This window comes from Talpa europaea, assembly GCF_964194135.1.
Source record: "Talpa europaea genome assembly, chromosome: 6".
Lineage (NCBI taxonomy): Eukaryota > Metazoa > Chordata > Mammalia > Eulipotyphla > Talpidae > Talpa > Talpa europaea.
Window position 1 is genome coordinate 96416526 of NC_140072.1, and position 249467 is coordinate 96665992.

The 249467-nt window shown below is 42.1% G+C and overlaps 4 protein-coding genes and 1 pseudogene across 5 annotated transcripts; 3 read left to right on the forward strand and 2 right to left on the reverse strand.

The window, feature by feature from the left end:
* Positions 1-15413: 15413 nt before the first annotated feature.
* On the forward strand, positions 15414-63430 carry ERICH6B (glutamate rich 6B; the record flags this gene model as incomplete). The annotated part of the gene is made up of 9 exons (XM_084235984.1): positions 15414-15693; positions 37810-37907; positions 41869-42002; positions 44299-44360; positions 46798-46874; positions 55223-55308; positions 55471-55623; positions 60319-60544; positions 63164-63430. 9 exons carry the CDS (start codon positions 15414-15416, stop codon positions 63428-63430), a joined length of 1383 nt encoding a protein of 460 aa, XP_084092110.1.
* Positions 63431-64157: 727 nt separating this feature from the next.
* Positions 64158-118625, reverse strand: COG3 (component of oligomeric golgi complex 3; the record flags this gene model as incomplete). Its single annotated transcript, XM_084235985.1, has 23 exons — positions 118443-118625; positions 112101-112247; positions 109754-109815; positions 108225-108390; positions 107485-107559; positions 106047-106139; positions 105191-105316; positions 104492-104572; positions 103585-103628; positions 102992-103118; positions 101983-102074; positions 100778-100917; positions 99081-99241; positions 95907-96012; positions 90412-90536; positions 87602-87691; positions 84210-84330; positions 81763-81851; positions 81527-81661; positions 78172-78247; positions 76588-76715; positions 75693-75791; positions 64158-64313 (listed from the first exon to the last, which is right to left on the reverse strand). Exons 1-23 carry the CDS (start codon positions 118614-118616, stop codon positions 64158-64160), a joined length of 2613 nt encoding a protein of 870 aa, XP_084092111.1. The 5' UTR covers positions 118617-118625.
* An 8195-nt stretch (positions 118626-126820) lies between these two features.
* SLC25A30 (solute carrier family 25 member 30) lies at positions 126821-141572 on the reverse strand (the record flags this gene model as incomplete). Its single annotated transcript, XM_084235806.1, has 9 exons — positions 126821-126862; positions 127782-127862; positions 129705-129843; positions 130926-131050; positions 132421-132516; positions 134463-134548; positions 136399-136493; positions 140195-140342; positions 141509-141572. The coding sequence occupies 9 exons, from the start codon at positions 141570-141572 to the stop codon at positions 126821-126823; spliced, it is 876 nt and encodes a 291-aa protein (XP_084091932.1).
* Positions 141573-202412: 60840 nt separating this feature from the next.
* On the forward strand, positions 202413-205915 carry TPT1 (tumor protein, translationally-controlled 1; the record flags this gene model as incomplete). The annotated part of the gene is given in 6 exon segments (XM_084235235.1): positions 202413-202603; positions 202970-203075; positions 203823-203943; positions 205149-205164; positions 205166-205225; positions 205227-205915. Coding segments are annotated over 6 exon segments (522 nt in total). The 3' UTR covers positions 205255-205915.
* A 10689-nt stretch (positions 205916-216604) lies between these two features.
* On the forward strand, positions 216605-217111 carry LOC311172136 (centrin-2-like; annotated as a pseudogene). Its single transcript has one exon. The product of its transcript is annotated as a centrin-2-like (transcript).
* The last annotated feature ends 32356 nt before the right edge of the window (positions 217112-249467 follow it).

The following is a 249467-nucleotide window of genomic DNA, read 5'->3' on the forward strand; positions in this document are numbered from 1 at the left end:
CACTGTTCTAGACAATGGAACACAGCAGTGAATACAACTGGGCAGACAAAAATCCCAGCCCTCATGGAGTTTATGTTCCAGTAGGGCAAGGCAGACAAGAACATACCTAGTGCGTCAGTGATAAGTGCTGTGGAGAAAAATGAGAAGGTGTTTAGGAAACCTCTAAGTGAGAAGATGATATTGAGGAAAGATGTGAGGAAGAAGCAATCAAGTGGATACTGGGGAAGACTCTTCCAGACAGAGGTCGTAATGTGGGGGCACGTGACACCCATGTGGCTCTCTCTGCCAGGAGCAGCTTACAAGGACAGAGAACCAGAGGTGAGAAGAAAGGACCAAGAACTGGAGATATTGAGTTTTTCCCTTTGTGTAAGACAGAAAGCCATAAAAAGATGAGCAGAGAACTTTTATAACGACCTATTATAAAGATCATTCTGGATGTTTTGTCAACTATAGACATAGGGGAACAAAGCATGTAAATAGAGACACCAGTTACAACGTTTATGAAAATTTCCAGTTAAGAGAAGGTGGTAAGAAATGACCAGATTCTGGGTGTATATTCTTTCTTTCTTCTTTGTTTCATTTTATCTTATTTTTCACTATTAAAAGGACAGCTTTGTTAGGAAAAGGAGAAAGGAAAAGAGAGGCACCTGCATAGACACAGTTGGGCAGGAGAGCGGCTGCTGCTTTGCCTCTGGGTGTATATTATAAGTAAAAGCACCAGGATTTCATAGCAAGTTACATGTCAAGTTACATCTGAGCCGGGGAGTTACTGTTTACTGAGACAGGAAAGACTGAGGAAGGAGGAGATCACAGGGGAAGAACAGGAATTTGATTTGGGCCATATTAAAAGGGATATGCCTATGGCACATTCAAATAGAATGCCAAGTCAAAGCATATGGCCAAACAAAAGTTTAAAAAAAATGAAAACCATACAGAGAAAGAAGATTGTTAGAGACCATGGGTAACACAGTGAATTGCAACTCCTTCTGTTTTTGACTTTGAGCCTCTTAGCAGTAAAACCAAAAAATAAACTGCAATAAAATCAATTTATTGATTCCTTACATAAAGGATACTTAATTGGTAAAGTGAACAGGTTTTTAGCAGTTATTTTTTACCGAAGTACAGAAACATTTATTTTGTGACTATTTTTATTAGTCTACAATTAAAATTGAAGGCCTATCTTCAATCACAGATAAGTGAAAGAATTTCCAGAAGCAGCCAAGTTAGTGTAGTCAGTGGCCTAAAAGATCCTACCTTTGTGAGTTGAACTGAGTACAAGGATAGCGCTTACTGAAGCTGGAGGAACGGGCGGGTCACAAAGACCTTGGCCTGTCTCCCTCAGCTATGATTTCAGATTTCCCTTTGGTAAGAGTCAGCTCTTTAACTGTACTCCTTCTCTGGGAAAGATGGTCAGAGGGCTGAGTTACTATTTTGCCCATTTCACCTTTCCTTAGCAGATTACCAGGACATCTGAAAGACCTACTAGAACTTCTCCTTAAACGAAGTTGTGATTTGCTCAAATGGGTATTACAAGCTGAGAGCTTGGAATGATAGACTGGTGCTTAGCAGCAATTTGGAATTACCTAGGTGAAGAGGCAGTGTCTTCCTGGCAAAAAGCATCACAGACAGTGACTTACACAGACACAAATTACACCTATCTTCAGTCAAACGATAAATGTATTTTCTCCGTCTCATACAAGTCTGAAGGAGGAGGGGAGAGGGAAGTGTGTGCAACTATCAGAAATGGAGTAACATTATCTAAAGTATATACCAGCAATGTAAATAGGGAAATGAACATTACAGTTGAATTTTGCCTGTGAAAATATAAAATCATTGACTTTTAAAATTCCTTGTAACCAGGGACTTTGTCTTGTTCACATTACATCCCCAGCACTCCCATAATAATAGCACATAATAAACATTCAATAAAATACTGACAAAGGAATGAACAGCGAATAATAAAAGCAAGACTCATGTGCGCCATCTTGTGGATGATCTTGACATGACCCCATCCCAGATTTCAGTCACCAGGAATACAACTGAAATTTCTGTGAGGCAGCCTTAGGGGAGGTGAAACTTGCCTAGAAGCTTGGAAACTTGGGACTTGGAAACTTGCCTAGAAGCAACATTTGCAAACCAAGTACACGTGTTCAGATGAAGTTTATGGAGTCTATCAGGGGCTAGAGTTCCCCCAAGTCAGTATAATTGAAGGGTATAGATCTCAGTAGACTGAAGAGTTCCCCCCTACCCCATACAAACTGTTATAACCTAGTCTCAAATTCTTCCTTCATGCTTCAAGAGATTCTTAGGAACCAAAGAGTCCTTTGGATACCTGCTAGCATCCTCTGTCTTCTTGTTATTCCTATACTCTCTCCCCAACTCACCAAGGGGTGAGTTCAGCTAAGGCTTGAAAACCTCAGCTGGATCCAGGTAAGAAATTTCATTTCTATAAAAGATCCTGGGCTATTCCATCATGCTCTGAAATGCCAGGCTTTCTCATTGCTATTGTATGGTCAACCTCAGTATTGATTTATAATCTAACTAACTGGCAGGAGTCTTGGCTGCTTGTGATCATGGGGAAACTAAGGGCCTACTTCAGCAAGCTCCGTGGTGCCGTGCCCAGGCTGACTGGATTCCATGCTAAAAAATGTCAGGGGACAATCACTGAAGTCAAAAAGTCCTGGGATGGCTTTTCTCCAACATTTTCCACACTGGGAAGAAAGGGAGAGCCAGAGAGAGTTATCTGATCACTTTCCACTTGTCTGTCTCTTGTGGAACCACAAAGCAGGGTGAAACCACCAAGATTCTCTATTCCACACCTCTCCCCCAGGCCCCCCTTCCCAAGAGCCTGACACAGACCACTGACAGGCAACAGAAAAAAACTCAGTGTCACACACTGCTGGTTCGCATGCGGGACTTACAATTCTTCAGGACTTGTGTGTATGCTGGCAGGAGCACACACAACTTGGTGAACATGCTGAGAAAAATAAAAAAATATGAACACGAATTTCGGGGCCCCAAAATGAGTACTTATAGTGGGAAAAGAAATTATAGGTACCTCAAAGAGCCACGTCGTTTTTATTCTGGCCTCTGACAATTGACCCAAGACCCTGACACAAATGGATGGCACCTGATTTCCTCAGCTCCGGGGAGGCTACTCTACAACCCCCAGCAAGTTCACTCAGAGGACTTGCTGAACTTCACTGGCTCCTTCCAGCCCTTGCTACATTGAGCCTGAGCACCTAGACTCTGTCACTTCAAAATAGCTCCCGCCACTCCTTCCCCCCAACAGTTCTCAAGAGAGCTAAGAGGCACCTGCCCACTGGTATACTTCAGAGGCCTTTATCCACCCAGGTGCATGCACTCAGGATGCCTCAGGCCAACCCCACTCCAGCAGCGCCCCAGCAGCCTGACACCTGACAGCGTCTCCACCAGGCTCCAAAAAAGGGCAGTGTGCCATTCCCATTTTGGGAAACATTTGCCACACACGATCTTGCTGCAAATAATGAAGAAAACCTTCTGGCTAGCTAAGGAGGTCTGGCCCAAACATTTCCTCCGAGAAAAGCCTGCTGGCAGGTCAGGGGCAGGCCCAGAGGCATGGAACTCCCGGCGTGGCGCACCGCGGACTGGGCCACCCCATTGCCCATTGCCGGGGCGCGGTTCCCACAGTAACCGGGGCTGAAACAATCGATGGCGCCTGGAGGTTGGGCGGCATTGGCGCAGCCTTCTGGCTTGGGTAAGGCCGCGGATATTACCCACCATGTGCGCGCTGAGAGATGGATTCCTGCTCCTCCGGCCCCCAGCCGGCAGCAGGGGTTGGGGAGCATCTAGGGGAGCTTGAGGCTTCTTGCACCAGGAAACAGGAAGGTCTGCCCTCCCACCTGTGCAGCTGAGACTGATGAGTATTGTTAATTAGTGCCTGCCTGGCAATCCCCAACCCTCCACAGTCCTCAGTCCTGCGTCTTCGACCCAGTCCCTAGTAGTCTCCTCCTGGACCTCAGGGGTTTACTTGGTCTCTTCGCTTTGGGGTTGTGCAGCCCAATCTCTCGGTCTGGACATGTTTGTCTGTGTTCCATGTCCTGCCACAAATGGGAAGTGCTAGTTTTTGTGTTTTGTGTTTTTCGTATTTAATCCCTCTTTTTGGAGTGGTCTTTGCCCTTGGAAGAAAGAGGTGCTTAGGCAGCACACCCCAAGTCCTAAAACTAGCTCCCGGCTCCAAATCCACATAAGATGCCCAGCCCTGTTAATATCCCCAGTGATAGTGATAGGCTCCGGCTTGATGCTGCTTCACAGCTTCGAACTTTTTTTTTTTTCCTTCATTCTATCATCCAGATTTCTTTTATATATTTTTTTTATTTTATATATTTTTACATAATTTTTTTTATTTTTGCACAATGTATGCTTTGTATGCGGACTATAACTAAGATAAAAAAGCTTCGAGCTTTTAGAGCTCAGCTCTGTGCATTTGGTTTGCACCTGCCCGTGGCCTTGCCCTCCACACCCCAGGAGCTATCTCTGACCACGTAGATGGACACACTATCAGCACTCCGCACCCAGGCGATAATTTCCTGAACTCCACGCAAGAGGAGGAGCTCAGGCGTCCTAACCAAATCCGTCTGTGCACTAGCTTTCCACAGAGCTTCAGGATTCTGGAAGGCACTGAGGAGAGATCCAGGAACAGCATCCAGGGGACCCCTGGCCCTGACCCCTGGCCAGAACCTACTCATTTCCAGGACCTACAGCCTCTGGGTGATGGAGGTTTCTTTCATGAAGAGGAAATCACTGTCCCGGGGATATCCCTCTCTAAGCAAGGGCTTGGATCAAATTTGGATAACAGATCTATAAAATTCCTAAAACCTGGGGACCTGCAGGCTCCTGGCACCATCCTGGGTTCTGAGGTATGAGCAAATGAGCCATTGTGTCTGGAATTCGAGTCTGAGAATTCTAGTCCCGTGGTTTCTAAGAGACCTAGTATTTGCACTTGAAAGAACCCCACAGTCATAACAAAAAGTCTCTTTGCTGTTGATCTTCCCAGATTTTCCAGTGACTAAGAATATTTTTAGGTCATAGTGACCCCCTTCCTTTCTCATTCTGATCCTCCCTGATCTTGAATTGGAATCTTGAATGTTCCTTGCTTCTCTGGTCTGTCATATGAAAGCATACAGCCTCTAGCCAAGGCAGCTGAATTTGGTTCTTTAGGGAGGTCTACAGAGGGGAGGAAGAGCACCGCCCATCAGGCGAGGGTGTGGGGGGGGAGGTGGGGAGAGCTGTAACTCTGGGCAGTGATAGCCTGGCCTCCTTCCATAAATGAGCGCCCTCACCCTCATCCCCCACACAGAATTCTCTTTCCATTTCTTTATGGTGGCTAAAGTCTGTCCCCCATTTCTAGTTCTGGGACATCCTCTGGTTACCTTTTAATTAAGTGGGGTCTGCCAAGTACCCCCTTTGAACCCAGAGGGGTTCAAAGAAGCCAAAGGTGATGTCCACATTATCCTGACTCTATTTTTTCCCTTTTACAGATACTCTTCCAAATCAAGCTAATGTTCTCTTCCTCCTTTTTCATTCATGACACAATCACATTGTACTGCATTTTCATTTATATTTCTGTCTCCCTGCTTAAGCAAGAAGCTTTCTTGGGGTCTGCAGTTGTGCCCTGTGCAACCTTGCAACCCCCTTCCTGACAGCATCTGGCACATAGAAAGTCCTCAGTGAATATTTGCAGTGAGAATGAGGAAAAGAAGAAAGGAAAAGAGATTAGAGAAAGAGTTGGGAGCTTATCATTTTCAATAGCACATTTTATAAGGTCTAGTCAATACACTGAATGATAAAATCAGAGTCACAAATATTTGAGCAGGGTGGTAGAATGCAGCAAAGCCAACAAGATAAAATTCAATACTGATCATATAAATACCTGTGTCAGGTTCAAAAAAATAATTTTAAGTTTAGCATGCATGCACACACACACACACACAGAGAACATAAAAGCCACCTTCAAACAATGCAACCCCTGTGCAGTGCAGGAGTATGTTGTGCATGGCTCCAAAGAGCAGAGCTGGGAAGGCTGGTTGAATGCCCAGCAGAGGAAGAGTTAGTGGCAAAAGTCTGTGAGTTGCTGTGTGTTACAGTGCCTGGCACATGGAAACGGTGGCTATGCTCTTTCTTATCATTAATGGCATCATCTTCATTGCTTTTTATAAGAGCTGTCCAAGAGTCCGTCTCAGGAAGTATTGAGCTGCCCTGCCTGCAAATCCAAGGTTATATCTGGGTGGCCCCTTATCTAGGGGGATTTGTCCCCCTGATTCCTAACTCCTGGGCTCCCCTTCTTCACTATCCTGTGATTCGAAGAACAGTGTTCTGAATGTCCTAGGGAGTGAATGCACCGATACAGTTCCTGACTAGCAAACAGTCCTTAGTGTCAAGAAGCTTTTGTTTCCCTCCCCACCCCCATATGTTGCAATGTGCTTCCTTCAAGCAACCCCTTGGAAGCATCTCTTTGATGTTGAAAAATAAAATTGCTTTGTGTGAAAGCTCCTTTAATCTTCGATGGATATAAATGCCCTGTATCTTTACATGTGTGCCAATCCTGCTAGCATTTCAGAATTAATCTTATTAAAACCAGCCCTGTTTAATTCCCACTGGCATTTGTGAGAGGTGTGGGGTGATTCCACATCTGCTCCTGCACCATTCGCTGCTCCCCCTTCCCCGACATAGTGTTGTCCAAGAAAACACATCAGCAGGGGAGTCAAGACCGGACAACAGCATGCCCACGTTCCGTTTCATCCTGTAGTTGTGGAAATGTACCTTTATACATCTTTATCTCAACTCCTTAATTTAAAAAGAAGGAAAGAAACGGGAGGGAAGAGCTTGCTTGCCATGAATAACAAACAACAAAGGATATGATGAAGCAGCCTCATTAGTTATCCAACTCAATACAATTACTTATGATAAACTACAGTACTGCTAAGAAAAGCAGAGTTCATATAAGGTAACTATCTGTTGTCTCTCCCCAAAGAATACAGGAAAGAATACAGGAAACATGTGATCGCCTGGCTTGTAAAATGTGTTTTGTATATAAATAGATACACAACACAATATACACACTGTGTCTATGTGTGTGTGTGTGTGTGTGTGTGTGTGTGTACTTATACACTAACCGTACAACACACTCCTGATCTTCGCCACTAGGAGCCATCGGTGAATAAGCCAAATATGCAACCATAGGAAGCAATCACTCGTTTATCTACTTCAGTAAATATTAACTAACCTCTTACTATGTGCCAGGCATGATTCTAGGTGGCAGGAATGCACTGGCAAACAAGAGAGCAGTTTCTATAATCTATAAATCAATGAACATGATGAAAATGTTAAAAAGAAAATAAAAGAACACAGTATGATACACAGTGATTAGAAGAAGTGATTTTTGAGCCAGAACTTGAGAGGAAGCGAGAAGATCATCTGAAGATCTAGATGAGGAACCTGCCCAGCAATGGGAAGGACTCTTGGAAGAGCCCCAGAGAGGCACAGGTTGTGGTGTAGTGAGCAAAGAGAGGGGTGAGAGTCCAGGAGAGCCAGAAAGGAAGCAGACATTTGAGAACCCCTCAAAGGGAAGTGGACCCCATCAAGGGATTTTTTAAAAGCAGGGGAGCAACATCATCTACTTTATATGTTGGAAAAAATCACTCTGAAGAAGAGATTCTTGGAATGCAAGAGCCAAAGCAGGAAGGTTGTTGTAGAAGCTGCTGGACTAGATGCGGATGATGACACCGTGGTGGGAAGAGCAGATTCAGGACACTTTTTGGAAGATGGCACCAAGAGGGCAGAATGACTGACTGGCGGGCTTGGGAGGATGAAAGTGACTCTAAGTTGCTAACATCTGAGCAACTGTATGAATTATACCAGAAGTTTCCAAACTCTCTTAGGTCACAGGACCCTTTAGTTGTCTTAGCGCAATTTTCAAGATGCCCTAAACTAGAAAAATTTCATAATGGTTTTTAATTCTTACCCAAAAATCTTAACCTTTATGTTGTATCCTCATGTTACATAGGTATGTCAGAATTAACACACAGAAAATGAAAGAAAATACTTTTATTTCATTTTGCAATCACCCCTGGTGACTTCCTAAAGGAATAGGTGTGCCCACTGGGCATCACATGATGTCTCCAGCTTTAGGGTCAGGTTGTACACGGCCACCCTCACTTCCTCTTCCACACTGATTTTTGTGTGATATTTACTTTTTGTCTCAACAACTGCCCAAACCTAGCTTTACAAAATATACCATTATTAAAAGGACTTCTGTGTAATCTAATGTTAGCAGGTCACACTATATCCAACAGGTACCAAGTACCATTGTTCTCCTCAAAAATTCAGAATCTATGTGGCATGCCTGTGAGTTCTCTGCAGTGCCCGGGGCACAGGGTGCGGGTGGCAGGGGGCACTCAGTGCTGAGACTGGTCAGAACACTTCATGATGGGGTGGAGGAAATGACAAGATGGGCACTGTAAGTGCAGTCAACTTAGGTCTGATTTCCATAGGGGACATTCAGGGAGCGCTAGTGACCAAGGAAGGTTAAGGAAGAAACATGTACAACAAAAATGAATCTATTCAATATTAGTATAGAAATGTATCCATAATCCAGTATTCTTAGGGAGTGAGGTATTCTCTGGCTAATTTTCTGAGCAACTAAGAGCTAACTGTTACTGTTTTTCTTCCAGCTGTTATTGTTGGAAAGTCTCTTGGCTTGGACTCAGTTCACTCCCTGACATTGTAAGTACCAGCCAAGACCCTAACTGGGTGACGCTGCTACTGCTTGGTTCCAGGTCTTGAAGGCAGTACAGCCATGATTATAAATAATTCTTATTGCCCTTGTTAGCCATATTGTGAGGCCCAAAACAGCAATGGCAGAATGGATCTGCATCAAGTGGATTTGATTTTTCCTAAAGAAACTGTACTTTATTTTTTTTTAAAGATTTATTTATTTATTTATACAAGCACTGGGTACAGTCAGAAGCGCGGGAGGGTGAGAGAATTCACCAGAGCCAGAGCGGGGAGCAGAGCAGGCAGAAGGACCGAAGTACACTGCTGAGGGGAGCAGCGGGCGGCAGGAGAGGTCTGCGCGCCATGTGGGACCCTCCTCCGGTGGCCGGGGAGCAGCCAGGGATCGAACCGGCACCGCAGAGGCTTCGGGCAGCCTCGCAACCCAGCGCTCAACTGCTGCACCACCGGGGAGGCCCAGAAACTGTACTTTAGATGTGCTTTGTTTCCCCTTAAAAGCCCAGCATTAGAAAAATCCTAACTGCGACAGAGCAGCAGCAGGGCATCCAAAACAATGTTAAGTTCAGGCTGAAAATCCTTTATCCATCAATTCTGTAATCCAAAAAGTTCTGAAAGCTGAAAACCTTGATAAATTTGTGATAAACTCATTTGGGTACAAAACCTGATCTGCTAAAACTCAACTGGAGGCAAAATCCAACCTGAACTAATGTGAGGCTACTTAATGTTTCTCTTTATCCTACTTACTGTGAAAATTTATATGCTTTGCTGCAGAAATTCTAATCTGCTTTACTACAGGGTGCTGCCCCAGACTCCTCTGGGTGGTTAAATAGCTGTGATAGATTCACCCTCAGGCCAGTCTAAATCAGAAAAGAAGTCTGAATTCCACAACACAGCTTCCCCAAGGGTTTTGAACAAGGGACAGTCTTTAGAAACTGGGGCAGGAAGGAACCTGCAGCTCTTCTAGGTCAATCCATTAATACTGTAAATGAGAAAAGAAAATGAGGCACATGTGTGGGAGGAGCGAGGCACATATGTTCAAAATCACACACATGGCTTGAAGCTCAGCTGAGACTACGCTGTCTCTCAGTCCCCCTGCTGCGCAGCCCAGTCAGGCAGCCCAGGCATGCGCCGTGACGTGCCTATTGAGAACACAGGGACCTCAGCACACCGTAATGTCATCAGGCACACCCCCAAAATATGCTTCTACTGGGATCCTAAGTTGAACTATCTGAAAATGATTTAGTCACCTGCTGTAAAATAGTTCTCAATAATCCCACTTTGTTTCAGATAATTCTGTAAATTTAAGTCAATTCAAAGCCACTGTATTGTGACTCCTAAAAATTTGTCCAGTAAACTTTAACCTGATGATATCTTTTCATTTAAATGAATTTTCTTTTAGGCAACAGAAATTCTAAAAGAGTATTTCCTTGCTCTTTTTAATAATTGCCATCAATCTCTAAATATTTGAAGGAATCACTAAAAACTTGAGTTGTAAAGATGAAAATACGATATATCCTCTCATCATCTCTTTGGCAGGGAAGTTGACTTGGAATTGGATAGAGCTAGCGGGGTGCTGAGTATGGTGCTGAGTAGCTAAGGCCTAAGGCCAATTACCTACCCTCTGAGTCCTGGTTTTCTTACTTGAATAATATTTTACCAGATTTTTGTGAATCTTTAAATTTAAGTAAAAAGTAAAATAGCTTAGCATGGCCTAGGCACACAGTAAGTGCTCAGTGACTGACAGAAACCCAACACCCCCTCCTCTCCACTCACCCTCTTTATCACAGACAATGACTGTTTAACTAGAACTTGTAGAAGAGGCTTCGAGAACAAAAGCTAGTGCCCTAAGAAATGCTCTTCTCCAAAGAACACCAGTTTTGGCCCACAGAACAGTCAACATTGGAAAAGAACTCAATGACAGCTTCCTGGATCCAAACCCTAGTTTGGCCACTTGTTACCTGCCTCACCATAACCAAGGTATCTGGCTTCTCTGAACCTAGGTGTTGTCATCTGTAAAATGGAGACCACAAGGTTTGCTATAGGAGGCTGCTATCAGTACAGCAGTTTACACTTGTTTTTGCAAATGATAACAATTCAAAGCATTATGCAAATAGTTGAGGCATAGAGAACAATGAGAGTAGCATTCCAAATCTAGAAACAGGAGGACATTTTCCTGGTTCCAATAACTGGTGGCGCAAGGGGTTAAAATGTAGCACTATAAAACTATTAGCAGCCACTGCAGGATGAGTTTGATCCCCGACCAGTTCGGTGACCCACATGGTGCTCCAGACCTCTCCTGTCTAGCCCGCTGCTCCCCTCAGCAGTGTATTTCAGTCAGTCTGCCTGTTATGTTCCCGCTCTGTCTCTGGTGAATCCTCTCACCCCGCCACACTTTTGGCCTGTACCCCAGTTTACATATGCATAAATAATCTTTTAAATAAAGAAATAAAAGGAGAACTCAGATGTGCCAAATCATAGCCCAGGAAGTTTGATAGTGAGGCTAGGCAGATTTCAGGACACTTGCTGTGATGGCTTCGTAGTACTTGGGAGTGATAAGAGGAACCATGGATGCCCAGAGAGTAGGTCACATGGGATGACTGTATCAGACTCCCTGGAGAAGAGGGGAAACATTGAAGGATAAAGGAGTCTCAAAGTTAAAGAGAGGGATCCCATAAAAGTGAGGGTCAGAGGGTCAAAAGGAAGATGCCTCAGAGGGGAGAGGACTCATAAGGAAGGAGTCAGCGTTCAGAGGACCAAGGGGAAGGCCCCTCAGAGAGCCAAACCAGAGGCAATGAGCTCAGAGAGCAGTCTGGACCAGGGTCCCCAAAGATTGAGCCCAATCAGATTCCCAGAAAATGAGCTGTATTCAAGATCTTCCAATTTCTTCAGCAAAAAATTATTCTCTTGCTCCCTGATTTGATTCATTTTTGATGCCCAAACTACTTTTTATCTCTGTGACCCTTAAATACAGATGGCAATCTCCTTTTCCCTCAGACACTGAGTCCGATTTCCTCATTTATAAAGTGAGGATAATGATGCCCAAATCAGGCATAAGGGACATTTGACATTTGTATTATGGTTTGGATGAGGATACATGGGAGGGACAAGAAATGGCTGACAGTCCAATAAAAAATGGGGGGGGGGGTAACAAACCAGAGGAAATATGAAGGCCTATTTATTTTTTATTTTTTTTAAAGATTTATTTATTTATACAAGCACTGGGTCCAGTCAGAAGCACGGGAGGGTGAGAGAATTCACCAGAGCCAGAGCGGGGAGCAGAGCAGGCAGAAGGACCGAAGTACACTGCTGAGGGGAGCAGCGGGCGGCAGGAGAGGTCTGCGTGCCATGCGGGACCCTCCTCCAGTGGCCGGGGAGTAGCCGGGGATCGAACCCACACTGCAGAGGCTGCGGGCAGCTTCGCAACCCAGCGCTCAACCACTGCGCCACCGGGGAGGCCCATAAAGGCCTATTTAAAGGGGAAGGGAACCCACCTCTTCTGGGGGTGAGAGCTCCAAACAGGTAACAGAGCTGACAGCACTAAGTGTTCTCAGACATGCCACCCAGTGGGGAGGGAGAGGCTTGGGTTCCAGGCTTTGCTCTGGGCCATGCATGTCAGAAAGTCCTTGGCATACATGACGCAGCCAGAGCACAGCCAAAGCAGAGGATCAGGGCCAAGAATCCTCATCATCTACTGAGTGGTCAAAGAAACTGCAAAGGACTGGGACTCACACATTCAACCTTTGTATTACCTCCTCTGTGCACAGTTCTGGGCACTTGGGCTACATCAATAAATAAAACAAAGATCCCTGTCCTCAGGGAACTCACATTCCAGAGAGAGGGGACAAGAAATGAATAAAATACTTAGTATATAGGCAGGTGATAAAGGCTGTGGATAAAAGGGAAAAGCAGGGCAGGTTAGGGGAGATCAGAAGCGGCCTCTGAGCAGGTGACAGGCCACAGGACAATAAGGGCAGGTCTCACCGAGATATGGCAGGAAGAAGGTAAGGGAGTGAGTTGGGCAGCGACCTGGGAAGCAGACCCAGGAGAGAGAACACAGGCTCACAAGGGACAGTACCTGGCATGCTGGGAACAACCCTGAGACTAGGGTGGCAGTAGCTGAGGGAGGGAGGAAGTAGGAAGTAGGAAGTAGGAAAGCTGATGGGAGCCAAACAAAAAAGGATCTGCAGGCCCTAAAATGAATTTGGCTTTTAGGGGAGGAACGTGATGTGAGTTTCTTTTACAAGCCGGCTACCATGTGAAAAAAAGACCTTCTGGGACGTGACTATAGGAATCTAGGCAAGAAGCCATGGTGGCAAGAAAGGCAGCACCAGAGAGAGAGCATCAAGAGGGTGAGATCTGAAAGCGAAGCTGGCCTGATTTGATGGAGGGTGAGAAAGAAAGGGAAGAAATAATGATGCCTTTGAAGAAATTCACTCAAAATCATACAGTTCGTAAGTGGCCTAACTATGATTTAACCACAGGAAATCCAGCCCCAGATCTTAACTACCAAGTCATTCTGCTTTCTGAAGCCTATTTTGCATTCCTATTTCAATTTCCCCTGTCAACAGATTCCTCCTCAGCTGATTATCTAAAATGGTTATGTCTCACTAATATATTCAGTTATTTCTGGGCATGTGGCCAAGCTATACAGCTGCGCCCCCTGCTGGAGCTCAGGGGAATTGGTAGGGCTGGACCAGAAAGAGTCTCTCACAGGTTGCAATGCAGGGACTTGGTGAGGCAAAGTCAGGCAAGGTAGCCCTGGCTGAGGCAGGGAGCCATGGGCTAGACCCCAGGCCCCTCCAGGGACCCTGAGCAGGGACCACAGGGCACTTGTGATCTGGAGCAGGGCCAACCATTTTCCCTCCTTGTCAGAAAGATGTCAGAGCCTTCCCTTCTTTTGAGAATGTATGGAGGACAGTGAAGACAAAGAATTGATACTTGGGGCTGAAAGAACAGGAGTCAAATGAGGTCCTTTGACTGATTCCCTGGATATACACCTGTTCTAATGGTCAGCGGGGCACAAGAGGGTCCAGAAGGAGGCGTGAGGAAAGAATAGTTATGCTGGTGAAGCTGGCATACACCAGGGTTATCTGCCTCTTCAACCCCTTTGACCCAGGCCACTACCTACAGCCACATTAAACAAAGCAACCCTGTTCCTCCTATGAAACAGCCTGTCTTCCTACCCCTAGGACTCTGTTGTTCATCCGCTGCAAGTCTCTCTGCACATATTTGATCTCAAAATCACAAAGTCTTTCTGGATGTCAGATGGGTCTTGGCCCAGTGAGAAGGACAAAGAGCATCTCAGGCCAGATGCGCGGGAGGGTGAGAGGATTCACTAGAAACAAAGCAGGGAGCAGAACAGGCAGAAGGACCGAAATACACTGCTCAGGGGAGCAGCAGGCGAGACAGGAGAGGTCTGCTGTGCCATGTGGGATTCTTGTCACACTGCAGAGGCTGCGGACAGCTTCACAGTACGGCGCTCAACTGCCTGTGCCACCAGGAGGCCCTAATTTTTATTTTTGCTTAAAAATGTATTTTTATTTTTATTTTAAAAATGTTATTTAAGCTGAGTAAGATGTGTGTGCCAGCCTGCTTCAACTGAGGCAGCCACTTTGTGAAGTCAGTATACAGACGAATGAGCTAAAATCAGCTGGTTACAATCAGGTATTGTAAAAGTAATATTTCCCAACCTGACCACAAAATTCACCTATGATCAGTCAGAAATCATGGTCAAAATGAGTCAGGATCTGAATCACAAGTCAAAACCAGGATGACTGCCTAAGACTGTGTCCTGGGTTGCCAGTTACTCTTTATTTTTCTGTGCTTTCGATAGGACATCCTGGTAAGCACAGGCCCAGCCCTCATTTCATTTTTTTAAAGATTTATTTATTTATGCATACAAGATCTGGAGTGCAGGCCAGAGGTGTAGGGGCGGGGTGGGGGTGGGGGTGGGTAAGAGGATTCACCAGAGACAGAGTAGGGAACAGAACAGGCAGATCGACCAAAGTACACTGCTGAGGGGAGCAGCAGGCGAGTCAGGAGAGATCTGCTGTGCCTTGTGGGTAGCTCCCTGGCCAACTGGGGATCGAACTCATGCTGCAGAGGCTGCAGACAGCTTCATATAGGTTGCGTCTTAACTCCTTAAGCCACCAGGGAGGCCCCCAGCCCTCTTTTCAAAAGATGGATTTGCTGCTGTGGGCATGTATAGTCAAAATCAATTTGCATAAATGCTCTCCCCAAATTTCAAGCCTCTGGAAGACAGTCTAGTCTTGCTTACTGTGGCAATATTTCTTGATGAATAAATCTTTCCTAACAACTGTATCACTAAACAATAATCGCTCCTTCACTTTACAGTCCCCTTGCTTTCCTTCCTATTATGCAGTAATTTCAAAGGTATTGCCTTCAGGCATGGTCTCTCCAACTAACTCCTTAAGTTGGTGGCTCCTTAAGGCCACCAAATACTTACCTGCATAGTCAAAGGATCACCCAAAGACACCACATGGAATGAGTGAACAAAATGCATTTCAGTCAATATGCAGTGGACAAATACTAATGGGGTTTTGTTTCCTTCTTGGTAACCAGGATGATAAAGTGACTTTGCCTGCAGCTGAAGGATCTCTTCTGCTAAATGTTTCCCCAACATGTCTGCTAACAATAATCAGTCATCAGAAATAGCACCATCTTCCTCTCCCACAACATCCAAACATTCCACACAGACTTCAACTTCAGAGGAAGAAGATGCTGAAGTAAAGCTAAATGAGGAGAGTAAGGAAGAACCACAGCTTCCTGAAGAGGACCAGTATCTAGGGTTGTATGAGTACCTGTATGAGGACGGCTATGCGGAAGAACACACATATCTGAAGAAGGATGAAGAGAAGCAGCATCCGGAAAAAGAACATCTGTATGAAGACCTGTATTCAGGTGAGTGTCTGCAAAAGGAACTCTAGTTTCTTTTGGTAGCTCTAGTTCACCACAATGTCCAGGAAAAAACCACAAACTTGAGATAAAGCCAAAGTTCAAAGTATCAACCCTACCTGACCTAGGGGGATGAGTCTTCATTACTGACCAAGGTCTACTCACAACTTCAGTAGCTGTGCTCCAAGGCACAGTGCCAACAGAACAAGACAGGGAGCCTCAATGAACATAAAAGTACCTGTTCATAAAAAAATGATTAAATAAATAAATAAAAGCATTTGATATTTGTATATCTTTTGTATTTGATACAAAAGATACTGTATATCAGTATTTGATATCTTTTCCTTATAGCAAAGTAATTAAATACATGTTCACTGTGGCTATTTGAAAAACTATGCAACTAAGCAAAAGGAGAGCAAAAACCACTACCACCCAGCAATGATAACTGCTTTTCACATATGGTTATTTCTTCCCCGGACTTTAAATGTCTTGTAAAAGAATCACACCTTTGTGTTTTTAACATGATTTTTTTTATTGACAAATATTTTACATCATTGTTCATTTTTAAATAGTGTTGATTCCCCCCCTCCCAGGTGTAGTCCCCATAGAATTTCCTTCAACAATGCACCCGTGCACCATCACCTCAGGCCCCTGTGCTCCTCTCTCCCTCCCTCTGATCCCTCTCCCACCTCCTCCCCTGCAGGATATCTCTGGTTTATAATGGTCTGTCTGTTTTTGTTGTGTTGTGTTGTGTTTTGTATTGTTATTATTCTCCCTGGATGTCTTATTTGGTCCCCCTATATTCCTCCTATAAGTGAAAGCATCCGATATTTTTCTTACTCCTTCTGACTTACTTCATTGAGTATAATTCCTTCTAGCTCCATCCATTTAACATGATTTTTTAAAGGACATTTGTATATTCATACAATGCAACAATCTATAAATATTACATGCTTATATGAATAGCATTTCATGTTTAAATTTTCTATAAATCATTTTAATGGCTGTATCACATTGCATTTTCAAACCATAATTTTTTAATCAATTGCCTATGATTAATTATATGAGTTTTTCTGATTTTTTTGTTACTTTTAAAAATAATATTTTGCTAATTATCCTTATAGCTATATTCTACCAATGATCTCTGATTATTTCCTAGAATATATACCCCCAATCTGTCTTAGGTTAACAGACACTACTGTGTTTCTCAGGGTGCTTATTCGTCCCTAAAAGGCATCATCTTACCCTGCTGGTATTTAACTTTGAAGTGATTTCTCTCATCCAAGAGCTGACATTTTTCCAATACTGTTTCTGCAGTTGGCAATTTTCCCTTGAGTTTTATTATGTGGCAGTGGCCTCCTTGTGCTGCTGCTAGAAGTGACTAATATGCATGGACTCACAAGCCCACATGGGGTCTTCCCATGATATCATAACTGCATGGTCACAGGTATAGAAAGTTAAAAATCTAGGTCATCTGCGTCATTTTAATGTTGACCTAGAAATAGAATTAAACAATTTTCTGAATCTGATTGTTTTCACTGGCAAACATCCCAGGCAGTTTGAATTTTTAAGCAACCTCCATCGTAAAAGTTGGGTGGTATCAGCAGCCACATAAGTATTTTACCTTTATGCTCCTCTCCATAAAATCAGATATGTCATCCTACATAAGTGCTACACTAATGGAAGTTTAGTTGGTGTGCTGGTGAGGTAATTCCTATATTGCTGGTAAATTCTTTTCCATGTGCCTCTACTAATGAAATCCCTCTCAGAATCCTAATACCCCTGCTGTTCAAGTACCAAGTGTAATTCTAATACTGAAAAAATAGCATTCAGGACATTACCTTTGCACAATATGAATCAAGCATTCTTAACATGTCCTCTTCTGTACTGGACCTTTTGAAATATATTACCCACTAGAGTAGGACAAATGCAATGCTGTTAAGTGAATGGAACTGTGCATAAAACAAAATTTTTGAACATAAATGCCCTACTAGCAAAAACAGGAGAGGCACCGAAGGAAAAAAAAAAGTGTAAGGGAATGCTAAATGCCTTTAAAGGCATATGGAAAATGTCTAGGGCTTATGAAAACCCATAGTAGCAGACTAGATTATGCCAAACAGGTGAAGTTTAAAAAGAGTTTGCAAGAGGATTCTAAACTTTTCAAAAGAATTGACATCTCACTAATCACCTGGATCCTAACTAAAAGAGCAATTGCCCCAGGGTAAGGCTCAATACTGAAAAAGCAAAGGGAACAATTCCTGGCCTATGGCCCTATCTCAACTCTAGTTCTCACTCAGCACTACAACTAATGCTTACCACAGCCCAGACAGAGGCTGGCACAAGACCATGTGAGACATTTTGGCTGAGGAGTTGACCTAGTGGAAGGGATCATGGTGGGTCTCCCACACTTGGGAGCTACAACACTGTGGGAAGCTTAGCTTAAATCCTTGATGTTCACTGGAGGTGAACTTTTGGTGCCTTGAACGTTCAAGACACATAATACAGTTATTAACAGAACTAAAGAGCGATAATTGGCCACACCAAAATTTTATAATTATGAACAGATCAGTAAGACTAAAAATAAACAAGGAAATAAAAATCTTAAAGGAAAAACTAGACCAAAGAGGCTTAACGGATATCTACAGAATATTCCACTCAAAACCCACTGCATATACTTTTCTTTCAAGTGCACAGGTAACAATTTCAAGACTAAGCATATGTTGGGGCACTAGTCAATTATCAATAAAACAACAAGGTTTGAAATCATATCAAGAACTCTTTCAGATCATGTTGCCATAAAGTTAGAAATTAGCTTTTTTTTAAAGCAAGAAAACCCATAAACACATAGAGACTAAATAATAGGTTGCTTAATAGCTACTGGATTATAACAGAAATCAAAAAATACCTCAAGACTAATGAAAATAAAACTACAAGCTATCAGAATTTATGGCATGCAGTAAAAGAGTTCTGAAGAAAGATAATTACAATACAGGCCCATATTAAGTAGCAAGAATACCAAATAAACACCTTTTAAAATTATATCTAAAGCAACTTGGAAAATGAGAATAAAGAATCAAAGTTAAAAGTCAAAAGGAAACAAAAATGAGAGCAAAAATAAATGAAATAGAAATCAAAAAGATCATAAATAAGATCAATGAAATTAAGAGTTGGCTTTTTGAGAAGATAAAATAGATAAACCTATAAATAGGCAAACAAAGAACAGAAGCATGAAAATATCAATAAACAGAATTATATGAAAGAGGAGAAATTACCATACATGACATAAAAATAGGATCATAAGAGATTACTATGAACTATATACCAATGAATTGGATAAATTTGAAATAATGGACAAATTTCTAAAACAATACTTTGCCAAGACTAAACTAGGAAGAAACTAAAGAGCGAATAAACCAATAATGAACATGGAAATTAAAACAGTAATCAGAAATCTAAAAAACAAAAGCCAAGAGCTACGTGGCATTCAAGCGAAATCTACCAACTCTTTAAAAAGAAGAGCTTTGAGAATAGGGATCTTTGCTTCAACTGAGACTGCTTGGAACTGGGAAAGAGCTGCTCCCACAGTCAGAGGTGAGCTGAAAAGCCCCCACACGCCAGGCCCTGTCTGACCACCAGTCGGAGCCCAGAGGGGGATCCAGCCACCACTTAGAAAAGGGATCTTTGCCTCCAGAAACCCATGGAGACTATGTGGAATTGGGAAAGGGCTGCCCCCACAGCCAAAGGTGAACTGAAGAACCCCAAAGCCTGGCAGGGAGTAAGAGCCCAGAGGGGGATTCAGTCATTTGGAGCCCAGAGGGCGATCAGCCACCCTACCTCCAGGGCAGTCTGTGGGACCTCAACACATACCTTTGGAATTAAACAAATACAGAAGGAGGAGATAATCTGTGACAACGACCATTACCATATTCATAGTACCACTGCCCTACTGGACTTCTGACATAACAGTATTTGACTCGATTGGACCACCAGTTTCCGACATCCCAGAAAAAGCACACCAAAAAGATGCCGGCCAGTACCAGTGACACAGTGTCCCAATGCATTGGACAAATTAGAAAACAAGCAGCAGGGAGAAGAAAAACGACAAGCAACCAAGCAAGTCCTCAGGGAAAAGACACACCACAAAAAGAAAATCACCCACCAGAATGCAACAACAGTCACTTGGAAGAACTTCTGAGCCTTCCAAAAAGAGAATTTAAAATTGCCATGATTAAAAAACGGACAGAAGTCATAAATGAAAACAATGATAAGGGAAAAATAATCAACGGGGCCTCCTCTGGTGGTGCAGGCGGTTGAGTGCCATGCTATGAAGCTGTCTGCAGCCTCTGCAGCACTGGTTTGATCCTGGCCAGCCGGGGAGAGTCCCACATGGCGCAGCAGACCTCTCCTGTAGTGCCCGCTGCTCCCCTCAGCAGTGTATTTCGTCGGTCTGCCTGTTCTGTTCCCTACTCTGTCTCTGGTGAATCCTCTCACCCTCCCGCACATCTGGTCTGTACCCCAGTTCTTGTAAAAATAAATAAATCTTTAAAAAAATAAATAATCAATGATCAGAAGAATGAAACTGAGTCCCTAAAAAGGGAAATGAAAGAAATGCAGGAGATCAAAGGATCAATGGAGGAGCTAAAGAACTCTGGGGAAAGCAGTGAAAGCAGAATAGATGAAATGCAAGAACGAATATGTACTCTCAAAGACACAGAAATAAAAAGAACCAAAATAGAAAAGGAAAGAGAAGTACAAAGGAAAAAGAATGAAGAAAAACTTTGGGAACTATCTGACTCCATGAAGAAAGGACATATAAGAGTTATAGGAATCCCAGAAGGAGAGGAGAGGGATATAGGAACAAAGAAAATATTCAAGGAAATAATTGACAAGAACTTCCCAAACATGAAGAAGGAGCTGAAAATAGACATACAAGAAGCAAGACGAATGCCAAACTTCCATGATGAAAGGAAAAATACAGCAAGACACATATTAGCAAAGCTCCCAAGAATCCAAGACAAGGAGAAAATAATGAAGCTGACAAGAGGGAAGAAACAGATAACATACAAAGGAAAACCAATCAGGCTGACATCAGACTTCTCCCAAGAAACAGTACGGGCAAGGAGAGAGTGGAGGGAAATGGTCAACAGACTCCCAAGACAACAAATGCCAACCAAGAATACTCTATCCTGCAAAGCTTTCCTTCCTCTATGAAGAAAGAATAAGGACCTTCCCAGAGAAAAAGAAACTCTGGAATTTCATTATGACTAAACCCCCACTCCAAAAAATACTACAAGGAGTCTTAAAGCCAGAACCAACAGAGGGATGAATAAGAACAAAACAAGACCAAAAAAAAAAAATTATTAAATAAATAAATAAATAAAACCAGAGAAAAGACAAAATGGCAAGTACAGACGCTAACATATCAATGTTAACTCTAAATGTAAACAGGTTAAAGTCTTCAATAAAAAGACACAGAGTCGCAGGCTGGAGTAAGAAACAAAACCCAACCTTTTGCTGTCTCCAGGAAACACATTTAACTACAAAAGATAAAAACAGACTCAAAGTAAAAGGATGGAAAACAATCCTACAAGCAAATGGACCAAAAAAAGAAGGGAGGAACAGCTATATTAAATCAGATAAAGTAGATTTCAAACTCAAAATGGTAAAAAGAGACCCCAACGGTCACTACATTATGATCAAGGGGATAACACTTCAAAAAGAAATAACACTCTTTTAACATATACTCACCAAATGAAGGAGCACCAAAATATATCAGACAACTATTATCATCTCTGAAAAGAGACATCAGAGAAAACACATATGTAGTAGGAGACTTCAACACACCATGATCAACAATGGATAGATCAACGAGACAAAAAATAAGTAAGGACACTAAAGCTCTAAATAAGGATCTAGACCTCATAGGCTTAACAGACATCTATAGAACACCAAACCCAAAAAAATCTGAGTACACATTTGTCTCAAGTGCACATGGATCATTCTCCGGGATCGATCACATACTGGGACACAAGACAAGCATCAATAGATACACCAAGATTGAAATCATACCAACCATCTCTGACCATGAAGGCATCAAACTAGAAATAAACCATAAAAAGAAGGCAAGGAACTCTCCTACCTCATGGAGATTGAAACCCACAGTACAGGAAGACCACTGGACTAATGAGGAAATCAAAGAAGAAATTAAAAAATACTTTGAGCTGAATGACAAGGAGGACACCAATTTCCTAAATGTATGGGATGCAACAAAAGCAGTAATAAGAGGAAAATATATAGCAATACAGGCTTACATCAAGAAACAAGAAAGAACTCAAAGAAACAACCTAATCTCACAGCTCAAAGAACTAGAAAAAGAACAACCAAAAAACTCCAAAACCAGCAGAAGAAAAGAAATAATAAAAATCAAAGCAGAAATAAATGAAATTGAAACTAAAAAAAAAAAAAATCCAAAAGATCAATGAAACCAAAGGTTGGTTCTTCGAAAAAATAAATAAAATAGACAAACCTCTAGCCAGGCTCACAAAGGAAAAAAAGGAGAAAGCACAAATAAATAGCATCACAAATGAAAGAGGAGAAATCACAACAGACACAGCAGAAATCAAAAGAATAATCAGAAACTACTATGAGCAGTTATATGCGAACAAGCTCAACAATCTAGAAGAGACGCACAAATTCCTATAACTCTACAAACACCCAAAGCTAGATAAAGAAGAAATAGGACACAGAAACAGACCAATTAGAAGCAGTGAAATTGAAATGGTAATCAAAACCCTCCCCAAACACAAAAGCCCAGGACCAGATGGCTTTCCAAATGAATTCTACCAAACATTCAGAAACAAATTAGTGCCTATTCTTCACAAACTCTTTCAAAAAAATTGAAAAGGAAGAGATAATACCAAGCACGGTCTATGAAGACAACATTACACTAATACCAAAACCAAACAAGGACAACACACAAAAAAAGAAAACTACAGGCCAATCTCCCTAATGAACACTGATGCAAAAATCCTCAATAAAATTTTACCTATCAGAATCCAACAATGTATCCATAAGATATTCACCACGATCAAGAAGAATTTATTCCAGGGACACCAGGATGGTTCAACATCCAAAAATCAATGTAATCCAACACATCAACAAAAAGAAATATAAAAACCATATAATATCAATAGATGCTGAGAAAGCTTTTGACAAAGTACAACACCCATTTATGATAAAGGCCCTTGAAATCCTAGGGATACAAGGAACATACCTCAACATCATAAAGGCCATATATGACAAGCCCATAGCCAGTATCATTCTCAATGGTGAAAAGCGAAAGCATTTCTGTTAAGATCTGGAACAAGACAAGGATGTCCACTCTCACCACAGCTTTTCGATATAATACTGGAAGTCCTAGCCAGAGCAATAAGACAAGAGAAAGACATACAAGGAATCCAAAGAGGGAAGGAAGAAATCAAACTATCACTATTCACAGATGATATGATAATATACATAGAGAACCCCAAAAACTCCACAGAAAAACTATTTGAACTAATAAATCAGTTCAGTAAAGTGGCAGGATACAAAATCAACACACGAAAATCAGTAGCCTTCCTGTACACAAACAACAAATCTGAAGAAGAAATCAAGAAAACTATCCCTTTTATTATTGAAACAAAAAATATCAAATACTTGGGAATAAACCTAACAAAAGAGGTAAAGGACCTATACAAAGAAAACTATAAAACACTGTTAAAAGAAAAAGAAGGGCCTCCCCAATTGTGCAGCGGTTGAGCGCTGGGTTGCGAAGCTGGCCGCAGCCTCTGCAGTGCTGGTTCAATCCCCGGCCACCGGCAAGGGTCCCACATGGTGCGCAGACCTCTCCTGCCGCCCGCTGCTCCCCTCAGCAGTGTACTTCATCAGTCTGCCTGCTCTGCTCTACTCTCTGGCTCTGGTGAATTCTCTCATCCTCCCTTGCTTCTGACTGTACCCAGTGCTTGTATAAATAAATAAATAAATCTTTAAAAAAAGAAATAGAAGAAGACACAAAGAAATGGAAAGACATCCCCTGCTCATGGATGGGAAGAATTAACATCAAAATGGCCATCCTACCAAAAGCAATTTACAGATTCAATGCTATTCCAATAAAAATTTCAATGACATTCATCAAAAAGTAGAACAAATATTGATGAAATTCATATGGAGCCACCAAAAACCCTGAATAGCCAAAGATCTGATCTCCTGAAAAAAAAAAAGAAGGAAATGGAGGCATCACACACCCAGACTTCAAACTATACTACAAAGCCATAATAATCAAAACTGCATGGTATTGGCACAAGAACAGACACACAGATCAATGGAACCAAATAGAAAATCCAGAAATAAACCCACAGATTTACAGTCACTAATCTTTTACAAAGGAGCAAAGAATATGCAATAGAGCAAAGAAAGTTTGTTCAATAAATGGTGCTGGGAAAACTGGGTCGCTACATGCAAAAGAATGAAGCTTGACCACTACCTATCACCATGCATAAAAACCAACTCAAAATGGTTTAAAGAACTAGACATAAGACCTGAAACTATAAAATATATAGAAGGAAATATAGGCAAAACACTACTTGACATGCACCTTAGTAACATCTTTACAGACACATCACCCAAAGCAGTGATAGTGAAGGCAAAGATAAACATCTGGGACTACATCAAATTAAAGAGCTTCTGTACAGCAAAAGAAACAAACCAAACAACCGACAAACCAAAACAAACAGACACCCCACCCACTGGGAGAAAATTTTTGCACACAACACTAATGATAAAGGACTGATCACAAAAATCTACAAAGAGCTGAAGAGTCTCAATAAAAACAAAGTAAATAATCCAGTCAAAAAACAGGCAGAAGAGCTAAAAAGAAACTTCTCCAAAAAGGAAATGTGAATGGCCAACAGGCATATGAAAAAATGTTCAGCATCACTTGCCATCAGGGAAATGCAAATCAAAAATACAATGAGATACCATCTCACACCAGTGAGAATGGCACATATTAAAAAAACTAGCAACAACAAATGTTGACGAGGGTGTGGAGAAAAAGGAACTCTCCTGCACTGCTGGTGAGAGTGCAAAATGGTCCAACCACTATGGAAAGCTGTGTGGAGATTTCTCAACCTGCTAAAGATGGAGCTTCCATATGATACAGCAATTCCACTCCTAGGTATTTACCCAAAGGACACAGAAACATTAATTCCAAAGGACACCTCCTGCACCCCTATGTTTATAGCAGCACTATTTACAATAGCTAAGCTTTGGAAACAACCCAAAAGCCCAAAAATAGATGACTGGATCAAGAAGATATGGTACATATACACAATGGAGTATTACTCAGCAATCAAAAAAGATAAACTCACGCAATTTGCAGCATCATGGATGGAGCTGGAAGGGATCATGCTCAGCGAAATAAGCCAGAAAGAAAAAGAAAAAGAAAAATACCGGATGGTCTCACTCATAGCAGGAATTTAGAAAACCTGAATAAGGGACCAGGAAAAAAACTAATAAAGTAAAAATCAAAATCAACAAGCAACTATAAACCAGAGACACACTATGGGGATGGGGGCAGGTAGGAGGGATTATGGTCAAAATAAGGGGGGTGGGAATTGTATGGGGACTATAACCAAGATGAAAATGCATACATTGTGCAAAAATGAAAAATGATGTAAAAATATATAAAATAAAATAAAAATAAAAAGAAGAGCTTTTGTCCATCTTGCTCAAATTACTTCTAAAATTTGAAAAAACAGATTATGCTCCCTAATACATTGAGTAATGCCAAAAATACCTTAATATTGAAACCAGAGAGCACAAGAACAGAAAACTACAGACCAATATTCCTTTAACAAAACACTAGCAAATAGAATTCAATGATACAAGGATTAGACAAGGTTTATGAATCATGATCAAGTGGGATTTATCCTAAGGTTACAAGGATATTTTAATATACATAAATCAATCAATGTAATTTATCAACAAAGATAAAAATCATGATTATATCAATAGATGCAGAGAGAGCATTTGATAAGAGACAGCACCCATTTATGATTAAAAACTCTCAATGAGAGTAGAAGAAACCAAACTCAACATAATAAAGGCCATATATCATAAGCCTACAGCCAATATAATACCTAATGGTGAAAAACTGAAAACTTTCTGTTTAAAAGAGGGAAAAAACAAGCATGCCCATTGTCACAACTTCTGTTTAATTTAGTTTTGGAGATTTCAGTGTCCAGACAAGAACAGGAAATAAAAGGAATCCAGTTTGGAAAAGAAATGAAACTATCATTTTCAGGTGACAGACTACATATAGAAACCCTAAAGACTATATTATAAACAATAAATGAATATAGCAAAATGGCAGGTTATAAAATCAATATATAAAAATCTGTTGCATTTTTATATGCAGTAACAAGAAAAAGAAATCAAAAAAATAATTACATTCACAATCACTTCAAAAATAATCTAATACCTAGGGATTCACCTAACCAAGAACTACACAATGAAAACTACAAGACATTATTAAAAGATCTAGGTCATGACATAAGGCAATAGACAAACATTCTATGCTTGTGAAAGGGATGAATCAATATAATGAAAATGACTAATCAATATAATCGAATAACTATTCTACCAAAAGCAATATCAATTTAACAAGATACCAATGATACTATTCAAAGAAATTGGCAAAAAAATAAAATTTTTAATGGAACTATAAAAGTCCTTGAATAGCATGAGCAATCCTGAGAAAAAAGACAAAAGCAAAGGCATTACATTACCTGACTTTAAACTATGATATTAAGCAACAGTAATTAAAACAATAGGAAATTAAAATAGATGTATGAGTGGAACTGTGGCGGCTCCTGAGAGCAATGTAACAATTGCCACAATTTCGCATTAATATTGAGTGGCTGTGCTATTTTGGCACAATTGGCCCTCTGCCCCTGTGCGCTGGACTGGACAGTCAATGACGGGTAAGATCAGAAAGTGAGTTCTGACAACCTAAGACAGGCGCAGTCCCCGAGGGGAAGTTGGTTCCCACCTTTTCATCCATGAAGAATAACTGGAACAATCAGGCCTGGGCGTTGTTAAGGCACCACCAAACTATGTTGTTACTCATTGCCAGTAACAAGGATCATAGTAAAGGAATGCAGCCATGGAAACTGATTCTATTACTTAGTAAATAATATAGCCACACAAAGGTAAGAGAATAAATAATAGTACATGAAAAACATAATAATAAAGTAAAAATAAAAATGTAATCATAATGCAGATGTTCTAGAATGAGCCTCCAGTATGGAGATTAGAGTATGAAATGTTCTTGATTTATACTTGATTTCTTGATAAATAATAAGCAAGATGTAATGATATGTAACACATGTAACACAATATGCACGTATGCCTTGATAAATGATTAACCAAAACACAATGAAGCAATTACTGTAAAAATGTATAAAAAGAGAAGATTGCTTTCAATAAATGGCACTCAGATTTTCACTCTCCCTTGAGTGTGTCTGTGTGTCATTCTTTCTTGTCCCTCGCCCTAATTCCTTCGATCACCTTTTGCTCATTCTCATTCAACCCTGAGATTGTCTCAATCTCCCGCCACCGCTGGGCTGGTCCGCGGCGGAACAGAATTAAAAGCCCAGAAATAAATTAATGTACATATCAATACCTAATCATGAGAAAGAATCCATAACTATACAGTGGGAAAAGAGAAACTCTTTAAGTAGTGGTGGGAAAACTGGATGGCCACTTGTAAAAAAATGTAGTTGAATCATTCTCTAATTTCATGCACAAAAATAAATTCTAAATGGATTAAAGACTTAGATATAAAACCTGCAACAATAAAATATATAGAAGAAAACACTGGCAATAGATTCCATGGCTTCAATCCCTATGGCAACCTTTCTCTTCTTTTTCTAATATCAACTTCTTTCTTCCTTTGTTTCTGCTTTTAATAAATGAACGATATGCATATTTTAATTTTAGGAGAATGACATTTAAAAAAAACTCAGTCCACTTCTGCTCATTTTAATGAAAAGAAAAGGTAGAGAAACACCCCCAACCTACCAGCATCCAAATATAAATTGAGCTAATTCACGTTACTTTTATTCTGTCCCTCCCACTCTTATTGTATCTGTCCCACTCTTATTTTTGGCAATATATATTAGTGGTGGTTCTTTAAACATATTATATCTATAATTTTGTCTTACTTCTGTAACTTATTATTATGATTTCAAGATTTGCCTATGTAGCTTAATCTTTGTAAACACTCCTTTTATTTTTTTTTAATTTTTATATTCCCCATACAATTGCACCCCCCCTTATTTTAGCCCCAATCCTTCTTTCCACCCCCCCATTGTGTGTCTCTGGTTCATAGTTGTTTGTTGATTTTGATTTTTTTCTTTCTTATAGTTATTCTTTTTCCTGGTCCCTTATTCAGGTTTTCTAGATTCCTGCTATGAATGAGACCATCCGGTATTTTTCTTTCTCTTTCTGGCTTATTTCACTGAGCATGATCCCTTCCAGCGCCATCCATGTTGCTGCAATTTGCATGAGTTTATCTTTTTTGATTGCTGAGTAATATTCCATCATGTATATGTACCATATCTTCTTTTTTTTTTAATTTTTCTAGAGGCATGTCTTATTTATTTATTTGTTTGGTTGGTTGGTTGGTTTATACATGCACTGGGTACAGTCAGAAGCACGGGAGGGTGAGAGAATTCACCAGAGCCAGAGCGGGGAGCAGAGCAGCAGAAGGACCGAAGTACACTGCTGAGGGGAGCAGTGGGCAGCAGGAGAGGTCTGCGCACCATGTGGGACTCTCCTCCAGTGGCCGGGGAGCAGCCGGGGATCGAACCGGTGCTGCAGAGGCTGCGGGCAGCTTCGCAACCCAGCGCTCAACCGCTGCGCCACCGGGGAGGCCCTGTACCATATCTTCTTGATCCAGTCATCTATTTGTGGGCATTTGGGTTGTTTCCAAAGCTTAGCTATTGTAAACAGTGCTGCTATAAACATAGGGGTGCAGGTGTTCTTTGGAATTAATGTTTCTGTGTCCTTTGGGTAAATACCTAGGAGTGGAATTGCTGGATCATATGGAAGCTCCATCTTTAGCAGGTTGAGGAATCTCCACACAGCTTTCCATAGTGGCTGGACCAGTTTGCACTCCCACCTGCAGTGCGGGAGAGTTCCTTTTTCTTCACATCCTCGCCAACATTTCTTGTTGCTAGTTTTTTTGATATGTGCCATTCTCACTGGTGTGAGATGGTATCTCATGGTAGTTTTGATTTGCATTTCCCTGATTACAAGTGATGTTGAACATTTTTTCATATGCCTGTTGGCCATTCACTTTTCCTCTTTGGAGAAGTTTCTTTTAGCTCTTCTGCCCATTTTTTGACTGGATTATTTTCTTTGTTGTTGTTGAGTCTCATCAGCTCTTTGCAGATTTTTGTGATCAGTCCTTTATCATTAGTGTTGTGTGCAAAAATTTCTCCCAGTCGGCGGGGTTTCTCTTTGTTTTTGTTATTGTCTCTCTTGCTGTGCAGAAGCTCTTTAATTTGATGTCATCCCAGCTGTTTATCTTTGCCTTCACTATCACTGCTTTGGGTGATGGGTCTGTAAAGATGCCTTTGAGGTGCATGTCATGTAGTTAAACACCCCTTTTAAAACCAAGAAGTATGCCTTAATAAAATTTGTTGCATGGGTAAACTATGAATAAGCTTAAGCACTGAAACTTTAAGTTTCAAATTTTCTGATTCTCATTTCTTTACTGCATAATTCTCTAATACTAGAATTGATGGCATATATTATACCAATTATACTTGAAATTTTTGATGTTGTATCATTCTGGCCAAACAATCAGGTGATTCAGTGACAAAAACATGTTCCTTAAAATTAAAAATAGTATTTAAAAGTATTTATATCCTTTGAACCTTCAGCCATCTTTCCTGTACTAATATCATCTATCCCACAACAGAGAGAAGCTGCTATGATAACCCAAAGGACTAACAAAGCAAACATGAATTGTTAAAACCCATGATTTCACAAACATGATCTCAAGTTCTCTAATCTTTTAAAATTTCTAAAGAAATTCAGTAAGAGAGAAAACATTAAGGAAAAGGAAAAAATCCTATAAAATGGGGGCTCTCCACAAAATCCTAGTATCGCGTACTTAGCAACACTCTTATAAACAGAAAGATGTTTCTTTTTTTTTTAACCAATATTATCTTTTTGTTCCTTTTTCCAATAGAAACCACTATGTCTTATTCATCACAAATCCTGTTTGATGAAAAATCAAGGTAATAGCTTTGTTTTTTGATATGCCAGGTGGAAATTCATGCTTAGGGATGATGCTTGGCAGTCCCAAATACAGGAAGTGGGAAGGGTGAGGCTGGGAGAGGAGCTGGGGAAGCAGTTCCACTGAGGAAGGAGGGGTTCAGTAGGGAGTTCCTTCACATATCACACACAAAGGATGCCTGATACTGCTCCCCTGTGCTACTCACTCGCAGGATGGAAGGTGGGTACCAAGGAGCCTCCCTGGTGGCACATGGGGTTAAGCATCAGCACTATGAAGCTATCCGCAGCCACTGCAGCACGAGTTCAAGTTCAATCCCTGACCAGGGAGCTACCCACATGGCATAGCAGACCTCTCCTGACTGACCCACTGCTCCCCTCAGCAGTGTATTTCAGTCAGTCCACCTGTTCTGCCCCCCCCAACTCTGTCTCTGGTGAATCCTCTCACCCCCCCACACCTCTGGCCTATACCCCAGTTCTTGTATGCATAAATAAATAAATCTTTAAAAAAATGAAAGATGGGTCCCAAAATCTGGGTCCTGGATACCCAGAACTACAGAGATGAAAGGGCTAGAGTGATCTGAGGCTGGAGAGAAGGCTTGAACTGCAGAGAAAGCGCAAGGGGCCTATGTGCAGTGCCAGTAGGGAGGGGAAGGAGAAATGCCCAAAAGGAAGTTGTAATCTTCCTTTTTCAGGTGTATTTCATAGTCTAAATTATCATTCTGTGAGTACTTATTAAGCTGGCACAGGGCTTGGCACACACTATACACAGTCAACAGACTCCTACAGAACAAATGAATGAGGGCCTTGTACGAGCTCGTAGAAACCTATGGGGTGAGGGGGATCACAAGGCTTGTGATTCACAGACCTTGTGTTTTAGCCCCAAAGGACAGCTAGGAGAAGGGGATCATAATCTCCACTGGTGGGTTGACAGTAGATACAAAGAAAGAAGGGGCTCACAGAAGATGGGGTCACAGGAACTTCCCTGCTTTGTTCTGATTAAATTTACATCTTATTTCTCTGAGGAAACACTACAGGCAAGGAGAGTATGACATGACATCATCAAAAAACCCAAAGATAAAAACTGCCCGCCAAGAATACTCTATCCTGCAAGGTTCTCCTCAGATAGGAGGGGAAAAGAAAGGCCAACAGAAGTTGAAGGAGTTTGCAAACACCAGACTCCCCCAGAATTGTTGGAAGATATTCACCTGTGACACTGACGGCCACTGTACTGTGACAACACTACCCAGTGTTGTTGTCTGGGCAGAATGACTGGCCAGGGCCATCCCATATCTCCCATTCATCTGTCAATAGGAAACAACTCAAAAGGAGTGTGGTTAGTGCTAGGAGGTTTGTTCAAGGCCGTTTCAGAAAGGTACTAGGTTAGCAATTAGAAGCATAGCTATGTGTTTGGATGGCTACACCAATGGCGAGCTCAGGCATTTTCTCATTTATCTTGTTGCTTTTGTGCTTTCACCCCTTCCATCTCCATACCTGCCAGAGAGACTTCTTACTTTATGGGGCTAGCTCGTCCATTCTTGGAGACTGAAGAAGAAAAGGTGTTCTGGAGAGACAGGGGCACACAGACGGAATGGATCTACGAGGGCAGCAGAGGTAAGGGAAGCCACACCCTGCCGGCCAACACCCACAGGCACCTCAGGGGCGGAGGGCAGACCATTCTGCACATCCCATGTAAGTGAAATGTCCTGGCTCTGGCATTGCCTGTCATGCTAATGATACAGATTGCTCCCTGTGCCACCTGAAGCCTCATTTTGGGTAAGAAATTAGCCGTGTGGTCCCCTTTCTCTATCCCAGATGCCCCTCATATCAACAAAGCACTGAAATAAACATCCTCTGCAGTTCCCCTCTACACCCACACACTCCTTTCTCCATTAGTCTTCCTGTTCTTGTTTTACATGAACACAGCCCCTGGGTCCCCAAGGGACACAGGCAATTTACTCCCCAGATTACAGACTGGCTCCCTGGGGTGACAGACCACAACCAGACAGTCACGTGGACAGTGGTGAATGGGACTCTGGCCACCCCAGACTGTCTCAGCATGCAGTCAAGACCACTTGTGATTCAGAACCAGCCCAAACCATCCATAATGTGAACTTTTGTGGCCACAACTGGGAGTCACTTAAGAGACTTCCACAAGATTGCACTGAGGATCCTAATCCTCTACCTTATTAAGCCCAAAAGCCCCTCACTCGAAGATCCTAGGGATGGAATGTTTAATAGCATTTCTCACCATTATTAATAATTTAAATTCAGCCTTACTAAGATTGATCCATCATGAATCCACAAATTCATATTACATCTGTAGTCATGGCAGCAGTAAATTAGATTCCCCCATCACCTCACAGCCCTGCTGGCCTCTGTGCCTGCTATATTTTGTAGCTCAAATGTGGTTAAATGAAAGTAGGAGCCAGAAAACCTGTAAGAGACAATGGAGTGATAGAAGCAGCTCCCCAGAAACCAGGATCCACCACATACACAGGATGGGTACTTTTCAGGCTAAAGAAGTTCACGCAGGAGTCTTGTCAGCAAGCGCGCTCTGATGGAGCCCTGAGAACTGGAACCATTTCAGTCAGTAAGCATGACAGCTGGGAAAAATCTGAGCATTTATCTAAATATTCTCAGGCAGAATTCTGAGAGTCATTTACTGGGTAATTGCCTGGGAAGTGCCAGTGCTAAGTTTGAAAAGATGCAGCAGAGTTAAGAAAAGGCTGATATGAGAACAGGGGCACTAGAGCCTGTTCAAACCTGGGGACCCACCTCCACAGTACAGACCCACCTAATCATGCCTGTGTCTAATTTAAGTTTTAAACACCCTGCTTATTTGGCCCACAGGGGCATGTTTTATAGCTAAGGTCTTTCCAATACTGAGCTCCTTAAAGTCGACATATGTTTATATGTCTATAAAAGTCTAGCCACCCACAGTACATGCCTGCTGATCAAAATCTGTGATGTGGGAGACCAGGACCAAGGATGTTGACTGTGTTGGAGTCTGTAAGCCAAGATCAATGACACACCCTAGGTTCCTGGAATTATGTGAAGGGACAGTGGTTAGAGCATAGCTTAAAACATGAGAAAAAGCAAGCAATTCCTGTAATTCATGGAGAATTTTCTCCATGAATACCATATAGATGGTTTATCATGTATATTTCTGGAAAACACTAGAAATCACTGGGTAAGGTTGCCAGCTATAGGTGCATGACTGTGTCTGGTATATAGAATGGAGTGAATATGACAGAGACTTCTTTCAGAGGGTGAAAAGGTATGAGAGAATGTGCTGGAAGGGGCCTCCCCAGTGGCGCAGCGGGTTGAGCACCACGCTGTGAAGCTGTCCGCAGCCTCTGCAGTGTGGGTTTAATCCTAGCCAGCAGGCAAGAATCCCACATTGTGCAGCAGACCTCTCCTGTCACGCCCACTGCTCCCCTCAGCAGTGTATTTTAGTCAGTCTGCCTGTTCTGTTCCCCACTCTGTCTCTGTGGTGAATCCTCTCACCACCACCCCTGCACCTCCATCCCATACCCCAGTTCTTGTAAGCATAAACAAATCTTTAAAAAAAAAAATTCTCAAAAAAGTACAGTAGCCTCCCATTATATACTTTCCTGGATATATACCAGATAGCCCCCATGATTCCTACCTGGGCCCCATTATGCCCTTCTTAGGGAGGTCTTGGCAACAGATCACCAGAAACAACTACTTTGTACAATGACAGGTTATATTCCAATATGTGTCTACCTGGTCCCAGAGCCAAAGGTTCTATGGTTCCTACAGCCACTCCTCCTATAAAAGGAGAAATATCTGTTAAACCTTCCCAGCCCCAGCCATCCTACCTGTCCTGGGGATCTAAGTTGGTCCCATGGGGACCCCAGCAGCTTACTGATTTATCATAGTCCTGTAGTAATTTAGCAAAGGAGAGGAGGGCAGGAGGAGCAGAGGGAGCATCCAAGAGAAGCCAGCAGTGCCCTCCAACCCCAGTTTTTCCCTCTGTTGATTAGCCTACGGACCTCAGACCCTAACAGTCCAATATGAATCCGTTGGAATGTGAGAGGTTAAAATCATTAATAGCCGCCTTTTTTTTTTTTTTGTCTCTTAACAGCATCAGAATCAAAAAAAAAGCAAGAAAGTCCAACAGTTTTGCTAGCTCACATACAACCCGATTTCGAAGGTATCCGTTTACTCTTTTAATTTTATGATTATTTTAGAAGACATGTCCTACAGAATGGGCATGCTCCCAAAGAGGGTTTTCTTTTGATCATTTTAGACTAGGTCAGCCTTAACTAAGACCAGTGGCCAATGCATTCTTTCTAAGGTTTACTGTTAAGGCTCAAAGCTCAGGTGAAAAAGTAAGCCCAACGGTAAAATGCTTTTAATTAAAGTGCCTTGAATTAAAATTAAATTTTGAAAGGGAAGAAACAACAGTTACCATTGGAGTTAGTAGGGAAGATAATGGAATGTCCATACCCATTGTCTATACCAAATGTATAGTATACATTTACTGTATACTATACTGCTTTTATTGTGTACCTACTGTATACTAGGCAAATATAAAAATGGACAAAATCAATGAGACCCTCTCAGCACTTAAACTCTAGTGGGCAAGATGAAATATGAACAAAGGGAAGGGCATCGATATATCTTAAACATTAAGCTACTGACTTCTAACCAGAAGACCACGGAAGCTCTAATCCTAAAACATCTGGTTTCCATCATAGACTCCCCAGCCATTTAAGAAGTGATGTGTAGATTAATTAAAAGGGCCACACTATTCACCATACCGCATTCTATTAATCATCCTTCCTGTTGTTTTTCAGAACATGTTAAAAGCGAAGTGCCAAGAGAAAACGAATACGGTGAGAGTCCCACATAATATATCCAAAGATCCCTGCTCCCTGTGGAGTGCCCTAGTCTGGGGGGAGGGCTGTGCTGGGGGGAGAGGGGGATTCTTGCTGGTCCATCAAATAAACTCTTTCAAACTCTAGACTATATATCCCATCTACCACCCAACCCCACCTCCAAAGGGTTCTGATCAATAGAATTTCCTTCAACTTACTCCATTTCCAGATGGGTTTTAGCACAGTGCTGCCCAAACTTTCAATGTACAGCATGACCACCTGGGGATCTTATTAAATACAGATTCTGATTCAGTAGGTCTGAGATCTTGCATTTCTAACAAGCCCCCCACAGCCCTTGCATTTCTAATAAGCTCTCTACAGCAGTTACTGCTGCTGATCCATGGATCACACTTGAGTAGCAAGTTTCAGAACAGCGTATAGATTTGTATCCATAGCAACCACCACACCAACCTATCCCTTGACCCACTTGTCACTATATGAATTCACTATATGAAGGGTTGCAGAGGCAAAAACAGGCCTGCATTTCATCTGCGTGCTGGTTTATCAGCAGAGCTGGGTTGCTCATTTCTTAGAGCTCTGGCTAGTTTGCTTCCGCTTCTCCCCTTCTTTCCTCATCTACAAATGGAGACCTGTCCTGGGGGACAAAAAGACATGCCTAAGCATCTACCCCAACTTACCAAATGTGGTTGTGTTGCAAAAAAGCATGAGAGGAGAGGCAGAGATTGAATGGGGAAGAATTAAGCATTGTTCTCAATTACACTCCACTTTAGGGAAGCCTAATTGCCAGGTATCCACTTCCGTGGGCACTGCTCCTGGGAGGCACCCTAAAGAGGAGTCTGATGGTCCCCATTACACAAATGAGGGGATGAGAGTACAAAGGGACTCTGTGACGTGCTGGGACTGGCTCAGGTCCTGGATGCCAGGGCCACCATTCAACCAGGCCAGAGACAGTGCAGGCCCCCAACCCCCAACCCCCACCCCATATAGAGTGACTTCAGGGAAAGATAATGATCTCACCAAAACAAAGGCAAAGGTTGACAGAAACCCCAAAGGTAAAAAGTTAATTAGGAATAAAGTCTTCCCTTCTCATTCAGCCCCAGTTATGACTGTGTCTCTGCATATTTACTGTGCTTGTCTTGATGTGTAGACAATGCCCACCAATGTTAATAAGGTTAATTATTACCCTAAGTAGATGTGCTTCTTAACAATGCTGTTGAGTTCTCAGGGCTGCCAAGTTACCTTCTTCCCTCAATAAACACTTCTCCTCAAATTAACTATGAGTATTCAATAAAGTCTACTAAAATAGAGCAGTCACACGTAACAGGAATCTGCTAAACTATCAGGGCCAGAGCCAGAGTCAGACTCTTATTCTCAACCCAGGACAGGCACATACTCAAAGAATCTCCTACCAGAGGGTGCAGCTCCATCTCTCCAGACCTCCCTGTTCTACCAGGTCCTCATGTCTCCTCTCCACTGACAACCGAAAAGCATTTCCTGGGTACTTGCTTGAATTCCCATAGACACTTGTTGCTCTTTCCTCAGTGATTTCCAAAACTTCTCTGCCAGTCATTTCCACAGCAAAAGAGTTTGGGACATACAGTGTTTTTGTCAGGTGAGGGTCAGTGGGGATGGTGTGGACCTGTGAGACAGGGGTCCACAGCAGATGCAGCAGGTTTCTGTCAGGAGCAAACCGAGACTGGGGTTGGAACGCCACAGGCAGAAAGGCCCATGGGTCTGATGGTGGCTGAGTGGAGTTCTTCATGCCACCAGGGCCCTAGGGAGTACGAGTTTTTACCTCTGGAAGGAAGTGAAATATAACACATGTAGAGATCACTGCCCTTCCTCTATCCCAAAAGCATAGTGAGCAGTCAGACTCAACAGAACTCAGTCCTGCACCGACCTGGTGGATCTTCAGAGCTCTCTGGATGGCCCAGCTGGAAGAGGCTGTCGTTCTCCTGAAGCAGAGACAACAGGCCTCCATAATTTCCCAGGGGACCCAATTATCATGTAAGGTCCCCTTCTCCAAGCTCTCCCCTCAGGTTCCACACCTTCCCAGGAACTGGGAAATGAAGCCCAAGTTGTAATTATCAATTCCTCAATTCAATTTGCACCCCACTGGCACTGGAGGCTTTAAGCCCCTCTTCGGACCCAGGGAGTCAGGAGGATGTCGTTGACCGTGAGAACAAAGGAATTTGCCATCTCTGATTGAGATATCTCTCTGAGTGAGAGATTGCTATCTCTCTAGCTTGGGGATTCATCTCCGATGCTTTAATTAGCAATTATGAATCATATGCCATTCTGAAAATTGGCAAGTTTTGACAAAACTGACAGAAGACAGGAATGTTTCTCAAAATTTCTCAGAGAAAAATCACACCCAGAATCAATCAATCTCAGAATAAAATTTTAACATCCTTCCCACAGCCCTGTAGGGTCCTCCATGAGCTGGACCTACTGGCCCTGCTGCCCCCCATCGCCCCTCCTGCTGTCTCCTCCAGCTGCTCCTCTCCAGACATACTGTGCCTCTTGCAATTTGTCAAATACCTCAATCACACTCCCACCTCAGGACCTTTGTATGTCCTATTACCCGGCTGGGAACACTGTTCCCTGACCCCCTGCTTCATTCTGGACTCACTCAAATGTCACTGTGAGCTGAAACTTGACAGCCACCAGGAACACACACACTCTCTTAAGTCAGTCACTGAACTTACCCTTTTATGCCTATTTTATTAATATCTCCAAGTTGAATTTTATGTAATTTGACGAATTTATTTAGTCTTATTGATACTATATGCATTTTTATTTAAAGCAAAAAAGGTAGATGGCATGAATCTATTTCCTTTGTTGTTTCTGTGTCTGTTTACTTTTTATTTTGGTTCCTTTTCCAAATGTCTTTTCCTTTTGTTATGCTTTCCAGAAATGGAACTTGTGGAGTCTATTTCAAATGAAAAAATTTGGAACACTATGTTATATGAGCCCATTGAGGCACTGGAAAGCAAGGACTCCGATGACAATGTAAGCTGGATAAAAATTTGAGACCATATGGCTCCTAATGTTGAGGGAGGGTCACCCCAGGTCAGTGGGGAGCTGCCTTGCACCCTGGGATCCATAGCTCCAATCTGCTGTCAGCTCAGCCCAACTGAGCTTTTCTTTAAGACATAAATTTAAATGAGTCACATTACATCAAGGAGGGTCAGAAGAAAGCCACATTCAGCACTTCCTATTTTCAGTGTTCTGCTGATAATGTGAACCAACACTCTCAGATTGCTTAAGGGCAGCAAAGCAACAAGCGAAATGCAGAAGTCATCTAGGCAAATTATTCTGCGCAGAACAATCCAGGCAAAGTATTCTTTGTAGAAATGCTAGGTGAAAATAAACTTAGATTCTGGAAAGATTTAGTAGGTGTAATTTTCTCATGAAGTACAACTTAAAACCCTAGACATTATATCAATATATATAACAAACATAAGAGCTTCTGAACGGTGGCAGACCAGCTAAGGGTCTCGAGGCCCAAAGAATGACATGCAGTGAGTTTCCTAAGTTTTCTTTGTGCTTCCTGACTTTAGTACCTAACAGGGTACTAGAAAAGACTGCAACCCAGAAACCCCAACAAATGCAGACAATCAAGGCCCCAAGAAAAGTCTGTCCCTAACCAAAGGGCCAGGAATAGGGTAGCAAAGCAAGACACAAACCTCTACAGAGCAGCAAATACCATGACAAATAAGAGCAGTGCACTCTCTTCCTCCACCCCCAAATCTATGGCCCCATGACCATAGGCCCCATGAGGGACCCAAAACCAGCCCTGAGACTCAATGGACATGCTTTCCCCAGTGGTGAACCAGAGAAGAGAGAGGAGGTCACAATAGTTTGAATTAAGTCTCACATCTACAGATGTTATATTGTCTTTAAAACAAAATTTTTGCAATGAATTTATAAACATGCTGCATGAATGCTTTATCTGTGGCAGCCTGGTGGCTCTAACTTCCTGTGTCAACTTGCCTCTAAGACTGACAACACATGTTGATTCAGGTAGAAGCACTATTAAGCATCCTCTCCACTATGGTCAAGAAAGTTTCTCAGGTACTAACTACAAGCACGAGTGTGAAATTTGTGTCCCTAGAACTCAAAATTAAGGAGATAATGTTTTTCTAAGCTTAGAATAGAAAAGGGGAAAAAAATACGAAAGTACTTAGTTGTATTTTTAATTGGGGAATTTTCTGGTTCCAGTTCATATTTAGCCTTAAATTTCTTACTTTTCATACCTGCCTCTCCTTAGCATCAGATTAATAAGAATCACTCTCAAATACTGAAATACCACATCAAAGGGAGACAATGATTATTTGAAGTTAGAGTCACCTCATTGGATTTACAGAACGCGGGCATTTAAGAAAAATTTTTTAGCAAGAGTTGACATGTAAAGGAATTATTTTAATTAGAAACTTAAATTATTCAGAAGCCTTCTGCACTCTTGTCAATGAAGGTTCTGCTGGATCAGGTGAAACTGTGGCTACAGGGAGGGAGTAGATGTCACCCACGTGGCTGTGTGAGATTCGGGGTGAACAGTGCACGTTGGGAGGGTTCCCTGTGACAAGTGGACTGAGCAAGAGATCTCCAGGCTCAAACACCTTGACCTGCCATCCCAGGGGTTTTGCCACTAAATGATCGTGGACAGGGGTGTGACATGATCAGATATGTTTTTATCTTTTTTGTTAAGGTATTTTGATTCAAATCAGCTTTTGAACTATGAAGCTACCATGTACACATAGTTTTTAAAGATTGGAATAGTAAAGAAGCCTAAAACTTGTATTAAAGTCTTCATATCCTTACCACCCAGAAGTTAACTACTATGTACTGTTTTCTACTACTGCATAATGTTCTTGAAATTTTACTGTTAATATGAACATATCTTTAAAAATACGTACATATCTATAAATAGGGTCATCATATACATTCTGTTCTATATAGCTTGCTTTTCCCAAATAACATGCTTTGGAAATCTTTGGCATCCCATGCCTGTGCTATCATTTAACTAGCACCATGTCAGTGCAGCAATGACCTGTACATGATTCACTACAACTATAGGCACAGCTGAAGAAGTCATTCCTATCAGTTGAATATCAGGTCTTAAAATTTGCATCTTTAACATAAAAGATATTGACAAACTTCCCTCCTAAATAAGTTGTGCCATTTGCCTATTGTCACAGCAGGGTATCAGAGTGTCTCCCTCATCACATCCTCACCCACCAAGAGTCATAATTCTATCCATCGAAAGGATGGAAATCATAGCTCATTGCTGTTGTTTGTATCACCTTCACTGTAAAAGCCATTGGACAGGTCTCACTTGTGTTGATCAAGTATATTTCTCTTCCTATAAATGGCCAATTTGTTTCCTTTGTCCACTTTTCCATTGTTACTTATTTCTTTTTTCCATATGCATTCATTAGAGCTTTTTATATATGAAAGAGCTTAGTGCTTTTTCTGACATGCATGTTGTACATTTTTTTTCCTAGTTGCATCTTGTATCTGACCCTTTCTCAGTGTTTTTCATGACATGGTCATTTTTAATTGTTCCTTAATCTTGTTTATATTTTCTCATGATTTCTGGGTACTGTTTCATGTTTATGTGGAGACTGAATAAAATACTACTAAACCACTACTGGCATGTGAATGAGGAAATCCCAAGGGAAGGATTGACAACAAAGAGGAATTTAGAGGCGGGAATATTGGCACCTCACTCTGCCCTGAAGCACTGATTCCAGTAAACTGAGCCATATTAAATTTTTTCAGGTTTATATAGACATGTTTTGATTGGAATTGGGGAGTAGCAAGCTGTACATGGGTGGGAGGGCTCCCCTGACTAGAGCAAGGGAGAGAACTTTATAGAGAAAAAGCAGAAGCAGGGCAAGAAGTTTTAGATTGGCTGTAGCTTAAAGCCCAATTGGTTGCTTGTAATTGATTGTCCTTAGATTTCACTTCAGCCTTGAGGCGTTTACAGACTTAGCTTTGGGTTGGCTTAGGTAGGCTGCCACAGCATTACAGCTACCTCAATCCAAAGCCCCTTAGTCTAATTCAATACCAGCAAGGGGAAGAGGAGTATACAAAGGTTGAGACTCAGGCAAGCCAGACCTGAGGTATCTTAGTTTTCTTCCCAACATAGAAAAAAATAGCCAATCACAAATTACATTTTTATATATGCCCCAGGTCACATGCATCTTTGAATGGTTTGGTTTTCCACTTAGTATGGGAAGCTATCTAACTTCCCAGCACACTATACATTATCAGATGTTGCACAACTACAATAACAACCTCAATCAGTAGGTGAGTCAGGTAACATGACTGACCCATGACGTTCCTCAATAGCAAGCCAACCCTCACCTTCTATCAATGGGGTCCAAAAAAGAAGTTCTCGTGAGGACCCATCCATGACTCAGTCCTGGCTGGCATCATGGACTTGACATAGAATGAATTTACAAAATATAAAGGTAGCTTACAATGTCCTTACTTTGGAAGAATCTTTAAACTCAGAAATATCCACTAATAATCATATGCTAGGAGTTACCTTGCTTTCCTGAGAACTGTCATCTTTCACACAGAATGAACAAGCACCACTGGGCTTGGCCATTGCTAGCACCTAAAGACCTCTTGTGCTCTTAAAGTATGGAAGTATTTTTACCTTCTGTAGTCATCTCCACATTTGGAAAAAAAGGGTACTCTTATGCTCTCAAAAAGATTTCTTAGCATGGTGATGTTTAAAGAAAAAAACTCCTGAGCAAATTGAGGAGAGAAGAAAAGAGTTGATGGCAATGGAAATGTCCTTTAAGACAAATCTCCTAGCCACCCTGCTGTTCTTGTCTGTGTTTTCTTAATAGCATGTGGAAATATCACCTGGCACCTTTGGGAGTCAGAAAAAGGTGATTAATTAGTAGATTGTTCATTTTCATTTTCTGTGTATTTCACTCTGTGGTCCTTTTTATAGCTGAACATCACCTATCGGACATTGTTTAGAAACATAATCAAAGAAATGTACGCTCGCAACGAACTGGATGAGGATATTGTCATCCCCCTGACTGGGCAACTGGAGAGTGATACCCTAAAGAAACTAGGAATTCTGTAAGTGACTGGAGAGATCAAGCCTTGGGTCTCTAGGTTCGGGTAGACCAGAGGTAGCAACAGGGAAAATATAAATCAGGCCACCAGAGAAAACAACAAAGTCAGAACCAGACAGTTCCTCTGAGTCAAAGAGCAGGCAGAGGCTAGGCACCAGGGCCAGGACACCATCAGGAGTCAGGTGGACAGAATGATCCGGCTGCGGAAACTCAAGAGCAAGGAAATCTACAAACATGGGCAGTACCAGTTATGATGACAGAGGTTGCAAATGCAGGACAAGAAAAGTCTCCAGGGGATCATGAACTTATACAAAATTCTGAGTAGCAAAGCTCAGACCCCTGGGCCTTTGAAAAGAAGGGACAATGGGGTTATCAAGGTCATGGGCCCAAGAAACTCCCTAACTTCACCCTAGGTTAGCTAATACTTTTACATGCCCCCTGGAGTGGATAAAGCTATGAGCTTTACTCACCTAGGAGCCACAGCCTGAGCCCAACTTAAAGTAGAGAACAGTAAGGTTGTTGCAAACCTGCTGCTGGCAGCAAGTCTTTCTAGTTGGCATGGCCCTAAGTCACCAAATGTTCCACAACCCATTTGTACATCCAGCCAGTGGTACATGGAAACCTAGGTTTCCAGTTATGCATCTGTCAGAAACCTTGTTTATGCAAGATGTATGATCAGGCCTCCCAAGGTCTGTTTGCAGACGCTCCAGCAGTGGCACCAAGAACAGGCTGAGGGGGCCACCCTGCAAAACCGCCTTGGCAAGTTGAGGCTTTTACCAATATCAGGAAGTGATATTCACTGCCAACAACTGCTTTGGGCTCAGTAGAATCAGAGGGCAGAAGCCTCTGAAGCTTCTCCAGGAAGCTTCTCTAGGAAAGGAGAAGACAAAAGACAGAGAACACCCAAACTCGAAATTCTTAAATAGCAGCAAAAACAAATGCAGAATAATTTCCTGGTAAGTTAACTTCCCATTTAAGCCTGTAACAGAGTCTCTTTCTAACTTTACTACACTCAACAAATATTTCCACAATATGTATTGTGTAATGATCTAGGCTCTTAGGAATACAGTCCTGTCTACCCCAGTCCATGCCACTGAGAAGCTAGCAGGTAAGAATTCCACCAACTTACAAAGGTGGCAAAGAGAAAGTGAGAAAACTTGGGTCTTGGGTGCCTCTGGCTGGCTCCCCTCTCTGGAGTTTCACTCTTGCATACATTGATACCTTGCTCTCAGCCTGTGGGACAGGCCTCACCCCACCCACTCCTCATTCTTATTGTTCAGCAATGATGGTAGGCGAAGCAACTGCTTCAATTCCAATCAAAGGTGCTTGTAAATAAGATTAAAAAGATTTGAAACAAATGAGCAAAGAGCTCATTCTCCAGTTTCACTATTGCTTCTAAAGTACGAATAATAAACCTCTGCTCTCTGTCTAATGGAATAGTTCAGTCCTTTTTCCAGCAAAGGGCATTTGCTTCCAAGGGTTGCTCAGGGTTAAATTATTATGCTCTCTTCAAGGAATCTGAACTGAGAACTTAAAATCTGTCATGTCAAAGGCCTTGTTTTCAGAGCCATTAAATCTGGAAGCTCACTCCTGGTGCCCCTTTCAAAGGAGCTCTGATCTGAGAACTAGGAAGTTGCCCCAGAGGCCACCCTTATTTGGAAGCAAAACAGTCCAAGCCACAGAAATGCCAAGATCACTGTCTTTATATATTGACATGACAGGGGGTTAAGGGCTTGATCATTTTGAAAAGCTCTTGCCTTAGTGGAGCTTTCACAGTAATTCATTTTGAGTGAGTTCATTTGAAATTTTCCTTCTAAATATAAAAGGATTTCAAGTGGCTCCATGGTACTTACAGACATGAGCTCACAGACAATGCTGCCTCTCTAAGTTATTTCCAAATATAACCCTCACTGGAATATACTCAAGTCATGGAAAACTCAAGTGCACAAGGTTAACCCACAGAGTCAGCCTTGAGTTTGGACCTCCCTGAGCTGTCCTACCCCCCCCCCCCAAGATAAACTTTGCTGAACTCATTTTGAAAGGTTTGGGGGTCAGCCCATGTGCCAGGTTGAAGGTCAGTTAGAGATCAAGAGGGCAGCACTCTGTCCATATCATGTGTTGTCCCTTTAGTCCTGAACCCCAAAGCTCAGGAAAACTGGATCAGAAAGCAGAGCTACCAGCCTCACTTTCCACCTTAAAAAAAAAGACTCGGCAGGCTCTAACACTGTCTACACAGGGTAGCATGACATGTAAATGAGAATTTAATCTCAGTTTTTAAAGATAATTCACATTCCTTTTAGGTTGAAGACAAATTTTGAAGACTACAAGGAAATAATTCTATGGCTTCTGAAGAGACGTGAAAGTAAGGACTTCTCTTCTACCTTCCATCCTCTGTAGGCCTCTCCTGTGTATGTCTCGCTCTGTCCCCTTCTACCTTGGACCATAAAGCGGGGGCGGAAATGCTTGTTCTCTCATTTGAGCACCTACAGGGCAAGGTCCTAGCTTCTCAGGACAAAATACTGAGTAAGACAGACACAGTATGGGACCTCGTTCGGCTTGTGCATTGGTAGTGGTGGAGGAGGGTAGGGCGGGGTGAGGATGGTGAGGATAAATAAGAAAGCAGGAAATCTGTATACAAAATGGCAGCAGGAAATCTGCATACAGTCGGCTAAGTCATACAATGGGAAGGGCATGCAATGGGACCACACAGGAAGAGCTCTAACTTAGATTTGGGGGCCTCCAAGAAGTTATTATTAACACAAAGTCTAGGAAAGAAATAGTCCCTTAGTAAGTTACAGAAGACATCTGAAGTCCAGCTATGAAGATTTGTCCATGGTGGAAATTGTCAGTTTTTTGGGATCCAGTAATGGAAGGCTTAACCTACAGACTAAGCTATTGGTTACTCAGCTCAGAAACTCAAAACTACTGTATGCAATTCCTTAGAGATTACAGTAGCACCCCCTTATCATATTACAGTCAACACCAGTCTGAAAATACTATGTAAATAAGTTGTTTTGAGAGAGACCCCATACATACCTTAATTACAATATACTATTATAATTGTTTCAGTTTATCATTGTTGCTGTTAATCTCTTACTGTGCTGAATTTATAAAGTAAACATTATGGTAGGTATATATGTATAGGAAAATAATAGCACACACAGGGTTCGATAACAAAGTTTCAGGCATCCACTGAGGGGTTTGGAACCTATCAAAGGTACGAGAGCCAACTAATGTAGAAATGACAATGATACCTTTGGCAAACACAGTCAATCAACAGTGGCGCTTTATCTCACCAAGCCAGGACACAGCCTTAAATCCCCTGTGAAGGAAATAGCCCTGTTCCCCAGGGCCCCTCACCTGTTATAGAATAACTGACCTGTTATAGAATAACTGTCACACAATAGGTATTTTCACATGCACCATCTAACTCAAATTAATCCATATTAACCATGTGAACCAGGGTTCAGAGAGGCTAAGTGATGTGCCTAAGGTCACCCAGCCATTGTGTGGGCCTGAGTTAGACTCGTGCCCAAGATCTGTAAGACCAAACCTCCTAGGGCTCATTCCATTGGCAAGTTCAGGGCTAGTAAGTGTGTTATAGAGAAGAAAATGTGGAGTTCTCTAAGCATAGATCTCATGTTCTCATTAGAATTGAGAAGCAGGAAGAAGGAATCACCACCTTCAATTTCTACAAGGAGAGTGCTCTGCCTCCCAAGACTCACAAAGGGGTACCCCCAAAATTAGGAGGGGAATTAAAATGCTCAGCAGCCAAAACATAACAAAGTTCTATTATACTTGTCTACTGCTTGTATTTCTGTTCCCTGTGGGTGGCGATGCCTGTGGTTTTCATTCCTTGACACCTCAGTAAGGCACAGATTTCAGTATTTCTGGAATGGAGGTAGACAGACATGACCGTTTGTTCCTTTTGGGAAATAAGGCCTCTCAGGACACCCTACTATCACATACCGAGTTTAGAACTTCCAACTGGAAAATGAAATTTGATATAATACAAACAGCCAAGTCTTCATCATGCCTTACCACCATGCCTGCCCATTCCCTGCTTCTCTGGATAACTATTGCCTGGAACATTTGTACTTTTTATACAGAAAAGCAACATTTCTAACTGATAAGAGGCACCCCCTCTGTGTTCAGGCTATAGCCAGGCCCAGAGAAATCGATCAGACTCGTTTAAGATACAAACTCATATATTGCCAGCATCCCACCCAATATTCCATATTTCAGGCCCACAGTCTCATATCTGAACACCCGGATTTCTAAGTCAAGATTGGCTTCACAGGCATGTGACCTACGCAATCACACAGAACCCCACATTGGTTTAATACTCTGCTGTCACTCTCTTGATAGTCCTAGTCATTTCAGAACAAGGATCCATGCATTTTCATTTACATAGGATCTCTCATTATGTAGCCTTTCCTGTTCAGCACCATGTATTATAGTAAAAAGAAGCAAGAGAACATTACACAGCTTGATCCTTGAACCATCAAAGTTCAAAGCTCCCTTGTGACAGACAGATAGGCTGACCTTGTGGCAGGTGGTACAAGCATTTCACAGTAACCCCCAGATTATTACGGGCAGCATTACTCCATTTTAAGGAAACCAAGACTCAGAAATTATGGCCTAACGCCTAATCTAATAAAGGCAGAGCAGAGGATATAGCACAAACCAAAATGTCCAAACTCTCAGCTTTCTGACAGGGGGACAAATGAGCATTTAAATGCCCCCTGTTATTACTGCCATTCAGAAAAGCTGTTTATTAACCTCTAATTGATACTCAGGAACAGCTGCTGAGCTCACTGCAGCTTCTTCCAGCTCTGATAAACCACCAACATTCTGCAAGAAAGCCCAGGAGAAGGTACTGCTTAGAGGAAGACTGGCATGTGTTTCCAATTTCTTGCAAAAGCCTCCACGTGCCCCTGCCCCACTCGACTCACATTTTCCCTCTTTGAATTCTAATGAAGGCAACCTGAGTTGCCCTCAGGTGCAGGGTCCAGGGGCTCCTTCCCCAGCCCCACCCACTGTCTTTATATTCTCATTGACACACCACACAGCTGCTGTCTCCCCCTTGGGAGTTTTCCCTAATCCCTCTGATGCCTAACTTCTCTCTAGGCCATTTCCTCACATTGTTTCCAGGATAACCTTTTTAAAACCCTTCATTGAGAAAAGGCAGACTTAAATGCCTTAAGATGGCACCTGAGACCTTATACATTATTCAGTTTCACCCGGTCCCTCCCATGTATACAGCAAGTATACAAGTTATCATTAAACTTCTTTTCAACTCTTTCTCTTATAAAAAAAATAGTCATTGTTCCTCCAGGAAATGCCCACATTTCTTAATTGGTTTGAAAGGCTCTTACCTTTTCCTTCCAGACAATGAATCCATCATTGTTATTCATCAATTGTTATTCATCAAATGTTTTTCATCCCTGCCACAGGGTTTTTGTACTTGCTGTTCCTCTGCCCAACATACTCCTCCTTCTGACAACCCTGAGACTTGCTTCCTCACTTTACTCAGGTCTCTGCTTTAACCTTCTCAGAAATAGCTTCCTTAGTTACCCTTCACAAAGCAGGGTATACAAATGCATGCACACATTCACATCGTTTTCCATCTCAACCTCCTATAATTTTCTCCAGAGCACTGCTAGCCAGATGCATATTGTTTTTACTGTTCACTTGTTTAGCATCCATGTGCCTCCCCCACCAGCAGGGACCATGGCATCACAACATTAGGACAGTTCTCGGCGCACAGGTACACAATAGAGCTTTACTGCATGAGTGAATAAAGGAGTGATCTAGCCTTGTCAACTTCTCCTGAGCCATCTGTCACCAACAGCGCACACCATGCTGGCCCCCAACAATACAGCACTTATGCTGGCAGTTCCCTTCCACCTTAGAGACAACTTCCACTGGAAATCTGCCCACCCTCCAGGCCCTGCGAAGTGGCCTCTGGGGAGGTCTCAGGGCACCCTGGATGCTGATTTGCAGTCTCCAGTGTTCCCGAGGTAAAATCTAAAATTGACCCCGCTAGGCGGAGAGACCAAACAAAGACGCAGACCACTCCAGGGTGGAGGTGGCAGCCTCAGTAAGGGAACTTACCTTACAGGCCTGACTTGGGCTGTGGCTTAAGGAGGAGCTTTCTGGCAGAATCACATTTTATCTAGAGGCCTAAGCTGAGGTCAGGCACGTTTTCAGTCCAGACGGTCTAATAACAGACGGCTCTTTCAAGACCACGTCCTCATAAATGGTTCCCACTGCCGGGGCTGCAGGCAGGACGGAATTCCAAGGACAGGAGAGGCGGTCAACCACCTCCGACTGTCCGGGCCCAGCTCACGTAGCCCATGTTCATGTCCTCTCAGAGGCCTCCTCCAAAGTTGTGCGGACCTGGGTGAAGGGAAATATAAGCTCTCTTAGTTGAACGCACCCCAGCCTATTGGCCTGAGGCGCTCTGACCTGCAGGGTGCTGCAGGGTGCCTGAAGCCCCGCCCCTCACTACCTGCCCCCACAGCCAGTCCCCCCTCCACGATGTTAGGCACGCCCTCCAAAAGTTGCTGGGAGACAGGATTTGTTCCTCTGTGGTCCTTACTTAGTTCCAAAATTCAGTCATGATAAAAGTGGGCAAAATGAAGCTAAAAAGAAACTTGTTACTGTAAAAACTAAGTGAAGTGCTTTCAGAAATTTAGAAAAGTTTTAGCAAAAAGCTCTGATTAGACAGGAGGTGATGGCTTACTTTGGGTGTTTCGTTGGGAAATTATGCTTTCTTCTCTCTCTATGCACGCTATCCTATTAAAGTTCTTTCACACTAAAAAAAAAAAAAAAAAAAAAAAAACTTTGATCAAGATGTGGGCCAAACATACATAAAGGATTGGGGATTATTTTGTTTGTTTGTTTGTTTTAAGTCTATATTTCTGCACTTAACTTCTTCAGAAATTCCAAAACCGAAATTCAATGATAATATGTTATGAATGTGATTTGAGTAAAAAGTAATCACGGAGCCAGACATCAAATCTAAATGCAAAGGAAACACTTGTCCCACATTTGAAAATGACATGTTACAACATTTGTTTAAATTAAAATAAAATGTTTAAGGTATTTTTTTTTTTTAATGATTCCCCACTTTGGTCTACTTTTTCAATTAACAGCATTAGCTGCCATGCTTTTTATTGGCACGTTGCCATTATGTCACACTTCGCAGCCCCAAATCTGGGCTAGGGAGAGGGGCGTCTTCACTGTGGTGTCTGGCTTCCAGCACTGGGCTGGCACAGTGTAGACCCTTGATAAATATATGATCAACTAATGAGTAGGGAAAAAAATGAAAGAGCCGGAAATTCAACCCCCGACATTTCTCCATTCCAAAGCTTATTCTGTCTATTACCTGGCAGCTTTCCTTATTTGGGGGTATATGACTGATATTCCAAAACTGCAAACTCTCTTTGGCACCTTGAGAGAAAAAAATCTAATTTTCATTGTCTCTTCCACCAAAGATTTACTTAAAGCTACAGAGAATACCTTAACATATAAATTATCAAATATGTCACTACCAACGGAGAAGACAGAAGAGCCTGAAACAGAGGACGAAAAAACTCCTCTTCAGCTCCAGAAGAACTTAGAAATAGAAACAGAAGTCCTAGAGAACAGGCCTGAGGTGAGTGTGGCAGTGCACTGGTATTCTCATTTTGTGCAGTTTTTTGGGCTCAGCAGACACACCAGGGAGTTCTCAGGACCAAAACCAACATGAATGCAAACCAGAAAAATGTGCCCAGTACACAGAGGCACACCTGAGTGTGTGGGCATTGGCAGGTGGATTAGTATGTTTACTAGAGTTCATTTGTGGCCCTTCTCCCTGCAGGGCCTGTAATAGACAGTAGGATAAGATTGAGAGTGAAGTAAAGGAAATACATATCAAACTGTATTAGTCCCTACTACTAATAAATTTTTTTTAATATTTATTTATGCATATAAGTGCTGGGGTACAGGCCCAAAGTGCGAGGGAGGGGGGGATAGTGAGAGGAGTTACCAGAGACAGAGCACGGAGCGGAACAGGCAGACTGACTGAAATACACTGCTGAGGGGAGCAGCAGGTGAGACAGGAGAGGTCTGCTGAGCCATGTGGGTCACTTCCTGGCTGGCCAGGGATCGAACTCGTGCTGCAGAGGCTGCGGATAGCTTCACAGTGCTGTGCTTAACCCCTTGCGCTACCAGGGAGGCCCCCACTAATAAATTTTAAATCCATATCAAAAATTGATTATATGGTGAATGGATAAACTGTGGTACATCCAGATAATGGAATATTATTCCATGTTAAAATTAAATGAGCTATCGAGGCTTGAAAATACATGGAGGAAACTTAACTATATTGCACTAACTCAAAGCAGCCAATCTGAGAAAGATACATACTGTATGATTCCAACTATATGACATTCTGGGAAAAACAAAATTATGGAGATAATAAAAAGATCCGTGGTTCCCAGGGGCTCAGGGGGAGGGATGAATAGCATTTTTAAGGCAATGAAAATACTCTTTCTGATACTATCCTGGTGGATGTAAGTCATTATACACTTGTCCATGCCATAGGGTATACACCACCAAGAGTGAGCCCTATTGTAAACTGTGGATTTTGAGTGATTATGACATGTCAGTGTAGGTCATTGAGTGTAATACATTTACGCTGTGGTATGGGATGTGGATAGTGGGGTGTGCTGTGCATGTTTGGGACAGAGAGTATATGGGAAATCTCTGTACTTTCTGCTCAATTTTGTTGTGACGTGCTCTAAAAAATAAAGTCTATTAAAAAACAAGGCACATGGTGTACATCGATATATAGATGGATACAATAAAGTAAAACTAGTCTCAAGATATTAGTCATGCAGAGTGTGCTAATAACCAGGTCTGAAGCTCAAAAAAAGAGGTACTGAAGTGGGAATTAAGAAGATGTGATAGACTTATGCTTTCCACAAATATGTATCGAGAACCTGCTATGCCCAGGCCTTCTCCTAGGTGCTAGAGATACAAGGGTGAGCAAAACAAAGGCTCTGTGCCCAGAGAACTTATATTTTAGTTGACGAGATAGTCAATGAACAAAAAATACTGCTCAGTGCTATGTCAGGTATTGTTAGACGTCATGGAGTTAATGAGTATAGCTTAAGGAGTATAAGGATTTTCAAGTTCTTGCACTAAGAGAGGAATTGTTTTTATACCTAGAGCAATTGGGGAGTGCTAGTTGAACATAGGTATACCAGAGAACTCACACAACTCCACAAAAACAAAGTAAACAATCCAGTCAAGAAATAGGCAGAAGAACTTAAAAGACACTTCTCCAAAGGGGAAATGCAAATGGTCAACAGGCATATGAAAAAATATTCAACCTCCCTTATAATCAGGGAAATGCAAATCAAAACCACAATGAGGTACCACCTTACATCAGTAAGAATGGCACATATCAAAAAAGCTAGCTACAACAAATGTTAAAAAAGAACTCTCCTGCATTGCTGGTGGGAGTGCAAACTGGTCCAACCACTATGGAAAGCTGTATGGAGGTTCCTCAGTCTACTAAAAATGGAGCTACCATATGAGCTGGCAATTCCACTCCTAGGGATCTACCCAGAGGACACAACAACATCGATTCAAAAGAATACCTGTAGGACCTCCCCTGGTGGCACAGCGGTTGAGCACTGGACTGCGAAGGTGCCCGCAGCCTCTGCAGCGCTGGTTCGATCCCTGGCCACTGGCGAGGGTCCCACATGGCGCAATATACCTCTCCTGATGCGCCCGCTGCTCCCCTCAGCAGTGTATTTCATTGGTCTGCCTGTTTTATTCCCCACTCTGGCTCTGGTGAATTCTCTCACCCTCCCACGCTTCTGACTATAGCCAGTGCTTGTATAAATAAATAAATAAATCTTTTTTAAAAACTAAATAATTAAAAAAAAAACCAAAAGAATACTATTCAGCAATCAAAAAAGATAAACTAATGCCATTCACAGCAACATGGATGGAGCTAGAAGGAATTATGCTCATAATATTTGTAAGTGTTAAAACACACTTGTAAATAACTTGTGCTTTGAAGAGGAAATCATATTGGAAATTGGGAAATAATGATAGAGTTTTAAATGTTTATATTAAAGGAGGAGGAGAAATAAAACTTCAATAAATGGTATTGGGAAAACTGGACAGTCACATGTAAAAGAATGAAACTAGACAACTACCTCATACCACACACAAAAATTAACTCAAAATGGATAAAAGACTTGGATGCAGACCTGAAATTCTAAAATACATAGAAGAAAACATAGGCAAAACACTCCACGATGTAGACTTCAGAGATGTCTTTGTATATTTATCTCCAATAGCAAGAAAAATAAAAGAGAATCTAAGAAATTGGGACTACATCAAATTAAAAAGCTCCTTCACACAGCAAAAGAAAGTATCACAAAACCAAAAGACAGCCTGCTGAAGGGGAGAAAATATTTGCACACCATACAGCTGACAAGAGGTCGATATCCAAGATCTACAAATAACTCATACAATTCAACTAAAAGAAAACAACCCAATTTTCAAAACTGAGAAGAGCTAAGTAGGTACTTCTCCAAAGGAGACATACAGATGGCCAACAGCACATAAAAAATGCACATCATCACTTATCATCAGGGAAATGCAAATCAAAACCACAATCAGATACCACCTCACACCTGTGAGAATGGCCAGTCTCAAAAGACCAGAAACAACAAGTGTTGGCAAGGATGTGGAGAAAAAGGAAAACTCTTACACTGTTGGTGAGAATTAGGCTGGTCCAGTACTCTGGAAAACAGTATGTTGTTGTTTTTTTAAATTAAATATGGATCTACCATATGATCCAGCAATTTCACTCCTAGGTATCTACCCAGAGAATTAAAAAACACTAACTTGAAGGAACACATGCATTCCTATGTTCATTGCAACACTACTCAACAATAGCAAAGGTGTGAAAACAACCTAAGTGCCCAAAGACAGATGAGTGAATAGGAAAATGTGGTATATACACACATAAACACACACACACACACACACACAAGAATACTACTCAGCTATTTTAAAAAAAAAAGATAAACTCTTGCCATTTGCAACAACATAGATGGAACAATAGGCATTATGCTAAGTGAAATAAGTCAGAAAGAAAAAGACAAATACTAGGTGGTTTCACTTATATATGGAGTATACAGAATCAAAATAAAGGGTCAGATAAAACCAAACCAATAACAAACCCTAGAAATCTGACTTTGAATTGAAACTACCAGGAGAGAAGTGAGAGAGAGGGGTAAGAGCAAAGTGGGAGGGGGTACAATGGACTATGGTGGAGGACTATGGGTATCTTGGCAGTGGGTGTGGTATGGTAACATATGCCTGAAGGGGGTGATCCTATACTTATAAGATATATACAACACTGTATATCAATGTTATCTCAATTTTAAAAAAAAGGAAAACAAAAAAATCTAACTTAATGTCTATATAAAAGAAGAAGGAATTGGGTCTTGAAGAAGACAGATGAAAACCAATTAGCTCAACAATTCAAAGAATTAGAAAATAAAGTAGGATAATATAGAAAACCCACAAAATGGAGAAATATATAAATGATAAGAGCAAAAACTGATATAATAAAAAAATAAAATAATAGAATAGAAAACCAAAAGCTGGTTTTTTGAAAGATTAGAAAGCAGGCAAATCGAGGCCTCCGTGGTGGCGCAAGGGGTTAAAGCACCGCACTATGAAGCAATCCGCAGCCTCGGCAGCATGAGTTCGATCCCCAGCCCTCCAGGGAGCAACCCACATGGCAAGGCAGACATCTGCTGTCTCGTCCACTACTCCCCTCAGCAGTGTATTTCAGTCTGTCTGACTGTTCTGTTCCCCGCTCTGTCTCTGGTGGATCCTCTCACACACACCCCCACATCTCTGACCTGCACCCCAGCTCTTGTATGCTTACATAAATAAATCTTAAAAAAAAAAAAAGAAAAAGAAAAAGTAGGCAAATCTTCAGGCAAGATTGAGTCAGAACAAAGAGAAGATAAATATAATATGGGACAGAACAGCAGATAGTAAAGGCTTTTTTAAACATTATAAGACAAAATTTTTATGACAATAAATTTGAAAATATGAGATAAAAACAAGCAAAATCCTAGAAAACTATAATTCACTAAAACTGATTCAAAAAGAAATTTAAAAACCTGGACATGCCAATATTATGGGTTGAATTGTGTCCTCTGAAAAAAGGCATGTGGGAGTCCAATCACCAAGACTTCAGAATTTCACCTTGTTTGGAAGCAGGGTCTTTGAGGATGTGATTAGTTAAGATGGTAGCACACTGGAGTAGGCCACCCCAATATGATCATGTCCTAACAAGAGGGCCCCATGCAGACAGACACACGGAGAGAGCACCACGTGAAGGGGGAGGCAGAGATTGTGATGCAAATACAGGCCAAGAACCAAGGAAGCAGGCCTTCCTAAGAGCCTCCAGAAGCTACCCACGCAGCTGACAATCTTGATTTCAGACTTCTAATCTCCACAACTCTGAGAGAATACATCTCTGTCATCTCAAAATGCGATTTATGGTAGTCTGCTAACACAGCCCTAAAAAACTATTATACCCAATACCCATTAAAGTAATTGAAATGGGGCCTCCCCGGTGGCGCAGCGGTTGAGCGCTGGGTTGCAAAGCTGCCCGCAGCCTCTGCAGCGCCGGTTCGATCCCCGGCTGCTCCCCGGGCACAGGAGGAGGGTCCCACATGGCGCGCAGACCTCTCCTGCCGCCCGCTGCTCCCCTCAGCAGTGTACTTCGGTCCTTCTGCCTGTTCTGCTCCCCGCTCTGGCTCTGGTGAATTCTCTCACCCTCCCGGGCTTCTGACTGTACCCAGTGCTTGTATAAATAAATAAAATAGTTAAGCATATTTAAAAAAAATTTTAAATTTAAAGTAATTGAAATGATAAAGTCTGCAACACACACACAGTGACCTGGTTCAGCCTCCTCACCACCTAGACAAGTAAACTGAGACCCTGAGTGGTTTCCTGCCCAGATTCCCCTGCAAGTTGGTGATAGAGAAGGGGCAGTGGCAGTGGGGAAGTGGGGTGTGGGCTCCAGACTAGAGCAGGCAAGCCTGAGCACCCTAGGGACCACACAGAGCTCCGAAGTGGGACAGTCAGCCTCTGCACACTGTTCATAGCCTTGTCTTTTCTTCCCAGGTACATGATGATGATGCAAAAATAATTCTCTACCCCAGTAAGAATGTCTTCCAAATTATCTTTGCTGATGGATCGGGCCAGATACAGTATCCACTGGCGTAGAGGGACACTTACATTGACACACATAGTCCCTAAAAAATCTGTGAATTGGGGCTGGGGCATGGTTTTTGCTGAGGCCTGCGCCCTCTGCACGGCCCTGCCTTGTTTAGGGATCCCAAGGGAGTGCTTGTACCTTAACCATCTCCCAGTTATCCATCAGGAAACCTGGCTTTGCTCATCCTCAGTACCAAAAAGAGAGAGTTCACGTACATCATTCTGGAAGACAGTAGAAAACAGAATGTCCGGGCCCTTATCGACAACAGTGGTCATGTCACCTTCTATGATGAAGACGAAGAAATCTGGTGAGCCTGGGTCTGAGTCCCACACACCCCTCCCCAAGGAGGAGGGCTGTGGGGTCCCCATGGAGAAGGGCTGTGGGGTCCTCAAGTCCCTGTCTCTATGGTCATCTGCCCTCACTGGATCAGTCTCTCTCTCTCTCTCTCTTTCTCTCTCTCTCTCTCTCTTTCTCTCTCTCTCTCTCGTGAATTCATTTCTCCTAGTCACAAATGTTGGAAATGGGAGCTGGGTACCATGATGGACCAACATGACAAATCCCTGACTCTGATGAAGGTGTACTATCCGCGCCCCCACCCCACCCCCCATTGCTTCCCCACGGGTGAAACAGAACCACAGACTCACACAACCACTTCTACTGCCGTCATCTCCTCCGCACCTCTTGGGAGCCAAAACTTGTGGGAATTATCTTCGAAAGACCCAGGACCCCTCTGTTCTGAGGTTTGGGGAAGGAGGCCGTGGTGAGTGTTTTGGAGATCCATGTATTATAACAAAAACGCAACTTCTAAATATTTCACTGTACCAGGCTACATTTCAATCCCCATTTCTGAAATGGCGAGACACTTCATTTTACTAATTCAAGGTAATTCAGTCATTTTAAAAACATCCCCATCTCTTCAGGTAAGGATTTCCCTTCCTCTGTCCCCTCCTCAGCGGTCAGGCCCTGGGAAATACATGTGATAGCATGGATCAACTATATACTTTCTTTCTTTTTCCTAGTGAAAGCCAATTTTTTTTTTCCTTTTAGTTCTGAAAAAGAATCTTTACAGGCCTTAGTCTTTAAGGCTATTTCCTCTGCTATGAGTGTTTTCCCACACCACTCCCTATTTGACTACTTTGTTCTCAGAGTTCTCTGTGCATAGTCGCTGAGGTCTGGGCAGTGAAGAAGGCACTGGGTACTAGGAGCACCAAGGAGTGGGGACAAGAAACTCTGTTAATGATCCAAAAGAGTGTGTGGCTACTAGTAGGGCTTCTGCTCCCTAATGACGCTTCCAGAACCAGAAGAGACCTTGGGGAAGTCTAGGAACTACTTTATCGATGAGGAAACATAGGCTCAGCAAAAATGATAGGTCACTTGTCCAGAGTCATACATAAAAACACAGGCAAGGGCCTCCCTGGTGGCGCAGGTAGTTGAACGCTGCACTGTGAAGCTCTCCACAGCCTCTGCAGTGTGGGTTTGATCCTGGCCGGCTGGTGAGAATCCCACATGGCGCAGCAGACCTCTCCTGTCTCGCCCGCTGCTCCCCTCAGCAGTGTATTTCATCAGTCTGCCTGTTCTGTTCTCCACTCTGTCTCTGGTGAATCCTCTCACCCTCCAGCACATCTGGCCTGTACCCCGGTTCTTGTATAAATAAATAAATAAATCTTTTTAAAAAACCAAACACACACAGGCAAGAAGTTGTACAAAGCTTTGACTCAGCCTACAATAGAACATACTTTTAAAAAATTATCAAGTAAGGCATGCAAGAGATACCACACCTTGCACTTGAATCTCAGTCCATCAGGATGGTGCTTAGAGCTGGCAAAGGACTGAGCTCTACTCTTCAGATTCTGATTCTGCTGGCCTGGGGTGGGACCTAGAAATCTGAATTCTTCATAAGCTTCCCAGGGATCCCACAGATCAGTTGGGTGTGAGAGCCCAAACCAGTGTTCCCCCCAACTCTGAGGGAATCCATCCTGTCCTCTCATCAAACCCCTCAGGCAGCCTCCCCTCAGAAGTAGATGATTGGTCATGCTGACATCCTAGACCACTTCTGGGACTCCCAGAAAGTCTCAACTTCATGAGGAAATGGACCCACCCAGAGGCCCTTTCCCGGGGGCCAGCAGCCACCAGAGTTTCCATGTCTCTTCCCAGCCAGCCCTGCTTCCAGGGCTCAGGCACTAGGATCTCTGACTTCTCATCTCCCATCTCTTTGCCTGGACCTGCTATCTTCTTGCCTTGGCAGTTTTTCTGAAAATGTGTTAATCATTTCACAACCTATGGATTCCCAAGAGCAGGAGGCACACTAGTATCATCCCCTTCTAACTCTGACTCCTCCTCTGCTAGAGAAATTAGGAGGCTTCCCAGTGTTCAAAACTAATTAAGCTCAGAGTAAATGTCTCAAAAGGCCTATGCAGGTCCTGTCCACAGGGCCCCCAATCAAGACCCAGGCCACCCCCCAGGCCTATATTCTTTTTTGTCCTGGCCTCTCTAACTTCCCAGATACCCCCTGCTCTCCTTTCTGCACCCCAGCTGCTCCCATGGCAGGAAAAGCCTCTTCCTCCCAAATGATGTCACAGCATTGTCCTATCCTTCTTTCTTGGTGCTGGACATGCGGCCTAGTGGGGAGAGAGCCCCAGCCTCTCTCTCCATCAGCAGGCCCCATACCCTCTGCACACAGGCCCAGTGCCCAAGTGCTTGCCTGCCCCCACTTATTTGTAAGCAGTTGCCACATTGTCCTGTCTCCCCTAGGGTAGCTGCATCTCATCTACTCATGTTCTTGCTGGCTTAAACCAAAGGCAAACAGTGCTAGAGAAGGTGTCTTGAGCATCACAGATTCCATGAGAGAGGGACTGTCCACGTGCACTTCCCCTTCATGCCCATTAACCCCCAAAAGTCATACTACAGGGAAAAATGGGCTCTCCGCCCACAACTGGTCCTTCCCTGGGGCAGTGGCAGCAGAGCAGTGCCCTGAGGGAATTCATCATCAGAACCCAGTCCCATTGTCACAGGAAAAAGATTTTGTGAAAAAGACCCTCCAAGTCCTGGGGAACACACAAAGCTGCTTAGCCAGAGTCCACCAACCTGAATCACTGCTAGAAATTTCCGTGGTTGGCTCCCCAGGTTCTGGCCCCACCTCTGCACCCAGCACTGATGCTAACAAGAGCTCCTCCACTGCCCCGCAGGCCCTAGGAAGGATTTAGAGGCAAGAGTTTCAAGGACTGAACATCTCTTGGGTGCTCCTTGGGGAAGGAGGAAGGCGTGGATAGCTTGCCAGCTGTGTGGAAACTAAGTCCAGCACCAGCCCAGCCAGGCCTTCTGCCAGGGAGGGAGCCTTAGCTCAGAGTCAGGGACCCCTGGAGCAGGGACAGACGTCAAATCCAGGAAGCAGGGAGGGTCTAGTACAAGAACTCTGATGGGAGGCACTTGAAGGGTGAGCAGCTGGCAGAGACCTGTTCTCCTACCGAGGAGGAGTCCTTCTCTGTCCTCTTCTCCGTCAGGAAATGCAAGTGTTGATGTCAAATCTGAACTGCATGTAGGACAGTGGCCCCTATGTACACTCAAGCCTGGAGGAGACTGCACCACTGAGGGTGTGTAAGTGCAGCCCTGACACAGGCCAATGACAACAGCCCTGACGACTCATTCCTCAGAACACATCTCCGTTGTGGAGAGACACACGGCCGTGCAGTGGACGCTCCTTATCAGCAACAGTTACGCGTCAAGTCTTCACAGACACTGAGTTAGCATATGCTGAACGTGTGTGGGGGGGTGGGGTGGGTGGGGGGGGTGGAGAGAGAAACTTGCACAGATCAGTGAAAATTTGAGTCTTCTGATATATGTGTTCCCAGGCGAGGCTGAACAAGATGTGGCTCTGCCTTCTTGCCTGAGCCCCTACAGAGGTGGGCAGAGGACGGCTGGGAGGGGGCAGGGCACTGTGGTGGGAGAAGCTCAGCCTCTGGGGCTACGGGACAGGACATGACTAACTCCAGCAAGCCACTGAGCGCTGCTGGACCTTGTTCTCTCCCCTGTAAAATAAAGATAATAGAATCTACTGGGTGGAGTTTTCAGGATTTAATATTCTCTGTGTGAGCTGTAAATATACATATTAATCCCTGGGACAATGTGCTCAGTATTTGCTAACTCAGTATTTGAGCTGACTTTATAGAATTACTACAAATAATGAGACTGAACTGTAAATTATATGAAGTAAATATATTTAAATTAGTACATTATAGGGCCTCCCCGGTGGCGCAGCAGTTGAGCGCTGGGTTGCGAAGCTGCCCGCAGCCTCTGAGGAGCCGGTTCAATCTCCAGCTGCTCCCCGGCCACCGGAGGAGGGTCCCACATGGCGCGCAGACCTCTCCTGCCGCCCACTGCTCCCCTCAGCAGTGTACTTTGGTCCTTCTGCCTGCTCTGCTCCCCGCTCTGGCTCTGGTGAATTCTCTCACCCTCCCGCGCTTCTGACTGTACCCAGTGCTTGTATAAATAAATAAATCTTTAAAAAAAAAGTTAACTTAAAAAAAAAATTAGTACATTATATGAAGGGAACTAACAAAGGGTAGAGATGGGGCGTCATGTAGGGAATTTGAGGGACTGTTAGGACATAGCATTTTTGTAGAGATATAAAGGGTAAGCAGGACCAGTCACTCCAAGCAGGAAGGGAAGTCCTTTCCAGGGAGAGGGAACAGCATGGAGAAGCCATGAGCAGGAAGAGAAAGAACACATGTGACCCAGAAACTGAAGGGAGACAGCAGGATTGGGGAGCCAGCACAAGAAGACTGAACTCAGACCCAGCCATGGCTGAAGGGTTATGCCTAGTTTTGAGTTTGCCTTCCTTGTTGCAACTCCTCGCACCTGGCAAGACCCTGTGGGCTAGTTTGTGGGTAAAGGAGAGAAAGACCAGGGAGGGAGGATGAGGAGAGGCCTGCTCTGCCCCAGGAGAGGCAGGGATCCTCATCCCTGGAGCCGAGCACTGTGGCCGCCTGACACCCTCTTGTTCTAGGTTGAGCCTGAGTCAGAACCTGGGCTACTACTTCCCCAAAGGCAAATTCCAGAAGGCCTGGAACTGGTGGAACCTGAGCATCCATGTCCACGCACCCCCATTCTGCTCCATCTCCTTGGAAATCAACAAGTACATCAAGGTACAAATAAGAAGCCAGGATAATATCAAGCTCTGCTTCACCCACCAAGCACAGAGGATTTATTTAAACCTGGGCACCAAGTACAAGGTAAGGTCTCAACTCCCCACACCTTTGCCAGGAAGGCATCCACCTGCCCTCAGGTCACTGCTGGCTGGGACTGGTCCACGCCACAGGCCTCCACACTGCATTCTTCACAACTCCAACAGCAGGAAACCTTCATGGACCTGATGCCTGACTGTATACAAAGGCATTTGTATAACAAAGGCACTAGGCTCTGAGGAGAGGATCAGCCTCAAATAGCTTGACCAAGAGCCAGACAAACAAAGATGGTCACATGCATTTTCTTACCTGAAACTCAAATGTGGCAGGCCAGTCAGGTGGCAGGGCCAGAAACAAGGAGAAATCTGTGTCCCCAGCCCCGTGGTTGGGGTCTTCTTCTCTCTCCCCAAACACACTCAAAACAAATGGCAACCTGGAGTTCCAGGCACTCTGTTTAACCTAGACAAGAAAGCTGCAGAGGTGTATTCATATTCTCAGGCTGAAACAACCTGGTAGCTAAGAATGACAGAAATTTATTCTCTCAGCTCTGAAGGTGAGAAGTCTGAAATCAAGGTGTCAGCAGGGCCTCATTCCTTCCAAAAACTCTAAGGGAGACTCCATCCAGGCCTGTCTCAGCATCTTGTGGTTCCAGGGGTTCTTTAGCTTGTGGCTGCTCCACTCTCTGCCTCCATCTTCACAGAGCTTCTCTGTGTCTCAGTCTCTCTTTCTCTCATAAGGACACCAACCATTGGATTTAGGGCTACCCAAGGTCCAGGATGACCACATCCTGGGATCCTTAACCAAATTCATCTGTGAAATCCACATTTCTAAATAAAATTACATTCCCAGGTACTGGAAAATAGGACCTAGACATATTTTAGGGGGGAACCAAAAAAATGGCTAGTCTGGACCCGGTTGTTCTGACTATAAGCAGGAAAATGGGCTCTTGAGCCCCTTTCTAAGGACCAGAGTCAAGAAGAGGACTACAGATGTCTTTGGTCCCCCCACTAAGACCCAGACAAGATCCTATTCTTGCCTCAGCTCCCCTTCCCTGTCCCCTATTCTAGACAGATGGAAATGGCACCAGGTAGATAAGGAAGGCAGAAAACTAAGTTGCTAGAGTAAGCAGCCCAACAGAAGATTCTGGCAAAATTAAGCTATCTGATTATGATTTGAAAGGAGAGGAGCAGCATGGTAGATTTAGGGTGACCAAATATTCAAACCAATTTTCCCAGGACTGAGGATTTCCCAGAACACGGGACTTTTTAAAACTAGGAAAGTTCTGAGCAGACCTGGATAGCTGGTCACCCAAGATTACCCGGCCTGACAGCCCAGTCATTTTATTTTTTTTTTTAATATTTATTTATTTATACAAGCACTGGGTACAGTCAGAAGCGTGGGAGGGTGAGAGAATTCACCAGAGTCAAGTGGGGAACAGAACAGGCAGACTGAGGAAATACACTGCTGAAGGGAGCAGCGGGCGTGGCCGGAGACGTCTGTCACGCCATGTGGGACCCTCGCCAGTGGCTGGGGATCGAACCGGCGCTGCAGAGGCTGTGGGCAGCTTCGCAGCCCAGTGCTCAACCACTGCACCACCAGGGGAGGCCCAGCCCAGTCATTTTACAAGCTGAAAATTGACATCCCAACCCCCTTACCTACCCTGGATAGCCCAGAGCAGCAGCCAGTAAAGAGGAATCACCCTACCTCTCCCAGCACCCATTTGTCCCTCCACACAACAGTGCAGCTAAGTGGGGGCAGCTAGGGTGGAGACAGCCTCAAGGCCAGGGCCACCAAACCTTTGAATGACAGGGGATTCACGGAGGGCCAGGAGAGGAAGTAGGCACACAGAAAGGATGGGTGAAGGGACACTATGGGCGACAGCCAGGGAGGAGCTGTGACCCTAGCACGTGGGCCCCAAGTGCAGCACATCTGTGTAATTGTGACGAGTCAGCAGGGTCTGGCCAGGCCGCAGCTGGGCTGCCCTGGAAGAACTACACCATCCCACGCCTGCCTTCTGCCGTCCCTGCATGACAGCAGGCTGAACTCTTGCTCTCTTTGAGCCTGTTGTTCTCTGTAAAACAGACACAGCATAGGCTTAAATAGGATGCAATGTGTGAACACATTTCATAAGCTGGTTACCTCATAGAAATAGAATATATTGGTTTATCCTTCGTTATTACCCACCTCCAGGGATGCCCTGGCTTGGCCTTCTGCAAGGAACAAACCAAAGCAGCAGTTGTCCTAGAGGTGGCCTCTCCACAGTGGTGCCTCATGCCACCAAAACCGAGACACACGCCAAGGAGACCAATGTGGAAGTGGGGCTGATAGGCAGATGCTGCAGACAGTCTCTGGCTGTCGCAGGGCCTCGGTCTCCCCCCATGGAAGGGGAGAATCCAGAAGCCACCACGAGGGCACAGCAGCAGGGCCCAAGAGCTGGTAACCCTTTCATTTGGGGTCAGACAAGGGTGGCCACAGGCACAGGCATGTTTGGGCAGCAGCAGAAAGGAACAGGCATGTTTGGGCAGCAGCAGAAAGGAGCTGGGCCCACACATTTATGCCCCAAGAGTGAAGTTTCTAAGACTCGATCACAGACAGGGGGGTGCGGGTGGAGTAAGCACAGTACTTGGGCCTGTTTATCCTTACCTAGTTTTCCATGAATTCCTACAGTTCATACCCCCAGAGATTTTAAGTGAAATGGAGAAGAAAACAATCCTAGAGGTGGAAATAGATTCAAGGGTTCAGAAGATCCAGGTCCTTCTGGGAAAAATGAGCAAGATCCTAAACATCCTGACCATCTCTGATTTGGAAAGCTTCATCAATGTCACCAGCATCTTGCTAGAGAATGACGAGTTTCTGAGGAAAGGATCTAATGTCTCATCCACCAAATGGTCCAAGGATTTCTCCAGCAACAGGCGGATGATTCGGAATAAGTAGTCGGGAGCACCAGTCTTTTGAGAGTTGGTTTGAAATTTGTCACAGTTCCTTGGTTTAAAAAAAAGGAGGGTGTTTTCAGGAGGCCTACAAAATGTGTGGCTGAGCACAAAAAGACCTAAAAATCAGCTGTGACATGACAGCATTACAAGCAAGTTATTTCAGTAGGCAATACATGTCAATATCTGCATACCTGTCCTGGGCATGTCTGCTGGTCACTTGAACACAAAAGTCCTTTAGCAGCCTTCCTGCACATGGTTGACCTAAACCAGACTGTCTCAAAGTCTAGCTCAGAAAATTGCTGGCTGTGTCATCTTGAGCAAGTAGCGTACGCCTCAATTTCCTCCTCTGTAAAATGGGTCTAGAAATAATACCTCGGGAGGTTCTTATTAATCCTGGCCTCATCACAAAACCCCCTCTTCCACCCATGCCAGAGCAGAGGGAAACAACGGCAAACCAAAACCAGCCTGTATCAGGCCTCAATCAGGAGCCAGAGGGAAGATCAAAGGTCCTAACTTAATCCCCTCCAAGAGATGGGACCCTTTGGGTTGGGTCTTGAGTTGGTAACAGCACCCAACTCAAGTAGGTAAAGCAAGATGAGAAATGTGTGGTCTGAATGGAGGATGCATCTGATCTACTGCATGGAAGGCCTCCAGAAGCCAGGAGGACTTTCTTTCTCATCTCTATTAACAATTGTCTTGTTCTAAAGACATTTTCTATGCATTTCAGTTCATGTGGCTTTGTCTTTCAGTTCAGGGGTTTTCAAAAGACCCCAGTGGTCTCTGACTGATCTGTTGATGCACTCCAGTGTGATAGGGGAGGGTAGGTGATGTCTTGTAAACACGGTGCCCAGCTGATGCCCAAGTATGGGGAGAGGCAATAGTTTCTAGAAAAGAGGATATGAGAGTTGGACAGCGTGCTTTTTATACAACCCTGGTACCATGCAAACTTCCCATGACTACCTCATTGCAGCTTAAACCAACATAGAATCTAAAACACCTTCTTCCCAGTTCACCCTCACAATTATCCATTCCCTGCTAGGAGACACCAGGCCCCTGTCTATGAGACCCTGCTCTCTTGTTGACCTTGAGCTGCCCACAGCCAACCTCAAAGTCTTGTCATCACCTAACCAAACCAGGACAACTGAGCAGCTGAGTGGGACTGGAGTAGCGAGTGGCAGAGCATTACACAGTCACTTCCATTATTTGAAGGTCACACCTTGTTGGCAATGTTATCAGTTAAAACAACAGCTACTTTGTTGCAAGGTCACGAACCACAAATGACACTGATAACCACTGTGGAAGCAGTGGTCCTTTACCAGCCAACCTCCCTGTTTTAGCATGCCCCGTTAGTTCTCCATGTCTGTTTAACGTACATGCACTTAGCAGGCACTAGAGACAAAAGTTTCTCAGTCCGTCTGGGCGACAAGTCCTCAGCAGCTTCTCAGAACCAGCCCCGATGTTTCTCCTCACCAGGCAGGATGGAGACTGCTGTGGAGCGGAAGGCGTGTGTGTCTATATTCACACAGCCCTGGACTGGGTTCTTGGCATCACCGCTTCTAACTGTGGGCAAGGTAGTGAGCCCCTCTGTGACTCAGTTTCCTCCTCTGTCACAGGAGGACAGTCACCGAACACACATTTCCTAAGTGATGCTTACAGGAGAGCTCAGTGCTTAGATGTGGGCTCTTGTTACTAGCAGCCAATTCCTCTTCCTGATCATCCTCCTCCTGTAACACCTGAAAACACTATTCCACTAATGCAGAGGTTGTAAACAGGTAGCCTTGCAGAGGCCTTTTGTTTGGTCAACCCCCATTTAAATATATTTTGTTACCAATATTTAAAAAGATCGCACATGAAAACAATAGCTTTCCAGTTTCTCTTGTAACTGCTGCTCTGTCATGAAAAGCTGAACACAATAACGAAATATTCAAGGGCTATTTTCATAAGGAACATTAATGCCTCACAGACCGGGCAGAAAACAAAAGGAGCCAACCAGAAGGCCAGGAACAACACAAGTCCGTACCCCATTCTCTATATTAGTTTTCTGGGGTTACTGCAACAAAGGACCACAAACTGGGTGGTTTAAAAGACAGAAATGACTGGTCTACCAAGGTCACTAGAATGAGACTCTTATAGTTCTCTAGAAGTCCAAGATCAGGGGTTTCAGTCTGGAGGTGCTAGGGAAGGCTGTTCTAAGCCCCTCTCACATATAGTGGTAGTTCCTTGGTGGGGGATAAATGAATTGATCAGTTCTACGCCACTAGCCTCTGTGGCTATTACCTGCAGCCTTAATGCAAAGGTGCTTGGGAGCATGGGCGTGGAGCACACGTGCCTGATTGTGGACACCTGAAGCATGGGTGGGCACACTTGCAATAAGTGTGCATGCCTGAGCCTAGAGGTCGGAGATATGAGGGCAGCACCACTCAGAGATGAGAGACAGCCACAAGAGGACAAGTGACTACAGAAGAGGCAAGACCATGAGAGAATGCCAGAGCCCAGAGAAAAAGCATAGAGATTTGTGGGGAGCTGGGAGGCTCAGTTGACTGCCTGCCTCCCAGCAGTCCCCTGTCCGGCCCGAGCCTGCCTCCCTGCATGCCAGCCTGGTGTGCCTGTGTGCCTGGTTCTCTGAGAAAGCATTAAAACTTGAAAAATCCACTGAGGGCTCCAAACTCTCCTTTATCCATCTGCCTAAATCGATAGTGAGCCTGTCCTGTGCTTGCTGGCAAAACACTTGGCTCGTGGCATCCTGCCAAGTTTCATTTGGTGCCCTCTGTGTGTGCATCTGTGTCAAATTTCCCCTTTTTAAAAAAAAGATTTATCCATTGATGCACATAAGAACTGGGATACAGGCTAGAGGTGCTGGTGGTGAGAGGATTCACCAGAGACAGAGTGGGGAACAGAACAGGCAGACTGACTGAAATACACTGCTGAGGGGAACAGCGGGCGAGGCAGGAGAGGTACCAAGCTGCACCATGTGGGTTGCTCCCTGGCCAGCTGGGGATGGAACTCGTGCTGCAGAGGCTGCAGACAGCTTCACAGGCTGCATTCCAACCCCTTGTGCCACCAGGGAGGCCCCAAATTTCCCCTTTTTTATAAGGCCACCCGTTACACTGGATTGGGGTCCATCTATCCTCCAGTATGACCCTATCTGAACTACACCTACAACAATCTTATTTCCAAACAAGGTAACATTCTGGGGGTTAGGATTTCAACAAGTTGTGGGACACAACTTGGACCATAACACTCTCTGCCTGACACCTCTGGCCCTCCCAGGTCCTCCCCTTCTCCCAGGAGACAAATTCTCCGACTCATTATTTTCAATGACTAGACAGGCACTTCTCCCTAAGTGAAAACGAATTAAGTTGTGCTGTTTATTAATACCAACCTATCTGGTCACACACAAGGGGGCCTCTTCACTTGCCCACAGCAAAGGTGATTCCTTTGTAACTAATTAGACCAAGCAGCATGTACACACCAAGCGCCCTCCATGTGCCGAGGGCCCTCTGAGGAGAAAAGAAAAAGCAGTCTCCCCTCAGAAGGCTAAAGAGTAGGGATTCGTGAGGCAAACAGCAAAATAAATGATTGCTTTGTAAAGCAGCACAGTAGCAGCAGAGCAATCACATGGGGGAGGGTTGCAGCAAGTCTCTTGGAGGCGCCCGAGGAGCTGAGCTGAAGAAGTGAAGTGAGGGTGGGGGTGGGATTCATGCTGGCCCCCCCCAGAGAGGGGAAGGTCTGTGCAGAGACCTGAGAGAGCAGGCATCTGGGGCTGTTAGCCGACTATATTCTCTTTCGGTTGCAAGCCCCGGGCCCCTTCCTTTATGGAAGAATTAGCCCTTGTGAGTATTTATCAATGGGCACCAGTGCCCTGCCTCCCACTGCAGAAGCAAAGAGGTTGGATCACCCAGGGTCAAGACACAGAAACCACAGCAGTAATTTGAACAGGGAAAATGTAATATAAATTATTCACAAGTTAATACCAAAAGGGAACTAAAAGAACGCCAAGAAAGACAGGGAAGCAATGTAAGCTGCAGCGCTTTCTCCCTTGCTCTCTCCCTCCCTCCCCTCAAAGAGCCCTGTAGTGCCAAGCCTGCAGGCACAGGGCAGGTTCTCTATCCATTCAGGCAGATGATAAAGGAGAAACCTGGAGCCCTCAGTGTATTTTTCAGGCTTTAATGCTCTTTCTATGCCAAGTGTTGTGGGGCCAGCCTGTAAGGCTGGCAAGGCAGGGAGGCCAGGGGGCCAGGCTCACAGCACCCCGTGAATCTGTACGCTTCTCTCTTTGGGCTCTCTAGTGTTCTCTCCTGGCCCCGCCTCTGTAGTCATTGTCCTCTCTAGCTCTTCTGCAGGAGCCATTTTTCCTGTCTGAGTGGGACAGGAAAAATGACGCTGCCCTTATAGCCTCGGCCTCCAGGCTCAGTTGTGCCCACTTACGCATGCCCACACCATACTCAGGTGCCCACCATCAGGCATGAGTACCCTACGCCCAGGCTCCCAAGCGCCTCCTGAATTCAAGGCCCCAGGTGATAGCCATAGATGCTAGCAGCATAGAAGCCTGAGCATCTTCATTTACCCTAAAAGCCCCTACCAGTCATTCACACCTTGCTGCAAGGTGTGACTGAAGGCAGCAGGCAGGGGCTGGCTGGTGGGGAAGGTCACTGAGGTGCCAGGGAGCTGGAGCTGGTACACAGGGAGTGGCCACAAGGGTGTAGAAGCTGGTTCACGAGAAGCTTCCCACTGGGATACCAGGAAAGCTGAAGAGTCACTAGATCCCCACACCTTGCTGACAGCTGAAACACTGAGGGAAAAACAAACACACCAGAGAGACACCCCTTTTCCCTATGCTTTGAGGTGCATCTGCAGAGCCCCACAGTCTAACACTGCATCAAAGGGGAAATGTTCTTAGGGTACAGTTCTGGAATTTGAAAACAAGGTAAAAAATTGATGACTGGCACAGAGAATCCTCCTCCCTGTTCTGGCATTCAGTTAAAGAATGGAACATTTCGGGCCACCCCGGTGGCACAGCGGTTGAGCGCTGGGTTGTGAAGCTGCCCGCAGCCTCTGCAGCGCAGGTTCAATCCCCAGCTGCTCCCCGGCCACCAGAGGAGGGTCCCACATGGCGCGCAGACCTCTCCTGCCGCCCGCTGCTCCCCTCAGCAGTGTGCTTCGGTCCTTCTGCCTGTTCTGCTCCCCGCTCTGGCTCTGGTGAATTCTCTTACCCTCCCGCGATTCTGACTGTACCCAGTGCTTGTTTAAATAAATAAATAAATCTAAAAAAAAAAAAAGGAATGAAACATTTCCCTCTTCCTCCGCCACCTCCACCCCCTCCCCCACCACACACACAACTATGGGAAGTTAGCTTGGCCAAAGATGAAGCAGTCACAGTGGTGCCCAGTCCAGGATCTGTCACAGATGTGGAGTCTGAGTATTTGCTTTGGAGAGAAAAATGATGACTCCTGTTGTCATCCCTCTGGTCTTCCATTCTCTGGCCTGTCCCCCAACTTCTCCACTTCCCTCCAATAAAGTCCTTTCCTGTTCAAGTTAGATGTGATGCCTTCTATTGATTGCACTCGAGGATCTTGATAGGTATACAGGATGAGCAGTGTGGCTGGCTGGATGAGGGAACATACCACCACCTGTTATTAGCCAGGGAAAAAAAATCGAAGCTCAAAGTACATGGTGCTATCACACCAAGTTGGAAATTGTTCAGTTGAAGCATCGTAAAGTGGGGGACCATCTGTGTGGTTACTGTTGAAAGGATGCCACCAGACCAAGAATCTAGAAGCTGCTTCCTTTTTGCCAGGACGGGATACTGAGAAAAAGAAGATAGGTAAGTGGAAGAGCCACTACCAGGAAAAAAGTCCTCCAGCAAGAAGCGATGAAGTTCCTCTTGCCGCGGAAGTAACTTTAAACAATGGTCCCTTTTCGATTATACTCAGTGAAATAAGCCAGAAGGAAAAAGAAAAAAATACAGATGGTTTCACTTATAGGAGAAATATAGGGGAACCAAAGAAGGGATCAAGAAAAAAGTAATAATAAACAAAAATTAACAGGCAACTCTAAATCAGCGACATTCTGCAGGAGAGGGGAGGGAGAAGGATCAAATCGGGAAGGAAGGGCACAAGGGACTATGGTGATGGTGCACAGGTGAACTGGTGGTGGGAATTTTACAGGGACGACACCTGAGAGGAGAACGAAAACATTGTACAAAAATGAACAGTGATGTAAAATATATATAAATAAATGTTTTTTTAAATGGTCCCTTTTCAAAAACTAAAGTTGACTATTCTTACTTGGAAGGTAATGGCTGACGAGAATTTAAAGATACGATGTTACACCACAGGGAAGATACCAATTTGTTGTTATTGCTACTACTACTAACTTTTTTTTTTTTTAAGATTTATTTATTTATTTATTTATACAAGCACTAGGTACAGTCAGAAGTACGGGAGGGTGAGAGAATTCACCAGAGCGGGGAACAGAACAGGCAGACTGACGACGAAATACACTGCTGAGGGGAACAGTGGGCGCGGCAGGAGAGGTCTGTCGTGCCATGTGGGACCCTCGCCGGCGGCCGTAGATCAAACCAGCGCTGCAGAGGCTGCGGGCAGCTTCGCAGCTCAGCGCTCAACTGCTGCACCACCAGGGGAGGAGGCCCTACTACTAACTTTCAACACAACTATACAAACAGTTGGTTGACAGTGCTCAAGAAACTGGCAGTTTTGCAAACAAAGAAAAAAGATGCTTCAGAAATGTCTTTCCAAAATATATCTTGCCAGAAGAATCAACACAGTACAAATAAAGTTGGGGAAGGTTGATTAAGATTGGTGGAACGTATCCACATCAACCTCCTGCTTGGGATGCTATTACAGTTTCGTAAAATGTTAAGATTGGGAGAAGCTGAGTAAAAATTCAAGGGATCCCTCTGTATTACTTCTTACAAATTATCTCAATAAAAATTTCAGTAAAAAATGTTAGAAAGAATCCACAAGTGTAAACAGACACACAGTAGGAAGCAAAAATCTTTATTTTTTTAAAAATTCACATTTATTAAAAACAATAATTTCTAGTCAAATAATATAAAGCATTTTTAAATTAATTATTTGAAAGTATATACACTCTTTGTAGAAGTAAACACTTGAACTGTACAGATTTAAACAAATGATCATTTAGCAAACGACCTGGATCACTATCACTCAGCTTTGTAAGGTATTTCAGTGTTTCAGAAATAACAGACTCAAAACACAAGGAGCGCTGTCAAATATTTTTATCCTTAAGAACATACTCTGCTCTGTACATCAAATTAAATCAGTCACAGATTATACAATAATCATGCCCTCATTTCTTTGGAAAGGCTATTAAAATATCAAATGTACATATAATACACAAAACTCAATATTTTACAGTTTATTTCATTAAACATGTATTTAAAATAGCAAGTGGAAGTAAACACCATCCTTCTAATTCATTCATTTCATGTCAAATAATGAATATGGACAATCTTTACTTTCTACCTTCCCAAAATATCGAGTGTAAGCTCCATCCAGCAACACCCATTACCAATTTAAATTGAGTTGAAAAACAAGTGACCTGTTTAAAATGACAGATGTCAGGATATGTAACCTACTTACATACCACTGAAGCCTGCCTGAAGGGGAAGAGAAATGTCACAACATCGGAGACAATGAGTAAGTCACCGATGCATCACGAAGGACTGCTGGCGACATTCCAGAACCCTCACCAGCGTTCCATCTCTAAACTAGTGTTTTAAATACTCAAAATTTCTTTTGACCCGAAAAGCAGACATTTACTATAATACCAGAAGCAAAACCAATCCAATCACGAAATAGATATTTGTTGGAAAAGTCATATGTTTATGACTTTTAATAATGTATTTAATGATCCCTGATAGTGTGGTAGGCTTGAAGGGGTGGGCAGTCTCCACCCTCCATGTCTTTGTTAGTAAAATGTACTCTACTGTAGCAGGGTTAGAGATCCACAAGATTGGGACACAGCAGCTACTGATTACACAGGACATGAGGTGTTCACTTCTGAAAGGACTACGAAAACCGAAGGCAGTGTTCAGGAGGCTGGAAACCCTAACCTTCATGCAGGAGGTACACTATTCATCAGGTCTCCTATGTGCCAGATTTAAGAACCCTTCATTGGTACTTCCTGCTCACAAACACCAACTACTATACCATGAAGATTCTCATTAAAGATACTACTCATATCTATTATGAGGAGGCTGCAGCTCCCTGCTTTCGCACCTTCCATTTTGTTTTTTGTTTTTTTTTTTTTTTTTTCGCACCTTCCATTTTGTACCGTGGCAATTCAAGATGAACAGACACTGGCACCTTACATGAGGTCCTTGCATCTTGAAACCACCTTACATCAAACAAACAAAAAGATAACACTCTGAATTCCCAAGCAAGCAGAATGTGTTCTCAGAAGTACCCTATCTACTCCAAACTAAACTTCAAAGGGATTGGAGAAACATTACATTAAATAGAGTCTAGAAGTAACATTTCTGGAAGTAAAAAACAGTCCTTATGGAATGCTCAGTGGTTAAAAGTGATGCACTGTTTCACGTTTGGACAAATACTACTCTTACAAGCTTTCTAATGAGCTATATTTCCAAATGTTCTTCTTTGCACTACTCAGTAATCTATTTTCACTGCTTATCATCTGCTAAGAACCATTTCATTGTGTGCCCACCATAGCTGCCTCTTAAGAACTTCCATTAAATGAGGCAGTTATCACCATTCAGAGATTAATCTTTGGCATTTTGATGTTTTTAAAAGAGAAACACAAATCTTTTAACACTTTGCTTATATTTCATTTTGCAGACACCATTGAGCAGCACGCGTGTGTGGTTCTCAGGGACACTCCCACGTACGATTTCTCAGTGTCCTGCAGGCTGCAGACTTCTCAGGTCGCTCTTACCAGACAGACCATTTACACCCACAACCTGACTGGCCTGGTTATTTAGAAGCTGATAGTATGAGGTTCAGCTGAAAAGCAAAATAAAAGGCTCTATTAGTCCTTCTTGGATTAACATAATTGCCTGCGGACAGTTTCAACTATCACCACACCTAGGCCCTCAACTCACATAAAATCCAATGAGAACAACAGAAAAATATACATGCCAACACTGACAAGGGACAGAAATAGAGCTAAAACATCAATTTCACCCTTTTCTGCTCACTGTGTTTTGGGATGAATTACAGGTAAGCTGAATTCTTTAAGTGAATTTTAGGCTCACATACTAACTCTGACCCGGGTATGCCCTGCCCACTCTGTAAAGGAAGGGGTGACAAAGAAATAGTTCCTGCCAGTCTGCAATCTCATATCTATAGCCCAGGCCCTTAAGACTTGCAGGTCAATGAACCTGGCAGTGAACCCTTCTATACCTTACAAACTGTTTTGGTAATCAAAATAATCACCCACTAATCTCTTTTATAAATTTGCACTTCAGTGGGAGACACAAAATGACCTCAGTCTTTTTCCTGCCAAAAATACAAACCTTGAATCCAACTATGAAGAATTAGTCAACACCAAATTGAGGGACAGTCTATAAAATAATTGTCTCAGCAAAGTCAAAAGAGCCAAAAAAGGCGGCATAGCTGCCCCAGTTTAAAAATAACTGAAGAATGTGACAATGACAACTGGCACCAGGACTAAATCCTGGACTGGAAGAAAACATCTGTAAAGGACACTACTGAGACTGTGCATAGAATCCCCTGTCCTTAGGAAACACACACACTGAACTATTCCAAGTAGAAGGGCACTATAGCTCCTAACATTCTATGAAATGACTTAAAAGAGTGCTGGGAAGAAGGGGTGGGAGAAGAAGCAATGGTAATAAAGCAAATGGGGCGTAATAGCATTACCATTCTTGTATTTTTTCTGTAAATCTGAAATTAAGTAACAAAAATGTACTATTATTGAATCTCTAGAAAATAGGCTACAAACATTTTATTTCTAAGAAAATTTGAAATAGGATAGAAAATGACAGTAAACCAGAAAGCCCCTATAGGAAAAACTGACAGAATCAGAATACAAGATACTTGTCGCACCCCTTGGCCAAGTGACTTAAACTCTCAGGGCCACGGTTTCTTCACCTGTAAAATGTGGCAGATAGAGTGGGGTCAAAGTGACAATTAAATAAGATCATATATGTCAACTACTTAGAACAATGCTTGGCAGCAATCTGAAGTCAATAATACCAATTACTATTATCTAGAAAATGTTAATGGTTATTAAATATATCTCTATTAGTGTTTTTCAAACTGCTAGGCTGCAACCCGTTTGGTACATCATGAAAATAATTCAGTGGTTCTTAACCAGCATATTTTGAACAAAACAAGAGAACAGGGAAAAGAAGCAAAGTAAAGCAATTGAATTTCATATAATTCCATATAATGCAGGTAATTAGTTGCTGTGAAACTTAAGTTATAGACATATATACAACCACACACACAAACATATATCTCACTGACAGAAGTCAAGTGGGAACCCAGGAACTGAATATTCTTGCTTCCTCCAGCACACCACTCTTATGCCTTTATCCATGAAGAAGAAGCACAAGAAGCCCAGGACCCCAAGTCATTTCTTACCTACTGATTCTATGACCCACAAGGCTCTTTTCCAACCTCAAAGTCAACCCCTCTGAACTCCTGTAGCCCTTCCGCTGTGCTCCCTGGACCTACAGTCAGTCATCAGCAAAATCCCCTCTCTCCTCAGCCAGTTTTCTGAACCTTCCTACCCTAGCTGAATCCCGGCTACCACCTGAGGATAAGTCTCCCCTGCAGCATTCTCAAGTGATGGAACTACTGGGCCAGGAGATGAGATGAGAGTCCTCTCTGATTCTTAAAGTCTCTTCTCACCATCCTCTTCCAACCTCACACCTCCCCCAGTGTCTTCAGGATATCAGGCCATATGCTTTGTCCTCCCTGCAGCCACCTATAATCTCTTGGCCATGAGCCAGCCCTGCATACCTTGAAGATCTCAAGCACAAGCACTCTTTTCTAGAACTATTCCTGCAGGAATTCTTGATGATTTCAACACCCAGATCGATGATGCTTTTCAATGCTGTGATTCCTTTCCCCCACTGATCTGATTTTTCAACTACACATTCCACGGGCTACCCCAGCCCTTATCCTTACCTCTAACTACACCCCCTACATAATTTTATTGCCAAACATCTCGCTCTTTGGTCACCATAACTTATCTTTCCAGTTCATCTTCCTCTCATACTCTAATTCCAACAATTGTTTAACTCTACCAAGACCTTCAATCCATGAATCCTCCTACTTTCATGCTCTCTTGCCTTAATGTTGCTCATCTGCTTATCATGGCAGTAGTTATAATCTCTCCCTTGCTTAAAAAAATAAGTCCCCGGTCCCCACACTCCTCTCCCATGTAACTTCCTGGCAAAATCACAGCCTTGTATTTCACAACTCTCCAGCTACCCTACATCTATATTCATGCAACTAACTACAACTTGGAGGAGGGGGAAATAGACAACTACATTGTGTGGTTTCTTTTAGATTCAAAACTGCTAAATTCAACTGAGTCTTCCTCAAATCTTTAACACTTCACATTCAGAGACAACCATGCTTCTTGAGTAACTAACAAGTGTGAAGCAGTCAGATGAGAGCTTCCATCATCTCCACACCTTACTACACAGTGGCCTGAATACTCCTTCCACCACAACTGAGCCCCTCATGTACCTACCAAAGCCTCCACCCTCTAACTACTCTTGAGCCTCCTTCTCCAGTCAAGACATTTTTCCAGTATCACTTTTACCCTCTTTGGATTTCCCCCATTTAAATACAAACATGTAATTCCCCTATCTTTTTTTTTTAAAAGGAAAGAGAATCCAATAGCAAAAAATTGTTATTTATAAAGACAAAGAGGGAAAGGCTGGAGGCAACAGAAAAGGACAACTTCTCCAAATTTATCTTGTTCTGTAATTCCAACTTGAACTATATATTTTACATAATTTACAAAACCAAATCAAAACATTAAAAGCAAACATTAAAACATTAAAAGCATTAAAAATATTACAATATTAAAAGTAAACATAAATACTTTCAAGTTAATGTTACAAACATACAGAAAATAACTGTTGACTATATAACCCTAGAACTGTCACAGATATCTTTTAAAAATATAACCCATATGAGCTGTGCTGGTGGGATATTTACCTAAGTAAATAACCAAGAGAAAAAGACAGTAACCAAGACCTATAGACTCTGGCTCACCTGTTCCATAGTAGGACAACCAATGATATGGACCTCGTCAGGGCTGAACTCTTCCTTTAACAAAACGTGGATCTTCTGGAAGATTTGCTGAATATTATTCTTAGAAAGAAGAAAAGGATGATATATTAAATGAGTCCCTGAAAATATATGCTGCTATCTTAAATGTGAAGCACTAAGAATATTAAATCTTAGTGATATTTACCAAAATGAGAGGAGGAAATGTATCTCTCACGGGATTACCAAAGACGTATAATTTGCATCAGTATTTCACAGGCTAACACAATCTGACTAAGATGTACTATATAATACTTCCTAGAAAGACTAAACTCTAGCAAGCCCTGACATCCCACCTCCCAGCCTCATCCAGAGAATAATGAAAAGTATTCAGCAATCTCCTACAAAAAAGATAATAAAGTTCCCAGACACATAAAATGTGCTTTAAAAATCAACCAAAGCACACAGCCACGCAGAGCTGGAAGTTATGAGTAGTAAATTTGTTCTGACATTCAATCCCTTGGTCGCTGGCTGCTGCAGTCATTTATTTCCACTACTCACTAGTAAAATGGGACATAATTCCTGAAAAGCTATTCTTTCAAGTGCTGAGCCACGTCCAATGTGAGCATCTGATTTTTCGTTTATTTATTTAATATTTTCTACTTTGAGGTAGGAATTACCTTAGCGCTAAAAGATAACAGAAAGTGATGATGGAAAAAAGGATATAATCAGACAGATACAGGCTGTATAAGAGTGTCAAGAATCACAGTGATTATTAATCAAGTTCATTATATTAGTATGCCAACATTTTAAAAGCTCTATAGGAAAAGGAAAATGGCAGACAAGGCTAGCACACTTCAAGAGACTGGCCAACATTCAAATAAATTACCAGAACACTCACCCTAACTGGTTTAAACAAGATGAACTCGGTGTCTTTATTGGAGAGGTACAATGACATACTTCTTAGTGTCAGAGGCAGTTTTGCTTTTATATTTTTGTAGGCACCTATCATAAGTTCACTGACCTTTGCTGGAAAAAAATTAATTTTGTTAGTGTCACAAAGAAAAGGAGAAGAAACATTTCCATTTTAATTCAGGGGCAAATAAAAGGAACAAATAACAAAAGAAAACTCTTTATTTCCCCAAATAATTTCTTTCATTTTTCTTATTTATTTGTCAAGTTTAACCATGAGCCCTATAAACTTGCATTAAATATCTACTATATACAAAATTCTAATCCTGAGGGATGAGGCACCCCAGCATGCTTCAGGACATTCAAAATGACTATAATATGATATTATAGAGATAAGAGTTTAGAGATAAGAGTTGAGGAGGAAATTTAGAGATAAGAGTTGAGGAGGAAAAAAAAGGTCAGTCGCAGCCACTAATAAAAATTACTTCATAATGAATGAGTTTATTCATTTGCAGAACTGCCTCGCAGAAGAAATACTGTAATATGAGATCATTCCCAAAAAATCCAAACATATTTAATGGGAGCTAAATCTCCATTTGTTATACTCTTATATTACAGTAACAGAAAGGAAGTAGAATTCCATGAAACTGTATTTGAAATAATAATGTGGTCCAGGTGTACTGTAGGAAGAAGCTCCATGGAAGAGTAGTAATATGTAAGAAGTATTAAAAGAGGTAATTACCAAGGAAGTTACAAAAGACATTAATAATTAATACTCAATCTCACTCTTAATTTTTAAGATGCTCATTAAAACAGTTCAGATGTTTTCAAATTGGTAAACTAATATTGTAAATATCCACATCTGATAAGGATGTAGAGAAACAGGCCCATTCACCCATTACTGATGGTAATATAAGATGGCTTATCATCTCTGGAAGGATATTAGGTATATCTAGCAAAACTGAAGATACATACACTCTCATTGAATACTGTCCCTGATAGAAATTTAGTTATAGATATACTCACAAAATACAAAAATGTGTGTACAGAGATATTTTTAAAAGTATATGGAGGAACAAAATGAAAATAATTTAAATAGCCATTTATAGAATTATTAAAGTAATTATGTAAGAGTGATGCATTCTATGCATCCATTTCAGACATTCTAAACTGTTAATAAGCAACAGATGCAACTTGCATAAAATGTGGAACAAAATAATAGCCCAGCATTTGTCACATAAAACTTAAAAACAGTATTCTCCATAATTTCAACCTATCAGATACGGTTTTTTCATCAAAGCTGAAACACAATGAAAATCAGGTGGGGAGAAACCAGTAGGCTCAAAGTATTTCCATTAACCCACTTATTTTTTTTTTTATTTTTAACTGGAGATTAATAACCTATATTAATTAACTAGATTCTTTCTCCCTTAGAATACTCTTGAAATGCAAGTGGCACTGGCCAATTATGATCTTCCATTCCAGCCTGTGACAGGAGTAGGAAACAAACTCCAAGGACTATATAAATGCAAACAGTCTAAAAAAAGAAATCCCAAAATGTGAATGTGAATACCTGGTTGTGCCCATGGCTGCTGTGAGAGAGTATACTTGGGACCTCCCTGGCTGGCCATTGTTTTTAATGCTGAAACCTAGAAGAGACAAAAAGAAAAAATGTTTCAGATGGTTTAAGACAAATTAAACTAGTACCTCTCAAAGGATATACAACACTATTTAAAACAAAATAATAATTAGGACCTCTCTGGTTGTACAAGGGGTTAAGTCTCAGCACTATGAAGCTATCAGCAGCCACTGCAGCATGAGTTTGATCCCTGGCCAGAGAGCTGACCCACATGGCGCAGCAGACCTCTCCTGTCTCACCAGCTGCTTCCCTCAGCAGTGTATTTTAGTAGATCCACCTGTTCTGCTCCCCACTCTGTCTCTGGTGAATCCTCTCACCACCTGCACCTCTGACCTACACCCCAGGTCTTGTATGCATAAAGAAAAAAATCCTTAATTAAAAAAAAAGTACACATGACCAACCAGTGCTATATGTATATAGAGAGAAGCAAAAACAAGCAAACAAAAAAAAGAGTACATTTAGCTTCCTGAACAAGTCTATTGTTAAGGTGGCAAATTATGGAGAAGCTAAAGTGTAGCTGGAGAGAGTGAAATTATACTTTTAATTCAGAATTTTTGCTAAAGTAAAATATTAATCTTGCCATATTTCACTGTAACACTTCTGTAGTACTTTACAATTACAAAGCATGCTTGTGAATATGACTTTCTTTTGATCCTCACAATAACCTTAGGTAGGGATAAGGGAAGCTATTGCTATCTCCACTGTAGAGATTGAAAGACTGAGATGTGGAGAAACCACCTGGCTTGCCTACAATTGCAGTCAGGATATGGGAAAAGTGAGTCTTGGACTCTTTCTTAGACTTAGCTTTCTTAAGACTCAAAATTCTATGTTCTTTTTTATCTATACCCATTTCTACTGGTTCACGTTCTACTTCAGAATTTGTTTTAAGCAGTATTCAATACCAAAAAATTCTAGAACAACAACAAAATCAACAGCTTTTGAAGTTACAGAAAAATATCTGACTGAACTGTTTTCTTATGAACCTCTATCCCAAAACACTTAGAACACTCCCTGAGACCAAATGCTTAGAGAAAAGGTTATTTTTCTAGGGGAAGTAGAAATAAGGCAAAAGAGTATAAGTTTTTCTAGTAGCTATTCTATTTTTCTCAAGAAAGACTATTTACTGTACCAAAAATTCAGAAAGGATGTTACCTTCAGTTTTTCAATCTGTGATATACTCTAGATAGATATCAGAGATAAGAACTAATGAAAAAAAGGCATCCCAATAAGGAGAGCCCAAGTAAAAAAAAAATGACATAAACTAATATATAGCAGGGAAAAGGGATTAGAATCACAACCCGAGTCTTTAAGTTCAAAAACAAGTCTTCTCAGAACTCAAGAATGTTCTCTATACAGTCACACAATCTGTCTTATCATACTGTCCAGAAGCATCCAAAATAAACAATTGAAGGGTTTTATGAAATTTATCAAATTTATGCTAATGTCAATTTGGACAACTATATTAGTTAATTTTCATTTTCTTGATCAAGAAAAATGCTTTTCTAGAAAAACCCATCTAATCCAAGAATTTATTACAATCAACTTAATTCATGCCGTACCACTAATGCAAAATATTCATCTACACTATTTTCCACCAATATTATGAGTGCTTTCCCAAAAATACACACAAGCTGGCTTTCCATGAGGACAATTCAGTAAAAACTATGACAACATATCTATAAGTTACAAAGTATCAATATTTCTTTTTTTTTTTTTTAATCAAAACCTGGTAGGAAACATTTCTACCACTTTCCTTTCAAATTTATGTGTTGGGAAGAAAACACACAAACTTCAAATACTTGATATGACTAGACTAAATTCACTAAGCAATTAATATTTGCCAATGATAAAAGAATTGTTTGTTTTAACATTTCCTTTTTTGGGTACATATTATTATTTTAGAAACTAACATCCTCTGGCTTTATTACAGGTTTCTGGCATAACTTCTTGCTTGATGGATCCAGCAAGAAGTCAGTAATAGAAAATATCCTTAGTTGTTGCCTGGTCATTTCACAAATACATTTTTTCTCCCCAATTAAGACTTCAATAAATAAATTTATGAAACAGGGCCAGCATACTTTTATTCTTTTTACAAAGTCCTCTAATATAAGTCTGGGCAGACATACAGGCTTAATAAATGCATGATAACTTCAAGACTTTTAAAACAGCTTTATGAACCTAAGTCCTTGGTAACACAAAGTGTTTTATATATATATATATTTTAAAGATTTATTTATTTATTTATTTATACAAGCACTGGGTACAGTCAGAAGCGCAGGAGGGTGAGAGAATTCAGCAGAGCCAGAGCGGGGAGCAGAACAGGCAGACTGATGAAGCACAATGCTGAGGGGAGCAGCAGGAGCGGCAGCAGAGCTCTGCACGCCATGTGGGACCATCGCCGGTGGTCGGGGATTGAACTGGCACTGCAGAGGCTGCGGGCAGCTTCGTAGCCCAGCACTCAATCACTGCGCCACCAGGGAGTCCCCACAAAGTGTTTTAATTATTAGTTTGAAACCAGATAATTAAAATAGCCATGATCTAATTTTTCATTGATGATATTTGCAAAGTGATGGATTTCAGTTGGGAGACAGATAATTTTAAATCCATATATGTGGTGATTAACAATTCAGTAACATAAAAACTTTATAGCCATGTAGGTCCTAATGCAGGAGCAAGTAAGAGTTCCAGACCAGATACAAACATCTACAATGTGGATAAAAAGAACATAGCTAGGGCCTCTCTGGTGGTGCAGCAGGTTGAGTGCAGCGCTGTGAAGCTGTCTGCAGTGCAGGTTCGATTCTGGCCAGCCTGGGAGAGACCCACATGGCGCAGCAGACCTCTCCTGTTTCGCCCGCTGCTCCCCTTAGCAGTGTATTTCGTCAGTCTGCCTATTCTGCTCCCCGCTCTGTCTCTGGTAAATCCTCTCACCCTCCCATGCATCTTGCCTGTACCCTGGTTCTTGTTAAGGGAATAAATCTTAAAAAAAAAAAAAAAAAAAATAGCTAACCAGAGGTCTGCTACCACTAGCTTTGTAACAGTTACACAATTACTCTTCAAAACTAAAAATTCTTTAAGTATATCTAAAAGTTTCAATTCAAAAGTTTCCCTAATAGGAAAGAAACAGTGCTAAGTCTTATTAAGATTATTAAGTGCTAAGTCTTATTAAGAAATCATTAAGATTTGGGCTTACAGCATCTCCATCTGCCAGTGTATTGCAAAAGGATAATGCAAAAGGAAAGACACGTAAGAATTCAAAATTACTTTATCAAATATGCACCAAGGTCTGTACCTTTGTCATAAACTCCTCCAGTTGCTCTACAAATAGCTTGGTCTGTTGCTGAATAAACTGCTCACAGGCTGATTTCAGATGACGGTCTACATCTTTTTTAGAGTCAAGATAATGTTCTCTTATCTCTGGAGTACCCTTAAAAAGAAGAAGACAATTTCTGTAGATGCCTAGAAATTACCAAACATGTAAAGAATGTAATTTTTCTCCCACCACCAATGAAGCAGACTTCTTCTCACCTCCAACAAGAACTCTATCAAGGCATTGTTGCTATTCAGTCTAAAAAATCTTGGAACAGTCATAGGATTCAGGATTTTAAATGCTGCATCTGTGAAACAAAATTACTCATCCAGTGAAAATGTTAGTTTCAGGAGAAAAACTGAATACTGTTTTAGTAACTTAAATAACATACACTAGTTCTTTATCACCAGAAAGCAAAAGTGGTTTTATTTTTTCTAACCTGAGTGTGAGGGTGAGACAACTGCCAACAATGGCTACAGGACTCACACACAGATATTTTTTGGAAGTCAGAATTATAAAGTGACTATTCATCTCAACAATTGATTTATAATAAAAAAATGATCAACGATAATCAATACCTTAAAATTTTCACTGCTTTACTTGTATGATGTTAAGTAAGTTTTTAATAAAAATTCATATACTTACCCAGCTTGTTTTGTCAAGATCCTGGCTGGCACAGAAATTTATTCATTTGAAGCAGAGTGAATAAACTAATGTGTCAGCCAGAAAGAAAACACCAAAAGGACATATTTACCTCTTAACCTCCAGACTAACTAGAATCTATGCAAAGTAGTAAGTCAGGTCTCATTGATGTTCAAATGCAATAAGAGATAATGTTAGTCATGAGAGGTTAGAGGCTTAAAAGTTAAGATAGCAAGTATCAACAAGTAATAGTAAGAAAAACATTGCTTTGCTTTGCCAGACTGGAGAAAACAAAGCATGAAAAGCTCTAATAGCACTTACTGCCTTGACCCTAGTCTCAATGAAAAAGAACCTCTCTAGCAGGTTCAGTATTCAGAGGAAAGCTTTAGTAAACAGCTCTTTGTTTCTGCTCTCTTTTCTATCATAAACCTGAAAGACTGTCTGCAATAAACAAAGCAAATCACCATATGGTTGGATTATGTAAGCTTTATGTTATAAAAAAATATATTTTGAACCAAATTTTGCCATTTTCTCACACCTCAGTGTGAGAACCTCTATACTAGAACCAGGTAGCAAAAATGAATGAGAAAAAGAAGGAAAGAATGTAATCAACCCTGCTTTATCATCCCATAAAGTCAGGATAATCAGCACCTTTATGGTTAAGAGCACCATTCCCACACCTCACACTGAAAGGAAAGAAGGAAATCAATAAAAGCAGCTGGGAGATGAAAGCCTTGATGAGAATAAGTTCTAAAAAAAAGTATGCATTCTGTAAAGGTAAAAGCCAGGAAATATGGTGGCTGTTTAAAAAAATTCCCACAGTATATTAATAACATACAGGATGAATAACATATAGGTTCACTATCCAAATCCCAACAGAAACAAAAGGCATTCTCTGTGGTAGGAAGGAGACAGCATTAAGAAACAAGAGTAAACTGTTTCATTATTACTCATGAGAAGACCTCTTTGGTTCTCAGGTGAGTTAAATCAAGTAAACTTATAAGCACGGTCATTAGGGAACTAACAACGTGATGTCCTAGAAAATCCTGTATTTGGAATTGTTCTTAACCATAGAACATGAAAAATAATTTAAGTGATTATTTCTCAATATATCACAGCAAAGTTCATTCTTTACATAAATAACATCCTGAGGCATTAGAGCTTAATTCTCTTAGAAATGGTTAAGATGAAGTTTAGGTAAGTCTGTAAATAACTTAGAGAAGTAAGGGGTATTTATAGTATATACATAACTGCTTATGGTCAGCATCTTAGAAAATAACTACTTTAATCTTTTAAAAATCAACTCTTGTTAATTCAGAGACAAATCATTCCGATAAGTGAGTCTTATTTCCCAAGATGATTTAAGGTCCATTAACTCAAAGACCCTAAAAATACAATTACTTAACAGTCACCTGGTTTAATAATAACATTTGAGTTTATTTAAGCATCTTGAGCTTACTAAGCACTTTAACACACATTTTCATTCTTAATGATCTTGATAACCTGATGAAGGTATCATGACAAGTTGACTATCCTCAATTTACCTAGTATGGGGAAACTAAGACACCTATTCAAGATCACAAGAGTCAAAAAATGATGAGCAAGGCTCTCTTTCAGATTCGTAGTCAAGTACTCTTCTCTTTTTCCAGGTGGATGCCTTGATTTTTGTGAATAAACTCAATGCTTAAAATCATCCCAATTAGCTGACACTGTAAGTATGTGCTATGCAGATTTTTCACGTTTTATGGTTATGGCAATATGTGGCAGAATATAAGAGAGGCAGTACTATATTATGAATTTGAAATGTTCAAATATAGTTCCCTTCACGAAGAAAATAAATACAGTGAGTGAGATGTAATTAGGATGTTGACAACTTAATTTAGTAGGAACAATTAGCAGGCTTAGCAAGCATAGCATGCAAAAAAAAAAATTGCAGATGAACATAAAATAAACCTATAACCTGTGCTGACACATTTGGACAGGTCAAACACATCCAACTGTGCCAGCCAGGGCAATGAAGTACCTCTAGTTTTCTTGAGGTCCAGGGAAATTTCCTTAATGGTGAATTCAGTATGAAATGGAGCAATTTGTTCACGAAGAATCAAAAGGTGCTTTATTAAGAAAAGTTGTCCATCAATCTGACTCTAAATTGTAAGATAGAAAAACTGGTATTATTACAAATTAACTAAAACCAGGAGTACATAATGCATGTTATTAATCAACATTAATTTACCTAGGTTTATGGTCATTAACCTAACTTCATAGTGCCAACATCCTGTTGTGCAATGAACTCTCCCCATAATACCCAGATTAAAATTATTTGGAATAACCTTACTTTAAGTAACTCTTATTGTTATATGCTTTACTTAGAAAATCCCAAAAAGCAAATCAGACAAAAGGATGGAAACTAACACATTTTAAAACATATCAAATCTGTTTTTTTTTTTAAGATTTGTTTATTTATTTATGTATACAAGAGCTGGGGTACAGGACAGAGGAGCAGGGGTGGGGGAATTAACCAGAGACAGAATGGGGTACAGAACAGGCAGTTCTACTGAAATACACTGCTGAGAGGAGCAGCGAAACAGTCAGGAGAGGTCTGCTGCGCTATGTGGGCAGCTTCCCCGCCAGGGATCGAACTGGTGCTGCAGTGGCTGCGGATAGTTTCATAGGTTGCATCCTAACACCTTGTGCCACCAGGGAGGCCCAAGTCTGTTTTAACTTAGTATACAAGTGGTGTGGCCTGACACTAGCACAGAATAGGCAGTAAAGAAAACTTCAAAGAGTGAGCATGATTCTGTCCTCTCATGACTTTCTAGCCATGGTTTTCACTATTTGGTCAAAGTGACTTCAATATCCAGAACATTGGTAATACTCATATTTATACAAAGTACAGTATTTGGGGTAAATGTAAATGATTTGTAAAATGATTTGGGATCACCATGTTGGATTATCCTAAACCTACATAGTGTTGACTACCTACACCGCAAGAGTCACTGCATTTCCTTTTGCCCTCTTAGCACCCAACCACAAGAATCTTGTGATTCAACCTTAGTTCTCAGAGCTCTGACCTAATTCCTAAATAGTGAATAATCATAGCTCTTATTTCTAAAAGAATCTATTTACTTTTACAAGAGCAAGGCTGTTTTTGCTGCAACTCAAGACAGAATCTTACTTTGAAAACATTTCTCCTGTAATTATACTAATTAAGAATGTAAGCCACATAAACTTTAAAAAGGTTATTACACAAAGTGACTCCTATCTCGTCTCTCTCTCTGTCCTTCTTCTAAATAAACACAAAACCAATATATAAGTGTAACTTTGCACTCTGAAACTCACTTTGCACTCTGGAACGCAGAATTAAATAAGCAGGAATACTTGCTCTATTTTTAAAAGAAGTAATATTTCCAATGAGAAAAACAGTGTAACAGATTTAATTTACTTTACTACAGCTGTTGTAACCTAGTCAACAGTGTCATGTTAGAGTACCAACATACTAGGTATTCAATTTAAATATGTAAAAACAATTGCTTGCCTTTAAAAACTCTTAGGACATTAAGCCATTTTCATTAACAACTTTTTTAAAAGTTGAAAGGCAGAAACACTTCAACTCACCCATGAAAATAAGTTAGTAAAAGTTTACCAAATTGAGAGCTTCCTCATACATACTTAAATCCCCTATATGCGTAGGAAACATAACTAGACAGAGGAGGATGGACTTTTTGGCAATGAGGAATAAAGACTAAATAATCAAAAGGCTCTTCACTCCTCCCTTTAAAAAGAGGACAATGGGGGGCCTCCCCGGTGGCACAGTGGGTTGAGTGCTGCGCTGTGGAGCTGTCCACAGTCTCTGCAGCGCAAGTTCGATTCCTGGCTAGCCAGGGAGAGTCCCACATGGCGAGGTAGACCTCTCCTGTCTCACCTGCTGCTCCCTTCAGCAGTTCTTGCAGTCTGTCTGCTTATCCTGCTCCCCGCTCTGTCTCTGGCGAATCCTTTCACTCTCCCGTGCCTCTGACCTGTACCCCAGTTCTTGTATAAAAATAAATAAATCTTTAAAAAAAAAAAAAGAGGACATGGTACAAGAGAATATATTATAAGTATATGAACTTTTTTTAAAATTAGATCTTTTTTCCTCCTGGTAATCTAAGAAATATCCATTCACTGTGGATGATCTAGAAAATAAAGTATAAGGGAAAGGAGGAAAAATTCATAGTCACCCGAAAGGAGGAAAAATTCATAGTCACCCAAAAGTTTTCACTGCTATATTTTTTTAATTCATGTTTTTCACTGCATAAAGTCACAGTGTGTATATGATTTGTATACTGTTTTGTTTTTTTTTTTTTTTTTTGGCCTTAACATATTATAGTTCCATTTTACTGCTTCATTTGAAAAAATGTAATGGCCCTGTAATAGTTCACTATATGGAATACGTCACAATTTAATCATTTCCCTAATATCAGACATGTGTTTCTAATTCCACCTATTATAAAAAATATTACTTAGAAATATTTTTTTAAAACTTAAATCTCCTTGTCTATAACATCATTTTCCATCCTCTTCTGTTCCCCATGTCAAAATGTCATTTCAACTCTTTGTTCCATGAATGGAAGGATGCAGTGTTCACAGACATAGCTAGAGCTTTTCAACAGGATACCAAATTCTTTTGTTGAAAGATTTTTTTTTTTTGATTTTGAAGTTAGAAATCAAGTTTGTAAACCTGAAGTCCAGAAAGGTTCAAAAGGTTTGAACACTCAGAACAGCAAGGAAATTTTGGTTGGAGACAGGCCCCAAAACTCCTTCCCTATACGCAACAGACATTTCAGTGGAGAATTAAACAGAGCAACACTTCCAATCGAGTGATACCTCCTAAAAATAAATCTCAAGGGCCATCAGGGAGGCACAAGCTAGCAGCCTTTATTCAGACCCAGATCCCTTTTTGATTAAAACTGGTTAAGTGTCACAGTCAACTACTTGTGGTCACACACCCCAAGGGTCAAACCTGCCAGTCTTCCAAATGGACTGGCTGGTTTTCTCCAAGTAAAGTCATTCAATATCATTTAAAACATCAGAAATGATTATATATTGTTACATTTCCTTGAAGAAACTGCTTTGATAGCCCAGAGAAATAACAGCCTACTATCTCCCCAGTTGCCAAAGCTGTAACATGAAACTTTTATCTTAAAGAATTTATAATGTAAGTATCATTTTTTACTCTTTAACAAATTTGGCACATGAAGCCTAGTCTTTATTTAGCACTACAATGGAATATTAGCTTCTGTCAAGTGGTCTCAAAATTAAATCCTATTAAACAAACTCTACTAACAAAATGGCTTGAAATTTCTGTGGCTATAAGTCAATGCTAAAGTCCACATTATCATTATAGATAGAAAGACTTCACCTAACACTTCATCAAACCTTGTTTTTGCTGATAGACTCTGATGCTCCAAGTAAGGACTGAATGCAAGCAGACAAGGCTTCCTGTGATAGTCCTTGGAACACTGCCCTCTGGTGAAACAGAAGAGAAATATCATTCTGTAGCATTTTTACAAAAAGGAAAAATCATAGGAGTTGAGTATAGTAAACAATGCTTGCTTGTCTTCCTCCGTTGGACTAATTTATTACTGGTAATACTCCTTGCAGAGTTTCCTAGTCTCATGGAATCTTTCTACTAAAACACAGTTTGTCAAAGACTAATGTGATGTTTCAACAGTATCTCCTCAGCACCTATTTCATGCCAGGCTCTGCTGTAGATGCTGGAAACAGTGGCAGGAAAACAAGGCAAACGTAGCTCTAACCTAATGAAGCCCGCACCCCAACATTATCTTGTATTATATGCTGTTTTTCAAAATCTATAAAACCACCTTTAAAACAAAGTCTCAATAAATTCACTTCTAAAAATTTAATTACTCAGTATTCTTTTTTTTTTTTTTTTTAAAGATTTATTTATACAGGCACTGGATACAGTCAGAGACATGGAGGGTGAGAGAATTCACCAGAGCCAGAGCGGAGAATAGAACAGGCAGAGTGACGAAGTACACTGCTGAGGGGAGCAGCGGGCAGCAGGAGAGGTCCGTGCACCATGTGGGACCTTCGCCCGGCAGTCGGGGATCGAACCAGCGATGCAGAGGCTGCGGGCAGCTTCGCAAGACAGCGCTCAACCGCTGCGCCACGGGGGAGGCCCAGAATTACTCAGTATTCTAAGATTCATGCACATGGCTCTCCCTCACAGTATTAAAATAGCAAAAAAACAAAAAACAAAAAACCATACACACACCAAAAACTGGAAATAATTCAAATGTTCAATAATGGGGACATCAACAAATAAAAAACTATTAAATCTAAATGATAGAATACTGGGCATAGAATCAAGGAATGCTGTAGGTAATGGTGGAATTCCTTAAAAATATAATTAAGTAAAATCAACAACAGGCTACAAACTAGCATGTGAAGTACAATTTTTAATATAATTCTGTCACTTCTCTGTCTTCCCAGACTTGTGGCACATTGGGCTGGGCAGGGATTCCTATCAGTTACCTTGCTTCCTCTCTGCCTAATTCTACTCAAGATAAGAGCTGATGAAGATGGATATGAGAAAACACTTACTAGGGCACAATCTGAACTCTGGTCCCCTACTTGATGTTATTCTCTTTTCTCTGCCATGAGGGTACCAAAGTAAGAAGAGATGGGGACTGTGAGTAGCTTAGACTAAGACCATCTCATGCCCTGCTCAGCCTTAATGTGTTTTTCACTGGATTTGTCTTCCCTCATCTTTGATTGGTAAGATTGAGGGGGTGAGATTTGGTTGTGAGATAGGTAAAAAAAAAATAAAAAAAAAAAAAAAACCATAGGGAAGTCTGAGGCATAAAACAAAACAAGCAAAATGACTTCCTACCTACAGCAGTCAACCTATCTTTTGATTAAAATCCCTGTTAAGCACCATAAAAGACTTCTTTAAGATCTGTGATGACACTGGCTTCTATGTGGAATATTTTTCCCTCAGGCCTGGCTCTACTATAGGACATTTCTGAATCTTGTCTGATTCATCATTCACCACAGTTACAGGGGAACCTGGGGAAAAGATGCCGTATGTCTAAACCTCCCTCTGAAAGAGATTTCATCCGCTGGGTAAAAAGCCTGACAGACCTTACTGGGTAGCTGATCTGGTCTCACTCCTTAAAGTGCCTGCACTGGGCAGAAGAATCTTCTGGTTGAATTTCAAAATGTCCAAGCACAGACTCTAGTTACTATGCAGTCTAAAAAAGATACAAAATAGCGTGCACTCCACTGACCTACTGTCACACCGGTGCCACCTTGAACCCAGGCCCCTAGAACCCTGAGGCCTGGAGCAGCCCCATCCTGGGAGGGGATACAAATAAATTTTTGAACCATATTCTTAGCAAATGCATAATTAATTACCTGACTGCTATATTTATCACATCTCTATATACTATTTGGATTGTAAAAATCAATTTTTAAGTGAATTAAAACCACTGAGTTTTACAGTTTGATTTAGCAACAAACCACTAACAATAAATAAATGTAGACAAATCTGATCTTTCATGAACTGATATTTACAATATTAAACTGGAATGCTTAAAATAACTGCTACCTAAAATCAATGCATAGTGTAAGATGGTGCTTAAAAAAAAAAGGTACTGCTAATTTCAGCAAATAACTGCACTTAGTCCATGGTTAGAAACACATGTAATCTTAATACTACTTGTTAAGGATGTTGTCAAAATGGTAACTAAATTAAAATAGTTGCAGTTAATAAATAATTGAATACTGAACATATATGCCTATTTGACATTGAACATATCACTTAACTTTTCTGTATCTGTTTTTCATCTATAAACAAGACGTAATCAATAGTTCCTAATTTATTTGTTGTCATACACCCCCAAGAAATACAATAAAAGTTACAGCCCCTCTCCTCGGGAGGACACAAATACAAACATATACACACAGTTTTTACCCACAAGTTCAAAGTATTCATAGTCTCCTCAAAGTTCAACAGTGGACTCTAAGGGTCTAGGGAATACTCAATTTAGCAATCTCTATACTGGATTTATCTTAAAGTTGTCTTTGTATCTGAAAATCATATAATAGTAGTCCAATAACAGACAAAATATTGACATCAAGATCTCAAAATAAAATTAAAATTAAAAACATTTCAAGAGAAAGACAAGCAATTTAAGTAAAGATACAAGAATTTATAAACATACATCTATGCATCTGTACAATTTGGAGAGACAGACAAGTGTTCTTCGAACTGTAGGATACCACATTCCATGAAGATCTGCTGGAGAAATTGTGGTTTGTGGTCTAGGATTGAGAGATTCTGTTGAACCTAAAAATCCAAACAAAAAAGAACACACATTTCACACCTGTGAAGGTTTGTCTTATTTGTGTGACAACTATAAACAGTTCTCTTTAAGCTAGCAATAGCTGGCAATATCCATTATTTCTTACCCTAACCTTTAATTAAGAATGCCTTAAGAAGGGCCTTCCCGGTGGCGCAGCGGTTGAGCACTGGGTTGCGAAGCTGCCCGCAGCCTCTGCAGTGCCGGTTCGATCCCCGGCTGCTTCCCGGCCACAGGAGGAGGGCCCCACATGGTGCGCAGACCTCTCCTGCTGCCCGCTGCTCCCCTCAGCAGTGTACTTCGGTCCTTCTGCCTGCTCTGCTCCCCACTCTGGCTCTGGTGAATTCTCTCACCCTCCCGCGCTTCTGACTGTACCCAGTGCATGTATAAACAAACAAGCAAACAAATAAATAAATAAAACATGCCTCTATTAAAAAAAAAAAAAAAAAAAGAATGCCTTAAGAAGCCTAAACCAGGGGGAAGTGAGATTTAACATAAGACATGAGAACACACATGAATCCATCTCTCTCACACACACACACTCTCTCTCTCTCTAGTCTTACATACCTACTTAACCCAAATTGCTTTCTCCAAAATGAGATAAAAGATCTTTATGGAAAAATGATCAGCATACACAAATTATAGAAAACCATGCAGACATTTAAAAGGAAGCGGATCTGTTAAGCAGTCAAGTGAAAGCAAGTGGGGGCCAATGAGGTGTAGCAGTGACAAGAAAACAAAGCAACATCAAAAAAAAGCGATCAATCAAGCTGGTATGACTTAGAGCCTACCTTCTAATGTCTGAGCTGTATCACTTACAGGCCTATCTTGTATACGTACCCAAATCCCCAAGTACCAGAGCTGGCTCCCCTACCCCTCATAGATCAGAAAAGGCAGCTAAGGGTGTTCATCATTCATTGTATCTGAGCCTTTTGTTTTTTTGGTATGTTTGAAAATTTTTCCATATATAGAAGCAATTATAGCCAAGCAAAACAATTCCTTTATTTCAAAAAAAGAGCTAGATCTACATATGCTTAGAAGTAAGCTTAGGAGTAGTAAATTCATAAGAGAAAGGAAAGAGGGCACTGATGAGGGTAAATGCTTTCATTTTATAGCTCTGTGACCTTATTTTTCAAAAAAATGGAATACCTGTATAATTTAAAAAAAAAAAATTTAATTATTTTGCCCTTTGGCCAGCCTCCTTTTTTTTAATTTTTTTATTATTATTTTTATTTATTTATTTATTTATTTATACAAGCACTGGGTACAGTCAGAAGCACGGGAGGGTGAGAGAATTCACCAGAGCCAGAGCGGGGGAACAGAACAGGCAGAAGGACCGAAGTACACTGCTGAGGGGAGCAGCGGGGGGCAGGAGAGGTCTGCGTGCCATGTGGGACCCTTCTCCGGTGGCCGGGGAGCAGCCGGGGATCAAACCGGCGCTGCAGAGGCTGCGGGCAGCTTCGCAACCCAGCGCTCAACTGCTGCGCCACCAGGGAGGCCCTTAAAAAATTTTTAGATTTATTTTTATTTATGCAGACAAGAACTGGGGTACAGACTAGAGGTGTGTGGGGGGGTGGTGAGAGGATTCATCAGAGATACAATGGGGAGTAGAACAGGCAGAGCTACTGAAATACACTGCTGAGGGGAGCAGTGGGTGAGACAGGAGAGGTCTGCTGTGCCATGTGGGTCAGCTCCCTGGCCGGGGATCGAACTCATGCCACAGTGGCTGGCGATAGCTTGATGGCGCTGAACTTTAACCCCTGCACCACCAGGAAGGCCCCATGTATAATTTTTAAAAGCTCTACTACAAGACCTATACAAGATCTTTCCTTAAACTAAGCTATCTACTTAACTGAAGTTTCTTAAAGAAAAAATTGTACAAATTCTGTCTAAGAATATTTAGGAAATTTAGTGTCCACAATTTTGCTAGGTTTGTGATATCTATAGGATCCCTCCTTCAAAATAGTCAAAAAGTATGATCACATAAAAGTTTATTTCATACATTAAAGCCACACACCAGTTTATCTGCTCATTTTTTTCACTTTCCTGTGAAGAAGAGTTAATACTTAAAGCAGATGACCAGTGAAAAGTTTACTTACATGGCAGATCACCAACGGCAAGTGCCTCCTAACTATCACATCTGAAGAACCAAGCAAACCAGTATTGGGCTTCTCCCTCAGCCTCCTACAATCTGCCTCACACTCCTCTCACTTGCTCTACACAGAGGATGAAGTCTACACTTTCTAAGATTTGATAATCATTCTGTCTTCGCAGAATGACCCCACCAGCCGGCCCTGGCACCTAGCCCTACCACCAAGTGAACATCATGACATCTAAAGCCCTCACCTTGGAGGCCTCTCATGTTCTCACTTCCAACATACCCTGGAAGCACGAAAACTCATTATGCTTTTTTTCTGCTCTTCTTGCCACTTAAGGACTTGCTTCCCACTCCAAACTCTATCCCTGTACCCATAGGGATGACCATATGGTTGTCCTTTACCTTTTCAACTCCAAATACCTTCATTTACCTCTTTACATCCCATAACTCATAGATAGATTTTCCTATGACTTTCATCCAAAATTATTTTGTTACTTTATAACTACTCCAAATGATTCCTTCTCTTGGTTATTAAATCTTAGCATCCCACTTTCTGACCAACAATACCCTTATGTTTTCCTATTTCTTACCTGTTTACACATTACTGCCAAACACTTTTCTTCAGGCTTCAAATGTACTGTTCCCCTGCTAGCCTCTGATCTCTCTGGCAATTATTCTCAGTTGGCCCAGTTTACTCCACCTCCATTCGCTCTTTAATGTCAAAAATCTGCTACGGTTCTCTTCCCAGATTTTTGTTATTATCCCTCTAATCTTTGTCCTGAAGTGTTCATATATAAGTTCAAAGCATCAACTATTCCTTAATCTTTATCTTCAAACCAGTCTTCCTCTTGACAGCCCTAGAGCAGTGCTGTCCAATAGAAATACATTGTGAGCCATAAATGTGACACATTCAAATGCCACATTTTAAAAAAGGTATAAAGAAAGAAGCAGAACTAATTTTAACTTAATGCAATATATTCAAAATATCACTTAAACATGTAAGCAATGTAAAAATTACCAGTAAGATATATTCCAGTTTTCATTTCATATTAAGTCTGAAGTTTGGTGTGACTAGCTACATTTCACATGCTCAATAACAGGTAGCTACCCCCACAGCTCTAAATCCATTTAGTATGGTACTCTCAATTGTTCCACGTGTACCTTATTCAACATTCCTCAGCACCCACATCAAGCATATCATCACATTCTACTAATTCAAACTTCTGAACACATCCCTCATCTACACACTTCTATTCATCCCCTGCCCTCATCAGTGCTCTTCTTCAAACCACCCCTATCTTTTCAAATGAGAAAATATAACAACCTCCTAGAATGGCCTCTACAGCTCTACCAACAATACCTTATTGTAACTTCAGGTATGGGTAAAAGACTACGCTTCAATGGGGAGATGGAAAACAATGCCAGGGTTTGCAAGACAGAAATGTACTCTAGTATTTCTAATAACTCTTGAGGAGATTTACTAAGACCAAGGTGTGTGGTAGTGGGGGGGGCGGGTCAGGGTAGGTATCCTAGGGCATGGCATGGGTTCTACTTAGAAGGGAAATTTCAACCCACCATGGGTCTCTCTACCAATAAAGCATGGCAAAATGGCATGGCAGATGGGGAATACCAAGACAGCTTGGCAATCTAGATTTACGGTACCAACTGTTACACAGTTGACTCAGAATACTGGACAACGCCCCTACACTTGGGGATTTAGGGCAGCTGGGGCTCTTTAAGTCTATGGAGGTACATTACCCCACTCCTGGTCAGTCCTTAGGTCAGTCCTAAGGAGCTGAGTTTTAGTGCCACCCTTACAGACGGGGGTGGGGAGGAAGAGGTGCTCTACTTCTCCCTCTAGTTTATTGTTTAATTAAATCATGAGTATCCAAGATGATTCTTGGACATTTTATTTTACTCTTTGTCTAATAAGCAACCTAATCCAAGCTATCCCATACACTTCTGTGAACATTATACCCCCAATTCTAGCATTTGAAACATTTGTAAAACGCAAACCTGGGGCCTCCCCGGTGGCGCAGCGGTTGAGCGCTGGGTTGCGAAGCTGCCCGCAGCCTCTGCAGTGCCGGCTCGATCCCCGGCTGCTCCCCGGCCACCGAAGGAGGGTCCCACATGGCGCGCAGACCTCTCCTGCTGCCCGCTGCTCCCCTCAGCAGTGTGCTTCGGTCCTTCTGCCTGCTCTGCTCCCCGCTCTGGCTCTGGTGAATTCTCTCACCCTCCCGCGCTTCTGACTGTACCCAGTGCTTGTATAAATAAATAAATAAAAAATAAATAAATCTTAAAAAAAAAAAATGAAACCTTATTAAAAAAAAATGCAAACCTGATGGCAAAATATCCCTGATACAGTATATTATTTCAAAGTCCAGGAGACAAACTATCACATGGGATCTATCAATCTGGTCTGTATTAGCTGCTCCTTCCCTACAACCTATACCCAAACACACCAAATCACATGACTTCCCCAAAGTAGCCAAGGTCTTCCATTCCTGTCTACCTTCCTACATGCTATTCCATCTATCTTAAACAACCCCACTTCACCAGGCTCTCCTGTTTATAGCTTGAGAGAAGTGTTATCCAACAGAAATACAATGTGAGTCATAAATAAAATGCACATTAAAAAAAAAAAGGTAAAAAGGGGGCCACCCTGGTGGCACAGGGGTTAGTCTCAGTGCTATCAAGCTATCACCAGCCAATGTGGCATGAGTTCGATCCCTGGCCAGGGAGCTAACCCACATGGTGCAGCAGACCTCACCTGTCACACCCACTGCTCCCCTAAGCAGTGATTTCAGTAGATTCGCGTGTTCTACTCCCCACTCTGTCTCTGGTGAATCCTCTCACCCCCCCCCCCATACTTCTGGCCTGCACCCCCAGTTCTTATGTGCATAAATAAAAAATAAATCTTTTTTTAAAAAGGTAAAAAGAAACAAGCAGAATTAATTTTAACTCAATTCAATATATTCAGACTCATCTGTGTAAATCTTGCAGTTTTCAGATACCACACCTGTTATAGACCCATCTTTGTGCACTCAAAGCTCATCTCCAGTCAGAAATTAGAGGCACTTCGTCCATGGTCGAAGAGTGATCTGTAATACCTTTAGCTAGTCATTTACCACTAAATTACATGTGTGGCTTGTCAACATTCCCCTGCCTTCACAAAGGCACAGGTTTTTCATGCCTGTACATAATAAGTCCTCAAAAAATTTATTAAATGAATGTTAGCAGCTAAAACATTATGACATACCAGATTTTGTTAGAGTATTAGATTCTGTTTCTTCTAACTGAACATCTGAAAATGACGCTTCTGAAGGTACTTTCTTCTGTTCATCTTTTAAACTTTGTGCAATTTGCTGTATTGAGAAATAAGAAGTACATTAAAGTGTAGCTTTCGTCAGTGTTTGGCAATGTGATCATGTTCTTTCTATAAAGTAAAAAAATACTAATAAACAAATAATGAAATAAGAGACCTATGCGAAAATAACACATGGAAATGAAAAGCTAAATTAGTATGGAGTGACTCTCCTCTCATAAACATATACATATCCTTTTCAGAACCACTGCAAGACATCTGCTGAAGGGTCAGATATACGAGGCTTACTAAGATACAAAATTTTTTACTTTAAGTTTAGAAACAAAGTATTCAAATTTAAAACTGAATATATTCTGAATATTTAAAAACGCTTTTATTAAAGCAAACTGGCCCGATCCAAATAACAGAGTTTTTCTTTATGTAACAATAGCTTTGGTATGCTAGGTTTGAAACAGATTTTTCAAAATTAACTTATACACAAAGACTATTTTGTAATCTTCCTTTACTGCCTATATGAAAATTCCACTAATTTACATTGACTTTAAAGGAGGAAATACACAGAAATGAGAGCCTAATAGTTAACTACTGCCAAAAAGATGGCCAGAGAATTCCATTTACCCAGACTCCATTATCACCCAGGCCAGTCCTCATTCTGCCTGCAGAAGCCAGAAAGTATAGCTAATCCCTAAATAGCACACAGATGTCACAGTCAGATTGCCTTATACTCCAGCCCCTCACCAAAATATAAACAAAACAAGCATATTTATTGTACATGGTACCCTTAAACGAAAAGGTGTGTACAAGGAAGTACCAGGAAACAGGCAGTGTAATGATTGAATAAATACAGTAAACGTATCACTAAATTGCAATGGGAAAGAGGCAATAAAGTAAGCTTATTACCTAACACCCTATCAGACAAAACTATTAAAACAGACTATATTACAAAATGACATTCATAAAGAAGATAAGAGGAGGAAGTAGAAAAAGTATGATTTTATAGATCAGGCTGAAAAACAGGCCTAGCCTTCATACATCCACCTTATGGCCTTCAGAGTCAAGGCAACTCATGCAAATGGAACACTGATCTGCTCCCTAGAATTATTAGCAAAACCCAGACACCAGGGCCTCCCTGGTGGTGCAGGGGTTAAAGTCAACACTCTCAAGCTATCAAGCTATCGCCAGCCACTGTGGCAGGGTGAGTTCAGTCTCCAGCCAGAAAGCAGCAGACCTCTTCTGTCTTGCCCCCTGTTCCCCTCAGCAGTAAATCTGCCTGTTCTGCTCCCCACTCTGCCTCTGGTGAATCCTCTCACCCCCCCATACCTCTAGCCTACACCCCAATTCTTATATTCATAAATAAAAATAAATCTTAAAAAAAAACCCAGACACCAAAAGATAATTCCTATTATAAACTTACATAATAACAAAAGTTGAGCAAATAACAGTCTCAGCACTACATGTTTAGATCATTTTGCAAGAAAGAAGTCTAGATTAACCAAAGATAAAGACTCCAATTACTAGAATCAAATATGAAAGAGGGTATATCAATACCAACCTTATACAAATAAAAAGTGTAAATGTAACAACTATGCCATATAAAGTAAAACAGAAAAATTCCTAAAAAGACACAAACTATCAAAACGAACTCAAGAAATAGATAACCTGAAAAGGCCTATACATTCCCCAACTTACTTTTTGATGCCAGTATTCCCTTATAGCAAAATCAAACAAAGGTATCAAAAGAGAATTACAAACCAGAATCTCTTAAAAATATGAATGTAAAAATCAAGAAAATACTAGCAAACCAAATCTAGAAACACATAAATAGAATTACACAACAAATGAGATCTATCCCAGAAATGTAACTTTGGTTGAATATCCAAAAATTAATCAAGACATCATATCAATATAATAAAATTGCCAAGCCATCCCAATAGATGGAGAAAAAAGCATTTGACAAGGTCCAACACACTTCTAATTAAAGAAAAAGAAGAAACACTCAACAAATTAGTATAAAAGTGAACTTCCTCAACCTAGTGAAGAGCAGCAACAAAAAAACCACAGCTAATATCATGCTTATAAGACTAGAGGCTCTTCCCTTGAGATCAGGATATCTGCTGCACCACTTCTACTCAACATTGTACTGGGAAAGGGAAAGAAAAAGGCATGAAGAGTGTAAAGAAAGAAGGAAAACTACCTCTATTTGCAGATAACATGATCTTACATATATAAAAAATCCTAGCCATTCATTTAAAAAGTATTAGAACTAATAAGTGAATCCAGCAAGGTTGCGAGATACAAGATCAGTAAGTAAGAATCAAATATACTTCTATACAAATGAACAATGCAAAAATGAATGAACAATCCAAAAATCAAACAATTCTATTTATAATAGCATCATAAAGAATACTTAGGAATAAATGTAAGAAAAAGAGTACAAAATTTACAGTGAAAGCTACAAAACATTGTTTAAAGAAATTAAAGATCTAAGTGATTGGAAAAATATCTGGTGTTCATGATTCAAAAGATTTAACTTTGTTAAGAAAACAATGCTATCCAAATTGATCTATAGATTTAATGCAATCCCTAACAGAAGTCAGCTGACTTCTTTGTAGAAATTGATAAACTGAGGTTAAACTTTTTTTTTTTGCAAGAATATGACACAGTTGAAGTTGTATACTTCTTTATTATGCCAAAGGCCCATAATGTCAGGTTGTTTCACTACGGACTAAGGTGCTAACTGCTTGCTCTCCATAATAAAAGTATATTTTCCCCTTTATTGTTAGCAATGATGAGATGCTACTTTGAGATTATATGAGTTCCCTAACATTTTTTTACTTAGTGATTTTTGCAAGCATTAATGATCCTTGCCTGAGACAGTTATTACAATGAAGATAGCACTTAAAGCCAATAATAAGATTGAGGGTGATTTAAAAGTGCTGGTTTTCACATCTGCCATTTCATCTACATTTACCAGCTGACATTTTGCTGTGAAGAGTTTATCTTGATTTTATATCTTGAGTATGAATTAAAAAGAAAAATCCTATTTTCACAGTATAAAACATCCATAAGTTAAGTGGCAGGTAGAGCAAGTAAGGAGACTCTCCCTACCTCCATCATTTCTAACTTATCAGGATACGCCAGATCGCCAGGAGCTGGTTTATAGCCTGTGATGTCCGTCTGAATGTAGATGTGGGTTCGGTACACAAGTCGCTCTTGTACATCTTCCAACATCTGCTTTACTCCAGCTGCAAATGCCCCCAGTTGTTCAGCTGATAAAAAAGTGCAATAATCCATTCCTTCAGTATATGAAGAAAAATACTTTCTTCAAACAAGCAAAAACATAATTAAATCACGCAGTAATAGGATCAACTTCTTTTGCTTCAGGGACTGTGGTTGTATCCTATTTCAGTGTGACTAAAGGACCTTAAAATTTTAATGAATGTCTTTCAATTTCCTCAATTTTAATATTGGGAAATAAATTTGACCTTGAACCTCCCCAGGACTCTGTAAAATTATTCCTATTATTAATGAGTAAAATTTGAGTTTGAAGAGTGCTTTATACTTTTTAAGTTATCTCATATAGCTTCAAACCAGCCCTAAAAGATAAAGTAGCTTATTGTGTTATCTCCATTTTATAAATAAATGAGTCCCACAGATAATAAATCGTTTAACATTTTCACAAAAAAAAAAAATAGTAAAAACCTGAAATGAGATGTTTATATATGCGATATTTCTTCATTTCTAAGATGCCATCAACATGTAGATATATCAGGAATTCAGTAATAATTTTTGAGGTGTGTTAGGAGGTGAGAGACACTATACAATCACAGGAACATTCACAGTAATTAAAAACTCCTCTTAAAGGTCTCCCTGGTGGCAAAGGGGTTACGTCTCAGTGCTATCACCACTGTGGCCCGAGTTCAATGCCCAGCCAGGAAGCTAACCCACATATGGCGCAGCAGACCTCTCTGGTCTTGCCCGCTGCTCCCCTCAGCAGTGTATTTCAGTAGATCTGCCTGTTCTGCTCCCCATTCTGTCTCAGGTGAATCTTCTCACCCTCTACACCTCTGGCCTATACCTCAGTTCTTCTATGCATAAATAAATCATTAAAAAAAAACAACCAACAAACTCCTCTTAAGTTTAGAAGCATTAAAATGTGAGAAAATGTACATCTCAGAATGACCTAAACATAGAGTAAGAAACTTGAAGAATAACACACTACAGTGTCTAAGGAAAACCAAAGTGAGGAGAATAATTTCTGTCAAGAAAATGATTACTTGAAGAGTATTTTTTAAGGTAGCTAAGTATTATTAGGAAAATCGATCTATGACAATCAATCAAAGATTAAATAATGATTATTTTTCTTGATCTGTAAATTCAAAAAAGATGAATCATTACTGTGAATGTATGCTAAAATAATTCCTGTTTTTAAATCAAGACTATACAATATAATCAAATATTTTATGTGTCCTGTTAACAGAATACTAGAAATGCCTAACCCAAAGCAGATAATCAATTCTCTCTAGATTTCAGATGCCTAAAGGAAAAGTAACTGTAGTTATTTTAGTATTAATTCTGACCAGATTTAAAAATTTTTCCTTAAGTTGTACCTTTAGTCACAGAATAAGGTGAACTAAGATTCACAGAAGGAGCAAGACATCAACCCAAGCCTCAAAGACATTAAATTTATAGAGAGGATGAGAAAGGTTTAGGTAGGGAGAAGGAGCTCATCTTTTTCAAATTATTGAGTCACAGATATATAAGTCAAAAGACCCTTAAAATTATCACTTCTATTTTTCATTTACCATTATTCTGTACGTGATCTTCAAGCACCTCATTTTTAAGAATCCCACAAAGTTCCGACAGAGTTTCTAAGTGAATAACATGAATAATCAATGGCCTGAAGACATCATACAATGACACACATAGTTTCTCCAAAAGCTCACTAAAATGAAAGAGTAAAACATGGTTATTAGTAGTTAATCTTTTCAGGATTTTCTAAGAGCTTTAAAAGGTATCACTGATTTCTTTCAGCCAATAAAAATAATAAAATCTACTGGAAAATAGTATCTGGGAACAGCATATAATCAGAAGTGAAAGACAAAGTAATTCTATCAACTTTTTTGCTTTAAACACTCAGAATCTATAAGCAATCCTCAGCAGTCAATTAAAATTACCTGCCCACAGCCAATGTCAACTTATTACAACTTTTACTTATCGAAGCAATAATTTTGTATTTGCCATTTCAAAAACAGTAAAATATTTCAATACACCCTATTATATTTTTATGTTCTACATCACTGTGAATCAAATGGTAACATTTTTCCACAGGAAAGATAGACTCAAAATTCTTGAATACTTACAGATTGAGATAAATGAAATTCAAAGTACTGTAAACATAACACCAAGTATTTTCACAATTTTAAACTTTTGAAAATAAAAAGTTAGGTACTCTATAGGCTTCTTATTGTTATAGTATTCTTCTAAGTATAGTATTTCATCAAAAGTGATCGCCCCAATAAAAACCATAAGATACATTTGTCTCTTTCCCATTATAAAATCATAACTTTGGAATCTTTGTAAAAGTCAAAATAATAAATATGAAGAAACCAAGAGACTAACAATGGATCTGAGAGACACTTTAAGAAAAAGATATTAAATAGTGTCTATATTTTTAATTATCTTTCATCAGTTAAAGTCATAGAATTTTTTTAACTAGAAGTAATTATTATACTTAATGGAGATAAAGGAATCTAGATCCCAGCACTCTTACTATCACACCATACTTGTCTTCTTAACTATACTATAAACAATATGAAAGGAGAGGCCTTTAAGCTGCACATTCATTTAAAAATACATAACTACTGTCCCAACCAACAACATTCTGTTGATCACACAACTGTTGATATCAAAACACTCTTTAGATAATTTTAGAATATTCCTATAAGTCATTATGGTCTTTAGGAAATTATATCTTAAAAACAAGAGTTAGGGTCTATATAACACTTACTCTAATTTTGATGTTGGTTTTGTGAAAAATTCATTGTAAAGTTGGTGTTCATCCTGGCATACATGGACCATAAAAGCACAGCCACTGCGAATCTGCAAGAAACAAATATACACCACCTACAGTTTAAGACATACAATGACTCCGGCATTTATGAAATAAAGCAAATACCTTATTTCCAAAGAGATTACACATACACAGTCACAAAACTACTTATTAAAGAACATAAAATGGATGGTTTTCAAAGGTTTATTGCATAATGGGAATGTGAGTGACTTCTATTTTCTTCTTTATGCTGCATTTTCTAAACTTTTGACAATGAAAACAAATTCTCTAACTGAAAGAAAACATTTTAAAAAGAATCTTTTTCTATAGTATGAGTTAAAATCACACTAAGCAAAAAAAAGCACTTTTGCGGGGCCTCCCCAGTGGCGCAGCGGTTGAGCGCTGGGTTGCGAAGCTGCCCGCAGCCTCTGCGGTGCCGGTTCAATCCCCGGCTGCTCCCCGGCCACCGGAGGAGGGTCCCACATGGCGCGCAGACCTCTCCTGCCGCCCGCTGCTCCCCTCAGCAGTGTACTTCGGTCCTTCTGCCTGCTCTGCTCCCCGCTCTGGCTCTGGTGAATTCTTTCACCCTCCCACGCTTCTGACTGTACCCAGTACATGTATAAAACAAACAAACAAATAATAAATAAAACATGCCTCTACAAAAAAAAAAAGCACTTTTGCATCAAAAGCCAAGATTAAATTGTCAATATAAATCCACAAACTTTCAAACTTCATCGTTTAAGGAACATCACTTGTTTATGAATAGTCAAACCTCACAATATAGATCAAAATGAGAATAGTTTGTCAAGTTCAATGTTACTAAAATAGATCAGTAATAACGGAAAGAAAAACTACATCATTCTCATTGACATGGAAACCAAAACTTATTTACCCCTGTATAACTTCTAATATATCAAAACTGCTCACAGGAAGGTTTGGCAACAAACCATAACAAGCAGAAACTTACCAAGGCACAATGATCTCTGTTATTCTGGCTGGTTAACTCTGTTACAGTACAAGTAATACTAGGACCCAAAAGGAGCGCCCTCTGGTCAAGGTAACACTGGTGAATGTCATTTAGCAGTTGTTGGTATCTAGTGAAAAGCAAATGAGATCAGAGAATAAACTTTTGATTTCAGATAGGCAAATTAAACCTGATCTTAAATCCCAGAACAGGATGCCAAAACTTTAAAGCTACTAGTTACTTCTCATTTGCCCACATTAAAAACTAGGAATATTTATGTATATAAAAAAAATAACAAACCATAGTGAACTCAGGGCCAAAACCTACTTTTTTTTTTTTTTTCCATAACCTCTTTGAAAGAAAGATTTATCTTCCAAGAGCAGACATGTTACATCTACCGAAGAAGAGGATGCCTTATAAACTCACTAAGTCAGGTCTGAGACCACACTTCCCAAAATAAGTTGTGGGCTACAAGAAAAAGTATGCACAGTATGCAAGGTAATTGCTCAACAAATTAATAAGGACACAATATATTTTGAAAAACAGCTCTTCAAGAGGAAGTTAACTTGGAAACTGAGGAACTTCTGGATACTTACTCAGGTATTTTTTCAGATCGTTGTTCTATTTGTTCAATAAGAGACTAAAAAGTAAAGAAAAACACATTTAAAACCCACCTGTTTTAGTCATACTTTTAACTACTTTCTGATTATAAGAGCAACACATATTCATATTATAAAATCTGTAGATACAAAAAAATTGAAAAATAAAAATGACCTATTACACCAAAAAATAATCAATATTTCAAAATATTCTTTCATTTTTTGTATGTACACAGGTAATCTGCTTTTGAAAAATTAACATTATTTTCAAAAAAAGTTTCAAAACATTTCCCCAAGATTCAGTAATTCTTGATATTGAGTGAAACTGTAAGTAGAAAGTCTGGGAACTGGACCTGGCCACCTAGTAGACACTCAATGAATTATCATTATAAATATTATTAAAAATATGGCTTTAAATAGCTGCACAAGATGGCGCCGGTTCGATCCCTGGCTGCTCCCCGGCCACCGGAGGAGGGTCCCACATGGAGCGCAGACCTCTCCTGCCGCCCGCTACTCCCTTCAGCAGTGTACTTCGGTACTTCTGTCTGCTCTGCTTCCCGCTCTGGCTCTGGTGAATTCTCTCACCCTCCCGCGCTTCTGACTGTACCCAGTGCATGTATAAACAAAACAAACAAACAAACAAACAAATAAAACATGCCTCTATAAAAATAAATAAATAAATAGATAAATAAATAGCTGCACAAGAACCCCTTGATTGGATGTATCATATATCAACCATTTTTGTACTGCTGAACATCTAGATTGTTTCTAAAGAATAACAACCCAGGGCTTAAAAATGTTCCATTGCTTGGAACAGCAATGGAAGTTTATGGCAGAGTAGTGCTTCAAAAGGGCTGGCTAAATAAATTTCATGGCAATATCCTATTTATATCAATAGACTTACTCTGACTTTGGGGGCAGCAGCTCGAAATTTCACATAAAACAGTGTGAAGGCATTGTCCACATTAGGTACAGATGAAGGATCCTAAAGAAATATGGGAGAGGACAGGGAATGAAGAGAGTTAGCAAACAATAATTATTCAGAAAATATGACAATGTATAAGTTTTAAGCACTCATCACTGAGAATCAACATGTGTACACACTACATTAAGGTTACTGCTAAGAATACAAATATGATGTTATAATGTAATGTTACTTCAATTTAAAAAAATAAAAACTTTTATAAAAAGAAAGAAAATATTCACAAACTATTTCACATGGCTACCACCTGGCCTTTATACTAACCAAAAGCTCAGTGAGAAAAATGTCAAAACCCCTGGTCTGTTACAGACAGCGCTATCAAACTATCGCCAGCCACTGCAGCACGAGTTTGATTCCCAGCCAGGGAGCAACCCACATGGCGCAGCAGACCTTTCCTGTTTCCCCTGCTGCTCCCCTCAGCAGTGTATTTCAGTAGATCCACCTGTTCTGCTCTCAACTCTGTCCCTGGTGAATCCTCTCACCCTCAGTACCTCTGACCTACACCCAGTTCTTCAATAAATAAATAAATAAATAAATAAATAAATAAATAAATAAATAAATAAATAAATGAATAAAATCTTTAAAAAGAGAGAGAGAGAAAAATCTCACCAGTTAACTCACCCTTTTCAATAACTGATTTGTAAGGTTCTGTAGTGTATTCACAGTATATGTCTTCATTAGGTGCAAAGCTTTAGAAAGACATTGCTTAAACTTCAGTAAATATACAGGGTAATCTTTAAAATTTGGCTGTAAAGGAAAGGTAAAGATTTACAAAGTGGAAACAATGAAAAAGCAAACTTTCACTGATAACCAGTGTGTCATTTATGTAGTTATATACATAGGCGGGGGGGGGGGTTAGCTCAGTTGGTTAGATTGTGGTGCAAATGAAGTTATATGTAAGTTACATATAAGAAGATCTTATGTAGCTTATAAGCTCCATGAAGACAAATTCTGTGACTACCTGATTTACAGCCAAATCCCCAGCCCCTGGCACAAAGTAGGAACTAAACAAATATTTGCAGTTTTTAGCAAAATATATTTTCAGTACCCCGCAAACTTCAAAGTTAGTATATTCAGCCCAACGAGGAAAAGAACATGAGTTGGGGAAATAAATATAGCTATAAATCCCTGGGGGATAGAAACAGGGTGAGTAAACCAAAGGTTTGTCCCTTCATTTCCCTCATGTAACAATGTCTGTTTCCAGAGAAGCATCTAGCATAAAAGGAAGTGAGCAGACTAAAAAATCACTCATCCTTTTATATGAGATAAAGTTGTGTCAGCTAGAACCTCATTCTACATCAGGGGTTATTCAGGAGCTGAAAGTACATTTTACATCACTATTGATAATGACTAAAAATTTACTACAGTTTTTCTTCCAGTGTTTTCTTGAAAGTAGAAATATTTACTTCTAGCACAAAAAGTGATATAATAGGGATATTAGGATTTCTTAAAAACATACAAAAATACTATGACTTACATGAGATGAGATATACGTTATACAATCATCTAACTTGGCCAGCATAGGTATAAATCCTTCACTATTCACAGACAATGTAGGAGAATTCAATTTCTTTAAGAGAAAAAAAAAAATCTTAAATCACAAAAATATATATGCTAAAGGTTGAAAATTATGTAATAGGATTAGCACATTTCCCTTTAGGATATAACACAGTATATGAATTTCTTTACAATACATTTTAAGAGTCAACAAAACATCCTCAAATGTAGTTCATGTGTAGCAATAAAGGACAGATTAAAAAAATACTAATTCAACTGAATTTATTCTGAAAGAGCTTTAATAATAGAGGCTCTTCATGAATTAGGGAATGTTTTATATTACTATATTACACTAATCACACAATGTTAAAATAACACATCAAGTACCTAGATTTTCATTTTCTAATATTTTACATCATACATAGATTTTCCACTTTCAAACACTTGGCAATTTCCTAGTTTCCTAAAGGATTAACTAAAGTCATACAATGTTCAACAGTCATATTATGAAAGCAAAATACAGTATCTGAGTAAAATATAAACATACATATATAAGCTATATATTAAATATAAGCAATATATTAAAATATATTAAAACATTTAATATAATATATAAAATTATACATTAAGCTACAGAAAAATCATTTATTATATCTAATATACTATAAACATGTAAATATAAGTATAGACATAAGTAAAAACACCCATTTATTTCTTATCTTGAGATACAAATATCTTGGCAATGAATTATTTTCCCACTTCGAGTCCATTATTTTTGGTTACTAGATTTACTTCTATCTCTTTGTAAACTATAATAATTATAATTAATTTCATAATTTTAATAATACAAATTATATATGTTTTTTTTAAATTTGAGTCAGAAACACAACAAAGGTAGTTTACACAGCAGTCTTTATACAGACTATTACCTTGAGATACAAGAATATATTAAGTCTGAGAGCTATCAATGCTGCGCTTCCGAGTTCCATCTCCAGCCAGGGAGTTAATCCATATGTGGCACAGCAGACCTGTCCTGTCTCGCCCACTGCTCCCCTAAGCAATGTATTTCATTAAATCTGCCTTTTCTGCTCCCCACTCTGTCTCTGGTGAATCCTCTCACCACCCCCGCACCTCCAGCCTACACCCCAGTTCTTCTATGCAAAAAAATAATAAAATTTACAAATAAATCATAAGAGGTAACCAACAAAGAGACCTTAATAACACAACTTAAAATCTATTATTTAAGTCACATTTGAAGAAATTTAAATGGTGAATAGTGCTTATATCAGCTACAAATAGGAGTATCCAACAGCAAGTAAATTATTACGCTAAAACATGACTTAAGCTAATTTATAAATACATGTTCAGAAAGGGAAATACAAGTCACTAACTTTATAAAAAGTAAAAAGCAAGCTTACTGTGTTAATAGTTTCCAATTCATTAAAATAGGAAAGCTTTTGTTGAATGTTTTCAGCCAGATCAACAAGTTCCGACTTGCATTTAAAAGAGAAAAATCAATTATTACAAGAATATAAGAATCAACATTCCAGTTTCAAAACTGAATGGTATAAATTTATACTAGACATATAGGTTTATATTAGACACACGATTTACTTATGTAAGATGTAAGATTTCAGAACAATGTTCAAAGTTTTCTGCAACCATAGACAAAAATAGGCAGAGTATTATAGTAAATTACATCACTCTTTATAAAATAAATGATTGCCTTTTAAAAACACACAAACTAGATTAGAGAAAAGTCAGAGATACATATAGAACGTAAATATTCTATCTTTAAGTCACAAGTTTAATTTGCTACCTACAGCAAGTTCAGCTTTTTATAAACTACCACTTCTATAATCACGATGGCTTGTCTGAAAAGTATCAATAAGGAGCAGTCAGAGAGACTAATATAACCCCATCACTCTAAAACTGAGCTCAAAACTCAGCAGAGCTTGCCTTTGCCCCTGTTGACATAAACTTTTTTAGAATAAAACCAGGCTGTCAATGTAATAATCTACATGCATATCAGTATAGGACCTACAGCAATGCTCAAAACACATGGAAAATTTCAGGAAATTAAAATTAAACTGTAATCATCTATTTAAAGATAAAATATTAAATATAATCACTGACCCTCTCTCCTACTCCAAATTACCTGTTCTTTTAGGAGCTGTTCACAGGCTTCATGTAGGGTTCCTGTCTTATTGGACACAAAAAGATACTGTTTCTGCAATGACTCCAGATGCTGAAGAGCATTGTTTACATCATTCAATATAGCATCACACTGCTCCTGAAACCCAGACAAGTAATCCCTCATCTGTCTAAAAAACAGAACCAAAAGGGGATTGGCAATAATATTTTCCCCCAATAAACAGTCATTTAACAACAGTCTCATTTTTCCTAAAATGGTTAAATTTCAGGAACAAAGTCTGGCCTAGTCACAAAAGTTTATTATATTCAGAAATGTACCAAAAACTGTATCATGACAGTTTCCATACTGAAAATGAAAATCACTAAAACTATGAGCAACAGAAAGAATCAGCTCTGAATCTACAAACTGGCTCAACTTTATTTTTTTTTTTTTTTTAAATTTTTTTTTTTTTTTTTTTTATAGAGGCATGCTTTATTTATTTGTTTTGCTGGTTTGTTTGTTTGTTTTTTGTTTATACATGCACTGGGTACAGTCAGAAGCACGAGAGGGTGAGAGAATTCACCAGAGCCAGAGCAGGCAGAAGGACCGAAGTACACTGCTGAGGGGAGCAGCGGGCGGCAGGAGAGGTCTGCGCGCCATGTGGGACCCTCCTTTGGTGGCCGGGGAGCAGCCGGGGATCGAACCGGCGCCGCAGAGGCCGCGCGCAGCTTCGTAACCCAGCGCTCAACCGCTGCGCCACCGGGGAGGCCCCAAAACTGGCTCAACTTTAAAAGACTGAATACCAGGACCACCCCAGGGTATCAAGCAGGTTGACCCTTCAGATCACTTCTACCTTTGAGAGATGGCATAATGTTATAAAAAGAATTTTGGATGTGGAATTCAAAGATCTGAATCTAAGTCCCAACTCTGCCCACATCTCCATGACATTAGGCAAGTTACTTAATATTTCCAGGCTTTAGTTTGCTCATTTGTAAAATAGGAATAATAATACCTTTCCTCACAGAGCTACTATAAAGATTAAATAGAATCATAATCAAAGAGCCTAACCATATGCCTGGCAATAACAGTCACTTAATAAATGTTAAAGGAATGCAAATGCTCAACCCACAATCCCCAAATGACCTAGAAATTGTACATCACCGTTCTCTCCTGCTATCAATGTACACAAATAGAACATAATAACAGCCAGACTAGAAGGCCATCCCTAAGGTCTCCTGGGTCTCTCCTTCTAAAAAAGGGCAAATACCTCTCAGAGTTCCTGTAAAACTCCCACTTGAACACACACCTTTCTAGAGTTATCTAAAAGCCAATGTGTGCCTAATCTGTTAATTATGATGTAAATTTTTTATGTAATTACTTAACTCCCAATATCAGTTAATGACCCAATAGTTCTTTCTGGCTTTTCTTAAGGAAAATGTTCCACTTGAAATTTTCTTTATACCTTAATTTTGTTTAAAGGCACAGATTATGAAATGATTCAGATGACTGTGATCTAAAAATTAAGATAGCCAATAAATGCAAGAACCACATACCTATATTTAGTTTCTTCATCCTGCTCCATCTGAGTTTGCAGCTTTGCAAACCATGAGAAAAACTGAAAAAAATAAAGAGAATTATTAAACTAAACAGACACAGTGAAAAGAAGCTACACACTAAACAGCAAGTCAAAAGGTAAACACTAAGTCTTACTTGTGGTTTAAAATCAAAAAACAGTTAATTTAATTTCGTACCCATTATCTACATGCTAAGAAAAGCAGAAGATATTGAAAACATTGGCTATTTTCAGTTAATTAACAAAATGCATTAAAAATATAACAGGTAAGAATTAAGTATTTCCTTCCTAAGAATCTAATGACTACTTGCTAGATTGCCAAATTTAAATGTTATCCAGTAAGAATTGTGAGAACACAAAAAAACATAAACTTTTATATCAGTTAAATCTTCCTAAGAGGTTAATGACTACTTGCTAGATTGCCAAATTTGAATGTTATCCAATAAGAACTGTGAGAACTCAAAATAGATGAACTATTATTATCAGTTAAACCTGGGTTTGAATTCTGGTCCTATTACCAATAAAAATATTCATGATTAAAAAATAAGTGGAAGAGATTAACCTTAAATGAGCATGAGGGAACTTTTTGGGATGATAAAAATGTTTTCTATCTTGATTACACTAGTAGTTATAGTCATAAATGCCTGATGAAACTTATCAAGTACATTCTATTATATGTGAGTTATAAGTCAATATAGTCAATTCTTTAAAATCTTAAAAAAGGGCAAATACCCAAATGCAGGTATAAATTAAGTCCAAATAAATTTATAGACACAATGCAAGATTACCTTCTCTAATTCTCAAGTGGGATTTGAAGTCAAGGGTATATACTTTTTTCTCTCAGGATACTAGGCTGCCAAATACCTTGGCTACTGTTTACCAAACATTAATTGTATGCCTGCCAAACGCAGTGCACTTACATACATTATCTCATTTAATTCTCACAAAAATCCTATCAGATAGGTATTTACTTATCCTTGTTTAACACTTCAGGAAATTACCCTAAAACAGTAAGTAATTTGCCTAAACCCACAAAGATGGTAAGTGATGTTGGTGACTTTCAATGCAGGTCAGCCTATCTCAACAGCTAGAGCTCTTAATCAGTTAGCAGCACTGCCTCTCCTGACTAACTATATGTACAATTCAGTACACTTTTACTTGGTAAACGTCTCAGCTTTGATTCTCAACAAAAGAGCAAGAGAAAACAGAGGAAATGGCAGTAATGAGGAAAAAGCAAAACCAAGAAAGACTGCATATGCTACATTATTGAAATATAAGTGTAGGAGTTCATTTCAAGAGAACATTCAGCTTTTTAAAAAAAGAAATTATCTAGCAGCAAGCAAAGGTGTGTGTATATATGCACAGACTTGCTGGAGGGAGACATTAACATAGACATATACTGGGGGAAGTCACAAGTGCATAAAATATGGAAGCCTTAATAAATATACTCTATCAACATCAAACTAGGACTATCATAATTCAATTGGTGTTGTAATAAAATTGAGCAACAAGCTCATTTAAAATACTTAAGAAGTAGCCATAGCCGAGGGTGTGGAGAAAAAGGAACTCTTCTGCACTGCTGGTGGGAGTGCAAACTGGTCCAACCACTATGGAGAGCTGCGTGGAGATTTCTGGACCTACTAAACATCGAGCTTCCATATGATCCAGCAATTCCACTCCTAGGTCTTTACCCAAAGGACACAGAAAAATCCATTCCAAAGAACACCTGCACCCCTATGTTTATAGCAGCACTATTTACAATAGCTAAGCTTTGGAAACAGCCCAAATGCCCAAAAATAGATGACTGGATCAAGAAGATGTGGTACATATATACCATGGAATATTACTCAGCATTCAAAAAAGATAAACACATGCAATTTGCAGCAACATGGATGGCGCTGGAAGGGATCATGCTCAGCGAAATAAGCCAAAAAGAAAAAGAAAAATACCGGATGGTCTCACTCATAGCAGGAATCTAGAAAACTTAAATAAGGGACCAGGAAAATGAATAACTATAAGAAAGTGAAAATCAAAATCAACAAAAAACTATGAACCAGAGACACTCTTTGGGGGGTGAGGGGCGGGAGGGGAGGGATTGGGGTCAGAATGGGGGGGTTGCAATTGTATGGGGAATATAAAAATAAAATTTATTATTAAAAAAAAAAAAAGAAGTAGCCATAGCTATTCAAGAGTATTCTAGAATATTCCAGAAAGATTTGATGTTAAATATTATTTCAAATGTTCAGAACTTTTAAGACCATTTTTATTAGCCTTGCCTAAGACATATAAAATAATCAAACATCCTCAGAAACAATACTGTCATTCACCTGTTGTGCAGTTTCAATCCTTTCTTCTTCCATTTCCAAGGAAGTGAAACCCTTCAAGAGAATATCCTCTGTAGACTGAGGTACTATGGAAGTCTGTACAACAGGCAGTGACTGGGGTGTTAAACTGCTGAAGTCGTCAATGGGGAGCTTTAAAAGAAAAAAAGGCAGAAAGACATTTAAATAACTTGAAATTTCTAAACAACTTAAGATTAATATTCCATCTAAGTTGTTTTGAAAGAGAATGTTTTTTATTTTATCATTTGAGGTTAATGAATGCTACATAATACTAGCAAATACTAACTAGGCTCTCTATATTAAATGCTAGTCTTAGGGCCTCCCCGTTGGCGCAGCTGTTGAGCGCTGGGTTGCAAAGATGCCCGCAGCCTCTGCAGCACCGGTTCGATCCCCGGCTGCTCCCCGGCCACCAGAGGAGGGTCCCGCATGGCGCGCAGACCTCTCCTGCCACCCGCTGCTCCCCTCAGCAGTGTACTTCGTCAGTCTGCCCTCTCTGCTCTCCCCTCTGGCTCTGGTGAATTCTCTCACCCTCCTGCGCTTCTGACTATACACAGTGCTTATATGTATGTATGTATGTATAAATAAATAAATAAATCTTTAAAAAAAAAAGAAAAAAAATAAATGCTAGTCTTAAATGTAAACATACCAGTGTTACATTTCTAGTAAAATATGGTTTTTTAGTTACCTAATACTGGTTGTGAATCTGTGCTAAACCACACACACTTTCTTATTTAAATCTCTCATGAACTAGCACCAAAGGCAAAATCTGTGTGCTGTTGAAAGTTTGTCCTATGCAGTGTCTAATACAATTAATACCAACCAACAGAAAATAAATCACATCTAAGAATTATCAATAAGCATTATCTCCTACCATTTCCACCCACTGATACACTTCATCCACACAAATGTTGAAGTTACAACTGAACAGGGAGAATTTCAGAGTTTCTCACAAGACTACAGAGACAAAGCATCATTCTAACTCTATTTGACAGGCAGTAACTTCTACTTTCCACTACTAAAGATAGTACAGGTGTTAATTTATCTACAGTCATGCAGACAAGCTGTTTTTAAACCTAAAAAAAAAAAAAGGTGAGAGTGTATTCAAGAGAAAGCAAAAAGGCCTAATTATTTCATTTCAGTATCAGTTTTCAGTCCTTAAGTCATGATGTTTTAAAGTCCACATATATAAGACATGATCCAAGGTCTTAGAAAATTGCAACCCTGTGTTTTTGTAGATACAACAGACATTTCATCTGAAAACACTATCTTCTCTTCAAAGTTAAAATAAGTTGAATGCAAAATGCACTATCACTATTTTAGAAATCAACCCTTCAATAGAGGGGTTTTTATACCTGCATTCAAGTGGGGCTAGCCCCTCTGGCATAGTCAACCATGTTATAGTGCAGCCTGGGGTAAACACTGCCTGCTCGATGACAAGCTAATGCTTCACCTCAATTTCTTCCTTGTAAAACAGGAATTATAGTCTCTGTCAGGCTTTTGTGAAGAGTAAATAAGAAAACAGGATTCTTGGAATGCTGAGAAGTGTAGACACAAGAGTTCAGGAAAATCTTCCATTTGCTTCATCCCCACAAATGATTGACAATTATCTAGGGGGTCCTGGATCTATGTAAATATCTGATTAAGGACATCACTTATTCATGTAAACTCCAGAATGGTGCCATAATCCCTAAGTATAAAAGGACAGTAAGAAGTTTCTCAAACCTGGTGGAATCTATCTTGAGTCTAAAGTGTCATCAGCAATGTGTGCTGACACCAGGGCTTCTGGAGGACAGAGGACGCTGTGCTAAGGTAAGCTTCCTTAGTGGTTCCTTTCTGTGGAACCGCTCTGATTACCAACAAAAGTTGTCTCCTTAGAGATGGGGAGGTGACCCCCCAGAGAAGATGCCACATGTACTTAACACAAGGCCTATCACATAGTAAACACTCAAATGTAAGCTACTGCTACTTATCATATATTAGTCCTACTTACTAGCAGTAACAGTAATTCAATTTATAAATCTGAATTTATACTGCTTCTTGGGAACAGAACTATCAGCTTTACAATATTATACCTATTATACCACCTTTACAATATTATTTTTTACCAGTAGTAAATTTTAGTAAGCAAACAACAGATCTGACAAAATTTAATCATATAATTATATCAGCGCTATTTATACAATACTTAAGGGAGAGTGGAAAAGGGATGGAGACTTGGATCAAACTTAGATTTGAAAAAAATATCAGAAAGTGCATGTATTAATGGATTAGGCTAGATAAAGAGAGCAGCATAGAGTGAGGCCTGCATGCTAACAACAAGACAAACAATCTGCAAAATCCTAACTATTCTTGAATCCATCAGAAAACTGAGGTTGCAGAATAACCAAGCAGTTTAAAACCAAGGAAAAGTCAGGGAGCTCCAGGAAGTGACAGGATGAGAACACTGGCTCACCTATGATCCGGGATAAAAAGAAATGACAAGCACTATACAAGCAAATAAGAAGAATTCAGCTAAAATGTCTTACAAGTTGCTGAAGGTTAGAGGGTGAGTACAGAATACCTGGAACCTAGATGCAAGGGGAGAGTGTGGTCTTTTCCACAGACCTCCCCCAGGTGATCATGAGAAAGAATGAGGACAAGTTGGTGCAGGGAGAGAAAAGCACAGATCTAGCCAGGTTCCAAAGATTGGTAGTCCTGGAGAGCTAGTGTATAGCTTATGCAAAGAGGGACACTAACACATTAAATAACAATTACAACAAAATATTAAGCCCTGCCTGAACAGCTGAACGGGGGTGAAGGGGGGCGGGGGTGAGACAAGCAAATGCCCCTTTCTCTCCCACACTTTACATACTACGCAGTTCTGTACTCAATTCATTCCCTAAATGATAAAGTGATGTCACTTTTCTCTGTTTGGAGCAAATCACTGAAGAGGTACACATGGAGTCTCAGAGGTACCTAACCCTCACAAGACCCGGAACATCTTTTCTTATTTTGGCAGGAGTGAAACCTATACCAGTTCAGGATCACATGATTCTAATCTATTCTTTTAAAGTATAAATCATGTGGGGATAAAAGCAAATGAATAATATGATACCAGCAGGCAGCTTGCCATGACCACTTTACATACATGGTTTCATTTAAGTCTCATACTCCCCATGAAATAACCTTCATTTTATAAGAAAGAAAACAGACTTAGAGAAGTTAAAAGTCATGTCTAAGGTCACAAAGCCTAAAGAAAACAACAACTTTAAACAGGAAATTACAGATAAATTCCAGGATAAATTATTTTAGCATTTTATCACGAATTATTAAATTTACCAGAAAGAAAAAGGCTCTCACTACTAAAAATTTGCCCTGGCTATAAGAAAGCAACCTACCTAATATTTTACTGCAAATTGTTTTATCTAACCCCAAATAAACAGGTAAAACCCTACCATGTGATGACGCTCTCCTTCATGAAAGAAAAAGCTATTTTCTAAAGGAGTTAAAAAACTTTATGTTCTGAGCTAGCTGGCCAACCACTATTCAACTAATTTGACCAATTCCAGTTGTTCAGTAAGTAATTTATCTCATGAAAATTGCAGAACACTACAGAAAATCCTTTCGAGACATACCAGTTGAACAAAATAAAAACTGAAGCACTTTTTTTCAGCACTAATGTTAAAAGAGTAGTAGTGGGAATAAAAAAATCAATTCCAAAGTCTTCCCACCAAACACTTCAGTACAGGGAAACAAGGACTGTACAGAGCTGAAATGCAATGAGAATTTCTACTTTAAAGATTCCAACATGGGGGGGCCTCCCTGGTGGCACAAGGGGTTAAGATGCAACCTATGAAGCTATCTGCAGCCACAGCGGCACAAGTTCAATCCCTGGACAGGGAGCTACCCACATGGCGCAGCAGACCTCTCCTGACTTGCCTGCTGCTCCCCTCAGCACTGTATTTCAGTCAATCTGCCTATTCTGCTCCCCACTCTGTCTCTGGTGAATCCTCTCACCTCCTCACACACCTCTGACCTGTACCCCAGCTCTTGTATGCATAAATAAATAAATCTTAAAAAATAAAAATAAAAAATAAAGAGTCCAACACGGGTAAATAAACTATTTCATTCTCATGAGAATCCAATACCAAGACTCTATGTACCAGAAGAATCTCACTGAATCCTTAAACTTGTCAAGTTCACCCCCTATCCATGACCGTGCATTGTTTTTTTTCCTTGGGTTGAAATGTTATTTCTCTAGTCTTTGCAAGGCTGGTTTCTTGCTTTCCATCATGAGTTCTCACCTTACACTGTCATTTTCTTGGAAACGTCCTCTCCTCATAATGTAAAAGGGCACACCCCAATACCTTTGTGTTATACCATCCTATTTATCTGCCTTGTATCATGAATCAATATTTGACCTTACCTTCTTCCTTTTTACAATTTCCTAGTTTCCTTGCATCACAATTACATCAGTTCCATGAGGCTAGGGAACTTGTCTTTATTAGTTTTCTTTCTATCCTCCATTTCTAGCCCAGAGTAAGCACATAATATGTCAAATGACTGCATGGGGGTAATGGTAGATGTTATATTCCATAAATATGAAAGAATGGTCTGAAAATGAAGATTCCATTTACTTCACTCCAAATCTTTTCTTTCATGCTCAATGAGAACAAGAAATAAAAGTTTATGACCCATGGGCTTCCCTGGTGGCGCAAGGAGTTAAGCATCACACTATGAAGCAATCCACAACCTCTGCAACATGAGTTTGATCCCTGGCCGGCCAGGGAGAAACCCACATGGCGAGGCAGACCTCTCCTGTCTTGCCCACTGCTCCCCTCAGCAGTGTATTTCAGTCAGTCTCCCTGTTCTGTTCCCTGCTCTGTCTCTGGTGGACCCTCTCACTCCCCCCACACACATCTCTGGCCTGTACCCCAGCTCCTATATGCATAAATAAATAAAATCTTTAAAAAAAAAAAAGTTTATGACCCATAACAATAAAAATAAATTGGGTTACTTTTTATGAAATATGTTCCTCCCAGGTGCCATGGTATCTGAGCATCCTGCTTCAGGTAAAAGGCCAAATCAATTATGAACAGACAAGAGTATAGACAGAGCAAACAACTCCTATTATCCAAGGAATAAAAAGCTTTTTGATAGCCAAGTCAAAGAAATTTCCACCTACTTCCTCATTTGTTTCAAATCCATTTCCAGCATAGCACCCTAGAGAGGGACAAAGAAACCCAAAGAAAACACTTATATTTTATGGCAGAGCAGCCACAGTGAAATTGAAGAGAATTTGAAAATCAAAGTTCTATAGTTAGAGGGCAGAAAAAAGTTGTCTCTAACTAAACTCAATCTGCCTTTGGACACAATTCCAAATCGTGTAAAAACAATGTCTCCGACATGGAAAGTAAGCATCACCAATAAAATAATCCTATTAGAACTGACGTTCAAAAGTAGAAAAAGGGGACCTCCCCTGGTGGCACAGCGGTGGAGCGCTGGGCTGCGAGGCTGCCCACAGCCTCTGCAGCGCCAGTTCGATCCCGGCTGCTGGAGAGGGTCCCACAATAAAAAAAACAAAAACAAACAAACAAAAAAAACTAGAAAAAGCCTGTCAGATATCTAACAATTGACAATTCACAATAAATACGTCTTGCTTTTATAGCTCACTGAACTGAATCGCACAAGCAGTAATGTACATGACATCCCAATGGTAATTAGGACTAAAAAAGTTAACACTAATCTGAAAACCAGCATTATCTAATACAACACCGACCCAACTTTAGAAAATTTATTTGCATTACCTTGCTACAAATCAAATAAATCTGATCTCCCATAACCTGCATTTGATGGAGAGCTCGGAATGCGATGAATGAACCTGACACAGGATCAGGTTTTGATCTCCCCACGGAAAAACAGTGGGGTTATTCATTCAGGTGGTAAACGAACACCAACAGGAGGCTGTCCCGAACCAACCACTTGGCTCAGCACCCTCTCTTCCCGAGAGATGGTGGGCAGCAGGATAATTTCTCGGCTGACACCAGAGACTTGACAGCAGGGACAAGACACCCGGAGCAAGGCTCCGAGGCCAAGGCTCCGAGGCCAAGGCTCCGGGTCAACCGTGCACGCCGCTGGGGAAGGGCTGGGAGCCAGCGGACATCAGTCCTGGCCGCCCCCGCGGCTGCGTCGGCACAGAGGGACGAGTCGGCGATGCCCGGCAGACCAGGCCCGACACCCCGAGAAAGTGAAGGGCCTGTCCTACCGGAGCCGCCACCGTGACCGGGGAGGAGTGACCCCGGCCCGGGGTCCGCAGACCCGCAGGAGGGGCATCCAGCGCCGCCTCACCTCGTCCGGCACGGGCAGGTCCTCCGCGGCCGCCTTCAGCTCCAGCACCGAGTCGGTCTGCCTGTCGGTCAGCGGCGCCGTCGTGTCCGGTCTCCCATCCCAGAGAGCTAGTTTCTCCCGAGCTTCCCACTCCGCCGCCGCCTCGGGCAGCAGCACCAGCGCTGCCTCCGCCATCGCCGCAGCCCCAGCGACCCTCAGCAACAGCCGGGGCGTGGGGACCCCGACTGAGAAGCCCTGGCCACTTCCGGGAGAACCGAGGTTTCCAGCGCGGCACCGGCGGCCGGGCGGGGCGGGGCGGGCCGCGGGAACCTGACCCCGGAAACGCTTCCCCGGTGTGTGGGCCGGGCCGGAGCCAGCACAGACGTGGCTTTACACCGGTATAAATATTTCCGGTTGGCTGTAGAAGGAGGCGAAGAATATAGGCCCTGGCGGAAATAGACTTTCCCCCACCGGAAGTCCCTTCAACTTCAATAACTTTATTGATACATGTTGTTCAGGTAATTGACTACTGTGGTAACTGACCCATCCGGTACCGGCCTTCCGGAGCTCGGGTGTCTACTGTCTCTGCTCACAGCTGAGTCGTCTGGGAAGAGAGCGTGAACTGTGATTTCCGTGTTGACTTGTTGACAGTGTCTAGATCAAAACCTCAAGTTACAAACCTTTCAAACATCCAGTAATTCCGTTGTCAGAAATTTGAGAAAATCCACATAAAATCCACATAAAAATTCTAAGATTTATGCAGACTATATCAGACACAATTAATTGTATCAAATAACTAAACAACCTGAATGTTCAACCTTGAGGAATTGAATAATTCATGGCACAGACTTGAAATTGGAATACTATTCTGTCATGTTGTAGGGGGCCACCCTGGTGGAGCGGGGGTAAAAGTCTCAGCGCTATCACCAGCCACTGCGGCATGAGTTGGATCCCCAGCCGGGGAGCTACCCACATGGCGCAGCAGACCTCCCCTGTCCTGCCCGCTGCTCCCCTCAGCAGTGTATTTCAGTCAATCTGCCTGTTCTGCTCCCCACTCTCTCTGGTAAATCCTCTCACCGCCACCCTTCCACCACCCTCGCACCCCCCACCCCCGCACCTCTGGACTACACCCCAGTTCTTGTATTCATAAATAAAAATAAATCTGAAAAAAAATGTGGATTTCAACAATAAAATGATAGTATTGGTTCATAATCTAGAGAACAAAATACTCGAGTCTACAGTGTTATAAGCAAATGATTAAATGAGAAGTGACGACTCCACCTCACAGAATCTTTTTTTTTCCCAGCTTACAGAATTTTAATCAACAAAAATAGAAAGAATGAAGACATTCAAAAGTCATCACTATGGATATCACAGTAATAATTATAGCAGGCAAAATCTAGGGAAGATGCTAAAATTAGTAGGTGAAACTCCAACTGGCAACCCCAAAGGGGTAGGAGGAAAAAATTTTAATTTCTTATTTATTTTACTTCCTAAGCGGGATGTGAGCTTGATGAAGCACTGGGTGGACCTCAGGACAATGGATGCTTCAGTTTCTGTGATCCTAGGTCCTGGTTTCACTTCCCTCATCCTCTCCTAAGCCCCAACTCTGGGCACAGAGGTGGTTATTAGTGCACTCAGGGGTACCCATGGGTGCAGTTGCTTATCCATGGCACCATATGCTTGTGTGGCTTTGGTCATCTTGTGTGATTAACTCCGCTGTCATGAGCAGAATTAATGTTTCACACACAATTGTGTCTTTCCACAATATCAATTTACTTGTAGTTCATTAAACTAACAAATGGGTAATAACTTGTGACAAATAAAAACCAGTCAACCTGATCATCAAACTGAGAGAGGTGGGAGCCCACAAATCCACACAAGCAATCTATTAACAACGTGAATGCATCAGTCCAAAACAGGTAAGGCCCTGGTCCCAGCAGTGGCATTTTTGAGGAGAGGTCAGAGTAACAGTGCTATGCAGCCTATGTCTGGGTGAGTGGCAGTGTCTCAAATGAAGTTTTATATAGAGCTGCATCTGCAGTCTGTTCACTGTCCAGTTGTTTTTATAATTTTTTAGTTTCTTTGGCCCAAGGTCAGTGTATCTAGTTGTTCAGATAAAGTTCGGGAAAATTCTCCTACTGTGTTCCCTTTGACATTTGGACATTGTTTAATTTACTTACCAAAAAAATGAGCGTGTTCTCCTACCTGCCTGTGACTATGCAGGTGCCTCTCTTTTTCCCTTTTCTTTCTCCATTTCCTAATAAACCTGTCCTTTTAAAATGTAAAAAAAAAAAAAGGGGGGGGGTTTGTACTTTGACATTAGTGGCTCCATTTTATACTTGACATAAGTTACTTTATTTTAAATAGTTCATAATTTTGTAACTATTTTATAATTTAGTAAATACTTAAATATTTAAACGACAAAATGCTCTTCTTATCCAGAGACCCCAGTGCTGTTACTTTGGCCTGGGGCAACCTCATCTAAGACTGTGTGTGGAGCACATGCAGCTCTAAAGGGCACTGAAGCACAAGTTCGATCCCTGGCCAGCGAAATAACCCACATAGCACAGCAGACCGCTCCTGTCTCACCCGCTGCTCCCCTCGGCAGTGTATTTCAGTCAGTCTGCCTGTTCTGTTCCCCACTCTGTCTCTGGTGAATCCTCTCATCCCCCCCACCCCCGGCATCTCTGGCCTATATCCCAGCTCTTGTATGCATAAATAAACAAATCTTTTTAAAAAATAGATGATACATATGAAAGGCTTAGATCACACATGGATGCTAACCAGTTAAGGTTTCAGTGTTGAAGAAGGGAGTTTAGAGGAAAGAGGAAGGAGTTAGAGAGAGAAGATGAAGGAAGAGAAACTTAGATTTTAAACCTTCTGGAATCCTCCAGGCTGATCTTCAAAAGCCTCTGACTCATTTGCAGGTGTACTTCTGACTCTGGGCATCATCCAGAAAAGCACAGAGCATGTTTCAAAGACAACCTCAATTGCTTTTCAAGCATTTTTCTGGGCCACACCCCAGAAAGGTGTGATCCAACAGCAACAAGGTTCTTAAGAGAAAGTCATACATGGAGAAGACCACTACCACCCTTTCCTGCCCATAAAGAATCATGGCCATACACTAAGGATAGCCAATGTGTGTACCTGGCATCTGAGTTGACAACAGTTATGAAGGTCTCTTTCTGCTTCTCCCTGGGGTTAGGGTAGCTAGATGCACAGTTTCATGGTGATCCTGATAGCATCTTGCTCAAGTCACAGTAACTGCAGGCTTTACTTTTTGAGTACAGATAGCACAAAGACATGCATGGCCAAGATCCCAGTTTAGAGCCCTGAACTTTTAAAGACAAAATTTAACATTGGAAGAGAATCTAAAGATCATATCATCAAACCCTTTCATGCTACAAATGAGCACACAGATCTACAGAGGTGAGAAGACCAGCCCAAGGCCCTGCAGGCAATGAAGGTCAAAGTCATGACTTCTGTGGCTGATGCCCACTGTACTTCCCCAGAGTTTCTCCAAGTTCTTTAAAAGATTTAAAAAAAAAAAAAACCACAATTAGTGTAAAAGCTAATATTACTGTAACTTTGACTTGTAACTCCAAATCTTGTTTTCAGTATAATTTAAGAAAATAATATTTAAAAGAATTGCTAATTTAATGTTTGTGGGCACACTATGCATGAAGATGTGATTTTGTGATACCGACATCCAAAAGGATTAGGGACAGAGCTGTAGAGGAACAGAGTTTTTGTATGTTATTTAGGTTAAACTAGTATAAATTCAAATGGAGTGTTACAATTTTAGGATGTGAGATGTAATTCCCATGGTAACCACAAAGACAACTGTTACTGAATATACACAAAAGGAAATGAGAAAAGAATTTAAACATATCACTACTGAAAAATCAAGTAATACAGGGTCTCCCCCTTGGCGCAGAGGTTGAGCACAGGGTTGCGAAGATGCCCGAGGCCTCCGGGGCGCCGGTTCGATCCCTGGCTGCTCCCCAGCCACCAGAGGAGGGTCCCACATGGCGCGCAGACCTCTCCTGCCGCCCGCTGCTCCCCTCAGCAGTGTATTTCGTCAGTCTGCCTGTTCTGCTCCCCGCTTTGGCTCTGGTGAATTCTCTCACCCTCCTGTGCTTCTGACTGTCCCCAGTGCTTGCATAAATAATAAAATAAATCTTTTAAAAAAAAAAAAAGAAAAATCAAGTAATACAAAACACAGTAATGCAGGACATGAGGGACAAATAAGCTATAAGGTTACAGAAAACAAAGAGCACAATGACAGAATTAAGTCCTTCCTTATCAATAATTACTAAGTTTCTAGTCTGCTGGCCTGTCCTACTGCCCTGCTGACTTCAGACTTGTCAGTCCCCCACAATCACTAGCCTATTCCTTAAAATAAATCATATATGCTTACAGACACACCACATTGGTTCAATTTCTCTGCAGAATGTTAGTATATATCTTTTAAAGCCATTCTCAAAAGAAAAACTAAAATAAACCCATTCTCTACTTAATGCTTTTTCCCTTAGAAATGAATTCATAGTATACACAGGAGTCTACATCTTAATTTTTTCCTACTTAACTACATATCATAGACATCATTCCAGGTCTAACTCATTCTCCTCATGAGCTGCACAGTAAATCATTGTATAGATTACTATTTATGCAAGGGACATATGGATATATAGGTAGTTTAGTTTTTTGTTCCTGGTTCCATCATTTGCAAGCTTTCAAGGAACATCTGGAAAACAGAAAAGAAACAGATCTATAAACTTTTTGCCTTTGTTTTGTATCTCCATACTTTCCTGCAGAATGAACTAGCTATAATCCACTGTCAGATTTTCCCAGCTGCCAGTTTCAAAATAAATATTCTGGATTTAAAGCTAAATGTGTCCAACAGGTGTCATGATGTAAGCAAGCAGCCTGCTGTTCTCACAATCTTTCATAGGAAGCCAAGTCGTGCAGGGGTATGTCATCTCAGTTCTTAGGTAGGACAACGCAGATAAACAAGATTCCCCCGCAACACTTCTAGTATTCAGTACACCACTGATTAATTCAAATGCTAAGAAGACAGTACCATAAAATAATTTTTAAGAAAATTAATGAACCAAGTTTGCATTTTCATTCACTCGTTATTTTAGGCCAGCCAGAGGGATTCTATGGCTAATCAGCCCCTGCCTCCAGTCAATACCTAATACTGGAGGGACTGAGGAAAATAGGCAGTTCCAGGCACTGATGCCATCATGCTGGTTTTGAATCTCCAGAGAAATCTGCCCAACCCAGCCCATGAACCTAATTCCCTGGCCTCTATTGCGCTGCATATTTCATATAAAGGGCTATCAAATAGGCATCCAGACAATTTATAAGATCTCTACTTCTCTATACAAAGAGAAATGTTTGCAGTCACTTTCACAACAGCTATTTCTACCCTAGTCTTCCAGGTTCTTTGGGACTTGTCTTTGTTTAAGTTTCCATTTATGGGCCTCCCCTGGTGGCGCAGGTGGTTGAGCGCAGTGCTGTGAAGCTGTCCGCAGCCTCTGCAGCACCAGTTTGATCCCGGCTGGCCAGCGAGGGTCCCACATGGCATGGCAGACCTCTCCTGTCACGCCTGCTGCTCCCCTCAGCAATTTATTTCGTCAGTCTGACTGTTCTGTTCCCCACTCTGTCTCTGGTGAATCCTCTCACCCTCCCACGTATCTGGCCTGTACCCCGGTTCTTGTATAAAATAAATCAGTCAATCTTTAAAAAATATAAATAAAAATAAATAAAAGTTTCCATTTACCTGAAATAACCATAAAGCAATTTTATTATTATAGAGTATTCCAGTTTATTAAATAAACAAATTAATGCCACATATTCCAACAATGTTTAAATATAAAGGCTTATGAAAAGTTCCTCATTTTCACATAATAGATACTATTTCTAGTACATGAATAAATATGGAGGAGTCATTTTATATCACAGATCAGCAACATTTAGCATCAGTGATTATACAAATCCACAAGCAAACAAAAAAAAATCCATTTTCTTCATGTTGGTTATAAAAGGTAAAAATCCCTTTGCCACATTCAAGCAAAATCCAAGGGGATGGGGGGACTTGCAGTCAGACACCTGAAAACATGGGACCAGGTTTTCCCATTTTTAAGTTATTTCTTGGTTAGAAATCTCAGTAATTGAGTTAACTCTTTCAGGAAGAAGAAAAATACAAACAGGTAAGATCTTGTTTTATAAAGTGTATACTGACTCAAGAAAAACTATATTTCTGTGTTAACTATGTACTGCTTTACGGTGAGGTCTGAATTTCTTTTTAGCCTGATATGAACATGTACATAATCTGAATAAACCGATAATGATGACTATTACTTGACATTCACCCTTCACATGGTCTTCTCAAAATGAACTTGCTTCTACTGTTTAGATATCATATGTGCACTTTAAAAAGAAAATGTTTTCTATATTTAAAAAATGTGCATAGAAAGTAATCCTTTAAATGCAAGGAAATCAAGAGTGAAAGCCTTTCAACAGAAAGTCCTTACCACATCAATGGAATGTTTGGTAAGAAGGAAAAAGAAAATCTCTTTCTAAAAATATGGTTCAGTACCAGCAGTGAGGCCTGACTGAGCTTAGCTTCTCACTGTCACATTTAGAGTGGGTCAGGGAGATTTAGATTTTCATCTTAGCCTTGAAACAACACCTACATGCCACTCCACACCACTTCTTTCTTCCCTTCTCTTTTTAATGACTTTGTCTTAGATTTTACTTTTGGAAATAAAATTCAGCTTCAGAAAGTCTTCTTCAAAGTAAGCATCAAGAAAGAAGGAACAGTGAAAGTGATCAGGAGGAAGACTAGTCAATCCCCAAGAAAAACCTGCATTCCTTTCATTTTGCTTCATGGAGAACGTAGCCCCTGAGGCTGAACATAAAATTTGCCTGTTTATACTACAGAAGTGTCTGCCTTGCAGCCCCAGTTAGTATGCATTTAATGTTCTAAAAAGGCAGAATGGAAGGAACCCAAGTAAACATTATCACCCTAGGGGAACAGCCTTCTAGAAGTGTAAGTTCTTGGGGCTGTCAGAGTTTTTTTTTATTTTTAAAAGAGCATGATGGAGACAAGAAAGAAGAGGGAAAATAACTCTCGTGTCTTTAAAAGAAGAAAGGAAGGTATTTCATAGCTCTTATCAGATGCTAGATAAACAGGTATACTAAAGAAATAGTTTTTAAAATTTCAAGCAAGTATTTTCCAACCAAACTAATTAGGAAATCCAAGACAGGAAATCTTTCAACAAATGTGGTCCAAACTAAAGCTGGGAAATAGGGAAAAATCAACTGTTGAATCACTTGCAGCATTTTGCTAATAAAAATGTAATAAAGCTTTAACTTACACAGCATACTTTCCTTCGCAAGGCCTTTAACTAAGAGCTTCACTCAGGATTAGAGCAAGAAGCCTAGGATTCAATGACTCTCTATACATATAGACTCTTTATTCTGGAATTATAGCTATATGACAGCAAGATGTAAACACACTCACCCTACAAGTCAAGTAGTAGCAGCTACTATTTTCTTCACCCTCAACATCAGACATTCTAAGCCTCATTTTATAGACTGGAAAGTAATAAATTTTGCTAAAAATCAAAGCAAATTACCAACAGTACCTAAGATTAAATCCAAACTGCCTGAAAACATCTCCCATCACACAAACTTTGCCACCTTCAGAGCCAACATGTCACACCATCATGAGTTTAGATACTAATATTTTGTAACTATTCCTCACAAAGGTCAAGTCTTCAAAGGCTTAAAATCACTTATTATAAGTGAAAGACCCTGCCAAGATAGGAAATTATGTAGTGCAATATTCCAGGGATCTATTTCTGCACTGTTTACATACATCGGGGGTTGAAAAGGCCACCAATCCACAGGTGAGATCTCTTCAGGTGACAAGAAGCAAAGGCCCCAGAAGTTCAAGAATAATGTCCCCTTGGAGGCTCCATTCCACCATTCTGAGGGGCTTCTTTAGAGCAGTCCAGTATTATCAGCTTAGAACTGAGGTGTGTCAGGATCTTCTCTCCCCTGAAGAAACAGTACACAGTTTCTGATCTTTTTTGCAAGTTTTCTTTAGGAAGAAACATGCATTTTATATGTTATCTTTGATGTCAAAGGGCACTTTAATGGTAAGGACTAGAATTTGGATGTTACAATTCATGCCACTGAATGTCTGATACGGTGCACACAATGCCAGTACACAGCAATCTGAATGAACCCAGTCTTCATCTGTTGCTCACACCTCAGAATCTGTTGACAAGCCAAGCAGTGAGAAGCAGTGTGAAACAAGGAAGCTTTACTCTTTTGGAAGTTGGGATTTTCAGAGGGATGTCTGATGCAGCCGTAACTTATCATAAATCCAGTTTCTTCAGCTGCTCATATGTCACAAAGAACTGGCATTATCGGTTAAGGCTAACAAAGAAAATGGCATCTGGGCAACCCTGACACATCAAACAGACCCACCAAAAACACCTACTAACAGGTATGTCTGGGCAAACCACCTGCCATGAACATGATTAAATATGAGGGGCTCCATCCTTAACCACCCCACAAGATCTCCTCATAAGCAAGGTCAGTGTGGAACAGAAGATCACAGTTGAGATATATGTATATACATCACCCATCATCTCTGAGATGATCTCTGAAGATTACATCCACACTAATTTTTTCTGACTTTGCAGGGTGAGAGAAACTTTCCAGAATGGTAAATTCTGGGTGGAAGAGAAAGACAGCAAGACCTGGGCAGCTCTCCTAAAGGGATTCTGTAGGAAGGCCTTCCACAGGAAGCAGGTATAGATAAAGCCAGTGGATGGCAAAAAACCATCTTTTCCTACCTTATGTCTAATAAATTAACTCTCCTTTCCTGCCTCCTACTTTGGCATACAGGACATAGTGCTGATCTACTCAATAGTCTGGACCTAATTCGTATTTATCTTTCCGCACTTTCTAAAATAAGCATTCTAGAATACTGCTGCCAAACCACATCCTCCCCAAGGGTGGCTAGGGATTTAAAAATCAATGCTTGTCTCTCTTTGAAATCATAAATACTCTGAGCTTCTAGAACAGCGTCTGAATAAAAAATTTTATTGGTATCATTACCTTTTAATAGCACCCTCATTAAACCAAACTTTATATTGCCTAGCAGAGACTGTATACCTTCTGAAAAAGAATTGAATTGTTATTTCTTGAATCATAATAAGTCAAAAGAATTAGAACCTACTTCTAAATTTAATAAATAACATGGTAATTTACACAAACAATATTCTTTTACCTACATGTTTTTTTCAGATCTATTGCAGCAGAAAAGGATACAATGATATTCCAAGGACCAAGTCTCAACCAATTTGGCCAAAACCCCTTATACAGAGCAAAAAACCCTTCATTCTTCCACGTCTGTTATAAAGGGGTGGGGAGGAAAAAAAGTAAACTTTCAACTTTTCAATTACATCAACTGCATTAATAATTAGTAGCCATACTGAACTGATTATTTTTCTTTAAATAAAATCCAGTTTGGAAGGCCTAAGACATCATTGTTCTTTGCCTCCTTTTGCATCTCAAGGCTTCTGTAAGATGAAGACCAAAGCTCCATGCCAAATACCCCCGAACAAATCAGATAAACAGCAGCTGAATGAATTAGAAATAAGATTTAATTCCGGTTAGTCTTTTGCTTTCATGCCATTTGAGCTCATAAGCAGGTCAGAAATAAAGTAGTGAATCAGTGATGGTAAAGATATAATTCAGAGCACCACTATTACATGTTGCTGAATGGGTAAAAATGAATAGCTCATTATATTGTGCTTTGCAGATATTGTCCTTTTTGTAAGTTGAATGTTTGTGGCAACCTGCAAGAACAAATCTATCAGCACCATTTTCCCAAGAGCATATAATGCTGGCTAGCATTTTAGCAACAAAGTTCTAAGCAATAACAAGTTTGGGTATGTACACTGTATTTTAAACGTAATGCTAATATAGGCTTATAAGACTACAGTACTGTAAACAACTTTTTTATGCTGGGAAGCCAATGCATGTAACTCACTTTATTGCAATATTCGCTTTACTGCAGTGGTCTGGAAAAGAACCCTTGATGTCTCTGAGGGGTATCTGCATCTTTCCTTCCTTCAAAGCAATACTTGAAGTCTAGGGATTTGCTAGAAATCGGGAGCCACAAAAGCAGTCCCCCATCTTTGGCTGCTAGCAATCTAGTAGGAGAGACAGTTGTAATTCCTCAAAGACAGTATTTAAACTGAGAATTAGTTAGATTGATGTGTTCCTTTGAGAGATGTCTAAATGAAGGATATTCATTCCAGCTTGATTCTGTAGTAAGAAGATAAATTTTGGAAGGAGACAGTTCTATAATCATAGAAAATATGTCAACTTTCTCACCCTTAAATATTTATCTAGATTTTCTATTTGAAAAAGCTAGACCCATTTTTGGCGAAGGCAATTGAGATTATGTGACAACCTGCTGACTGGACAGCTAGACCCAGGCATTTGGAGGCTTCTGATCAACTCCCCTTGGAATGTGGGTTCCCAGAAGCTGCTTCAAGGTTACAGCCTTGAGAAAATGTGTTACTGTATATGTGACTGGGCACAGTTAAGGCCTCTATGGTAGGGGAAAGTACTTCTCTTGCAGCCACCGAAAATAAGCCTTATAAGAAAGTTCCCTTGCTTATTAAAACTGCCACCTACCAATCTGAAGTGCTCTGCCTTTTGTTTGGAGTCTACCTGCCCTTTGCAAAAAGGGAATGGTTTCAGGTCACATTTGGAAAACTTCCAAGGATTCAACAGCTGTGTAGCAAAAACTATGTACCATTTTAGAGCATCACTCTTTTATTACACACACACACAGCACTTTCATCAACTGAAGCAACCCACTAGAATGTAAATGATTAAAATAAATTTGCTTATTTCATAACAGTGTCCTTGTTAGAATTAATTATACTAACAATAGGGACTTAACTATACCAAACACTAGACTAACTGCTTTATAGGTACTATCTCCTTTATTTTGTACATAGCAATATATAAGTGTTATTACTGTCCCATTTCCCTAAGCTATAGAGAATATGTTATCTTGATCAGAGTCACACAATTGTAAGTGACAAACCCAGAGATTTGTTTTGCTCTAAATCCTGTGCTTTAAAGCATGATCAGAAACTATTCAGTGGGTAACATGAAAGCTAACAGGCTATGAAAGGAATTCATAGCCCTGTGCAGACAGACATTCATTCTCACCTGTAATAAGCAGTCCAGGGTACCTGTGTATCCAGAGCATTTGCCATCTCGAACAACTCTCTGATTCATCATCCGTGTTCTCACAACATCGACAGGGTTTGAGGCCAGGGCCCCAGCCAGACCACAGGTGAAGCTTGAACTATAAATAAGATACCATTGGAAAACAAGAAGTTACTACCATTGAGCTATTTACCACTGCCAAAAACAGGAAATACATCTCCCTCAAACTACTGTTAAACTAATGTATAACAAGATGAGATGTATCAAAGATGACGTCCATATAGAGAAAACTGCACAAAATTTAATATCAGTACTGCTTACACTGACTTAAGAGATTCTAGCTCAGTTAATAACTTTGAAGCTCTGGAATGTCTAAGAATCAGAAACATAAAGGTCTGTCCTTTAAATTAGATAATCTATTACATCTCTTCACCATAAGCAGGCATTTCGTTCTCAGCAATCAGAGGGAAAAAAAAGATTTTCTCACTATAATGCCCACCAGGAGTTTCAGGTTGTACTCAACTTTTAATGTCACAAAGACCGATACTTGGGACGAACTAACTCAAAGTAGGATTTCTCAATCTCCACACTAACATTCTGAACCAGACAATTCTTTGTTGTAGCTGTCTGTCCTGTACATTGTAAGAGGTTAGCAGCATCCCTGGCATTAACCTCGTAAATGCCAAAGTACTCCCCCTAGTGATAATAATCAGAACAGTCTCCAAAAAATGGCCAAAAGACCCTCTAAATGGACTCTAAATGAATTAAACAATGATATATCCTAATCTGATACAAACTAACTGCAATTATTAAAGTAAATGAAGTCTGTATTTACTGTAATTAAAAGACATTTGAATTATATTACTAAATTACCAAAGCTGAAAAAAGTTAAGAGACTGCAAAACATGATCTTATTTGTTTAAAAAGGTACATACAATACACTTTCATAGGCTTATTTGCATATTCATAGAAAACACCTAAAAAAAAAACAAAGAAAACACCTGGACAGTACATATCAAACTGTTAAGATTGGTAATCTGTGTAAAGTTATAAGGACTTTTATTTTTTCCCAATTTACTTCTGTAATTTTTGAGAAAAAAACTATGAGAAAATAAGTGTTACAGTAAACATTCTTTACATTTCTATAAATTTGTATTACATGTATACCCTAAACCCATGCATACCTAAAATATTATTTTTTTTAAAAATCCATAAACATACAGGAAGTGGGTATATACAGTGTCTCCCATGAGGCCTGAGAGAATCAGATGCTTCTTGGTGAGGTCATAGACTGGCAGCTCCACACCAACAACAATGGCAGCCCTCTGAGCAGTAAGGGACACACCCTGGATAAAAATATTCATAATAAAGATGTTTCAGATAAGAGTGCCACAGAACAAGCCTTGTCAATATGCAATATTCTACTGCACTAACTATGACCAATTTTTAAGTTTTCCTGGTATAAAGATATAGGGAGACAGAGCAGGAAACACCAGAGGATAAGAAGTCAGAAGTCCTAAAGTTTAATTCTGATTTAGGCACTAATTGTATAACCCTGGCTAGCCTTTGGTGAAAACAAATTACCTCTCAGAGCCTCCAGTTTTCTTTTTCATACTGAGAGGATCATAGTGGATGACCTTTAGAGTCTATTCTATGAACTGCAAGTCACTCAAATTCTAGGAAATGATACTCCATACCAGGGCTTGCCTGATCATAACACAGTCTTCGCTGAAGAGCCGGGAAGCCATACAGATCAAAAATCAATGTATTGTAACTAAGAGATCATTTCCGTAAGAATTAAAAAACAAAAGTATTTGACCTTCAGAGAATAGCTTACACACAAATTATTCAAGTTACTTTGAAATCATGACCTATTCCTATATTTTCATTTTATTTTTTAAAGATTTATATATTTATTCATGCATAGAAGAACTGGAGTGTAGGCCAGAGGTGCGGGAGGTGAGAGGATTCACCAGAGACAGAATGGGAAGCAGAAAAGGCAGATCTACTGAAATACACTGCTGAGGGGGCCAGTAGGAGAGACAGGAGAGGTCTGCTGCACCATATGTGAACTCAGGCCACAGTTAGGATAGCACTGAGACGTAACCCCTACACCACAAGGGAGGCTCAATATTTTCACTTTAGAGTTAAATTAAGGAAGAAGAGATCATCAAGGGCAAATGTCACTCCTCACCCCTTAGCCCGTTATGCCACTTGGATTAAACAAAATGACAGAAATAGGAAAGAATAAATTCAAAAAAGAAGGAAATAAAATAAGCTAGTTGCATCTGTTTTTCCTTTTTTTTTAACATTTGAAAAGGGCAGGTTTATTAGGAAGAGGGGAAAGAAAGAGACACCTGCATAGATACAGGTGGGCAGGAGAGTTGCCTGGATATGTTTTGTTTTTTGTTTTTGTTTTTTTTTATAGATTTATTTATTTATGCATGCATGCATGCATGCAAGATCTATGGTGTAGGCCAGAGGTGTGAGGAGTGAGAGGATTCACCAGAGACAGAGTTGGGAGCAGAACAGGCAGATTAGCTGAAATACACTGCTGAGGGGAGCAGCAGGCGAGTCATGTGGTAACTGCTGCATCATGTGGGTAACTCCCTGGCCAGGGATTGAACTCATGCTGCAGTGGCTGCGGATAGCTTCATAGGTTGCGTCTCAACCTCTTGGGCCATCAGGGAGGCCCTGATCTGTTTTTCAAGTTTACCTTCCACAGTCCTCTTGTTCCCTCTTGCTGGTAAATGTTAATGAAGTTGCCTATCATTCCTCCTTGAATGGTGTTGCTTTGTGCTTGCATCCGAATCTGGAGATTATTTTAAAGACCAACATGAGAAGGAAACAAGTCCATTTCTCCCCAAATGTAGACATCTAAAAATCATCCAATCTGTTGTTAATAACCATTAATGAAAAAAACTGTAACATAAGTACTTTTATAATGCTAGCTTAAAATACTCCCAGCAAACTAAAAATTTATAAGGATTCATTCTAAGACAATGCAGACTCAATAGAAAGCATCCAGTAGAATCCAGAGTCCTGCATAACGGAGCTAGTCAAGTGTCAAAAAGAACTTTTTTTATGGTCTTTTGAAAAGAAAGAAAATGTTATATCCCCCATAGATTACTAAGCAGAAAGAGAACCTGACAGTAATTCTATAGACTTAATATAATTAATAAGAATATTCAATGTACTTGGCAGGACTAGGAATGGGCAAGCATATTTCTTACATTAGTTACTCTAAACCACTACTATTTCAATCAGCTGAACCAAAAGCATGCAGGCCAGTTGGCCAGGGGATGGCCACATGATACCGTTACACTCTGTTACACTTGAACTTACCCATGAATTTACAACAGCCCTGGAATTCATGTGACCAAGATTCCAACATAAAAATAACATTTGCTGTAACTCTTTGCATCAAATGAAAAAGACTTCTCACTAAAGAAAAATTGGTACCTTATTTTAGTTTGGGGAACAAATACATTACCTTCAACTTGTAAAAGGAACTGTTATTGTCATGCTAACATGAGAAAATAAACCAAAATGCAGGAACTGACTTTCTATAAGCCCTGATACATGTTTTAAGCATTAATAGGAATATGGATAGTTTCTCTAGCACTCTAACCCCAACACAGGGTAAAGGTATGACAAAAGTACTTTTACACATCTGTAACTTCATTGTGAGAATTGTAATATACTCTGCTTACAATCTTGTAAGAATCTCCCATTAGGTTGATGACTCTGTAGGTAGGGCCCTGTTTCATTTCTTTGTGGATGCTAAGCACATAGTATATCCACTGGTAAAAGGTAGAGAGCAGTGAATTCTGTTAAGTAATTGAGGGAAGGAGGAAGACAATATCCTGAGAGGGTTCAAAACATAACTCATACCAAATATTTTCTCTGTTTAATAGTTATTCCTTTGCCTTATTCCAAAGGGACTAAAGAGGCTATCTATCTGGTATTGTCAACAAGGTCATCTAATGTGTTATATCTAATTGTGCTAAGCAAACATCTTCATTAGTACTTCCTAAAACAAAATTAATGCACAACATAATACATTCAGAAATGGTCATAAATGAGCAACCTAGAACTGTGTAAAACTTGCAGCCCATCTATATTTAATAAATCAATAAAACAAGGGAGATTTTCAATGAAAATTAAATTAAAATATATCCAAACCTAATTTTTTTTGTTTAGTCACCAAAAACTTCATCTCCAAAAATGAGCTCTACTTTTTTTTAAATAGGTAAATCTACTTTTTTTTTTAAAGATTTATTTATTTATTTATTTATTTATTTATTTATTTATGCAAGCACTGGGTACAGTCAGAAGCGCGGGAGGGTGAGAGAATTCACCAGAACCAGAGCGGAGAGCAGGACAGGCAGAAGGACTGAAGTACACTGCTGAGGGGAGCAGCGGGCGGCAGGAGGGGTCTGCACGCCATGTGGGACCCTCCTCCGGTGGCCGGGGAGCAGCCAAGGATCAAACCGGTGCTGAAGAGGCTGCGGGCAGCTTAGCAACCCAGCACTCAACCGCTGTGCCACCAGGGAGGCCCATGAGCTCTACTTTTGAGCTTATTTTTATCAGTGGGAAATTTACTCGGTGGATATTTATAAGAGTTTCCATTAGTTATAAACAGATTCACAGATATACAGAGTATGTTGTATTCAAAGATTTTCATTATCTAAATTGTTCTCAATAACAAAATGTGGAAGGTAAATACACCTATAAAACATAGATAGCACTGCTTACTTTCAAAACATCAGTTGGATTAGCAATGGATGAGGCTATGACTCCAGAGAGAATTCCACATACCACATTTACCAGCAGGGTCTCATCTGCAAACAGAGATGTATTATTTAACTTTTCATATATACTGAGTTCTTTATGTAAGTAAACTCAAACAGATATGAAACTCATTTATATACCACTTATTCATCTTAACGAAGAAATATATACTTTTTGCATCAAGAAATTTTAAAAGGATTAGGAATTTTGCTGGTTAAAGGGAAATTCCTTGATATCTAAGAAGTAAAGTGAATTATCACGAAAATAAGGAACCATCTACCAATCCAATTTTGGATGTAAAGACAGACTATGGATTTATATCTGGTATATCTGATAGGAGAACAAAAAAGATATACTCCTATGAGAAAATGAGGAGATAAAAATCTAAAGCACATCATACATATTTAATCTGAAGTATATTGAAATGCCTCCAAAGCCTCGTAGCCCCTGGTCATCACCCTCACATACCTAAGACTAGTGGTCATCCCATGTTTGGGGTTTTTTTTTTTTTTAAAAGATTTATTTATTTACTTATTTATACAAGCACTGGGTACAGTCAGAAGCGCGGGAGGGTGAGATAATTCACCAGAGCCAGAGCGCGGAATAGAACAGGCAGACTGATGAAATACACTGCTGAGGGGAGCAGCGGGCGTGGCAGGAGAGGTCTGTCGCGCAATGTGGGACCCTAGCCGGTGGCCGGTGATCAAACTAGTGCTGCAGAGGCTGCAGGCAGCTTCGCAGCCCAGCACTCAACAGCTGCGCCACCAGGGGAGGCCCCTCATCCCATGTTTAAAAAAAAAAATTGTATGGATTAAAGCAAAGCACAGAATCAACCAGCAATAGAATATTATAACTCAAGAATTCTTAATTCTATGGACTATAGTCATGTTTTACTGAAAAATAGGTGATGATTCCCATGATTTCAGAAAATGTTAAATTGGCTAGAATTGTAACAAATCCTCTAGTCTAGACATTTTGTAGATGAGCACAACTCATTAAAATATAACAGTGCTCCTTTTAAATGGTACTTTCTTTTTTTTTTACACCTCAGTAACATCTTTATTTTATTTATAATAAATTTTATTTTTATATTCCCCATACAATTGCAACCCCCTTATTTTGACCCCAATCCCTCCCCTCCCGCCCTTTACCCCCCCATAGAATGTCTCTGGTTCATAGTTTTTTGGTGATTTTGATTTTCACTTTCTTATAGTTATTCATTTTCCTGGTCCCTTATTTAAGTTTTCTAGATTCCTGCTATGAGTGAGACCATCCGGTATTTTTCTTTTTCTTTCTGGCTTATTTCGCTGAGCATGATCCCTTCCAGCGCCATCCATGTTGCTGCAAATTGCATGTGTTTATCTTTTTTGAATGCTGAGTAATATTCCATGGTATATATGTACCACATCTTCTTGATCCAGTCATCTATTTTTGGGCATTTGGGTTGTTTCCAAAGCTTAGCTATTGTCAATAGTGCTGCTATAAACATAGGGGTGCAGGTGCTCTTTGGAATTGATGTTTCTGTGTCCTTTGGGTAAATATCTAGGAGTGGAACTGCTGGATCCTATGGAAGCTCTATGTTTAGTAGGTCCAGAAATCTCCACACAGCTCTCCATAGTGGTTGGACCAGTTTGTACTCCCACCAACAGTGCAGAAGAGTTCCTTTTTCTCCACACCCTCGCCAACATTTGTTGTTGCTAGTTTTTTTAATAGGTGCCTAAATGGTACTTTCTTAACATCAGCTGAAAATTGGCTTGCTTTGAGCACAATTTGTTATACCTAGCGTACTCCCCAGAAGTAATAAACTCACAAGTAAGCTAAAGAAAATCTCTTCCAAAACCACTTTAAAAAAAAGACAAGCTAACTCCTGCCCACAAGTAGGAAAAAAATCCCCCCTCACCTTCTAGGCGTTCAACAAATAATCTCTTCAAGCTCTGGTAAGTGCCTATCTTGATGGTGCCATAGGAAGCCTGGCGTAACATCGCAGGTGCAATGCTGTCAAATCAACATACAGAGGGCTGAAAAAAGTTCTTAATATCCTTTAAGAGACCCACACAAGGACATACGACATACATTTGCCTTCTGTAATGAAACTACACTAAGACAGATTTCTTTTTTTCTTTTTATTTATACAAGAACTGGGCTACAGGTCAGAGACACGGTAGGGTGAGAGGATTCTCCAGAGAGAGTGGGGAGCAGAACAGGCAGACGGACCGAAGACAATGCTGAGGGGAGCAGTGGGTGAGGCAGGAGAGGTCTGCCACGCCATGTGGGAATCTCCCTGGTCAGCCAGGAATCGAACCTGCGCTGCAGAGGCTGCAGACAGCTTCACAGCCCAGTGCTCAACCCACGACGCCACCGGGGAGGCCCTAAGACAGATTTCTTAAAATTCAAAATTCAATAAAAATAAATAGTAAATAGTTTGGTTAAATATATGCAAATTAGTAGTTTGCGATGAAAACATAAGTGGACATGGTGTTCTACTTGCCTATCCATCTCAAAATGAAAGGCTTTCCTCTCTCAATACAAGGTCTTTGGTGAAATCTGGCCTCCATAGGCATCTAATGTTTTTCCATTGTTGCTCCGCAGTTTACCTCCTACCTCCTTAGGGGGTGCTGTTTTATTATCTCCTCTCACTCAGGTTACCCTTCCTGACCCCAGTGGCATCTGTACTTCAGCTGTTTCTGAACTTCTCTCTTCTTTCTCCAATAGCAAGCTGGCTTCTTCCCTCACCCTCTTTTTCAAAACTCCTCTTACCAAAGTGACCAACTGACATATTTGTTGCTAAATTAAACAATGCCTTTCAATTAGTATTTTATGTAACTTCTGCTATACTTGATGATGCACTACATGCAGCTGTCTCCTCCCTGAGGTGCCAAAACATCACCCTCTCCCATTTCTTTTCTTTTGTCTGCAGCATTCTCCCTCTGTCCCCAGAAGTCTGTCCTACGCTCTCTTTTCTTCTTGCTTCATTCCCTGGATGCCCTCAACTTCTCCCAGGCTTCAACTCCTATGAAAGATTGCAAACTCCTAAATTCATGTTTCCAACATTGATCCAAAATGCATTTCCAACTGCTTCCTAGACTTCTCAATTCACATGTCCCACACCAACCTCCAGACTAAGTGTACCACACTGAACTAATTACCTTGCTTCTCCAAACAATTGACTCTCCTCTTGTTTTCTAAACCTGAGACTGAAACCTCCATCTACACATCAGTGCAAACCAGAAATTGAGACATCAGCCTCATCTCCCTTTTCCCCAGAACACCTCATAGGAAAAAATCATAACTTGTCAATACTCTGCCCTACACAGCTCTCTAGTCTGTCTTTTTTCTCTCCATCCCACAATACCTCAATTTAGATCCTCCATGTCTGCCTCCTATATATCAGCCTACTTCCAGTGTCACCAGCCTCTAATTTTCTCCCTGTGGAAGGTAGGCTTCTTTTTACAATGGAAACATATCAGTACCTTATTTAAAATCCTTCAGTGGCTTCTGTATGTCACAGGAAGAGCAAAGTAAAGGGCTTACAGCTACCAGGCAAATGCCATGAGTGAGTGAAACAGGTGGGGTCTAAGTGCACACACATGCACTATGTGAGTGGTAGAGACTCTGGAAACCAGAGAAAGCATGTCTAATTACAATTACTATTATCATTAATGAATGTATTTAGTCCCAGATGTTAACTTTTCCTGAGAAGAAAGAATGCCAGCCTTTTGTATATAATTTCTCACATTTAAAATACGGACTCAATTGAAAAACCAAAAACCTTTTGGGTTTTTGGAAGAGGTGGGTGGAAGGGCTATATGGCACCAATCTGGGACTTAAGGTGTTTTGGATAAAATCAAAATGCTTAGCATGGCCTGAGGTTGTCCATGTTCTGACCCCCTATTACTGCCCCAACTCTATCTCTTGCTACTTACCAACTCCCACACTACATCCATGCAGGATGATGCGCAATTCCTAGAATATACCATGCTCTCTTAAATATGCTGCTGGCTCTACAGGAATATAGCTCCCATCTAACTTCACCTGGCTAGTTCTTGATCCTTCAAGATCAAATCCAGCCTCCTGGACTGAGTAGCTTTCCTGAAAATCCCTGCACTTCCCCAAAGTCAGGATTGACGCTCTGCCTCTACTAGGCTCTAGTATTTAATCGGACTCCTCTGCAACTCTGTTCACAAGTCTGCTGTCCCCACAAAACAGTTCCTGCAGGACAGTATATTATATTGTTGCTGGTCCCCATTTGTCCTCCCAGATCACGTCTTACACTTCTGTCCCATTGTGCATAAAGAGGCTGATGCCTATGGAATACATCACCAGGCTTCCCAGCTTTCTGACTTCAGACAATAAAAGACGGGAAGGAGGGAAGTGAAAGAAATAGAGGCATTTCTTCCTCTCCCTGGGCACATCCCTTGATAACAACTATTTGCTCCTTCGAGGCTTAGTCCGAGCAGGCTAAAACTATTTCTACTATCCTGATTTGTTTGGACCTAAAAGTGATAACAGTTTCTCACTTTCTGTGTACCTCAATATCCTTCATTTGTTCCCTTCATCTTTAAGTAGCATCTTCATTAATCTCTATTTAAACCAACCAAATTTTGCTTTGTTTTGAAACCAACCAAATCAGTTCTCTTCCCTTCAAGCCTCTGACATAGGCAAGGTCCTGTTTTATTCACTTTTCTACCCTGTGTCTACAACACTATTTATTAAAAGAAAAGTAGTTCAAGGGCCTCACCTCGTGGCGCAGGCAGTTGAGTGCTGTGCTGCGAAGCTGTCTGCAGCCTCTGCAGCGCCGGTTTGATCCCGGCCAGCCAGCGAGGGTCCCATATGGCACAGCAGACCTCTCCTGTCGTGCCCGCTGCTCCCCTCAGCAGTGTATTTCTGTCATCTTCTTGTTCTTCTCCCTGCTCTGTCTCTGGTGAATCCTCTCACCCTCCCACGAACCTGGCCTGTACCCCGGTTCTTATATGAATAAATAAATCTTAAAATAAATAAAAATTAATAAAATGAAGGTTTTTTTAAAAAAAAGTAGTTCACAACAATCTTATCCATGGGAAACACTATACTATGACATTTTCTTTAAAAAAAAAAAAAAAAAAAGATTTATTTTTACTTATCTATGCATACAAGAACTGGGGTGTAGGTCAGACATGCAGGGGTGAGAGGATTCACCAGAGACAGAGTGGGGAGCAGAACAGGCAGATCTACTGAAATATATTGCTGAGGGGAGTAGCGGGAGAGCCAGGAGAGGTCTGCTGCACCATGTGGGTAGCTCCCTGGCCGGAGATAGAATTCAGGCAGCCGTGGCTGGCAATAGCTTGCCAGTGCTGAGACTTTAACCCCTTGCCCCACCAAGGAGGCCCAATTTGCAATATGGCAAAAATCTCAGTAATTCAGAATAGTCACAGGAGAAAAGGGTTATTTTCAGAGTAAAACACTGAATTTTGGGACTTCTAAAACACAAACAATTTTACTATTATTTCTATATTTAACTATCAAAAAGTTTTACCACATTTGCAAGATAAAATACATAAAGTATATAAAAATAAAGTTGAAATGAAAAATCTACCACTCTACCTGCTCTGCTCTTTTCAAATATACTTCCAGCTTTTTGTTCCTCTCCAAGTCTTAGTCTTAAGTCTATTCATTTGAAAGGTCAAGTGTGAAATATAAATGCATAAAGGTCTACTTACCCTGAATACAGTGCTTTCAGCCCTTCTTCTCTGGCAATCCTCACTAAAGCATGCAGCATTCCTCTGTATCTAATTTCCTTAAAGTTTGCATCATTCGTCTGGCCTTGAATCTGGAGTCGTGTCTTGGTTAAGTCAATTGGAAATGTACCTTACACATTTCAAAATAAAAGGAAATTCCAATAAATAAAGAATACACTGTAATCTATTACTGAGTTCATAAAAAGAAAGAAGTGGTACATACTTTGCAATACTTTTTCTACAAAAAAATAGGAGCCAAAAGATTTTTAAAGGCATAAACATATTTATATGTACATTTTTATTTTTCATTTTATTCTCCATAGGATTTGAGGTGGTTGCATTGCTGTAGAACGTGACTACATGGAATGATGCAAACAAATAAGAAAACCATTTTAAACATAAGTTACCATTTCTCATATAGTGAAGGTTAAAATTGGGTTCAATATGAATAAAGAGAGGTAAAAGTTCATTTTCTAAAGTTTTTCACTTTGTGCTTCACAGTCTAAAAGTAAATATGTTAATACAGGTAAAAATGTTTGCTCGAGTACTTAACAGTCCACCCAAATATATAAAATCCATCCTCAGTGAGGCTGATGAATTGTGTCTATGGGAGAGTCCAGCACAGAGTGCCCAAGGTGGTGGTGATGGTGGGTGGTAAATGTGCCTCAACCCCTCAGGCCTGGTTCACATGGCCTCCTCAGGGCAGCCCCTGCCCCAGGAGAGCGGGGACTGAAGCCCTGGAAGCAAATGCAGTGTCCAAACCAGTAAGTGGCATTCGATAGCTGTTCAGTCAACATTTGTTGAATAAATGACTCCAGGTACATCAAGAAACAAAGGCATAAATGGGATCTGATGTGTAATTCAACTAGTGAGGAAGTCACGAATAGGTTCTGGGTAATAAACATCATGGAAAGGGATTGAATAATGATAATCAGTTGAATCTGGCTCAGAGAGGACCTTTGCGCCACTCAAATCTCTTTCCAGTCAAGTTTGTTAATAGTGGCAAAGTGAAACAGATATAAATGGAAAATCAGTCATAAAATGTCTGTTTGGTTGACAAGTTCAACTTTCTGCCCACTGAACTTCAAACCCTAAACTGCTAGCAAGGAGCCAAAATGACATTTTTGTCTTAAAAGCATACTGAAAGAAGGAAATTCTGAATTCTGAGATTAATGTTTTATGACTTCAATTCTGTGCTTGAACTACATTCACAATTAGATACCAGAAGGCAACCTGAAGTTTTAAACATGATCACAAGCAGCAAGCAAACCGCCTCCAGCACCCTGGGCTCCTTACCACATTCCGCTGTGATGGAGGCCAGCCCTCCATACACGAAAGGCTTCCAGTTGAGGGCTGACATTCTCTACTGTTCCTTCTCCTTTGACTCATGGAAACATAGTCTCCAACAGGTTTTGTCCTGGAAACAAAAGGTTCAAAGTTACTATGGGCGGTTTCTTCTTTAAACCTTGTGTTTCACTTGGAGAGTACTATCATATACTATCACTGAACACCTCCCCCCAACACACATAATTCCCAAGGGGAGCCTTGTCTTAATAAAACAATAAACCCAGTAAACAAACCCAATAAATCATCAATTACTACGCTTACTTTATCATTACCTTAATTCTCATTCAGTAATTCAGATATCAAATAAACTGATACTTTGATATGTGAGTGTGCATTCAGTGTAGTACATGGAGAGTATTTTCTGAGTGGTTTATTTCATCATAAAGTTGTTCTTCACTCAGTAATTATTTGCTATTTGTTTCCACTGTTTTACTGAGTTTCTCAAGGGAGATAATAGAATCCCTCAGGTGCACTGGAGTAGAAAAATGTTGCAAAGCACCCTCACAGGATAAAATGACAATTACTTAAAAAATTATCAAAACATACTTCCAGTTTCTATTCTGTTAGCCTTCTTCTCTCTTCTTCATATTATATTAACAGCTGGGAGGTAACTTGTTATGTATGAAGAGGCCCTTTAGGGTCAAAGTCATACCACTTCCTTCCTAGGGAAGTTCCTGTAAATCTCTGGGTTTTTCTTCATAAACATCATCATCAAAGCAGCCATCACAACCAAGTAGGGGTACAGTCCACTAAACTAAATAAAATGCCCAGTATTTTAGGCCTATAGTAGGGATTAAATACATATTATAAACCTGACACCAAAACACACTCAACAAATATTGCCTTCTTTTCCCTAACAGGTCTTCACTCACTGTGAAGCACATGCATGCCTGCCACAGCCACCTGCCCACAGGCCTTATGTTCTGCAGTTTTACGCCATTTTCGTTGGTAAGCTTGGCCTCATATAGGTTAAGAGTTGAAACATGAGCAAATTAACACAAATCTTCATTGAATGTATATATGTAACATAATATATATAATATATGAAAGGTCCATGCAGGAGGCCAGAATGCAGGAGCTAACCAGGAAGCCCACCTGGGGGGCAGGAATGCGGATACCTGCCTGGGGGACTCAGACCAAGAGCCTCCCCCCTCCCCCTAGGAGTCTCTTCTCAGACAAAGAACCTCTACCTGCCCCAAGAAACTCCTCCCGCCCAACAAACTTTTTCCCGCTGTAGGAGCCCAGTTTCCCACCTGACCTCTCCTCACCCTATAAAACCCTGCTTCCCTCTAACAACGCACGCGCGACTCCACTGACCCCTGCCTTGGGTCTGTGAGGTCCGCCCGGGGCGCAATAAACTTTCCCTCCCTTTGAGAAATGTAGCCTGGCTCTCCTTTTCTTTACTGCGCCAAACCTTTCAATATATATTATAATATATAATATAATATATATTTTTTCAATGAAAATTCTGTTGGGTTAAAATAAAATTCTTAATTTTACTATAGTCATTATTAGTAGGAAAAATGGCCAGTGATTATACACTGAAAGTTTTAGTTTTAGGATTTTTCCAAGTCAACATTTCCACGAGAGACCTATAGAATGTCAGTCTCAACAGGGCCAAGCAACTTGCTTAAACCAAGAGAAAATATAAGGGACCTAAAGGGGAATCTAAAGAGAGGGACAGGGGGGCCTCCCTGGTGGCACAAGGGGTTAAGCACCGCACTATGAAGCAATCGGCAGCCTCTGCAGCACGAGTTCAATCCACGGCTGGCCAAGGAGCAACCCACATGGCACAGCAGACCTCTCCCATCTCGCCCGCTGCTCCCCTCAGCAGTGTATCTTGGTTGATCTGCCTGTTCTGTTCCCCGTTCTGTCTCTGGTGAGTCCTCTCACCCCCCACACCTCAGGCCTGTACCCCAATTCTTGTATGCATAAATAAATCATTAAAAAAAAATCTTATGAGAAAATATAGTATTCCAAAGGTAGGTAATCTAAACAGCAATGATTAACCTTTCCACCACATAGTACACAAAGTGTTCATTTTTTTTTTTTCAGTTTTACTGAAATGACATTCACATACTATACAAAACTTCTAGTGACAATTCAGTGGCACTTAGATATTCACAATATGATGCAACCACCACCTCGAATTACCACCCCAAAAGAAAACCATGAACCAGTTGCTCTCCATTTCTTCCTCCCTGGGACCTCCATGATTAATTTCTTGATCATGATACTACATATGCATCAGCTATGTAGAACAGAGGAATCTTCATAGGTAGTTCTTAATCTGAATGTGTAGCTTCTTAAAAATACAGACTCTAGGGGGCCTCCCCGGTGGCACAGCAGGTTGAGCACAGCGCTGTGAAGCTGTCCGCAGCCTCTGCCATGAGGGTTCGATTCCCGGCTGGCCAGGAAGAGTCCCACATGGCGCAGAAGACCCCTCCTGTCTCACCGGCTGCTCCCATCAGCAGTACTTTTGGTCTGTCTGCCTGTTCTGCTCCCCACTTTGTCTCTGGTGAATCCTCTCACCCTCCCATGCCCCAGCGGTTGTATAAATAAAAAATATATATATATACAGACCCTTGGGCCCCACCTCCTGAAGGAAGATCTCAGGGAAAACCCACAAATCCATGTTGCTACTGAAAATATCAGTGAGTTAAATAAATGATGGTCAATTCACACCTTGGAATACTTATTTTACTACTTACTTAAGTAGTTAACATTTTAGATAACATTTTAGCTGATTCTTTTTATTCATCTTATATACTATTTTTAGCAGCCTATATGTATTACATATGTACTATGTATGCATATACATATATGAACCTATAGACACACACATATACAAAAAAGGTATCCTCCAAACTGTAAACAAAAACTTGTAAGAAACAGGATTATAACTGATCTTTAATTTTAAAGCAAACAATTTTTAAAATACTATTGTCATATGATCTCATGACTTATCACTGATTAACTTTTTGATTTCCTACCACCACTTCCATTTTTTTTTTTTAAGATTTATTTTTATACAAGAACTGGGGTACAGGCCAGAGGCACAGGAGGGTGAGAGGACTCACCAGAGACAAAGCGGGGAGCAGAACAGGCAGAAGGACCAAAATACACTGCTGAGGGGAGCAGCAGGCAAGGCAGGAGAGGTCTGCTGCGCCATGTGGGAATCTCCCTAGCCAGCTGGGAATTGAACCCACACTGCAGAGGCTGCGGACAGCTTTATAGCACTGTGCCACCAGGGAGGTCCTTTTGCTCTAGTTTGTTTTAATGAGATGTGGCCACCTTTTCTTCTGTCAGTTTTAATATTTTTTACACAGATTAAAATCCAGAGGTTCTGGGTTATATGCACAAACTCAACTAGAGCTCTTAGTAGTTGAGGACGTGCCTCCTGTGTTTGCTTGTTGTCTTAAATTAACATTGGTTTACAACGTTTGCATTTTAGAGGTATCGGATCTCCCCCTTCAGAAGTCTTTCTTACATCACACCCACCAGCACAACACCCAGATAGTCCGCCCCATGATTTTTTTTTAAAGATTTATTTATTTATGCATACAAAGCTGGGGTACAGGCCAGAGATGTGGGGGGTAAGAGGATGCACCAGAGACAGAGTGGGGAACAGAACAGGCAGACTGACTGAAATACACTGCTAAAGGGAGCAGCAGGCAAGACAGGATAAGTCTGCTTTGCCATGTGGGTATCTCTCTCACTGGCCGGGGATCAAACTCATGCTGCAGAAGCTGCGGATTGCTTCACAGTGTGGTGTTTAACCCCTTGTGCCACCAGGGAGGCCCACCCATTGATTTTGTGTTTTGTTTTTTTTTTTAATAGAGGCATGTTTATTTATTTATTTGTTTGTTTGTTTGTTTTTGTTTATACATGCACTGGGTACAGTCAGAAGCGCAGGAGGGTGAGAGAATTCACCAGAGCCAGAGCGGGGAGCAGAGCAGGCAGAAGGACCGAAGTACACTGCTGAGGGGAGCAGCGGGCGGCAGGAGAGGTCTGCGCGCCATGTGGGACCCTCCTCCAGTGGCTGGGGAGCAGCCGGGGATCGAACCGGCGCTGCAGAGGCCGCGGGCAGCTTCGCAACCCAGCGCTCAACCGCTGCGCCACCGGGGAGGCCCGCACCACCCATTGATTTTGAATCATGGATAGAGCAAACACCCATCAGCTGCTACCAGATGTACCATCCCAATAAACTTATCTGCCACAAATGAGAGCCCACTTTTACATCCCTGGTTAAACTGTAAGGGAGTATTTTCTATTCAATTACAATGTTCTAAAGTTACCTGTGTTCTACAAAACTAGGAAGAAGGTAAAAATAACATTTTGGTTCTTTTCCTCTCTGAATACAGCACTAATCCTAAGCAGCTAACTACTGTGCCTTCCCAGTTTAATGTTTACTGAGTAGAAGAAAGAAAAATTTGGCTTAAATAACAACCAAAGAACATCAGTAGTTGGGCAAACATTCCAACAAGAGGTTCTAGCTAAGACTGGAAAAGAGGTGGTGCTGGCCATACCTAGCTGTGACCAGGTTTTAGTATCTTAGGTTGAAATCTCTGTTCAGTAAAGAAACCATTTCTTTGCTTTTTGACCTCTTTGTGTCAGATTTCTCCTGGCACACAGTCCTTAACTTCCTAGCACAATTTTTGGGAAAAATCCCTGTCTTTTGAAATGGCAGGACTGACAGACCAACGGTCAGGGAGACTGATGTGTCCTTAATAATGCTCATGTCTGGGCAGCATTTCGGCCCCAGATCTAGGAAAAGGATTACAACTTTGCAGAACTTCCAGCGTCAGCACATCAGTGGTTGTCTATTACTTCCCGCTTTGCCCTCCCCTTTAGGCCATACCCTCCAATGAGACCTAAATCCAGTGATCACTTCTCTTTACTGTACTGTGAACACAATACTAACATGAACTGCTGTTACTGAATGTCTAATAGGTCAGGCACCGCTGTACGTTTTCCACAAAAAGGGTTTTATGTGATCCTCATGAAGTAAATATCAATTCACATTTCACAATTAAAGAAATAGACTCAGAGGAAAAGTGTCTTCTAGTCAAAGAGTTATGTCTCAAACTAGTCTCCTTGAAGAAACACAATGACCTACATGGATATCTACGTACCACAAAGCAAACGCTATTTTCCAATGTTGCTTAAAAATATAGATGCAAAATTTTTATATATAGATGATATATATATATATATCAGGGGTGGGGTAAAGAATTCTGTATATTCAAAATAAATGCTGGATTTTCCTACAGGGTTTATGCAAAAATCTATTTTTTAAAACTGTTTCCTGTGTGGGAATGTTTACGCAAATTAAAGTATATGCTAAGTTACATACCCTCTCTGCTACTTTTTCTATCAGTATTTATTTTCTCCTTACTTCATTTGCACAGCTGCAAAGAGAGGCAATACAAGTAATTGCTGCTGGAACTTCTGAAAGCTTTCCAAGTTTCTCTTATGTAATAAATTCTGGACAAATTCTTTCAATTTACTTGTGATCAGTTTAAATCTGCAGTCTTAAGCTGTAATCACTGTCTCCAAACATTTGCATACTCACAAATTTTTGTTCCCCTGCAGGGCTGCCTGTCTTGCCTTTTCCTACGTCCCATCCTTTTTTAAAGGACAGAAGAAAAATCAGCTAATCACAGAATGATGAAACATCAGATTTAAAGGGAGTTTTAGAAATCACATCTCATTCCCTACGAGTCAACTAAGCCCAAGGTCACAAAAGACCAGCATTCATGCTTCTAACTTTTCTCACATGGGAGCACCGAGCCTCTCCAGGAGGCAAGGCGGTCCGGACACTGCTTCCTTTCTGGCGAAGGAACAATAATGCTCATCATGGCCAAGAGCTTTCAATGAAATCACCTACGCCTAGAGACGCGAAAACCCAGCGCCACATTAACTTTCCGAGCAAATTAATGTGACGCCTCCTTTGAAACGTGAGCAAATTTGGAAGGTTCCAGGAGCAATTCTAAGTACAGCGTATCCTTTCCCAGAGCACGAACCCTGCCGGCGCCCGGGCTGCACACCCCGAAGGAACCGCGAGTGGGAAGGACGCAGAAGCGGGGGGCACAGCCGGCGGGAGCCGGGCGCACACGCGGGGGCGCAGATCGCACCTGGCCTCCCCGCCGCTGGACCGAGCCGCCCCCCGCCGCTCAGCGCGGAGGGCCGGGCGCAGGGGCTCCAGCGGACCCCGGCCGAGGCAGCGGCAGGCAAGGCAAAGCCGAGCCTCGCGCCCCACCGAGCCCGGGCCCGCGCGCGGGCCGGAGAGCAGGGGCGGCCCCTGCGCGCGCCGGCCGCGCCGGGGTCCCCGAGACCGCGGCCCCAGGCACAGCCGCCACCCCGCGCCGCAGGGGGCCGGGAGCTCCGCGCCGGCGGGTCCCCGCGCGGGGGCAGGCGCTGGGAGGAGCGGCGCGGAGCAGGTGCGGGGGCCGGGTGGGGAGCACTTACGCGGCCGCGGCGGCCCTGCGCCTCCTCCGGCTCCGGCTCCCGCTCCGCCGCCACCGGAGCCAACCGCCCGGCGAGGGCTAGAAAAGGCCGGCGCGCGAAGGGGGCGTCCCAGGAGCCTGCGCGCGGTCCCGCCTTGGCTGCGCTCCGCTCGGCCCCGCCCCCAGCCTCGGCTCCCATTGGCCGCTTACCGCCGTGGCCACGCCCACGGCAGCGACTCGCGGGCCGAGGGGCGGGGCGAAGGGCTACCCGCTGCCAGGCCGGCCGCCCGCCCCCGCTGGGGTTGCCCGCGCTGGCAGTTGGCTGCGATGGCCTCATGGCTCTACTCCGCGGTGATTCCCTGTGTGCGTGTGAATCTCAGCTGTTAGGTGGGAAAAAAACTTGCTTTTTAAAAAAAAATCCCAACTTTTTAGTTTGAAGATCGCAGACTGAAGGTTGAAGAGTTGAAAGTGAAAGGGAGGGCCTCCCCGGCTCAGCGGTTGAGCTCTGGGTTGCGAAGCTGCCCGAGGCCTCTGTGGAGCCGGTTCGATCCCCGGCTGCTCCCCGGCCACCGGAGGAGGGTCCCGCATGGCGCGCAGACCTCTCCTGCCGCCCGCTGCTCCCCTCAGCAGTGTACTTCGGTCCTTCTGCCTGCTCTGCTCCCCGCTCTGCTCCCCGCTCTGGCTCTGGTGAATTCTCTCACCCTCCCGCGCTTCTGACTGTACCCAGAGCATGTATAAACAAACAAATAAAGAAAGAAAGAAAACATGCCTCTATAAATTAAAAAGAAAGAAAGAAAGAAAGTGAAAGGGAACTGCTAAGAGAAGGAAATCTTTCTGGTTAAAGAATCACAGACCTGGAAATGTAAAGTAAATAACGAGTTTGCTTCCTTAATAAGCATATCTAAGGACTGGCAGGCCGGTAGGCCATCCTCAAGGATCTGCATCCTTCCCCTTTTCCTGTGTCAAGAATTTGTATGTTAACTAATCAATGTTATCAATGTAAGATGGTTATGTATAAAAGAAACCCTTTGTCCCCAGACTGGTGCTCAGACCTATGAGACTACCCAGGTCTGAGACCTCATGCATGAGTAATAAAGCTTCTCCTGATGTCACCATTCCTGCAGAACCGCTTGTTCTTCCCCTGCCTGGGTAAAAGGCTAGACTTTATTTCTGCAACAAAAGAATGGTACTATGAAGAGTATACTCTTAGCTACATGCTAACATTTCACAGCATTTGCATTTCCTCTCATGATACAGGTTTTTCCTCTGAACCATTTGAAAGTTGCAAGTGTTGTGCCCAAGATCAGCAGACTCAGCAAGCATAGCCTCTAAGAATCTAAAGACAGCTGAGGCACATGCAAAAGGCAGTTTATTACCAGCTGGAGTCCAGACTCACGGCACCTACCAACGCAGTGGCAGATAGCGAGAGCGCCGAACAGAGGAAGCAGGGGTCTATTATAGGGTCACGAGCAGAACGAATTTTGAAAGAAACTGGCAATTACTCATTGGCTACTACAAAGGCATTTTGGCGCACATGGTTATAGTTTCAAACTGATTGGACGGTTAGTGATGCTGTCCCATTTATGGCTAGGACTGCCCTCATTAGCGGCTGGGGTGGTCTGCTTTTTCGTCACCAAGTGGAGTGAGGGTTGTGACTATTGAAACTATCTCCGGAATGCGGCTGTACAAGGACTCACATATCAAGGTGGAGGTTATACAAAATGGCGAAACCTTGGCTAAGCTTGGTTCCACAGCAAGTGACACAGCTTCGCCTCTAAATGCTTTATTGTCACATGAGAGAAATTTAATACCATTTCAGTTATATCCTATATAGTGTTCATATTTAAATTTCCTTTGTTGGGCCTCCCTGGTGGCACAAGGGGTTAAGATGCAACCTATGAAACTGTGCAACCTATGAAGCTGTCCGCAACCTCTGCAGTACAAGTTCGATCCACAGCCGGTCACGGAGCAACCCACATGGCACAGCAGACCTCTCCTGACTCGCCCACTGCTCCCCTTAGCAGTGTATTTCAGTCAATCTGCCTGTTCTGTTCCCCACTCTGTCTCTGGTAAATCCTCTCACCCCACCCCACACCTCTGGCCTGTACCCCAGTTCTTGTATGCATAAATAAATAAATCTTTAAAGTAAATTAATAAATTTCCTTTGTTGTCCCAAATGGTCACACACACACACTCACACATACACACATTCACTCACTCACTTCTTTTTTTTCAATTCCAGAGCTACTCAATGAAAGGTCCATGCAGGAGGCATGGAAATTTCCAACAAAGGAAATTTAAATATGAACACTATATTGGATATAACTGAAATGGTATTAAATTTCTCTCATGTGACAATAAAGCATTTAGAGGCGAAGCTGTGTCACTTGCAACTTTCAAATGGTTCAGAGGAAAAACCTGTATCATGAGAGGAAATGCAAATGCTGTGAAATGCTAGCATGTAGATAAGAGAATACTCTTCATAGTACCATTCTTTTGTTGCAGAATAGGAATGCGGAAGCCTGCCTAGAGGATTCAAAGAAACTCCCCCCGCCCTACAAATCTTTTTGCACCCTACAAACTTTTTCCAGCCCTACGAACCCAGTCTCCCACCTGACCTCTTCTCACCCTGTAAAAACCTGCTTCCCCCTGACAACATGCTCGGCTCCACTGACCCCCACCTTGGGTCTGTGAGGTCTGCCCGGGGCGCAGTAAATTTTCCCTTCCTTTGAGAAATTTAGCCTGGCTCTCCTTTTCTTTACTGCGCTGAACCTTTCACTCAAGACTCAACCATTGCTTTGGATTTTATTACTCTTTCCATTAGTCTTCTACCCTAGTTTTAGTATTTTTTTTTAATCTTTCATAACGTGGAGGTACTTAAAAAGTTCAAACCAATTGTCTTGTAGATTATATTAGTTCTAGATTTAACAAATTATTTCCTTGTGATTAGATTCAGGGCCAGTGTGTGCCTGCCATTACTACACATGGGAAGGCAGTGTCGCTTTGTCCCAGTATCCATGATGCCAATTTCGATCACTTGGTCAAGGTGATCTTGTTATAGAGCAGCCCCGATATTGAACGGATTCCTGGCTGTGGGTCCTCACCCACGCGCTTAAAAGGGACTTATTAATCCTCCACTACAGGCACACACAAAAGGTTAATAAAAGGTTTATTTACAAGGGAAAAGGAAATAAGGAAAATGTACAACTCAGGGAGAAAATAGGGAAATAAAGTCTTTAATGCATCCTACCTGATCCGACGACCTGGAAACCCAAAGTCACTCTCAGGGCTAGCCAGACGCTGCTAGCTGGTGGAGAGCCAAAATGGGGGACCCTCCAAAGCCCACGTGTCTGCCTTTTATATCAACCTGGCTGCTTAACCCCACCCTCAGGTCCCAGCCACCTTCCCTTTGGTGGTGATGGGATTTGGAGTTCCCAGTGTCTTTGGCTTTGGCCTGGGGAGGGGGTGGAGTCCACAAAGCCTGTATGGAATTAGCTTTAGGACATCCTGTTCACCCTAACAATCTGGCAAACTTCTCCACAAAGATCTGGCAAAGACTTCTCCACTTCTTCACAGTTTCCTTCCCTCTCCTCCTTTTTAAGTAGTGTGAACTTCTACATTCTTTTTCACCCAATTTAATGCAGTTATTGTAATTAAATACCATTATTGTTTTGGTGATTAAATGTCCATATTTGGCCACTAAGTGTCCTTTATCCTTAAATCTATCCTGTCAATCTTTGAGCACTTCTTGCTTTTTTGATGTAAGACCTGCTGTCTCTCATTGCATTTTCTCTGCCCTAGGCAGACAAACCCTAGGAAATTAGAAAACTTAAGTAGGAACGTCAAAAAATAGATCTGAATACTTGGTATGTTCATTGCTACTGAGATATCATCTATTCAAGGCCCTTTCAGGGGACAAATCAATATATTTAGCCAAATAGTGTTTTAAATCATGAGTTCATACTAATACCTGCAATTCAAATACAACACCACAGGTACATTCTAGCCTTCCTCTTTCCATCTTTATTATCCTCCTTCTTCCACAATAAAATTCTTGGTTCTCATCAGCATCAATCTAGTGTCATTTATTATACCCTATAGTATGTACAAAATAGTTGAATTAATACACCAACACTACCATCAGCAACAAAACTTCCAGTTCAAGATTTCTTTGCATTTTTTTTATCTTTATAATACATCCTTCTAAATGGTGTGCAGAGTTCTGTATTTAAGTTACTTGAATCAATTTGCTTTTCAGTATGGCAAAGCTATTAATTTGATGTACTATTAGGTTTGTTGTTTTTATTTGCATCAGTTTTAGAGCCTGCCTTTTCATCTTTTTGGCTAGTTTTATTTTTTGAGTATATAGAGCATTCACATAGTTGAAAATAAATCTTAAAAATGTTATCCTTGGATAAGTAACATTCTTTTCCTATTTCCTGCCTTCTGTTCCCACCCACCTATTGTTGTAGAGCAACCCCAATACAAAACGGGGTGCCTGACTGTGGGTCCTCACCCGCGTGCTTAAAAGGACTTATCAATGCTCTACTGCAGGCACACGCGAAAGGTTAATAAAGGTTTATTTACAAGGGAAGGGGAAATGAGGAAATGTACAGCTCAGGGAGAAAAGTGGGAGATAAAGTTTTAAGTGAGTCCTACCCCATCTGCCGATCAGGAATCCCAAAATGGCACTCTGAGAGCTGGCCACAAGCCAGGAGCCGTGAAGCCAGGAGGCCAGCGACAGCGAGCCAGAGCCCAAGGCCCATGTGCTTGGTTTTTATCTCCAACCTGGCTGCCCAACTCCACCCTCAGATCCCAGCCAACCTCCCTTTGGTGGTGATGGGATTTGTCTTTCCCAATGTCTTGATGGCTTTAGTCTGGAGTGGGGGTGGGGTCCATAAAGCCTGTATGGGATTAGCTCAGGACATTATTTCCCCCTAACACTATCAGTAATCATTGTCAGTTTCTAGTTTATTGTTTCATTTTCCCCAAATTAAAATACCTACATACAATAATCTAATGCTGGATAACTAAGCTGAGCAGCTTGAAAAACAAACAATTATTACCTCACAGTTTCTATGGGTCAGAAATCCAGAAGGGGCTAAGGTAAGTACCTTTGGTTCTGTTACAGGGCAACCCCAATATAAAATGGGTTGCCTGACTGTGGGTCCTCACCCATGCACTTAAAAGGCACTTACAATAAAACTCAACTGCAGGCACACACAAAAATGTTAATAAAGGGTTTATTTACAAAAGAAGGGGAAAGGAAAAAATGAATAACTCAGGGAGGAGAGAGGGAGATAAATCTGTGAATGCATCCTACCAGTTCCACCTAGCTGGAATCCCTATAGCACGCTGAGAGCCAGAGAAAAACCAAGAGACCCCCAAGGCCCACGTGTCTGGTTATATACCAAACCTGGCTGCTTAACTCCCCTCAGTTCCCAGTAATTCTCCCTTCGGTGATGATGCCATTATGGGATTTGTAGTTCTTGGTGTCTTGGATCTCTTTGGTCTGTAGTGGAGGTGGACTCCATAAAACTTATTTGTGGAGTTAGTACAGGACATCCTTTCCCCCTAACCGTCCACATCTCTCACAAGATGGCACTGGGGCTGCAATCATATCTAGACTTGACTGGAGGAGATGTCACTTCCAAGTTCACTCAACCTGACAGTTGGGCAGGCTCAGAAGATGCTTTTTCAAACTCACTCGCATGGCTGTTGGCAACCTCAGGTCCTCACTGGGCACTGGCCAGTATATTAATTTTCTGGGACTGCAGTAACAAATTATCTCAAAGTGGATGGCTTTAAAAAACAGGAATTCGTTCGCTCACAGTTTCCGAAAGCAAAAAGTCCAAAATCAAGATATTGGCAGGGTCATGATATACAAAGACCCTAAGGGAGGATACTTCCTTATCTCCCTCCTACCTTCTAGAAGCTGCCGACTATCCTTGGAATTCCTTGGCCCGTGAGTATATAACTCCAATTTCTGCCTCTGCCTTCACATGGTATTCTTCTGTGTCTGTCTCTGTGTTCAAATTTCCCTATGTAAAAGACACCAGTCCCTGGATTAGAGCCCACCCTAATCCAGTATGGTCTTTTCTTAACATCTGAAAAAATGGTCACTCTCATAAGTACCAGGTGAGTCAGAACTTCAATATTTTGGGGACACACAGTTCAACCCACAACAGCTAGAGCACTGCTTTCTTGAGTACTCCATAAAACTATTCACAACATGGCAGCTTGCTTTGCCCTAGGGAAAGGGAATAAAGACAGAGAGTCCAAGATGGAAGCCACAGCTTTTTTGGAACCTAATTTAATAGTGACATCCATCTAATTCTGCTCTGTTCCATTTACTAGAAGCAAATCATTAAGTTCAGCCCACATTCAAAGGGAAAGGATTACATAAGAGAATGAATACCAAGAGGCAATTGAAAGGCTCAGTGCAGTAAAGAAAAGGAGAGCCAGGCTAAATTTCTCAAAGGAAGGGAAGGTTTATTGTGCCCCGGGCGGACCTCACGCACCCAAGGTGGGGGTCAGTGAAGTCGTGCACGTTGTCAGGGGGAAGCAGGGTTTTATAGGGTGAGGAGAGGTCAGGTGGGAAATTGGGCTCCTGTGGCAGGAAAAGTTTGTAGTAGGGCGTTAGTAGGGCGAGAAAAGATTTGTGGGGCAGGTAGAGGTTCTTTGCCTGAGAAGAGACCCATGGGGGGGGGGGGAGGTTCATTATCTGAATCCTCCAGGCAGGTTTCAGCATTCCTGCCCCCAGGTGGGCTACCTGGTGTGTTTTTGCATTCCCGCCTCCTGCATGGACCTTTCAGCAATGACCACTTAGGGCATCTGCTCATATGTATTTTTCCTTATGTCTCCTCTTTTTTCATATAAAGTTTAACACTTTTTATTTTATCTTGATTTTTCTACATAACTATATATATGTGTGTATGTATGTATGTATCCTCTTATATGCACCCATAACATATAAATGTATCCTGGAAATCACTACAGAGCTATTCACAGAGGCTCTTTCTTGTCCTTTATCACTGTAGCATAATCCTCCACTGTGTGAATGGACCAAGGATTTGTTCATGATCCTGCAGTGTAATAGACAGAATTCTAAGATGGCCCCAAAGATTCTTGGCCCCAGATGTACACACACCATCTCCTAGTTATTTAATTAAACACTAAACTCGAGAAGGCTGTGAAAAAATTTTGCATCTGTATTAAAATCAGTTACCCTCTGATAGGGGCATTGTCCAGTGAGCTTGATCTAATCACACAAGCACTGTAAAAGCAGAGGGTTTTCTATAGCTGGTCACAGAAGGGAAGTCAGAGCTTCAAATCATAAGAAGGGTTTCACATGCCAGCTTGAGGATGGAGGAGTTGCATGGTGAAGAATATAGACGACCTCTAGGAACTGAGAGTAGCCCTTGATGGCACCAAGTCCTGCCACCTCTTAAAACTAAATTCTTCCAACAACAAAGGTGTGCCCCAGGCAACAACTAAGCCCATCCAACACCTTCATTTCAGCCTATAACACCCTGAGTGGAGCAATGGATCACCCCAATTACACCATGTCCGACTTCTGATCCACAGAACAAGGAGCTAATAAATGGGTGTTGCTTTATGCCACATTTGTGGTAATGTACTATGCAACAATAGAAAACTCATACGTGTGGCATGTAAATTGTTTGCAATATTTTGCCATGGCAGACAGTGATAAAATTTCTAAATGTTTGCATAGTTTGTTTTATTGGGGGACGTGTATTAGCCTCAGGATAAATTCCTAGAAGTGGAATTGATGGGTCAAAAAAGTAAATACACAAGTGTAAAATCTGCAACTATTGATACATAATGTCACTCCAGATATCTTGATAGTCAATGGCTCTTTCAATCCAAAGAGGTGCTATTTCCATTTTACAGATGAGAGACTTGGAGGTCCGGGGGTAACTAGTTTGTGAGGAACTATGGCCCAGAGTCATCTCTTCCTCATTCTTTTCTCCCATTTCTCCAGCTTGGCCCCATTTCAGGTTTAAATAAACCCTTTTCTATTCTCCAACTTGAATCCTAAATGAGTCTCTGGAGTTTTGCCCCACACAGTGTGTTAAAATAAGTACAATTTGGACCCATTTGAAGTATCACCAAACAATGCCATAAAAACAAATAAAATCTTTAGCAGTGGATGAGTCATTGGAGTGCTTTCCTTCCTGACGCAGGGAAAGAAGTACATGATTTTTTCTATCCCCACTCTCATTTCGGCAAGTCCTTCTGGCATACATGACTGTGTGGCACATGTGTTCAAAGATAAAGGATCCTGTAGATCCTATAGACACCCAAACTCCATTATTACCCTATGTTCTACCAGTCTGGGCTAATGTATACATAATCCTTAGCAATACACACTATCTAGTCATTTCTATTTAGTATTTTATACTTAATATTCAGTGATACTTAATTTCTAACCTTTCAAGTATGAGTAAACTAACTTTCTAAAAATTTTAGAGTCCTTATAAAAATAAATAAAAACATGCCTCTATTAAAAAAAAAAATAGATGGTAGCGGGCCTCCCTGGTGGCACAGGGGTTAAAGACACAGCACTATCAAGCTATCACCAGCCACTGCAGTACGAGTTTGGTCCCCAGCTGGCCAGGGAGCTACCCATATGGTGCAGCAGACCTCTCCTGTCTCTCCCCCAGCTCCCCTCAGCAATGTATTTCAGTAGATCCGCCTGTTCTGCTCCCCACTCTCTTTGGTGAAACCTCCCCCACCCCACCTCTGGTATACATCCCAGTTGTTGTATGCATAAATAAATACTTTTTTTTAAGATTTATTTATTTTTGTACAAGAACTATGGTATAGGCCAGAGGGGCGGCAGGGTGAGAGGATTCACCGGAGACAGAGTGGGAAGCAGAACAGGCAGATGACTGAAATACACTGCTGAGGGGAGCAGCAGGTGCCATGGGAGAGGTCTGCCACACCATGTGGGAATCTCCCTGGCCAGCTGGGAATCAAACCCGCACTGCAGAGGCTGCAGACAGCTTCACAGCGCTGCCTCAACCCACTCCACCACCGGAGTGGCCCAATACATAAATCTTTTTTAAAAGATAAAAATAAAATAAAATAGATGGTAGTACCCATCAAGAAAAGGCATACTGAACCGGAAGCCCCTCCAAACAACTTTGAGTCCTCAAAAGTCTTGATTCACAGTTGGAAATCACTGATGTAGGGAAAGGTAACTTGGTTATATCATCATAATCAGGTTAAAAATAAGAATATCAAAAAAGAAGCGGCAAGCCTAGAAACAAATCTACTCAATGCCAGTCCCTGCTGAATACCTATAATTTTTCATCTATTCTTTGCCTTCAACTTTCCCCTATGCCAGCTTTTTGTGTATGCTTTTTAGCTGAGTACAGTAAACACACCTGTATGGTCATGTGGAAATGTACACTTAAATTCTGTTCAACCCTGGCCACAACTTCATTAGCTCTCTAGCCTTGGTTAATGAATATCTCTAAGCCCTTGGTTACAAAATGGAAATAATACTTACTCTACTCTGTTAAATATGGTGATGTGTGCAAGAGCACATTTAGCAATGTCAGAAGATATTTTTGGTTGTCACAACTGCCACCTATTGGGTAGGACACAGGGATGTGCTAAACATCCTATAGTGTTCAGGAAAGCCCCCCCCCCCAACAAAGAATTGTCAAAGTGGCAATAGTGCTAAGGTTTGAGAATTCCTATTTTATGGGAATGTTGCTTTTGGCACAGATTTTCCTCAGTAACAGGTGCTTTTTTGAGGACACGTCTTTGGTGTAAGTCACTGATTGGTCACATAAATACTTGCAACTTCCTAAGCATGCCATTACTCCCTTTTTCCTTTGGAACTTCACACGTGCCAAGGTGCAATCTGTTCTTTCACTTGCTAATCCATCTTGCCCTCAGACTTTATTTTGGACACTAGCTCTTCCAGGAATGCTCTCCTAATCCCTAAAATCTGGGCACAGTAGGTGCTTCCTATGTGCATCTATTCCCGCTACCAGAAGGGTTACTGCATTTCAGTAGAATTAACCATTTGCTTAACAGTCTTCCCACTGAATAGGAAGCGCCTTGCTTTGGGGACCCAGTCTTGCTCACTACTGTATAATAGAGCTCACGACAGCAACTGACATGGTAGTGTTAAATGGCACAAGGAAACTTGGACACCAGGGCTAACAAGAAGCAGGTTCATTGTTACCAGTACTAGCCCAGTGGATTTGCATGCAAAGTCTGAGCCCCATTTGTAGGAAGTCAGGGGCTTATACACATTTTTAGTTTCTTCAAGGTTCTGGGTGGGTTTGCATTGGCAGCTGAACATGGTCAGACATGACGTGGCTACATACAAAGAAGTGAGTTGTATAGCTGCATATCAAGGACTGAGTATAAGGTCAGCAGTCATGGGATTTTCAAGGTCCATCTTGCTTCATGGTTAATGTTGGTGGCGGTACATGGCATGCTAGGAACTAAGTTGCATACCAGGAACTGAGAGAAAGGTCATTACTCAAGACCCCCAGGCTGCTTATCTCAGGTCACCATGCTTCCTTCTACACCCAAAAAATTTAAGCACATTTAAGGAGTCCACACAATTCGGGACCTGGCAGGGAGGTGGAATGCTTTTTTGAATGACCTAACCTCTCTGCATTAACATTACCCAGTTGTGAGCCCTGATCGAAGCTTCCTTAGGTGAGTTCCAGTAAAGAAAATGTTAAGAACAAGCACACAGGGAATCCCACTTGAACTCTGGAGAGCTGTACTTGGAGATCTAATTTATTTAAATCTATATTACTCTCTGCATTTACGTCCTTTTTGTTATCTTTTTATATCCTATTAACTTTAAGGCTAAGAGTCAGCAAATTATGGTCTATGAGCCAAATCTGTCCAGTCTCCTGTTTTTGTAACACCCAAGAGCTAGTAATGGTTTTTATGTTTTTTAATTTTTTTTAAGATTTATTTATGCATACAAGAACTGGGGTACAGGCCAGAGGTGTGGGGGTGAGGGAAAGAGGATTCACCAGAGACAGAGTGGGGAGCAGAACAGGCAGACTGACTGAAATACACTGCTGAGGGGAGCAGCGGGCGAGACAGGAGAGGTCTGCGGTGCCATATGGGCCACCTTCCTGGCTGGGGATCAAACTCATGCTGTAGTGGCTGCAAATAGCTTCCTAGTGCTGTGTCTTAACCCCCCACACCACCAGGGAGGCCCCTATGTTTTTTTAATGAGTACATTTTAAATGATTATGCACATATCTACAGAATATCCTTGATTTTGTATCCTGGACTGCAGAGTAAAATATTTACAATCCGATCTTTTACAGAAGAAGTTTGCTGACCTCTGCTCTAACCTTTAGCACAGTTTGCATTTAAATATTCCAGCCTGGGAATCTGTGCTTTGACTATTGTGTCCTTAGGCTGTTGAGGCTCATCTGGTAAAGGGGAATAGCATGGCCTTGTAATAGCCAGAGGCAGCAGAAATAACTAATGCCTCTTCTCTTAAGATAATCAGAGCAGTTTACACACTTAATACTCTTGTGTCTTCACTTTAAAATCACAAATATAAAATCAATTGCTCATGTCAAATTAAAATCACAAGGCAATTTCTCAAATTTGCTAAAGAGAATTTATTATAGACACTTCATAAAAATAACACATGCAGATTATCTTACACTAAGGTTAGTACTAAAAATATGAGTACTATGGATTTCAGTTACCTCATCATTTCTATATTTAATGCAAAACCTTTTCAGGGTTATATAAAAATATAATCATTTACCTCAGTAACAATTTACCAGTTCAGGTCAGCTGAGTAATTGAATAATGAGGAAAAAAGAACCAGGATATTAAGGAGATCATTTATCTTGAAGATTGGTGAAGTTGGGTCCCCAGAACCTGGGGGCTGCACTTCAGTATGTGTACCCTTTTTACAGAGGAGGTTTTGTCAGACCACAGAGCAGAGACCTTAGGCTTAAACCTTTCATTTGAAATTTAGTTTCTCCACCTTTACCTTTAAGCATCTCCACTCCACCAATCCCCAGGATATGTCCTTGGGCATTTTTTTCAAAAGCCCAATTTGTTTACTTTCCGTTTTAACTTTTATAGGACAGAGAATGAGAGGGAAGGTGGTCACATTTAAAGGACTGGGAATGTGGTGGGAGAACTATGGGGGCTACACCCAAGGGGAAAAACCAACTACTGTACAAAAATCTTTAAAAAATTAAAAAAACAAAGGACTAAGAATAATGATAACTTTGAACTTCTTCACAGCAGCACTGAAAGCTACAAAACAATGAAGGTACTGCCTCAAATTTGAATAAACATTAGACATGCAGATGTTAAAGAACTGGTCTCTCATGTCAATGTCCTCGGAAGAGCAGGTGTTCACACCTTGATTAGTTGACTCTGACCTTGTCAGATACGATTCCTTAGAATTAGGAAAGGATGAGCGTCCTCAGTACTTTCAATTAATTTTTATTGAGTAATACAAAAGTACAACAGAACAAAAACTAAGATGGCTGCCTTTTTCTATTATGTTAGTTACATCTATGGAACACTAAAAAAACTATAACCAACTCAACATGTGAAAAAATCAATCTGAGCCTTCTTTGAAATTGTGTGAATTTGCTTATTTTTAGTCAGTCATTTTGTTAGGGGGAAAGGAATGGTATGCCTTGTAACAATTTGACTAGCTATTTCACTCTAACCTGCTCTGAGCCTTTTTGTAGATACTACCTAAGGAAACTGTATTAAGTTTATCGGAACCAAAATTAAAAAGACAAATTGCAATCTCCAAAAGATGGAATAAATAACCTTTTTCCCTGAAAAGGAATTTGGGGAACTGGGCGTGATCTGGGACACCTAATGCTGATAGCCACAAGTATAGAAGGAATTAAGTGGGTACCTGCTACCTGTGTTGGTGAATTTTACCCACAGCACTCTGTAGCATGCTTCTAAGACAGTGAGGGAGACTGGAGCCCTGGCCCAAAGCTGCAGAAATGCTCTAGAATGTTCAGTTACATTCACCAAGTAACTGGCAGCAGCCAAGACTGTTTTCCCACATTTTCAGCGGAAAGCTGACAATTGTTCAACCCTATCAGGGTTGTTCTCAGCCCTTGAAACTTGCTCTAGGCACAGACCGTCTCAATTTTTGCCTCTCATAAAGAGTACGTGAGCTTACATGAGGACCCCGAAGACACCCATGACGTTACTGTCCTGGAAATGTTTGAAGGGTCATGACTGCAGGAGAGGCCTGAAGGTGGCTGTGTTCAAATCTGAACAGTTCTGACAGGACCATACCTGTTTTTGTCCATGGCTTTCAAACTTGTTAAACTGTAACCCACATTAAGAAACACATTTTAGGGCCTCCCCGGTGGCACAGCGGTTGAGCACTGGGTTGCGAAGCTGCCCGCAGCCTCTGCGGCGCCGGTTCGATCCCCGGCTGCTCTCCGGCCACCAGAGGAGGGTCCCACATGGCGCGAAGACCTCTCCTGCCGCCCGCTGCCCCCCTCAGCAGTGTACTTGGGTCCTTCTGCCTGCTCTGCTCCCCGCTCTGGCTCTGGTGAATTCTCTCACCCTCCCACGCTTCTGACTGTACCCAGTGCATGTACAAACAAACAAACAAACAAATAAATAAATAAATAAAAATACATGCCCCTTTAAAAAAAAAAAAAAAGAAACACATTTTACCCAACAACAAAAAAACAAACAACCTGATTGAAAAATGGGTAGAGGATCTGAACAGACATTTCTCCAAATATGACATACAGGTAACCAATAGGCACATGAAAATATGGTTGTCATCTTTCATTATTAGGGAAATGCAAATCAAAACTATGAGACTCACCTCACATCTGTTAGAACTGCTATTATCAGACAAGAAACAGCAAGTGTTGGGAAAGATGTGAAAGAAAGAGAATCTTCTTTTTTTTTTTAATTTATTTATTTATTTATTTATTTATGGAATATTTATTTATTTATTTATTTATACAAGCACTGGGTACAGTCAGAAGCATGGGAGGGTGGGAGAATTCACCAGAGCCAGAGTGGGGAAGAGAACAGGCAGACTGAAGAAGTACACTGCTGAGGGGAGCAGCGGGCGGCAGGAGAGGTCTGTCGTGCCATGTGGGACCCTCCTCCGTGGCTGGGGAGCAGCCGGGGATCAAACCGGTGCTGCAGAGGTTGTTGGCAGCTTCGCAACCCAGCGCTCAACCGCTGCGCCACCGGGGAGGCCCAGAAAGAGAACCTTCTTACATGGTTGGTGGGAATATAAATTGGTGCAGCCACTATGGAAAACTGTATGGAGATTTCTCAAAAAATTTAAAACTCAAACTACCATATGATCCAGTTATTCCACTTCTGGATAAAAATTTCCTATTTATCCAAAGAATACAAAAGACACCCATACATTAATTGCAGCATTATTTACAATTGTCATAAATAAGGGGGAAAGCCCAGGCATCCATCAGCATATGAACAGATAAAGAAGATGCAGAATATATATACACAATAGAATATTACTGATATAAATGTATGTATACAAAAGATGAAGTCTTGCCGTTTGTGACAACATGGAAGGAACTTGAGGGGATTATGATAAGTGAATTAAGTCAAATGAAGACAGAAACATCATGATTTCATTCAAATGTGGAATGTAGGGAAAAAAAGCAAACAAGCAAATTAAAACAAAACCAAATTCTTAGATACAGAGAACAAATTGGTGATTAGCAGAGGAAAGGGGATGGGGGATATGAAATGGGTAAAAGGGAGTCAGCTATATGGTGATGGATGGAAACCAGACTTTTGCTAGGGATTAGATATCAAATTAGAAGGCTGTACACCTAAAACATATATGTTACAAATCAATACAATTGAAATAAAAATGTACTAAAAAACACATTTTAATCATGGCTCAAGTACACACACACACACACAACTGAGGCAAATTTTTTTTAAAGATTTATTTATTACTGCATATAAAAGCTGGGGTGTAGGCCAGGGGTGCAGAGGGTGAGAGGATTCACCAGAGACAGAGTGGGGAGCAGAACAAGCAGATCGACTGAAATACACTGCTGAGGGGAGACAGGAGAGGTCTGCTGCACCATGTGGGTCTCCTCCCTGGCAGGAGGATCCAACTTGTGCTGCAGAGGCTGCAGATAGTTTCATAGTGCTTTGTCTTAACCCCTTGCACCACCAGGGAGGCCCTGAGGCAAATTTTTTTAGGAAAGAACACTCATTGTGACTAAAAGCATTCTAATATTTATTATTCTATTTTATGTCAATTTTTTTTGTTTATACTATTCTAACACACTAAATTGAAAACCCATGGTTTGAAAAGCACTGGTTATGAAAGTCAATACAAAGCACACTCTTTTCTGAGTGGCTCTATAATTTGGGGGGCTGGTACCTCCCTGCTTTTTATATCAGTAGACTTCAGGTTAGTGGTCTGTAGTAGTGGCTACTATTGGACTGTGGGCAATGGCGTGGAGTGTCCAATCTAACAAAAGGTCAGTAACTGCCCTGCCTCCTTCATGGTGTTGTTAGAAGTTTAAAGAGTTGATCCTGTATCAGTGCAAGGAAGGGTAGAAAGATGTACAAATACAAGTTGCTCTTAAGGCGGAATGGTGGCCTGGACCTCAGATAGTTTCTCTTGAGGCCTTTCCTTGAGAATTCCTCCCCCAATCCATTTATCAAAGAGAGCTTGTACTGTGTCAGACTGAAGCCACCTTGTACCTAATTCGGTTATCATTTGTTTGCTTTTGTGTGAATTTAGCTGCGTCTAAGTCACCATAAATCCTCAACAACAAACAGCTTCTCACTTCTGCAGCTGAAGGACAGTTGAGAGTGGGAGATTTTGAGAATTGGGATATCTCTCGGTAACGATGCAGTGTACACAGATGTCAGTAATATTTAGCCAGGATGATCTCTTTTTCTAATGTAAAGTCTATAAAGATGTTTACTTAGTGCCATGGACCTACAGTTCCTGGCATCGGTCTGCGTTTTCAACAGAGAACAGATCATCCCCAACATTCAAAAACACTTATCTAAAAGCATTTTGTTTGGGGCTTCCCTGGTGGCGCAAGGGGTTAAGCACTGCACTATGAAGCAATCCACAGCCTCTGCAGCACAAGTTTGATCCCCGGCCGGCCAGGGAGCTATCCACATGGCGCAGCAGACCTCTCCTGTCTATCCCACTGCTCCCTTCAGGAGTGTATTTCAGTCAGTCTGCCTGTTCTGTTCCCCGTTCTGTCTCTGGTGAATCTTCTCAACCCCCCACATCTCTGGCCTGTACCCCAGTTCTCGTATGCATAAATAAATAAATCTTTAAAAAAAATTTAAAAGAAAAGAAAAGAATTTTGTTTGGCTCCAGATACATGGTTGCATAACATTGTGAATTCACTAAGTACCACCAGATACACTTTTAAAATAGTTAAGTCTTAACTGAATTTCTCCTTAATTTTTTTAAATGGAGTGGAACATACACCACCAGAGCAATGAAAAGCTAGCATCCTTTGTTGCTTTATTTATTAGTTCTAGTTTTCTGCATAATCAAAAGGCTAAGATTTTAGAGTTTTAATTTTTTAGCAAATGAAGATAGAAAGGCAGATAATGCTATAAAAATGGTAAAATAGGTAAAATACTAAAAAAAGGTGGGACGTTTGATGCAATTCAGCAGATTGCCTGGAATAGCCATTGTTTTGTGACATCCTCTGTAAAAGCTCCAGGAGACTGCAGTCCCCCTTTTGAGGGTGACCAAGAGTGGAGCGCCCCATCCATCACCCTGGTCACACTGATAGAGCAAGGGCTGAGTCAGCCAAAGGCCTGGGGAGGCCTCGAGTGAGCTCCTGGCCCCAGAGGGGTAGCTGGAGTGCACAGAGAAGGGTGTCCAACAGATGTTCTGAGGACATTTGACACAAGACACAAAGAAAAAGTCTGCCAATAAAGGCAGGAGCAGTAGATTCAGAGGCAAAAGGTCTGAGTTGCCATAAGGGACAGCTCCAGAGCAGGGATTCCTAAGTGCCCATTTGGAAAAGCAGCCGACTAGGCATTGTGACAATGTCCCCAGAGCTGCTGTTATAGTGATGGAGCCACAACTGCCCTGTCCTACATGGCCTGACCCCAAAGAGACCTGATGGTACAACCTGAGACAATTCCCTGCCTTTCTTCTTTCCCTATGTAGTCCTCTGTAACTGGACGTGGAAGTAATCTGAGGCGGTATCTGTGCCTTAAAACTGGGAAGAATCTAATTTACATGGAAGTAAATTAGCAACTGAAGGATTCTGTATACCCTGGCTTCCCTGGCTACTCTCTGATGTTGACAGGGCAGCTTCTTCCTAATCCTCCTCTTTTTCAGCCTCTAATACAGAATGAAATACTTCTTTGCCAGTCTTTGTGGAGCTAAGAGTGACCAATGACAAGCTCTGACCAATGAAACAAAGATGGAATTCTTGGGGGGCTCAGGGAGAGTGTCCAGGAAGCTTTATTTCCATCCAGAAGCAGCAGTCACTGTTACCACCCCTTCCTCATTCTCCCCCCTGAAACACAGATGTGGCCCTGGAACTGTGACAGCCACTTTACTAGCACACAGGGACAAGCATGATGGTAGAATACCCTCATGCTAAGAAGGACAGGACAGGAAGACAGCGAGAATCAGGGCCCATTGGCTTGGTGGGGCAGCTAAACCGATGCTAGCATCTTCCTACCCCCAACATCCTTTTTTTTTGTTTTTAAAGAGGCATATATTATTTATTTATTTGTTTGCTTGTTTTTTTGTTTATAAATGCACTGGGTACAGTCAGAAGCGCGGGAGGGTGAGAGAATTCACCAGAGCCAGAGTGGGGAGCAGAGCAGGCAGAAGGACCGAAGTACACTGCTGAGGGGAGCAGCGGGCGGCAGGAGAGGTCTGCGCGCCATGTGGGACCCTCCTCTGGTGGCCGGGGAGCAGCCGGGGATCGAACCGGCGCCGCAGAGGCCATGGGCAGCTTCGCAACCCAGTGCTCAACCGCTGCGCCACCGGGGAGGCCCCCCAACATCCTTTTTTAGGAGAACACCACCACTTTAACTGTATGTTGTTATTTATGATTTTCCTGATGACACTGCACATGTGACACTAATTAACAAAATATATAGTAGAATTTAAATTTCTTTAAGTGAACTTGTTAGTACATCTTGTGTTATTCATTCTACAATAGAACCCAATCATTCCAACTGCTTCTTATACAATGTCCAATTTTAAAAATCACTTTGGGTGTTGTTAAGTAGAGACCACGAAGGGACCCAGCCTCTGCATGGTGGGTGCTCAGGCTCTGCAGAGGCACCCCAAAAGAACCAGTTTATATTTGAATTCACCTCCTCTTACACGGTCACTGCTCATGTGGGCTGTTGCATGTAATTTAAACTGTAAGACCGTGAAGAAATGAATAATACACACAATTAAGCACACTTTTCATAGCTCATGTGAAAGAGCTACTATGGAGTCATTCAACCACATATAAAATTATTAGGAGATGGTTCTTAGAGAAATATATAACCACCCATACATTAAACATCTTCCCAAAATGCTCAGTTTATTTATGAGCTAAAGAGCACAGGCACAGCTAGCCCACACAACATGAACTCTGAATAGAACAGACACTCAACAAAAACTGGTTAATTAACAGATTCCTCTGCAGAAGGCCAAACAGCAGCCACATTTCAACCCTGTATTTACACTGGAACTGATAACACTGCCCTGTTGGCCTTCTCTCATCATCACAGTCCTCCCTACAGGTCAAGGCCAGTTCTTACTTGATGGCTTGAGTCACCTGGAACATGGATTCTTCTTCGAGTGGGTAAATGCCAGACTTGTTCTGCTAACACCACTGAAGGGTCTTGAATTGTCAAAAGTCTCTGAATCAGGGCCTCCTCTCGTGACGCAGCGGTTGAGCACTGGGCTGCAAGGCTGCCTGCAGCCTCTGCAGCGCCGGTTCGTTCCCCGGCCGCCGGCGAGGGTTCCACAAAAAAAAAAAAAAAAAAAAGTCTCTGAATCATCAGGAGCCCCCATCCATAATTTGGATTTTCCAGTGATCTAGGTAAAATCCTGCAGTAAGAGTTACCAGGACCTGCATTGCCACTGTTACCCTTTCACCTACTTACCTTAAAAAGGTCAACTAGACCTCTGTGGGACATATTGACCTGTTGTAGAGAATTACCTCCATGCTTTGATGTGGTGCCTATTTCCTAAATTTTCAAAAAGTCCTACATAAACAAACAAGATGACCCTTTCCCCAAATACATTTCCTTTAATGAGAATTCACAGAAAAATGAAAACTAATGATTATTTGACAAATAGGATTGTGTATAGTGTTCATTGCCCTATTTTTTTTTTTAAGATTTATTTATTTATTTATACAAGCACTGGTTACAGTCAGAAGCGCGGGAGGGTGAGAGAATTCACCAGAGGCAGAGCGGGAAACAGAACAGGCAGACTGACTAAACACACTGCTGAGGGGAGCAGCGGGCGGCAGGAGAGGTCTGCGCGCCATGTGGGACCCTCACCCGGGTGACCGGGGATCGAACCAGCGCTGCAGAGGCTGCAGGCAGCTTTGCAACCCAGCACTCAACCGCTGTGCCACTGGGGAGGCCCGACCTATTTTCATTTATAAAGAAAAACATCTCAATGTGTTAACCAGAGGGTTTCTCCAGTCGTAACTATAACACACACAGCATGATGTTAGTGCTTAATACATATTAGGAAATTGTGTCTCTCTGGTGGCACAGGGGTTAAAGTCTTGGCACTAACAAGCAATTGCCAGCCACTGTGGCCTGAGTTCAGTCCCCAGCCAGGGAGCTAATCCACATGGAACAGTAGACCTCAGCTGTCTCGCCTGCTGTTCCCCTCAGCAGTGTATTTCAGTGGATCAGCCTGTTCTGCTCCCCTCTCTGTCTCTGGTGAATCCTCTTACTACCACCCCCTCCCTGCACCTCTGGCCTATACCCCAGTTCTTGTATGCATAAGTAAATAAATCTTTTTAAAAATATGTATTAGGTAAATTATAATTGGTAAAGTTAATCTGGAAATTTATAAGATTAGGTTAAGAATTACTTTCTGTCCCTTGTTTTCTGTCAAGGACTTGTCCACAATGACTGTATCCAAGTTTATGCTTAATCACTTGCTCTCATCCACTAACAACACTGTACTCTAAAATGGACTGTAATAGCCCATCAAGTATAGGAGGGGAGTAAATTGTCTACCCATGGTGTTTCGATAGCCAACCACAGAGGGATGTAAAGAGACTCTCCTACATAGGACAAAGGGATTTCCCATTGCTAATCTTATGGTTTACAAATTCAACTTCCTTTGAGGATCCATATTCACTTAACTCTCTGGTCCAGGAAACTAGAATTGAATTCTCAGCTCCTAATGTGTATTCTGAGTTCTGAATCCCATTTCCATTTGTGTTTAGCAAAGAATGAAATAGAACAAGAGAAAATATGCCCAGAAAAATCTAATGGAACCATTCGAGAGTGGAAGTAAAAATGGAAATGTCCATATCTGACCACGAATTCTAAAGGTGGCTATGGAAAATAAATATTTTCTCTTAGCTTAGTTGTATTCTTGTGCATTTAACAATAACCGATTAAGTGTTATGCTGCCAAATGAGGGAAATGTCTATCCCTGTGGAGAGTAAGCCTGAGGGAAGACCGAAGCCTGCCTGGAGTGGGTGGTGCTTCTGACACAGACCCTCCATGTCAGTCTGCTAAGCTGCAAGGGGGCTGGAGTCCAGCAGAGGTACGTCAGACCTCCAGGTCCCCTCAGCTTTTCATAACTGTGCCCAACTTGTCCCAGACCTTTATCCTGCTTCCAGCATGCTATCCATGCTTCTAGCATGACAGTGGCTTTTTCTGAGCAGAAAGTGAAAGCAACTGACCTTACTTTGGAGAGTTTGAAACTACCCTTTAACAATTTCCTGTCTTTCCAGCTCTTGAAAGGACTCCGGTCCAGTTGGTCTCTTTGAAAGAAATAATTCAAATGATTGATCTTGGATGTTAGTTCCTCTATTCACACCATCATTTCCCTCTCCCCTCCTGAATTAGAACTGAGGTGCAGTCAAACGTCCTGTTCTCTAGGCTTGTTTACCATGACACCCCAATGACTACAACTAAAAATGTTGTGAACCAATGATCCTGACTTTATAAAAGGGTTTGTCGATGGCATTATTTAATAACTAATAGCATCAATGATCAACCTATCTTGGTAGTTCTCTTGTATAATTTAAGTTTTCATAACTTCATAGCTTATCTCCCAAACCTCGTGTTGCCATCACATCATTATGCTCTCTTTCACATCAGTAAGCACAGTATTTTATGCACAATATTTGCTCGATAATACTTGTCGCTTGACAAAGAATCTAAAATTTTGCCAAGGGTTTCCTTCCCCTCAACTCCCTCCATATGCATCCTCACTGCATCTGTTTATCCACTGACTTTAAATACTTCCCTCTAGTAAAATTTCTCATCTACAGAAACAGAACAGTCCAGCTAAAATTGCAAGATTCACAGAAATCTATTAAATTGAGCTAAAGTTCCCTGGGAAAACATTCTGTGTGGCAGAATTGTTATAAGACAGGAAGAGGGGTAGCCCAAGCCCCGCAAACCTGCCTATTCTAAATGGGTTCTGCCATCCGCCGCATCAACACAAAACATGAGACTTTAATGGGAAGAAACTTTAATAAAACTAAAAAAACAATACAGGTAAGGCAAAGAATCTAGTTTCTAAATCAAGCACCCAAAGTTACCCGTCCCCTCGTGGGTAAAAGTCCATCCAAATGGGATTGGCCCAGAGCAAGGCCCCAAAGCCTGCCACAAGTCTAAAGCATCTTCCAGTGGGGACCCACAGAAAAGGGTCACAAACAACCGGACAAGCCCGGAAGGAAAAGAGCAAAATCAACATCAAGATAAAAGCTGCCATGGTCACCTCCCCACGGGTTTCACCCACATCTGTGTCACCCAGTCCACGACCAAAAGACAAGCACAGTTTCTTCACATGTCTCTAGGCTCCATGTGCCTCCTCCAGGTCTCCTGGCTCCATCCTGCTTCCTTCCTCAGTCTCTTTTGCAGCTTCTCCTCTCCCTGCTCAGCTCCACCCTCCCTTGGGTGGGGCAGGGAACCTCCCCCTTTCCTGGGGACCACCCTGTTGCAGAATGACTACAGAAAACATGCTGAGACTAATTCTGCAGGAAAAGTCCTGAGACCAAAGAACTACTTTGTACTGTAAACTAAATCATGAGGCTCTTTTAACTGGGAAGTGACCTTGACATAATTAGGGCTGCCAAAGGCAGTAAAATGCAAAAGCTACAGAGAAATTCATTTAAAGAGACTATTCTTTTCAAGATTTCCAAGGAATTTCCAGAAACAATGTGAAATCATGCACTCTTAAAAGCTTGATATCAGGCCTCCCCGGTGGCGCAGTGGTTGAGCTCTGGGTTGCGAGGCTGCCAGCAGCCTATACAGCGCCAGTTAGATCCCCGGCTGCTCCCCAGCCACCGAAGGAGGGTCCCACATGGCGCGCAGACCTCTCCTGCCGCCCGCTGCTCCCCTCGGCCAGTGTACTTTGGTCCTTCTGCCTACTCTGCTCCCTGCTCTGACTCTGGTGAATTCTCTTGCCCTCCCGCGCTTCTGACTGTACCCAGTGCTTCTATAAATAAATAAATAAATCTTTAAAAAAAAAAAAAAAAAAGAGCTATTACTAAAAAAAAAAAAAAAAAAGCTTGATATCAAGAATACTAACACTACATCAAGTAAAATATCACCTCCAGAAGGATTTTACAGAACAGCTTTCATGGACAGCTTCTGCCACCCTGCATCTTATGTATTGCTTTTGTTAGATACTTCGAATTGACCTTGGTATCTTAGTCAGTTCAAGCTGCTATAACTAAATACCATCTGCTGGGTGGCTTATAAACAACCATCTTTTATTTTTCTCAGTTCTGGAGACCAGAAGTTCAGGATCAGGGGGTCAGCAGAGTTCTGAAGAGAATCTTCTTATAAACTGCAGACTGCCACTTTCTCACTGTGACCTCATATGGCAGAAAGAAAGCAAGGGAACTCTCTAAAGTCCCAGTCATAACTAAGAACAAATCACTCCCCCCTAAACCCTCACTTCTAACATCATCTGATAGGATTTCAACATATGAATTTTGGAGAGACAAACATTCTGTCCATTGCAGTAAAAGTCCAATTTTTCTGACTTTTGTCCTAAACAGGTCTGAGTGACAAGCATTCAGTTACTACTGATAGGATATGGTCATTCACACTGTTGTTAATTATAAAATTATATATACAATATAATTAATAAAACACAATAATAAATAAAATTTATTCCAGCAATTGACTCTTGAGCTAATGGATGACATAAAATACTATCTATGTGTTATGTATACTATATAGTTTTATTTAATATTTGTAACAACTCATGGGAAATAGGAATTATCACCCCCATTTTGTAGACAGGGAAATCAAGGCTCATGAGATGGATTTATTAAGCACCCTGATGTGCTGTTATAGTTTTGCTTTAAGAGACAGATTGCTCTGAGCAGTGAATACAAGTTTCCCTCCTACTCCTTCCTTTTCTTTTTTTTAAGATTTATTTATTTATGCATACAAGAACTGGGGTTCAGGCCAGAGATGTGGGGGGTGAGAGGATTCACCAGAGACAGTGGGGAACAGAATAGACAGATCGACTGAAATACACTGCTGAGGGGAGCCGCGGGTGAATCAGGAGAGGTCTGATGCGTCATGTGGGTCACCTCCCTGGCCATACTGCAGTGCCTGCGGATAGCTTCATAGGTTGTGTCTTAATCCCTTGTGCCACCAGGGAGGCCCCTACTCCTTACTTTCATTGAACATAGATGAAGTGGTATACACACACACACACACACACACACACACTGTAGGGAGTTTGTTTTCAAGTCCTACAAAGCAGGAGGTAATGGTAATTACCACATCGAAGTCCTGCGCCATCCACAACCCCTGCTTTACCTCCAAGCCTGTGAGGACTACACATATGCAGTCCTGTTAGGACTACATCAAATTGGAGTGTGCTCAAGAGCACAAAGAGCATAGAATCACAGCCCTGAGGACTGGCAGACAGCATTAATTATTCCCATTCCTTTTTTTTTTTTTAAGATTTATTTATTTATTTATACAAGCACTGGGTACAGTCAGAAGCGCAGGAGGGTGAGAGAATTCACCAGAGCCAGAGCGGGGAGCAGAACAGACAGAAGGACCAAAGTACACTGCTGAGGGGAGCAGCAGGCAGCAGGAGAGGTCTGCGCGCCATGTGGCACCCTCACCCAGGTGACCGGGGATCGAACCAGCGCTGCAGAGGCTGCGGGCAGCTTCGCAACCCAGCCCTCAACCACTGCGCCAGTGGGGAGGCCCTCCCATTCCTTTTTGTGGGTGATATAGGATCGTGAAATTCTGATGAATGACCTGTTATTCCACTGAACAAGGAAGAGCATCGTTTAATCATTCCAATGTGGGGCTCATTGGCTTCTCTGAAGAATTTAACCTACTTTTTACCTCTTTCCTTAACTATGGACCATCATACCTCATTTCTCAATCCATCGTCTTTTTCTCAATCCTGTCCTTTTATGTCACTCACCTCAGACCTTCAGCCTCTCTCTCACTGCCTCACCATATCTTACAGCATCTTCAGTCTCAATATCTTCTCCGCTGTGTCCCCTCCCACAAGCTGGTCCATCAGGCCATCAGCTCCCAGGCACAATGTGGTAATAGACACCCACTGCTCCTTGCCACCCGGCCTGCCTGAAACCCTAGCCTATGTTCATCCTCCCTGTCAATAGGGGCTTTCAAAACAAAAGCTTGTTCACCTCCCTTCCCTTTGTGGCTTCCTGCTGCCTAGAACAAATCCTAGTGTCCCAACCAGGCACCCAAGACCCTTCTCTGACTCTTGGCTTCAGTCAGCCTTGCTTCCTCTAGCCCAAATCACATTGAATGTTGTCTCTGGTAAAGAACCATCATTTTGCCAAATGTGCAGTACTTGCGTCTTCCAGCCTTTCTCTCTGTGTCTGCTGCCTGGGCTTCCACTTCTTTGTTCTGATAACCCCCTGGATAGATGGGCAAAACCTGCCCTAATCATTCTCCTCTCAATGAACATGTCCCTTTCAAGATACCCCTGAAGTTGGGCCTCCCTAGTGGCACAGTGGTTGAGCACTGGGTTGCAAAGCTGTCCGCAGCCTCTGCAGCACCGGTTCGATCCCCGCCCACGGGGCGAGGGTCCCACATGGCCTGCAGACCTCTCCTGTCGTCTGCTGCTCCCTTCAGCAGTGTACTTTGTCAATCTACCTGTTCTGTTGCCCGCTCGAGCTCTGGTGAATTCTCTCACCGTCCCACGCTTCTGACTGTACCCAATACCTGTATAAATAAATAAATAAATATTAAAAAAAAAAAAAAAAAAGATACCCTTGAAGTTCCTTTCATCGAGGGCTGGAGTTTGTCTCCCCACCTGCTGACTCTGGCCTGGCCTGGGACTACTGACCAATACAATGCCCAGGACCTGTGTTGTGAGGGTTCTGAGCCTGACCCTGGCTTTTGTTCATAGATCCTTACCCAATCACCATGTGAGTTTGATTTTTTTTTTTTTTTTTGATTCAATGACCTGCAGTTTGGGGTATGATTTCCAAGGCAAACACTGAAGGGTTAGCTGGAATAAGCCAGTCTGGGAATGTAAAATCCTCATGGATGGACCTTGACTAATGGGAAATGAAAGAAAAGAGGAAGTTGGACAGGTACATTTCCCTCCTTTTTCCCTCCATGGAGTACTCAAAGGTATACTTTTTCTCTGCAGCCTTCTAGATGAGTGGATATGCCATTGAACAGCCCCCTGGAGCTCTTCACAGCTCAGGCAAAGTAGAGGCCAAGGCCATAACCTACCTCAGAGCAAATCTATGCATCTTTCTTTGCTTCTCTTCCCTTTTTCTCTCATCACCTCAAGCGTTCACTCCCAAAGGTTAGCACCTAACATCACATTGAGTTTTGTTTGTAGAAGACAAAGCTTAGGCTGCAACCAATGAACACATGTCAAAGCTAAGAAGTTTACTTCTAGTTCAGATCCCAGGCACCTACTTCTTAGAAGCCAAGAATTTCCACAAAGAGGCCTCCCCGGTGGCACAGTGGATTAAGCACAGCGCTGTGAAGCTATCCGCAGCCGCTCCAGCGTGGGTTCAATTCCCGGCTGGCCAGGGAGATTCCCACATGGTGTGGCAGACCTCTCCTGTCGCACCTGCTGCTCCCCTCAGCAGTGTATTTCGGTCGTCTCCCTGTTTTGCTCCCCACTCTGTCTCTGTGAATCCTCTCACCCTCCCGCACCTCTGGCCTGAACCCCAGCTGTTGTATAAAAATAAATAAATCTTTAAAAAAAAAAAAGAATTTCCACAAAGCATATGTATTAGTTTGCCACTATAGCAAGTTGTGACCAACTTAGATCCTTAAAACTGAAGCACAGGCACATAAATAAAATACAATCTTGTGCCCCTCCAGAATGAGGAGTAGAATAAAACAGAGAAGGGATTTTGTAACTATAAGGTAAACTATTTGCACCAAGCTGTGAACTAGGAGAACAGTAAGCATAGAACGGATCCAGAGTCTCCCTGGTGGTGCAAGAGGTTAAGTTTCAGCACTATGAAGCAATTTGCAGCCACTGCAGCACAAGTTCAATCCCAGCCAGGGAGCTGACCCACATGACAGCCCTCTCCTATCTTGCCTGCTGCTCCCCTTGTTGGAGGCTCCTAAGGCATGCAGTGCTGAGACAAGGAAAACATCAAGGTCATTGCTAAAAAACTGATCAGCTCCAGTCGGAGGACTGGCCCATGTACAGATTGGGATGTTCTTTCTTGTGTCTTCGAAGCTATGTCTGGAGGACAAACTAGATTAGAAAAAGAAACAGAATGATCAGATAGTGCGAACCTTGGTGACTGTGAGCCCGGACAAGGCCAAATGCTAAGAGAATACTTCATTGTCTAGTAACTAACCCGAGGTGGGGGGGGGGGTGCTGCTTGTATCAATAAAAACGAGTTGTACCAGGCACTCAGGGCACTTGAGCACAAAAGAGAGGCCTGCGTCCCCTGGCTCCTGCTTAAACTCTATTTTGTGTTTATCATTTTTTTAATTAATTTTTAAAAAGATTTCTTTATTTATGCATACAAGAGCTGGGGTACAGGCCAGAGATGCAGGGGTAGGGAGGTAAGAGGACCCACCAGAGACAGAGTGGGGAACAGAACAGGCAGTTCTACTGAAATACACTGCTGAGGGGAGCAGTGGGCGAGTCAGGAGAGGTCTGCCATGCCATGTGGGTATCTCTGCGGCTGGCTGGGATTGAATCCGCACTACAGAGGCTGTGGATAGCTTCACAGCACTGCTCTCAACTGCCTGCACCACCAGGGAGGCGCTGTCATCACAATTTTATCCCCATTGTACATACTTAAATCAGTTTAAATCAAGAGTCAGATTTTATGAGAATAAAGCATAAAAGAAATGAGGCCTAGACATTTGGATAATATACTCATCAGCATTCAGATTCTCTTCTTGGTGCCTAGTAAATTTCCTGTAAGTCATAAAATCAGTTCATAGAGGAAATTATGATTTCAGTTGTGCATATTAAGCTCCAATATCTAATTAGAAACAGTGGAAAGTTATTGTTTCAGAACTAATTGACTTAGCCAGCACAAAAGGAAGGATGTTGAGTTTGGTAAAATAAACAATAGTCAGATGAAATGAGGGCATCTGACATCCAAATTGATCAAATTATTTAGGTAATTGCCAAGTGTCTATTTCATGTTGTGACAACCAAAGACAGTTGAATTCTCAAAGGCTTCATTTATTTAAACAGTGAGAGATTGGGATAGAAAATCTTTCCACATTAGCACTGAATTATGTTATAATAAACCTTGCCTTTCATTTTAAAATGAAATAAGGGCCTGATACTGTGGTAGAAACTTACTGCTTTCTCTTGAGAGGTAACTGGTATGTCACACTTGGGTGGTGACTATATGGATGTTACAAGATATATGTGTTGTGCTAGGCTGAAAAATGACATCCAGGATGTTGGGCTGCCAGTTTCTTGAAATTGCGATGTTATATATATGGTGAAAAAGACTTTGAAGATGTGATTAAGTTAAGGATCTTTAGATGGGCAATGATTCTGGACTATCTAGACAAGTCCTAAATGTAATCACAAGGATCCTCTTAAGAGGCTTGTAGAGGGAGATTTAACACAGAAGTGAAGGCAATGTGACATGGAAGCAGGGGTTGGAGCGATGCCAATTTGAAGATGGAGGAAGGGGTCATTAAGCAAAGAACAGAAGGCATCACTGGAAGCTGAAAAAAAGCAATGAAACAGATTCTCATCTAAGAGCCTGTAGAAGGGGCCTCTCTGGTGGTGTCAGGGGTTGAGTTTCAGCACTGTCCACAGCTGTCCATGGCACTGCAGCAAGAGTTTGGTCCCCGGCCAGGGAGGTGGCCCACATGGCACAGCAGACCTCTCCTGTCTCTCCCGCTGCTCCCCTCAGCAGTGTATTTCAGTGGATCTGCCTATTCTGCTCCCAACTCTATCTCTGGTGATTCCTCTCACCCCCCACCCTGTGCCCCTCTGGCCTATACCCCTGTTCTTGTATACATAATACATAAATAAATAAATAAATACATAGATACATAAATAAATCTTTAAAAAAAAAAAAGAGCATGCAGAAGGAACCCATGCTGTTAATGTTACCTAGCTCATAGGTAATATAAATGCCCCAAATAGACCAAACCCAAATTTCCTCGAATTATTATCTTCCTATATATAAAGTGACAGTTGGCTCTGACTGCTGTCTAAGTTTTCTTTATTTGGGGGGTTTCAGCAGTTTGACTGTGATGAGCCTAGGCATGACTTACTTGTAGCTATTAATTTCATTCACCAACTTTGGGGAATATCAAACATAATTTCTTCAAGTATTTCTGTCCTATTTTCTCTCCTCTCTCCTTGGGATGCCTAGTGCCCATATGTTAGTCACATGTTCTCAGGATAGAAGCCTTAAAAAACAGGAAACCCGGGCCTCCCTGGTGGCGCACAGGTTAAAGACAGCACTATCAAGCAATGGCCAGCCACTGTAGGAAGAGTTTGATCCCTGGCCAGGGAGGTGACCCACAAGGCACAGCAGATCTCTCCTGTCTTGCCTGATGCTCCCCTCTGCAGTGTATTTCAATAGATCCACCTATTCTGCTCCCCACTCTGTCTCTGGTGAATCCTCTCACACACATCCCACTGCACCTCTGAGTTGTACCCCAGTTCTTGTATGCATAAATAAACCTTAAAAACAAAAAAAAACAGGAAACCCACCCAGTGCCAGTCCCTTCTACTGAGTATTGATTCTTTTCCAAAATCTTCCTGCTCTTTCTCACTCTCCATGCCTTCAGCTGGTTTTTTACCCCTTAGAGTTTATTATTGTTATCTACAGAGGCTCAGCCTGATAGCAGGTTTCTGGCTACCTCCAGAAGTGAGCTCTGTACAGGATGTTTAGAGGATGCCAAAGCCATTTGATAAGCCAATGATTACTCCCTTTCACTCCCTTCTGGCCTCCCAGGAGGTTAGCGTAAAAACAACTTCTCCCAGTAGTAGTCAGGCAGAAAAAGATTCCTTCTAAAGTTAAAAGGATTAAGATTCCAGGGGCGGGGGGGGGGGGGGGGGGGGGGGGGGGGGGGGGGAAAGAGCACAATGGACTGTGATAGAGGACTATGGGGGCTTTGGTGGTGAGAGAGCTACAGTGACCACATCTGAAGGAAGAAATCCTATACTGTCAAAATCTTAACAGAGATATAAAATAATAACACTTCATTAAAAAAATGGACCTCCCTGGTAGACTAGGGGTTAAGTTTCAGTGCTATCACCGCAAAGGCGGAGTTCAATCCCCGGCCAGGCAGGTGACCCACATGGCACAGCAGACCTCTCCTGTCTCACCTGCTGCTCCCCACAGCAGTGCATTTCAGTAGATCCATCTGTTCTGCTCCCCGCTCTGTCTCTGGTGAAGCCTGTCACCCCCCCAACCCCGCACCTCTGGCCTACACCCCAGCTCTTCTATGAAAAAAAAAAAAATCGATTAAAAAAAATATTTCAGGAGAATAAAAACAGAGTCCAAAGATCAAATTCTTGCAGGAAGCAGCTGTGTGACCTTGGGCAGCACACAAGGAGGCCGACATACCCCTATTTCCACCCGCCTCAGAGGCTGATTATGAAGATCAAATGAGGGAACATGTGGGAACGAACATCTTTATAAGTTATGTCTGACATGATTCTGCTGTGACTTCCTGAAGTTCAAAAACTGAATTCCATCCTCCTAGGCTCAGCATGAAGGGCTTGTGTAAATGTAGAAGATCACAATCTCTTCCAAGTCTAAGCAGAAAGTTACAGGAGGGAAATGAGCAAGTTTCCAAGGAGGAAGAGTCTACTTTTCTTTTTTTCCAAAACCTGAAGCTGAATTCAAGTATTTGTAAAATCAAGAATGAAATATAATTCTCATTCACTGGTGTCACTGGCTGTGCTGCTCAGGACACACCCCAGTGCTCACTCAGGAAGCCTTCATGGAGAAGCCCAGGCCCCGAGCTGACAGGAGGCCAGATAGTGTCACTTAATAACTGGGAGGAGGAAGGAACTCGCATTAACTGGCGATAGACATTTACACAAGATGTTAACTCAGTAGGAAAGGGAGCCTGGAATTAGCCAGGTTACCAGAGTCCCCTTGAGGGCTGAGCACTGAGCTAATAGAGGAGGTTGGCCTGAGTGACTCCTAGAGAGGGACAGAAATGGACTGAGTGGGACCTCCCCTGGTGGCGCAGGCAATTGAGCACAGTGCTGTGAAGCTGCCCGCAGCCTCTGCAGCGCCTGATCGAACCCTGCCAGCCGGCGAGGGTCCCACATGGTGCAGCAGACCTCTCCTGTCTCGCCCGCTGCTCCTCTCAGCAGTATATTTCATCAGTCTGCCTGTTCTGTTCCCTGCTCTGTCTCTGGTGAATCCTCTCACCCTCCCGCACATCTGGCCTGTACCCCAGTTCTTGTATAAATAAATAAATAAATCTTTAAAAAAAAAAAAAAAAAGAAATGGGCTGAGTGGCAGGAAACCTGCAGGTATAAGCAAAGGTACGGTTTGGAAGGAAACAGAGACGGAAGCCACCATTCAACCTCCCCGGGCTCAGTGCCTCATGTGCGAAATGAGTTAAAAATACCTTAAAAGTTATGCAACTGTTCTCCAAAACACCTTCCTAAAAGTCCTCTTTGCGTCTGTGACATTTTTTCCAAGGAAAGGTTACCTATTTCAAGGTAAATAGTAAATCCTAGGGCAGGAGCCCAACAAGCAGCCTGGACAAGCCTGGAAATGCCCTCCCCACCTTCTCCAGATACATCTCCCCTCCAGCTGTTTCCAGCTTTTGTTCCTGTTCATCAGCCTCCTTCCAGTTCTTTAAACATTCCAGACTCACTCAGTGGGGCTTTTGATGACTTGCATTTTTCACTGCCAAGATCTTGTTGTGCTTGGCCCTTTCTCGTTGCTCTTGGTCTCTGATCAAACGTCCCCTCCTCTGAGAGGCACTTCTAGACCCACAGCCTCAGTTTCTAACACATCACTGCCTTCTGTTTTTCTAAACATTTAAGACCATATGAAATGAGCTTGTTTATATGAGTGATTGCTATTGGCAGGCTCTCTCAATCCTCAACAGGATACAGGCTACATGAGAGATGAGAGCAGGGGACTTCTTTGTTCATAGTTCATTGTATCCCTTTGAAGTCTTAACAAATATTTGATGGATAAATGAATGAATAAAGGGGATAAGGTGAGGATTACCTGCCTGACATGCCTGAGCATCTGTGGCATACCAGGCAATTTAACAATGGCACTTAATATTACTGTAGCTATCATTCCTCTTTTGTTTCAAGTCTAATCTGTTGGATAAAGCAGTACAATGACTTTTCAGTGGGAGAGCAGAAAGGATGGATTTTTCAAGAAAGCCACCCTTCTTTTCTCTGGAGGACAAGGGCAAGACCTGGATAGGTTTACCACAAAATTTCCAGTCAGCACTGATTGCTGCTGAGAGCGCCAACTTGTGACTTTGTGCTAACCAGCTGTGACCTTTAGTAAGTCTCTCAATCTCCTGAATCTGTTTCCCCATGTGAGAAATAAAGGGATTCACCAGATGCTGCATTAGGTCCCTTCTAACTTGCAAGGGTGTTCATCTCCTCAAACTGTTGTTCTTTCCTGCCTCCTGGAGGAAAAATGAATGCACTAAGACAAAGGCAGAGAGTCTGAAGGTCCAGAACTAAACATTGTAGTAAGTTCCCAGATGAGTGGATCGGACAGTCTCCTCTTACCCCTAGGACTGGAGAGGCACAGGAGAGGTCTCAGAAGGCGACCACTACCTTTGGCTCAGACCAGAGACTAGCTTACTTTGAACACTTACTATTAGCAACTGGATATCCCTTCATCTTTTTTTTAAATTTATTTTTATTTATTTATGCATACACGAGATGTAGGCTGGAGTTGCAGGGGATGAGAGGATTCACCAGAGACAGAGTGGGAAGCAGAATAGGTGGATCTATTGAAATACACTGCTGGGGGGAGCAGTGGGAGAGACAAGAGAGGTCTGCTGTGACATGTGGGTTAGCTCCCTTGCTGGGGGTTTAACTCAGGTCACAGTGGCTACAATAGCCTGATAATGCTGAGACTAACCCCTGCGCCACCAGGGAGGCCCTCCTTTTGTAACAGGGTGGTCCCCAGGAAAGGGGGAAGTTCCAGGTTCCCTGCCCCACCCAAGGGAGGGTGGAGCTGAGGAGGAAGAGGAGAAGCTGCAGAAGAGACTGAGGAAGGAAGCAGGATGAAGCCAGGAGACCTGGAGGAGGCGCATGGAGCCTAGAGACACGTGAAGAAACTGCGCTTGTCTTTTGGTCGTGGACTGGGTGACACAGATGTGGGTGAGACCCATGGGGAGCTGACAATGGCAGTTTTTATCTTAATGTTGATTTTGCTCTTTTCCTTCTGGGCTTGTCTGGTTGTTTCTAACCCTTTTCTGAGGGTCCCCACTGGAAGATGCTTTAGACTTGTGGCAGGCTTTGGGGCCTTGTTCTGGGCCAATCCCATATGGATGGACTTTTACCCACGAGGGGATGGGTAACTTTGGGTGCTTCATTTAGAAACTAGACTCTCTGCCTTACCTGTATTGTTTCCTAGTTTTATTAAAGATCCTTCCCATTAAAGTCTCATGTGTTTTGTGTTGATGCGGCGGATGGCAGAACCCATTTAGAATAGGCAGGTTTGCGGGGCTTGGGCTGCCCCTCTCCCTGTCCTATAACACTTTCATCTTTAGAACAATCCTACAAGGTAGGCATTAGAGCTCCATCTTTATTATCTTATTTTACAAGGGCCCAGGGGAGTACTCACAAAGGTCACACAGCTACAGGGTTGGGTGTGGAAGCCCAGTGAGTCTCCTCACCTCTTCTGTTCCCCTAGTTAGCTCTGGGGAATTCTTATCAATGGGTTCCAAACCTTCTGATCATCAAAATCAGAGGAAACATCATCAAGAGCACAGTGCCCACCCAAGTTCTTCTGAACCAGAATCTTTGGAGGTGTCACCCAGAAATCTCTGTTCTTCTAAAGCTCTCCAGATCCCAGTGATACTCAGCCAGACTCAGAAACCATTTCATTACATGTGGCTATGAAGTCACCTAGCAGTTGGAAAGCGTCCCAGGAATGTGCTAATACTTCTACTGTCTTTTCTAATGTCATTCTACTCTCCCTTGCCCCTCCCAGCGGAGCTGCGCCTACGCCCACGGAAGCTGTGTGTTCTCAGCGCCCCCTACTGGACATAAAACCTTAACTGCAGGGGCCTCCCAGGTGGCGCAGTGGGTTGAGCACAGCGCTGTGAAGCTGTTCGCAGCCTCTTCAGAATGGGTTCGATTCCCGGCCGGCCTGGGAGATTCCCACATGGCGTGACAGACCTCTCCTGCTGCTCCCGCTGCTCCCCTCAGCAGTGTATTTCATTAGTCTGCCTGTTCTGTTCCCCGTTCCGGCTCTGGTGAATTCTCTCACCCTCCCACGCTTCTGACTGTACCCAGTGCTTGTATAAATAAATTAATTAAAAAAAAAAAAACCTTAACTGAAACCCACTCCTTTAGCCAGGAAGTACAGGGGCATCGGAGCCTCGCTCCCTAACCTCTTTGTAATATCAAAAACTGTAACACAGTATCCCACAGTGATGTGGAGGTGAGTACTACTAATACATGTTGACTGAGAAAATGAATATTAATCATATTCTATTAATGAGTGAACAAATGAATTAGGAATCATTGTCTAATTATTAATAGAATAGTACTTGCCACTTACATTGGAGGGTGATGGGCTAAAAGGGTGCATAAATGACTTATTCAGTAGTTTTGGACACCACTGGGTAAAGTGTTACTTCCCTGCGAGGTGCCCAGACTTTTTTCATCTACTCATTATTTTTTTTTTATTTCAAGAAGTATATACTGAATTTCCAGTAAATACCAAGCACCCTTGTAGCACAAGACAAGATAAAAATACTCTTGCCTCATGGAGTTTATAGTCCAGCATGGGAGATGGGTGTCACACAAATACACACATAAATACGTACTTACAAATGGTGGTGGGTGCTATGAAAGGTTGGTTTGGGGAGGTTTAGGAAGGATGATGAAGGAAGGTCTCTCTCTGGAGCTGACTGAGGCAAAATCTGAAATTTGAAATAGAAGGACACGTGCAAAGCAAGGAGTCCAAATGGTACCAAATGGTTCTCATGTGAGTAAACTCAAAGGAAGCTAGAATGGAAGGAGAATCCTGGATAGGGTAGATGGGGAGTGGGGAGCCTGAATTTAGATTAAAGAGGTCTGATTAACAGTAAACACCCACTGTGTCACAAGTGCTGTTTCACTTGCCTTAGACACATGGTCACATTCGATCCCCACTAGTCTTAAAAGTAGCTAGTCTCATCCTTTGTATTTTACAGGTGAGAAAACAGAGACAGAGAGATTAAGTACTCTTCCCAAAGTTCTGTAGATAGTAGGTGGCAAAACTAGGATAGCAACCTAGGCGGTCCAGCTTCAGCTCCAGCCTTAGCACTCTATACAGCCTTCCAGGCATTGCTAAGGGGCTTGAATTTAATTCTAAGCACAATGAGATATCTTCTTTTTAAAGATTTATTTATTTATGCATACAAGAACTGGGGCACAGGCCAGAGGTGTGGTGGGGGAGGGGGCGAGAGGAACCACCAGAGACAGAATGTAGAACAGAACAGGCAGACTGACTGAAATACACTGCTGAGGGGTGCAGTGGGCGAGGCAGGAGAGGTCTGCTGCGACATGTGGGTTGCTCCTTGGCCGGGGATCAACTGTGCTGCAGTGGCTGTGGAGACCCTCGTAGGTTTCGTCCTAACCCCCTGTGCCACCAGGGAGGCCCACAATGAGATGTCTTAAACTTTTAATCATTTTTTTTTTTCTTTTCCTTCCCTATAGAGGCATGTTCCATTTATTTATTTATTTTATTTGTTTGTTTTTGTTTTTACATGCACTGGGCAGTCAGAAGCACGGGAGGGTGAGAGAGCCCACCAGAGCCAGAGCGGGGAGCAGAGCAGGCAGAAGGACCGAAGTACACTGCTGAGGGGAGCAGCGGGCGGCAGGAGAGGTCTGCGCGCCATGTGGGACCCTCCTCTGGTGGCCGGGGAGCAGCCGGGGATTGAACCGGCGCCGCAGAGGCCGCGGGCAGCTTCGCAACCCAGCGCTCAACCGCTGCGCCACCGGGGAGGCCCCTGTCTTAAACTTTTAAGCAGGGGCTTTGAGTGATGCTCTCATGTGATACGCTCATAACAAGATTGTGTTACCCAGGTAAAGGGCTACAGGGAGGCAAGAGTCTAAGGGCTGGAAGATGAAAAGCAAGTGCAGTTGTCAAGGCAGGGGATAATGGTGGCTTAGATGAGGTGGGAAGCAGTGGAGGTGGGAGAAAAGTAGAGGGATTTAAACAGAAGTGACAGGATTGGTGACACATTAGGTGTGGGGGAAGAAGCTGTGAAAGATAGCTTCCAAGCTCAGGAACCATTGACTGGGATGGAGGGGGAGCAAGTGCAGAAAAGGGAGTGCATTTCTATTGAGTACACAATGAATTTGTGATGCTGTTGATTCATCTATGTGGAAAGTCAAGCAGATTGCTGAGAAAATCATAAGCATCTCAAAACTAATGTGTGTAAAAGCAAACTCATTTACCTCATTCTGCAACTTTGAGGAGACATCTAGGCTAGAAACGGAAATGTGCTGTTTTTAGCATTATAGGTGCCATTTAGGTCATGGAAATGGATGACTTTACCTCACAAGAGAATGTAGAGAGAGAAGAGTCCCAAGGCCCAAACCCTCAGAAAACACCACTGTTTGAAGGTTGGGAGAGAAGGGGAGCTCATGAATGCTAGCACCTGAGGAGAACGAACAGAGAGAACGAAATTAAAAGACAAAAAGCACCTAGGACTGCACTCATATCAACCTCTGAAAGAGACCGACATCTCCTTGTTTCCTTACACAGGACGAGGAATTGGCCCAGACTCAGAGATTCAGAGTCACAAGAGTAGGCTAGCTTGCAGGGATCCCATACACCAAGTTCATGCATCACTTTACACTAGAAAGTAGGCACATCCTGAAATAGAAAGATGTCTCAACACTCTCCCCTAAGTCTGCTGTTCGGCTCGCAGGAACACACACAGGAGTAGAGGTGTCAGGTCAGGTGCAAATGCCCACAAACCTTTGAGAGAGAGATTCCACTCTGAGGAGGGGTGAGGCATTCCTAGTCATCCTCTTGTCATTTCCTGCAATGGTTTCCTTTTTCAGATCTTTCCCTGTCACTGTCCATGTTTTACCTTATTATCTATCTTCCTTTCTTCTTATCTTACCTATCTTACCTTACCTTTTTACCTTATTATCTGCCTTCCTCTTTCTTCTTTTTCTACCTTATTCTCTTTCCCCCAGAAAACATTAAGATTTAAGCAATCAGGGGCCTCCCCGGTGGTGCAACGGGTTGAGCTCAGTGCTGTGAAGCTGTCCTCAGCCTCTGCAGAGCGGGCTGGATCCCAGCCGGCCAGGGAGATACCCATATGGCGCCGCAGACCTCTCCTGCCTCACCCGCTGCTCCCCTCAGCAATGTCTTCAGTCCGTCTGCCTGTTCTGCTCCCCGCTCCGTCTCTGGTGAATTCTCTCACCCCCCTGCACCTCTGGCCTATACCCCAGTTCTTATATAAATAAATAAATCTTTTTTTAAAAAGGATTTAAACAATCATTTTGTCTTCATAATCTCATTATAATAATAATTTCATCATTAATTAATATGCTGATTAAAACATTCTCTCTCTCATCCCTTTTGGGTGTGTGAGAACTCCTGCTACAAATATTTGAAGTTTGATCTCCATAGTAGCGAGAAAGGAAAGGTGAATCTTCACCTTAGTGCTCACCAATTATATAGGGAGGTACCATTCTATGCAATGTTTGCAGCTTCCAGCCTGACAGTCCAGAAGTAAGGGTAACTAAGAATCACTAGGGAAGTCTACCATTAAAAAACAAAACCTCTCATTTCCTTAACTATAAAAGTATATTTTACTGTCAAATTGTACTTCTCAAATGTTAATGAGCATACGAATCACCTAGGGATCTTATTAAAAGGCAGCTTCTGATCTGGGAGGTCAGAGGGGAATGAAGATGCTATGTTCCTAATAAGTCCCCAGGTGATATCAAGATGGCTGGTGAACTTATCACATTTTGAATATCAAGGATTTAGCAAACAGATAAACAAAAACTAGGATAACACACATCAACTGTCTCCTCAAATGGGACATTCTGTTTCCCACCCTCACCTCTGTACCAAAATAGCTCAGGACTCCAACCTCCCGTACAATATCAGCCAGAGAATCTAGAAGGAAAACAGGTCAAGATGAGGTCATGAGGTCCCCCCCCAGAGAAGGCAGGAGGCTGCTTGGGAGGGCTGGGATGCTTGGCAGAGCAAGCAGGGCAGTGGTCTAGTCCTCCTTCCGCCTCTCCCCTGCGATAGCTTGAGACAACTTTGTCTTCTCACCAGGCAAGTCACATTTAGGGATCCTCAGGTTCAACAGGGAAATGGTGCAGGGCAAGAACCCTGAGCAGGTGAAACACTACATGAAAACAGGTGGGGCTGACCACATAGGATTCGCTTTCCACCCTGGCAGGGAGGGGGATTAGATTCTTGGGAAGCCTCCGCCTAGAACTCTCAATACTCTCCTCAAGAGGATGAAAAGAAAGCCCTGGGCCTCCCTGGTGGTGCAAGGGGTTGAGACGCAACCTATGAAGCTATCTGTAGCCACTGCAGCACGAGTTCAATCCCTGGCCAGGGAGCAACCCACATGGTGTAGCAGACCTCCCCTCAGCAGTGTGTTTCAGTACATCTGTTACAGGTCAGGGAGAGGGGTACCCCAGACCCCGCAAACCTGCCTGCTCTAAATAGGTTCTGCCATCTGCCACATCAACACAAAACATATGAGACTTTAATGAAAAAGAACTTTAATACAATTAGGAAACAATAAAGGAAAGGCAAAGAATCTAGTTTCTAAATCAAGCACCCAAAGTTACTCATCCCCTGGTTGGTAAAAGCCCACCCAAGCAGGATTGGCCCAGAGCAAGGCCTGAAAGCCTGCCACAAGTCCTAAGCACCTTCCAGTGGGGACCCACAGAAAAGGATCAGAAACAACCAGACAAGTCTGGGAGAAGAAGAGCAAAATCAAAATCAAGACAAAAACAGCCATTGTCACCTCCCCATGAGTCTCACCCACATCTGTTTCACCCAGTCCACCATCAAAAGGCAAGCGCAGTTTCCTCACATGTCTCTTGGCTCCATGTGCCTCCTCCATGTCTCCTTCTGGCTCTGCAACCTGCTTCCTTCCTTCCTCAGTCTCCTCTGCAGCTTCTTCTCTCCCTGCTCAGCTCCACCCTCCTTTTGGGTGGGGCAGAAAACCTGGAACCTCCCCCTTTCTTGGGGACCACTTTGTTACACATCTGCCTGTTCTGCTCCCCACTCTGTCTCTGGTGGATCCTCTCACCCCCCCCCCCACATCTCTGGCCTGCACCCCAGGTCTTGTATGCATAAAGAAATAAATCAAAAGAAAAGAAAAGATAAAGAAAGAAAAAGAGAGAGAGAGAGAGAGAGAGAGAGAAAGAAAGAAAAAGAAAGAAAGAAAGAAAGAAAGAAAGAAAGAAAGAAAGAAAGAAAGAAAGAAAGAAAGAAAGAAAGAAAGAAAGAAAGAAAGAGAGAGAGAGAGAGAGAAAGAGAGAGAGAGAGAAAGAGAGAGAGAGAGAGAGAGGAGAGGAGAGGAGAGGAGAAGAGAAGAGAAGAAAACCCTGATTCTGGAGCTCCAAACCTTAATTCTCTGTGCCTGGAACTTTCCACCCTGGGGCATATCTGCCTCTTATCTCCTCACCCCTCCCAACCCCAAGACAAACAAGAAACCATACACTTCACTGCAAATGAGAAGATTAGAATGAAAAATATATTGAAAGGAATAACAGGGCCTCCCTGGTGGTGCAAGGGGTTAAGCACAGCACTGTGAAGATATCCATAGCTTCTTCAGCAAGGGTTCGATCCCTGGCCAGCCAGGGAGCAACCCACATGGCGAAGGAGACCTCTCCTGTTGTGCCCACTGCTCCCCTCAGCAGTATATTTCAGTCAGTCTGCCTGTTCTGTTTCCCACTCTGTCTCTGGTGAATTCTCTCACCCCCTTACACTTCTGGCCTGTACCCCAGTTCTTGTATGTATAAATAAATAAATCTTTTAAAAAAAGAAAGGAAGAACAGAATTAATGGTAAAATTGATACAGCCAAGAACAGAAAAGATCAACATTTGAAATGAATATTAAAGGAAAAAGGAAGGATAAAGATGAAGAAAATATACAAGAAAAGTCAGATATTATGGAGGACAGAAATAGATTTCTGAGGAAGTAGACGTGAAGAAATAGGAATCATAAGAAGAAAGAAAAAATATAAAGAAGAGATGACATCTGAAGGTAGAATAGAGATGATTTTCATGAGCTTGAGATGAAAGGCGCCAGATATGGAGGACCCCTAAAGGCCAAAGGGGAGAGAAGGGAGAGCTGATGCCTGTACTAAACTCAGGAATATCAAAAACAAAGTCTTAAAGGTTTTCTGAGAGCCAATCACTGACAAATCCTCCCCCATACCCCCAAAATGAGTATGTTGGAGTGTCGTTAAACTTGGGGGTAGGGGGTTCAAGGGCTGCATGCAGCTGTAACAGGGTGCCCCCCAGGAGAAAGGGAGGTTCCAAGTTACCTGTCTCACCCAAGGGAGGGTGGAGCTGAGCAGGGAGGAGAAGAAGCTGGAAAGGAGCCTGGGGAAGGATGGAACCAGGATGGAGAGCAAGAGAGAAGACCTGGAGGAGGCACATGGAGCAGAAAGACATGTGAAGAAGCTGCGCTTGCTTCTTGGTCCTGGACTGGGTGAAATAGATGTTGGTGAGAGACCCATGGGGAGGTTAACAATGGCAGCTTTTGTTTTGATTTTGCTTTTGCTTTTTTCACTCCCAGACTTGTCTGGCTGTTTCTGCCCCTTTTCTATGGGTTCCTGCCAGGAGGTGCTTTAGGCTTATGGCAGGTTTTTGGGCCTTGCTTTGGGCCATCTTGTTTGGGTGGACACTTATCAGGGAAGGGATGGATAATTTCAGGTGCTTGATTAGAAAACTATATTCCTTGTCTTTTCTGTATTACACACTAATACATTAAAGTTCCTTTCCATTGAAGGTCTATATGTTTCATCTTGAGCATCGATGGCAGAACCTATTTAGAGCAGGCAGGTTTGGGGGTTCTGGGGTGTCCCTCTCCCTCCCCTGTAACACAGCTATAAGTAGACAGACCCCAGATTAAAGCCGTAGACCTGCTGCATCCTTATGCCCCAGGAATGTCCCCATTTGTCTTCATTATCCTTAGGGCCCACCTCCTTGGAAGGGCTACTGCTTATCTTTTTGGAGTAGGGCAGTGCTGACGTAGTGATGTCACGTATTAAACAAAGTCCCCATGGGTGGGTCAATACTGACTGGGAGTTGGTAAACCTGGGTGGGTGAACCTAGAGGATCTGCCTCTGTATGACGGACACCTTTTGGGGAGAGCTGGGGATAAGCATGGAGAATCCCATTCCCAGATGGGCAGGTTCCCTCCCTTACGCCTAACCACCATTCATCAAGTGCCAGCAGGCAAGATAGAAAGTGGAGTAAGGCCAGTTCCCTCCTGAATACTGAAAGATAGTTGACTGCTTCATGCTCAGCTCAGTCTTGTAGAGATGGGACAGAGGTGATGGTAAGGGAAACCCAAAACTAAAAAGCCACTAAACAGAGTGGACAGATGCATGAAGGGCAATTAAAAAAGGAACAGAGGCGTGACTAACAGCCTTGGCTTCTCACGCTGCTTCCTTCATTCATTAGGAAAGGGCTCTCCGAATCTCATACAGTATGTTCATGCTATTCTGGGCTCTGGCAGCCAAGTATTGAATCAGGTAGACAGGGCCCCTGCCCTTCTGGAGTTCACCTTCTAGTAGAGGCAAAGAAGTCTGTCATGTGAGCTCAGGACAGACTGTAAGAACAGGGCCAAGGAGCAGCCTCGGTGGAGGGGTGGGTGGGTGTGGTCAGGGTGGACCTTTTTGAATAGGGAGTAGTTGAACTGACAGCAAAAGAACAAGCCTGGGGAAGGGGACGGCAGTCAGAAGATCCGGTGGATGCCAAGGCCTGGGGGTGATAAGAACTTGGTGTGTTTGGAAAACAGAAAGGAAGACAATGAGGCAGAGAGAAGAATGGTAAGGAAAGGTAAGGAAAACTCCCATCTCGATATGTTATAGTGAATTCAAAAATATCAAAAACAAAAAAAGGTTTTCAGTAGGACAGAGTGACTTGAAGAATCATTCCTTCTTTTTTTTCTTTTTTTTAGATTTTTTTATTTATTTATACAAGCACTGGGTACATTCAGAAGCACGGGAGGGTGAGAGAATTCACCAGAGACAAAGCAGGCAGACTAATGAAATACACTACTGAGGGGAGCAGCAGGTGCGGGAGGAGAGAGCTGCGTGCCATGTGGGACCCTCACCAGTGGCCAGGGATCGAACCGGTGTTGTAGAAGCTGCGGGCAGCTTTGCAGCCCAGCGCTCAACCGTTGCGCCACCAGGGGAGGCCCAGAATCATTCCTTCTTAAAGCAATCACTGTTATCCCAACTGGGCCTGATCAAGAAAAGAAGACTTCAACGAAGGAACCCGGCACCAACACTTTGGACACTTCAAGTTTAAGCCACAGAGAGACAGAAGAAGATGTTCAGATGTTCCAAACTCAACATCACTGACATCTTTGACTTCTGGAACTTCTGTTCAGCCAACTCCAGTGCTCTGTTTTTGTCCCCATGGTTAGTAATCTACCAGAAAGTCTTCCTTTTTTCATAGTCCCAATCTCCAGTCTTATCATCTAATTTTTTAAACTTGTCTTTAAAAAATGGTTTTTAAACTGGTCTCTTTTTTTTTTTTTCATTGTAAATATTTTATTTTTAATTTTTTTTTTTTTTTATAAATTTTATTGTTATATTCCCCTTACAATTGCAGCCCCCCATTCTGACCCCAATCCCTCCCCTCCCGCCCCCGGCCCCCTAAAAGTGTCTCTGGTTCATAGTTTTTTGTTGATTTTGATTTTCACTTTCTTATAGTTATTCATTTTCCTGGTCCCTTATTTAAGTTTTCTAGATTCCTGCTATGAGTGAGACCATCCGGTATTTTTCTTTTTCTTTTTGGCTTATTTCGCTGAGCATGATCCCTTCCAGCGCCATCCATGTTGCAGCAAATTGCATGTGTTTATCTTTTTTGAATGCTGAGTAATATTCCATGGTATATATGTACCACATCTTCTTGATCCAGTCATCTATTTTTGGGCATTTGGGTTGTTTCCAAAGCTTAGCTATTGTAAACAGTGCTGCTATAAACATAGGGGTGCAGGTGTTCTTTGGAATTGATGTTTCTGTGTCCTTTGGGTAAATACCTAGGAGTGGAATTGCTGGGTCATATGGAAGCTCTATGTTTAGTAGGTCCAGAAATCTCCACACAGCTTTCCACAGTGGTTGGACCAGTTTGCACTCCCACCAACAGTGCAGAAGAGTTCCTTTTTCTCCACACCCTCGCCAACATTTGTTGTTGCTAGTTTTTTTAATATGTGCCATTCTCACTGGTGTAAGATGGTATCTCATGGTAGTTTTGATTTGCATTTCCCTGATGACAAGTGATGTTGAACATTTTTTCATATGCCTGTTGGCCATTTGCATTTCCTCTTCAGAGAAGTTTCTTTTAAGCTCTTCTGCCCATTTTTTGACTGGATTATTTTCTTTGTTGTTGTTGAGTCTCATCAGCTCTTTGCAGATTTTTGTGATCAGTCCTTTATCATTAGTGTTGGGTGCAAAAATGTTCTCCCAGTTGGTGGGGTTTCTCTTTGTTTTTGTTATTGTCTCTTTTGCTGTGCAAAAGCTCTTTAATTTGATATAGTCCCAGCTGTTTATCTTTGCCTTCACTATCACTGCTTTGGGTGATGTGTCTGTAAAGATGTCTTTGATGTGCAAATCACGTAGTGTTTCGCCTATATTTCCTTCTATATATTTTATGGTTTCAGGTCTTATGTCTAGTTCTTTAATCCATTTTGAGTTGATTTTTGTGTATGGTGTGAGGTGGTGGTCAAGCTTCATTCTTTTGCATGTAGCGACCCAGTTTTCCCAGCACCATTTATTGAACAAACTTTCTTTGCTCCAATGCATATTCTTTGCTCCTTTGTCAAAGATTAGTTGACCATAAATCTGTGGGTTTATTTCTGGATTTTCTATTCGATTCCATTGGTCTGTATGTCTGTTCTTGTTCCAATACCATGCAGTTTTGATGATTATGGCTTTGTAGTATAGTTTGAAGTCTGGGAGTCTGATGCCTCCATTCCCTTCTTTTTTTTTCAGGAGAGCTTTGGCTATTCGGGGTTTTTTGTGATTCCATATGAATTTCATCAATAATTGTTCTATTTCTTTGAAGAATGACATTGAAATTTTGATTGGAATAGCATTGAATCTGTATATTGCTTTTGGAAGGATGGCCATTTTAATAATGTTTATTCTTCCAATCCATGAGCAGGGGATGTCTCTCCATTTCTTTGTGTCTTCTTCTATTTCTTTTAACAGTGTTTTATAGTTTTCTTTGTATAGGTCCTTTACCTCTTTTGTTAGATTTATTCCCAAATATTTGATTTTTTTTGTTTCAATAACAAAAGGGATGGTCTTTTTGATTTCTTCTTCTTCAGATTTATTGTTTGTGTATAGGAAGGCTACTGACTTTTGCGTGTTGATTTTGTATCCTGCCACTTTACTGAACTGATTGATGAGTTGAATTAGCTTTTCTGTGGAGTTTTTGGGGTTCTCTATGTATAATATCATATCGTCTGCAAATAGTGATAGTTTGACTTCTTCTTTTCCTATTTGGATTCCTTGGATGTCTTTCTCTTGTCTTATTGCCCTGGCTAGGACTTCCTTAAACTGGTCTTTTTTCCTCAATGATATCTCCTTAACGTCTCACATTAGTCAGGGAAAATAAACATCTTGCTCACCTTAGGTGCTAAATTAAAAAAAAAATGTCTTCTATAAAAAATAAAATAGATGTTTTTCTAGATCTATTATTTGGTTGTTCAGGGGTGCAGTTCACACAGAAAGACAGGACAAATGTTTGATGGCGACAATTTGATGGCAACAGGACTCAAGGGGCCGCACCTGGGGTGACTTGCCTTCTATTTCTCACTCTGGAAATTGATAATAAGGGTGTTTGCAGGGTGGCAATATTATTAGAATCACAGGGAAGGAGAAATGGAATCAGAAGAGCTAAGCAAAAGCAGAAATTTTCTGTTACTACAAAAAAGCATATATGACACAATAATATATCCTAAAGTGACTCGTGTGTGAATCTATATTCGTAGAAATAAAATAAAAATTGTGACTCTCTGGGCCTCCCTGGTGGTGCAAGGGGTTAAGCACAACATTGTGAAGCTATCCGCAGCCTCTGCAGCACAAGCTTAATCCCGGGCAGGCCAGGGAGCTACCCACATGGCGCAGCAGACCTCTCCTGACTCGCCGCTGCTCCCCTCAGCAGTGTATTTCAGTAGATCCGCCTGTTCTGTTCCCCACTCTGTCTCTGGTGAATCCTCTCACCCCCTGCACCTCTGGTTTATATGCCAGCCGGTTCTTGTATACACACATAAATAAATCTTTAAAAAAATTTCTATGTTAGGGAAATACCCACTCTTACTTAGGTTGTTAGAATTAAAAGAATGCATACCAACATGTAGAACAGGAATTGTAGTCCTTTCCATTCATTAATTATCCATGAACTGAAATTAGACCTGACTCATTATTCTGCTTGCTCATAACTGAATGAGAGAGGCTGTGCTGACTACACTCCCAAAGCGTTGGACCGTGGGTGGCTAGCCGTATCCCCAATTTGGCCCACTGCAGAGCATCCCAGAATAGCCATGACTGCTGACTGGTAAGTCTGATTCCAGTGAATGGAGCCAAGACAGAAGTTGAAGAAACTCTTGCAACGATGCACTCTAAGGAGAAATGGAGAAGGAAGGAGGAGGATGAAGAAGAATCTAAAAAGTGTATCTACCTAAGACAAATGAAAAGTCATGTAAATGTAATTCCCCCTTAAACTTTTTTTTTATAAAATTTTTTTTAAAGATTTATTTATTTATTATTTATACAAGCACTGGGTACAGTCAAGAGCGCAGGAGGGTGAGAGAATTCACCAGAGCCAGAGCGGGGAGCAGAACAGGCAGAAGGACCGAAGTACACTGCTGAGGGGAGCAGCGGGCGGCAGGAGAGGTCTGAGCGCCATGCAGGACCCTCCTCCAGTGGCTGGGGAGCAGCCGGGGATCGAACTGGCGCTGCAGAGGCTGCGGGCAGCTTTGCAACCCAGCGCTCAACCACTGCGCCACCGAGGAGACCCCCCCCCTTAAACTTTTTTATCTTAATTCTGAGATTCCAGATTCTCTTGCAAAAATAACTACCCAATGGGATTCACTGTAACTTCCATCCTGAAGCCTAATAAATCTGCTTGACAAGGAAGTGGTGATTCTTGTTCTCTAGGATTCTTGAGCTCCTTGGCCAGAAAGTACTTCAAAACATTAAGTCTCTCAAAATTTCTCTCTTAATCAAACAACACTCCAGGAGATGATGTCCCTTAGCTGTAAAAACTTGTCTGCTATTTTTCTACTACAACTTTGAAGTATTATTCTGCCTTTAAGCTCTAGATACGATGTTCCTGGAAAACCATTCTATTGAACCAACTTAAACTGGCAAGTCCAATTTCTTGAGAGATGGCAAGAGATATAGAGAGAGCTACTCTCTCTGACTTCCCAAGGAGATCCTGTAAAGGATCAAAAGGCATATTGTGTTGTGGGTTCTCTTTTGCCCTGGTCTCTCCTTCTTCTCACCTATTTGGTAAATTGGGAAGGACAAATTCAGCACAAGAGTCCAATGGCCTATCTTTCTCTCCACTGTGTAGTAAGGTTTTCAGGTAGTAAGGCCTCACTGGGGGCTTATGTATTAGAAAGTCACTTACCCACAGATAAGAATCTCATTCCTCCAACCTGGTCTTTTTCAGCAATAAAGGTGACAGATTTGTCTCCACTATCTGAACTGATGCAGAACCCCAATGAGGCAGAAGGTCTCCATGACTGTGCCCCTCAAAGACCCCAGCACAACTGTATAGGTAAGTATGAGCAAGGTAGTTATTAAAGGTAGCTTTTTAAAAACAAATTTATTTATGCATGCATGCAAGAGTTGGGGTGTAGGCTAGAGGGCCGGTGGATGGTGAAAGGATTCACCAGAGACTGAGAGGGGAGCAGAACAGGCAGATCCGCTGAAATACACTGCTGAGGGGAGGTCTGCTGCGCCATGTCAAGGACAGAACTCATGGTGATAGCTTGACAGCGCTGAGATTTTAACCCCTGCACCACCAGAGAGACCCTGAATTAATATTTTGATTGACTTTAATCTGAGTTAGGTGCTGGAAGTAGCTTTCTGATCTTCCTCTACCTCCTAAAGATTTACCTTTAACTTAATGTCATATCTGTTCTACTTTTCCTGCTGGGCGAGGACTCTGTCCTGTTCATGTTGTCCATCTAGCAGCTAGTAGAGTACATAGGAACTCTGCCACATGCCTATGCTAAATAAATGAATAAAAATTTACTACTACTTGATTCTTAGCAAATACCCAAGGGCTAATAAAAATGTTTTTCCTTTTGAGAAAGAATTGCCTTTGACCTCCCTGGTGGTGCAGAGGTTATGTCTCAGCACTATCAAGCTATCGCCAGCCACTGTGTTGTGAGTTCGATCCACAGCCAGGTAGCTAACCCACATATGGTGCAGCAGACCTCTCCTGTCTCGCCTGCCTCTCCCCTTAACAGTATATTTCAGTAGATCTGGCTGTTCTGCTCCCCACTCTGTCTGGTGAATCCTCTCATCCCCACACCTCCAGCCTACACCCCAGTTCTTGTATGCATAAATAAATAAAATGAATCTTTAAAAAAAATTCCCTTTAAGAAAATAATTTAATCAATCATCTTGTAATAGAAGTGAGACTTTAACGGCAGAAAAAAGAGAAGGCGAAGCTTCCTCTGTAGGAGAAAACAAGAGGTATTTGTAATTTTTTTTCCCTCTTGATGGTGAAGGTGGCTAGCACGGTCAAGAGGGGAGAAGAGAGAGTCATTGTAGGTAGCTGAGGACACTTTAACAGGGACACCCAGAGTTCCATCTGAAGTTGCATTCCTGTGATGAAATACACTCTCTTCCTTCTTGCATATTGTCAATGAGCATATAATAAATACATCAATGGAAATCTTAGGGAGTGTTTTGGATTTCCTCAGGAGGTAGGTGCCTACCTCCTCTAGATTTTGTGGGGACAGGAGACCTCAATAGACATCTGGGTTACAGAAACAATTGTGGCAGATTGCTCGAAGAATATTCTGGCCATTCAGATCATAAAATAATTTTATCTTTGTATTCATTCAGACCTCACAAAGCTGAGAGGCAGGATTGCTTTGTTCTGCCCGCATCACTTGTAATCAGGGAAATGCAAATCAAAACTACAATGAGATACCATCTTACACCAGTGAGAATGGCACATATTAAAAAAACTAGCAACAACAAATGTTGGCGAGGATGTGGAGAAAAAGGAACTCTCCCGCACTGCTGGTGGGAGTGCAAACTGGTCCAGCCACTATGGAAAGCTGTGTGGAGATTCCTCAACCTGCTAAAGATGGAGCTTCCATATGATCCAGCTATTCCACTCCTAGGTATTTACCCAAAAGTCACAAAATCATCAATTCAAAAGGGCACCTGCACCCCTATGCTTATAGCAGCACTATTTACAATAGCTAAGCTATGGACACAACCCAAATGCCCAAAAATAGATGACTGGATCAAGAAGATGTGGTACATATACACCATGGAATATTACTCAGCACTCAAGAGATAAACTCACACAATTTGTAGCAACATGGACGGAGCTGGAAGGGATCATACTTAGTGAAATAAGCCAGAAAGAAAAAGAAAAATAGTGGATGGTCTCACTCATAGCAGGAATTTAGAAAACCTAAATAAGGGACCAGAAAAAGACTAATTATAATAAAGTGAAAATCAAAATCAACAAGCAACTATAGACCAGGGACACACTGGGAGGGGGGGCGGGTTGGAGGGATTACAGTCAAAACAAGGGTGGTGGGAATTGTATGGGGACTGTAACCAAGATGAAAATGCATACATTGTGCAAAAATGAAAAATGATGTAAAAAATATATAAAATAAAAAATAAATAAGGTTTTCCTGTAAAAAAATTTTTTTACACAAAAATGATGGTAAGCCGTAAAACTAATATATATTCCCCCTTCTTTGCTTTTTTTTTTTTTTTATATTTCTTTCTTTCTTTCTTTATACATACAAGCACTGGGTACAGTCAGAAGCGTGGGAGGGTGAGAGAATTCACCAGAGCCAGAGCGGGGAGCAGAGCAGGCAGAAGGACCGAAGTACACTGCTGAGGGGAGCAGCGGGCGGCAGGAGAGGTCTGCGCGCCATGTGGGACCCTCCTCTGGTGGCCGGGGAGCAGCCGGGGATCGAACTGGCACTGCAGAGGCTGCGGGCAGCTTTGCAACCTGGCACTCAACCGCTGCACCACCGGGGAGGCCCTATTCCCTCTTCTTTGGTTGCTAAAAGCTCCTGACAAAATTTGAAGCCCACCTCCAATGACTGTGCAGGCCTTGATGGCACCAGGTAGATACCATCCTTACCTCTGGCTTCATCTTACTGTCTGATTCTCATTTTCAGTTTGTACAAATGGCCTCACTCATTTTCAAAGGTGGTATGGGTTACACACAACTCTAGAAGCTGCTATATTTCTTCAAATTATTTTGTAATAATTTTTCAAGCAAGGCAAAGTGTAAGGAAAATTAATGGATATAACCTCGCAATTATATTACCTTTAATCCCCACCGAGTGTGCTCTTCATTTGACAGAGTGGAAAGTAGAAGATAAGCTATCTTCCTCGTGCAGATGTCGGCAAGTGTCCGCCTATCCCTTTCACTCCTACCTAGTAAGTACATGCTGACATTTTTAGCAAAATTATTTATGGGTCAGTTTTTCAGAAGAAAATCGTACCAGTGCTCATTCTTTCTCTTTCCCTCTCTACACACACACACATCCTATGCTTATTAAATTAGCAGAAAACCCATTTCTTCCTACCACACAATTTAGAAATAGAACTCCCTTAGTTTTTCTCAGGCATACATGCTTCTTATTTCTATAGTGTGTTTTCCACCACACTGCATCTGTACTGTTGTGTTAGGTGCCTACAGAAAAAGGAATGTTTTAGAAATGCAACATGAAATTACATGTGAAAATACTACTGTTATAAATTATAGTTCAAGCATCACAACTGGCACTAAAGTTTCCCTTGACTTCACTTTTCCTCAGCCCAGCTTTCTCCCAGAGTTAACCTTGGTTATCAGTTTGATGCCTGTCCTTCTAGACAGTCATCTATGCCTTTGAAATATATGTGTGTCTGTAGCGACATACTGGGTTTATTATGTGTGTCTGTGTGTTCCTGGGGTGTTGTTAGCATTGTGCCGTTCATTACATTTTTTACTTAGCAATGTCTTTTCCTGCTCCAAAGGAAAACAAGCTCTTTTCTATCTTAACCTATACAAACAGTGTCTCTAGACATTTGCTGCTATTCCTCCATCTTTATTTTTCAGTCAATGGCATTGCCAAAAAACCTAAGTAGCAGGCATAAAGGAATTAAAAAAATCTGATTACACAAATGTACCTAATCGGGTTGCTGAGCTGCAATATGGAGCCAAACCTATTTTCATGACCTCCATTAGTCTTGGTCTAAAGTTCATTCATTTAATAATTTTGGACTAGCTGTCTGCCAGACACTATATTTGTGAATATATTTGTGAGCACACACCATACATCTGATAAGAAACTGATATCGAATATCCATAGAGTGCATACAACTTAACAAAAACAAAGCAAACAACCCAATCAAAAATTGGGCAGTGGCACTAAACAGGCACTTCTCCAAAGAAGACATAAAGATGGCCAACATGCATAGGAAAAAATGTTCATCATCACTTGTTACCAGGGAAATGCAAATCAAAAACACAAACCTCATACCTGTGAGAATGGCCCATATCTAAAAAAAACAGAAACAGGAGACCTCCCTGGTGGCACGGGGGTTAAAATCTCAGCACTGTCAGGCTGTTGCCAGCCACTGTGGTATGAGTTCAATCCCAGGCCAAGGAGCTAACCCACTTGGCACAGCAAACCTCTCCTGTCCTGCCTGCTGCTCCCCTCAGCGGTGTATTTCAGTGAATCCATCTGTTGTGTTCCCCACTCTGTCTCAGGTGAATCCTTTCACCCCACCCGACCCCCTGCCATACCTCTGGCCTACACCCCAGTTTTACATGCATAAATAAATCTTTAAACAAAATAAATAAAAATAAATTTAAAAAAATAGAATTAGGGGCCTCTCAGGTGGCGCAAGGTATTAAGTCTCAGCACTTTGAAGCTATCAGCAGCCATTGCAGCACAAGTTTGATCACTGGCCAGGGAGCTAACCCACATAGCACAGCAGACCTTTTCTGTCTCACCCAGTGCTCCGCTTAGCAGCATGTTTCAGTCAATCCAATCTACCTGTTCTGCGCCCCATGCTGTCTCTGGTGAATCCTTTCTCTCCCCCGACCACCTCTGGCCTACACCCCAGCTCTTGCATGCATGCATAAATAAATCTTAAAAAAAAATAAGTAAAAGGAATAGTGTGATGGTTGACTATCATCTACACTGCTACTGAGAAAAATTAGGGAGAAAAGTAGAATGCTCCCAATTATTCCTTTAAATACACTTTATGGCATATGATATACAGGAATTACATGATATTTTATTTGTATATTTTTATTTTATGTATTTATATATTTCAGGCTCATATATTTAAATAGTTTTATTGTTTGTTACATTTACATCATATATTCATACATATATTTCAACGTTTTTATTCAATAATTTAAAAAATTATAGAAAATAACCACTACAGAAATATACATAACTTAGAAGCAAACTGGATCATTGAGGGTCCAGCTCTGTGTGCTATTTTCTCAGAGAGGCTATAGGTTAGAGTTCATTGAGGGCTGAGGGTTCACATCACCCAACTTGATGAGAGGTAAGGAAAGGCTAAAACACAGGTTGTTGAAAAGAGATACCTAGACATTGGGTTCACCAATTTCCCTGAGGTACACAGCTCCAACATAAACACCTACGTGGATTCTTCCCAAGACAGGATTTCCCATTACAAAGATATCTCCCTTAGGTATAGTCCCAAACATTCTCTCAGTATTCCAGTAGCATAATGAATTGTTAGTAAATGTACAAGAAGTTTAAGTAAAAAGAGTAGTAAAAATTCACTATCATATCTCAAAATGAAGGGGTTCGGACCACACAACAGGAACATCTATCAGAATGATGCTCGTTTTCAAATCTCTTCATCCCATTTTTACTTTCCTTCCAATTACCCAGTGTCTACTGAGGTGCCCAGTACAGCCTCAAACTCCATCTAATAGTAGACTGATTCAGACTTCAGGGAAAAAAAAATTTGAGAGCAGGACTGCATTTACTATAGTCACAAGTGGACTCGAAAAACCCACTGCTAGGGACACAGCAGAATACAAAAATATTTGTAGAATGGAACAAGTCCTCAGGTCTCATACAGGTACACTGATCTTTACTGTAAACCAAAGATCTGCCTAGAAGGGGTAATTGCAGGACTTTTACAAAGTTCAAATAACACTTGGGCAGGTGGGAAACCCCCTATTCTATGTTTAACCCTCGACCACAAGATATAATTCCAACTTCATCTTAAATGGCAAATACCCGTTATTTTTCATGTAAAGGACATAATTCAAGCCCAAATGCAAACACAGAAAGGGGCCGAGCTTTTTAGCTGCCCATCTTCGGAATCCGCGAGCTTTCAAACATGGGGACGAAACAGGGAAACGGGAAAGGACGAACTCTCGGGACACCTTCCTTCGTCCACAAATTCCTTCCCACAGCCCCCGCGACCCCACGAATATTCCCAGCGACAGTCGGGGACGACCTGAACGCCACCACCCAGTCTCAGGGCCCCCCGGAGGCACCCCAAAACTCCAGCTGGGGAAGCCCCTGCGGCCAAAGTCGAAAAGTTCTCCAAAGCCCTGGAGAATCCCAGAGGCCCGCGAAATCCCAGTCTGCAGCCCCCGCGTTCTTCCCAGGTCGCAAGGGCCCGACCGACCCTCGGCAAAGCCAACCAGGCTCCCTGCTCCAGCTGACATTTTTTTGCTCCCTAAAAGAGGCGGGAGTTGGCGCACGGCCAGGCTCGCGGCGGAAGCTGGTGATTTCACCTAAGCCCCACCCAGACCGGTCCCGCAGGGTAGGCAGGGACGGGGCCCTCGGACCCCCGGGCCCGCTTCTCCTGTTCTCTGCGACTTAGGACCCTGGAGCCTCTCACTCCTCCCAAACACACCACCCCTAACCCAGCCCGGCGCGCCGCGCGAAACCGGGTATTGTATCCCAGGGCAAGTACCCGGATGCTCACCTCCCCTCCCGCCCGGGCCCACGCCGGAGCCCCGCCCCCTGCGTGGCTCTGCGTGCCACGTCACCGCTTGCGGCGCTTCCGGAGGCGCAGCGGGCGATGACGTAGGGGGACGTGCCCTCTATATGAGGTTGGGGAGCGGCTGAGTCGGCCTTTTCCGCCCGCTCCCCCCTCCCCCCGAGCGCCGCTCCGGCTGCACCAGGCTCGCTCCGAGCTCCGGGCTCCTGCTAAGCTAGCGCCGCCGTCGTCTCCCTCGAGCCGCCATCATGATTATCTACCGGGACCTCATCACCCGTGAGTCGCGATTGCACTAGCCCTACTGCCCCGCGCAGAGGACGGGGGTGCTGGGGTGGGGGGAGCGGGGAGACAGGCTGCCGGGGTCATGGGCCCTCGGGACCCCGGCGGCCTTGCGGGGAGCGAGGAGGGGTCGGGGACGGGGGCACGCGCCGGAGTCTCGAGCCCCTTGGGGAGGGGCTGGGGTCGCATGCGGCCACCCGGCGCGGGAAATGGCGCCGGCCTCGGGCCTCCGGGCTCTCGGTGACGGGCGGGTCTGTGTCCCCGAGCAGATGATGAGATGTTCTCCGACATCTACAAAATCCGGGAGATCGCGGACGGGCTGTGCCTGGAGGTGGAGGGGAAGGTGAGTCGAGCGGACCGCCGCGCGGGGGAGGCGAGACCCGGCAAGCTCGAGTTTCCGCCGCTCCCCCGCCGGAGGTTGTGCAATCTTCTCCGCTGCCTCCTGGCGGAGGAGACGCTCTTTCCGGGCTTGGGTTTTTCTAGAAAAGTGGAGGCGGAGCTGAGCCTGGAAATAGGTCCGTCGCGTCGGCCCATCCTCCTCTGGGACGGGCTGTCGCGGGCTTCGGTGCCTCAAGCCCTATCAACGTCCCTGTCAACCCGTAGCAACCTAAGTTACCGCAAAACTTGCCCCTCTAGTTAATGATCCCCCACCCCCTTTTCGTTTGTCAACAAAGAATGGTAAAGAGAATGTTAGGGGGCCATATGTTTTAAAAAAGAATCAAGAATGTTTGATGGGAGGGTGATAGATGGTTTGGAAGATTTTTTGGATGCCTGTATGGTGAGGTCAACGACATCTTTTGCAACTAAACTATTTTTAATGCAGATGGTCAGTAGGACAGAGGGTAACATTGATGACTCGCTCATTGGTGGAAATGCCTCCGCTGACGGCCCCGAGGGCGAAGGTACCGAAAGCACAGTAATCACTGGTGTTGATATTGTCATGAACCATCACTTGCAGGAAACCAGCTTCACAAAAGAAGCCTACAAGAAGTACATCAAAGATTATATGAAATCGTAAGTGACACTGGCATACCCAGGCCATGCCTAGAATCCTGTATGTAGGCTTTTGTGTTAACTTTGAGGTTCTTGAGCCATACTTAAGAAAAAGCTCTATATGTTCATTCTGCTCACTAGGGTGGTGTGGTGGTTTTCCTGTAAATTAATGTGAAAAATTGGAGCATGCAACCTGGTTTTAACTTTAGTATGTTGGAAGTAAGTTAATATGAAATTCAGAAGTGTCAGTAGTCATGAGATAGCCATCCCATGAACTTGTGTTGTTTTGCCCAGTGGCAGCTTTTTTGTAAGGTTTTCTTATTCTGCTTAAATGACACAATTTTGTTCTGAATTCAATACTTTAACCTATATTAAAATATGTTTTAGAATTAAAGGCAAACTTGAAGAACAGAGGCCAGAAAGAGTAAAACCTTTTATGACAGGAGCTGCAGAACAAATCAAGCACATCCTCGCTAATTTTAAAAACTACCAGGTAAATACCTTCGATATTTGGATCAAAAGGATAGTACAACTTTTAAATGCTAGAGCAAAAAAAGTTAATGAATGTTTGTAGTTGTGTTTTTCCTGGACGTTTGAGAAGTTTAAATATTTTATACATTCAGCTCCACTAGTTCAGGCTGTAGAAAATAACAAGCTTTTCTCTATTTCCAAGTATGTTTCCAGATCTCATCTAGGATTCCAGAATCTCATCCTTAATGGCTTGTTAATTTAAATGACTGGTCTTCTCACCTTCTTTCTCATTATACTTGTTGCTCTCAAGGGTAGAACAGAGCTGTTCTATTTTTGAAGAAATTCAATGTGTCTCCCACTCATTACCTCTAAATTAAAAAAAAACAAAACCAAAAATGCTGTCATCACCTAGAGCTCTTAGTTTTCCAGTTTTTACACATTATCTTCTCCATAGGATGGGCTTTTATCAGCAGCCTCATATCTACTTTGTTTGACTGTAAAGAGGCATGTACTCTTTGGAATCTATAAGGTTCAGAGAATAAGTTTCAAAACTTAAAATGCTGGAGTTGCTCTGTATTGTTGTTTTTGATGACAATGGTTGTGAACTGATGTTTGAGCATTTCTCTCCTCGCAGAATTTTTAATTGCTGAATTTCTGATTCAGTAGTGGTTTGAATCATTCTTACACATTTATTGTGTGGTTTAGTAGTTTTGATATGATATTTACACATAATTAATATTCTAATTCTGGGTATTGTTTGCTTCCTAAGTTCTTTATTGGTGAAAACATGAATCCAGATGGTATGGTTGCTCTGCTGGACTACCGTGAGGATGGTGTGACACCATATATGATTTTCTTTAAGGATGGTTTAGAAATGGAAAAATGCGTAAGTATAAGGAAGTGGGGTAGTATATAGATACCTTAGTTGTAATTCTTGTTTTGTCCCACTGGTGTGGTTTGGGTGAATATTGCATCAGTCTTTTTCCTCCCCTTTTATAGTATTCCTTTGTAAAATGTTGGCCCAGGTCTTGTTTTTCCTTGGGGATGTCTAAAGAAGGTTGAATTTCACAATGTAAAAGATTTTAATGGCCCAGGAAGAGTTAGAATCATTGACAGAAAAATAGTTATAAGTGGCATTTTTTTTTTTTTGAAGATTTATTTATTTATACAAGAACTGGGGTACAGGCCAGATTTGCGGGAGTGAGGATTCACCAGAGACAGAACAGGGAACAGAACAGGCAGACTGGCGAAATGCACTGCTGAGGGGAGAAGCGGGCATGACAGGAGAGGTCTGCCGCACCTTGTAGGACCCTCGCCGGCCGCCCGGGTTCAAACTGGCGCTGCAGAGGCTGCAGACAGCTTCACAGCACTGCACTCAACCGCCCGCCCCACCAGGGGAGGCCCTATAAGTGGCATTTTATAAAGGATGTCTTCAGTGCTGATAGCATGATCAAATAATATCCTATATTGACCTTACCCCATAGTTGGCCTCTTGAAATCAACAGCCCTTTCACATTTTGCCACACATACTTTTTGGATGAGCATCGTAATCTTAATGTTACTGGCTTTTAGTAAATAGTTTAGAGTTAACTGGTAAATTGATACACAAATTTCATCAGTGAAACTGAATTCTAGGCAAAGAACTGCTGGAGGCAATACAGAAGTAAAGGCTGAACTTTACTTACTAGCTTGTTATCCTAGCTTTCAGAAGTCTCCATATAAATTAGGAAAAATGTAAACACTGAGATAGCAGAAGCACCTCAGGATCATGCAGATCAGCTGCCAGAAGAATTACTCAGTATCTGAAGATTTTGTTGAACAAAGTGTGAATGGGACTTTATACAGAATGAACCTTTTTCTGGAAAATGGGCTGGCTCTGATTTGGTTTAAGGGTGTTTCTGCATCCACTGATAGACCATGAACAATTTGCTGTTGTTCTTTTGGTTTGCACTAGGATGCAAAAGAAAAAAATCCCTGCGCTTTCTGTCTGTCTTTGTGGCGGCCCAGATTGAATGAGGGAATACACGTGTAGCTTAGAAATGTTAAGTATTTGCTTATTTGAAAAGTGTTAATACAATCTTCCTTGTTTTTACAGTAACAAATTTGGCAATTACTTGGAACTATCACCTGTCATCATAACTGGCTGCTGCTTTTCATTGACACAACACCAGGACAGACAAATGGGACTGATGTCATCTTGAGCTCTTCATTTATTTTGACCTTGATTTATTTGGAGTGGAGGCATTGTTTTTAAGAAAAACATGTCTTGTAGGTTGTCTAAAAATAAAATGCATTTAAACTCATTTGAGAGAAGGCCTCTTAGTTTCCTACCTAGTTAAATCCATTTGGTACTAAGTGTTCCTGGAGAAGCTAGAGCCTGGTTGTAGACCACTACTAGAAAGCAATAAGACTGTCTTCAGATAACTTCTACAGACTACTGGGACTGGAATATAAAAAACAAGAATCTAAAGTCTTAATTCTGAGTTGAAGTAAAGGGAAAGACTATGCTCATAACAGTGCCAACATTTGAAGTGGATTTCTTAAACATTTCATCACCTACAAATGGACGTAGTTAACTCTGGAAGAGATTACCTAAAGAATAAAAAGACACTAAAGCAGTTGGAAGCAAAGTATTGTCTGAGCTTATTTATCATAAATCAAGTAGAACTAAGTTCTAGAGAAATCTGGACATATGGAATGCTTATGCTAAAACTCTCTGGAAAGAGTTAACAAACTGGCCTGTTCTGCCACCTGATTTTGTATAACTTTAAGGTGGTGTTTACATATTACATGGTTGGGGAAATCAAGTTTATGGGATAATGAAAAATGTGAAATTTAAATTTGTGTCCAGTTTTATTGAACACTGCTATGCTAACTTACTGATTGACTAGCTCTGACACTGCAAAAGCAGAGATGTGACAGATGTAAGGGCCTGCACCTCCTAAAATAATTGGTCCTTTGCAGGAAAGATGCTGGCTGACCTGCACTAGAAGATGAAATTAGATGAATGGGGGTAGTTGATGGCAGGAAAAAGTGACTGTTGTGTTACTATATCTGAGAAGGCTTTGTGTATCAGAATGAGAAAATGCATCTATTTGACAGACCTGGAGCAGTTACTGTCTGCTGCCAAGGTTCCCATTTTGAGATGCAAGAAAAAAGTGTCCTGGCGCTTTCTGTCTGTCTCATTTTGGCAGCCAAGATTGAATGGGGGAGTACAAGCAAAAAACAAGGAATTTTTGCAAATCAACCATGTAACACAACCTGTTTTGCTCCAAAGAATCCAGCATTTGAGTTTACAACAGGTGTTAGAAAACTATATCCCCATGTCCTTGCCTTCTGGTTGATTGCATTTTAAGTTAAAACTAAGCAAGGCAGGGCTGCGTTCCATCAAGTTCTGTGACGTGACTTCAGTGACTTGGCAATCTGCAGTGTCATAGTGCTTCAGTCAATGTAGTGCAGAACCAGGCTAATCAGGTTGGTAGTGCCCCCTGGTGACTGGAAGAAGTAAACCCAAATACTGGGAACAGTCATGCTGACAGCAATTTTGAGTTTATGATTTGACATTAAGGTACAGAAAAAGTGCTAGTGATCTAGGAGGACACTTGTTTTTTGTGAGAAACACCAGCTGAAATAATAGGGAGAGTTTCTAGACATTGGACAATGAGGTGAAAGATGACCGGATTGTGGAAGAGACCTTAAGAGGTAACATTTAAGCTGAAATGTGGTTTACTGAGCCAGCCATGAGAAATCCTGTGAGAAAAGAAATGGCAACGCAAAAGCTTTTTGGTAGGAAGTGAAAAGTCCTGAAAACGATGCTAATTTTGGACTATTCAGGTTATTCCCAGTTAAGATTCAGGTTAAGACATTGTGAATAGCACACATCAGGAGGCCTATGCAATTTTGGCCTCAGGTTTGGTACAGGCATGTGTGTGCGCTAGTCCCTAGATTTTGTTACATGTATTGGGAACAAATGAACGACCTGTAGTGCTACCTAGGAAGACTGCAGTGGGTTTGAATAGGAACCTGAAGGCAAGGTATGCTGTGTGCACTGTCAGGCAGAGCCTTCTCCAGGGAAAGTGCAGTCTGAAGTAGTGTGCTTGACATGTTCTGGGTACAAGGTAGCCAGTGTGTCCTAGACCCATGATGCTAAGGGAAAAGTGAATGCCAGGAAGTACCCCAGGCTGTAGGAAACCCACAGGAGAGCTTTGAGCAGAAAGGTGACATGGTCTGACCACAGGATTTTAGCTTACTGGGTAATGGTAAAAGCTATTTTTAGGTGAAATGATAGTCCAGGTTGGTAGTTAAACCGGTTGGAAATTAAAGACAACAGGGTTTGCTGATATAGGATGTGTGTTGAACAAGCATTTGCTCCCAAGCACCCCAACACTGAATTGGCTGGGAGAGGATGCGAAACCAAGAGTTTGGTTTTGGACACGTTAAATTGGTGAGATTACTATTTTTTTTAAGAGGACAGGTTGGTTTTTCTTTTTGTGTAGAACTGGGGTGTAGGCCAAAGGTGTGGGGGATGAGAGGCTTCACCAGAGACAGTGGGGAGCAACAGGTGGATTTACTGAAATACACTGCTAAGGGGAACAGTGGGTGAGAGAAGAGGTCTGCTACGTCATATGTGAGTTAGCTCCCTGGCCAAGGATTGAACTTGGGCCTTTGGTAATAGCGCCAAGATGACCCCCTAGGCCACCAGGGAGGCCCCCAAAAGGACAGGTTTATTAGGAAAAGGATAAAGAAAAAGAGGCACCTACATAGATAAAGGCAGGCAGTCTAGGAATTAGAGCTGAGATTTCTGTTCTTGATGCAAATGAATTGGCTACGTGTGTTTTTGATTGTTGGAGAAAGTGGGAAAGACAGCTGGAGAAATTCTAGGAAGCAATACATGAGGTGAAACATCGGGTAGGGTGCTTGCCCCTCCCACAGATTGGTCATCATCATGAGTCAAAAGTGAGTAAGAGGGGAGTGGCCTCACATTTAAGTGGATCAAGTGTTTTCGGAAGGAAACAGGCTTACTGTTGTAGGTTAGTCAGGATGAGGACTTAAGGAAAAGACTAAAAATAGTAAACGACAACTGAGGAGTAGGGAAGAGAGTCTCATTAAAGTGGGCACAGGTCTGCAAGTTCACAGGCAGTAAGTTGCCCATGAAATAAGATACAAGCACGTTTTTATTACATGGGCATCTGCTTCACTGGTGCACGAGTGACTCATGTTTGAATCATTAGATATTTTTAAGACATTTTTCTTAAAACCCAGTTAAATCACTAATGTCACATTGATGCAAATCCCATCATCTGAACGGTAGGGTTAATCAGCAGTTGTAAACTAAACTGGTAATTGACAACTGGTGAAATCACTGGAAGAGCAGCAAAAACAACCAACTTTGAAAAACCCAGATAACAAAGCATCTTAAAATTCTGAGCATCAGTGCCTGATCATGGAGCTGAGCCTCCCTGGCAGGCTGCCAGAATACTCAGTAAAATGGAACTAAAACCAGGAGGACTTGAATTAATAATAGATGCCACATCTTCACATTAATAGGTTGCTACACAACTCTTAATTCTATGGTAAAAGGACAACTAAGAGCCCCCTGGAGGGCAATAAACATCCTGCAAGATAGCTCCAGCTTTGTGGTGACCGACATGTTTCCAGAGATGGCCCATAAGAGCTGAGGGCCTGACTTGGTTTTGCGTGGATTTACAATCCTCTACAGACCATACTTGAAATCACTGGGTTGATAAGGTTTTCTTTTTGATGTTGCATAAAAGTGTCAACTGCTCTGAATACTTAGTTCCTTTGGTGACATTTAGGGTTTCATTCTGGAGCCCTGGACTAAAGCATTTAACATACAGCTGCAGAAAAGGTGCTGTACATATGCCATTGAATTCAGGTTAGCTGCTATGACAGTATTATCAAGAAGCTAGATTCTTGGAGTTTGCAGTTAAGTCACAATACTGAGTTTTCCGCTTATCCCACTGGGTTTCTCCAAGCCCACCCCTTAGTGCAGCAATGGGACATCTGACCACCAAATCTGCCTGCAGTCCATAGGAGATTGCTCACTATTGTAGGCACATCTAACTACTGGAACATCCCAGTTTATTTTTTGAAAGCCTGTAGATGAGGGTTTGTGCTTTTTAAATAGTTTTTTTTTTTAAGATTTATTTTTATTTATTTATACAAGCACTGGGTAAGGTGAGAAGTGCAGGAGGGTGAGAGAATTCACCAGAATCAGAGCGGGGAACAGAACAGGCAGACTGACGAAGAAATAACACTGCTGAGGGGAGCAGTGAGCGGCAGGAGAGGTCTGCGGGCCATGTGGGACCCTTGCCTGGCGGCCGGGGATTGAACCAGCAATGCAGAGGCTGTGGGTAGCTTCGCAACCCAGCGCTCAACCGCCGCGCCACCAGGGAGGCCCTAAATAGGTTTCAAATAACAGTCTGGAGATTGTCTTGACGATTCCTCCATATACTGGACCATGAGAACCTTTAGGTATGATTATAGCAGTCCATACAATTCAGTAAGAAAAGTCCATTCTGAGCCTACAGGAAGATTTTTTCCAAACTAATTACTTAAAATCACATCTTTCCTCAGTTGCTGGCTCCACCCCCGCCCCCCTAGACAGACAGTTACCATCTCCATTTGTTTATATGTAATAGTGCCCTTTTCTGACCTCAGGGTAGGCAGGGGGGAGCATGGAGGACAGAGAAGACTTGCATGTATGAGCCACATTTTACAGATGGAAAATTATTCAGACATCAGGTGGCTCTGAGAGAGGACATAGGATTGGCGGGCCTGGGGTCTGGGGCACAATACTTTTAATACAGTACTATAGAGCTATTGATCTTCAGTTTCTGACATTAGACACCAGAAGTCTAGTTATGTATCTATTGGTGAGTCTACTTCATGGGTAAAGACAGTTAAGTCCTAGTTTGTTAAATGCAGCCTGCATGTGGCCTCATCTAGAGCACAGGGCTATAATGATTTTTCCAGCCAGTACATAATCATTTCCTAAGCAGCTGGTAGGAATTTGGCAGAGAAAGTTGATATTTTATGGACATCTATTCAAAACAGCTACACTGTACATGTGATTTCCTAGCACATTAGTTTGGAAGTCTTCAAGAGCTGCCAATTTGTCATATAGATCAAATGCCCAAACTAATATTCAACCTGGGGGAGGTGAAGGGAAAACTGGCAAGTGAAAGGAGGGGAATCACTACACATAAATTTTTTTTTAAAGATTTATCTATTTATTCATACAAGAACTGGGATACAGGCCAGATGTGAGGGAGCGGGGGGAGGGGGGAGAGAGAGAGAGTGGGGAACAGAACAGGCATATTGACTGAAATACACTGCTGAGGGGAGCAGCGGGCAAGATAGGAGAGGTCTGCTGCGCCATGTGGGTAGCTCCCTGGCTGGCCGGGGATAGAACTTGTGCTGCAGAGGCTGTGGCAAGCTTCATAGTGCTGTGCTTAACCCCTCGCCCCACCAGGGAGGCCCTGAGAAGTAGATGTCTGTTGTCTACCTCACTGACATAGGATGTATATCAACAGATAGCAAGTATAACACTGAGAGCTAAGTAAACTTGGTGTGATAAGCGCTGTTTGTCTCCACCACTTTCCTAAGCCTCTACCACTGTTAACGAGGGGACTGCAAATTGTTGAGTTTCATCACACGGAACATGAGCTAGGTGTCAGTACCCTTGGTGGTGGCCATAATGTCAGTAGGACAGTAAATACCAACTGCTGGCTTCTATTAAAAGCAAAAGTGACTAAGCTTTTGAAAATTGGTTAAATAATGTGCAACCTGTTCTCTCACAGACAAAGGAGGAGGAGGACTGGGTGTGAGTGAGAACAGCAGAGATTTTAGCATCCCATGGAAACTTGTTTTTCTAAGTCAGTTACTAAACCCTATGGTTCATAAGATGTGGGTCTGTGAAACCGCCAACTGCTGCTTAGCTACTTCCACTATCTAGTGAGCACTTTGCTGAATTTGTTCTAATCCCTTAGGCTGCCTGTATCTGAAATCACTTTCTGTCCCCCACCCTGCATCACCTACACATATTCACATGGTCTTACTCTAGCAACACGAAACTCACCATTCCCCTCAGTTCCTGTTTTGCAGTGTATGCAGGGCTAAGCCTCATGGGCGTGCAACCTGAAGCTGCCCCTCACTCAGGCTGCATGCTTAGTTTAATGCTCTGCTTTCACTGTCTTGGGATTCATAATAAGAGCCACTATACCTTTAATTTTGCACTGGAGCCCAGCAGATAGCTGGCTCCCTCTGGCTCCCATGGGAGCCAGGCCCAGATGTAAGCTTGGGTGCCTGTGAGAGGTGTATCTTCTGCAAGAGGTTGGTGGTAACTGGAAGCAGGTGGGGAAAGAGTAAATGGTCAAGAGGCACAGAGGTGAGTTGTTGGGCAGTAAATTTTGTTCTGTTATGCAGATAATAGGCAGTTTATGTATAATTGAGTTCACTCATATCCTAAAGCGCAAATGTAAGCTTTGAATATATGGATTTTGACGTTTTGCTCTAACCAAGGGAGAAAATGCTTTACCATGCTACAGATGTTACAAAAGGAATAGGAGCGCTTGAGTACACTCTACCAGACTTTGCTATCCCAGACTTTTCCCCTCTAAGTTGTGGTAAAGGCACAAGATCCAGATAAACCCCATTTGGTGAAATGACTATCTCAATGGGATTATTACGAAATACCCAGATTGGGCTTCCCTGGTGGCGCAGCGGTTGAGCGCTGGGTTGCAAAGCTGCCCGCAGCCTCTGCGATGCCGGTTCGATCCCCGGCTGCTCCCCGGCCACCGGAGGAGGGTCCCACATGGCGCGCAGACCTCTCCTGCCGCCGCTGCTCCCCTCAGCAGTGTACTTTGGTCCTTCTGCCTGCTCTGCTCCCTGCTCTGGCTCTGGTGAATTCTCTCGCCCTCCCGCGCTTCTGACTGTACCCAGTGCATGTATAAACAAACAAATAAATAAATAAATAAAACATGCCTCTAAAAAATAAATAAATAAATAAATAAATAAAAAGAAATACCCAGATTGCCAATTGGGCACTGTGCAAGTAATCTTTTCACTTTATTGCTAGGTACAGAAGTTGGGAAGGTACAAATAGAAAGCTAGTATTTAAAGGAAACAACACAATTTCCTTGAATATAATGCACATAATGAAATTCTGTACAAAGTCCCTCCTTCCTGGGCCACTTGCCTACCTGTCCAAGTCTACACCCCTCTTCCCATCCACTCAACTGCCAGATGAACTAGCAGCGGGGCTGACTCTACTTAAGTCCTCCTGGAAAGCTCTTCCCTTTTGCCAGCCCTTCAAGACTGTGCCATTCATTTTTATCATGGAAAAGCTGGTTGACCAATTCCTCCAACCATCCCACCCGCCCTCAGACTGGAGTGTGGGTGACCCCTCTCCTGCTTTACTGAAATAAGCAAATTCTTTGTTTTTGTGTCACTACCTTTCCTGAAAGGAAGGATGAGGTTTTGTCTCTCTTCCCTTTTTTTGTCATTGGCGTTCACTATGGATTTACTGATGGAGTAAATGAGCTTTGCTTTCATCAGTCCTTGAGAGGCTTTGCATTTCTTCCTATTTTGAGTTGCCCCTTTTCTTTTCAAATACAGTCACTAAATTTGGACAATTTGGTGGATAATCTGGGAATGTATACATATATGATCACTGCAGATGATCAATTGTCCAATTGGTGGACAATTTGGACATTCAGCAAGAATGTCTGGGTTTGAAGAGAGCAGTATCTAAGCCATCAATTCTGGTACCCCTCATGGAGGAAAAGTTAAGGTACCTACTCTCAAACTAATGCAAAATGCTTCTTTCAACCTTAACTGTAAAATTATTTTTCAAAGCACTTAGTATCTATAAATGCTTAGCATTCCCTAGTGACTATAAAGTTAATTATGCTTTTCACATTTCCTCTTATATGGCAGAATTTTATTCTAGGTCCTAAAGTTGTGTCCAATGTGTTACTCCTCAGTGGGACATATGGCATATTATTGAATATGGAGGAGTATGAAACTCGTGTTTTATCTATGGCCATCCTGACGAATTACCTGGTATGATTTTTAAAGATAAAAATGGAATTTTTTTGTGTTCCACATTACTGAGAGTAGTTTCCACGTTTTCAGAAACTGCAGAGAGATTTTTACTGCTTCAAACGTAACAAGTTAGCCTGCCATTGTTTCATGTCTGTTTTATGACAAGACATAAAGCCCTCTGGGTCAGAGAGCTAGTTGATGACTTAGCAAAACCAGCAGCCAGAGCAGCATCTTGCACTGGTGCCCACCCCCAACCCGCTCTGGGTAACACAATGAGGGCCAGACGCAGGGAGGTGCACCACTGAGAAAGAACCCTGAAATTAGGAGGCCAACATCTGCCAGTCCTCTCCATAGGGACAACCCTCATTTACTGGGAATATAAACGAATTGCCTCTGGGGAAAGAAAAGAAGGAAGACATCTCCAGTCTATTACCCTGAGATGTCTCTGAGGAGTACATCTCCAAATCTCTTCAAAGGGATATCCTATCCTTAGATGTTTGTTATGTAAATATTTCCTTTGCTCAGCAGGCCCAGATCATGGTGGAACATGGGAAATTAATGAAATATTTGTATCCCAGTGCTACAAATCAACAAGAAAAAGACCAGCGATGCTTTTAAGAACATGCAAAGGGTATAGAGATCACAGAAAAGGAACTATAAACATGTGAGAACATACTCTGCCTCATTCAAAATACAGGAATCAAAATTACACTGGAGAGATCTTATACTGGCAAGTAAATTCTTCTTTTAAAACAAAGTACACTATTCTGTACTTTGTTGGCAAAGAGAAAGCATTTTTTTTTGTCCCTCTGCTGTGGAAGGTGCAGGGAAATAAGCTCTCCAGACATGGTGGGTGGAAGTGGGCAGGTGACCTGGGAATGTATACATATATGATCACTGCAGATGATCAACTGATATGTATTCAAAGTTACACATGGGCCTCCCTGGTGGCGCAGGGGTTAAAGTCTCAGCACTATCAAGCTATCACCAGCCACTGTGGCATGAGTCCAATCCCAGGCCGGGGAGCTGACCCACATGGCACAGCAGACCTCTCCTGTCTTCCCTGATGCCCGCCTCAGCAATGTATTTCAGTCAATCCGCTTGTTCAGTTCCCCACTCTGTCTTTGGTGAATCCTCTCAACCACACATCTCTATCCTACACCCCAGTTCTCCTATGTATGCATAAATAAAAATAAATTTTAAAAAAAGTTACTCTTTTAAGTGTTGCTTGGGATAGCAAAAGCTCTGAGATAACTGTCCATCAGTGGAGGGCCGTCTGAATGAATTATACATTGGTCTGTTCAGACTGCTATAACAAAATACAAGGACTGGTGTCTGAAACAACAGATAATCATTTGCCACAGTTCTCGAAGCTGGAAATCCAAGATCAAGGAGTCAGCATGATTGGATTCTGGTGAGAGTCAACTTCTGGCTCATAGACGGTAGAAGGAGCAAGAGAACTATCTGGTGTCTCTTCTTACTGAGGCACTAATCACCTCCTTAAGCCCCCACCTAACACTCACATTGAGAGTTAGGATTTCAACATCTGAGTCGGGGGAAGAACAATCAGCCCACAAAAGGTACTGCATAGATTGAAATATTCTGTTTATGAAAATAGTGTGCTGTCATGGAACAAAGAACTCCAAGAATTGCTATGAGATAATCACCAAAATATATTTTTATATGAAAAAGCAGAATAGTGTACTTTGTTTTAAAAGAAGAATTTACTTGCCAGTATAAGATCTCTGCAGGGGAAACTGAAGATACTCCAGAAAGGGGATTTTTTTTTCCACTGGGTACCTTCTGCAATTTTCGAACCATGTGAATCCTTTCTCTTCTTAGGTTTTATTTCTTTTATTTGAAATAGGTTAATTAAGTATTCATTAAATGAATCCAATGTTTAAACCTGAGCCTCAAGCACACCCAACTGAATTAGAACGTGGAAGTCACAGTAACGGGAATGATGGGCAGAAATAACTTCAATAGATAATGGAGTGGGAACTGCAGTTCCCATTTGCTAAAACAAACGATCAAGTACCAGGGTGGAAAAGAGTCTTAAATGTCATGAGTGCTCCCTCCATTGCCCAGGGCACTCAACGAACAGCCCTCTGGCCACGGTGCCCTGCAGGTCTTTCACTTCTCCAGGTGTACCTCAGCTTCATTTCCCATATGCTGTGTTAATGCAATCATGTTTTCATGTGGCTGAAATGTTTGGTTCTATCACACAGGGAACATATACTGAGTGTTCTTCAACCTAAGCTAAAACTCCTAAGTCTAGCTTTATGATTGCTGCTGCTGCTGCTGCTGCTGCAAGCCAGGTATGCCCCACATAAATGCTGGTGCAGTTGGGTTTGGGGAACTTACATTGGGATAGCTTTTTCTCACTTTGTACAGCATTTGATTTGTGCTGTAAATTTTCTACATTGATTCTTTTTTCTCTTCTGGAATTCCATTTTGGATTTGCCAACACAAATGAAAGATGGCACCGCTGCATCGATGTGGCAAGCTTCTAAAAAATTTATTATTTCAATTTCTGGAAAAGAGTGTGTGGAATGAGTACAGTACAGTGGTGACGCTGCAAATCTGGATTCTAATTAGAGGTCCACTGTTTACTCAGTGTGAGAACTATAGCACTTTAACTTCTCCAAGCCTCAGTCTCTTCACCTAGAGAACGAATACTAGCTCAAGTAAATGGAGGCTATCATAGGAGTCTATTTACCATGAGAAATTCTTAGAATACAGGTCTCTCTCTACTATTAATCAGGTGCAAAATACAGGATGCCTGCTCATCTCCTCTGACTTGTGTGTGATCCTGAAAAAATGTTTCAAGAAAATGGCCAGCTCATTTCTGTTATCTACTCCTGGCTGCTGTCCTGAAGCTCCATTCTCACCCAGACACTCCTTGCCATCACACACTTCCCGGTTGGACAGGTGCCTGGCAACATGCATCCGTGCAGTGAACATGGGGTAGGAAGGCACAAGTCCTGGCTCTGGTGCTGGCCGAGACCCCAGGGCCATGGGGCCCTCATGCAAAGCGATGACCCTAAACTGGATGACCTCTGGCTTAATGCGTAGGTCCTTTCTATTTTTCCTAAATTTATTTATTATTTTTTAAAGATTTATTTTTTATTTATACAATAGCTGGGGTACAGGTCAGACGTGTGGGGGGTGAGAGAATTCACCAGAGACAGAGTGGGGGGCAGAACAGGCAGACAGACCGAAAGCACTGCTGAGGGGAGCAGCGGGAGAGCCAGGAGAGGTCTGCCATGCCATGTGGGTATCTCCTTGGCAGGCCGGGGATCAAACCCATGCTGTAGAGACTGCATACAGCTTCACAGCTGTGCTGTGCTCAACCTGCTGCGCCACTGCAGAGGCCCTTTTCTAAATCTATACTTACTGAGCCTTTATAGGTTTTGGTTCTTTATTGAAACTCACAAGTAGTTAAATGCCACTTAAAAATAGGTGAGAGTGGAGTCAGTGGTGATGGCCCCTAACTCTGAGAAGGAAAACATGGCATCAACTGGCCAGTGAAAAAGGATGAGTCCTAAGCATGAGCTTACTGAAGGGTAGAAACAGGAGATCAGGGAAGCTTTTGATCTCTTTGATGCTGATGGAATTGGAACCATAGGTGTTAAGGGACTTAAGATGACAATGAGGACACTGGGCTTTAAACCCAAAAAAGAAATCAAGAAAATAAGTGAAATTGATGAGGAAGGGACAGGAAAAATTAATTTCAGTGACTTTTTGACTGTGATGACTCAGAAAATGTCTAAGAAAGAAACCAAAGAAGAAATCCTGAAGGCTTTCAAACTCTTCACTGATGATGCAACTGAGAAGATATTGTTCAAAAATTTGAAATGCACGGCCAAAGAGCTAGGCAAAAACCTTACTGATGAGAAGTTGCAGGAAATAGCTAATGAAGCCGACAGAGATGGAGAAGTCACTGAGCAAGAGTGCCCGTGTATTGTGAGAAAGACCAGCCTTTATTAAGATCAGTCTTTCCTACTGCAAGCACACTTAACTAGAGGTAGAGCCTGCTGTTTCATGAGCCTGGTTTGGGAGGACACAAACTACTCCCCTCCCTCCCCGCCCCCCACCCCAACACTTTAGCAACAACCTTGATCTATTTTAGACTTTTGAAAATTTTCTTTGATGGTACAGTTCTTTGTAAAACCATCTGCTGATTCCGTTAATCCCTAAAAACAGAATGAGAGCACATTAGAGTAGAAGAGAGGTCTAAAAGCTTCCAGCCACCTGCCGTTTTGTCTTGTGTTGCTTGTCACAACTTTTGACTTTTGTCATGCATCTCACTTTGATGCACCACAGAATGACTTCTTAGACAAGCACATGTTGTACCCATGTTGCCACAAGCAGGGGACATCTCTTCGATGGTTCCAGTCTTCACTGTACCCGAGTGCAGCTTCCTTTTTAATAAAATCCAGTGAACTGTCCCACTTGCATTGAATGTATATATGCTTTGTCTTAAAAATAAAGTTTTTCTTATTTTGAAAAAAAAAAAAATGGGGCCTCCCTGGTGGCACAGGGGTTAAAGACAGTGCTATCAAGGGCTTCCCTGGTGGTGCAGCAGTTGAGTGCTGGGTTGTGAAGCTGCCCACAGCCTCTGCAGCGCCGGTTCGATCCCTGGCTGCTCCCCCCACACTGGAGGAGGGTCCCACATGGTGCGCAGACCTCTCCTGCCACCGGCTGCTCCCCTCAGCAGTGTACTTTGGTCCTTCTGCCTGCTCTGCTCCCCGCTCTGGCTATGGTGAATTCTCTCATCCTCCCGCGCTTCTGACTGTACCCAGTGCTTGTATAAGTAAATAAATAAATAAATCCTAAAAAAAAAAAAAAAAAAAGACAGTGCTATCAAGCTATTGGCTGCCACTGCAGCACAAGTTCGATCCCCAGCCAGCCAGGGGGCAACCACTTGGCGCAGCAGACCTCTCCTGCCTCACATGCTGCTCCCCTCAGCAGTGTATTTCAGTAGATCCACCTGTTCTGCTCCCCACTCTGTCTCTGGTGAATCCTCTCATCCTCCGCACCTCTGGCTTACACCCAGGTTCTAGTATGCATAAATAAATAAATCTTTTTAAAAATTGGGTGAGCCTAACACCTTCCTGTATCATGGGAATCATCTCTGCGTGTTCATATTCCTTTTGTTTCCAACACACAACATTGAAAATGCAGAGTTGATCTCAGTCTTTGAGAGCTGGTACCTTTTCTTTTTGTCTTCTGGAACAAGGGCTTGAGGTGGATGAAAGGCCCTGGGGTCTGGAGATGCCACAGCCGCTCCCCTTTCCGGGAAGAGGTGGGACTGAGAGTTCGAGGCCTTTAATCACATGCTGGTTCTCTGGGCAACTGGCCAGTGTCCTCAGTTGTTTTCTAAAACTCATTAACTTAACAAAAGGTACTTTATCACTTTCATTCCAGGAAATTTCAGGGGTTTTAAGAGCTCTGTGCCAGAAACAGGAATGATACCAAATATATAAAATTCTTATTATAAATCACATCACAAAATGTAAATTTCCTCTTAAAACTTGAGCACTCCAGGAACCTCCTAGACCCACTTTTAATTTACTTGGAGAGCTGCCTGGCAGAGGCCGCTGCCCTCCTGCTCCTATCTGGACTGGTGCCACACCTGCCGCCCTGGAGTCATGTGCAAGCGTCTCTCCCCCAAGCCTGTGATTCCCTTCACTACGCGCCTACCCTTGTGTTTCCAGTTTCTATCTTGGTGAAGCAGCTCTAACAGCTTACAGGGAGTGAAACTGTGGTGGTCTTTTCCGTTCCTGCTTACCTCACAAGAACAGCAGGGCAGCATTCAAGAGTGAGACAATGGAACAAAAATACCCCCACTCATTTTAAAGAGGAAGAAACAGATTTTTCGTAAATTGACAAGTTGCGCTTCAAAGCGCAGGTCACTGTGTGTGAGGTGACTTCTCATTGCCTAGTCCAAAAAAACAGCCAAAGAGAATGAAACTAAGATGCCCAACTCATGGTTATGTTATGGGGCAGCCCCGATATAAAACGGGTTGCCTGACTGTGGGGTCCTCACCCGCGCGCTTAAAAGGGACTTATTAATCCTTAACTGCAGGCACACGCAAAAGCTTAATAATAGGTTTATTTACAAGGGAAGGGGAAATGAGGACATGTACAACTCAGAGAGAAAAGAGGGAGATAAAGTCTTAAATGCGTCCAACCCGTTCCACGGACATGGAATCCCAAATGGCACTCTGAGAGCCGACGGTGAGCTAAGCGCAGAGAAGCCAAGAAGGGAGAGGCCCTCAAGGCCCACGTGTCTGGTTTTATACCAAACCTGGCTGCCCAACTCCACTCTCAGCTCCCAGCCACCCTCCCTTTGGTGGTGACGGGATTTGTCTTTCCCGATGTCTTGATGGCTTTGGTCTGGAGTGGGGGTGGAGTCTACAAAGCCTGCATGGAATCAGCTCAGGACAGTCTTGCCCCCTAACAGTTAGACGGACAACTCCAGAAGCCAGAGGCACTTGGTTATGCTGCAGTTCTGGACCCAAATTCCAGTTACACCGGGATTCAGCAGGAGACAAACCCTCAGAATCTACCAACTTGCATTTTTGGCATCTTGGTTCTCAACTCCACTCCCCAAACCAATATAAGCCCTTCCTCTATGTAAACAGCGAGGCAAATGTGAGTCTTTTTTCTCCAGCCCCCTTACTTAATGTGCAATACACTTTCTCAGCTCCAAACACCAACCTTCATTACATTGGTGTTGATTGGGTGTTGGGCACATGACCCTGATTTTGTAAGTTTCAGTTATAGGAAGTTGAAATTTTTCTTCTTTGCCTGTATAAAATATTCTCCTCCTCGTAAGCTTGATTGAAAATCTGGCTGAGTATGGACTAGGAATCATTATCTAAGTCTGGATTAGGAATCATTATCTGTCAAATTTTCCATATTTTCCAAAAACCCAATGTTGTCCAGCCTCTAGTGTTCTAATTGTGAGTTCTTGGTATGTGACTTGCTTTTTTCCTCTCTGGAAACTTTTAGGATCTTCTCGTTGTTCCTAATTTACTGAGATGTCCTAAAGCTATTCCTCGTCACATGTTCTTTAAAATTTCCTGTGAGACACATAGTTGGTTATTTCATCTTTGAAGCATGTTTTTCAATTCTTGTAAATTTTCTTCAAATACATATATATGAAGATATTTTCCTTCCCCTTTTTTTTTTAAGATTTATTTATTTATTTATACAAGCACTGGGCACAGTCAAGAGCGCAGGAGGGTGAGAGAATTCACCAGAGCCAGAGCGGGGAGCAGAACAGGCAGAAGGACCTAAGTACACTGCTGAGGGGAGCAGCAGGCGGCAGGAGAGGTCTGCGCGCCATGTGGGACCCTCCTCCGGTGGCCGGGGAGCAGCCAGGGATCGAACCGGCGCTGCAGAGGCTGCAGGCAGCTTCGCAACCCAGCGCTCAACTGCTGCGCCACCAGGGAGGCCCTTTCCTTCCCTTTTCTTAGTTTTTGTTTTGTGCATTTCCTTTAAGTTACATGTTGGGACCCCTGGATATGCCTCTAGAGGATGAACTTCATTGTAATCTGGATGTCACAAAGCTCTGTGTCCCCAAGAAGGCCAGGAATGGTGTCATGGGTTTAAGGCATGACTATAGCACATGTCAGCACCTAAGTTTCTATTTCATGACTTGAATGTAAAGACACCACCTTGTTAGCAGCACGTGGCTGCACATTGAGGGTCTGCAGTGAACACAGGCCAGAGCAGTGGAAAAAGCTTGGGGAGCTTTTGTAGTTCGAGAAAAGATCTTATATTTCTTCCATCTTTCATATCAACAGACTGTAATATAGTTTTTTAAGATTTGTTTTTATTTATTTATGCATACAAGAACTGGGGTGTAGGCCAGAGGTGTGGGGTAGTAGTGGTGAGAAGATTCACTTGAGACAGAGTGGGGAGTAGAACAGGCAGATCTATTGAAATACACTGGTGAGGGGAGCAGCGGGCAAGACAGGAGAGGTTTGCTGTGCCATGTGGGTAGCTCTCTGGCTGGCGATCAGATTCATGCTTCAGTGGCTGGCGATAGCTTGATAGTGCTGAGACTCAACTCTTGTGTCACCAGGGAGGCCCCAACTATAATATATCTTTTTTTTCAAAGATTGATTTATTTATGCATACAAGATCTGGGGTACAGGCCAGAGGTGTAAGGGGTAAGAGGATTCACCAGAGACAGAGTGGGGAGCAGAACAGGCAGATTGACTGAAATACACTACTGAGAGGAGCAGCAGGCAAGTCAGGAGAGGTCTATTGTACCCTGTGGGTAGCTCCCTGGCTGGGGATCAAACTCATGCTGCAATGGCTGCAGATAGCTTCATAGGTTGTGTTTTTAACCCCATGAGCCACCAGGGAGGCCCCCGACTGTAACATATCTTTGCATCATAATTTATTTCACTGAACATGGCTCTAATTCTCAAAAGTTTCCTTGGCAGATGCCAGTGGCTAATGAGCCCAGACATGGTGAACTGGGAGACCTGAGTTATATCTTTATCAGTCCTCAAGAAGATATTCTGCTCTATGTTAAAATAATTGCTTTTGTTTTTGCTGATTGTCTTTTTGCCTTGAGAGTAAGCCTGCATTTCTGTTTCTGTGTGTTCTGCACTGTGGGAGTGGACTTTGTATTGCTGTGCAAGGCGTTGAGGCCCGGAGGCTATATGCCATTACGTAAAGGCACACTTTTAGGCACAAAGCCTAAATCCTGTCACTCACCCCATGTGGGAGTCATTACCAGTGACATTTCCCCACAGTGCCTGGTAATGTTTCTTTTCCTTTCTTAGATTTCTTTAAAATATTTCCTTTATGTATAAATAACTTCTTTAAATATCTGAAAGCAGCTAAACCTTCCAGGTTATAGTTTGAGGTTGCTGTAAGATGAAGCAAGTCTCAAGCTGCCCCCCCCCCCCTTATTAGTTCTTCATTTATTTAGTAGCAGCCAAGACTTTAATCTGAATCAAGTACAGGAGGTTCTGGAAGCGCTGTGGGAGTCTGAAACCAATAGTGCTTTCATTAAATTGCCCCTTTTAATCCTGCTTACCCTGGTTGCTCACATTCCTTCCACATTTCCACAACTTGGGCAATACACAAGTTTCTTAACAGTCAACTTTGAATTAGTTTGTTCTCTTCCCCACTCCCCCCCCCAAAAAAAATCTAACCTAAACTATCATGAACTCAAGGCTAAAAAGGTAAATTGGTCTCAGATCCCAAAGTTAGGGGAAAAACTTAAGTAAACTTTTCTCTTTGAAGCTCTGTATTTAAGGAAAGCAAGACCTGGATCTTATCTGACACAACCTAAGCCAGTGTAAGCAAATGGTCTTGAGCTGAGCTCCAAGGTCAGCTGGAGAATGAGAACAGAGAGGAAGGAGAGGTTGCCCAGAGGCAGGGGCATGCCAACAAAAATTCAATACTCGTTATTTGGAAAAAAAAACCTCCCAAACATTCTCATGCATGAATTGCCCTATGACTCGCTAGCCAATGAACCTTGGCCACATCCATATTTCTTTGCCCCAATCTGCTTTTTAGCCAATAAAATTTGAGTCTTGTTCTTAACCCTGGTCCCCCAAACTTATATAATCTCATTTTCTTTCTTAATCAGAGAGGTAGATTTGAGTTTCTCTCCTACCTTCTTGCCAACCAATTCACAAATAAAGTTGATTTTTCAAAAGCCCAGTATCATTATTTGATCTACGCACTTTGGGTTGAAGACCTCACTGCTCCATAACAATCAGAGAAAATCTTGCCTTGCATTGTTCTCACTCTAGGCCAGTGTTTCCCAGATATTCTGTTACCAAGAACTCCAGATCTTGTCTACGGATGTGCATAGATGCCAAAGACATGCTACTCAGGGTTTGAAAAAAGAAGGAACTTTAAAGTGAAGCTGGTTTAGCAAGAGTTAGGAACCCCAAGACTTGGATCTATCTACCCAAATACCTGTGAGGAGGAGCTCATATTACATTTTGGGAAGCAAGGCTTGACAGAACAACAGAGTTGAATTCCACTGGTTGCACAGTGGGCTAGGGAGCAGGAACTTGGGTTTGGAAGATCACTGGGCAGAATAGACTGGGGGCAGAGGAATGCAGGGCTTGCTGAAGAAGGTGCGCTGAGGGCTCTGATTTGTATTTGGGCTGGTGGTCAGGTTTTTCTGATGTTTGGACAAAGGGCTGGCCCTGGGTTGTTAGGTTTTCTTTTTTTGTAGAAGCAGGTCTGCTCATCAAGACCAGGCTAGTCTGAATATTGTAGCAAAGGTGTCATACATTACCTGATTTAACTATCCAGGCTGGAAAACAGAAAGTGGTTAGATTTGGTTCACTACTAAGCTATGGACAGTGGAATTGCATCCCTAGTTTTGAGATGGGTTTCTGCTTTTTTTTGGGGGGGGGGGCAGGGTGTTTTCACCTGTGGCAAAGGGACGATTTTTTAAAATTTCCAATCTGTTGCAGACTGTAAAGTTTTATAAAATATAATAAATATGAATTTCTGAAAAAGTGAAATAAGAAGAAAAATGCAATAAATATGAATTCCTGGAAAAGTGAAAGAAAAAGAAAAGGAACTCCCATGGGTGTCCTCTACTCTCAGTATTCTATTGACTTCTGACACCCTGGTCACCAAATATGTGTAGATTTTTCTCACTCACCAAGCAATTCTCTGACACCAGGTTGGTATCCCACATTTCCACTCCATTCTGACACAATCTACCAGAGATACATCAGTGCCCAAAGGTTAAGGGCTCACAGGGCAGCCCCCTCTCTCCCTTCCTCATACCAGACACCAATCTCAAATGCAGGTTTTGACCTGTGTTTCTGACCTACTGACTATCACTCAGAGGCTCCCATGATGCATGCTCTCCACCCCCTCACAGATGCGGTTGATTAATTTGCTAGAGCAGCTCAGAGAACTCAGAGAAACATTTAGTTACTAGGTTACCTGTTTGTTATAAAAGGATATAACTCTGGAAGAGCCAGATGGTGGAGATACACAGAGTAAGGTATGTGAGAAGTGGCACAGCGCTTCCTGGCCCTCTCCAGGCAGGCAACCCTGTCAGCATGCAGATGTATTCGCCAATCTGGAAGCTCAAAGAGGCTTCATTATACAGCCAGGATTGATTAACTCATCGGTCAATGATACTGAACTCAATCTCTAGTTCCTCTCTCCACCCAAGGTTCCCTTGGCAGCCAGACCCTACCCAGGGTGTATGTGTGTGTGTGGTTTTCTAAAGTTACCTCATTAACATAAATTAAGGTGATGAAAAGAATATATTTACGAATATAAAAAAACATACACCTTGGGCCTTCCTGGTGGCGCAGCAGGTTGAGCGCCACGCTGTGAAGCTGTCCACAGCCTCTGCGGCACTGGTTTGATTCCTGGCTGGCCAGGGAGAGACCCACATGGCTCGGCAGACCTCTCCTGTCTCGCCTGCTGCTCCCCTGAGCAGTGTATTTCATCAGTCTGCCTGTTCTGTTTCCCGCTCTGTCTCTGGTGAATCCTCTCACCCTCCCGCGCCTCTGACCTGTACTCCAGTTCTTGTATAAATAAAAATAAATCTTAAAAAAAAAAAAAACCCACCAAAAAACACACACCTTTATCTTCTGGAGCTATTTCAGGAGTTGGGAACAAAAAATGCCCCTGGAGTTCTTAACACTTAGGAAATTACAAAGATTTAGGGAGAGAGGTAATAGAAACTATAGATGAAGACCAAATATATATTTCTTCTTATAAATCACAAATGGACAGAAAAAAATTACAAAAACATACAAAATACCTTTCCAAACTTTTGTCTACTAGATACTTAGATTATTAGATTTTTTTATATATATAACAAATTGCTTTAAAAGTTTCTGAGCCTTAATCTCAATTTCTGCTTGAGACTGAGAACCGTATGTTGAGTTATCTATGCTTGAAGTTAGCCCTGAACTTTACCAAGTTTTTGTGGAACTTATTTTGAGTCAAAGAGACATGACCTTTAGAAGGAATTATGCTCAGTGAAATAAGCCAAAAGAAAAAGAAAAAATATTGCATGGTTTCACTTATAGCAGGCATATAGGGGAGCCAAATAAGACATCAGTGTAAAAAAATAATAACAGCACAAAGCACAACAAAGCAAAACCAGACAATTATAAATCAGAGACATCCTGCAGGGGATGGAGGGAGGGAGGAGCACAGGGGACTGTAGTGATGGTGCATTGGTGCATAGGGAAGGAAACTCTACGGGGACTACACCTGAGGGGGGTGGAGGGAAGCAAATATTGTTTAAAACAGAACAATGATGTAAAAAATAAAAAAATAATTTATTAAAATAAAAAAAGAGAGAGAGAAAAAAGAGAGAGAGAGAAAGAAAGAGAGAGAGAGAGAGACATGACTTTGTTTCTAAGCTGTGATGTTGAGACTTCTGGTAAAAATGAAACAGACTGACTTACCGATTCACTGACTGAAAAAACAAGAGATCATCTGCTGATGGTGACAGTAGACCCCACACTGCAACCTTTTGTCTGAAGACTTTTGCCCACCAACCAGGGACAGAAATATTGACTGGGAAGGGCCTCCTTGGTGGCGCAAGGAGTTAAGACACAACCTATGAAACTATCCTCAGCCACTGCAGCACGAGTTGGATCCCCCACCAGGGAGCCAACCCACATGGCGCAGCAGACCTCTCCCAACTCATCCACTGCTTCCCTCAGCAGTGTATTTCGTCAGTCTGCCTGTTTTGTTCCCTGCTCTGTTTCTGGTGAATCCTCTCACCACCACCCCCACACACCTCTGGCCTGTACCCCAGTTCTTGTATGCATAAATAAATAAATCTTTAAAAAAAATTTGACTGACGGGCCTCCCCTGGTGGCACAGCAGTTGAGCGCTGGGCTGCGAAGCTGCCCACAGCCTCTGCAGCGCTGGTTCGATCCTCAGCCGCTGGCAAGGGTTCCACATGGTGTGCAGACCTCTCCTGTCATGCCCGCTGCTCCCCTCAGCAGTGTATTTTGTCAGTCTGCTTGTTCTGTTCCCCGCTCTGGCTCTGGTGAATTCTCTCACCCTCCCGCGCTTCTGACTATACCCAGTGCTTGTATAAATAAATAAATAAATAAATCTTTAAAAAAAAAATTGACTGGGAACCAATTCTGGATTAGGGTCCAATCTGAAAGTGTAGCCACAAATGACCTCAAACCATCTCTCCGCTTGACTGTTTAAAACTATGTCCTGACCCTGATAGAACACGCCTTGGCACGGCCCCTAGGATGTGGATATGAGTCATGGTTCCTGTTCTAAAACAAGCATCTTCCCTTATTATATTACAGCACTGAAGTGGCTATAGACATTTTAAAAATACAACTAAAGGGAAGTGGAGTAGGAGATACATTTCGTTTATGTAGTCAAATTATTCACATGGTTTGTGGTTATTTACACATAAAATCCAGTTACTGTCAGTGATGCTGGCATAGGAGTGACCTCCAAAATTATGGTACCACCAACTGTGACAATTCACCTAGAATTTTGACATGTGACTTAAAGATAAGCAGCGGTTGGTCTCCCTGGTGGCACAGGGGTTAAAATCTCAGCACTATCAAGCTATCCCAAACCACTGTGGCAGTTTGATCCCTGGCCAGGGAGCTACCCACATGGCACAGCAGACCTCTCCTGTCTTGCCCACTGCTCCTCTCAGCAGAGTATTTCAGTAGATCCACCTATTCTGCTCCCCACTCTCTCTCTGGTGAATCCTCTCACCCTCCTGCACATCTGGTCTACACCCCCATTCTTGTATGCATAAATATATAAAAATAAAAAATCCCCCCCAAAAAGAAGAGGTAATATCATGTGACCAACACCTTATGTAAGTGGTAGAAGAGAAATGAGTTGTAAAATGTCTGCTGTCAGAAGCTAGTCTACAGAAAAGTCATCTACCACTTAGAAGAATCAATCTCTATATAAAGTTATATTACAAAGTCATTTAGCATAAATAGTAGGGTGAAGGGTCAGCATTGCCAGAACTTTTGATTTTTCTTTTTTTCTTTTTTTTGAAGAGTTTATTTATTTATGCATACAAGAACTGGGGTACAGGTCAGAGGTATGGAGGGTGAGAAAATTCACCAGAGACAGAGTGGGGATCAGAACAGGTAGATCCACTGAAATACACTGCTGAGGGGAGCAGTGAGCGAGTCAGGAGAGGTCTGTTGCACCATGTGGGTAGCTCCCTGGCCCACCCAGGATCAAACTCATGCTGCAGAGGCTGTGGACAGCTTCACAGTGCTGTGCTTAACCTCTTGTGCCACCAGGGAGGCCCAGAACTTTTGATTTTTTAAAGAGAAATTGGATAGCCCACATATTTTCATAGGAAGAGGGTGTCAAAGAGCTTACAATAAAAATACAAGGAAAAATAGAGCTGAGATAGGCAATTAGTGATACTATTTTTATGAATATATATCAGCTGCTAAGATTTTGAATATTTTTGTGATTTTTCTTCATTTTAAATCATGGGCCTTCATCCTTTTTTGCTATGGGTCTCTGGTAGTCTAGGGAAGCCTCTGAGCTTCTCCTTGAAATGTTTTTAAATGTATAAAACAAAGTACAATATGATTACAAAAGACATTACAAATATATTTATCATAATTTTTTTTTAAATTATGACTTAGTAATAGCTTCATTAAATAAGCTCCAGGGGCAGGCCAAATAAATACTGAAAGATGAAAGCAAAGATGAGTTATGTGCAGGGTATTCTGGGTCCTCCACACAACTGTACCACCATATGCGACACCTCCCAGTATCAACGTCATAGGTATTACTCTTACTACTGTGATATGTTGCTTACCTCCATAATTCAAGAAAATGCTAACTTTTGGTTGCGGTTAATCAAAATGAAGAACTATTTTATTTTTGGACCCTAGTGCACACCTGAATTTTACCCATGGAAGTTGGGAAGGGTATCTGTGGACCCCAGGTTGAGAGAGCCTGTCAATATTCACTTTCCTACCTAACTGTAGTCATCCTTTTATGTTTATTTTCTTAAATTGTGTCTCTCCATATATATCAGCTTTAGGCCCTACACAGCCTGGACCTACCTTCAAAACACATCCAGGTAATGACCACTGCTCCATAGCCAACATGCGGGCCAAGCCACCATTATTGTCATCAATTTAATCAAAACTATCCAGAGTCCACTAACTGTGTCCTGTCTATTCTATTGTTCATTTAGCAGAGTGAGCCTTTAAAAACCTACTCACCATGCCACTCCTCTATTCACACCCTTCAACAGCTTCCCAGCAAATTGAGAGCAGAATCCTAAGGTCTTACTCTGTCCTGGGATGGGAGTGGGGTCCATGTGATATGAGCCCTCCTTTGTGATTTCAGCTCCAGCACCGTCTATCTCACTAAGCACCAGATTGCCCTCAAACATCCCCCCTCACCCCCAGCTTTCTGCTTGCCTTGGCCCTCCATTTGCACATAGATCATGCTCTCATTTCCTAATGTCTTAGCTCTCTTATCAGAGAGGCCGTATCCTCACCAACCATCTGAAATAGCAATTCCTTTCCTTCTCTATCCTGCTTGATAGAGCATTACCTCCTGATATGTTAAATACAGGTTTCCTCTGCTATCCAAAAGCAGAACTAATTTTGTGAAACTTTTCATAAACTGAAATAGTATATAAAAAAAAAGGAGCAATCACCATTAATTCATGTGGAAAAAGTTTTGAGTGCGCCCAGAACCAAAAAAAATAACCTACCAAATAACACATAAAACTGAAAATGACACTAACATATGGGAAAAGCCAGAATAATATGATCAATAAATGTATGTACAGTGCAGTTTCACTTACCAGAGCTGGAAGACAGATTGCACCCTGGAGGGCTGAGAGGGGGTGATGAGGGGGTATTCGGCTGAGTTCACAGAGGTTGTGGTAGTAGAGGTACAGGAGATTGGGGTGTGGGAAGGAGAGGATGAGGGTCGTCTGTGAACTCATCTTTGTTTGAATCCATCAGAGCAGGCAGATCACTAATCTCTACACTTTTTTTTTTAAGGTTTTTTTTTTTTTTTTTTTTTGGCGGGGGGCGGGCAGCAAAAGGATACCGACCTACATGAGGAACATTCAGAAATTCTGCTTCAACTTCAGCTTTAGATCTTCCAACATCTGTAGGCCTAAATAAAAGCTGCCTATTTAGCTTGGAAACCGCTCCAGTGTCCATTTCTTTTTTCTTTTTTTTCTTTTTTTGTGGGACCCTCGCCGGCAGCCGGGGAGCGAACTGGCGCTGCAGAGGCTGCAGGCAGCCTTGCAGCCCAGCGCTCAACCGCTGTGCCACCAGGGGAGGCCCTCCAGTGTCCATTTCTATAACATAAATCTGTCTAAAAGTAGTCAATGCCAGATTTTTCAGGAGCTCACACCCTAAGTTGCCAGTTTCAAGGACTAAATTCTTATATGCATCTAACAAACACTGGGGCGATTCGTGTTGGGCTGGAAATCAGGATACGGAAGGATTGAGAAAGCCCAAGGAATTTCCTTTCATGGTTCCACAGAACTTTCCAATTTTCAAGGTCCCTAGTGCCAGTCATTTTCTCAGCCAGCAGCTACTTTCTTCCCCTTTTCTTCTGCATTTCCTCATCACCTGCCGAATGCCACACCTTCCCTGTGAGCCTGCCTTTCTGGAAGGTCAGGGTTCCCAGTCCTTGGTGACTGCGTGGAAAGCTTAAGTGCTCAGGATGCTCCACTGCTCAGCCTCATGCATGTTCTAGCTTACCATTCTCTGGAAGCACCCGCTGGGCCTCCTGGGCCTCCCCTGGTGGAGAAGTGGTTGAGCGCTGGGTTGCGAAGCTGCCCGCAGCCTCTGCAGCGCCGGTTCGATCCCCGGCTGCTCCCCGGCCACCGGGGGAGGGTCCCACATGGCGCGCAGACCTCTCCTGCCGCCCGCTGCTCCCCTCAGCAGTGTATTTCAGTCCTTCTGCCTGTTCTGCTCCCCGCTCTGTCTCTGGTGAATCCTCTCACCCTTCCGTGCATCTGGCCTGTACCCCGATTCTTGTATAAATAAATAAATCTTTAAAAAAAAAAGATTCACCTATTCATGCATCCAAGAACCGGGGTACAGGCCAGAGGTGCGGGGGAAGGAGGGCTATGAGAGGATTCTCCAGAGACAGAGTGGGGAACAGAACAGGATCTACTGAAATATACTGCTGAGGGGAGCAGTGGGCGAGACAGGAGAGGTCTCGAACTCGTGCTGTTGTAGAGCAACCCCGATACAAAACGGGGTGCCTGACTGTGGGTCCTCACCCGCGCGCTTAAAAGGACTTATCAATGCTCTACTGCAGGCACACGTGGAAGGTTAATAAAGGTTTATTTACAAGGGAAGGGGAAATGAGGAAATGTACAGCTCTGGGAGAAAAGTGGGAGACAAAGTTTTAAATGTGTCCTACCCGATCCGCCGATCAGGAATCCCAAATGTGCTCTGAGAGCTGGCCCCGAGCCAGGAGCCCTGAAGCCAGGAGGCAAGCGACAGCGAGCCCGCCCAAGGCCCACGTGTTTGGTTTTTATCTCCAACCTGGCTGCCCAACTCCACCCTCAGGTCCCAGCCACCCTCCCTTGGTGGTGATGGGATTTGTCTTTCCCGATGTCCTGATGGCTTTAGTCTGGAGTGGGGGTGGGGTCCACAAAGCCTGTATGGGATTAGCTCGGGACATCCTTTCCCCCTAACAGTGCTGCAGTGGCTGGCGATAGCCTGACAGCGCTGTGTCCTCAAGCCCTGTGCCACCAGGGAGGCCCTAAAGTTTCTTTTTCTGAGCAGAGGAAATGCCAAGAAAAACGCCTTAAATCCACATTTCTGTAGAGCACATGTTCTTAACCCTCCTCGCCCACCCCCATCCCAACTTTCTGAACAGAGTAACCGATTCCAAGGATACTTTGTCTCACTGCTGCTTGTCCCCAGGAAGTGCGCATTTCAAGACTCTTGTCTGGAAAACAGTATTATTGTGGTGCTATTTAATGGTGTTTCTGCTTTGCATCACGTCAAATTCAATGAAGAGACTTTTGGGGGAGACTTGTGGTTTTGCGCCTCCCTCCCCTCCCCCACCTTGCAAATCACCCCAGCAAAAATTCCAAAATTCAGACCCCACCCGCGGAGTTAGAGTGGGACAGATTTCTGTCTAAGACGGCTGGGCGCCCCTCGGAAGCGCCGAAGCCAGAGACACCCAGGACCTGCACCCACGACCTTCGTTTCCATCCCGGACGTCCAGGAACACCCAGTGCGCGTCTCCCCCTGCTCCCCCGGCCCGGGAGCCAGGTCCCCTCCACGGGTGTGGGGTGGGAGTCCCTTGGAGGCCGAGCACTTCCAGGGGAGGAGATGCGCACGCTTCGCGCCAGCCTCGCCTCGCCCTGAAGGGGCAGTTCGCTGGGCTGGCAAGGCCGCCGAGGGCGCTGCAGGGATCCGCTCCGCGCCACTGCTTTAAAGCAGCAGACAAATGTGGATGAGGAGATGCCTCCATCTCCTGTCTGCCTCTTCCTAGCAGAATATATTGAGCTTGTCAGAAAAAAAGTCCGCGTTATCCATCTCCCTCAATCCAATTTTCCAGAGCATGACAAGAAATGACATCTCCTGATTACAGAGTGTGGGCGGCGAAGCCGCAGCTATTGTATATGCCAAACGACTGCTGGCTGTAATTTGCAAGAACGGAGATCTGGTTTGCAGCCCTAGCAATTACCACCCTGCGTCTTGCCTCTCCCCTTGAGCCACCCATGGGAGACGTCGCCAGGAGGGGGCGCCTGTTGCGCAGCTGTGGTCCTGAGATGCACTGAAGCGTCTAGAAGTTCACACTGCGAGGGTTCAGGGAATGAAAAAGAAAAGAGGGTCAGGAGAAAACGCCCACAAAGAGCATCTTTTCTGTATAGTCAAGTTGCCTTCAGAACCAGGAGGAGTAAGCAGGTATTTTTATCACCTGGTGGTGAAGAGACCATACTGGCTTGTTGCTTAGCAACATAAAGTTAAAGTGTTAATAAAAAAACCATTAAGGTGAAAACTTACGATAAAAGGAAAGTGGATCAAAGTAAATGGCTGCGGCTGCATCTCCTTATTGAAATGCTTGATGGCTAAGGGCAGGAGAGAGAGAGTCTTGCTTCCAAATATGTCTTTGCAGAAAGATTATTAACTATTATTTTGGGAATACATGGAAATCGAACTACTGGACATTAAATTCAGTCTAATTCTGCCATTAGTTTATGGTGTGGGCATTCTTTTTTTTTTTTAAGATGTATTTATTTATGCATATAAGAGCTGGGGTAAAGGCCAGAGATGCAGGGGGGTGAGAGGATTCACCAGAGACAGAGTGGGGAACAGAACAGGCAGAATAACTGAAATACACTGCTGAGGGGAGCAGCGGGTGAGTCAGGAGAGGTCTGCTGTGCCATGTGGGTTTCTCCCTGGCTGGCCGAGGATTGAACTCGTGCTGCAGAGGCTGCGGTTTGCTTCATGGTGCGGTGCTTAACCCCTTGTGCCACCAGGGAGGCCCAGGTATGGTATTCTATGACAGCCAAAATCGTCGGCGTAAGTTCATCATGACTTCATTCTTTCTGAAGAAGTCTATCAGGATTCTGTCCCCAGGAGCTGTTTTTGTGTAAAGCTCTTCTTACCCAATCTGCTGCCCCCCTTTTATATTTTATTGTGACCATTTTATCCTCTCTATTCCCACTCTTTTCTATCCCAAAAAAGACAAATGCAAAGTCAGTGGGGATAGCTGGGTGCAGTACGCAGAAGGTAAACTAACTGCTGTTTAATACCTGAGGTCTTGCCCCAGGGGTTTCTGCAACCAGCAATCATGGAACTATAAGAGGAGTTGGTATCCTAGTCTCAAGCCAAATATAACACTTTGCCACCATTTCTCCCAGACGCCCCAGGAGAAATAGAGTGGACAATGACAATATTATGATTTAATTAAAATTTTCCCCAGATGCCCCAGAAGAAATAGAGAAGGCAATGACAATATTGTGATTTCATTAAAATCTGTAGGAACAAAACCCATAGCCTATTTATTGTACCAAAAAGGTATATAAAAATGTGGGAAAGAATGAGAAATATATGCAACTGTTATAGGACAGGGAGAGGGGCAGCCCAAACCCTGCAAACCTGCCTATTTTAAATGGGTTCTGCCATCCGCCGCATCAACACAAAACAAGAGACTTTAATGGGAAGGAACTTTAATAAAACTAGGAAACAATACAGGTAAGGCAGAATCTAGTTTCTAAATGAAGCACCCAGAGTTACCCGTCCCCTCGTGGGTAAAACTCCATCCACATGGGATTGGCCCAGAACAAGGCCCCAAATCCTGCCTCAAGTCTAAAGCATCTTCCAGTGGGGACCCACAGAAAAGGGTCACAAACAACCGGACAAGCCCGGAAGGAAAAGAGCAAAATCAACATCAAGATAAAACCTGCCATTGTCACCTCCCCATGGGTCTCACCCACATCTGTGTCACCCAGTCTACGACCAAAAGACAAGCGCAGTTTCTTCACGTGTCTCTAGGCTCCATGTGCCTCCTCCAGGTCTCCTGGCTCCATCCAGCTTCCTACCTCAGTCTCTTCTGCAGCTTCTCCTCTTCCTGCTCAGCTCCACCCTCCCTTGGGTGGGGCAGGGAACCTCCCCCTTTCCTGGGGACCACCCTGTTACACAACTGCCTTTTAAAAACTATATAGGTAAAGTTTTTCTCTTGGAAATCACACTCCCAGATGCTGTGTTTATAATGTACATAGAGAAAAGGGACTTCATTAATTAACGCATATGTGGCCAACTGTCTTATAGGACCCTGGTACTGCTTGGGTGGTGTAGTTCATTAGATGGTCACCAGAGGGCGCCAATGATTGCTTCCTTCAAAACTCCCAAGGCAAGTTACAGCTCAAAAGCTGTGACTCCACCCACGACCATTTCAACACTTCCAAAGTAGCCGGGAGAGGGTAGGCCAGTAACTTCAGGACCCTGATATGAAGTGGAAGATGACTGAGCTAATGCTCACTGTTGGATTAGAAAGTCTTGACCTTGTTGCAGTAGGATGGTCTTTCTTCCCTCCCTCTCAGTATTTCCACCCCCAAGGGTTCTTACAGTGACAGTGAACAACTATCCCTGGAAAGGTTGTAATTACAACCTAATGAATAAATATATTTGTAATAGAGGGATATATACACTCACAGAAGAGAACAATGCATGAAATCAGCTCTACCCAGTCAAAAGAACTTTGTTATATGTTCTAAAAGTTAAAGGTTCTGGGGCCTCCCTGGTGGTACAAGGGGTTAAGACGCAACCTATGAATATATATGCAGCCACCTTAGCACAGTTTGATCCCCAGCCAGGGAGATACCCACATGGCGCAGCAGACCTCTCCTGTCTCACAGTGTATTTCAGTCAGTCTGCCTGTTCTGTACCCCACTCTGTCTCTGGTGAATCCTCTCACCCCCAGCACCTCTGGCCTGTACCCAGCTCTTGTATGCATAAACAAATAAATCTAAAAAAAATACATATCTGAATATCTTTCACCTTATTTACCATGACTCACTGCATTATCTATTTCTGGGTTAAAAATGACCCCCAAATTTAGTGTTTCACAACATGAACAAACATTTATTATCCTGCAGTTTCTGGAGATCAAGAATTTGGGCATGGTTCAGTTACATGCTATTAGCTTGGGCCCTGGCTCATGAAGTTGTTGTCAAAATGACAGCTGGGTCTGCAATCATCTGAATGACTGGGCTGGAGGATCCACTTCCAAGATCACTCACATGGCTATTGATGGAAGGTCTTAGTTCCTCACCTCTTGACCTCATGGAGAGTGGTGTGAGGGGTTCCATGACATGGCAGCTGGCTTTTCCCAGACTGAGATCTTCCGCAACAGAAAGAAAGCTAGAAGCCACGCTATCTTTTATAACCAAGCTTTGGAAAGTCGCACACCATTATTTTCTCAACATCCTGCTGGTTACTAAGGCAGCCCTATTCAATGTGGGAAGGAACTGACTACCCAAGGTGTGAATACCAGGAGGTAGGACCACAGGGGACTCTCTTGGCAATTGGCCACCATTTCTTTTGTTTGACAAATGCATATTTAAATCTCTTTTCAAATATAAGTTTTAATTGTTTAATGTTAGTCTTCCTGTTTTCATAAAAAATATATTTGAACTCCTTTTTAAAGGTATGCCAGAAATTTATTTTCCTATGAATATAAAGACTTCACTCCTCTGTGGATCAGAAAACAACTTCTGAAGTAGTATGTGTTGGTGGCCTCCTATATTTAACATATATACAAAATATGAATTTATAATATATGCATAACCCATACATAGGTTATATAATATTATATAGGTAAAATATTATATGGGCCATATACATATTAATAATATTTTATAGGTTATGTACATATTATATGACCCATAGCCATATAATATGTCCATATGTTCATTTATATATGATATCTCACAGCTGGTTTCTGGAACATACCTGAATACAATGCCCTTTACAATGCCCTTCAGTGGGAATGGGCCTGGAAGGATAATGCCAATTTGTAAGCATTTCTTTGTGTAAAAAAAACACGAAACAAAACCCTAAAAACCAAGCTTAATAAACATCCATGGTGTCAGGCTGTGTCTTTTGAGGGTAAAGAATAAGACTGAGTGAAGGCTAAAAGCAAAGTGACCCTCTCGACACTAAGGTTCAATAAATACTATAAAAACTAGTAACAAAGATTGAGTATAGGGATGGGAATGGGAGTGGAAGTAAGTAAGGCAAATTCGTTGAAATTTACCTCTGTACCCCATTTACAGGATCATTCAGGGCAATGTTCATAGTGGTTAGGAGCATAGTGGCTTTTGTAGTTATAGGGACCCAAGTTTAAATTGTCCCTATACTTCTCACTGACTGTGTGATCTTGGACACTTTAACCTTTCTAAGGCTCAGGAATATGAAGATATTTGCTTTCCTGGGTAGCTGTGAGGTGATCTATCTCCTCACCTGTGTACGTACTTACTTATCTTCCTTCCTACCTACCTACTTGTCTTTCTATCTAAAACATAATGTGTCTTTACATGAGAGTTTTCTCTTTAAAAAATTAAATAAACTCTCTGGGAAAGGTTAGGGCTGTGAAAATGTGTAAGGTCCTGAATTTAGTAGCTCCACATGCTGGCATTTCAGGATCCCCAGAACCACGGTCAGGTCCCCTGTGCTCATTATAAAGCAAAATCTGTTAGTTGAAAAGTCCTGCCCACACACAGACCTCCTAATCAATACCCAATTCCCTCATTTAAAAATGTGAATAGGGCCTCCCTGGTGGCGCAAGGGGTTAAGACGCAACCTATGAAGCTGTTCACAGCCACTGCAGCACAAGTTCGATCCCCGGCCAGGGAGTTATACATGTGGCACAGCAGACCTCTCCTGTCTTGCCTGCTGCTCCCCTCAGCAGTGTATTTCAGTCAATTTGCCTGTTCTGCTCCCCACTCTGTCTCTGGTGAATCCTCTCAGCCCCCACACCTGTGGCCTTTACTCCTGCTCCTGTATGCATAAATAAATCTTTAAAACAATTTTTAAAAATGTGAATAGGCAAGAATCATCAAGACAGCACAAAAGATAAAGCCCATGATGAACAAACAGAAGATGGACATGGTCCAGGGGACAGAAGAGAAATTCAGTAAGGAAGAGCATCTGTAATAGTATAAGATGACATGAAATAGCAAACAATTAAAGGTCAGAGATGAAACATTTGGAGATGAAACAGTTTTCATTAAAATATCTTTATTGAAGGAAAATAAATTAATGGGAAAATAAAGTTGAGGAAATATTTCAGAACCAGATTTTTAAAAGGTGAACTAGGAAACTAAGAAAAATTACTATCTAGGAACCAATGTTTGACTAACAGTAGTTCAAGGAGGAAGAAAAAAAAGAGAGACCATATTAACTGGAGGAAAGGAAATTATCAAAGAAATATAAAAAAGTGATTTCCTTGAGATGAAGGGGCATCTTCAAACAGAATGCAATACTGAGCCTAATAAATGTAAAAGGACCCATACTGGGTCACATCAGATATTCTACTATGGTATTTCAGATATGCAATATCTGACGTGTCTTTGTATGTGAAATGCTGGCATATAAGATAAAGGAAAACAAAAAGCTCCAAGAAAGAAAATGTTAATATTAGTCTCAGAAACTATACCATAGATCAGAAATCCTTCTAGCTACTGTTCATCTATTAAATCATTTAATTCTTACAACAGTCCCAAGAGTAGGTATTACTGTCATTCTCAGTTCACAACAAGGACATAGAGTTCACATAACCAGCAAGTATTAACAGAGCCAGGGATGAAACTCAAGCTGTCTAGTTCGAGGGCCTGCACCCTTAACCATTACACATGCTGCCTTTCAAAAGTTGACTTACAAGGAAAAGAGATAAACTGCAAATGGACATAATTCAGGGTACAGAAGAGAACAATAACAACAATAAAACCTCTAATTGGTATCTTCAGAGAAATTCCCTTTCTCCAGCAATACTGGATGCTAAAACAAAATGGCTCAAAACCTTAATATTTTGGAAAATTATTTCAATTTGAACTCTAGCCCCAAATGAAGAATGATGGAAAAATAAAATCATTTTCAGACATTTCTGACTGAGAATATTTATTCCATATATATTTATTCCATATATATATCCTTATGTATATGGATATATACACACATATATATACATGTGTGTATTATACATACACACGTATATATGTATACATATTTATTTATGAAGTTAAGTATTCATTGTTGAGTAGGCTGAAATAAGGAGAAGCTGATGCTTTGATGCCGGAGTTGACTCTACAGCAAGAATCTGAAGCAAGGGGGGAAAAAAAAGAAAGGAACAAGGAGATCCTGAATACAAATTCTGAGAATATTTATAAAGTCATCTTTAATAGGCAAAGGCGTTGAATCGGTAAAAAGAAAAGGAAAAAAACCCTGGTTAGTTATCAGAAAAAATTACTTAACGGTGAAAAAGTTCACTGCATGGATATTTGAGGCAAAGATGGGTAAACGAGGTGGAGGCACTGCTGACTGCGAGCTTCACTGCCAGGCTCTGCTGTCTCCCCTGCCGCATCCCTGCGGAGGCCCGGGCCGGGCAGCCCCAACTTCCAGAGCAGTTCCAGTCACACGAATTCTCACCAAGGGCCTGCGTTTTAACAGTGCCACCATTTCATAATTCTCACATCTTCCTCAAGCCTGTCACTCTAGCACCATTTTTGAAGAAGGAAATTTAAAACATCTGAAAGAATTCTTGCGAGTCCCCTTCGCATACAGCGTGTTTGCTAGAGCAAGCTAACACTGAGGAGGAGAGGGTTGTTAAATAAAGCACAGAGGTCTGAGAAGACAATGGGGCCATGCTAGCCTCCAGGTTTTTGAAGCTAGTATTAGATTTGACCATGTCGGAGAATGTGGTGTTCTAGAGAACAAGAGCTTAGATCCTGATAAAGAAGCCTTCATGAAATTACAACCTTCTGGAGTCAATGTTCAAGAAACAGCCAAGAAATTAGATTTTTATGCCCCTGTCTCCTAATCTCTTATATTAGAGTCCATGGGGCTGATTCATTCTATTTTCTGCTTAAAGTCAGTCTGAGTTTGTTATTTTCAACTCAAAGGGCCACATTAACAAAGATAATTAAAATCTGCATATTACTTTACAGGTTATAGTGTTTGGTCATGCCCTCTATAATAAATGAGAATTCAGAGAAGGAGGTTGTCTCCAAACAGCTGGAATTTGGGCCAGTGTTTCTGCTCCTTCCACCCAACACTCTGCATCTGTGCAGGAAGTAGAAAGTGACCTCAAATGCTTTCCAGGAATGGACATGGTGGTTCCCATTGTTTGTACTTGAAAAGTGAAGTAGCGTGTCTAGAAGTTATATTTTCTTTTCTTTTTCTTTTTTTTTTTTTTCAGATTTATTGATGTATAAAAAGAATTGGCATACAGGCCAGAGTTGTGGGGGGTGAGAGGATTCACCAGAGACAGAGTGGGGAACACAACAGGCAGACTGACTGAAATATACTGCTGAGGGGAGCAGCAGGCGAGTCAGGAGAGGTCTGCTGTGCCATGGAGGTCACCTCCCTGGCCAGGGATCGAACTTGTGCCGCAGTGGCTGTGGGTAGCCTCACAGTGCTGAGTCTTAACCCCTTGCGCCACCAGGAAGGGCCCTCTAGGAGTTATATTTTCAATAATCGCTAAATCAAATATTTCTGATTTAATCCTTCTAATTTCTTTCACATTCTGCACAATGGGGCCTAAACTAAACAGTAATTTGTGAGACCCCAGACTTCTCATTAAACTAGTTGAAAGTTTTTAGGTAAATGAGATAACCTCTCAGCCCAATGCATCCCACTCTCCCGCCCTTTTTATTTTCCTTCCCTACTCTAGAGGAATGAGCTGTTACTTTATCCATTATCAAGTATCCCTGCAGCCAAGTAAGAGGACAGTGCCAGGAGCCAGCAAAACTAGATGAAGCTCTTGCAGATTTGATAGAGCTTTTAAATTTCCTTTGTCAGAGCCCTGGAGAAGATGGCTGGAAGGCGTCTCTAGCTGACCCCACTGCTGGCTCAGCTGTATGATGCATTTGTTTCCGCCTCAAGCTCGTGGTCAGTCAGGGTGTCTGCAGCCTGCATGCTAGAATTGCTATTCGACCAATTTAAATTGACTTGGCAAATCAGTTTTCATGAGCTGTGGCATTACCACCCTCTCCAAGCCCAAAAGTAGATCCTGTGTAGGTGTAGCTTCTACTTTGATAAATAACAGAGTTGTGCACTCATTTCAGCTGAGGATGGAAGGCAGCAGATAGTTTTCAAAATAAGGATCTTTATCATTAAAAAAAAATCTGGAACAAGTTGTCACATGAAGTTAGTTCAAGGTAAGAGAAACCATCTGTTGCTGCAAAACAAAAATGTGCCTAGACTCCTTGTTACCCTGGTGTTGAGTTCACTAATCCAGAGACGTCTCTTTATGTATTATGAATACTGAAATGCAAGCCCAGTAAGGAGCACTCTGAGCACCACAAATAGTTCCATTTTTTTTCACTGCTGTGCAGCCAAAGCCTGTAGGACCTACGGGTGGGACTACAGTGGCTGCCAAGGAGTGACCGTGATGAGGCACTTTCTCCATCTATTCTCATATGTAAAGTCAGACCTCCAAGGGCAAGGAAATCAAGGTAGACATTATAAGGAACAAAGAGGCCTAAAATCCCAGCTCACTGGACTGATATTTTGAAGGGTAAGTTAAATACACTAGAGCAACACGTAACTCATCCTCTTATTGTTTGTAGTACCACACTCACCCCAAGAAGAGACCTAGTCAGGAAAACTGACGAGGTAGGGTTACCCCCAAGGTAGGGGTGGACAGAACTGGCATGCCCTATCTAGTGTCTGGGCTGGGGGTGGCGGGAGAGGAGACCTAGCTTTGGGGCGCCTGAACCCACAGGGATCTAAAGCAAACAAGCAAACAAGCAAGCAAGGGCTCCAGGATCAGTTAATATTTACCTTTGTTTCATCCCAGAGTTACTATTTGGTTTGTTTGATAAAGACAATTGTGATTATTCAGTATCAGATTTCCAGATCCTCCATTTTTCATCCCTGATGAAATGGCTAGAAATGAAAGGTATGAAACGTAGTTTACGTTTTCTCATTCAGTGTTGGTAGCTGTGAAAACAGATTCAGTAAACATTTATTGAACACATTGTATGTGGCAGGCACTTGACCAGGCCACTTTATAAACTCTTCTAGCTCAAACATGCCAGTCCAGTTGGGACTAGGTAGTCTCATCCTGAGGCTTCAGATGAGACAGGGAGGCCTCACAGGTCACACTCAGTTTGGATTCACCCGAGTTCTTTTTTTTCTTTCAGATTTATTTATTTATTTATTTATTTATTTATTTATTTATTTATTTATGCATATAAGAGCTGGGGTGTAGGCCAGAGGTGTTGGGGGGTGAGAGGATTCACCAGAGACAGAGTGGGGAGCAGAACAGGCAGACTGACTGAAATACACTGCTGAGGGGAGCAGCGGGTAAGACAGCAGAGGTCTGCTGCGCCACATGGGTCAGCTCCCTGGCTTGGGATAGCACTTGTGCTGCAGTGGTTGCGGATAGCTTCATAGTGCTGAGACTTAATCCCTTGTGCCACCAGGGAGGCCTGATTCACTCTAGCTCTTAAGGCAGGCTGTGGGATGTGGTGTGGGGCAGCCAGACACCACTGTGCTCTTTGGGGAAAGCCTAAAACGTTCCTAAAAACTGTTAACAGCCAGAAAAAAAAACCTCACAAAGAAACAATATACTCACTCTTTTCTTAGTTTTCTGGTTGAAAATGATGTGTAATAGTTTCCAGACATGACCACTACAAATAAATGTGGGCCTTTATAAAACTACAGAGTCGGGGCCCGCTCCCTCTCAGGATAAGATTCAGCCCTCAAGTAGCATCTTGCAGCCTGCATTTTACCCCAGCCCCCCATCCCATGCTTCTGATGAGCAGGCAGGTTTAAGAGCCCCGGGCTGGAGAGACCATGCTCGGCAGTGAGCTTGCACCAGCCCCAGCTCTGCCACTCACATGCAGTGTGGTGTGAACACAGTATTTTTCTGTGCCTGTAGAGAAAAAGCTGTTAAATTCCTTGTGATGCTAAAAGCACACGCCAGCCACGTGAGTACAAGTGCCACCTCAACCTTCTCAGAACTGGGATGAATTGTTTCAGATTGTCACTACTAGTATGTATGTCTAAAATAAATTCCTGATGCTTTTACTTGAATGTAGGTTCTTTCTTACACACCCAGTAGATTAGCCCTTTAAAGCTGAATTTGAACTTCAGCACATTATTCTTTTCTTCTCTAGGTTGACTATGATGTTCTTTCAATTCGACGTAGGAATCAAAGAAATTTTAAAACTGGATCTTTTCCTCCTAATTTTCACCATCAGCTTCAAATTCACTGACGAATCTTTTCCCCAGTGCCCTTTCTATTTCTTGAGGAGTGGAACTCTAGGCCTGGAATCTTGCCCTAGAGGAATACAGTGGAAGGGTGTCCACCAGATTCTTAATATTCCCAGGTGTGCATTCCTGACTGACTCATTGAGAGGCTCACTGTGGTCACTTTCTGGAAAGCTGAGCTGGACACAACCCTTCCTTGGGAACCCTACCTCCTCCCTGGAGCTACAGGCAATGCTGGATGGAGCCTCTGAGACCATACCTGCTTCCCTCACTGACCCTACTAGGGGAGACAGCTGACCCACGATATTTGGATTCTTCCAGGAACTCCAGAGACCCAGAATTAGTCAGTCAAGGTGGGAGGCTGAACTGGAAAGTTATGAAAGTGAGGCCAGAGCTGGCACCATATCATGACAAAGAGCATGCTGAAGGTATGGGGGAAACAGGCCTTACGGAGTCAGAAAAGCAAATCTGTCAAGCACAGGAGGGAGCAGATGCACAGGGGCAGGTCTAAAGCAAAGACCACATGGCCTCTGGTCTTTGGGACCAGGGAGAGAAGGGCCAGTCCCAGGGAGGGCTGTCCTGCTCTTGAGCCAACTTAAATGGATTTCATACACCTGAAAGAGCCTGAGTAAGACAGAGAAGAGTACAGCCTGGGTGACAGACAAGCGCTTCTGGGTGTCTGCAATAGTGTGTAGAAGCAGGTGGGCCCACAGCAGGGGGCAGGTGTCACTATGAAGCCAAGCAGTGAATGGTCTTTTTATTGAACACAAGTGCGTGCGATCCTGCCCACGGTGGGATATGGACGTGGGCAAATCAGCATGTGTGTTGTAGCTGGGCCTGTGCCATGGGCTGAAGCTCCGAGTGAGATGAATAATAAAGCAAGTCCCTCTTCAGGCTTGGGATGGGTATGAGCCCCACCAGGCCCACAGTTGAGAATTACAGAATTGAAAAAGTGGGAAGGACATTAGAGATCATCTTTGCCAACCTTCCACCAGATACTATCTCCATTCTAGCACTTTCCCTGGGCTCCAAGTGTCTCCATTCCAGATTGCTAATAATAGCAACTGTTTAAAAACACGTGGCAAATGTCTTAGATATGATGGAGAACATGAAACCAGAGCTTACTTTCTGTCTTCTTCCCATGTTCTTTTTGAGCACATGTAATGCCCTGGCCTTGACCGACACCCTCAATTTTTTTTATGGGGTCTTAAAAAAAGCAACAAACCCTGCCCTCCCATGATTCTTTTATTTAAAAAAATCTTGTTTTTCTTTTTTGTCTTTTTCTAGCTGATTATTTGGTTTTCATTTGCAATAGCACGAAACTTGAGACATTCACATGCAAAGGTGTTTTCACTTCAATGTACTTGCAGGCTAGTTTGTGGGCTTTCAAACGAATCTTTGTGTAGGTGGTTAACAGAATATGATCTCAGAGCTGACTGTATTACGTTGTTAAGGATTTTACTTGTTGATGCTGCCTGAAGGTGATTGAGTTTTATTTTCTAAGAGGACACAAAGTTTGGTGAGTAATATGGAATCACTGCCTCCAAAAGCTGCAATTAAACCAGTCCAATTGCCTGTGTTTGCTGAAGGCTGGCCCAAGTCCAGTAGCAGACAGCAGGGGAGACCCACACTTGCTCCCTTCTCAGATCCTTGCCTACATGCAGGGATAAAGTTACCTTATCCAAAGGCTGAGAACAGGAGAGTGGGGCTGTTGGGAGGCTTGTAGCATTAGCAAAAGCTTCAGCTCAAGCTGACTTGAGTATCTAGCCTTAGCTTTTCCAGTTTCACTGTGATGGGGTCAAGAACTTGTATTTACTTTTTTTTTTTTAAGATTTATTTATTTATGCATACAAGATCTGGGGTACAGACCAGAGGGGTGTGTGTGCGTGTGTGAGAGGATTCACCAGAGACAGAGTGGAACAGAACAGGCAGAAGAACTTGTCTTGATTTTCTCTGCTTTAAGAACAGCAGATCTCTCATATCCTTCCTCTATACAGTAGGAAATAACTCAAGATTGCTCTCTGAAACATTTAGCAAATCTAAGCAGTCATGGCTTTCTCCTTCCTCAATGTCACTCATCTCTAAATTTATTGCGGGTGTACAAATGACTCACTTCTTTGTTGGCTTTTTGGTGGACCTATTTCAATGGACTTAATTCAAGGGCCTTCATCACTGTTATATTTTTCCTTTTCAGAGGATGAATTTCTATTAATTCTACGAGAATTTGTCAAGGCAACAGAGCTGGACTCTAACATTCTAAACCAGCCCAACTGGCTTCTTACCTATTTCCCTTACAGGAGTAATGTGCGGACTTCTGTCTGCACAGTGCAGGGTGAGGCCTGGGTCTCAGCATGTAGGGTGGTGTTAGGACACAGCAGGGTGAAGCTGTGTGATTAGTGCAGTCTATCCTTTCCTCGCATCTTTAGTCCTCTAGGGAAAGATTCTTCCTTGAAGGCCTGACTTCAGATATTCTCTAACCCTAGCACCCAGTGGGTGTATTATCTCTGGAGTGGCCCTTAGGGAGATTACTTCATGGAAGGCATACTTCTCCCTTTGGACTCGATTATCATATAGACACACACATACACATACATGTACACATATAAACATATGTAGACTCTTACTATTAATATACTCAAACATTGACACTCAAAAAAATTCAAATATTTAAATCACTTTAAAACATTATAATCATTGTTAAAATATGCACATGGAGAAATTCCCTAAAGTGCTGTTGAAGAGCTGGAGGTGTTCCCTGACTTTCCCCAGCAGGTTTACACACATGTGCTCATGTAGAAAGAGATATTGTTTTGTTTTTATATCTAATATATAAATGGGACTTTTTATTTTTTTTATACTCAAGAATAAGGAATTCTTCCTGTGTCAGTATACATTCATATACCTCATTCTTTTTAATTGTTGCAGACTATTTGATGATACTGACGTATTTACTTTATTTAATCTTCCCCTGTTAATGGATATTTCCAATTTTCAACCTACTAAAATGTTGAATGTTGGGTTTATTGAGGTATACCTTATGTACAGTGAAATTCACCTTTTATTTCTTTCTTTTTTTTTCTTTTTTTTTTTAAAGGGGCATGTATTATTTATTTATTTATTTGTTTGTTTATACAAGCACTGGGTACAGTCAGAAGCGCGGGAGGGTGAGAGAATTCACCAGAGCCAGAGCGGGGAGCAGAGCAGGCAGAAGGACCGAAATACACTGCTGAGGGGAGCAGCGGGCGGCAGGAGAGGTCTGCGCGCCATGTGGGACCCTCCTCCCATGGCCGGGGAGCAGCCGGGGATCGAAACGGTGCCGCAGAGGCCACAGGCAGCTTCGCAACCCAGCGCTCAACCGCTGCGCCACCGGGGAGGCCCCGAAATTCACCTTTTAAGACATATAGCTTGTTTTAACCAACATATAGTCATGTAGCCACATGGTTACATGTGGTTAAAACTGAATCTACACATCAGGAATCCCATCACCCTCTAAAGTCCCCTTGTGTTTTGTTGTAGCCAACCCTCCATGGAACCTCAACCTCAGGAAAATACTGACCTGTATTTTTATCCCGACACTTCTGTCTTTTCCAGACTACTACATAAGTGGAAGCACACAGTCTGCAGCCCTATGAGTCTGACTTCTTTCACTTGGCATAATGAATGGCGATTCAGTCCAAACGGCAGTATCACAAGGTCCCTTGTCTTCACTGCTGTGCTGCAGTCCACTGCAAATATACCAGTTTGCTTTACCTAGCTATGAGTTGGTGGGTATTTGAGTGGTTCTCTGTTTATGGCAATTGAAGCTGCTACAAACACTTGTGTATACAGATTTTTGTGTGCCCATATTATTGTCATTTCTTCTGGGCAAATACCTAGAAGAGGAATTGCTGGGTCATAATTACAAAAACCACCAAACTGCTTTCAGCCTGTTTAATTTTGCATTCCTATGAGTAATGTCTCATGAGCAATGTGTAAGAGTTCTGAAGGCTATGCATGCTCATCAACACTTGGTACTGTCAGGTTTCTAAAATTTTAGCCATCAGATAGATATATGACATCTTGTAGTTTTAATTTCCATTTTCCTAATAACCAATGTTGTTGAGTAGTTTTTCATGATTTGATCACCGTATCTTTTTGGGAAGGTGTATGTTTATACTTATTGCCCATTTTCAAACTGGCTTGTTAGTTTTGTTATTACTGAGTGTCTATAGATCTTTACACACCCTAGACACAGTCCTTTACATGTATTTTATAAGTATTTCTTCTCTATAAAATCTTCAGTCTCCCCCTCAGAATCACTGATCAAAGACTACGTATTTCTGAAGTGCAATCAGCAGTTTCATTCTATACTGGTATCTCTTTGGAGATTCACATTTGACAAAAGTATTTTGAGCATTTGGCTGAGTGAATGCTCACTATTGTCTCAGCTGTGTCCTGGGGAGCATGCACTCCCCAGGGGAGGAAGGCATGGGTGACCTGGAGGGACTGGCAGTAGGCTGACTTAAGGGGCTGTTCCTTTGGTAGTTTATCATTCAGTCATTTGCTTTTTCCAAAGCCCATCTTTTCTATTTCCACTCAACTAATAAAGATTCCATAATAGTGTATCAAATAGCTTTGACAAAGCTCTATTCATTCCTTTCCTGTCCTGTGTTTGCTTTGTTCTTGAGCCCCTATGCTCACACTTTATGCAGTAAACATGCTAGGCTGTCTGCCTCTGGAAAGTCCAGCTGTTCCAGATTTTTTATCTGCAAACGATAAGTTAGTTCAAACTGCCTACTGGTGGCCTGTCACCCTTAACTGAAGAAAAGCACAAGGGAGCTCTCTTTAACCTCAGCTCTTAGCTAGGTTTTCCAGTCCAGCCAGGAGTTACTGGGCCTCCATTACTAACATGAATCATTTAACCCCATTTTGCTCCTACTCCCTACTTATCTTTACTGAGGAAAGCTTGTAAAAGTGGAGAGCTAAATGATTGTGACTTCACACCTTTAACATGTAATTCACTAATGTGGTTTCCACTGCTACTTTCACAGGACTATTTTAAAGAAATGTGTTCAGGAAAGATTCAAAGTGGAAAGGTATGCTGCAAATAAGGTAATAATTGGGTTGTTTGCATCATTTTGATCTTGTGTACACAACTGAACATTAGCCCTGTTAGCTCCTCACCCATTCACATGGGTCCCTTTATCACTTGCCTCTGGGATCCTTAAGTCATTCAGAGATTTTTTTATAGGGTCCACTACAAAGTTATACACCTACTTGGATACTTGACGTACAATACAGATTAAAGCTTTAGCAAAAGAACCTTGACATTAAATAAGGGAGCTACCTCTTTGTTCTGTGGGTAGGGAGGTTTGGTGATTGGATACAAGTAGGGATACCAAAGACAAACTTCACCTTTACAACTTTGCTCAGGGTTTGTGCCATTTTTTGAGGTTGGAGGTGATGGTGGCAGAGGGAGTTCCAGGAAAGTACATTTTGGTATTCATCTTTCCCCAAGAGTATAATTTCCCCAAAGGGGGCTCAGCACTCATGACGGCATGTTAGATAGAAAATGGTTTCACAAAATGGACATTACTTACCTCTCAGGACTATTTCTGATTAATGAAATAGTATTTTAGAATGTTCAACATACTGCTAAGCACGTTAAGAGCCTGATAGTGTTTACTATTATTTTACTGATGTGGACCAACAGAGACGAAAATATGCTTCAAAGGAAATTTGTTCGCAAACCATTAAGAACAACTGCAACTCTGCTGAAATCCATAATTCTGCTTATGACACAACAGAATAAAACCTGTTTCCTTTTTTAAGACATACGCTTTAGAAGTTACTGTGGCAACATATAATTTCAAATCTTTCCAATATAGCACTATTACACTTTGTCAGCTAACACATCCTCTAAATGTGTGCACCAGTTGAGTTTAACAATCTCACCTATTAAATATGGACTTCCTGTCCTCATACAATGTGACAATTGACCAGCTGTATGTCTCCCTTATCAGCCTTCCTCTCAGTCTCAGAGCCTAGAAGGGCTATGATTCCTACTTCCTGATTTGGGGCTGCCAAAAGTGTATTTATCAGAGCAAGAGAGTTCTGAAATAAAAGAATAAGGGAAACTTCATGGAAGGATGAGTCTCCTCCATGACTGATAATCATACTTTAATCATTTATTGGGAATGACACCAGTTTACCACCTATGTTAGTTATCTTACTGACTTGATAACAACTGTTTAAGAGACTCAAGTAGATACGTTCATGATAAGGTAAAAAGAAAACTAAAAGGAACCAAAGAAATCAAGTTGACAGAAATACTAAAGCATAGTTTCAAATGAGACACAGTTGTAACCTGAAATCTCCATGAGCAGCCACCAAGTTCATCCAGATAGGCACTGTTGCCACAACAACAGAAGGCAGGGGGAGAGGTGACATAGGCGTGTTTCAGGGCAGTACTATAGAAAAGACAAGGGCTTGGGGAACACACATGCTATGAACCAAGTACACGCACGCCTGCAGAATTCTCAGTTCTATATACGTCTTTCACACCAGTATCATTTGCATCCAGATACTGAACCTCTAGTAGTCAAGAATTAGAAGATAATGGGGATATGACATTTGGTTTGTACACCGGAACAAGGTAGGATAAGACATTGGAGGTGTGGTGAGGAATGGGAGCATCCTCCTTAGTCATGATTTTATTTGAGAAAATGCAAGATAAAAATTTTCTTAGTGCAGTGGCAGTCAACCTTGGGATTCTGGTGTTTTGCTGCTGAAAATAAAACAAAAAATATTTATCTCACCGGACAGTTATTTCCTTGATTTGTTTTAACTACACAACATTTTCTCAAAATTCTGGGTTGCTACTTCTTTGTTGGACGCATAACAGAAGCAGGTGGCAAAATGAATAAGTAAAAAGCAACTTTCATTGTGTTTAGTTCACTAAGTTGTCTTTTGTTTTGGTGGTTCTGTTTGTAGGTATGATTTTGGATTGCCTAATAAATAAGATTTGGGGCTAGAAAAAATTAACCATGGACATATATTGCTTTTATTTAAAATTGGTTAAAAAGAAAGACGTGAGAAACATTTTCACCCCCAGGAATTGACATCAACCTTTCTGCTTATACAACATCAACTTCACTCCTGCAACCCTCCTTTAGTTACTCGACATCACCAGTCACGTGACAGTCAATACATGTCTGCTGAGTATGAAATAAAATTCTAAGGCAAAATTAGTCTTAGAGAGCTTGAAATCTGGATGGGGAACACATATTTTGAATTTCTGGAAAAATATTTCATTTCTAATTACTTTAAAAGCAAACACTGCTAGACCATGATTCTTCCTCCCCCCCTTCAACCCACCCCCCATTTCTTATGTCATCATGATTAGGATAAAATAAGCT